At 46.2% G+C, this 286,959-nt stretch overlaps 5 protein-coding genes across 5 annotated transcripts; 3 read left to right on the top strand and 2 right to left on the bottom strand.

Moving 5' to 3' along the window:
* The first annotated feature begins 58,559 nt into the window (after positions 1-58,559).
* FA2H (fatty acid 2-hydroxylase) lies at positions 58,560-111,610 on the top strand. The gene is given in 9 exon segments (XM_066637929.1): positions 58,560-58,824; positions 66,483-66,513; positions 70,941-70,973; positions 90,980-91,022; positions 100,889-101,031; positions 103,751-103,857; positions 106,068-106,237; positions 110,691-110,943; positions 111,531-111,610. Coding segments are annotated over 9 exon segments (1,125 nt in total).
* Positions 111,611-122,410: 10,800 nt separating this feature from the next.
* On the bottom strand, positions 122,411-139,869 carry RFWD3 (ring finger and WD repeat domain 3). Its single transcript, XM_066637215.1, has 12 exons — positions 139,544-139,869; positions 138,149-138,369; positions 133,418-133,509; positions 133,127-133,324; positions 132,246-132,337; positions 131,200-131,314; positions 128,545-128,773; positions 128,255-128,405; positions 127,679-127,855; positions 126,290-126,504; positions 124,390-124,607; positions 122,411-123,703 (listed from the first exon to the last, which is right to left on the bottom strand). The coding sequence occupies exons 1-12, from the start codon at positions 139,768-139,770 to the stop codon at positions 123,560-123,562; spliced, it is 2,079 nt and encodes a 692-aa protein (XP_066493312.1). The 5' UTR covers positions 139,771-139,869; the 3' UTR covers positions 122,411-123,559.
* Positions 139,870-140,520: 651 nt separating this feature from the next.
* On the bottom strand, positions 140,521-164,560 carry MLKL (mixed lineage kinase domain like pseudokinase). The gene is made up of 11 exons (XM_066637354.1): positions 164,529-164,560; positions 162,047-162,496; positions 156,086-156,139; positions 155,203-155,377; positions 152,340-152,437; positions 150,715-150,850; positions 147,839-147,923; positions 146,374-146,525; positions 144,979-145,028; positions 144,044-144,184; positions 140,521-143,406 (listed from the first exon to the last, which is right to left on the bottom strand). The coding sequence occupies exons 2-11, from the start codon at positions 162,492-162,494 to the stop codon at positions 143,354-143,356; spliced, it is 1,392 nt and encodes a 463-aa protein (XP_066493451.1). The 5' UTR covers positions 162,495-162,496; positions 164,529-164,560; the 3' UTR covers positions 140,521-143,353.
* Positions 164,561-173,256: 8,696 nt separating this feature from the next.
* Positions 173,257-245,033, top strand: GLG1 (golgi glycoprotein 1). The gene is made up of 26 exons (XM_066636933.1): positions 173,257-173,733; positions 203,474-203,506; positions 206,988-207,074; positions 211,232-211,447; positions 212,250-212,450; positions 213,224-213,295; positions 214,966-215,149; positions 217,434-217,648; positions 222,437-222,558; positions 222,919-223,020; positions 223,764-223,917; positions 226,163-226,300; positions 228,471-228,557; positions 228,818-228,880; positions 229,679-229,792; positions 230,163-230,251; positions 230,385-230,502; positions 232,184-232,276; positions 234,242-234,379; positions 234,958-235,081; positions 235,858-236,000; positions 236,922-237,023; positions 238,330-238,437; positions 239,294-239,414; positions 240,522-240,628; positions 240,801-245,033. The coding sequence occupies exons 1-26, from the start codon at positions 173,311-173,313 to the stop codon at positions 240,966-240,968; spliced, it is 3,522 nt and encodes a 1,173-aa protein (XP_066493030.1). The 5' UTR covers positions 173,257-173,310; the 3' UTR covers positions 240,969-245,033.
* Positions 245,034-245,674: 641 nt separating this feature from the next.
* On the top strand, positions 245,675-285,313 carry PDPR (pyruvate dehydrogenase phosphatase regulatory subunit). The gene is made up of 19 exons (XM_066636965.1): positions 245,675-245,735; positions 247,082-247,156; positions 248,382-248,667; positions 252,211-252,344; positions 252,874-252,955; positions 253,057-253,220; positions 255,107-255,228; positions 255,981-256,098; positions 256,844-256,993; positions 258,470-258,662; positions 260,933-261,057; positions 261,995-262,150; positions 262,240-262,373; positions 264,618-264,766; positions 266,679-266,791; positions 270,091-270,185; positions 276,403-276,492; positions 280,062-280,244; positions 281,973-285,313. The coding sequence occupies exons 3-19, from the start codon at positions 248,444-248,446 to the stop codon at positions 282,375-282,377; spliced, it is 2,637 nt and encodes an 878-aa protein (XP_066493062.1). The 5' UTR covers positions 245,675-245,735; positions 247,082-247,156; positions 248,382-248,443; the 3' UTR covers positions 282,378-285,313.
* Positions 285,314-286,959: the final 1,646 nt, after the last annotated feature.

Here is a 286,959-nt window from a genome sequence, read left to right as displayed (position 1 = left end):
TGAGAAAGCAGGCTGAAAGTGGACATCAAAGACTCTGAAGCACAATAGTGGAGGCGAGCCAGGCAGCAAAAGAAAATATCAGCTCTCCATAAAGCGACCTATCACAGGCTTCAGGACAAGTAGATAACATAGTTCTAGAGTGGTTGTGCGCTAGAGCAGGCCTTGATTCAGAGGACACACGAGACAGACAAGAGCAAGAATACAGGCACCATCTGGGTACAGTGTGCACAGGTAAGTGGTTCTAGTAGAGGACAGTTTTTGCTGCTTGCATCTGAAAACATGGAAGCATTGTCTGTTCATTTTTATGGAATAAGGGAAGGGGGGGTGCAGTCTGGCAGGGTGGGAGGCAAGCAAATAGAGCTGATCCACACCTTAAATTGGGCAGTAGAAGGAATTGCATCTTCCATCAAAAGATTTCTTGATTGAGATTAGAGCCCCTGCAATTCTGGTGCCCCAGACAGCTGCATTGTGGGTCGGACCGGATCTGCAGCGTTTGCTCCTGCCCCAAAATCTTTACAGGGAGGCTGGTGTTCCTTGCCACTCACCTTTGCGGCTTGGGCAGCTGGTTCCTTTTGGCATCCCGCAGGTTCAGCTGCCTCAAGACACGAATCAGCTGAGTGATCTGCCGCAGAGTCATCTCTGGAGCCTGGCAGGCCAGCCGCTGACGCTGACTGATCAGGCAGGGGGGGTTGGCAAAGAGCGAGAAGTAACTGTTCCTGCCCAGAAGCTGCACTGCCTGTTTGTTTCCATAGCAGGAGGCATACTGCACAGAATGGGAGAGAATGGGGTCAGTTGACTACTAACGGTCTCCAGAATTGCCTCTGGGGAAGGTTTACTCCAGGTTGCCCCATCCATTAAGCCAACTGATGCTTTTTCTCAGGTAGCAAATGGGCAGGGGGTGCCTGTCACCCACCCCTGTTGCTTAAATATTCTTAATAATAATACTGGAGTCTGGGAAGCAGGTGGGATTCTCTCAATGAGCATCAAAACCAGCTCTTGCTTCATTTACAGTGCTAGTCTATGCCCAAGTGGTGGCAGCATCCCTGCTCTGAGCAATCATCTTCATCTTCCAAATCCATTCAGCAACAGGATGGGGGGGGGTCGACAAGACCCCAAACAACTCCACAGAGGTGCAGATCCCTCCCCAGGAACATTGCCAGCAGCTGAGGAAGCACCAACCCTCCCCACCAATTGCAGGGCAGTGGCTGCTCTGACCTCAGCTCCTTTTTGGTCAGATGCGCAAGGACCTGCCACCCACCCAGACCCAACACTGGTGGCCAGAGAAGTGTTGTCAGGATGAAGCCAGCAGATGCAGGGCCAATGCAGGGCAGGCCCTGGGATCCCGCTTCCAATTAGTGATCAAGCCTCCTTCTGGGGGCAGGGCTCCTGAGAGAGTATGCAGCAGCAGGAGCCCTGGGGAACCACTCTGATGACAGCACCACACCTTCCTTACATAAGGTTGTCACATTGCCTTTACTGCAGGAGGTAAAAACCAAGAGCATCCCAACACCAGGGTTAAATTCCCATATGCTGTTCACAGTCTCTGGAGGATAGCAAATGTCACGCCTATTTTTAAAAAGGGAAAGAGGGGGGACCCGGGAAACTATAGGCCGGTCAGCCTAACATCCATACCGGGTAAGATGGTGGAATGCCTCATCAAAGATAGGATCTCAAAACACATAGACGAACAGGCCTTGCTGAGGGAGAGTCAGCATGGCTTCTGTAAGGGTAAGTCTTGCCTCACGAACCTTATAGAATTCTTTGAAAAGGTCAACAGGCATGTGGATGCGGGAGAACCCGTGGACATTATATATCTGGACTTTCAGAAGGCATTTGACACGGTCCCTCACCAAAGGCTACTGAAAAAACTCCACAGTCAGGGAATTAGAGGACAGGTCCTCTCGTGGATTGAGAACTGGTTGGAGGCCAGGAAGCAGAGAGTGGGTGTCAATGGGCAATTTTCACAATGGAGAGAGGTGAAAAGCGGTGTGCCCCAAGGATCTGTCCTGGGACCGGTGCTTTTCAACCTCTTCATAAATGACCTGGAGACAGGGTTGAGCAGTGAAGTGGCTAAGTTTGCAGACGACACCAAACTTTTCCGAGTGGTAAAGACCAGAAGTGATTGTGAGGAGCTCCAGAAGGATCTCTCCAGACTGGCAGAATGGGCAGCAAAATGGCAGATGCGCTTCAATGTCAGTAAGTGTAAAGTCATGCACATTGGGGCAAAAAATCAAAACTTTAGATATAGGCTGATGGGTTCTGAGCTGTCTGTGACAGATCAGGAGAGAGATCTTGGGGTGGTGGTGGACAGGTCGATGAAAGTGTCGACCCAATGTGTGGCAGCAGTGAAGAAGGCCAATTCTATGCTTGGGATCATTAGGAAGGGTATTGAGAACAAAACGGCTAATATTATAATGCCGTTGTACAAATCGATGGTAAGGCCACACCTGGAGTATTGTGTCCAGTTCTGGTCGCCGCATCTCAAAAAAGACATAGTGGAAATGGAAAAGGTGCAAAAGAGAGCGACTAAGATGATTACGGGGCTGGGGCACCTTCCTTATGAGGAAAGGCTACGGCGTTTGGGCCTCTTCAGCCTAGAAAAGAGACGCTTGAGGGGGGACATGATTGAGACATACAAAATTATGCAGGGGATGGACAGAGTGGATAGGGAGATGCTCTTTACACTCTCACATAATACCAGAACCAGGGGACATCCACTAAAATTGAGTGTTGGGCGGGTTAGGACAGACAAAAGAAAATATTTCTTTACTCAGCGCGTGGTCAGTCTGTGGAACTCCTTGCCACAGGATGTGGTGCTGGCGTCTAGCCTAGACGCCTTTAAAAGGGGATTGGACGAGTTTCTGGAGGAAAAATCCATTATGGGGTACAAGCCATGATGTGTATGCGCAACCTCCTGATTTTAGGAATGGGTTAAGTCAGAATGCCAGATGTAGGGGAGAGCACCAGGACGAGGTCTCTTGTTATCTGGTGTGCTCCCTGGGGCATTTGGTGGGCCGCTGTGAGATACAGGAAGCTGGACTAGATGGGCCTATGGCCTGATCCAGTGGGGCTGTTCTTATGTTCTTACAGTCACTGTTTGAATGCTGCAGAAAAAGGGGAGGAAAATCACCCAGGCACGAGCAGTTCACATCCACCCAGGGAACCTGATTTGCTTGAAACACAAACGGCAGAGGCAAAACCAAGGTGGATGCAGGTCTTGAACCCACACTGGTCAGTTCACAGGGCTGCGCTCTAAGCATTCGGTCACAGCAGGAGACGTGCACAGAGCTCCTCAAGGGGCTTGTCACATCCTGCTGCACCGAAAATGGGCACACCTGGCTGGGAGGCTGTAGCACATGGACAATTCCAAGGGAGCAGCGCATGCAGCCGTCACTGGGCTTGCATGTCAGTAAGACCCCACTGCAGCAGCCTACCTGTCTAGCCACATGTTCTTTGTACCATTGCTGGCAACTGCTCCACAGTAACCCCAGCACAGGTGAAACTAAGCTGCCTTCCCTCTCTTCTCCAATTGTCTGCCTCGTACATCGCAGCAGAAGTGAAAAAAAAGATTGTGACCAATGAGGGACTTCACCCTCCCATTTCAAGCCCAAAAAATCAGAGAGATGCAGACCCTAAGCTCTAGTAGCAGAGAAGCTCTTCCTCCTTCCCCTGCAGTCCCACCCTGAGGCCAGCTGAATTTCAAAGCAACTAGGATGTGAGGAGGGATTCCTGTCTGCTAACAAAGTGACAACAAGTGTGGCCAAGTCAAAGTTTTAATGAACAATATCAGGGATAAAGCAGCATCTGAAAAAGATACACAGAAGTGGGGTTGCCAACCATCTCATGCCAGCAGAGCTGTTGTGCCATTGCAATTTATCCAGCAGCCAAGTAGCTGGTGTTGTTGCTAAGATCTGGCTGCACCAGGTGTATCACTGCCTGTCACAGAATTTGCAAAGCAACAGGGACCTGTCTGGAACAAGCAGGTAGGCAGCCCTGCAGAAGATTAGCTGGAGTCACACTGGTTGCTGTGGCTAGGCATGCTCTGGGCTGCCCTTGTAGTCTGCACAATGAGCATGACGAAGGTCCTCTGTGCAAGCAGCCTGCTGCCTTCAGAACATACATGAAAAGGGAAGCCAGTGACAAGGAAGAATCTCCTTACTGTAAGAGCTCTCTGTCTCAGGAACAGCCTGCCTCGTGCAGTTGTAGGTCCTCTCTCACTGGAGGTTCCTAAGCATAGGCTGGATGGCCATTTGTTAGGGATGCTGTAACTGATGCCTGCACTGAACAGGGGGTTGGACTAGATGACCTCTAAAGACCCTTCCAACTCCATAATTTTATGATCAGTGATGGCTATATGTTGGCTATAAGTGCAGAGGCTGTATGACTCTGATTAAATATTCCCGGGAGCAAAGATGAGAGAGGGCTGGGTCTGCTTATGGATTTCCCAGAAGCAGCCTGCAAGATCACTGTTGGAAACAAATGTTGGGTTAGTTGGCCCCTTGGCCTGATCCAGCAAGGCTTTTCTTCTGTTGTGAGTATGATGCGGCTGCAGAAATGTGGCTGTATTTCTGGACCGCATTCGCAGAGGTGCTGAGTTCAGATCACAAGCAGTGTCGGTTCTACACTAGTCAGACTTCACTTGGAATCCTGCATCCAACTTTAGGACACCACGTTTTAAGAAGGTCATTGATAGGCTGGTGTGGAGAGCTGGTTGGTAGGGGCACCCATCTCTGTCCACCTGCTTGCCTCCATTACCACTCCCTGGATTTGGAAAAGTAAGAGAGGGATAGGGAAGATGAGGTCATGAGGAAGAGAGGAGAGTCCTGAGCTAGGACTTTGGAGAGTGGAAGGAGCAGAGACAGGCGCATTATTGGGTAAGGGGGGAGCCTTTGACATGCTACCTCAGGCATCAGGTTGTCTTGGGCCAGCCGCGAACCTGGGGATTATGAGCATAACTGAAAAGCACCACAGGAGCTCACCAATTGCCTGTCCTCTAATATTCCCTTAAGGCAGTTTTTCTCAGACTGTGGGTCGGGGCCCACCAGGTGGGTCGTGAGCCAATTTCAGGTGGGTCCCCGTCATTTCAATATGCATTTTATTTTTAATACATTAGACTTGATGCTACCATGGCATGTGACTGCATTTGGGGAAATGTGACAGATCTGTACGTTTAACAAGCTACTATGTATATGCTTTTAACAATGATAGCCAATGGGGCTTACTCCTGGGTAAGTGTGGATAGGATTGCAGCCTTTGGAATGTTTGGGGAATTTAAAAAAAAACAAAAACAGGCCAGCAACTGCTGGGGAGGTTTAGGAGGGTTCTTCTTGATTTTAAATAGATTTTTAAACTTATTGGAAACTTTTACTTTACTTAGGGCGCAATCCTAACCCCCTGTGTATGTGCAACCTCCTGATTTTAGAAATGGGCTATGTCGGAATGCCAGATGCAAGGGAGGGCACTAGGATGCAGGTCTCTTGTTATCTGGTGTGCTCCCTGGGGCATTTGGTGGGCCGCTGTGAAATACAGGAAGCTGGACTAGATGGGCCATGGCCTGATCCAGTGGGGCTGTTCTTATGTTCTTATGTCAGTGCTTTCCAGCACTGGCATAGCGGTGCCAATGGGACATGTGCTGCATCCTGCAGTTGGGTGTCGCTAATGCTTGTTCCCTTACCTCAGAGCTGCACTGCCCTTATGTCAGATGCTGGAGAGCACTGACATAAGGGGTTAGGATTGTGCCCTTACTTATTTGATTTGATTTTGTTGTATGGGGAGGGAGTGCATTAAAAAATTTTCCTGCTTGATGATGTCACTTCCGGCCATGATATCAGTTCCAGGTTAATAACATCAATTCCAGTGGATCCCAACAGATTTTTATTCTACAACCTGGGTCCCAGTACTAAAATGTTTGAGAACCACTGCTCTTAGGGGTGTCTAAGCTCTAACACTGCATGGACCCTTCAGATGCTGCGCCCAGCAGCATTTTCAGACACAAGGCAATGACATCAGACATCATTGCAGGACTTCTAGGAATGCCGAGCTCCGAGCCGTGCGGAGCTCTGTTTTCCACGCCTTCGAGCTGTGTGGCTGTGCAACATGGTTGTGCAATTTAAAGAGAAGAGTCTCTTCTTTTGTAATCCAAGGAAGTGGGATTAGAAAACAATGAACAATGGGAGAATGCTGTCACAAGTGCAGCACCTCCAGAAAATTTCAATTGGACTCTCTTAGAATGTTGCTCTGAAATCACCAGACGCTAAGGAGATTTGTTCCCAACGAATTTCAGTTTCAGAGAGACACCTTGCTGGCAGCCGTAACAGGGAGAACTGGCAGGGAGGTCTGTAACAGGCAGCTGGGAACAGGAAGATCTCAATTAACTGAGTTAGCTAGAGGGATTGCAGATGACTCTCAGGCTTTGTACAACACTCTGTATGATTGAGAAAGCAGTAAACTGAAGAGCTCCTGGTGACTGAAGGAAGCTGATGGATTGAGGGATCTAAGGCAGTGTTTCTCAAAATGTGCTCCTAGGAGCCCTGGGGCTCCTGAGACCCCAGCAGGGGCTCCACAAGCACACCATAAGTGTTCACCATCTGCCCTTTGTCCAACTTGCACCAGGGCTCTGTGGCTCCCTGAGACTCCTTCAAGGAGTATATTTGGTTCCAGAGACTGAAAAGGTTGAGAAATACTGCTGTGGGACAGGATTACTAAGATGTCTGCACATCAATTTATCCTTGACGAATGCATGTTGAAAGCAAACTTGAGGAGGTACCCCCCCCAGGTGGTAGGCAAACTGGCTTGGCCAGTTTTGAAACCATTCAGTGGATCAGTCTCGGGTCTTGAGGAAATAAGTGACAGTTCCGGTCTCCATCTTGTCTTGTAGCTAAGAGGGAGAAAAGGAGATGGCCCCCTCAGACAGACAGACAGACAGACAGACAGAGTTGTTTAAAAGGTGCTATGAGCAGACAAATGGGAGACATTGGTTGTTGGCTGTTGCAGCCAGTGGTGCTCTGACCTTGAACTTGTGGGAGAGAGGCCCACATTCCCAAACCCCCATCCACAACAGCCTTTCCGCATCCTGGATGAAGTGTATCTGAAGGCACCACACACCTTCCAAAGGAGTTGCGCCGTCAGCCCCTAGAGCAGGGGTGTCAAACATAAGGCCTGGGGGCCGGATGTGGCCCACGGAAGCTTTCGATCCAGCCCTCAGGCTCTCATCTGTTGAGCAGTGCTGTGGTGTTACGGTTGAAAGGGCAGCCTGTGTGAAAATTGGGCTCTCTCATATCTTGAAATATGATCAAGATTTGTGTATTTTCTCTTCTGTTGTTTGCAGCTAATGAGTTCCTAAGTAAGAAAAAAGTGCTTATTTTTCATTATGACCTATTTAATGACATCAATTCTTTCCTAATGACATCACTTCTGGTCCTCAGCAGGCATCATGAATGCTATTTGGCCCTTGGTATGAAACAAGTTTGAAACCCCTGCCCTAGAGGATGCCAGAATCCTCTCCTCTCAGAGGGGCAGCATGAGGTGCCCGCATGGCTAATCAGCCAAGTTAGAGAGGCTATAAAGGGCAAGGAAGCTTCCTTCTGTAAATGGAAGTCTTGCCCTGATGAGGAGAATAAAAAGGAACATAAACTGTGGCAAAAGAAATGTAAGAATGTGATACAGGAGGCCAAGAGAGACTATGAGGAACGCATGGCCAGCAGCATTAAGGGGAATAATAAAAGCTTCTTCAAATATGTTAGAAGCAGGAAACCTGCCAGAGAAGTGGTTGGCCCTCTGGATGGTGAGGGAGGGAAGGGGGAGATAAAAGGAGACTTAGAGATGGCAGAGAAATTGAATGAGTTCTTTGCATCTGTCTTCATGGCAGAAGACGTCTACTGCAGGCCCCTCCTGACTAAGGAATTGAGGGCAGGAGCCTAACCAGGTCTACTCAGAAGTAAGTCCTATTTTGTTCAATGGGGATTACTCTCAGGAAACTGTGGTTAGGATTGCAGCCTATGTCAGACAGAGATTAAAAGAGAAGATGTTTCAGCCCTAATTGACAAATTAAAGATCAATAAATCACCAGGCCAGATTGCATCCACCCAAGAGTTATTAAGGAACTGAAGAATGAAGTTGCTGATCTCTTGACTGAAGTATGCAACTTGTCCCTTAAAATGGCCACAGTGCCAGAAAACTGGAGAATAGCAAATGTCGCACCAATCTTTGAAAAGGGAAGGAGAGGGAACCCAGGAAACTATAGGCCGGTCAGCCTAACATCTTTACCGGGTAAGATGGTGGAATGCCTCATCAGAGATAGAATCTCAAAACACATAGACGAACAAGCCTTGCTGAGAGAGAATCAGCATGGCTTCTGTAAGGGTAAGTCTTGCCTCACAAACCTTTTAGAATTCTTTGAGAAGGTCAACAGGCATGTGGATGCGGGATAACCCGTGGACATTATGTATCTGGACTTTCAGAAGGCGTTCGACACAGTCCCTCACCAAAGGCTACTGAGAAAACTCCACAGTCAGGGAATTAGAGGGCAGGTCCTCTCCTGGATTGGGAACTGGTTGAAGACCAGGAAACAGAGAGTGGGTGTCAATGGACAATTTTCACAATGGAGAGAGGTGAAAAGCGGTGTGCCCCAAGGATCTGTCCTGGGACCGGTGCTTCTGTTAAGGATGAGAGGGAATTTTACTTTCCTCACTAAGACAGAGTAGCAGCGAGCAGCTTATCTTAAGGCAGAGGCAATCTGGCAAAGGAATAAATGCAGATAGTCTGAGTTTCAACACTAAATCTGTATTTAACTATGTACAGGATCAAGCAGCTATGAAGAGAATTCAACAGCACCTCAGACACAAAACTCAGCTCTGACAGAACAGATCCAAACAGAGAGCAACTGTTTTTTTTTTGGCCCCGACTACTAAACACCTATCAAAAGACCGATTACCTCACCCCCTAATAACTGTCAATTTTCATGGGATCGCATGCCATTCAGCCTACAAATTTCAGGGTCCTGTGTCTAAATATTTATTTATTTATTTATTTATTTATACCGCTGTTCCTCCAAAGAGCTCAGGGCAGTGTACACAGTTGCTCCCTTCCTTTTGTCCTCACAACAACCCTGTGAGGTAAATGAGGCTGAGAGAAAGTGATTGGCCCAAGGTCACCCAGGAAGTTTCATGGTGGGGGGGGGGGGTGTTCAAACCTGGATCTTCCAGGTCTAAGTCCACCTCCCAAATCACTACACCACCCTGGCTCTCGACTTTAATACTTTAATGTGATCAGTTTGTCTTTGATTGCCTCTCTTACATTGCAGTAGCAAAAGTCTACATGCTTATTTTGGGTTTTAATTCTCTCTCCTGTGGCCATAGTTATGCATGTTTGATTATCCTCCCACACCAACACTGGTTTTTCACTGTCAGTGCCTAAGGGCACAATCCTAACTAGGTCTATTCAGAAGTAAGTCCTATTTTGTTCAATGGAACTTACTCTCAGGAAAGCGTGGCTAGGGCAATGCCCTTTCCAGCACTGGCATAAGGGCAATGCAGCTCTAAGGTAAGAGAACAAACAGTCCCTTACTTTGAGGAAGCCTCCATGAGTGACACCCAACTGCAGGATGCAGCATATGTCCCATTGGCACTGCTATGCCAGTGCTGGAAAGCACTGACATAAAGGGTTAGGATTGCACTCATAGTCTCTTAATAATTGTTTATACCATATCATTTCTGTACATAGTAGTGACAGTGCGCCATATTCTGCTTCTGCAGATGACATAGGGATAGTGGGCTGTTTTACTGTCCTCCACCCAATTATTGCATCTGCAAACTTTATTAACATACCTGATGTAGAGGCAGTCAGTGTCGGTGGCCCCTTTGGTTGAATTGTTATGCATTTGTCAATCGTTCCTTTCAAGTACCTGAATATTCTTTTCACTGCTAACTAATGTCTCAGTGTGGGGTTTGACAGGTCTGGTCAAAAAATCAACAGCATTTCCAATATCCGGTCTGGACATAACCGAAAGATAAAGAAGACTGCCTGTCGGTGATTGAAACATGGCTTTGTCACATTCCTGACTTTCTTCACTGCCTCCTTTCAGAAAAGCTGTAGTCACAGGTGTTTTTACTGCCTTACATTGTTCTGTGCCAAAGTTAAATAGCAATTCCTCTATTTTTCTTTTCTGGCTGAGAACATAGCCATCCTGATTTGGCAGCTTCCGTACATCTAGTGCTAGATAGCTTGGGATCTCTCCTAGATCCTTTAATTTAAAATTTTGGCTCAGTTGTTGTACAATTTGCTCAATTTGTTACTCACCTTTTGCTATCAGTAAAATATCATCCACAAAACAGGTAAGTATCATCCACAGATCCCTTTACATATGAGGGTCGCCCAGAAAGTAATGCACCCCTTTTTTTCTCAGCCTACAGTAATGGTACGAATGCGAAACTTTAAATATACATTATTTGAATTTTCAGGAGTGCGCACACAAATTTTTGGTTTCTTCAGACAGATAGCATAGCTGCAGCAGTGTTTCGAAATGGCGTCTGTAAGTGATGTACGTTACAAGCAGCGTGTCGTCATTGAATTTCTCACTGCGGAAAAAGAAACTGTTGGGAACATTCACAAATGTTTGTGTACAGTTTATGGAGAATCTGCAGTCGACAGAAGTACGGTTAGTCGCTGGGCACAGAGGGTGAGGCCATTAGAAGGCGGTTCGGCAGAGCTCCAAGATTTGCAGCGTTCGGGGCGGCCATCCACAGCTGTCACACCTGACAAGACGCAGCTTGCTGATGTGCTCATTTGCAAGGACCGACGCATAACGACTAGGCAGTTGGTGCTGAAGCTGTCAATCAGCAAAGGAAGTGTGGATGCAATCATCCGTGCTCTTGATTACTCAAAAGTGTGTGCACGATGGGTTCCGCGCTGTCTTACAGTGGACCACAAATCTCTCAGAAAAAACATTTCTTCTGAGTTGCTGAAACATTTTGAAGATGAGGGGGAGGCATTCTTGTCCAGGATTGTGACAGGTGATGAAACCTGGGTTCACCATTTTGAGCCCGAAACAAAACGACAGTCGATGGAATGGCGTCATCCTCAATCTCCACAGAAGAAAAAATTCAAAGCAACTGCTTCTGCCGGTAAGGTCATGATCACTGTGTTTTGGGACTGTGAGGGCGTCATACTCATTGATGTGATGCCAAGAGGCAGCACCATTAATTCTGAAGCTTATGTGAAGACATTAACCAAACTCAAGAAGCGCTTCCAGCGACTTCGGCGCCATAACAACCCAGGTGAATGTTTGATTCAACATAACGCTCGGCCTCACACAAGTTTGAGGACTTCGGAACACATCACTAAACAGGGTTGGACTGTGTTACCCCATCCACCCTACAGCCCTGACCTAGCTCCCTCAGACTTCCATTTGTTTGGGCCATTAAAGGATGCCATTTGCGGAAGACATTTTGAGGATGACGGTGATTCGCACAGTGCAGAAATGGCTTCGTGACCAGAACAAGGAGTGGTACCGACAGGGCATACATGCCCTTGTGTCTCGCTGGAGGAAGGCCATTGAACTGGACGGAGATTACGTGGAAAAATAGGGAGTGTAGAAGAAACATCATTCTTTCTTGTGTGTAAGTTTCATTGTGTTCAATAAATAATTGTTGAAGAAAAAAAATGTGGTGCATTACTTTCTGGGCGACCCTGGTACATACATGGGTCTGCCTTGGTTGCCACAAATTTCAATTTTCTTAGGGTTGTATCCAGGCACTGGTTCCAATCATGAGCAGCCTGTCTGAGCCCATAAATAGATTTGTTCAGCCGTAAGGCAGTGCCTGGTGTTTGTCCTTCAAAACCAGGACAGATGCTGCTGTAGAAGTGAGTTTAAGAATTCAGTGGCAATGTCTAACATGACACTTGTGTTCTTCGGCCCAGGCTAAACTCAGCCTGATGCACTCAGCTTTAACTGTGGGAGCAAAGGTCTCATCATAGTCAGCATTCTTCCTCTGTGTATACACCTGGGCACCCAATTTGGCTTTATACTAGACTGTTTGATTGGCTGTTGGTTTCAATTTAAAGACCCAGCGTGACTCAATAAGTTTTTGTCCTGCTGGCAACTGACACTTGGTGAACACACCTTTCTCAGACATGGCTTGCATTTCACATTCTATGGCCTGTTTTTCAGCAGGAGGTAAACCCAGTACTTCCTCATAACTCTGAGGTTCTGCCAGAATATTACATATGGTCACCTGACCCGGGGAGTAACACTGAGGAGGTATCTCCTTGGTGGAAGGAGAGTTCTTGCTCTTCTGAGTATACCTCAGATTCATTTTCCTCAGGGGTTAATTCCTTTTCCCCTTCACTCTCAGCCTGCACCTCCTTTTCAATAGTGGTTGTTGTGGAGATAATCTCTGATTGCTCACTGGCACAGAGGAGGACAAATACAGAGGAGGTGGCTGCTTGTTAACCCTTTCCCATCCATGATTTTCATAAAATTGTGCAGATCTGGAAAAAATGATTCATTTTTTCTGCATGTCCAAAAATCTATAGGACTTGGCACCTGGCTCATATCCCACAAAAATCAGCTTACTTGCTTTGGGTTGTCCCTTCTTCCTAAATCTATCTGGGACATGAATACAGGCTGATGTCCCAAAAATTTTTATGTGCTCTAAATGAGGTATCTTCTTATACAGGATCTCATAAGGAGTTTTTCCTGTATCTGAAGTCCAAAACCTATTAACCATATACAAATTGTCAGACATTGGGAGGAGGACGAGCCAACAGTGGATGAACAGACTCCAGGGGCTCCTGAGAGACAGTCTGTTTTCCCCGCAAAAAACTGCAGGTTTGAAGAGGATCTGAAGATCTTTATCAGGAGAGATAAGATCTTTCCACGGTGCAGGTACCTGAGATTTTGAAAGCCCGACCTGCGGGGGGGGGGGGGGAGGCTTTCTTCTTGGAAACCTAATCACAGACAGTATTGGGAAGGTGCAGTGTCTGCAATCAAGCTGCTGGCTCCGGGCTAAGATATCATATGGAAGAAAAAGCATGAAGCATAAAGTTTAAGTTGGAAATTTAAGATAAGTATGTGTTAATATTGTCCCCGGCTTTGATTGACTGATTTGGCTAAAAGCCCTGGATACACTGAAGGCATTAATGAGAAATTTTTTAAGGATGTTGAAAGTGCTCTTTATCTTTGTAGTGGAATAAATCGGTCATGGCTTATAATTATAAATATAATTTGGTGTGTGGACTAAAATCCAGAATTACTTGTGGACATAATTTTTATTAGACTTGAAAGAGTTTTGTCTCCTTGAGACTGTTTCTTTTGTTTTGTTTTTCTCCATTAATCACACTGTTATCTGTAAGAAAAATTGCAAAAATGCCTGATTGAAAAAACATGTGGTTGGAAGGAAGGAGAATAATAAGCTGTGGACATCTTATCGATCAGAGAGAAATTGTAAGATGGAGCCTGTTCCATATTTTGACTCAGATGATCCTCAAAAATTTTGAAAAATTGCTCACAATGAGAAGACAGTAGTTGAGTTGGTCCTTGCAGATTCAAGCCAGTTTAAAGACTCTCTCTCAACGTATAAATGTGTGCAAGGAGCAATTGGAAGATGTGAAAAAAACAGAAGATAAACAGAAGGAGAAAGCAGAAAAGATGATGGTGAGGGATGAAATCATCATCAGAAGAGTGGATACAGAAATTAGCAAAGTGGAAAATCATCAGGATCTAGAGGGGATGCTGATGGAGATTGAAATAGAGAAGATGGACAGAGTAACATGGGTGCACAAAATACAGAATTTGTTGGAACAAGAAGAAAACATATCCCAGTTAATTGGAAGAATGATCATACGTTATACAAGAAAGTGTGGGCTTATTGGATTCTGCTATGGAGATAAATTATTAAAGATATTACAGGAGGAAAAAATGGAAAGAAAGAAAGAAAAAGAAACCTGAGGGTTAACCTGAGGGTTAAAGAAAATTGGAGGATTTTATTTAGTTAATAACTGGTTTAAATTTACTTCGTATTGGCAACCTTCAGTCTCGAAAGACTATGGTATCGCGCTCTGAAAGGTGGTTCTGGCACAGCGTCTAGTGTGGCTGAAAAGGCCAATTCGGGAGTGACAATCCCTTCCACACCAGGAGCAAGTGCAGTCTGTCCCTAGTCTGTCTCCCTGGCTATGGGCCTTCCTTCTTTGCCTCTTAGCCTCAGATTGTTGGCAAAGTGTCTCTTCAAACTGGGAAAGGCCATGCTGCACAGCCTGCCTCCAAGCGGGCCGCTCAGAGGCCAGGGTTTCCCACTTGTTGAGGTCCATCCCTAAGGCCTTCAGATCCCTCTTGCAGATGTCCTTGTATCGCAGCTGTGGTCTACCTGTAGGGCGCTTTCCTTGCACGAGTTCTCCATAGAGGAGATCCTTTGGGATCCGGCCATCATCCATTCTCACGACATGACCGAGCCAACGCAGGTGTCTCTGTTTCAGCAGTGAATACATGCTAGGGATTCCAGCACATTCCAGGACTGTGTTGTTTGGAACTTTGTCCTGCCAGGTGATGCCGAGGATGCGTCGGAGGCAGCGCATGTGGAAAGCGCTCAGTTTCCTCTCCTGTTGTGAGTGAAGAGTCCATGACTCGCTGCAGTACAGAAGTGTACTCAGGATGCAAGCTCTGTAGACCTGGATCTTGGTATGTTCTGTCAGCTTTTTGTTGGACCAGACTCTCTTTGTGAGTCTGGAAAATGTGGTAGCTGCTTTACCGATGCGCTTGTTTAGCTCGGTATCGAGAGAAAGAGTGTCGGAGATTGTTGAGCCAAGGTACACAAAGTCATGGACAACCTCCAGTTCATGCGCAGAGATTGTAATGCAGGGAGGTGAGTGCAGTGTAAGTGAGTAAGTGAGTAAGTATAAATTTACTTAATAAATAAATAAATACGAAATTGATATATATGAATTAGAATGAATTAGAAAAAATAGTGGGAAACATTAGCATGTGGATGAATTGTTTTGTAGGTGGCTATTATGTTAAAGAAAAAAAATGTAATCAGATTGGAGAATTAGATTGGAGAATGGTAAAGAACATATTATAAGAGATTGTTGGTTTTATTAAAATTTGGAAATTAGATTATTATTTGATATTAATTAGTAATTGAACTAGTTGAGATGATAAAAAGTGAATATTTAGAAAAGATATGATTGGGAATTAGGAAAAATCTATTATATTTGATTATAGATTATATAAAAATCTATTATGCTTTCTAGTGCTTTCTAGTGCTGGAAAGCACTGACATAAGGGATTAGGACTGCACCCTAAGGCTACACTCTTATGCAAATTTACTTGAGAGGAAGTCCTGATGAATTTATTGTGGCTTACATTTGTCTAAACATGCGTAGGCTAACTCCTTAAAATATTCGTGTTTGGGATTTTTTAAAATTTAGTTTTTCAATTTTTATACATTAAAAAAAAACTATTCCAACCTCGGGCTACAGTGAACTGGATCTTTAAATGATGTACTGTCTGTATACTGTTTGTATACAGTATACTAATATACTTGATGTTTTGGGGTGGTGTCGGTGTCTGATTAAGTGGTTGGTGGCCCATGAAATAAAGTGGTTAGCGGTTAAGGTCACATTAAATTTGGAGAGAAACTTGTGCGTGTGAATAAGTTCAGGTCGAGGTCGGCATTTTATGCTACACCATTGCAGACCAGACTAGGGATCCAGGATCAGTCCCAGAGTTTTGCTCATTAGCAGCTCCAGGAAGATGCTTGCAAGGTGGAGAGTGATGCTCTGGGGAGGGGTGTTGATAGCTTTCTTTCCTTGCCCTTTCACCACTGTAACTTTGAAGCTGCTACTATTAGTTTAGCAGGGAAGACCCAGGTGGATGCTGATGCACTATTATTACCTGAGGAGAAACAGCTGCCCATCAAACAATGACAGTAGGGTTTCTTGCCTGGTTTTCTTGCCCCTTTGCAAGTTTGAAGGTGGACCACAAACCGCTGCAATGCAATACACCATTCATTCCTGTATCAGATCTGTTTTTGCCTTGGAACCAGAAGTACAATCAAGGAAAATCAGAGCTCTAGGTCCCCTCCTATAGCTGGAGTGATAATATCAGCAGATTAAATCAGGAGCTGCTTTGAAACACTTAACCAGGAAATCAGACTCATCAGGAGGTAGGTTGAGAAATTTGCTCAGGGGCATTTGTTAATATCTAGTTAACATCCTCTTACACAAGTGCTGCCTGAGAGACAATAAATTGCTCATATTACATTAAGATAGCAATCTTATGCAAATGAAAAAGGTTAATTCTATGCCTGGGATCATCAGAAAATAAATTGAGAATTAAACATAATATTATAAAGCCACTGTACAAATCAATGGTATGGCCACACCTGGAGTATTGCTTCCAGTTCTGGTCACCACATCTCAAAAAGGACATAGTGGAAATGGAAAAGGTGCAAAAGAGAGCAACTAAGATAATTACTGGGCTGGGGCACCTTCCTTCTGAGGAAAGGCTACAGTATTTGTGCCTCTTCAGCATAGAAAAGAAGGCAGGGGAGACATTACAAAATTATGCAGGGGATGGATAGAGAGATGCTCTTTTCCCTCTTACACAACATTAGAAGCAGGAGATATTGGCTAAAATTGAGTGTTGGGAGAGTTAGGACTGACCAAAGAAAATATTTCTTTACTCAGTGGGTAATTAGCCTGTGGAACTTGTCCCAGGATGTGGTGAGGGTATCTGGCCTAGATGCTTATAAATGGGGATTGGACAAATCTCTAGAGGTCCATCACACATTACAAGCCATGCTATGTATGTGCAACCTCCTGATTTTAGAAGTGGGTCACCTCAGAACACCAGATGCAAGGGATGGCACCAGGATGCAGGACTCTTGCTGTCTTATGTGCTCCCTGAGGCATTTGCTGGGCCACTGTGAGATACAGGAAGCTGGACTAGATAGGCCTATGTCTTGATCCAGTGGGCCTGTTCTTATGTTCTTATGTAAATATTTCTAGAAAAAAGCCCTGTGAAACACAGTGGGACTTACTTTTGGGTAAAGAGGCAAAAGGTAGCGCTGTAATATATCTTTTATATTTATCTGGATCATTTTCACTTCCATTTTTCAATTTTTATACATACATGTTAGCTAGACCCTTAAATGATGTATAGTAAGTTTCAAAGTAGGAATCAGTGGCAGGAGTAAAAACACTCTACAGAAGAAATTGAAAGCTGATGTTTTTGTTGTATAGTTTTAGTGGACCGTGGCTATGGGGAGCAGCATGTCCATGACATCACTACTAGGAACCCACCTGAAGCTGTTTCTCAAATCCTCCAGTGTTTGCCTAATGAAAGTTGGGGCTCTGGTTTTTACCATCGGGAAGAGATTCCCTTACTTTTTCAACATGTGGGCAAACAACCTCCACTGGATCTCAATAATCCTTCTGCATGTCAGGGCTGTGAAGATCTCAAGATCAACTGGTAATTTTTTGTACCTCCTGTAAAACTGGTCATTGCATTTAGACATTGCAAATCTATGTCTACGACCTAGCATCAAAGGAGGATATATGTTTCAGTTGTCAGTATATGCAAATGGATTTCTCCAGTCTAGGATTCTGACAAGGAGAGGTGCCTTTCAAAGATATTCAGCTGTAGAATTTGGTACACTTTTCATTGGATGGAGAAATGCAGTTAGAAGTAGAGCAAATAAATGGAGTCACACGGTGACGGTTTCTTACCGGGACAAAAGTAGCCATTCTTTCAGTGCAGCAGAACAGATTCCAAGAGGGTTCCGTGTTGTCCTGCAGCCAAATGTTGAGAGACCTGGCTCTTGCCTCTGAGGCTGCTGGCTTTATAGGACCCCACCAGGGCCAGGAAGATGCCTCCTGCCGCACTGTGTGTGCTTGTTTTCCCCCCTCCCCTGCCATAGTGACCTCATCCCTGGTCAAGTTTCTCCAAGCAGGGCTTGTGGCCACCTCTGCGGGCTCATGTTACCCAGAGGGTGGGGGGTAGCAATAGGGAGCCATCAATTAATTAGTGGCACCCTTTGTGTTATTAGGAAGAGGAGGAGGTACATTTGGGCCTCCAAGGACAGGTGGGAACCAAAGTAGGGCTTCTGAAAATAAGGGACGTGATGCAGGGGGAGGAGAAGCTGTAGCACTTATATGGCTGAGCAAACACCTCTTGGGCTAAGGGAGTAATGACACTTAGCTGGGTTGATCCACAGCAGCCACAACCACCAGAATGGCACAATCCTCTTCTTAGGATCAAACAATATTTGTGTTTTCCTGATCTCTGTCTTGGGGGAACTTGAGAGTTTCAAGGATGTGCTGAGTTAATGTTAATTGAACTTGATATTCCAGGCATGGAGAATTCAGTCAATTTTTGCTTCCTTTTTCTCAGCAGCCCTGTGTATTTGACGAGGGTGGGGGGGTAACCATCTCATGCCTCTCAGTGGCCTATTTAAGTCTGCAAGAAATCTCGTAAAACTCTAGGTTTGTATCAGTTGCATACCAGTGGGGCCCCTATGATATGCCCCCCCTTTCCCCTCTGGCCTTTTGCTGGCCATCTGCCTGATGAAGTGTAGGACTCCAAAACTTGCTGCTCGATATCTTTTTTCTCTGTGGCTGATCATAGCAATGGTATCACTTGCCTTTTCTTCCTCTGGACCCATATGGCCATGTACAATTTTGTCAGTACAGTGTTTCTTCTGTGAGGGCTTTCAGAGCTCACAAGGAGAAAATCCTTGTAAACAAGGGGTGTTTGTTTGCATGCTGGCTAAGCCACTCCCAGTATAACAGCCGCCCTACATGTGGTGCAATGGTTAGAGCCTTTGGTCTGGGTCTGGTAACTATGGGTCAAATCCCTGCAGGGTTATACCGTAATGCTGCTCTGAGTTCCTGGGACAAAAGGTGGAATACCAACAGTAAGCCAGTAAATAAATCCCTCATTTCAGTGGGAACAGCAGTGCAAGGGATTGTAAGGACCTGGTTGAGCAGAACGAAAGTGGTAAAGCTTTCCTGGAGTGTACCATTCTGGCTGTAGGGCAGGGGTGTCAAATATAAGGCCAGCGGACTGGATGCAGCCCCTGCAAGCTCTTTATCCAGCCCTCAGACTCTCCCATCACCACCATCAACTGCTCTCAGCTGCTGAGCTGTCACTGCTGAAAGGGTTGCCTGCATAATAATTGGGATCTCCCATATCTTGAAAATATGATCAAGATCGGAGTATTTTCTCTTCTGCTATTTGCAGGTAATGAGTCCCTAGGTGAGAACAAAGTGCTTATTTCTAATCATGACCTGATTAATGACATCACTTCTGACACTAGACACTTGATCTCAATGCCTTTAAAAGGGGATTGGACAGATTTCTGGAGGGAAAGTCCAGCACAGGTTACAAGCCATGATGGGTATGTTGTATGGAACTACATTCCATAGCCTAACTATTTTTAAACTTTTCAAATGTTTTGGTCTATGGAGCCCTTTGCACTCCTAAAACGAGTCTTGGGGAGTCCCGCCAGCATATGCGTGGAATCTTGGGGAGCCCCAGAGCATTGGCACCTGTGTGGAGTAGAACCAGTAGTGCAGTTATTTTAATTTACAAGTGAATATATTTCTACATACCTAAAGAGTCCATAACTGCAGGCACTTATCAACTTACATAAGGGTTCTGTTCTGAACATCCTTATGCAGGGATATGCACTCAACTCAGGTCACTCGACTCAAATCGCACTAAGCGACTGTATGACAACTCAAGTTGACTCGAGTAGTGGACATCACTGACCCCGTCTCAACTTACAACTCAGGGCCAGTGACTTGAAAAAGGAGACAGAATTCAAAATGACTCAAGTCCTTTAGTGTGTGTGTTCTTGCTTACTCACACACCCCACCACCGCTTTCCTTTTTTCTGTGCATTTTTGCTCAAGGACTTGCAACTCCTGGCTCAAAATGACTCAGGCCACAGTCCTAACGAACTTTCCAGCACTGACATAAAGGCAATGCAACTCCGAGGTAAGGGAACAAACATTGCCTTACCTTGAGGAGGTCTCTATGACCGCCCCCCAACTGCAGGGATGCAGCACATGCCCCACTGGCACTGCCCCACTATGCCAGTGCTGGAAAGTTGGTTAGGATTGCATCCTCAGGCTCACAATTCAAAGGACTCAAAAAATTTTTCAAGTTGTGATGACTTGCAAGTCGAGTCGCAGGGTCGGTGTCTCATGTCTCAACTCACGGCTTGAGCTTAGCGACATGGGCACATCCCTGCCCTTGTGTAAGTTGAGTTTTATATAAGTTGGAACCAGACTGGGCGAGAGGAGCCACCAGTGCTCACTGCTCTGGCAAGCTCACCACTTCTTCTGCATGGGCTCTTTAAATGAAAAAGAAAATGTGGAGTGCTCTGGGAATGATCCCCATTTTTACAGAGCATATTGAATGGTAAGCCTTACAGAGAGACAAGTGTTGATCCTAGGTGACTCCTATCATACAGCCCAGAGTTTGTGTAAATTCAAAAGTATGTCGAGGCTTCTGTAAGTCAGGGAGTGCCTATATGTAGAAACCACAACCTCATTTGTGGGTGCAGGGCCTAGGAGAGGGGGGTAAAGGGGGTACTTTGTACCTGGGCCCAGGGTCTAAAGGGGACCCAGGAGCCAAAGGAGGGGCCCAGAAAATTTCCTGGGATCTTATGTTTTCCTATCTACTCAGACTTGTTGCCTGCATGGGATGCTGGGGACACTACTGATGCCACATGGATTGGTAGACTTGGGCTCCAAAGACTTTTCCAGGTGTCTCTACCCTCCCCTGCCCCTGTTTTGCCCCTCCCTGCCCCCATTCTGCTTGCCCATCACCACCCTCCCGGACTCTGTTTCACACCCCCTCTTTGCAAAGGGGCCCAAAAGAAACTGCGTACCCCCTGATAAAATTCTTCTCAGAGGCCCTATGTGGGTGGCCCTAGTGAGTTTCTCAACTAATCAGCACGAACCACCGCAGTTGGATATTGGAGGGAATGAGAGTGGAAAGCATACTTCTCCACTGAAGTCTGAAGATGCAGGATGCTCTGTGAAGATAACCATCCAGTTCCGTCCACCAGCCACATCATCCTTTCCCTCCAGCAGCAATTTTCAACTAGTCTGCCATGGCACATTGGTGTGCTGCAAAAGGTCCAAAGATGTGCTATGGGAGTTTGGAGCACAGTGGTTGAAAATTGCTGAAAAGCTATTCCAGGTTCTGTGGCTCTGTTTTAGGGCAACTGTGCATAGTAACAAACTGTCTGTCCCTCTTCCTCCTCCGGCTCTGCCCTGGACAGTTGCCCTAGAAACAGAGCTGCAGAACCCAAAAGAGTCTCCCGGAAGTGGCATCACAAGAGGTAAAGATCATAGAGAAGACCATAGACAGGAAAAACGTTGAAAATTGTTGCTCTACAGCTTGGTTGAGAAAAGTCCTGGAAACCTACTACAGCGCGATCCTATCTTGCGCTGGAACAGGCAGGCCAACAGGCCTGCGCTGTATCCAGTGCAAGTTTGGGGCTGGCTGAGGCTCAGCCCAAGGCAAGGGGAAACTTTTCCCCTTTCCTGGGGAGAGCCACAGCAGCCTCAGTGGGTCTTCTTGGATCTGCGCCACCTGATGAAGTGGTGCAAATTCGACAGAACAGAGCAACCAGGAGCCACTCCATGCCGCCTGGGAACAGGGGCTGGAAAAGGACCTCCTGCACCCCCGACCCACCCACAGGTCCACCCACAGGCTTGCCCACGGGCCTGCCCACCACCTGCCCTGAAACGTCCCTCCTCCCCACCCTCCACCCGCCCCCCAGACCCCCACACTGGCCAAGTGCGGCCACTGAGGACTTACCTTGTCCTGCTGCTCTGGAGACTGGATTTGGCCTCCATGGGCTGGTGTGCCTCTGTACACCGGCACGACTTACTTCTACAGAGGTGGAAATGTGCTTTACGGCACGTTTGCGACCCTCCCAGGCCAGCACAAGTCTCTTATGCTGGGATTTGGTCAGATTTGCGCCACTTTATCAGGTGGCACAGATCCAAGTAGACCCATTGGGGCTGCCAAGGCTCTCCCCAGGGTAAGGGGAAAAGTTAGGTTTGGGCGCAGTTATTGTGCAATCCTAAGGGCACAGTCCTAACCAGGTCAACTCAGAAATAAGTCCTATTTTGTTAAATGGGACTTATTCTCAGGAAAGTGTGGTTAGGATTGCAACCTTATTCACACAACAGCACTATGCGAAGAGACCATGTTTGGATTGGTTCTCCGAGGCAAGATGTCTTTGCACAGTGCCCTGCAATAAATACATCTGTGGACAGCAAGTGTCGATGGAGGGACTTGTGACCAAGGAAGAAGAGCTCCAGGATGCGACTGGCTCCATTGTGCCCTTAATTGCGGGCTCATTCATTGCGTCAACAAATGTTGCGGTGGCAGATGTGCTCCGTCAGCAGGGTATCATACAGAAATGGGCTGTCCATTTGGCAAGAGGAGAGCATCAGGTTCTCAAGATACAGGGAAAGAGGCTCGTTTCTATACAGGGAAGAGATGGTGGCTGAAACAAGGGTGAACAGGCACACCCCGCTCATGCTTTCATTTTTCAAAATGTTGTAATATAATCAGGGAAAAAACCCAAGAGAAGCACATGGCAAAGCAAGACATTCTGCAATCTCAAATTTAAAAAATAGAGTAAAGACAGACTGTGATTGAATCCCTCCTGTAGATTTTAATTGTTTTACAAAAAAAAAATATTACGAACATGGATGGGCTAAAAATTAATAAGGGGTTCTGCCTGCATGAGTTTCACAGGAACCATGTACAGTCTTCTGGCTCCTTCAAGATCAGCAGATCAACAGTGGTAGGTACCAGGAATGGGCACTGGACTCAAAATGACTCAAGTAGTGAAAAATGCGGCTTTTGTCGACTTGAATTGACTTGAGTTGTTGACATCACTGACTTTGACTTGACTTGCAACTTGGGGTGAGTGACTCAACATGGAAGGGTTTAAAAAGCTGCACCTGCCAAAATTCCCTCTTCTATATAATGGTTAAAGGTACAGGCACTCTGTCCGCCATTGCATCTGGCTCCCTGGACCTGGGGCAGTGTCTACCTCCACGAGTCATCTGCTAGATGGTGCAAGATAAGTGGCACCTTTAAGGCCTTGCACCTGTGGATTGCAGTCACCTCTTGGGGCCCACCTTTGATCTGTCAGAAAAGTCCATTGGTCAGATCCACTGTCAGGTGGTGTTCTTTTAAAAAGGGAATCACCAAAATGCTCTTCTCTTCCCTCTTTAAAACCTTGGTATCCATCAAGCCTTTTTGTTTAGTGAGCTGGAAGGGAGCATCCTCCCATAACAGCTTCTCTTGAACCTCCCCTTCATATTCCCACTAAGTGTTTGCTAGTACTAGTAGGTGTTTCCCACTAGCCCTTCAGCATGGCTACTTCCCCCTTATTCCCACTAAGTATGTGCTAGTGCGTATTCCCAAGTTAAGCCATTTCTGCCCAAAGTTGCATATATGCAACAGGGACCAAATGTGTACACCTGTGGGCCAGGTAAAAATGGGTTTTAACCTCTTTCAGTCCAAAATATTTAAAGAGGCCCTGATATCTTTTGGCTATAGTTCCCAGGTATCAAATGGTAGCATTTAGCAATCCTCTTCCAATTAGGCTGGAGTCTGGCTACAAGAAGGGAGGGACCAGGTGAACATACTCATTCTTGCTGTCTCCCATTCCCGAGTCCTAACAGGAGCTACAGTGGTCCGGAACTGGTGGAATTGAGGGGGTCAGGCTGCAAAGCTTGGCCTCCTGACCATTTCCCAGGGCAATTCAAAGAGAGTGGATGCTGTCCTGGGCGAGCACCTGTCTCCAGAGAAAACTCAGGGCAATGCTCTGCGTTCACCATGGCTGGGCTGTGTAGCTGCCTGTCACATTCTCTATTCTGCTCAGAGCTCTAAGTCATGTATCACATGTAGCTGTCTTCTTTCTGATGTACATTGAAGTGCCATGGCTGCCTGGTATCACCAGAGAACAATAGCCTTGGCCAAAACCTTCCTGGATCCCTGGTGGGTTTAGATCACACCTGGTCATTGGTTCAGATCACCACCTAATGGGAGTGGGAAATTGGGATGCATTTCAAACCAGGCTGTCATAGTTTGGGGGCCTGGAGAATGGTCCAGTTGGGTAGGGAGGGCAAGATGTAAATTCGGCTTTGCAAGATGACAGCCCAGCCAAGATGTATGCTGTGACGCGATCTAATTACGAAAGAATCACCTCCTAGGTATATAATTTGCTCTGGTGCCAGGAGGGTGCTGAATTGTAAGGGAGGGAAGGCCTAGTTGGGTTCTGCCTTTATGTTATTTTGGAACCTTGCATCTTCATTTCAGGTATAGAATTTGATGGTCTGTTTTCTCTTTCATCCATTTTTAATCCCTAATTTAATCCCATATCCCTATCCTATAATCCCTATCCCTATCCCGTAATCTCATATCCCTAATCCTAATTCCATATTTAATCCCTAATAAATCTTTTCCTTTGCCTGGATTAAACTCATCTGCCTAGCGCTTTAACCCACAGAGTAATTGGCCTCCGGTCTCTCAGACTCGCGTGCTCCCCAGGGAATGCTTGAGTGTGTGTGGGATTGCATGGGGACATGTGGATATGAGAGAGGGAGAAGCAAAGCAAAGAGGTAAATCAAGACGCTCCCCAGTCTTCCCCCTCCTCAGGAAACTAAGTATGAGGGCTCTTGGATGGCAGGCAGACCCCCAGGTGGGTGAAGGGGTGGAAACATGACCCTTATTGTGCATTTTGGGTGGCAGTGACCTATTACATTTGACATGGTTTTGTCATGCTCTCAGGGTGGGGAGAAGAACCACTTTCCCAGATATTCCCAGTGCTACCCTGGAGATCACCACAGGGATCTATATTGGGGGTGGGGGTGGGGTGTGGTTCCAGAAATTGTGCTGAAGACCAGACTGTGCTTGGGAGGGTATGACTGAGGAGCAGGGACTGAAATCTGGCACATTTTCCACCTCTCCTTTTCCCATTTTAATTCCCTTTTTTCTTTTGGGCCTGTAATAAATTGGTTCTATTTTGACTCTTTGCCTGCTTAGGTAAGTTCATTGGCGCATTTACTGCATTGCCACATCAGATTGCTTGCCAGCGCTACTGTAATTTGCTTTTAAATACAAACCCTTGAGATTCTGTGCTCTCTTAAAAGAGTGGTTTTTTTTTTGTTTTTTTTTGGAGATGGCCCTGCTCTGTTCTCCTTAGTTTGGGATGGTGACTGTGGATCACCAGTGCAGTTCTTCCTCCCCCCCCCTTCAGCTGCTGACCTAGTAAAGGAAGGAAGCAGGGAGCAGGAGGGAGTCGCATGAGCACTAACCACTAGGCTCTGCTCCCATCAGTTAGCCTTCAGCTTCCTACCCTGACAGACTGCTTTGGCTTCTAGCCGCTGTCTCTTCAGGTATGTAATCCTCCTCCACAACTCTTCCATGCATGCCCAGCAGCACTCTTTCCTTTCTGCTTCTGATTCAGGAGATAGTAACACTAACCTTATCTGCTCTTAGGTTGCCGGGTTTTAACCTGAGCCTTTCGAAGTCTACCCCATTTCTTCCCTGTGCACAACTTAGCTAATTCTATCTCAGGAAGGAATACTCCTAGTATTTTCCCCAATATTATTATGCCATTGAACAAATTGATGGAGTTTTGTGTCCAGTTCTGATCACCTCATCTCAGGACATAATGTGGAACTGGAAAAGGGGCAGAAGAGACAGACCAAAATGAGTGGGAGCGTTTGGGGTTCTTCAGTCAAGAAAGAAGGTGCTTTCTTGCTTTCAGTCAAGAAAGAAGGTACGTAATGGGCAGCCCAATCTTAACCTGTGCTGGTGCAGCAGTGGCCTGTGCTATATCCAGTACAAACCATATCCACAGCAGGCTAAAGGTCTCCTTGGAGTAAGGGAAGTCCTGCACTGTCCTGCTGGTACTGCTCACACAAAAATAATTGCAAATGTATTTTCCAGTGGATTTGTGACAGGTAAGGCTACCACAGCAGCTGCTGCGCCAGAACTAGCAATAGTTAGAAATGCGCTCTCAGACACATAAAATTATGCATGAGATGGGTAGAATGGCTAAAGGGAAGTTCTATTCCCACTTATGCAACACTAGAACCAGGGGCATCCACTATAATTGACTGGTGGTAAGAACAGACCGAAGGACATCTTTTTTTGCTCAGCATGTGATTAACTTGTGGAAACTTGCCACAGAATATGGTGATGGCACTCGGCCTAGATTTCTTGAAAAGGGAAAGGGGAATTTATTTCCTTCCAGTGGCATCGCTAGGAGGGTGCGGGGGGTGCGGGCTGCACTGGGTGACGCACAAGGGGGGTGAAGAACACTGGGGTGATGAAGCACTAAAATCGCGGTTTTAGGAGCACCCCTGTCATGCCATATACCATTGGATGCGGAATCTCCAGCGGAACGCAAGGCAAAAAACCAGAGTGAAATAGCTCCTTTCCTTCAAAGTTATGGCCCAAAAAAGGAAAGAAAAAAATGCATGGAGCCCTATGGAAAGTGAAATCGAGCTGTATCTCGCGTTTACTCATGAGTAGGCAGACGTGCCTTGGCTTGTGATCAGGCCAGGCAAAGAGGAATGTGAGGATGCTGATCCGATGGAGCTGGAGTGCAACAAATGCTCCAGAAGGCAGCCTCTTCCCCCCCCCCACTAAAACGGACAAAAAAAGAGGCTTGAACTCATAAGGGGCATGTTTTCTATTTTGCACTTGTAAAGCCAGGTGGATCTTTATCTTGATATGCATGAAATTGAAGAACTTTAAACTGGGCACTGGGGAGGGCTGGAAATCTCACTGATTCTTTTGGGGGGGTGTTATTGCAGGCAGACTACAGAGAAAATTCACTTGGTGGAACAGGGCTGGCTCCCCCTTATTTAGTTATTCCTTTTATTTTAATTTAGTTATTTATAATTATTTATTTTAATTTGCTTGATGATGTCACTTCTGGCCATGACATCACTTCCAATGGGTCCTGGACAGATTGTCATTCTAAAAAGTGGGTCCCAGTGCTAAAGGTTTGAGAACTACTGCAATAAGGTGTTAGTAAGTTGACACGAGGTGTGTGTGTTTGTGTGTGACTCTTCAAAATCACTAAAAATCAAAGTTTGGAGGAATAATGCCATCATGTTATATATCAATCAATGCATAACTTCATGCAGAATGCAATGAAACAAACCACAATGAAATATCTGTGTTCTATCAAAAGATACAGCCCCAAAACCAGTGGGGGCAGGGCGATGGTACATCACCACGCCCACCACCTGGGGTGTTGCCTCACCCACTGCATGGGGTGACGCGCAGGCCTCCCACACTGGGTGACACGAATCCTAGTGACACCACTGTTTCCTCCATAAATGTGTCTGCTCCCCTTTTCAAGACATCTAGGCCATCCAGGATTTCATTATGACTCTATGCAGCCTCCATGTTTTAGAGTTGTTTATCTCTGAATGCCCGATGCAAGGGAGTGGCAATAGTATACAACTATTGTCTTGTCTTGTTTTAAGCTGTAGAACTTGCAACATGATGTGATGATGGCCTAACCCAGATGTCTTGAAACAGGGCATGGACAAATTTCTGGAGGAAAAGTCCATCGAAGATTATAAGTTGAGATGCCTCTCTGCAGCTTCTGGGTTTTAGAGTTGTCTGTCGCTGCATACCAGATGCAAGGGAGTCTTGTCTTGTCTTGAGTGCTCCCAGAGGCATCTGGTGGGCCGTTGTGAGATACAGCAAGCTGGACTAAACGGGCCCTTGATCTGATCCAGCAGAGCTCTTCTTATGTTCTTGCATTCTTATGTTCCTTACTCCCCCTATTTAGCAACTCATGCTAAAGACATGAACTCATGCTCATAAACTCATATACATGCAAACCAAACTGTCTGTGCTATACAAGGCTCATTGTTGCTATCATACAATCAGGCCCCATCTTGGGAAGTGGCTGAGCACAATTTCTGTGAGACTGCTACACATTTGTTAAATAGGACTCTCCCTCCTCCACTCCCAGCTGTGATCTTTTCTGTGTTTTGGGGGGGAAAAATGGAGCACCAATTAATGCTCTTTAGCTTTTTTTTTTTTTAGTCCTCTTTGCTTAAGTTTCTAGAGTGCCAGATTTGGACACATTTAGAGTTGGACACAACAGCATGGCACACAATGTACAGTTATCCACAAATGTGTGACTAAAACCCCTTTCAACACTGTTCCAGGATCTAGTGTTAGTTTTAGTTGCATTCTGGCATCTAACATATTGACCCACATACATCCTGGGGCCATACATCTTGTCTTGGGCACTGGTTCTCCCCCATTGTGTCATCCCTTGATGATGGGTGGTGCTTGTCCCTCCCTCCTGCTCCCACACAGTGTTAGCTCATCCTCCATGTTTATTGGGATTGTCAGCAGATACTCTGAGGAAGTTCATTCTTGAAAAGGTGTATCTCATGTGTAGGCTCATTTGCATCTCTCAAATGACAAGTCCTAGATTTTCCCATACATGTTCCTCTCTCTTGAGCTTGAGAGGTTATTGTTCTGTCCCACCAACAGCTTTTGTTGATCTCTACCAAATCCCTGGAACCTGAAAACAAGAGACTAGAAACAGAAAATAGGTTCAGACATGGGCCACACTTTATTAACTACTGCCAGTGCCAGACTCTGCTCAAGCTCCAGTGCCACTGACAGAGCCAGGGGATGGAGCCACGTTGGGCCCACTCCCAGGAGTAAGAAACTGCATGATGTCCCAGAGCACTCTGGGGTGGAAAGTGGCAACCAGTAGCAGCCCAGCAGACGAATGTTGCTTTCAATGCAACTTCAGTCACTCTCAAAAGTGGTGGCTTTTCAAGTTAAAAGCTATTTTTTGGTCTGTTTCCCAGCAATCACATCAAATGACTGCTGGAGAGGTGGCAGGTAGGCCCTCCTGCCCACCGCCCCAAAGTGATTCTTGGCATGGCTGGTCTGAGTCATGGTGCCAAATGCTGGGGTGGTGGTGGGGAGGTTTTTCTGCCCGCTGTCTCTACAGCACTCATTTCAGGCACAGCCATTGGGAATGATGCCAGCTGTGCCAAGAAACACTGGGGAACCTGTGGGCAGGAGGACCTAGCAGTCATTCCTGCGAGGCCAGCCTCGCTCCTAGTGGCTGTGCCACATGAATGACTGCTCCTCTGCAGCAGTCCAGAAATCATCACATGACCACAGTTCCTTCTGGGTTGGAGGGGGTGGCAGAGCAACCTGTGTGTCTCAGCTATGCCACTTGCCTCCAGTCCTTTATGGCTAGAGCACCAAGACCAAAATATAATTCCAGGAATGCCTTTGCAGTCCCAAGACTGACACTTACAGCTTCAAACCTGAAAAATCCCAAGGTTAAACTTCCAAAAATTTCAGGCGTGTCCAAACACTTTCAAGAACAACTGGGAAGTTCTGGTTTCCACAAGGACGGGGGAAAGTTTTGTAAAGCGTACCCACTTGAAACCCAGATCACCCAATACAGAACAAGCACACACTTTTCCAATGCCACCTGTCTTAAATGCAAGACTTCACCAGGCAGGATCATACCAGAAAATACACAAGAAGGGAAAGGAAGACATACTTTCAACCAGCAGAAATGCAACATCCGCTGAGGTTACACCACATGAATGCTTTTCTCCAACTTGCATATCAACATGCATAGCTGTACTCAACATGCGTGTACAAATAATCATGTGCACACCTGTGTTTTCTACCAAGCTGTTATCAGGGGTGCTTTGAGACACATATGACCTGCAACCACAGGGGAAGTGCCCCCAATTACACTAGATTGTTGAAATGAATTTTGCAATGATGGTTTCAGCAACCACCACCACCAACAACAACAACAGTATTTATATACCACTTTTCAACAAAAAGTTCACAAAGTGGTTTACAGAGAAAATCAAATATCTAATGGCTCCCTGTCCCCTAAGGGCTCACAATCTAAAAAGATGCAACACCAGCAGACAGCCACTAGAACAGACAGTGCTGGGGTGAGGTGGGCCAGTTACTCTCCCCCTGCTAAATAAAAAAGGAGCACCCACTTGAAAAAGTGCCTCTTACCCAGTTAGCAGGGGCCACCAGGTGGCCATGTTCTGTTTTTGCCTATGCCAACCAATTTTGATGCTGTTGGTGGTGATGGTCCGCTGCTCTCTTTTCCTCCCCACGTCCTCTGCCACTCCATTCCCTTCTTCCTTTTCAAATCTAGGAAGCAGGAGGGGAAAGCACAGTGGAGACAGGAGGGCAGATCAAGGCATTGCTTGCTACAAATCTGCCCTGCCTCACATCTCAGTGGGCCTCGTGGGCTTGTTGGCCCAGCTCCTAACTTCTTTACCCTGTAGCAGTACAGAGGTTCCCCTTTATAAGTCAGGGTGAGGGACCAGAACGCAATGTTACAGTGAAACAACTTACAAAGGGGAATTTTCCTTCATAAGCAAAAATGTCAAAAGGAGTTAATGTGGATTGTGTATCATCTCGTTATTGCCATCATCATACTGGTATTTATATACCACCCATTTGGTCATCAGACTTCTTATGAAACTTTAATGAAAGGCAATTTACATAGGCAGGCTTTCTAAACCCTGTAGGGTTTTTTACAGTAGAATAGTTACATAAGAACATAAGAACAGCCGCACTGGATCAGGCTATAGGCCCATCTAATCCAGTTTCCTGTATCTCACAGCGGCCCACCAGATGCCCCAGGGAGCACACTAGACAGCAAGAGACCTGCATCCTGGTGCCCTCCCTTGCACCTGGCATTCTGACATAGCCCATTTCAGGAGGTTTGGACATAGCCCATTTCAGGAGGTTTGGACATAACCCATTTCAGGAGCCCAATCAGGAGGTTGCACATACACATCATGGCTTGTAACCCATGATGGATTTTTCCTCCAGAAATTTATCCAATCCCCTTTTAAAGGCATCTAGGCTGGATGCCATCACCACATCCTGTGGCAAGGAGTTCCACAGACCAACCACATGCTGAGTAAAGAAATATTTTCTTTTGTCTGTCCTAATTCTCCCAACACTCAGTTTTAGTGGATGTCCCCTGGTTCTGGTGTTGTGTGAGAATCTAAAGAGCATCTCTTTATCCACTCTGTCCATCCCCTGCTTAATTTTGTATGTCTCAATCATGTCCCTGTCCCCCCCAAGCGCCTCTTTTCTAGGCTGAAGAGGCCCAAATGTTGTAGCCTTTCCTCAAAAGGAAGGTGCCCTGGCCCAGTAATCATTTTAGGGCACAATCCTAATCCTTTACATCAGTACTTTCCAGAACTGGCATAGCGGTGCCAATGGGACATGTGCTACATCTTGCAGTTGGGTGTCACTCATGGAGTCCTCCTCAAAGTAAGGGAATGTTTGTTCCCTTACCTCAGAGCTGCAGTGCCCTTATGTTGGTGCTGGAAAGCGCTGACATAAGGGGTGAGGATTGCGTCCTTAGTTGCTCTCTTTTGCACCTTTTCCATTTCCACTATGTCCTTTTTGAGATGTGGTGACCAGAACTGGATACTCCAGGTGTGGCCTTACCATCAATTTATACAGCAGCATTATAATATTACGTTTTATTCTCAATACATTTTCTGATGATCCCAAGCATAGAATTGGCATTTTCATTTACATAAGATTGATGTCTTAGGGCTCAATCCTAACCAACTTTCCAGCACTAGCATAGCTGCGCTTGTGGGGCATGTGCTGCATCTGGGAGTTGGGGGGCAATCATGGAGGCCTCCTCAAGGTAAAGCAATGTTTGTTTCCTTACCTTGGAGCTTCATTGTCCTTTTGTCAGAGCTGCAAAATGGGTTAGGATCGCGACCTTAATGTAATATGAGCAATTTATTGTCTCTCAGGCAGCACTTGTGAAAGAGGATGTCCTAGATATTAACAAATGCCCCGAGCAAATTAATCAACCTACCTCCTGATGAATCTGATTTCCTGGTTAAGTGTTTCAAAGCAGCTCCTGATTTAATCTGCTGATATTATCACTCCAGAGGGGACCTAGAGCTCTGATTTTCCTTGATCGTACTTCTGGTTCCTAGGCAAAAGCAGATCTGTTGCAGAAATAAATGGTGTAGCCTGCGTTGCAGTAGTTCGTGGTCCACCCCCAAACTTGCAAAGGCACCTGAAAACCAGGAAAGAAACCCTACTGTCACTGTTTGATGGGCAGCTGTTTCTCCTCAGGTAATAATAGTACATCCGCATCCACCTGAGTCAAAATAAAAAATTTTGGGACATCAGCCTGTATTCAGGCTGAACAAATCTATTTATGGGCTCAGACAGGCTGCTCATGATTGGAACCAGTGCCTGGATACAACCCTAAGAAAATTGAAATTTGTGGCAACCAAGGCAGACCCATGTATGTATGTAAAGGGATCTGGGGATGACCAGATGATACTTACCTGTTTTGTGGACAATATTTTACTGATAGCAAAAGGCGAGAAACAAATTGAGCAAATTGTACAACAACTGAGCCAAAATTTAAATTAAAGGATCTAGGAGAGATCCAAAGCTATCTAGGAATAGACATACAGAAGCTGCCAAATCAGGATGGCTATGTTCTCAGCCAGAAAAGAAAAATAGAGGAATTGCTATTTAACTTTGGCACAGAACAATGTAAGGCAGTAAAAACACCTGTGACTACAGCTTTTCTGAAAGGAGGCAGTGAAGAAAGTCAGGAATGTGACAAAGCCATGTTTCAATCAGCTATAGGCAGTCTTCTTTATCTTTCAGTTATGTCTAGACCGGATATTGGAAATGCTGTTAGTTTTTTGACCAGACCTGTCAAACCCCACACTGAGACATTAGTTAGCAGTGAAAAGAATATTCAGGTACTTGAAAGGAACAACTGACAAATGCATAACAATTCAACCAAAGGGGCCACCGACACTGACTGCCTCTACATCAGGTATGTTAATAAAGTTTGCAGATGCAATAATTGGGTGGAGGACAGTAAAACAGCCCACTATCGCTACGTCATCTGCAGAAGCAGAATATGGCGCACTGTCACTACTATGTACAGAAATGATATGGTATACACAATTATTAAGAGACTATGAGTGCAATCCTAACCCTTTATGTCAGTGCTTTCCAGCACTGGCATAGCAGTGCCAATGGGACATGTGCTGCATCCTGCAGTTGGGTGTCATGGAGGCCTCCTCAAAGTAAGGGAATGTCAGAGCTGAGTTTTATGTCTGAGGTGCTGTTGAATTCTCTTCATATCTGCTTGATCCTGTACTTAGTTAAATACAGATTAAGTGTTGAAACTCAGACTGTTAAGTGAAAATCCCCTTTTTCCTTTTAAGTTGTGATTTTTATATCTGGTTATGTTATTATGGATTAAGATATCATACAGGCCAAGCAAACAATCCCCATTTCCAAAAACCTGGTAAAGTCACAAGTTTACACAGCCTCTACCTCTCCATGCACACAGCATGGGAGGAAGACTCCTGGCAACAAAGCCTAAATCATTGTTTCTATGCAAAGTGTCTCCTAATCCAGTCACTGTTATGCAAACCCATTAAACCTCAACACACAGGACAATCAAGTCAAGTCAAGCTCATGGTAACCACATCCCCATCCCCCAGTCAAGGAATCTGGAAGAGTAAATTGTTTTCTCAATCACTGTAAATCCTTGCTTATTGTTGTCTATTGTGTAAGTTCTCCTAGCTAGCAAGCCATTAAGCTACATCCTGACTCCAAAGTCCAGTGGCAACAGGAAGCAAGCTACCCCCCCTCCCCCAGGAGGTCAGCCTTGGCTGATAAGCTGACTTCCTGTTCATCATGTCTTTCTTGCATGCTCCATGTGTTCCACTGTGTGTAGTGAGCATGCGCATCCAGGAGGCCACATCCGGGTCATTTCAGGTCAGCAAAAATCCTTAAAAGAGAAGGGCCGCCATGTGCACTCTCTCTCTCTGGCTGCCCTCCAAGGCACAGGTCCTCCATAGGACTCTTCCCCCCTCCTATCCAACTGCTCCTCAGGACAGGTAACTATATCTTGCATCTGGAACCTTTTCCCTGCTCCCCCCCCTTTTTCTCCCCTTCTCTACCCATCTTAGCAACTGTGTTAGGCAGACCAGGGACCCCTAAAATCCTTCCCTACAACCTATCCTTTTCTAATTTCTTCGGATGCACCAAATACACGGCACATGCAACCACCATAAAGCTAGGTACACAGGATCCAAGTACTAGGAACCAAGAAACATATACTTACCATTTTCCATGTGCATTATGTTTACCTGTGTGTTTTTTGTAATAAAAATATAATTGTTGATTGAAAGTTATCTTTCTCCCAGTCTCCTCTTTAAGCTACAAGGGATTATCTCTGCATTACACTATTTTGTTATCTAGCCTGCGATCCTGAAGTTTCCAAAAGGGTAATATAATAATTCCCCTTAAAACATAACAGCCCTTTTTGGTTACAAGACTATCTGCATTTATTCCTTCGCCAGATTGCCTCTGCCTTAAGATAAGCTGTCCGCTGCTACTCTGTTTTAGTGAGGAGAGTAAATTCCCTCTCATCCTTAACAGAAGCACCGGTCCCAGGACAGATCCTTGGGACACACCGCTTTTCACCTCCCTCCATTGTGAAAATTGTCCATTGACACCCACTCTCTGTTTCCTGGTCTTCAACCAGTTCCCAATCCAGGAGAGGACCTGCCCTCTAATTCCCTGACTGTGGAGTTTTCTCAGTAGCCTTTGGTGAGGGACTGTGTCGAACGCCTTCTGAAAGTCCAGATACATAATGTCCACGGGTTATCCCGCATCCACATGCCTGTTGACCTTCTCAAAGAATTCTAAAAGGTTTGAGAGGCAAGACTTACCCTTACAGAAGCCATGCTGCTTCTCTCTCAGCAAGGCTTGTTCATCTAAGTGTTTTGAGATTCTATCTCTGATGAGGCATTCCACCATCTTACCTGGAATAGATGTTAGGCTGACTGGTCTATAGTTTCCTGGGTTCCCTCTCCTTCCCTTTTCAAGATTGGTGTGACATTTGCTATTCTCCAATTTTCTGGCACTGTGGCCATTTTAAGGGACAAGTTGCATACTTCAGTCAAGAGATCAGCAACTTCATTCTTCAGTTCCTTAATAACTCTTGGGTGGATGCAATCTGGCCTGGTGATTTATTGATCTTTAATTTGTCAATTAGGGCTGAAACATCTTCTCTTTTAACCTCTATCTGACATAGGCTGCAATCCTAACCACAGTTTCCTGAGAGTAATCCCCATTGAACAAAATAGGACTTACTTCTGAGTAGACCTGGTTAGGCTCCTGCCCTCAATTCCTTAGTCAGGAGGGGCCTGCAGTAGACGTCTTCTGCCATGAAGACAGATGCAAAGAACTCATTCAATTTCTCTGCCATCTCTAAGTCTCCTTTTATCTCCCCCTTCCCTCCCTCCCCATCCAGAGGGCCAACCACTTCTCTGGCAGGTTTCCTGCTTCTAACATATTTGAAGAAGCTTTTATTATTCCCCTTAATGCTGCTGGCCATGCGTTCCTCATAGTCTCTCTTGGCCTCCTGTATCACATTCTTACATTTCTTTTGCCACAGTTTATGTTCCTTTTTATTCTCCTCATCAGGGCAAGACTTCCATTTACGGAAGGAAGCTTCCTTGCCCTTTATAGCCTCTCTAACTTGGCTGATAGCCATGCGGGCACCTCATGCTGCCCCTCTGAGAGGAGAGGATTCTGGCATCCTCTAGGGCAGGGGTGTCAAACTTGTTTCATACCAAGGGCCAAATAGCATCCATGATGCCTGCTGAGAACCGGAAGTGATGTCATTAGGCAGGAATTGATGTCATTAAACAGGTCATAATGAAAAATAAGCACTTTTTTCTTACTTAGGAACTCATTAGCTGCAAACAACAGAAGAGAAAATACACAAATCTTGATCATATTTCAAGATATGAGAGAGCCCAATTTTCACACAGGCTGCCCTTTCAACCGTAACACCACAGCACTGCTCAACAGATGAGAGCCTGAGGGCTGGATCGAAAGCTTCCGTGGGCCACATCCGGCCCCCAGGCCTTATGTTTGACACCCCTGCTCTAGGGGCTGACGGCGCAACTCCTTTGGAAGGTGTGTGGTGCCTTCAGATACACTTCATCCAGGATGCTGAAAGGTTGTTGTGGATGGGGGTTTGGGAATGTGGGCCTCCCTCCCACAAGTTCAAGGTCAGAGTACCACTGGCTGCAACAGCCAACAACCAATGTCCCCCATTTGTCTGCTCATAGCACCTTTTAAACAACTCTGTCTATCTGTCTGTCTGTCTGTCTGAGGGGGCCATCTCCTTTTCTCCCTCTTAGCTACAAGACAAGGTGGAGACCGGAACTGTCGCTTATTTCCTCAAGACCCGAGACTGATCCACTGAATGGTTTCAAACTGGCCAAGCCAGTTTGCCTACCACCTGGGGGGGTACCTCCTCAAGTTTGCTTTCAACATGCATTCGTCAAGGATAAATTGATGTGCAGACATCTTAGTAATCCTGTCCCACAGCAGTATTTCTCAACCTTTTCAGTCTCTGGAACCAAATATACTCCTTGAAGGAGTCTCAGGGAGCCACAGAGCCCTGGTGCAAGTTGGACAAAGGGCAGATGGTGAACACTTATGGTGTGCTTGTGGAGCCCCTGCTGGGGTCTCAGGAGCCCCAGGGCTCCTAGGAGCACATTTTGAGAAACACTGCCTTAGATCCCTCAATCCATCAGCTTCCTTCAGTCACCAGGAGCTCTTCAGTTTACTGCTTTCTCAATCATACAGAGTGTTGTACAAAGCCTGAGAGTCATCTGCAATCCCTCTAGCTAACTCAGGTAATTGAGATCTCCCTGTTCCCAGCTGCCTGTTACAGACCTCCCTGCCAGTTCTCCCTGTTACGGCTGCCAGCAAGGTGTCTCTCTGAAACTGAAATTCGTTGGGAACAAATCTCCTTAGCGTCTGGTGATTTCAGAGCGACATTCTAAGAGAGTCCAATTGAAATTTTCTGGAGGTGCTGCACTTGTGACAGCATTCTCCCATTGTTCATTGTTTTCTAATCCCACTTCCTTGGATTACAAAAGAAGAGACTCTTGTCTTTAAATTGCACAACCATGTTGCACAGCCACACAGCTCGAAGGCGTGGAAAACAGAGCTCCGCACGGCTTGGTCCTGCAATGATGTCTGATGTCATTGCCTTGTGTCTGAAAATGCTGCTGGGCGCAGCATCTGAAGGGTCCATGCAGTGTTAGAGCTTAGACACCCCTAAGAGCAGTGGTTCTCAAACATTTTAGTACTGGGACCCAGGTTGTAGAATAAAAATCTGTTGGGATCCACTGGAATTGATGTTATTAACCTGGAACTGATATCATGGCCGGAAGTGACATCATCAAGCAGGAAAAAATTTTAATGCACCCCCCCCCATACAACAAAATCAAATCAAATAAGTAAGGGCACAATCCTAACCCCTTATGTCAGTGCTCTCCAGCATCTGACATAAGGGCACTGCAGCTCTGAGGTAAAGGAACAAGCATTCCCTTACTTTGAGGAGGCGTCCGTGAGCGACACCCAACTGCAGGATGCAGCACATGTCCCATTGGCACCGCTATGCCAGTGCTGGAAAGCACTGACATAAGAACATAAGAACAGCCCCACTGGATCAGGCCATGGCCCATCTAATCCAGCTTCCTGTATCTCACAGCGGCCCACCAAATGCCCCAGGGAGCACACCAGATAACAAGAGACCTGCAAGGCCTCCTGGGAATTGTAGTTTAAGAACATAAGAACAGCCCCACTGGATCAGGCCATGGCCCATCTAATCCAGCTTCCTGTATCTCACAGCAGCCCACCAAATGCCCCAGGGAGCTCACCAGATAACAAGAGACCTGCATCCTGGTGCCCTCCCTTGCATCTGACATAGCCCATTTCTAAAATCAGGAGGTTGCACATACACAGGGGGTTAGGATTGTGCCCTAAGTAAAGTAAAAGTTTCCAATAAGTTTAAAAATCTATTTAAAATCAAGAAGAACCCTCCTAAACCTCCCCAGCAGTTGCTGGCCTGTTTTTTGTTTTTTTTAAATTCCCCAAACATTCCAAAGGCTGCAATCCTATCCACACTTACCCAGGAGTAAGCCCCATTGGCTATCATTGTTAAAAGCATATACATAGTAGCTTGTTAAACGTACAGATCTGTCACATTTCCCCAAATGCAGTCACATACCATGGTAGCATCAAGTCTAATGTATTAAAAATAAAATGCATATTGAAATGATGGGGACCCACCTGAAATTGGCTCACGACCCACCTGGTGGGCCCCGACCCACAGTCTGAGAAAAACTGCCTTAAGGGAATATTAGAGGAGAGGCAATTGGTGAGCTCCAGTGGTACTTTTCAGTTATGCTCATAATCCCCAGGTTCGCGGCTGGCCCAAGACAACCTGATGCCTGAGGTAGCATGTCAAAGGCTCCCCCCTTACCCAATAATGCGCCTGTCTCTGCTCCTCCCACTCTCCAAAGTCCTAGCTCAGGACTCTCCTCTCTTCCTCATGACCTCATCTTCCCTATCCCTCTCTTACTTTTCCAAATCCAGGGAGTGGTAGTGGAGGCAAGCAGGTGGACAGAGATGGGTGCCCCTACCAATCAGCTCTCCTCTGAATCCACACCAGCCTATCAATGACCTTCTTAAAACGTGGTGTCCCAAAGTTGGATGCAGGATTCCAAGTGAAGTCTGACTAGTGTAAAACCAACACTGTTTTGATCTGAACTCAGCACCTCTGTGAATGCAGTCCAGACATACAGCCACATTTCTGCAGCCGCATCACACCCATCAGAAGCTGCCTCTTTTGAGTCAGACCATTGGTCCATTTAGGTCAGTACTGTCAGTGCAAAATGACAGTGGCTCTCTGGGGTTTCAGGCAGGTTTTTTTTTTTAATCTCTCACAAGAAGTGAAGGGACACAATCCTAAAGGGACACAATCCTTTCCAGTACTGATATAATGGCAATGCAGCTCTGGGGTAAGGGAACAAACATTCCCTTACTCTGAGGAGGCCTCTGTGAGTGACACCCAACTGCAGGATGCAGCACATGTCCCATTGGCACTGCTATGCCAGTGCTGGAAAACACTGACATAAGGGGTTAGGATTGTGCCATCGGTTAACTAAGAAACACTACACAGGCATAGTGGCATAGCTAGAGGGGGTGCAAAGCACTAAGTTTTGCAGGTGCCTGAACGTGCCTTGCAAGCGGCCCCTCCCCTCTTGAGCATTTGCCTCTGTTTTGCTCCCAGTGCCCAGAATCGCTCCTCGGGGTGGGGGGGAGGGCCGCTTGCATGGCACATTCAGGCGCCTGCAAAATTGACTGACTTTCTTTTCATTTCTTTTGAGTGCCCTTTTTTTCCAGAAATCTCACTGTGCAGCCTGCTCTGGTTTCCCTTAACCATTCCCAGCTTTCCTTCTCATGGAAACCGTTTGTGATTGTACCTGCAGTATCTCACATCTCCCCCCCCCCCTCAAAAAAAAAAAAATCACCTTGGTGGACTGTATTCTCCTTTAAGAATTCTAGGCATGGAATGTGTTTATCTGTTCTCTGAATCCATTAAAATCAGAGTATGCAGCTGGCTCTCCTTAGCCTTTCTTTCCCTTAGTGTCAAGAAACCCAAGTCACCATGGTCACTTTCACTCAAGGGCCCTGTCACTTCCCCTTCCTCTACTATCCAGGATAGTAGATCCCCTTGTAGATCCCCTTGTTCATCATCATCATTGTCATCGTCATTATTGTCATTACCATCCTTGTCAGCATCTTGTGCATGTGCATCAGTTCCTTCTTAAATCGCTTTGAGAGAGATTTAAGGCGCAATCCTATCCTGCGCTGGAACAGGCAAGCCAAGAGGCTTGCGCTGTATGCAGCACAGGATAGTGGCCAGAAGTGGCTTAGCCAGAGGCAAAGAGAAACTTTTCCCCTTACCCCTGGGTAAGGGCTGTTGGCCCCATGGGTCTCCTCAGACTTGTGCCACCTCTGGAGGTGGCGCAAGTCCGAGGAGAGCAGAGTGACTTGAAGCCGCTCCATTCTCCCTGGGAACTGGGTTTGGGATCCAGCATAACTGCTGGTTCCTAGCTCCACCTCCCACTCCCCACCCGCCCATCCACCCCTGGGGTTGTCCACCGCCTGCCCTCTCCCCACCCAGGAATGCCTTAGGCCAAATCCTATCCAACTTCCCAGTGCTGGTGTAACTGTGACAATGGGGCATGCGCTGCATCCTGTGGTAGGGGGGCAATCACATAGGCCTCCTCCAGGTAAGGGAATGTTTGTTCCCTTTCTTTGGGGCTGCATTGCTGCAGCACTGACACTGGAAAGTTGGATAAGATTGGGCCCTTAGTCAGCAGAGAGTTAATAAAACTCTGGTCAGCAGAGAGTTAGGGTGCAATCCTAACCAACTTCTCAGCACTGACATAAAGGAAATGCAACTCTGAGGTAAGGGAACAAACATTCCCTTACTTTGAGCTCTGGCATTTTCCATAATAATAATAATAACTAGGTATTTATATACCACCTTTCTGGTTATCGGATTACTCTTCTGACTTTATTCAAGGCGGTTTACATAGGCAGGCATTTCTAAATCCCTCAAGGGGATTTTTACAATCATAGAGGTTCTCTCTTTCAAGAACCAACAACATTTCAGATGGATCTTCCTGGTTTGGTCTCACTTCTGGCCTCCAGTTCTCCCACGCAGGCTGACAAGCAGCTCCATCTCTCACATGGAGGGCAGCTAAGACGCTTCTTGCTCACATCAAGAGCAGGAGGAATCACTCAGCTGGGCTTGTCAGCTGCTTCAAGGTCTCGCCATTCTCAGCCGTTCAGGGAGCTGCCGGTGTCCTCGAACTGGCAACCTTTTGATGTTATCTTTGGGCTAACAGAGGCTCTACCCTCTAGACCAGACCTCCTGCCCTTTTCCATACACTACTTTCCATACACTTTCCAGCACTGGCATAGCTGTGCTAGTGGGACATGTGCTGCATCCTGCGGTTGGGTGTCACTCACGGAGGCCTCTGTAAGGTAATGTTTGTTCCCTTTCTTCGAAGTTGCATTACCCTTATGTTGGTGCTGGAAAGTGGGTTAGGATTGAACTCACATTCTCTTAATTACAATACCACACTGATGAGAGTATCTTTTCACATGGAGATGAGACTCTAACACCCCCGCAGTTCATTTTCCTCTTTCATAACAAACCCTCAAATCTCAACTGTTATTGCTTCATTTCTGACAACAACCGTGCTCATATCTTCAAAGTCAGTTACTCTTTTTCAATCCTGTTTCCAAATACTTTGATGCAAACAGCTGCCTGCTCTCTTGCAAAGGCATCAGGTTGTATTGAACAGTAGCTTGCCTGTTGTATTGAATCCTGTGCTGCAGTCCTTATCTTGGTTCTTGTCTGTAATGGCTTCTTAATACATCCCTACAGAATTCTCATTACCCCTATTTAGCATTTAGCAAAGCACAGGCTACTGGAGGCAGGCTGCCTGCATTCTCTAAGCTTAGCCAAGCACATGGCATCCCATACAACGCACATCACAGTAAGCATATCCTTCCTCGTGCGCACCTACACGTGAACAACCATTCATCTACACTGCCACTGGTCTAATAGCCCAATCCTATCTTGGGTTGGCCTGGAGAAAGCATGCTGTTACTGGTGCTCTGCCACATGCTATGGGCTGGCCTGGGACCAGGCAGTGTTGGACAGCCACTGTCTGGTCCCCAGTGGGCCTACTCGGATCTGTGGTAGCTCTTTGGCTGGAGTAAATTCAAGTGGGTCCAAAGGGGTGTGTCAAGCTCAGTCCAGGAGTATAGGACGTTGGCACTTCTGCTGCCGTCACTATCCATCCCCAGCCTGCCTTAAACACACCTCTGGCCTGGCCCAATCTGATTCCCACCCCAGTCCTCCCCAGGAGCACCCCCTCCATTGATCTACCTGCCCCAGCAGAGGCTAAGCACTCTGCTGGCATGTGACCATGGGGCCGCCAGCCATTTGAGCTGGTGGCCTTGGCCCTCGCGCCATTGCAGCAGTTTTTGGATTATCTGGATCCTTTTCAATCTGGTTTCAGGCCGGGCTTTGGGACGGAAACTGCCTTGGTCGCCTTGGTGGATGACCTACGCCGGGGACTGGACAGGGGGAGTGCGTCCCTGTTGGTCCTGCTGGACCTCTCAGCGGCTTTCGATACCATCGACCGTGGTATCCTTCTGGACCGATTGGCCGAGCTGGGAGTTGGAGGCACTGTTTTGCGGTGGTTCCGCTCCTACTTGGAAGGTCGGTCCCAGATGGTGGTGCTGGGGGATGCCTGTTCGACACCCTGGCCCTTGAAGTGCGGGGTGCCGCAGGGTTCAATTCTGTCCCCCATGCTATTTAATATCTACATGAAACCGCTGGGAGAGGTCATCCGGGGGTTTGGAGTGGGGTGTCATCAATACGCTGATGACACCCAGCTTTATCTCTCCTTTCCTCCAGACTCCAGGGTGGCGGTTGAGGGCCTGGAGCGCTGTCTGGAAGCAGTGAGGATCTGGATGGGAGCTAACAAGCTGAAATTAAATCCGGACAAGACAGAGGCTCTCCTGGTTCGGAAATCCTTGATGCAGGTGCTGGACTATCGGCTTGCTCTGAAAGGGGTTGCACTCCCTCTGAAGGAGCAGGCCCGCAGCTTGGGGGTCCACCTGGACTCGCAGCTGCTCCTGGATTCCCAGGTGGCGGCTGTGGCTAGGGGGGCCTTCGCTCAGCTTCGGCTGGTGCGCCAGCTGCGTCCGTACTTGGATCGTGCAGACCTGGCCACGGTGATCCATGCTACGGTGACATCGAGGTTAGATTATTGTAACGCGCTTTATGTGGGGCTGCCCCTGAAGACGGTTCGGAAACTGCAATTAGTGCAGAATGCAGCAGCCCGTGTGGTCACTGGAGCTAGGCGGTTTGACTCTGTCAGTCCGCTTCTCCGGGGGCTACATTGGCTGCCCATTCGTTTCCGGGCCCAATTCAAGGTGCTGGTTTTGACCTTTAAAGCCCTATACTGCTCTGGGCCAGGCTATCTTAGAGATCGCCTACTCCCGTACAATCTGGCTCGTCTTCTCAGGTCATCAGAGAAGGCCTTTTTACAAGTGCCGCTGCCTAAGGAGGTACGTGGGGCGGCGGCAAGAAATAGGGCCTTCTCAGTAGTGGCACCAACGTTGTGGAACTCCCTTCCCCTTGACTTGAGAATGGCTCCCTCTCTGGAGACTTTTCGGCGAGGCCTGAAGACCTTGTTGTTTAATCAAGCCTTCTGACTTCATGGCCTTTTATATATCTTTTAGTTGCTTTTTACAGGCTTGATTCCTCTAAGTACTGCTGTTTTATGCTCTTTTATCTGACGGCTGTTTTTATGGGTTCTGCTAATGTGTTTTTTAATGTGTTTTTATGCGACCTTCCTTCACTTATTTTAAATGGTGTTGGAGGGAAACCTGAAGTTTGAATTCTAACCAACTCTACACATACATAAAGGTAATACATTTTTCGCTTCTGCTCATGATATTTCTCCTGATCACTAACTTCATGTTAGTACTGTAATACACTTTACTTTGGGCTGCCCTTGAAGACTGTCTGGAAACTTCAACTGGTGCAGAATGCAGCAGCCAAGGTGCTTTTGGGCACCCGCTGGCTTGCACATATTACATCAGTGCTCTATGAATTGCATGAACTTCCAGTGTGCTTCCAAGCAGCATTCAAGATGCTGATTACACAGGCCAACACACATTTTGCTTCTTAAACGTTATACCAATTCCTGGGTATATTTGGGGTGCCGATTCCAAAAATGGCTTTTGTTTTGCCCTGTCACGTCTAGTTTTGGAGACAAGGCATAGCCTCTTTAGCGAATGGTTCAAGCAGCTTCCTCATGAGGAAGCCTACACCATGGCTTCCTCATGAGGAAGCTGCTTGAACCATTCACTAATGAGGCTATACTATATCTCCAAAACTAGACGTGATAGGGCAAAACGGATGCCATTTTTGGAATCGGCACCCCAAATTCATATCAAACCACCATAAAGTTTGGGAGAAACTTTTCTGACCCTCAATTTTGTAGGCCTGTGTTGTCACCTATAAAGCCCTACCTGGTTTGGGTCCTAAATACTTGAAGGATCAATACCTTGCACCCCCTACTGTGATGGTCATCAGAGGCCCCACTTCACATTCCCTCTTTAACTGAGGGGTGGAATAGGGCCTGCTTGGTGGCAGCCAGAAGGTCCAGGATGCCTGGCTGCCCTGGCGCTATCTTTTTTCAAAAGGGTGGTAAAAAAATTTCTCTTTTCCCAGGGCTTTTATTGATTTGCTTTCACTGATTGAAAACTGGTTTCCCACTTGTTGAGGTCCACTCCTAAGGCCTTCAGATCCCTCTTGCAGATGTCCTTGTATCGCAGCTGTGGTCTACCTGTAGGGCGCTTTCCTTGCACGAGTTCTCCATAGAGGAGATCCTTTGGGATTCAGCCATCATCCATTCTCACGACACGACCGAGCCAACGCAGGCATCTCTGTTTCAGCAGTGGTCCAATAAGAAGCTGACGGAACATACCAAGATCCAGGTCTACAGAGCTTGCGTCCTGTGTACACTTCTGTACTGCAGCGAGTCATGGACTCTTCGCTCACAACAGGAGAGGAAACTGAACGCTTTCCACATGCGCTGCCTCCGACGCATTCTCAGCATCACCTGGCAGGACAAAGTTCCAAACAACACAGTCCTGGAACATGCTGGAATCCCTAGCATGTGTGCCAGAGGCAGGCACATGTCTTTCCCAGATGAAGACAGCCGGGCAATTTAAACATCTTCTGAACAGAGCCAGAGGGAGCTGGTGGCTGAGAAGGAAGTAAGTCTAAGGGCGCAATCCTAACCCCTTATGTCAGTGCTTTCCAGCACTGACATAAGGGCAATGTAGCTCTGAGGTAAGGAAACAAACATTCCCTTACTTTGAGGAGGCCTCCGTGAGTGACACCCAACTGCAGGGTGTAGCACGCGTTCCCTTGGCACCGCCATGCCAGTGCTGGAAAGCACTGACATAACAGGTTAGGATTGCACCCTTAGAAGACAACTTCAGGGCAGGAACTAAACTAATTCTTATCCAGTGATGAACTACAGATCATTGAGTAATTAAGCATTTTTAACGAGTGAGTGAGTGAGTGAGTGAGTGAGCGAGCGAGCGAGCGAGCGAGCGGGCGGGCGGGCGGGCGGGCGGGCGGGCGAGGGCCAGTGGCTGACCATCAATCCTTCTCTCTTCAGGCAGCTTCAGCTCAAGACCCCTCCCTTCCCCCTGAGTATACTTGAGCAGACTAGAGTAAATTAGGGTCTCTTGGGTATGGGTATGAAGGAAAGATACTTTGCATTGGTGAAGGGAGGGGTTGGAGTGAAGTCTTTCTAAGCACCTTGAAAGAGACTGATTTAAGGACTGTCAACTTTTGTCTTACATCACAAAGGTCAGCAAGGCTGTTTTTAAATCACCGGAGCAAAGGGACTTTATTTTTTAAATTGATTTGCTTTAGTGTGTTTTTTGCCATCCACCTGAGTCCTGGGAACTCTCGAATAACGAGACTCAAGCTGTATATTACATATAATTTTACATACACACTTCGAAAATGTGACTGTCTGTGTAATGTTTCTCAACCAAATCAGACTATGCTAAGAACATACCAACTTGCTACAGTGTAACTACAGTGAAAATTAATTGTTGAATCAGAGTTCAGGCAAGTCACCTGTCTCAACTGTGTTTTTCTGATTAGCTTATCTTCTTTAGAATGTCTCACTGGCTTTCAACATACATATAGATGCATATAGGGCAAGAAAAATGCTTAAAATTGTACTTAACTAGTAACAAACACTTGATTTAATCTATGTTTAAATTATTCCTCTCATTTGTGCATTGTGCTGAAATTAAGGAAACCCGTTTCAGCATTTGCATTGTGACCTGGCAATGCAAAAAATTTCCTGCCATTTTAAGTAGTTCTAAACGGCTTTCATAATCTTTACTACTCTCAAAATACTTATCATTACATGTCTAGAGGCAGGAGAGAGTGGTGATAATGAAATAAAAACATATAACACTGCTTTCTACTTTAAAAAAAACTGCAAAAATGAAATATAATAAAACCATGTAATTTTCCAACATTCTTCACCTGCTGATGCTGTACAAGGACAGACATGTTAAGAGCAGGAATAAAGAAAGGCATGATTCAAAAGAGGAAAGATAAGGAAGGGTTAGAAAATATGGTGGAAATTAAGGGCGCAATACTAACTGGCAGTTATGCCGGCATAGGTGGCCCTGGAGGGTCGCAAACGTGCCATTAAGCATGTTTGCGCCTCCGTGAGCGGGAGATGCGCTGACACGCAGATGGAGGCAGAAGCCTCCGCCATGGCTACCGTGCCACCGCGTGTGTCGATGCAAGCGCACAAGCGGCAAAGGTAGGCATGGGGGTGTGTGGGGAGGGGCTGGGAGGGGCGTTACTGGGCGGGGGGAGAGCGGGTGCATGGGGAGCTGGGGCGGGGCTGGGACCCGGCGGTTATGCCAGATCCCAACCCCTGTCCCCGGGGTGAGCGGAGTGGCTTCAAGCCGCTACGCTCTCCTTCGACTTGTGCTGTCTCCAGAGGAGGTGCAGGTCCGAGGAGACCCATAGGGGTGCGCAGCCCTTACCCACAGGTAAGGGGAAGAGCTTCCCCTTGCCTGTGGCTGAGCCGCTGCTCGCGGCAAACCTGCGTTGGATGCAGCACAAGCCTCCTGGCTTGCCTGCTCCAGTGTGGGTTTGGATTGCGCCCTAAGTTAAGAGAGCATGACATAAACAGAATGGAGAAGGCTGGGGGAAGGGGCAGAAGAACAAAAGGCAGAGAAAGAAGACAGGGGTGGCCAGGCTAAGGGCTATTAGGAAACTCTTCTTCAGTCATTAAGTCATGTCCAACTCTTTGCGACCCCATGGACCGCAGCACGCCAGGCCTCCCTGTCTACCACTAACTTCTGGAGTGTGTCCAAATTCATGTTCATTGCTTCCATGACACTATCTAGCCATCTCATCCTCAGCCATCCCTTCTCCTTTTCCCAACATCAGGGTCTTTTCTAAAGAGCCCTCCCTTCTCATGAGATGGCCAAAGTATTTAAGCTTTAGGAGAAAACAAAGAGGTAGATTCAGCCAGAGGAGGTTGCAACCAGGTGTGGGAAGTGAGGAGGGAACAGAAGGGAGAAACTGCTGAAGCCTGAATAACATGGTTCCTGATGGAGAGATGGAGGACCTTGTCAGACTGCAAAGAGTGAGAGGGACATCCAAACACAGCAACTGCTGCCTAGTGTGCCCCCTGCCTGCCCGCTGAGACCGCCCTCAGCTGCAGATTGAAGCCTCCCACTGCAAGGAAGAGCACACATGCTTGCTTGCAGGTTGGGAGCAGAGTGGAGAAGGGAAGCTGCCGCCGCCTGCTATGCAAGTGGTTTGGCTACTTTTGGAACTGAGGGGCTCTGTGTGATGGAGATGAAAGATTCTCAGCCAGGAAGCTAGAAAGAAATAGCATCACCCAGTCCCTCGAAGGCTTTTGATTTTGCCCAGTTCCCTAGTCCCTCTGAGATGATAAGACACACTTTCTTCCAGGGACTGCCTCACACTCAGTCCCTGGAAGGCCCATCATGATTTTGAAGAATCAGTCCTCATTTGCCCTGTGGGGTGTGTGTGGGATTAAGGGAAGTTGCACAACAGCCTCTGTGCCATAACAAACTGAACCCTGAGGACAGTGACATAATAAATGTTGAGGTGCAGGAGCTTGTCACATCATCCCCAACAGCATGCCTCACTATGGCTGAACCCCACCCTCAAATCAATTCCACCCCCAGATCAATGACCCCTGATAACTGAGTAAGAGGTACTTTTTTAAGTGAGTGTTCCTCTTTTATTTAGCAGGGGGAGAGTAACTGGCCCAGCAGTGTCTTTTCTAGTGGCTGTCTGCTGGTGTTCTTTGGCATCTTTTTAGATTGTTAGTCCTTTTGGGACAGGGAGCCAATACTTGTCTGATTTTCTCTGTAAGCCACTTTGTAAACTTTTTGTTGAGAAGCAGGATATAAATACTGTTAATTAAAATAATAATGTCCTCATCAGAGTATTTTTTTTCTCTGCTTTTTATTCCTACTTTGAAACTTATTGGATCTAGTTCATTTCATCCCCTGCTCTTGGAGTGGACTGCAATATCTGAAAACAAATGTTTTAAAAAAGATCAAAAATGGGATTCAAAAATATCTCAGATAAATCAGGTATTTCAAAGTGCAAGCCTGTGCATATTTACTCAGAAGTATGTCTCATGATTAACAGGAATCACTCTTAGGTAAATTTCCCTAGCCTTGTAACCTTAAAGTAACACATTCTATTTACTATCTCTCATGTAACTCTTGGCAAAGGCAATAGCTTAAACCACCATTTCTCAAACTGTGGGTCAGGACCCGATTTCTGGTGGGTCCCGCAGAGCCTCATGGGTGATGAAAAGGTCAGATAAATAAATGCCTCAAGTCCAGAGGCTATTCAAAAATCAGATAGCTATAAATTGTCCTACAAAGAGCAAACATTTTTATAGACTTTGGCCACAATCCTAACCAGGTTTACTCAGAAGTAAGTCCTATTTTGTTTAATGGGGCTTACTCTCAGGAAAGTGTGGTTAGGATTGCAGCCTTTATATCTCTATAATAGAATGGAAAGCAATCAAAAAGTGTGCTTAAAAAGTGCGTGCGAGTTAATGGGCCAGAAGGACTTAAGCACATTTTAATATACAGTTGTATACAAGACTAGAGTAAATTACCCTTGCACAGGGTCTCTTGGGTATGGGTCCCAATTGGGAGCAATTGGTCCAACTGACTTAAAGCTGACCCTGCCACTGGCCCTCAAATTATTTACTTGGAGAAGTAGTTAAAAAAATTTGGGGTCAGCTTCAAGACGATTGAAGTAGCTAACCCTTCTCTAGCTTTAGCTTCCTAGAAGGGGCAGCCAGGAAAAAAATGGGATCTTTTAGGTTGGGCACAAGGACGAGTATTAATGAGAATTAATTCAAGAAACAGGCAAGGGAGCACCTTCAAAAGAGATTTATTGAAGAAGTATGTGATTGCAAAGATACAGGTCTCATTTAAAAAATCTCTAAACATAACAGGTGTGTTTGTGTGATATGTTCCCAGGTGTGGTGTGACTGTGTGTGCGCTTGTATTTGGTCCACCAATATGAAAGGAAAAGGGAAAGCTCTGCTTTTGAAACCCCACCTGGAGGTGGGAGAAAGTTGGGTGGTGAGGCAGAGGAATGGGAAGTTGGGAAAAGGGAGAGAGAGTGTCAAAGTGCGATCATAGCTCTGACTCTGGAGAGCCATGCTGGAGGGTGTGATGCAGTGTGGAAACTCAGTACAAACGAAGGGGTTGTTGTACCAGGTAGAGTGACAGCTTGCTGGCCAAAATCCTCCAGTATTTAATAAGTTCCTGGAGTCCTTGCTACATGGCCACTCTGGGGTAAGCAGATTAATCTTGTTAACTGGGTGGGAAAGGGGCTCTGGGGTGTTCAGTATTAGTGTGTAAATGTGTAACTTGCTGTGTTAATGGACTCAGAACAGGCACCTACTGATGTGTCAGTTCCAGGCACACAGTCAGGAGTATCAAGATGCAAATAAACAGGAAAAGTTGCCTAAGGGGTTGGATTAACAGTAACAGTCAAAATGCAGAAGCAAACCGAGCACAATTAGCATGTAATGCAGTTGTATGACAGGGGGTGGGTGGGGTGGTGGTGGAGGTTTACAGACACATTGGAGTGGAGTTGTGTCATTGAAACAGTTACAAAACAGGTGCAAAGAGGAGGCTATATATTGAAACTGACAGTCCAAACCAAAAGGCACACAGCCTTTTGCACCACTGGAAGTGAGTTCCACTGTCTAATAAATGTAATAATAGCTAATTATTACTGTATGGTGTATGTTGGCAGTGCTCCCAGTCTGTTATCGGAACTGACTACACCCAGCAGGGCAGGTCAAGCAGCGGTGGGGCAGGGAGGGGTAAAATGGGGCAGGGAGCGGGAAAGAACAGTGGGGTTTGGAGGCTGCGGAAAGGGGTGGATTCAGCAGCGACGGATGCTGCATCCAGCGGTTCCAAAATAGGGAATGTATAGATAATGAAGATGGGGAAGAATTGACATAAAAACGGAATGGTGTGGGCAGTTGAGAGAAAAGCGGCGCAAGCAATGTTCCCTGTAAGAGGTCAGTGCCACTGTGTGGATCCCTTACCGCACAGCATGGCAACCAAGTTGTGGCACAGCATGGCATCCAAGTTGTGATGCCTTCTCTGGACAATGAATGACAACATGCGTCATAGCCGAACTTCCAGGTTATTGAGTTCTGAGCTATGCGGGGCTTGGCTGAGCTATGCAGGCCTTGCAGCTGCACAGCTTAGCAGGAACAGCGGGTGCAAGGATGAAATACTCCCCAAAAGAACAGGGATTTTTTTTCCTTTTGTCCTTTTCTCCCATTGATTTGTAATAGTTCCCTAGTCCCTCTGAGATGATAAGACACACTTTCTTAAGACACACTTTTAACCTCTAAACAAGTATCTTATGAATTGATTTTAATCACAGATTTTTCCTTTTCCCATCGGAACAAGTTTTGTTCTCATCCAGTTTGCGGACTGGGGATTATTGTTATGGATTCATCACCTCTTTTGTAGCTCCACCTTCACCAATCAGTCCTGAGTGAGTCAAACAAATGCGGGAAGCTATGAACTTGTTTTGTTCATCCCCTTAATTTATGGGATGGATGATTGGGTTAAATTAGGGAACTTCTAATGTGGCACTGTGGGCCAAATCTCATTGTGTTCACTGGGGCTCATTTTCTGGAATGCATCTGGGATTGCAGCTTGAAATTAATCTAGCAGGCCTTTAGCGTTAAATACATGGCAGGAGGGGTTTAGACTTCAGCAAAACAGTATTATTTTGTTGACTTACACTTTATTCATTTGATGATTTTGTGTTGTTTACTTTGTCCATTTCTCTTGTATGTACTACTTTTATATGCTCCATAATCACATGTGACCTGTAATGTCTTCCATAAATCAATAAATCATTTGATGTGTTTCAATTACAGTTATGGACTGTGGACTTCCCTACTGGTTCAGCTTTAGCTATTGAGGTGTAAACAGAACCTGACTTTCAAGTTGCATTAACAGAGGTACAGAGCCTAGATCACAAGAAGTCTTCATTCCACTCCATTCTGTACTAGTCAGATGCTACTTGGAAAACGAAACTGCATCCCATTTTGGATGCCAAGCTTTAAGGATGTTGAAAAGCTGGAACAGGGTCAGCAGAGGGCAACTAAGGGCACAATCTTAACTATGAGTTAGGCTTGCAAATGTGGATTGCAAACGTGCCGTAAAGCATGTTTGCGCCTTCTCAAGAGCAAACTGCGCGACCGCACAGAGGTGCACTGGAGACTGCATCCAGCCTCCATGGTGGTTTGCAGGATAAGCCTTGCATCGGCCAAGCTCAGCCGATGCGAGGGTCTGCAGTGGGCAGGGAGGAGGCAGAAGGAAGGTGTTCTAGGGCAGGGGGAGGGTGGGCAGAGGGCAGTCCCTGGGGCGGGCAGGCGGGCAGGGAGTGGGAGGTGGGGCTGGGATCAAGCTGTTATGCCGGATTCCAACCCTCATTCCTGAGCAGTGCAGAGCGGTTTCAAGCTGCTCTGCTCTCCTTGAATGTGCCATCTCCTGAGGTGACACAAGTTCAAAGAGACCCATAGGGACTGCAGTGGCTTACCCTGGGGAAAGGGGATTAGTTTCCTCTTACCTTCAACTGGACCACTTTGGTGCTTATCTCATGCTGGATACAGCACAAGCTTCCTGGCTTGCCTGTTCCAACGTAAGATAGGATTGCGCTGTAAAATGATGAGGTACTATGAGAAAAGATGAAGAGCTTGGTATGCTTAACCTGGAAAAGAGACAACTAAGGGGAGATAATAGCCATCCTCAAGTGTCTGCCATGCAGAAGTGGAGGACCTACTCCCTGTAGTTCCTGAGGGCAGGATGAGGACAAACTGGTTGAAATTATAGGGACATAGATATAGGCTAGAACAGGGGTATCCAAAGTTTTTGGCAGGAGGGCCACATCATCTCTCTGACACTGTGTCGGGGGCTGGAGGAAAAAAAGAATTAATTTACATTTAAAATTTGAATAAATTTACATAGGTTTACATAAATGAATATATTAAAGATGAAGTTATATGAATGAATGAAGGTCTTGCAAAGCTCAAGGCCTATAAAAGGCCTTGCACAAAGCAAGGCTGGCCTTTCCTTTGCTGCTGCTCCTGCATCACAGACATGAAACAGCAAGCAGTGGAGGGAGCCCTCATCCCACAGCTCACACGAGAGGTCAAACAGTCGCCCTCACGCTGAGAGCAGTTGCATAAGGCCAGTGTGGGCTCCAGCAAATCTCCAGAGGGCCAGAGGCTCATTGGAGACTGGGGGCTCCCTGAGGGCCGCTTTGGGAGTCCTCGAGGGCCGCAAGTGGCCCCAGGGCCAGGGTTTGGGCATCCCTGAGCTAGACATGAGGCAGTATTTCCTAACTGTAAATGCCTGGCTCTGCAACAGCCTATATTTGTGGGCTCTCCCTCATTGGAGGTTTACAAGCAAAGGCTGGATGACCACCTGTTGGGGGTGCTGTAGCAGTTGCCTGTACTAAGTGCAGGAGCGGGTGGGTGGACTAAATGAACTCCAAGACGCCTTCCAACCTTATCACAAATCATTCTGGTCCAGGGCCACCCAGTGAGCTTCATGGAGGAGCAGAGATTTGAACCAAGGTTTCCCTGGTCTTAGGTCAACATGAACATGACCATCACTACAACATACTCAAACTCACACTTCTACACAGATTAAGACTGTCCCTCTTTATCCATACCAATATAAGATCTGGGAACAGCGTGGGGGATAGGAGGACTGATTTCCATGGGGAGGCAAAGGTCTACCTCCCTAAGGGGTGGAGCTGCCTTTGGCTTTGGTCACAGAAAAGAGGACGAACTTGCTTGCATGCCCAGGAAGGAGTTCCTGGAGGTCAGATCAAATTTTGGATGTTTCCCTCAATAGGACAGAGGTCCAAAAGTGCTCCCTTTCTTGGGTGTAGTCCTGTGGCCTGTAGAGGAAGTGCTCTTTAGTACCCTTGGAGTGTGGTTCTGGAAAAGGCACCCTCTTTCTTATGACTTCCTGATGAGTAGCTCATCCCCATGGATTCAAGTCATGTGCCCAACACGTTTCCTTTTACAGCACATCTATTTTTGTGCCGTGTGCCTACAAATTACTGTGAATATGGGTCTGAACAAACTGGAGGTGAAAGAACTCCTGGGAAACTGGAAAAACCAGTGAAACATAAGAGAGATGCTCATAGTTTGCAATGAAAACTCATCAGGTGATGTGAGAACTTCTGAAACATCTTCATCGTCAACTTTAATACTCTGTTGATGCTGTATAATGTTATTAATTGTTGTTTGATCTATTTTATCATGCCACACTACTTTTTCCTAATGGTATTAAGCATTTAGTGCGATTTTGCGGTGAACTTTGTAACAAGTTGGGTGAAACAGCTAGAGTTTGGGTGAAACGGCTCTGGAACAATTTAGAACAGTGGTTCCCACGTTTTTTAACACCGGGACTCATTTTTTAAAATGATACCCACCTTGCTTTATGAGACTTGAAAAAGAAAGTTTAACTTTACCAGTTGCTCAAGCCTCTGTTTTTATCCTTTTTCTTTTTGATGGGGAGAACACCTCCTAGTGCATTCATGGGTTCAGGATAATTCTGGCAGCTTTGTGTTCCCCTTCACCTGGCATTTGATAAGAGCAGAGGCTTGGTTGCCTACTCACAAGTAAACACATATGCATGGTTCACTTTCCATCCGGCTCAATACATTTTCCTTGACAGCTTAGAGGGGGGCTTTCTTTTCTGGAGCTTTGAGGGGGGGTTGCATTCATCAGATTGGGACCATTTGGGTAGCATTGCATGCCTCTCAGCCTGCCCTTTGAAATGGATTGAGACACGGTCACCTAAATGTCACCTGCAGGGTGTGGTCTTCTGTCTAATATGCTTGATCCTTGCCCAGCTTGGCTTACTCTGTTTGTCCAGGAGAAACTGGGGAGTGGGCAGGGAGGGGATTAATTCATCTTCAAGAAGGGAGATGATGCCAGCAACACTGAAGCTCACTGTGATTCACCTGATCCTGAAGAAACCCTCCCAGGACCCTACTGCACTGCACAATTACTGGCCACTCTCAAAGCTCTCCAGGTACCCCTTTTGGGGGAAAAGGTGGGGTACATGTCTTTTTTTTATTTAAATAAAGGAATACTGCTTTGAGCATGGCTGAATTAGAAAACATCAGCGTTCACAGGTTTTGTGGCTACTTGAGAGTTAAAAACCATGGCTGCGTCTTTTGGCATCTACTCAAAATGGTTTTTGCTTTTGCCCTAGGAGGCTGGTCCTTCTTTCCTTCTTTTCCTGTTAGGGGGGAATCTGCTCAGTTGAAGAGGCCCCACTCATAGGTGAAGAGGCAGAACCTTCACCTATGAACAGAGCAAGACTGGCAGTCTTTCCCCTCCCTTCTCACCTTTATGGGTTCTGGTCCTTGCCTGGGGACAAATCTATAAGAGAACCTGCATAAAAATAGCTCGGATGTTTTAGCTCATACCAGCGCATCTGAAGCTAAAGTGGCTTGGAATACTCTGCATATCTGGCTCCTTCTAGGTAGGTAGCCAGCAGCTCACCTACCCGGACTCATCCCTCATCAGTACCTTATCCATTCCTAAAAATGGCCCTTACAGCAAAAATTTATATATATATATAAGACATTAAAAACAATAAAACACAATAAAAAACCTAGATCCTGAATTAAAATACATTTTAAAAGCGCCATGTCCCCTGGTGTCAGCATAAAAGACCTTCCTAAATAAAAAGGTCTTAAGCCCCTGCCGAAAGGACTCTAAAGAGGGAGCTGTTCTCAATTCCAGGGGGAGGAAGTTCCACAGACAGGGAGCCACCACCGAGAAGGCCCTCTTTCTAGCTGCCATCCTGAGAGGACGGGTCGGATTGTATGGAAGGAGGCGATCCCTCAAATACCCTGGACCCGAGGGGCTAGGATCCCAGGCCAAGAGCCTTTTGGCTTGTGCCAAAGGCTAAACATCTGCATGGGACAGCAGGGCAGCCACCAATTAGCCTCTGCTCCCAATCTCAGATCTCAGCCTAGGTGTTCCTCTTTCCCTTCCCACTTGCCTTCTCTGCTCCTCCTCCTCCTCTTCTCATTCCCTGGCTTGGAAAAGCAGGAAAGGGATGAGTTTTGGAAAAGGAAATGTGGAGGAATGGAGAGTGAAGAGCTTGAGTGACAGAAACTCTTCTCCTCCACACTTCCTTTCCCACTCCATCTCTCCCTTTTTCACACCAGAAGTGGGAGGAGCAGAGACTGGCACATCACTGGATAAGGGAAGCACCATGTTCCATGCCGCCTCAGGCACCGGGAGGCTTTGGGCCACCCTGGTTGTGCCTGTGTAAGCAAAGTGATTGTAAATGGGTATCACAGCCATAATGCCATGTGTTGCCCTTTCCAATGTTGATGGCATTGTTTGCTTACATCGTATTTCTTACTGAGGATCCCATGAGCTGGATCAGCACAGGCTATCTAAGCTCAGGGAGCTGCCATCCTGAGTCAGACACTTGGTCCGTTCTGGTCAGTGCTGTCCGACATTAATGGGCAATGACTCTTGAAGGGTGCAATCCTAACCCCTTATGTCAGTGCTTTCCAGCACTGGCATAGCGGTGCCAATGGAAAATGTGCTGCCTCCTGCAGTTGGGTGGCACTCACAGAGGCCTCCCCAAAGTAAGGGAATGTTTGTTCCCTTACCTCAGAGCTGCACTGCCCTTATGTCATTGCTGGAACATAAGGGGTTAGGGATTGCGCCCTAAGTGTTTCAAACAGAACATTCTAGGCTCCAGCCAGACTTGGAGATTGTGTCAGGGATGGTCCTTGAGATCTTTTGTATGCTAAACAAGAGCTTGGCCACCAAGCTACAGCCCTTATGGCAGCCATTTTCAACCACTGTGCCGTGGCACACTGGTGTGCTGTGAATGGTCCACAGGTGTGCCACAGGAATTTGGGGGAAGGTCATTTATTAATAGGGCAAATGGGAGATGTGAGCCCCCACGGGCAGCATGGTGTGCATTGGCAATTGTAAAAAACCTGATGGTGTGCCTTGACCATTTTAGTGCCTTGTCACTGTTCTGTGTGATGAAAAAGGTTGAAAATCACTGCCTTATGGTATCCCAGTTAAATATTTGTTTTGTTCCATTTAATATTATGGGTTCCGTTTTATCCACCCCTACCTCCAAGGAGGCAGGGAGTTCCACATAATGGGTGCCACCATGGAAAAGGCTCCCCTTCTCATCTCTTGTCAGGTGCCCATGAGCCTATGCCAAGAGACACAGGAGAGAGGATGAGCCCTCCCCTTGAGCCAGAAACCCTGCCCTGCAACCCTGGAGGGAGCCTGGGTTTTGTCCTTGCTTTTTTCTCTCCTTTGTTTGTAAGTAAATGTGTAGAAACAAAATCCAGGACACCAAATCCACTAAAAGAAAAAAAGCAAAAGGAAAAAAGGGGGATACATAATATAGATGGAATATGTAAGAATTAAGTGAGTGTTTCTCAAACCGTGGGTTGGGACCCATTAGATGGATTGCGAGCCAATTTCAGGTGGGTCACATAGTACCTAACTCAATTGTCATTGAAAACACAGAGTTGAAAATACAGGGTACAAAGATACGGGGAACGGGGGGCTCCCACAGAGAGAGAGGCATGCTGCTTTGGCCTTGTTTGGCCAAATTCCCATTCTGAACTTGGCCTAGAGAACTTACACCCACTTTCAGCTAATGAGTCATCCTGTGTCCTCCCCCCCCCCCCTGCTCAAGCACAGCTAGCTCTAGAGTTGTATAAACCTACTGCTGAACCCCAGCACCAACTGGAAGATAACTAATGGGTAGCTTGCCTGTGCGGCTGCAAGGTCCAGTTCTCAAAGCAGCAGTGCCCCCTAAGCTCTCCACCACTCAGCAGTCTCAATTCAGCTAGTTTGCCAGGCAGTCAGTCCATTAGCCAGCTCATTAGTCTGTTAGTTAGTTAGCAGGTCTATTAAACAGTTAGCCAGTCCATAATCTGTCAGCCAGTTGATGAGTCCGTTGATTAGTCAGCAAACCAGCAAGAGCCCAATCCTGAGCTCGGAGCGCAGCTTACCACTGGCACACACTGTTGCAAACGTACCATAAGGCACATTTGTGGGTGCTAGCACCGGGCAGGTGCCCCAGCTCCCCCACTCGGTGGTCACGCAGACTGTGGAGCAGTGGAGAGGTAGGTGGAGGCATAGGGAGAGGTGGGCAGGTGGAGAGTGGGGACAGGGCAAGGAGGAGGCATTATGGGGAGGCAGGAAGAGGTCAGGGACACACTCACTGCTAATTAGAGCCCTGGGGTTAACCCTCGGTTTCCTGGCTGATCTTGAGCAAGGGGCCAGGGCTAGCACCACACTTTCTCCTCAAGAATCAACCTCAAGAATCAACCGCGATTCCAGTACAGCCCTGGAAAGGTGGGAGGATAGGATGCTGAAGGGCTGTGTGACTGGGGAAGGATCCAAGTCTGCACTGCGACTTCCAGGCTGGAACATTTGAATTCCAAGTTATGCAAAATAACAGCAGGAGCACACTGTGTAATGGAACCTTTGGCTGATCGAGGCTTAGGTTTAAAGCCTAAATTGATGGTGTTGCTTCTGGGCATGACATCACTTCCAGGTTAACGACATCATTTCCGGTGGGTCCTGACAGACTTTCATTCTAAAAAGTGGGTCCCAATGCTAAAAGGTCTGAAAACACTGAATTAACAGCCCAATCCTATGCTGTCTGACTCATGGGGCTGCTGTCATGCTGAAAATGGCTGCAGCAGCATCCTTATTGGGCCGCGATGGTGGCACCTGGGAGAAGGGTTGTCCCCTCCCCCCAGGTAAGGCAACTAGCCCTGCAATGGGGCTACCTGATTCTATGGCAACCATTGGGCTGCCATAGAATCAAGAGCATCTGTGTGAGGCTGTGGACCCAACACAGAGGCAGAGCTCCACTGGTTCTGCCTGCCTCCCATTGGCACTCGCTAGGCCAGCACTGGGGCCTGTAGCTGACCCCATTGACTCTACTGGGGCAGACTTGTGAGCAGACATGCATCGGACTGGGCTGGAGGGCCCATCCTATCCAACTCGCCAGTGCCAGTGCAGCTGCGATGCAGCATTCCCTTCGCTGGGGCTTTGGAGCCCAGTGCTGGCCTGAGCTGGGTACTCCACCACCCCCACCCCAGGCCCGCCGGGCATCACCAGAGGGAGGCGACTGGCCGGCCGGCCGGCCGGCAGGCCTGGCGAGCGGCGCTCGGGGCGGGGCGGGGCGGGGCGTGTCCCGGGGCGTCATGCGCGCGTGGGAGGATGGAGCTGGGCAGGTGTGCGGGTAGCGGCCGCAGCAACCACACTCTCCGCGCAGCAGCGATGTCTCCCCCGGACGGGCTCCGGCGCTACAGCCGCGCCGAGGTGCAGCAGGGCTGCGCGCAGGGCGCCTGCCTGGTGCTGTGCGGGCGCCGCCTCTACGACCTGTCCGCTTTCGTGCACCTGCACCCGGGCGGGCAGCAGCAGCTGCTGGAGCGCGCCGGCACCGACGTGAGCGCCGCCCTGGACGGCCCGCCGCACCGACACTCCGGCAACGCGCGCCGCTGGCTGGAGCAGTACTACCTGGGCGACCTGGACGCCGAGCCCCGCGGCGGCGCTGCGCAGGTGAGCGGGTGGCGGCGGCGGCAGGTGCGCCGGCCCCGCAGCCCCCCCGTCGAGGGCAGGCGGCAGTCCCACCGCTGTCTCCCCACTTGCAGCTCTGCGCTAGGCAGCTTTCCCGCTTGAACTGCTGCCTGCCACACCAGCGGGGGGGGGCCGCGGCTGAGAGTGTGCGTGTGAACGCGGAGGGGCGAGATTGGGCTCCCTGTCTTATGCATGACTACTCAGAAGTAAGTTCCATTGTAATGAATGGGGTTGGCTCCCAGGTAAGTATGGATAGGATTGCAGCCTGGCAGCCCAGTCCTGGGCATGTCTACTACTATAAGTCCCGTTATAGTCAATGGGGTTTTCTCCCAGGAAAGGATGGATACGTTTGCAGCCTGGCAGCCCAATCCTAGGCATGTCTGCTCAGAAGTCAGTCCCATTGTAATGAATGGGGTTTGCTCCCAGATAAGTATGGATAGGATTGTAGCCTGGATCAGCTGCTGGCACTTCACTGGCTTGGGGGGAAACCTTCAGAGACCCCAGTGGGGTGTCCAGGTGAGGCTGTCAGCTGGGACAAGGAAGGGAGCCATTCTGCCAGGGCAGGACCTGCTCTTCCTCTTTTAATGGTGCGCTGTGCAAAAGGGGAGCAGCCCAGGCAAAGGCTGGCATCTCTTGCACATCATGGAGCCCCTGCTGCCTCTGCCCCTATTCACCCAGGGGGTCTGGCTGGTGGAAACATCAACTGGCCATGCTGAGTTAGAGCACCTTGAAACAGGAGCCCCACCTGAGCAGGTATGTGGAAGAAGAAGAGCTGGTTTCTGCAGTGATGGAGGAGTGTGAAGTAGACTCTCTCCCCCAGAAGAGAGGCTGCCAATCAGTATGGCATGGTCAGTGCTGCTGTACCAGTGCTGCTGATCTCTGGTTAGTTGGAGAAGGGGGTGTGTCGTGTACCTGCATGTAAAGTCGACATAGGGAACTCACTGCCACAAGATGTAGTGATGACCCAGAGGATTAGAACGTGTGTGTGTGGTATAGGGTGGATTTATTGCAAACAAACATGTTTTGTAATTTCTTGAGGGGAGGGAGAGGAAGTTGGAGGCCTGCATGACAGTGCAGGAGTCTGAACCAGAGAAATGGCTGGAGGGGAAAGGTTAAGGGGCCTCTCCCCTTCTCAACTCCTGTTGGTTGGAGTTCCAAAGCTGCTCTTCCTATGTGTATTTAAAAAAAAAAAAAAAGCCTTGGAGCTTTTTATTGTGTGCATTTCACAGTTGCTATCACACAGGTGAATGCAGGGTGGGGTGGTGCAGCCTGGAATTCAGGTGGCAGAGCAAATATAGTGTGCCCAGCACCTTGTAGCTCTGCCGTCACCGTGTCGCTAATGATTCTCCATCCCATTGTGACCTTTGCTTGCCCTGCCCTCTCCTGCAGTGCTACCTTTAGACACACATCTTCAAACCTTTGTGCCATCAAATCTATCAGCTTTGCCATAGGGCAACACAGGGCAACACTTCTCTCCCATTGCGTGTTATGCAGGAGGAAGCATTCAGTGGTTTAGGGGAGGGGGAAAAGATCTAAAGAGGCAGGACATTCATGTTGGGGAGGGCATAGCCTTGCCATTACTCACTACTTCTTAAAAAGAGGTACAGGCGCATGCCTTTTTACTCTGGGGGCTATGTTTGTGGAAAACATCGCCTAAAAAAAAGCGCATAATTTAAAATCAAAAGGAACACAAAGCCACCTGAATATGCAGGAGTGCTGGAAATGTATTGAATTATTTCAAATTTAAAGTGCATAATTTGATTGGAGGGTAATTAAATTAAAGTGCGTAAATTGGGTTTTGGTATTAATTGTGAACACAGGTTATTCTAAAAATGTGCACCTCGACCCATATAAATGAGAGGTGCCTGTATACGAATGCTTATGAACGGTATGGGTTGAGTGGGAGGGTCACCCTTTCCAGATGATTACCAAAAAATGTAGGGGAAGATTGCAACATGGCCTGAAAGTGGGGTGTGTAGGAAGTTTCATTGAAAACTGACAACACACCTGGAAAGAAGCCCTTCTGCTTATTTGAGTGGGGATTGTGGCATGGGCTGAGGGAATCTAACTTTTACTCCTGTGTCATGGCCTCACTCCATATTGTCTCTGAAGCTTCTGTTGGTTGCAGAGGGCCTGAGCATCATCCCTGAACATTTTCCTTTCTGTGGATAATAGCTTTGATATGGGGCAGGATTTGAGTCTGACATGTGGCACAATGTATGTGCAATGGGTTAAACTGCTCCTCCGCCCAGTGCTACAGCCCTGATCCAAATTGCACAAACCTGGATGCACCTGCTTTCTCAGAATGGAAATCCCACTTCATATTTTTGTTGGTGGTTCCATTTTTTATAGACCACTTTCCCAAGAAATCAAAACCATTGATTAACGAGAATCACACACACACACACACACACCCCATCTCTTGTGCTCACCATCCTGAATTTCTGTCATGGGGTTCAGAAAGCGGACCCTCCAATGCAGATCTCAGGCCCTGGGCAGGTTGAGAGACTGTGGCCCTTCAGGTGACATGGTCCCATATCCAGTTTGGCTCTGACTCAAATACGTGTTGCAAGGTATGAAAGGGAGGTTTTATTTTGCACAACAGAGAAAGTTCTGTGCACAGTAACTTATGTTCAGCACGATACATGCTGGTAAGGATGCTGGCAGGACTGTACTGGCAGGACACTGAAGTTTCTGGACTGAAAGTCCAAGTGGAGTTTGTACCCAAAGATTCTGGGCCAATTCACACATGATCTGAACATGCACTACCTGATGAAAGATAGGAACACCTTGTCTAATTACATTATTTTGAGACTGTTAGTGAAATAATTTCATAAGTATCATTGCCAGTCATTAAAAGCATGCTGACTTAATGGTATGACATGTATGCGTCTTGAGCCAGGATGATGGTGGTTCAGGAGTTGGACTTAGACCTCAAAGATCCGGGTTCAAATCCCCACTCAGACATGAAGCATCCCGGGTGACCTTGTGCAAGTTAATCTCTCTCAGCCTCACCTACCTCACAGGGTTGTTGTGAGGACAAAAGGAGTGACCACGTTCACTACCCTGAGTCCCTTGGAGGAAGGATGGTATGAAAATGTGAAAAATAGTTTGCAACATTTGATAGGCAAGTTTGTACATGGGTTTTTTCAGGGCTGATGGGAGAAGTGCAAATAAAATCTAACTTGTTGGAAAAATGATTATCTGAACCAGTTTGCAACTTGGCACAGAACCGCAATCTGTGCTTTTGTGACTGCTTCCCTGGGAGCAGAACTGTAGTCTAGTTCCGATACAAGAAAGCATTCCACAGACTGTTCTGTGAATGGGCATGAAATGACCCTGAAATCTGGCATGCAGTAGTGCTAAAACAATTCTATATTATGAGTAAAGTAGAGGACAGGATGCTATGTTTAAATTTTGTTGGCTGGAGTGAGAATGAGGGGCTGAAGTGCTGTATTACATGAACCCTTGCAGGGTGGCACAAGACCTCATGCCAGCTGAGTCGACATACCAGTTGCTCCCCCCCCCCACCTTGTGATGCACTTGCCTCTGCTTCTTTTGTTCTCTAGGTTGAAAAGGGGGAGAGAGAGAGCGGAAGAGGAAGTATGAAGGGGAAGAGGGGCAGGACCTACGAGAGGGGGGATAAAGGGGGTAATTTGTACCCTGGTCCAGGATTGGAAACGGGGCCCAGGAGCCCAAGGAGGCGGCCCAGAAATACCCTGGGATCTTACATTTTGCAATCTGACCCAGACTCACTGCCCATGAGGGATGCTGGGGGCCTTACCATGGGTACATGGCAGCGACTACTGCCACAAGCCATGCACACTGAGCCCAGGTGTGTACTTTCATTAACAGTGTCACAACTGGGAGGAAACTGACCTACCACAGTAGCTCTTTGGATTATGGATCCACTAACCCTGAAGGAGTGTGGAGGAGCTCAGGGACACAGCTGTGGGACTGCAGCTGCTGCAGAAATCAGTTTGGGTGTACACAGGACACCTTCCATTCTAGTGTGAGCCTAAATACAACGAGATTAATCTCCTGCAATGATTTTCTATATTTGAAAGATTTTAGATTTCCATATCTAGCTGCCAGTGCCAGGCAGGCAGGTAGATGTGAGCTCTGCATTGGGAAGACTGGTAGACCTGGGCTCCAAAGACTATTTTGGCTGTTGCCGCTTTCCCCCTGCTAGTTTTGCCCCCATTCTGCCCACCCCTCTTCCCTTCCTCTTTGGGAAGGGGCTCAAAAGATATTTGGTACCCCCTGATAAGATTCTTCTCGAGGGCCCTGAAGAGGGTGACCAGAGCATCTCACTATACTTCTGTTCCATTCCCCTCCTCCTTTACCAATCTAGGAAGGAAGAACAGTGGAAGCAAGTGGGTGGATAGAGGTGGGCTATGCAACAATGTTCCCTTCCCTCTAATCCCCCCCCCCATGCAGAACAGTTAACCTGTGCAGAACATAAGGATAGGAGAACTGATAAGTGTGTGGCAACTTCTTTCATCTGTGTGTGGCTCCTATTTACAGGTGTGCACGCACACAGCGTAGAAGGAGCAGTGCACTCCATGCCAGTCTATTGCCTGAGGTGACTGTCTTGGTAGGTGTCATGGATGTGCCAGCCCTGATTCTTTGGTGTCCTTCCAGTCTTCCTAGCAGAGTATTGTTTTCCGTCTCTGAGAGGATAAATTACTTGCTTGTTAGGTTTAGCTGTAGAGGGCCTCTGTGCATGTGAGAAGGACTTTTCTGTGGTTGCCTGTTGGATGTGGATCTCCCGGCTCCAGGAAGTTTGTTCAGCTCCTGGTCTACCAGTGTTTTGGCATATATGGAAGACTTGATTATTTTGGTAGGCATTCAATTAATAGTGCTCTCATTTCCAAAAAATATTGCTGACTGTCTGGTTGTTGTGGTTTTGCCATAGTTAGAATTATATCTTATTTCTTTGGTTGCATGTTGCAGTGTTTATGTTCTGAGCATTCTTTTCGGATGAAATAATGGGATAAGAGTTTTTTTCAATACACAAATATGCAGAAGGTGGGTGGTAAGACCAGCAAGTCTTTTACTCCAGTCCAAAACAAGTAGATCATGGTTTGCAATGGGTGAACTCTGCTTGGCAGTGTTTGGAATTGGCTTGTCTCTGTGGCTGACTGCAATGGCAGAATCCCTGGAAGCTTGGAAAACACTGTTCTCCGCAAAGTCTATATTATGGTTCGCACACCCTGGAGAACTACATTTTCCAGAGCTCCTTGTGCCTCCATCGCATTTTTGTCTTAGGTTGGTATGCTTAGGTCTTGAGATTTTTGGGAGTCTTGACCAACAGGCTTCCAGTGGGCTGACCTGCCCCCATCTCTGTTAGCATTGATTTCTTAGCTCCATTGATGAGAACATCTAGATGCGTGGTATGGTATTTGGGGTTGTCATTGAGGACATCTTTGCGTATGTAGCACAACATAATCTGCATGAATATTGCATTTATTTATTCCTTGTTTCCAATTCACTCAATTTTTAGCCACTTTTCCAAGTGATGGAAACAGGTTATAAAAACTGGTTGAGGATAAAAATCAAAACAAATAATCTATGTAAACAAAGTAACATTTAAGTCGATCAACCATGACAGAGTATGGAAGGCCATGCCAGTTAAAATACATTTAGCTCCTTCCTAAAAACCATGAGTGTGAGTGAGAGCTGAATGGGTCTCTCTGGAAAGGCAGAGGGGCCACCTCTAATCAGTGGGGCCACTGTAATCAGTGGGGCCACCACTAGAAAGGTCCCACCTCTTGTGCCTGCCAGCTGGATCTCTGTCTCATACAGTTCAGAGAACAGGATCTGCAACTTGGATTTTAGGGGCCGATAGGCTGATATGAAAGCAGTTAGTCCTTCAGGTAGAAGGTGCAGTGGAAAGATTTGTTCTGCTTTTTGAACTCCTTGGAAGTGCTGGGCCACTTCTTCCACTTTCACTGGCCCTTTCTTTTAATAGTATTGCATTCAGTGTGATGGGGGGCAGATATACATTATATGAACAGTCTTCTGAAGTTTAGACTGGGACTGCAGTGTCAAGGCAGAGGGTATCGACCCCTTTGCTTCTGTTTTCCTGCTGCAGCCCTCCTCTCAGAAGGCATGCTTTAACTCTTAAAACAAGTGATACAATACAATACAGGTATTTATACCGCCTTTCTATGTCCTCCAATTTCTCCTTGGACTTTATTCAAGGCGGTTTACATGGGCAGGCAATTTAAATCCCCGTAGGGATTTTTACAATTTGAAAGGTTCTATCTTTCAAGAAACCTTTTGTTTCTTGTCTTGATCTGTTTCTGTCTTGATCTGGCCGCACATTCTGGCCTCCATCCTCCCATGCTGAGAGCAGATGGAATAGCTAGGCTCAGCTTGTCAGCTGCTTCAAGGTCGCAAGGTGCCGGTGGCTTCGAACTGGCGACCTTTGAATGTTATCTTCAGGCAAATGGAGGCTCTACCCTCTAGACCAGACCTCCTGCCCAAATGGTCCAAACTGATCCAAATGGTATCCCCATCTGACTGCTAACCTTGATTAAACTGAACGCTGGAACCGGGCTACACTACAGCAGATGGTTTTTCACACTGTGTGTCCCAGCTCTTAGAATGAGTTTGAGCAGTGTTGGAATTATGACCAAAGGTCTTCCTGAAGGCGTGTGCTCGTGTCGCTCGTGATGGAATGCTGGGCTTTCCCCATTGTATTTGGTCTCTGGAGCCCATTTGCTTGGTGACGATATGAGCGGCACCTACCCGGGCGAGGGTGTGCTTCTACTGAGGTAGGATTCGTACTGAGATAGTCATGCAAACTGTTTGATCACCTTGCGGTCTGCTTGTGGGAGCCTTGCAGGCAAAGCACCAGAATGAGACAGCCTCTTGTTTGTAAGGAAGCACGGTGCCCCTTTCACACAAACTGAGTTGTGAAGCCCTAGAATGGCAGAGAATACCCCAGAAATCAGGGCTGGTCCAAAAGCTTCTGGAGGCCGCCTCCCTTGCTCAGCAGTATGCCAGCTGTCATTGCCCCCACTGTTCCTTCACTTACACTCATCAGATAGAAGAGCTGGAAGGGATCTTGGAGGTTATCTAGTCCAAACCCTGCTCAGTGCAGGCAGCTGGAGCTGCACCTCCAGCTCTCCCATCTCTGTGCTGGCTGCTTTCTTCCTCCTTGCTTCCTCATCACAGAATCCCACTCTTTCTTTTTGAATCCAGATAGTAGGAGAAGCTGATGAAGGGTGGTGCTCACTGTCCCCTCACTTAGCCTCGTGGGCAGACTGGCCCTCCCAGGAATGCAGGACAACCCCAAACCACATTCCTCCTTGCGCTAATATCCTTAGGGAGTGCCAGACCGCTCAGCCAGTTTGCTGAGCTGTGTGCTGTAGAATACCTACCTGAGGTCAGGGATAGAACACTGGGCTTGGAAAAAGAAGGCCTGGATTCAAATCTCTTCTCAGCCTTGGAGCAGGTGACCTTGGGACAATTACTGTCTCAGGCTACCTCGCTGCAGGGCTGGCCCACCCATGAGGCCAACTGGAACAGCTGCCTCAGGCAGCAGCAGGTGGACACACATCTCTGCCTACCTACTTGTCTCCACTGTTCCTCCTCCTCTTTCCTTTGGCCTAGAAAAGAGAGGAAATGAGGAGGAAAGGGCTGAGCTAGAGCATTGAGGAGTGGATCCTTGGGTGAGGGAGGCAGCATTTGGCACCCTGCCTCAGGTGTCGGGAGGTCTTGGGTTGTGATCAAGAGAGCACAGAATGGCTGGGGCTGCCTGCTGATCCTTGTCAGTCTGAGGGAAGGGCCCCTCAATGTCCTTTGTACAGGCTCCACTTGTGTGTGTATGTGGGGGGGGGGGAAGGTGGCAGAGTCATTACATTGCAACTCCTTTGCCCTCCTGTCCCGTTTGTCGGCTCCTGGCTCCCAATGACCCCTGCTCTTTCTCTGCTTCTCCATCCATGCCCCTTGGGTTCCCTTATCACCAAGCTGGCAGAACGAGTCCAGCCAGTTTGGGGAATGAGCCAAGCCAGACAAACGGGTTGTTGTGCTTTCTCCCTTGAAATGCCACTGGGGAGGGGGATGTGTGTGAGTGCAAAGCAAAACAGGAGAGCCTGCACGGGGGCAGAACAAACACAGCCTGGCACCACAGGAACTGCTTGTCTGAGCCGCTTGCTTGCCAAGCCCCTTATGTTTGCTCCGTCGTCAACATCTCCGCATTTTGCCCTTGTCAAATCCTGACCCGACAATATTTCCTGGTGACTTGGGTGCAAAGACACGCTGGGGCACAGTGCAGCCCGTGTGGGAAGAGGGGTCAGCATCCCTGCTGGGCTTCTTGCTTATTCCGCCCTGCTTCTTTCCTGCAGCAGAATTATAACTGTCCAGTTGCTCTTTGGGGAATAGCTGCCTTGCATGCAGGTGGCCGTGTCCAGGTTCATTCATAAGAACATTAGAAGAGCCCCGCTGGATCAGGCCAAATGTCCCTGTAGTTCAGCTACCTGAATCTCATAGCAGCCCACCAGATGCCTCAGGGAGCACACAAGACAACAAGAGACCTGCATCCTGTGGCCACTTCCTTGCACCTGGCGTTCTGAGTTAGCCTACTTCTAAAATCAGGAGGTTGCACGTATCCATCATGGCTTGTGACCTGTCATGGACTTTTCCTCCTGAAAGCCGTCCAAACCCCTTTTAAAGGTGTCTAGGCCAGGTGCCATCACCACATCCTGTGGCAAGGAGTTCCCACAGTCCCCAGTAGAGCTGGGGAAGAAATCTTCTGGGAACCCTGCAGAGCCCCTGAAGAAGCTCACCACACCAGTTTGCTTTGTGTTTCAAAGGTTTCATGTTTAAGCAAGTTTCAAACACGAGAGTGAGACATTGCCTCTTTTGCTTCCAGCATCTGCTAAGGAGACAGCGAGAGCTGCTGGACATGGGACTCTCATTATCCACTGTCTTGGCTGGTGGTGTCAGTTTATCCATATGATTAAATGGGTTGTACTCGCCCTGTTTTCAAATTCCACACAAGGTGAAGTCCCAAATTTCTAAACCATAGTGAATAGGGTTGTCCCATTTTCCTCTGTCTTTCCCCCTCCCTTTCATTTGTCAACCAAAGATCAGAGCTGCCAACAGAATACTGTTATCGGTGGAAATGTCCTGCGCATTTAAGATGCAATCCTATACATACTCACCCAGGAGCAAGTACCATTGAATTTGGTGGGGCTTACTTCTGTACAGGCATACATATTGTTGCACGGTCAATTGGTAGCATGGGCAGTTTTCTCAATGGAGAGAAGTGAGAAGCAGTGTGCCTCAGAAAAACCAGAAAGTGATGTTTTAGGCCTTTAGAAGGCATTCTTAGGGGAGGCGCCTGGCCTTCTCAGCCCTCAGGACACCCTCCAGACTCAACTGGAGCACAGCTCTGGTCACATTTGGTTGAGCAGGCCAGAGGCTTGTTGCGGGCTGCATCTGGCCCTTGGGCCAGGGTTTGGAGACTCCAGCTCTAGAGCATTAAAAAGGGACCTTCATACTCCCCCAGTTATTTTTTCACAGGGCAGCACTTGGCTGATGCCATTTAATTCTGCCCTCAGTCAGCTAGCCAGTACAGGTGGTGCCTGCTCGCAAAGGCTACCATCTCCAATAATTCAAAAATGTTTTGGAGAATAATTTCAGGCCATTTGTCATCACCGAGTTTGGAGCCTATGATTTCCATTCCAACTTGGGTAGCACATTTTAAGACCCTGTTTTTTTGATGATTGTATTTGGGAGCCCAACCTTGACTATACTGTTTTAGCTGAAGCACCCCTGTGTCCACCAGTTTCAGTTGATGTAGTGGTGGCACTCACTGGTCAGATTAAGACCGGTAAAGCTGATGGCCCAGATGAAATTCCCTCTGGTATAATCAAGTCTGTGCTCCTATGGTGGGCTCCCATCCTCGATGACCTATTTACCTGAGTAGATAGAACTGGGATTTTGCCCAGATCCTGGTTAAAATCAACATTAATACCTATCTTCAAAAAAGAGAGGGATTTGACCTCAGATTACAGGCTTATTAACCTTCTTTCTGTCCCTGTAAACCAGTGGTTCTCAAACTCTCTGGGAGAGTTTGAGCTGCAATAAGGCTCTGTGGGGGTGGTGAGGAGGCAGCATCGCGATCCCCAAGATCTCATCGCTTACCAGTCCCTGCTGCAACCTCCTGGGGGTTGCGGGGAAAGGGGAGCCCTTGTGGGGGGGGGGTGCGGGGAGCCCTTGTGGGGGGGTGCGGGAGCCCTTTGCGACTGTCTGCAGGGCTTCCCAGCCTCCAGAAAGTGAAAGTGGAAAGATTGTGCTCCGCCTCCACAAAACCAGAAGTTGTATTCAATTGATCCGCTTTCACTTTTAGAAGGCTGGGGAGCCCTGCGGAGGGTTGTGCAGTCCCTGTGCCACTAGGAGGCTGCAGCAGGGACTGGTAAGTGCACATCCCTGCCCCCCCCTGCCCTTGCCCCTTAAGGGGAAAGAGGCCAGGGCTCTCAGGCTGGGGTGTTGGGAAGCCTAGTTTGAGAAGCCCTGCTAAAAGCTGTATGCACTCTATCTTTTAAACAGATTAACATTTTGGATAGAGAAGTGCAACATTCTGGGAGCTGAGCAAGAGAGTTTTAGAGCTGGCAAATCTGCCTTGGACCACTGTCTAGTTCTAACGGATCTTGCTGAGAAGATATATGTTTATATTGCCTTTTCCCTGGATGCTTGTGTGTTTGTCTTTTTGTTTGTTTGGTTTGTTTGTTAATGCCTGATAAAGGTTTTTGTATTGGGGGGGGGAAATGGGGGGCTGCCTTGTCTTCTTTTGCAACTATGACTTCTGGTCAGCCTGTCCCAAAGGCATATGTTGGGCCATTGTGAGATATAGGAAACTGGATCAGATGGACCCCTGGCCTGATCACCAGAACCCTTTCTATGTTCTTATGGTTTTTTCCCTGGAATAGCACCTTATGTGGATTGGGGTGAAGTTATGAATTTTGAGGATTTTCAACAGGCAGATGTAATAAGTCCATGCCAAATGAACAAACAAAAGGATTTTGTTCCCCAAGCTCATCTGCAAACAGGGCTGGCCTGTTTGTGAGGCCAACAGATTAGCACCTGCCTCCATGTTCCCACCCACTTCTCTTCCCACTTCCTGGATTCTGAAAGGAAGGAAGGAATGGAGTAGGAGAAGAAATGTAGAAGAGAGTAGAGTGGTGGGTTGGAGTGTCCAGTGTGCTTAAGAGGCTAGCGTGGTGTGTGGCAGCATCAGATGCTCAGGCCCTTCATTCTCCTCTGTTCCACATTTCCTCTTCTGTTGCCTTCTTCCTTTCCAGAATCCAGGGAATGGGAGGAGAAGCAGTGGAGGTAGTGATTAGCACACAGAGGATGTCTGGACATCTTCAGCCAGTCTTTTCCATCACTCACTGGAGCTCTGTTTTATAAATGTGCTTCAGAATTCCAGGGGGGGGGGGCAGGACGCCTCGATGTGTATAATTTGAAAAATGTTTTTCCCCCCTTTCCCTTATGAGCCAAAAGGGTGGACAAAATTTTGTTGTCACACCCTTGATAACACACTGAAGTGCGTGGGCAACCACATGGCCTTGAGATCTGGATCCAGTCTGGAATGCCAGCTGATCCTCGCAGGTGCAAGACTTTCCAGAGAGAATTGGAAATCTTGCCTACTCCCAGGTTAGGCTGGCTCCATTGTCTGTGCTGTTTCCGGTGAGTGTAGACTCAGAGGACTGAAACCGGACTGAGGATGGTGGAGGTTGCAAAGTGTGGCTCATCGGTGCGCCCTTCCTAGTACATGACTCTTCTGACCATGCCTGCTCGACAGCATTCTGACCATACATTTCTTTTTGAGATAGGAGGCAGCAGCCTCATCAATCCATCAGGCGGTCAACTATCTTTAAATAGCCGTTGCAGCTCCGCGCACGAAATGAATTGTTGTTCAGACTTGCCGTATTTGCTTGTCATCTTCTGTGACTTTCTTCATTAATAAGTGGGTTGCTGCAGACTTCTTGCAGTTATCTTCCTAGGATCTAAAAGTGGAACCTTCCTCCACACCTTGTACTGTTTTGTAACTTCATTAACAAGAGTGTTTACTTGCTACACAGAAAGAAAGGATGTGTACGTGTGGTTGGGTAGAGCCATTGTTCTTGGCTTTCCAGAAAGACAGTTCTTGGTTGAACGGCTCATATCCCAACGTCTTGGAATGGGTTGCAGTGCTTAAAACAAATGAACATTAAAACGTTGAACATTCAGATTAAGAAATATCACAGATAAATAGCATTGGTATATGAAAGCAAAAGCCTAGGCATGTTTATTTAGAAGCAAGTCCTCCTGCATTCAGTAGGACTTGCTCCCAGATCAACTTGCATATGATTTTAGCCTAGATCAGGGGTGTCAAACTCGTTTCATACAGAGGGCCGAATAGCATTCATGATGCCTTCTGAGGGCCAGAAGTGATGTCATTAGGCAAAAAGTAATGTCATTAAACTGGTCATAACCAAAAATATGCACCACTTTTTCTCACTTAGGAACACATTAGTTGCAAATGACAGAAGAGAAAATACACAAATCTTGATAATCTTTCAAGATATGAGAGAGCCCCATTTTCATGTGGGCTCCGCTTTTAGCAGTAACACCTCAGCACTGCTCAGCAACTGAGAGCCTAAGGGCCAGATAAAAAGCTTTCACAGGCTGCATCCGGCCCCCCGGGCCTTATATTTGACACGCCTGGCCTACACGTTAACATATGTCCCTAGACCAATTTTTCAATTGGCCCCTTGCTGAGCCGGATGTCAGGGCACCTGGGAATGTTTAAACGGTGGCTGGAAGAAAAAGAATGGTTGGCTGCTGTGCTGCTCTCCCGCACCCCCCCCCCACTGCCCAGTAAGTCACAGGGGCATTTGCTAGGTGATGAGGTAGGAGCAGCAGCAGCAGCAGCAATGAATGGGGTTCTCTTTGTGTCACCTTTGCAGCGTCATGAAGGAGACCTATCCTCCGCCTTCAGCCCAGTAGATGTGAGGGGTAGGTGTCACTGGCGCAAGCATGTTTTTGTGAAGAATGGGACCCCATTGAGCTCTGAGAGAATACACTTTTTTCTTAGGTCCAACTTAAACAACTGTATGCTCTCCTCCCACAGCTGGCCCATATTTTCTTGGCGCCTGAGAGGGCATGCCAAATGTGCCCCCTGTAATGGATGGTGCACCAGCCACTGTTGCTGCTCTTCCTCACCTTATTCCTTTGATTCAAACTAGTAAAGAGGAACAGAGAGGAAGAGGAAGTTGGAGGAGAGAAGATTGTTCTGAGCTAGAAAGTCACAGGCACCCTACCTCATCATTCTTCTCTCCTACACACTTTGTGTTCTGCTCCAGTGTCCTCTTCCATATCAGACCTAGAAAGCAGGAGAAGTGGCAGAGGCAGGCAGGTGGAAGTAGGCACCAGTTGCTCTTTGCCAATCTGTTGCCTGAGCAATCATCTTATTTGGCTCCTTGAAAGTGCCAGTTCTGATCCCTCTGGATATAAAACTCAGAAGCATGCCTGCTAACCTTTGTACGTGAACAAGGCAGCACATGTGTGAATAAACAGTCACGGCTGTCGCAGATGTTTCCAAGATTGACCCATAGATAATACACGCAAAAGCACTGTGAAGGTGAAAAAGAAGGGTAGAGAGAGAGGCTGCGTATGGCTGTAGAGTGCTTAAAGCAGAAAGGGATGTTGGGATTTGAGGAGAGATCTGAACAGGCTGCCTGAGAGCCAATATGTTGCTCATGTTGTAGTGAAGCCACAGTCCTATGCAAAGTCCTTCTGGACACAGTGGGACTTAATTCTGAATAAGCATGCATGGGCTAGCACTCTAATATACCTTTTATATTATTAGGGATTTTTAAAATCCTATTTTTCCATTTTTATACATTAATTTAAAAATGGCTCCAAGACTTTGGGATGAAATGAGCTAGAAGATCTTGCTTCTTTAAGTCAAACTACATTGGGGCTGACGGAGGAAGTTGCCTCAGTCTATCCACCTTCAGTATTCCTCTTCCTCCTGGTCTCCTGATGTGATAAGGAAGAAGAAGCATGGAAGAGAGGAGAGTCTTGGACTCTCTGGATGGTCATTCTGCTCTCCTCTCCTCCTCTCCTCTCTACTTCCTCTTGGAATCTGGGAAGCAGGAGGAGAAAGAGCAGTGATGGCAGCTGGTGCACTGCTGTATAAGGGGCAGGACCAGTGCTATCATTGGGCTAACTAGGCAGCTGCCTAGGACACAGACCTCAGAGGGGTCCAGTACTGCCTTTAGAGGGGCACAGTTTTATATGAGTAGTTTTTTTATCCTGTATTAAAAATGCAAATGATAATTTATATATATTTTTAATTTTAAGATAAATGCCACAACAGTGCTGTGAAATATAATTAATTATAAAGGCTTATGAAAATTTTTTTATTTCCATTAGCCTTGCCCTTGGCGCAAATTAGCCTGGCACTGGTCCTGAGAAGGGGGCAGCATTTGATAGGCTGCCACACACACTGTGAGGTCTTGGGCAGACTCTCCACTATATTAAATGAGTCATTTGGTTCTTTATGTGTGTGAAAATCCAACTAAGACTAACATGGGGGGGGGGGTGTTAAGGTTTTATTTTACACACAAATTATCTAATGCATGTGCACAGGCTGAGGAAGTCCTCACTTAACATTGTGGAGCTTGCAACTTTAACCGAAACGAAGTATAACACAACCAGTTTTACCAGGGGCTGCAAGGTAGGTTTGCTGGAGTGTGACCGCTACTCTCTGCTGGCCCTCAGGCAGCCTACTGGCCAAGCCAGCCTCATCATCAACCCCGGTCTGGTCTTAAATAGCCCTCTCCCTGGTCCTTCCTGTTCTGCCCCACCCCATGCCACCCATCCCCTGTGCCCCATAAAGGCCCTTGCCAGCTGCGGGCAACCCCGTCTCATCAGTTGCGCATGGCTTTTTGCAGCTCCCTCCTTTCCTCCCATCTCTAGGCATGTCCCTGGTGGTCTGGGGGAGGGGGTGCTTGCCTGGTTGAGTTCTTGGCTCTGCACTCTAGGTGTGGATGTTGGCCACAAGTGTCCTGCAGGGACCATCCACTGGCAGGCAGCACTGGCAATGCTCCAGTAAGTCTGCACCTGCACAGTAAAAAAAGTTTCCACATCGTTTATTGCCCCATCTAGGAATTTCATAAATGTTGCAACAAAAATATGTTGCACAAAAGGCTGTTCTGAGGACTCCCCCTGTGTCTCTGTATGTATAGCCATAATAGTGGGTCCCATGCACTGGTTGAGTCACCCCAGGTCTTACACCGTTCTCGGAATAGCCCCACCCTTAAAACTTTTCTTAGTTATCCTCCCACAGTTTTCACTGGTGCAAATGGATGCTTCCCTCCTGGAATGATTGGCAGTTGCTAGGGATGCAATTTTTGTTGAGTCTGTGGCATGGAAGGAAAGGGGTTAAATATGCCATTTTTGTTCACCCTCAGTCCAGTCCTGATCTCCCCTGTCCTTCCATTAGTGACTTGTAGCTAGGCTGAAAATAAAGAGACAGGCAGAGCCAAACATTTAATGTGGCCCTTTGTCTCTCTCCAAGACTATGTGCTCCATTTCCCTTCCCAATAACTGGGCCAAATTCTGGCTTGGTCCCTGTTTCTGCTGCATGTAGCAGACCAGAGCTGGCCCATCCATGAGGGTGACAGGAAGTCATCTCAAGCCATGGGTTGGCTTGGGGCCTGCCTTCCCTCCTTGGATTTTAGAAGAAAGGGGGTGTAGCAAAAGAGGAAGTGTGAAGGAGAGGAGAGTGGCAGGATACACATCCTCTTTTGCTCTGTTCCCCTCTTCCTTCTCAAATCCAAGTGAGAGGAAGAGTGGCAGACTGGTACACCTCTGGGGAACTGAGGCAGCATTTGGCACAGCAAGGTGTCGTGCAAATGAGGGTGGCATGTGGTAGTCTGCCCCAGCTACTGGGAGGTCTTCAGCCCTGCAGCTGACTCTATCACAGCCCAAAGCAGAGGGCTGAGTCAACCCACCCTGTGCCCTTGGCTCTTGCTTAATGCCATGGCACCCGAGCAGAAAGCCTATTTATCTGGGAAGGTGAAATCTCTTGAGCTGATGCCTCTGAAGTGAATTTTCAAGCTCAGTGGTTTCTAAGCAATTGCAGAAATTAAGGGAGCACCTTAATGCCCTAAGGCAGTGCTTCTCAAACTGTGGGTTGGGACCCACTAGTTGGGTCATGAACCACTTTCAGGTGGGTCTCCATTCATTTCAATATTTTATTTTTAAACCATTTCTGCCCAACATTGCAACAGGGATAAAATATATACACCTGTGGGCTGAGCAGAAATGGGTTAATAGACTAGATGCTATGATGGTATGTGACTACATTTGGGGAAATGTTACAGATCTGTACTTTTAACAGGCTACTATGTATCTGCTTTTAACAATGACAGTAAATGGAACTAACTTCTGGGTAAGTGTGGATAGGACTGGGTAGGACTGCAGTCTAGGATTGTTAATAATTTTCCTTTTTGATGATGTCACTTCTCATTCTCATTTTAAAAAGTGGGTCCTGGTGCTAAAAGTTTGAGAACCACTGCCTTAAGGCATTAAAAATGTCTCTTCCAGTTTTCCTGTGAAACTGGAAGTAGCAGTCTGAGCTCAGCAGAGGCTGGGAATGGATGTCCTGCACACACTGCGGGGCCATGTACCCAATCAGTGGCTAAGTGAATCCGTGGATATGCCCCCCCCAGCATGAAAACAATGAAATCCTGGTTTAGGCCAGATGCAGTCAATGTGAGACCAGCACTCTGCTTTTTGAAATTATCTGTGTGTATGTGTGTTTTCCCTTCGTAAGGATTGTAGTGCTTGCATTTTGATAGCAAAATAATGAAACCCAACCTGGAGACATGGTAACTTGCCATGTTGGCTTATTACCATGCCAAGTAGACTTTGGGGTTGAAATGTCTAATCCAGGGTTTCTCAAACTTCAAGGGAGCTTTACTCCCTCAGTAAGTTCTTGTGGAGGAGGGGCTAGGGCAGCGACGTGATCCCTAGGATCATGCCGCTAAGGGGGGTGCTTGTGACTTACTTGGCATGGTGTAGGGCTGTATCAGGCTGCAGGAGGTGTGGGGAGCCCTGTGCGGGCCTCTGCCGTGCTCCCCGAGGCTTGGAACCTGCAATAGAAGCAGGTGCAAAGCACTTCCATTTTTGCAGGAGGTGCTTTGAGCCCACTTCTATTGCAGGTTCCAAACCTCAGGGAGGGCTGCACAGGACTCCCCACAACTCCTGCAGCCTGATGCAGCCCTACACCGTGCCAAGTAAGTCACAAGCACTCCCACTTGCCCCCCTTAGTGGCGTGATCCTGGGGATTGCGTCGCTGCCTCCCTCCCTTTCCCCCTCCCCTTAAAGGGATGGGGGAAGTGTTACACGAATTGGTGGGTTGCGACCCACCAGTTTGAGGACTACTGGTCTAATCTATGTTCTGTGTGTGCATGCATATGATACACCCAGCCCTGGAAGCTGTTGTGTACATCAGGCTATAATTTTACACTTCAAGTTTGAATGTCAGCTCAGCCTTCCTCCAGGGCTAGAAAAGGAGGCCAGAAAAGATGAGGTGTGAATGAGTGAAACTTTGTGCTTGCTTTTAAGGTACAAACTGCTTGAGACCTTTGGCATTCATTTCCAAGGGAACTAGGAAAGTTGTAGTGGCAAAAGAAATGTAAGAAGGTGATATGGGAGGCCAAGCGAGACTATGTGGAACGCATGACCAGCAACATTAAGGGGAATAATAAAAGCTTCTTCAAATATGTTAGAAGCAGGAAACCCGCCAGAGAAGCGGTTGGCCCTCTGGATGGTGAGGGAGGGAAAGGGGAGATAAAAGGAGACTTAGAGATGGCAGAGAAATTAAATGAGTTCTTTGCATCTGTCTTCACGGCAGAAGACCTCGGGCAGATACCGCTGCCCGAACGGCCCCTCCTGACCGAGGAGTTAAGTCAGATAGAGGTTAAAAGAGAAGATGTTTCAGACCTCATTGATAAATTAAAGATCAATAAGTCACCGGGCCCTGATGGCATACACTCAAGGGTTATTAAGGAATTGAAGAATGAAGTTGCAGATCTCTTGACTAAGGTATGCAACTTGTCCCTCAAAACGGCCACAGTGCCAGAAGATTGGAGGATAGCAAATGTCACGCCTATTTTTAAAAAGGGAAAGAGGGGGGACCCGGGAAACTATAGGCCGGTCAGCCTAACATCCATACCGGGTAAGATGGTGGAATGCCTCATCAAAGATAGGATCTCAAAACACATAGACAAACAGGCCTTGCTGAGGGAGAGTCAGCATGGCTTCTGTAAGGGTAAGTCTTGCCTCACAAACCTTATAGAATTCTTTGAAAAGGTCAACAGGCATGTGGATGCGGGAGAACCCGTGGACATTATATATCTGGACTTTCAGAAGGCGTTTGACACAGTCCCTCACCAAAGGCTACTGAAAAAACTCCACAGTCAGGGAATTAGAGGACAGGTCCTCTCGTGGATTGAGAACTGGTTGGAGGCCAGGAAGCAGAGAGTGGGTGTCAATGGGCAATTTTCACAATGGAGAGAGGTGAAAAGCGGTGTGCCCCAAGGATCTGTCCTGGGACCGGTGCTTTTCAACCTCTTCATAAATGACCTGGAGACAGGGTTGAGCAGTGAAGTGGCTAAGTTTGCAGACGACACCAAACTTTTCCGAGTGGTAAAGACCAGAAGTGATTGTGAGGAGCTCCAGAAGGATCTCTCCAGACTGGCAGAATGGGCAGCAAAATGGCAGATGCGCTTCAATGTCAGTAAGTGTAAAGTCATGCACATTGGGGCAAAAAATCAAAACTTTAGATATAGGCTGATGGGTTCTGAGCTGTCTGTGACAGATCAGGAGAGAGATCTTGGGGTGGTGGTGGACAGGTCGATGAAAGTGTCGACCCAATGTGCGGCGGCAGTGAAGAAGGCCAATTCTATGCTTGGGATCATTAGGAAGGGTATTGAGAACAAAACGGTTAGTATTATAATGCCGTTGTACAAATCGATGGTAAGGCCACACCTGGAGTATTGTGTCCAGTTCTGGTCGCCGCATCTCAAAAAAGACATAGTGGAAATGGAAAAGGTGCAAAAGAGAGCGACTAAGATGATTACGGGGCTGGGGCACCTTCCTTATGAGGAAAGGCTACGGCGTTTGGGCCTCTTCAGCCTAGAAAAGAGACGCTTGAGGGGGGACATGATTGAGACATACAAAATTATGCAGGGGATGGACAGAGTGGATAGGGAGATGCTCTTTACACTCTCACATAATACCAGAACCAGGGGACATCCACTAAAATTGAGTGTTGGGCGGGTTAGGACGGACAAAAGAAAATATTTCTTTACTCAGCGCGTGGTCGGTCTGTGGAACTCCTTGCCACAGGATGTGGTGCTGGCGTCTAGCCTAGACGCCTTTAAAAGGGGATTGGACGAGTTTCTGGAGGAAAAATCCATTATGGGGTACAAGCCATGATGTGTATGCGCAACCTCCTGATTTTAGGAATGGGTTAAGTCAGAATGCCAGATGTAGGGGAGAGCACCAGGATGAGGTCTCTTGTTATCTGGTGTGCTCCCTGGGGCATTTGGTGGGCCGCTGTGAGATACAGGAAGCTGGACTAGATGGGCCTATGGCCTGATCCAGTGGGGCTGTTCTTATGTTCTTATGTTCTTATGACCCGGGAAACTATAGGCCGGTCAGCCTAACATCCATACCGGGTAAGATGGTGGAATGCCTCATCAAAGATAGGATCTCAAAACACATAGACGAACAGGCCTTGCTGAGGGAGAGTCAGCATGGCTTCTGTAAGGGTATGTCTTGCCTCACAAACCTTATAGAATTCTTTGTGAATTAGTGAAGTGGCTAAGTTTGCAGACGACACAAAACTTTTCCGAGTGGTGAAGACTAGAAGTGATTGTGAGGAGCTCCAGAAGGATCTCTCCAGACTGGCAGAATGGGCAGCAAAATGGCAGATGCCCTTCAATGTCAGTAAGTGTAAAGTCATGCACATTGGGGCAAAAAATCAAAACTTTAGATATAGGCTGCTGGGTTCTGAGCTGTCTGTGACAGATCAGGAGAGAGATCTTGGGGTGGTGGTGGACAGGTCGATGAAAGTGTCGACCCAATGTGCGGCGGCAGTGAAGAAGGCCAATTCTATGCTTGGGATCATTAGGAAGGGTATTGAGAACAAAACGGCTAGTATTATAATGCCGTTGTACAAATCGATGGTAAGGCCACACCTGGAGTATTGTGTCCAGTTCTGGTCGCCGCATCTCATAAAAGACATAGTGGAAATGGAAAAGGTGCAAAAGAGAGCGACTAAGATGATTACGGGGCTGGGGCACCTTCCTTATGAGGAAAGGCTACGGCGTTTGGGCCTCTTCAGCCTAGAAAAGAGACACCTGAGGGGGGACATGATTGAGACATACAAAATTATGCAGGGGATCGACAGAGTGGATAGGGAGATGCTCTTTACACTCTCACATAATACCAGAACCAGGGGACATCCACTAAAATTGAGTGTTGGACGGGTTTGGACAGACAAAAGAAAATATTTCTTTACTCAGCGTGTGGTCGGTCTGTGGAACTCCTTGCCACAGGATGTGGTGCTGGCGTCTAGCCCAGACGCCTTTAAAAGGGGATTGGACAAGTTTCTGGAGGAAAAATCCATTATGGGGTACAAGCCATGATGTGTATGCGCAACCTTCTGAATTTAGAAATGGGTTATATCAGAATGCCAGATGCAGGGGAGGGCACCAGGATGAGGTCTCTTGTTATCTGGTGTGCTTCCTGGGGCATTTGGTGGGCCGCTGTGGGATACAGGAAGCTGGACTAGATGGGCCTATGGCCTGATCCAGTGGGGCTGTTCTTATGTTCTTATGTAGTATACATTACTGTGTGACATCTGGCGAGGCCTCTTAAATATGTGCTTTACACTACGTAGTGATCATATGTATATTTACTCTGAAGTAAGACTGAGCTAGAAGCTTTCTCTTGAGAAAGTTTGACTTCCAATGGCAATCACCATTTAAATTTTCCTTAAGTGGCTTGGAGCAGTGCTATATGATGAGGTTGTCATATGTGAGGTTGTGACTTCTTTTCCCTTCTCAAAACCCTTGGCATTATCCCCTTGTCCCTTTACCAATGGCATACCTGGGGGGGGTCAGTGAGTGCAAGTGCTCCCAGGTGGTATGGCTGGGGTCACCCCTCCAACTGTGCTGCCCTGAGAGCTGCCTGTGTGCACTGCTTCTTTGTCTGAAGTCATTCAGAGGCAAACAGCTTTCCCAACCTTCAGAATGCCTTCTGAGGACCTTAAACATCACTTCTGGTTTTCTCTGAAAACTGAAAGTAACATTTTAAGGCCCTCTCGAGGCATTAAAAAACCTTCTGAGGACCAGAGAGGCAGTGTGAGCCCCTCTGGCCCTCTGGAGGTCCTTGAGGTGTACTCAAGGTGTTTCCCTGGTGAGCAGCACCTGGGCAGTCCAATTCCAAGGAGATCACCTAAGAAGTTGCTGAGCATTTCTAAAGGTGGCAGTACAACATGCCCGCAAGTCATGCCCTGGAGAGATGCCACTAGTCAGGGTAGACAGTACTGAACTAGGTGGGCCAATAACTTGGTATTGATAATTTGTATTATATACCCATACCAACTGTGTATCTTTTTGTAGCTGCTGTTTTCATTCAGTCTGTTCAGACTTGAGCTGTGCAGCCTTGAATTAAGCCTTGTCATGTATATATCAGTGCCACCTTGAACTTGGAAGGCACTTTCAGAGCACAATACCATAATCTTTTGAGACTTAAGGTCGCCAACTTGTTGAACTTGGAAGGCACTTGCACAACTGTTCTGTGCCAGATGCATGCACAGACCTGTGCGCTGCTAGCTTAGTCTATGGCACTATGACTGAAATAGAGTTGTCATCTCTGCCAAAAGCTATTCTCATAGACATTTCCCCCACCTGGCATGATGTAATGTCATTGGGTTAAGGAGGCCCTGATAAAGTGTCCAGGATTGCTTTCAGCAATCAGCTGGAGATTGATTTGATTCCTGGAGATTCCAGGCCAATCATGGAAAGCTGGTAGTCCCAGGTTCAACATCAATGCAGGCTGATTGTCAAACATGACTGTCCTTGGACTGTTCCTAAATAACAGGACTTTCATTAATTTGTGCCTTTGTAGAGAGATTTTGGAAATTTAGGGGGCGTTATGCAGAAATTGAACAATGTGAACACTTGTCCCAGCCCCTTCTCCGTGTTTTAGAAACCCTGCCATGTTTGTACACAGCCACATCTAAGTCCCCTGTTTGCTCTAAAGGAGGCCCAAAGTGCTTTATGTCATGTTGGTGACCCTCCTAGGCTGCCACAAGGGACTTGCACCAGCCTAAGTCCTACTTAGGTTTGTGCTGCATGGCTGTTAAATCAGTGGGAGTGTGCAAAATGGCAAAGGGGGGCAGCTGTAAAATACTGTAAAAGAGTCTCTGTTAGACATGATTGCTGAAAAGGCCATTTGGGTGCCCAAACGGATTGACAGAATAGTTTATAAAATGAGGGCATGTGGGAGAGGCGGACATGTTTCTGGATGGAATGTGGGAGAGGCGGAGGCAAGCTGAATTTTTCTTTTGTGTTGCTTTACTGAACAATAAAATTCCTCTTGACCACCCTGGAGAAGGAGGAGAAACTTGACTTGGGGGTAAAAGAGGAAAAGGGAACTTCTGTGCATAACTTTGCAGGATGAAAAGTCCAGCTCTGGTGATCTAGTAAACAAGCAACTCAGGGAAGAAGGAGGCAGGATGGAGGAAAGGCTATTGATTGCAGGCAGGGCCTAAATTATGAGTGATCCCTAATGAGCAGGAGGGGCAGGTTCCTGATTGCACATTTCCAGGTGGGGCTGGGAAAGACTTCTGCCTGAGGAGGAGGAAACAGAAGCAATAGTATGGGAACCGGAAAGCAATTGGGGTCAGTAAGTGCCTTTCCATCACTAGTGTGGAGCGGGATATCTATTGTGTTTCTTAAGACCTGCTTCTTAGATCCTGCTCTCCTAACTAGATTCTTGGGCTCTAAGATACTTGGCAACATGCTGGGGCACCCCTGGCCGCTCCTTGGCATCCTCTTTAATCATGCCATACTTAATTCAGGTGACTAAACAGCCACCGGGTAGATGGGACTCGTCCGCCTGGGAAGGCAGCTCATCTGCGAGAAGTAAAACTCTGATCCCAAACCTCCACTGCCTTGTGGCTACATCCAGTTATGGAAAAGGCTTCAGGAGTCAACTTCGAGGCAAAATCCGGAGTCCCTGGGGCAGTTCATGGCTGAACACAGTCACGTTCTGGCAACTCCTGCGACGCCGCTGGAACCAACCGTATTGGCCTCTGCCTTTCCATTGGACCATTTCAGCGACGTGGAGAGGGGGGATTTGCTGCATGGGTAACAGCCTATCCTCCATACCTACTTTACCCAGGCTTCGCGCACTGGAGAGGACACTCTGTTCCAGAACCACCATTCAGAGCGTGACACCATAGTCTTCCGAGACTGAAGAATGCCAACAACTTAATTCAGGTGCCCAGATTAAGGCCAGTTATGCCATATTTAAGTCAGGTGCCCAAATCAAATACTTCAGGTGCCCCTGAAAAGGACACTCCTTGAAGAGACGGCATTGTTTGTTGATGTTCTGGGTTTCTGTACCACCCGCTATGCACACCAACACCAGTATGGGCTGTGGCCTTTAGCCACTACTACTAGTGCTTTTTGTTGTCCTGATTGAGAGCTTCAAGGTTTTTTCAAATGTCAAGGAAACAATAAGACAGATCCAAGGTTTACTTCAAGGAGGTGTTTTAGGTAACTTACAACATGTGCATGCACCCAATGAACTGGAATAGACATACAGTTTACCACAAGCAAATGCTGGGTCCCAAGCAATTAAACAAACTTGCAGCACAATCCTATATTGCACTGGAACAGGCAGGCATGGAGGCCTGCACTGTATCCAGCGCAAGATAGGGACCTGAAGTGGCTCAACCAGAGGCAAGGGGAAACTCTTCCCCTTATCCCTGGGTAAACCACCACAGCCACAAAAGGTTTCCTCAGACTTACACCACCTGAGGGGAGAGGAGTGGCTTGCAGCCGCTCCATGCTGCTCTGGGAATGGGGTTGGGATCTGGCATAACAGCTCCGGGACCACCCTCTGCTCTCCTCCCTCCACCCTGGAATACCTCCCTCCCGCCTCCTCCCTACCCTTCCCAGACCCTTGCATTGGCCAAGCTCAGCGGACGCAACCCAACCCCCCCCCCGAGTCGGCGCAGAGGCTGGATTCAGCCTCCGCAGGCCAGCGTGTGTTCCTTCACCGGCCCAGCCGACTCTCTAGGAGGCACAAACATGCCTTATGGCATATTCACAAACCTCCTGGGCCAGTGCAAGGAACTTGTGCCAGCTCAAGACTTGTGCTCTTACATATGCATGTAATTTAAAGGTGTTTACTACCAAGCTGTAGCTGGAATACATTATGATGGAGCAATATCAATTAATTAGCATGACAGCATGCATACTGGTGGGAGTCACAATGACAAAGTGTTCTCACCATACAGACCTGGGCACTGCTGGACTATCTTTCAGGAAAGAATAAGGTTGATTTTAGCAGGGGTTATCTTTATAATGGCATACACTGGAATGTGGGCTCATTAGCAGTCAAAGAAAACGGCATTCATGGCTTTTGATCCATTTTACTTGTAGGTTTTGCTTAAAGATGCATAGGCCAGGGAAACAAATTTGGGGAAACCTTTGGCCATATGTGCTTGTAGTCAAATGTGTGGTAGATCCCCCCTGCAACAGAGTGGGTGCTAGCTCAATCCTTCCACATGTGGCTCTACTCTGCCATTTCCTTATAGGAATGGCACTAGTTCAGTGTAAGGACCAGGTTCAAGTCCTGGTAGAAAAAAAAAGGAACACTCCCCTCATCAGAAACCCTGGAGAGCTGCTTCTAGTCAATGTAGATTATAATGAGAATACTGACTGAGGATCTGTCCTTCCTGTGCGAGACCAAAGTATATAGGTTCCAATTCCTGTGGGTGAGACTGAAAATTGAACATGCTCAGTCCTGCTGCAGCCTCTGCAGAACATTAGGCATGCCACCAATACCAGTGGTGCAAGATGGAGTTTGTGCCCAGGCAAACAAGGTTCTTCTGGTTTCTCACTCCTGAACAAAAATTTTCTGCTAAGTGCCCGTGCCAAACAAACAAATGTGTGGGTTTCTGGAAAAGCAGTCGAATAAAATCTTGGATCCAGATGGAAGCAGAACTTTGTGGATCAAAGATGGGTGTGTCTGAGAACTGGTAGGAATGAACCCTTAACAATAGACTACTTCAAGCAAGTTGGATCCAGAGCTGGGTAGTTGAGGAATCTGAGTAATGCACCAAAGACCACTGAGGAGAAGAGAATCTCATTAACTGTGTCTGCAGAGGCGGCTGGGCTGGGGGCTTGCTACTGGCATCCTTGCTGCCACTGTTTCATTCCCGGCATTGTCTGTGTATCAGTGCTGCAGCTTCTATGGGCTCCTGCAGACACAGGCTTAAGGACATAGCAACTGTCTTCTACTCAGACTATTCATTTACCTAGCCATCTTCAAGGGTTCAGGCAGGTGCAGTCTGGAGGTGCAGGGTATTGAACCTAAGTCCTCCTGGATGCAAAGCAGTTATTCTACTGCTGAGCCACAGTCCGCCGTCCTGCATGCATCCTTATGTATACCACACGCCCCTGAGATGCTCCTTCCTCTCATGGGACAGCAGGGACAGCTAAGTGTAGCTACACAACTACCAAGATTAAAATTCAGTTTGCGCCCCCACCCTGCATTTCAGAAATTCTGGCATCTCCATCCGATTAGTTCCCCAAACCTGAATGGGGGTGGAGAACAACACTGCTGTTTTTTAATATCAATGTTCAAGCGCAGGATCCAAGTGCAAAGGGTCTCTGAGCATGTGTCTTTCAAAAAGAAGCCAGCTTTTTAAAGTAATGCTGCATTGGAAGGGGAAGGGCTTTTCGTTGTGCAGTGGTCCTGCAATTTAGAGACCACTGTACTAAAACACTGGATGGGTAAGTGCACCCCCCCCCCACTATTATTTTATGGCTTCAGGAACTTTATCAGCACTTGAATTGTAGACTACAACTACATACAGATATATTTTTTGAACATTTGGAAGCCTTTCTTAGAGTTCTATGCATAGATTGCTTATTTTACAACTTCTATGTATTATATATAACTTCTACGTATAACTTGTATGTATAACGTCTGTGTATTTACATTATGTACATTTTCCCTTTTAAAAAAATTCACTAAAAAGGATAAGGGAAATTTTTAAAAAGATAGAGAAAACTTACAATGGTTTATATACCTGTTGAGCCTCACGGGATCTGCAAATTGTTCAGTTGTTATCTTGCCTGTACTTATGCTGGCTAATATTTCATAAGGGTGTTGTACCTACATTATTACCAATGCCAGTGGTTGATTTCTTTCCCCAGGGGCACTGTATTTCAATTTCTAATTTTCCAATTGTTCTTTTCCAATCATTTCTCCTAACGTGGAAAGGTCACATCAATAAGCATGACTTGTTTCTTCTCAACCACAGTTACGTCAGACCAGGGACAGACTGCACTTGCTCCCAGTGTGGAAGGGACTGTCACTCCCGAATCGGCCTTTTCAGCCACACTAGACGCTGTTCCAGAACCACCATTCAGAGTGTGATACCATAGTCTTTTGAGAGTGAAGGTTGCCAACTACTACTGTGTTGTGCCCCAATTTTTTTTATCTGTTTGAATATTGAAGTCCCACAAGATTTTGCCTTGCTCATTTTCTACCTCCTCCTCATTACTAAATAAAGTCTCCAAGGAAGACTGTTTCCAAACAACCTGGGCATCCGTGAGTGTAGGACACATTCTCTCCTAGTTTTATTCTTGCTGACCAGCATTCAAAGAGATCTGCAAAGGATACTTATTGAGAGCAGGCTAGTCAAGCAGGGCCGAGACTTGTAACAAGAAACTGGAGTTGAAGGATTGATCCCCAGAAAGTGTGGGTTTACGCTGAGCCACCTGTCTTCTCATTTTCCAGAGCTGCCTCAAGACAGCCCCCACCAGCCCCCCAGTTGCAACACAGGCCAGCAAGATGGATCCCAGATGTAAAGCAGTTGACGAAGACAAGGTAAGAGGCAGGGTTGAACAAACCAAGTGTGGGACTGGAGACCCACCACTGATCACTCCTCTCTTCTGAGACCCTATCCACCCACCTCTTTCCCTGTTGCTGCCCACTCCCTGCCCCCATAACATCCTCCCAGCACTGTTCACTGTAACCAGATATTCTTATTAGAGAGAACAGAACGAGTTATTGTGAAGTATCTGAAAGTGAAAGCTAACTGGCACTAGTGAAAGCTGTTTTAGCACAATTGCTAAGAATCTGAGCAGGACTGGGACACAATCTTCTGGTACCTGAAGGGGTACACCAGATGCCTCCTCCTTTACCTGGTAGTGCTCTAGTCCAGTGGTCTTCAACATTTTTCATTCTTGTAAGTTGCCACGAACCCACAATTTGCGGGTGACCCGTTGGGGTCATGAGCCCAAGGCTGAAGAACGCTGCCTTCTTTTTTAAAAAACATGTTGTTAATGAATAAACTTAACACAGGTTTTTGTCAGGGGCTGGCACTGCGCCATTCTGTTTGCTGTGTTTGCTCGTCAGTATGGCAGGGACAGATTCTCATGGCATGGGTAAGGCTGGACCTTGCAAGCTTTGTGGATAGTTGCATCCCTCCCACCCATGGGAGAATGCACAGTAGGAAGGCTATCGCTGTAAGAATGTGCCCTTTTCCTAAGAGCAGAGTTTCTGAGTGGAGACTTTGTGCATTTGTTAGGAAAAAAGCCTTCATATTCTTGCCAACTGTCTCCCTCCCCCCCCCCCCATTTAGAGGTAGGAAGTGGGATAAGTGGAAAAGCACAGAAAACACAGGGAGTGTGATCCTTTCTTCCTTCAGCAATGCTCATCCCCTTCTATATTTGGGGGGGAAGGGCAGGCCAGTTGTGGCATATCAGGGCCATGCCATTTACGACCAGCTGGGGGCATCACACCTTCACCTGCACCAACAACCACGTTATGACCCACTGAAGGTGACCCACTGGAGGATTGTGACTCACAGTTTGGGAAACGCTGATCTAGTCACTTCCCTGTCCCACTCCCTGCATGGAGGAATCCTGGCTTTGGCATAAGTCAAGTGCCTTTCCCTTCTCCTCTCCACTGAGAATCTTTAGCCCATTGCTACCTGCCTCAAATGAGGGCAAACGGCTTCTGAATCAGAAGAAGCCATAAGCAAGAGGAAGATTAAGAAAGATGAAGCCATATCAGACACTAGGAGGGACATTTTGATGCATGAAACCCCAAATGGCTTTTGATCCTCCCCTACACTTTTTGCACAAGCTGGTTATTAGTGTTCAGTGCACAAGAGAAAATTGGAGAAAGGCAGCAGTAAGGGTCTCGGACCCAGACATGGAGGCTGCTGAGAAGGGGGATTCATGGTAAGTAAAAATCTCCCTGTTTTCTCTCACACATATCCTCAGAAGGTTTATCTGATTGGCAGAAGGTTAGCACATCTTCGCACTGCATATAATTAGCCTATCTTGCCCCAGGATGTAGTGATGGCTGCTGGCTTGGATGGCTTTCAAAGGGATTTGAACAGAGGCGTTAATGAGAATGGTCTATCAGTGGCTGCTCCTCATGGTGGCCTGACACCTCTGAATCCCAGCTGCAGGGGATCCGTGGTGAAAAAGAGGTATGTCTTTCCTGCTTGTGGGCCACAGGCCGCTAGAGGCAGCTGTAGGAAACAGGATGCAGACCTAGGTGGACACCCTGTGGCCTGATCCAGCAGGGCTGCTCTGTGGTCCCAAGGGTGTTTTCCTCCCATGGAGACTGAGTTGCAGCTGCAGCAGAATTACTTTTATGCTTGGCTCCTTGTGTGATGCACCCGTTGGCTGCCAGCTCTGGTGCCACGTTTGACTGGTTGTTCAGCTAGCCGCAAGGCAGCGCTGAGGTCAGTTTCATGATGTTCATTTGAATTCATCTGTCTGCAGTAAGCATGCAGAGGCTTTTGTGATGAAGACATTGAATTACTATAACTGTCACGGAGGTGGGTTCCCCCCCCCCCTCCCATTACAGCTTCATAGAGGAATGAATAGAAATTGGGGTGCTGGGCTGAAGTGGGACTGTCTTTTCTGAGAGATCCAGGTACATTAAAATCGGAAAGTCCATCCTGTAAGATCTAGTTTGAAATGAAGTATGAAACTGTTTGGCGTTTGTAGAAGGGTCAGGGGTCTGTTGAGCCAAACTAGACACCAGAGTGGAAAGTTACTGCCCTGGGAACCAAAAGGGAAGAACTTAGCAGGTGGCCATTATCTGATGAGCATGGGGTCTGCAGGACAATGACCAGTTGCTGTCAATTTGGAGTTATGCCAGAGGTCTGATTGGGAGATGGCTATGCAACGGAAGGGGCAGATCATGACGCAACAGAAATTAGGATTATTTGATTGGACTGGATCAGAAGGGGTTTTAGCAAAATAAGCAGGGTAAGTGAGCCAGCAGAGGCACATTTAGTGCCTGGAGCATGGTGGGTTGACAGAACATTGACCCTGCACTGTGGGACTTCAAGAATGTAGTCTTTAGTAAGTAGCTAGTTAGTTTATTGTTTTCTGTCACTTTTAAAATGTATGTATCTCACTCACCGCTTTGGAACCCTCCTTTGAGAGTCCCCTCTGTGGGGTGGAGGGTTTTCCTCTTACTGACATGCCACAAGATGTAGTGATGGCAACTGGCCCAGATGCCTTTCAAAGGGGTTTGGACAAATTTCTAGAGGAAATCCTCACTTCGTCCTTCATCTCCCTCGGTGTCAAAATTTAGATGGTAAGGTTATTGAGGCAGAGTTTACTTTCTTTGCCACTCTGTGGAACCCTGTGTATATTGGCAACAGGACTGTGGGTGGCTACACAGATGCAGAAGGCCAGTACGTCTCTGAAATCTTGATTGTGAGGACTCTGGTGCAGAAGATGTAGCAACATTTTGGATGAGGCATAGATGCACAAATGTATAAACATTGGATGTAGAAACATTTTGGATGTGGTCTGATTTCTCTCTGCTCCTGCCCAGCCCAAACTTCCAGTAAGGTTGAGGATGTGTGCTTCCCACCCATGTCACACCCTATTGCAGACGGGACTACAGCCTTCTGCCAACATTTTTCCTCCACTGAGCTGCCAGAAACCTGGGAGTTCTTTGGCTTGATGTTGTACTTAAGTAAGGTACAGCAAGGTATATAAGTAAGGTACAGCAGTAAGTAAGGCTTGATATTGATGTTAAGGTACATCAGTAAGCAAGTAAGCTTACTGTAATCAGTAATCAGTAATCAGTAAGCAAGCAGTAAGTAAGGCTTGATGTTGTACTTAAGTAAGGTACAGCAAGGTACTTAAGTAAGGTACAGCAAGGTACCATTGTGAATTCAGTAATAAGGATGATGAGTTTGCAAAGTATTTTGGCTTGATGTTGTACTTATGTAAGGTACAGCAAGGTAACAGCAAGGTACTTAAGTGCTATTGCCCCCATTTTGCAGTTGGAAAAGACTGAGGCTGGGAAAGTGACTGGCTTGCCTACGACCACCACCTAGTGGACATGATTCAAACTGGGAAATTCTGATTCACAGCTCAGTCTGGGAATGGACAAAAAAGATTAGCAAATGCAATGTTCCCAGAAAGCTTTCTTAGTGGGAACCTTTCCCAGGAGGATGAGAGGATTAGCTCCTACCATTGGAGCTTTGTAGGCTGAGGTTGGGGTGTAAGGTGGTCCCCCTCTTATTTGAGAGAGGAACAAAGAAAACTAGCAGAATGGACTAGCAACTTCTGAGGCAGGTTTGATTTGATTTGAGCCAGAGATCCTTGAGGTGGAAGCTAAGGCAGCCCAAGCAAAGAGCTGGAGCATCGTAGGTTGCAAGGGACCTCTTGAGAACGGATGCAATCTGTTGGTTGCTTGTTGCACATCCAGTCCACAACCTGTCTATTGCAGAATCAAATATTACAAAATAAGCCCATAGTGTTCTCTCCTATAAAGAAAGGCAGAATCCAGTTAGTGCTGCCCTTGGAACTTCCTGCCACTCGGGTAAGTGAGGCAAGAGCATGGCAAGAGGTACTTCTTTCATAAAGTATACTGCATTTTACAGTGCACAAGACCTTGGATAGTCATGCACCCTGACAGTCCAAACCTATGCTTGTCTACTCAGGAGTTCTATTGAGTTCAGTGGGGCTTTCTCCCAGGAGAGTGCTCATAGGATTGCAGCCTGAGAGAGAGCATGTTGAAATGTTACCAAAAGGGCTGTTTTGTTTAGGGGAATTATTACACTGCCCTTATTGGAACATTAGGATTGTAGACTGGATAACAAGATGGTGTAATGCAGAGAAATTCCCTTTTGCTTACAGAGAGAATGATAACTTTCAATAAAAGATTATAGTTTTATTACAAAAGCACAAAGGGAAACATAATGCACATGGAGAAATGATAAGTGTATGTTTCTTGGTCCTAATACTTGAATCCAATGTACCTAGCTTTCATGGTGGTTGCGTGTGAAGAGTATTTGGTGCATCTGAGGAAAACAGATAAGGAAGGGGGGTTGTAGGGAAGGATTTTAGGGTCCCTGCTCTGCCAACCCCAGCTGCTAACTAAAGATGGGGAGAGAAGGGAAGAAAAAAAGGGGGGAGGAAGGGAGAGAGTTCAAGAACGCAAGATAGTTACCTGTCCTGTAGAGCAGTTGGAGGGGGGGGGGAGTCCTGTGAAGAGGACCCTCTGACACAACACAGATGTGTTGGTCCTTGCAGAGAGAGAACATGTGAGAGGAAGCCCTCACTTAAGAGGGGATGGGAGACAGTGCTGAACTGGATGGTAGCTTGATAACTACCACACAGCAGGGTGCTTGGAGTATGAAAAACATTGGAAGAGGATCAGGATGTCAGTTATCAGCAAAATTCAATGGGGTCTATGGCTGGCTTCCTAGATGGGGGAACTTAAACAATACAATGAATCAGCAGCACAAGAAGGCAGTTCAAGTTTGCATACAGTACTTAAACAGTGATTGGGTTAAAACAATACAATGAATACAGTAATGCGGGAGATACTTAAACAGTGATTTAAGACACCAGACTTTCTCCCATAATGTGTGACTGTGTGTGTGTGTGGGGGGGTGTGATTGTGTAACCATGAGCTTATGGCTTGACCAGAGTGCTGGAAATGTGGCCTGTGTGCTGGGAGAAGTTTAGCCTGCATGATATTTTAATCCATAGTAACATAACCAGATATAGAGAGATCACAACTAAAAGGCAAAAGGGGATTTTCACGTAACGGAAAGCTCCTCCAGGTGATTTTGGATCTAGTGTCTACCTACCCTTGTTCAGCCCTGGCAATTTCCCTCTGTGGTCCCAATCCCTGCCCTCTAGTTCTGATATGCGAGGCAGAGTGCTTCGATCATGTGATGCTGGTCTCTGCTCCTCCAACTTAACTCTCCAAACTTCTTCATGCATTTTGTATAACTCCCGGTTATGTTGGTGCCCAAAAGTCCCTTGATTCATGGGAGCCAAGGGAACCAAGGAAACAGCATGGGATCCACACCTGCCAATGTGCCCATGTTGCCCATTTATTTTGCCTATCAACTGCTTGTGTTTGACAGTCAGCTCCTGTAACTGCCCTTGTTCATCTCTTTTGGATCCCCACTTCGTCCTTCATCTCCCTCGGTGTCAAAATTTAGATGGTAAGGTTATTGAGGCAGAGTTTTCTTTCTTTGCCACTCTGTAGAACCCTGTGTATATTGGCAACAGGACTGTGGGTGGCTACACAGATGCAGAAGTACGTCTCTGAAATCTTGATTGTGAGGACTCTGGTGCAGAAGATGTATCAACATTTTGGATGAGGAATAGATGCACAAATGTATAAACATTGGATGTAGAAACATTTTGGATGAGGTTTGATTTCCCTCTGCTCCTGCCCAGCCCGAACTTCCAGTAAGGTTGAGGGTGTGTGCTTCCCACCCATGTCACATCCTGTTGCAGACGGGACTACAGCCTTCTGCCAACATTTTTCCTCCACTGAGCTGCCAGAAACCTGGGAGTTCTCGTTTTTATCTTGCCGCATTCTAGGTTCAGTGTTTTGCTTTGCTGGCTTTGTGCCTTTGCAACTCATAATAAGTGAATCTCAAGGGGAAGCAGAGAGCCTTTCCCTAACCACCACTTTGCTTAGTGGAAATCATTACCAGCCATGTTGATCCATTAGCAAGAATTGAAAAACTGGCACCTGCCTGTCTGGAATAAAAAAATAAAAATGGCACATTGAAAAGAGCAAATTTCTGAATGCTAGAACTCTTAAGCAGGCTGGATACTGAGGGGAAAAAATGAGGTGAGAAGAGGAGGCCAAACACAGTTTAAAAGCCCCAGAAACTGCATTTTCGCAGCAGTCTTAAAATGGAGTACAGTCTTTCAGACTTACTGCACAACCCTATGCATGCCTATTCAGAAATAACTCCCACTGTGTTTAGTGGGGCTTATTCCTAAGAAAGTGTGTATAGGATTGCAACCTGAATGATAAACACATATGATAAAACATCCCTTCTTCACATTTACACTTCCAACAATTTTTTGATATGTTCTGATTCATTTTTACCAATTTTACTGGTGTCATGTACCATCTATAAAACATTCAATATAAGTTTTCTTTTGTTGCTCTAGTAAATTTTATATTATATTTCCAAATCTGTTCCCATTGTTCTAATGTAATATTATGGCCTTTATTTTGCGCCCATTTTATCATACATTCTTTTATTGTTTCTTCATGCATCTCAAAATCCAATAGGAACATATACATTCTTTTGATATATTTTTCTTTTGTTTCTAAGAGTGTTCTATCAAATGGCATCTGTTCTGAATAGAATCCTTCTTGTTTATCTTTCCCAAATTTTGAATCAAGTTGCAAGCAAGTCCACCAATCCATCTCCACACCTTGTCTTAACAGTTCTTCTTTTGTCTTTAATTGCCCATCTTCAATAAACTTTCATATCTAAGCATTTTTGCTGTTTCTAGTAAATTTGGCCAGTTACACGCTTCTAGCAGCGTCACCTAGATTTTGGTATACATCTGTATTTGTATTTTAGCCCAGATCCATAATAAAGTTTTCCTTAATATATGATTATTGAATTGCTTATATTCGTTTGTTTTTCCATACCAAACAAATGCATGCCATCCCCATTCAAGATCATGACCCTCCAGTTTAAGTATTCTTTGATCTCCTAATAAAATCCACTCTTTAATCCATAGTAGCGCTGTGGCCTTATAATATAAAAACCAATCAGGAAGCCCCGTGCCTCCTCTTAGTTTCACATCTTGCAAGGCCTTCATTTTAATTCTTGGTTTCTTTCCCTGCCAGATGAATTTCAAGATAATTTGTTTAGTTTCTTTAAATATATCTTGCTTCAAAATTACAGGGATTGTTTGGAAAAGAAAGTTTATTTTAGGCAAAACATTCATTTTCACTGCAGCAACTCTTCCCATCAGTGAAAGTTGCAATTCTTTCCATTTAGTTAAATCTCTTTTTATTTCTTCAATCAATTTCAAATAATTATCTTTCACTAATGTGCTCGTTTTCTTCGTTAACTGAATCCCTAAATATTTAATTTTTCTTCTTCTTTGAAATTTGTTAATTCCACCAATTCCTGTATTTTCTTTATTTGCATATTCTTTGTTAAGATTTTTGTTTTCTTGACATTTATTTTCAGTCCTATCACTTCAGTATATTCTCACAACACATCTAACAAATTTTTGGCAGATTCTAATGGTTCTTCTATAATCGCCATAAGGTCATCTGCAAATGCCTGGATTTTAAATTCTTCACCTCTTATTTTTAATCCTTTAATCTCTTCTGTCTTTCTCACTTGATTCAAAAGTATTTCCATAATCACTATAAATAATAATGGAGAAAGTGGACATCCCTGTCTCATTCCTTTTTCAATTTTTATCTCCTCTGAAAGCTCTCCATTTATTCTAATTCTAGCAGTTTGATTCTTATATATAGCTTTAATCATAGCAATAAACGGAGTTCCTACATCCATAATTTCAAATTGTAAAAACATCAAATTCCAGTTCACATTATCAAATGCTTTTTGAAAATCTATAAAAAGCATCCTCATTTGCTTATCAGGGTACATTTCATAATATTCTAAAAAGTTCAATATCTTATATTATTTCTAATTTGTCTTAATAATAATATAATATACAGTATTTATATACCGCCTTTCTTGGTCTTTATTCAAGACTTTATTCAAGGCGGTTTACACAGGCAGGCTTATTAAATCCACGCAGGGATTTTTACAAATTGAAAGAAGGTTCTCTCTTTCAAGAACCACCACATTCAAGATGTTACACTCCGATCTGGTTTAACATTCTGGCCTCCATCCTCCCACGCTCCGAGCAGATGGAACAGCTCAGCTGCAGCTTGCCAGCTGCTTCAAGGTCGCACGGTGCCGGTGGCCTCGAACTGGCGACCTTGTGGATGTTAATCTTCAGGCAAATGGAGGCTCTACCCTCTAGACCAGACCTCTGTCTTCTTGGTAAGAACCCTGCTTGGTCTTGATGAATAATGTTTATCAAAACTCTTTTTAATCTTGAAGCTAATATTTTTGCAAAAATTTTATAATCCACATTAAGTAGTGAAATTGGTCTATAATTTTAAATCTCTTCTTGGTCAAGCTCTTCTTTATGTATAACTGTAATAATTGCTTCCTTCCAAGTATCAGGAATTTTATCCTTTTGCTGTATTTCTTCTATCAATTTTTTAAATGGTAACAAACTCTTCTTCAAAACATTTATAAAATTCAGCTGGTAATCCATCGCTACCCGGCGATTTCTGATTTTTTTGTTTAGCGATTGCTTCTGAAATCTCACTAACTGATATCGGTTGATTTAAACTTTCTTTTTGTTGCTGCGACATCTTTAATTCATTATTTTTTTTTGTAAATAATTCCTTTGAATAATGCTTGAGATCCCTTCTTCCATATATAATTCATAAAAGTTTTTAGCAGTATCAATCATATCTTTTACATTCATAGTCTTTTTTCCATCTTCGTTCTTTAATGTGTCTATATAGGATTTCATTTTCTCTTTAATTTATAAGCCAACCATTTTCCAGTTTTATTGGCATTTTCAAAAAAGTTTTGTCTAGCAAAAGTAAGTTTCTTTGCCAGTTCTTCTGTCAATAAAATGTTCAATTTATGTTGTACCTCTCTCATTCTCTGTTTTATCTCCGGTGCTGTAGGGTTTTGCTTTGCCAATAATTCTTGTCATTTCAATTCTTTCTCTAATTCCACGTATCTTTTCTCTTTTTCTATTCTTTTTCTTGCACCTTCTCTTATTGCCAATCCTCTAAAAACAGCTTTACTAGCATCCCAGACCGTGGTCATTGGTATATCAGGTGTAATATTAGCTCTAAAATAATGTTCTATTTCTTCTTTGAAACTCTTTTTAAATTTTTCATTTTTTAAACTATTAATATTCAATCTCCATTGAGATGGCTTTTGAAGAGTTTCAGATTTGCTCATTACTGGATTGTCATCTGATAGTATCTTTCGTAATATTTCCACTTCCACCTGATTTTTAGTCCATGCCCATGTTATCCAAAGATGATCAATCCTTGACCACGTCTGGTGTCTATTTGAATAAAAAGTATAGTCTTTAGTTTCTGGATATCTTGTTCTCCATACATCTATCAGATACATCTCTTCCACTAATTGCAAAAATGCTTTAGGAATTTGTGGTCTCCTTTTTTTCTTCTCTTTTATTTGTGTCAATGTAGAATCCATTTGTCTATCAAAAACTGAATTAAAGTCTCCAACAATACAGCACTGTTCATATTCTCTAATTCTTGTGTCTTTGTATAACTTTACAAAAAATTCTTGCTGATTTTCATTTGGTGCATAAATATTCACAATTCACAGGGGGGTGGGGCCACGGGGAGGGGGTGGGGCCAGGGTCAACGGAATGGCTGTGCTTTTCTAAGCTCTTGAAAGCTCTTGGGAAAGCATGCTATTTCCTCCCAAAAAACCATGGGTCTGAGGAGATCTGAGGATCTGTGATCAGGAGATATTCAGTCCTACAGATGATGTAGTTTTGGAGAGGAAGGGCCCAACCAGGGCCTGTTTTTTCTCCAAGGAAACCCATCCATCAATGTTGGTGTTGGTGAGGATTCATGTTGAAACTAAGCTGAAGGCCCCGCAAGCAGGAGCGGGGAGGAGGAGCATCAGTGACTGGCACAGTGCAGAGAAGAAGGGTGGCATTTAGCACGCTGCCTCAGGTGCCAGGGGGACTTGGGTCAATTCTGAAGTTCAGACTACATTACATGAACCCGAACCTCCCAAGGTAGCACCCTAACCTCCTAACTATCACTGGTATTCCACAGAGACAAATGCCCTATCCCTGTCCCTTGTCATATCTGGTTCACTCCAACCCTCTGCACCATAAAACATGAGGGAGGAAACCACCAGTCTGATGTCCATGAATTGTAGCTGTAAACCATTTGCCTCCTATGTTTCTTGGCTTTGGACTTTGATGTGTGTTTTGTCAAATGCGAGGGAGGGAGAGAAGGTTCTTTCCTGGCTGGGGTTATGACTCACCTTTGCTGAGTTGACTCATAATCCCTATCTTACCAGTAAGCTTTGGATGTGATGCTTGCAGATGTTCCTAGAAGATACAGCCTTCGGGGTTGGCCCAGCTCTGGGAAAGTGCTTTTCTACTTCAGCTCCTACCTGGAAATGTTCTCCAGCTCTAAGCATCTCATAACCACCTCAATTTCTTGACTTTTTTTTTTTTTTTGCACCAGGGTTTTTTTGCACCAGGGTTTCTTGCTTGAAACTTGGCTCTGTGTCTTGGGAAGACTCCTGGCACAGTAATCCGACCCTTCCTTCTGTGGAAGTGGGTGAGGTTGTTGCATTATCCAGTTTGCCTAGGACTGTGTACATGTCCCTGCACTCTTCCCAGTTGGGGAGCTTGGCATTGTAGGGTGAGCGGAAAGACATTGTGCCTTCTCCCCTTCTGCCTACTCCTAGTAATTAGGCACATAAGAACATAAGAACAGCCCCACTGGATCAGGCCATAGGCCCATCTAATCCAGCTTCCTGTATCTCACAGCGGCCCACCAAATGCCCCAGGGAGCAAACCAGATAACAAGAGACCTCATCCTGGTGCCCTCCCTTGCATCTGGCATTCTGACTTAACCCATTTCTAAAATCAGGAGGTTGCGCATACACATCATGGCTTGTACCCCATAATGGATTTTTCCTCCAGAAACTCGTCCAATCCCCTTTTAAAGGCGTCTAGGCTAGACGCCAGCACCACATCCTGTGGCAAGGAGTTCCACAGACCAACCACACACTGAGTAAAGAAATATTTTCTTTTGTCTGTTCTAACTCTCCCAACACTCAATTTTAGTGGATGCCCCCTGGTTCTGGTGTTATGTGAGAGTGTAAAGAGCATCTCTCTATCCACTCTGTCCATCCCCTGCATGATGTTGTGTGTCTCAGTCATGTCCCCCCTCAGGCATCTCTTTTCTAGGCTGGAGAGGCCCAAACGCCATAGCCTTTTCTCATAAGGAAAGTGCCCCAGCCCAGTAATCATCTTAGTCACTCTCTTTTGCATCTTTTCCATTTTCACTATGTCCTTTTTGAGATGTGGCGACCAGAACTGGATGCAATACTCCAGGTGCGGCCTTACCATCAATTTGTACAATGGCATTACAATATTAGCTGTTTTGTTCTCAATACCTTTTCTAATGATCCCAAGCATAGAACTGGCCTTGTTCACTGCCGCTGAACATTGGGTCGACACTTTCATCGACCTGTCCACCACCACCCCAAAATCTCTCTCCTGATCTGTCACAGACAGCTCAGAACCCAGCAGCCTATATGTGAAGTTTTGATTTTTTGCCCCAATGTGCATGACTTTACACTTACTGACATTGAAGCGCATCTGCCATTTTGCTGCCCATTCTGCCAGTCTGGAGAGATCCTGCTGGAGCTCCTCACAATCACTTCTGGTCTTCACCACTCGGAAAAGTTTGGTGTTGTCTGCAAACTTAGCCACCTCTCAGCTCACCCCTGTCTCCAGGTCATTTATGAAGAGGTTGAAAAGCACCAGTCCTAGGACAGATCCTTAGGGCACACTGCTTTTCACCTCTCTCCAGGGGCCGGGGCTCGATTTGGGAGAGATTGGTGATGGGGAAGAACAGCTCCCTGGTGGAACGGTAAGCACCAATCTTGCCAGGGACTCCTTTCCCCTTTGTGCAGCAGTCTCCAGTTTGGAGACCCCTGCCCTAAAGCTTACAGATGCTGGGCACTTTTCTGTCTTTTTAGATAACAGCCAACACAACAGGTGGGTGATAGCCCAGTAGCTCGCATAGCCTGAACTGACAGCCATATCTTCTCGGTCCCTTTCTCTGGCACAGAGGAATGTGCCAGAAGTCAATAATAGCAATATTTTAATGTCAGAATATTTTAAATCAGCAGAAACTTGGGCGAGCAGTAAGACCAAAATAGAAAGAAAAAGTTGCTTCATTTCAGCTTTGCTAATCAGTAACTGGAATATACATAATCAATCAATCAATCATTGATCTGAACCTTTATTGGCATAATTAAACATCACAAAAGCAATGTAACAATACAATCCCTTCTAACCTACACATACAGTCCCATTGTGTCTCGTGCTGTACCTCTTTCTTTAAGAAGATTGCAACATTCTCTGTTGTTCCTGCAGATTATATACCAGATGTTATCAAAATCCTCCCAACCTCTGCTATTTATAAAATTGACGCTAAATATTCCGTTTGGAGATCTTTATAAAATGGGCAATACAGAAGCATATGCTAGAACCTACAGTACAGAATGACAAGTAACCCGTTCTGGAATCTGGTTTGTTCGCAATGCCTGTTGCTTGTCTCTTGGGATGTTTGCTTACTGAAGTAGATAAAATGCCAAAGGCAAAGTGTGTTATGATGAGGTGATTATGACGTGGCTAATTAGAATGGTATAATAAAAGACTGTGTCTTCATGGCTGAAGGGGTGCAGGATTTGGGTTTATTTTTGGTTACCCGTAAGTTTATTTTCCCCTCTGTACCTGTTTGCATAAATGCAATAAGATGAAACAAATGTATGAATCTCTCTGTCTAGGTGCATATCTGAATAGAAATTGGAACTGATTTCACTATTTAACGCAATTCTCATACTTTTAGCACCAGGACCCACTTTTTAGAATGATAATCTGTCTGGGACCTATCATTGGTCCTTCTGTCATAGCCAGAAGTGACATCATAGAGCAAACTAAAATGAATAATTATAAATATTTAATTATTTATGAGGAGAGGAGCCTCTGCTTCTCCTATTCCTGGAATTGGAAGAAGAAGTGTGAAGAAGCAGAGAGTGGTGCGTTTGAGGGCATTGCGATGCTCTATCCCACCAATCTCTTCTCTTTCACACTTCCTCTTCTGCTCCATCTCCCCTTTTCCAATCAAGGGAGTGGGAGTAGGAGCAGCAGAAGGGAAGGTGAGTGGGCAGACTGAGGTGGACACCCCTTCCTACCTGAGGCAAATTGGCCTCATGAATGGGCTGGCCCTGTATTAACGCATCAAAATCCAGTTAGGGGCTTCTACTCACTCTAAAGTAGCAGCCACATCCAGCCAAACTGGAATTGGGACAAGCTTTTACCTCCACACTCTTATCTTTCCAAACCTGTTAATAGGGCCTTTTGAGGTGCCCTTGTAGTGAATTGAGAGTACCAGCCATCCTCTTCTTCCTCTTTGTCCCAGATGGAGCAATTTGACCTTTTCCCAGTCTCCAAATGCCAGCATTCCCACTGAATGAAAGCTTTGTGCTTGATTAGTCTTCAAGAAACAATGGGAGTTGTTTGTCCTTTTTCTTGGGAAGAATAGATTTTCAAAAGAAAACTTATGTGTTGTTATATTTTGCATGTTTTTCTTTTGCTGTCCAGTTGTTAACATGTTGACGTCTTGCTTTGCATGATGAAATAATCTTAACCTGGTTGCATCTTAACTATATATTTTTTCCTTCTTAAAAAGTAAGGCTCTGCTGCTTCCGAGGAAAAGGGCATGTTTTGTTTGATGTTCCTAATGAAGGGATGTGTTTGTATGTCCTGCTCTCATAATTTTAGCTCTCTCAACTGCCCTTTTTAAAATGGGTGTCGTGCTATACTCCTTTGACGATGTTTCATTCTTTACCACTGAATAGGGATAGAATCTGAACATGTGATCTGTTTTGCTGCTACCTCTTGGGAAGGTCTTTGGTTAATGGCTAGGACCTAGGATTGCCATTTCTGACCAAAGCTATTCCAGGAGATTAATTTTCCAGCATGATTGTAGGGCTGGCTCATCCACGAGGCTAAATGAGACAGTTGCCTCAGGTGGCAGGTTGGTGGTGGGGCAGTGACTGTCTTCATTTGTCCACTCACTTCCACTTCTTTTCCTCCTCCTTGCATTTCCTGGATTGGCTTGGAGAGGAGAATGATGGGCCAGTCAGTTCTTGCCATCAGTCCCCTCTCCTCCACAGTTCCTTCCTGCTCTCCCCTCTTTTTTCAGTTCAGGCAGCAGGGAGAGCAGAGGCTGATGCATCAAGTTGGGGGGGGGGGCAGTATTTTGACATGTTGTCTCAGGAGCCAGGGGGTCTTGGTCCAGCCCTCATGATTGCACTGTTGGAAATTCCTGGAGGTCCTGTTGAAATCTGCAGAATGACTTTCAGGAGTGACTTGGAGATGGAGATGCTGCCAGATCCGCTACCTGCAAGATCAGCCACCCTACTCTGACCATTTGGCTAGGCAGTTTCCAAGGCTGCCAGATCTTTCTGTACCATCTGGCTCTGACTACAGTCTTTTCTTTTTTTCTCTCTCTCTCTTCCCCAGGACCTTGTCAATTGGCATAAACCATTGCTCTGGCAGGTGGGCCACTTGGGGGAGAAGTATGATGAATGGGTGCATCAACCGGTGGATCGACCCATTCGCTTGTTCCATTCAGACATCATCGAGTCCCTTTCCAAAACAGCATGGTGAGACTCTGAAGCGTGGCTTCCAGTAAGGATCCATCATGCTCTTGGTGTGTGAAGGAGAGTATGTTGGGTCCACAGTTATGATCCTCCTCTTGGTTGACACACAGAAAATCTTTGAGAGGCTGTGTGTGGAAGCTGCAGAATTGTTGATTTGCAAGAAAGGAGAAGGGGCTTCTAGTCCAACTCTTTGGTTTGTTTATTTCTTTGTACTTTATATACCACCTTTAAAATATAATATCATAGCATATGTTTTAGACATGGGAGGAGGGCTGGCCCATCCATGAGGCTGACTAAGGCAGTTGCCTCAGGAAGCAGAGCGGCAGAGCTGAGAAAAGGCTCCTCTGCCATTCTTCCTCCTTGAAAAGAGAAATAGACCATGATAGTTCTTAATTCAATTTTTTTATCCAACTGTTTTAAATCTATTGCAAGACACAGAAGAGCATGGGATAAAATGAGCTAGATCCTTGAGGCAGCAAGCCTATGCACATTTCCCTGGGAGTAAGCTGCACTGAATACAGCAGGACTAACATAGGAGCAAACATGCATCGGCATGCAGTATAAATGAAGTACCCTAAGTTCCTAAAGAGGAATGAGTGGCAGAACAAGAAAACGCTCTAATGAAGACATTGAAAGTTGGCTTTTTGTTGTCTAGTCATAGTGGGGCATATTTATTTTAGGGGTCATGATGACTTCTTGCACTTACACCAGTGGTAACCAGTGCATGTATAACTGAGGGCCCAGTCCCATCCAAATTTCCAGCACTGATGCAGCTGCAATGCAGTTCTGTGGTAAGAAAACAAATGTTCCCTTCCCTTTTGGCTGCACCGCAAGATGCAGCAGCACGCACCCTGTTGGCACACACCCAGTTGCATCCGCACTGGAATTGGGCCCTTGGCTTGATCCAACCCATGTTACAGAAGCACCGTCTGTTCATCAGATATACCTGCCTTTATCAGGTGATGCAATGCTCAGCGCACTAATTTGCAGAAAAATGAGTCCAGCCCTTCAATCAATTGTGTCTAAACAACTTCAAGGGAAAGTCAGGAGGGGGAAAGTGGTGAGCATTCACTACTCTGGATGGGACAGGGGGGCGGAGTTCATTCCTGACCTCAAAACAGAGACCTGTGGTCCCATGGGAACCTTCCCTCCTCCCCATCTTGTTGCACCCACGCCAAAAGACAAAGACCAAAGACAAAGAGACAAGACACCCCTTTGGGCTTTTCTTATACTTCTCATGCTACAGGATGATGTGACTCTATACTTTTTTGAACTGACCAATCAGAACTCTTGGGGACAGAATCTTCTGGATGCTAGTTCTCTTATTTCTCCCCCTCCCCACTGGGGATTCATGGGCGCCACTTGGTCTGCTGAGGTGCTACAGTATCATTGAGTTGTAAATTCCTTGCAGCTAGGATGCAAGCCACTTCTATGTTACTGGGTTACTTTGGTTCAGACTTTGCAATGCTACTAGGCCTGAACTGCACATATTCATGACAGGCCTGTGAAATATCCTGTGGCTCAGGATAGCCACCCAATGGGATTTGCTGCCAATCGATGTGGAGAGAGCTCCTTACTCAGGTGGCTAAGAAGTGATTCAACAAATGACAGGTCTGCCAAGAGGGAGAGCACTAAAGCACCCTGCCTTCCCTATTGCTGCCTCCACTGTGCCTTCTTGCATTCCATGGGTTCAAAAAGGAAAAGAGGGATAGAGAGGAAAAGGAAGTGTGGAAGGTGAGAAGCTAGAGCAGGAGTGTCAAACTCGTTTCATGGAATGGGCCGAATAGCATTCATGATGTCTACTGAGGGCCAAAAGTGATGTCTTAAATCAGGAAGTGATGTTATGAAGCAAGTCATGACCAGAAATAAGCACTTTTTTTGTCACTTAGGAACTCATTAGCTGCAAATGGCAGGATAGAAAATACACAGATCTTGATCAAAATTTTCAAGGTATGGGAGAGCCCAATTTTTGTCCTTTCTGCAATGACACCTTAGCACAGCTCAGCAGATGAGTGCAACTGACAGTGGTGCTAAGAGAGCCTGAGGGCTGAATAAAGAGCTCCCGGGGCCACCTCTGGCCTGCGGGCCTTATGTTGACACCCCTGAGCTGGAGCATCTCTTCTTCCACTCCTTTCCTGTCTTCCTTTACAAATTCAGGGAGTGGGAGGAAGGAGGAGCAAGATCAGTGGAGATGGGTGGTTGGAGGCATGTGGCCAGTCAGACACCTGAGGTGTCCACCTCAGTTGGCCTCATGGATGGGGAACCGTGCGACCTTGAAGCAGCTGACAAGCTGAGCCGAGCTATTCCATCTGCTCTGAGCGTGGGAGGATGGAGGCCAGAATCTGCAACCAGATCAAGAAAGAAACATCTGAATGTTGTGGTTTCTTGAAGATAGAAACCTTCTTTCAAATTGTAAAAATCCCTACGGGGATTTAAATTGCCTGCCTATGTAAACCGCCTTGACTAAAGTCTAAGAAGAAATCTGATGACCAAGAAAGGCGGTATAGAAATACCTGTTTTAGTACTATTAGTATTAGACTATTGTAATTGTGAGACTGGCAACACAGAAGTCCCTGCCCACTGGCAGCACAGAAGATCCTGCTCTAATCTTAGAGGATTAGATTTTTGGATGCTCTCAAGACTTCAGCTTGCTCTTTCTTGCCTGGCAGAGAGGAGTTGACTTAATGAAATGAACCCTGTTTTTCCACTTTCTTTTCTCCAGGTACATGGTCATTGCAGTCTGGGTTCCAGTGGTACTGTATTGCACCTGGCACTGCTACGCGACTCTTGCTCAGGGGAATACCCGTCTCTTTTCTACATTCACAACAGGTGAACATGCTTAAGTCTTCCGGTACCTTCTTTAGTGCAGGGGGCTGGGATTTGGTTTCCAGGCAGACATGCTGCATTAGCTACTCACTGTGTATGGTTCAACAAGACTTGTCAGCTCCTGGAGAGTTTGTTTTCCCCCACTGTGGTGCCATGGAGGCCTTGCTAAAACCTTCAGGATTGCTTTCCGTTTTGCTGGAAGAGGGAGGTGTATTCCGGGAGACTCCAGGCCAATGCCGGAGGGTTAAAAATCCTTTCTCAGCTGGTGCAGGAGGAGGCCAGGTGAGGAGTAATTCTGCATAGACGGCAAGTTCTGAAGCCTGGTCGGTTCACACCCCATAAAGATGTCTTTCTGGGTAATTTGGAGCAGGCAAAGAGAAGCATCCTTCTGCCCCTGTTGCTTCCCTACACTACTACATTTGAGAGATGTCAGGAAGTGCCCTCCTGTAGAACTAACACTGCAATCCTAACCACACTTTTCTGAGAGTAAGCCCCATTGAACAAAATAGGACTTACTTTTGAGTAGACCTGGTTAAGATTGTGCCCTAAGTCAGCCAGCAGACTGGGAAGAGCATTTTAACTGGGGATGCTTAGGCCTCTCTTCAGGGCCAGAACTGAGCCCTGAAGTAGAGGAGCGTGCCTCTGACCATGAACAGAGGGCCTTTCCTTCAATGGTGACCCTAAGCAACACCACACAATATCTGTGTTTTAAGAAGCAGTGCCTGCAAGCAGGCTTCAGCAAGGGGAACTGGGAGCCCTTCAGCCAGAACCATAGAAAGGACCTATTGTCTGAACAGCCACCCACCCCCACTGCAGTCTGCCCTGTACAGAGAAGGGCTTGTGTGGAGCCAGCAGCCTGCGACTCCCTCCGCCGGCCGGCCAGCACCTGCGATCGGAGGCCTTGTCTGTCCCTTGTTTTCTGGCCAACTCATTTTCCTTTTGCTGTAAGTGCCGTTTGGTACCAGGCTTGGCTCTTCCCTCCCCACCTCCACCCCATGCAGCTGGCCCAGCATGAAAGCAAAACCACTGCCCGGATCCTTTGGGAGCTTCAGGGCGTCTCCCGGGGGACATGTCTTCCATGGTCATGTTTTCCTCAAAAGGAAGGAGACCCACTTCCTGCCGCTGTCCTCAGGGGGTCACGCCAAGGCTGTAACCCCCAGATTGCTCTTGGGGGACCCAGCTGCTGAAGACAAGGAGTACACAAACTGTCTGTCTGCTTGGCCATGCAGTCTTTCTTCAGTGGCACTGATTTCATAGTATCACAGTGGAGCAAGTGGGAGAGAATCAGGGGCAGGGGAGGAGAAGGGAGCAAGAGGAGCTCAATCATCAAAATAACCTTCTCCTGAATGAACCTGCCTAGACACTGGGCTTATCTGCAGAAGCGCTGCTCCACGGTCCATCACCTGCGGAGGTTCAGTGGGAGGGGGTGTGGGACAGGGCATTTGGGGGGCAGCCTTTTGATCTGGGAAAGCCCTTCACTGGGAAGCGCAACTGGCTCCTATACTGCATGCCTCTAAGCAGTTAGCAGAATCATCCTCATCCTCTTTGGCCTTCCCTTGAGTGTATCTGTGTCTTCCAATTGTTTTCCTTTGCACTTTCCTAGCTAGCTGTGTTCAACATTTGGTTGGTACCTGGTTGTTAAAGTACAGTGGGCCTGCTGTATCTGTGGATTCAGGATGCACGGATTTCATTATCCATGGGTCCCTGAACCCATGGATGCAACCCATGTGGGTTGGACCCATATGGACCCTCCTGAGGCAATAGGAGCTGTGCTCTGGTCACTTTTGAAGGGTGTTCTGAAGGCTGGGCCTCCCCGGCCCTCAGAACGCCAAGGTCTTTGGGAAACCTCAGGTCACTTCCAGTTTTTCTGAAAAATCGGGAGTGACCTTCTAAGGCATGGATGTTTCCATGCTGGAGCATTGGCTACAGGGGAAGGTTCCTGATGTGGTTGCAGGTGCTCCATCTGCCCAGTGCAGGACCCCTCCAGGTACAGAGTCCATTTTGGCCAAATTAGTCAATATGCCCTAAGGCCAGCCCTGTTCTGCCACCCTTCTGTCCCACTTGAAATAAATAGATGTGGACAGCTGCAGCTGGAAATTTGGTGCTGGGCTAGACAACCGTCTCAGCCTGGGACAGGAATGTCTTCATGGGACGGTGGCTTCAGGATGTATTGCTTGCTGATGGTTCCATTTCCCACTCCCTCTGTTGTGCAGCTTATTCCATCCACATTCACAAAAACTATTGCCCGATGATCTTTGTGATGGGAATGGGCGTCTGGACCCTAGTGGAGTACGTCATCCACCGCTTTATCTTCCACATGAAGCCTGCCAACAACTATTACCTTATCACTCTGCATTTCTTGTTGCATGGCCAACACCACAAGGTAAGTGGGGCTGTGACAACTGGCAGCAGCCAGCTGGCAGAGATCCCTTGCAGCCTGTTAACAGCAGGTTGAAGAAAGAGGCAATGGCATAGATTGCTACAGCCCTTCCGAGGGATCAGACCTCACCAGATGAGGAAGAGCACCAAGTGCCAGACTCGGGATCAATGAATGGTGTGCAAATGAATGTTGCCTTTTGCTTCACTGGATAGGTTTTGATAACAGCAAAAGAAGGAAGGGATGTGGACTGTGTCGTACTGGCAGAGCAAGCACTGGAGGTGCCTCATGTGTGCTTCCACCCTGGCTTGCGCACTGCTGTGGTTTAAAGTGTCATGGTGGCTGTCTGCTTCTATGACAATTGTGCAATGTCACAGTGGTCAGCTTTGAAGCAAAGGACCTTTTCATCACACACACCCCCAAGTAAGGCTATAGGATTAAAAAAAAATAACTATAAATGTCCTCCTTAGTGTGTTTTCATATCCTGCCACTTATTCCAACTTTGAAATGTATTATTTTTTATTTAAAGATATAGCTCACTATTTCTCTGTGCTCCTAGGAGCCCTGGTGCTCCTTGAGACCCCTTCAGGAGTTCCACGAGCACACCAAAGTGGCTGCCCACTCTGCTTGTTCATGCCTCCCACCTCCCCTGTTCGTAGCTCTCCTTTGTCGTTCTCCTCCTATTCCGGCTCTTCACTGGTATTTGGTGTTGGGGTCGGCACTGCACCAATCCACAGATGCACCGGTGCTCTGGGGCTCCCTGAGACTCTGCACCTGCCCCAGTGGGGCTCCCTGAGGCTCCCTGAGGAGTGTAAAGGGCTCCAGAGACCGATATGTTTGAGAACCACTGAATTGTAACTCATTTCATCTTAGGCTTTTGAGGTGAGTTACAGTTGTTTTAAAATAAAAGCTGAAAAAGAAAGGAAGGAAAGGAGGAAGGAAGGAAATTTTGAAGCATTTATAAGGGCCAAAGTACATTTATAGGAACACGTGTTTGGCCCTGTCTTTTGCTTAAAACAGTATTACTGTATTTGCAGAAGGAATCTAAGCTTCTGTTGGTAGCCAACTAAACCCAGTTTGTGCAGCCTAATGAGAGCTTGCTTGATTCCTTCCCGAGGACTAGAAAATTACCTCTCTTTTTTCTCTTTTCTTTCTTTTTCCCCCCAATTAAAACAGCCCAATCGTATCTGTATGGTACACTGTTCAGACCCCGAGGTCTGTGGTGTTCCATGCTGTCTGCCATCCACTGATTTGCGGAGTGCTGCTCAGTGGCAGGTCTGGAAAGGGGGGTCAAAAACCTCAAGCTCCATACCTTTGCGGTGTTGCAGGCCACTCAGAAAGCCTTCTGAGGCTTCTGATGCAATCTTAAGAAGTACTTCCGGTTTCCCAGAAGTACTATTTGAGACCACGTGGGAAGCCTCCGAAGACTTTCTGAGTCACCCGCAATGCCGCACGAGGCTCCATTGTGCTGGGTAAGTATGGAGGTGGGGTGGGGGGGCATCTTGCCCCTTCACCCTGGGGTGCGTTGAGGGGTAGGTCCTTTACTGGTGCTGCTGCTGATGCAGGTCCAGAAGGCCTCACCCCCAGCAGCAGCAAAGGGCAGACCAGCCACCAGTGTGGCTTTGCTGGTGGTGGGGGCAGGCTGGGGTGGGAACTGGGCTAGGACGGGGCAGATCAAGGCAGGACCAGGCAGATCTCGGCAGCACTGGTAGCCACCCAATCATACACCCCCATCCCCAGCCCGACATGCCCCTGTAACTCTTCAGGTTTATGCCAGTAAAACAGCATGGATCAGAGGAACTTCATAGGGGCTCAGACAACGGCTGGATACTTAAGTGAAATTTTTCTTTGCTCACCTTTCCTGGCTGGCCTGGTCACCAGCCAACACACAGAATATAGGAGATGCTGTGTCAGCCTTTGTGCTAAGAGAGGATAGGATTGGGCCATTAGATTCTTAGGAAGCTGAATTTGACAGCCAGTATCTCATTTTTCCTTCCTTTTTCCCCAGAATCATAGCATAGGTGCCACTGCACTTTGTGATTCTTTGGCTATTGGCATCCTGGCCATACAGAACAAATAACTTCTGATTCTCTTTCTGGCACGGGTGTTGCTCTAGGAATGCGTAGCCATTAACATTTGACTGTGCATAGTGTGGGTGGATACAATGTCGTCTCACAGGAAATATCATAGATACTCCCCTACAGGGTGAGAAATTTTTGCCAATAAATCAAGCTTAGGCGATCACCTCGCCTTTTCTCTAAGGTCCCTATACAGGCTGGAATATATGGGAGAAGGCAGACCAGGTTCCTCAGATAACCTGGTTCCAAATAGTGAAGGGCTAAAAAGGTCCATTCCAGTACTTTGAATTGGGCCTGGAAATGAATGGGCAGCCGTAGCAGGATTGCACTACCTAGCTTCAGGCACCTGTTTTGCTGCATTCTGCACTAATTACAGCTTTGGAGCATCCTTCATGGGCAGCTCTTCTATGTAGAGCACATTACAGTAATCCGGTTGTGAAATCACTGAAGTATAGACCACCTTGCTCAGGTCCAATTGAGTCAAGTATGGCCACAATTGGTGCACCAGCCAAAGCTGTGCAAATGCACTCCTGACCGCAGCTACCACCTGACTCTTCAGGCAGAGCTGTGAGTCCAGGAGCACTCCCAAGCTGCACACTCATTCCTGCAGGAGGAGTGCAACCCCATTCAGAAGGGCGGATGACTCAATATCTGCATTGAGGATTTCCTGACCAGGAGAACCTCTGCCTTTTCTGGATTTAATCTCAGCCAAACCATGACCACCTCCAGACAGCACTCCAGGACTTCCCCAGCCTCCCTGGAATGAGATGGCAGAGAGAAATAGAGTTCAGTGTTGTCAGCATACTGGTGACACCCCATTCCAACCCCAGGGATGATCTCTCCAGCAGTTTCATGTTGATGTTAACAAGAATAAAGCACTGTGGCAACCCGCACTGTAAAGGCCAGGGTGCCAAACAGGTGTCTTCCTCCCCACCCCTGCATCACCACCTAGGACCTATCAGTCAAGGAGTGCATCCACTGCAAAGCAGTGCCATCCAGCCTCAACTCAACCAACCGACAGAAAGACGCCATGGTCAATGATGTTGAAAGCCACTGAGAGGTCCAGCAGGGAAGCTGTCCCACTATTTAGTCCTCAGTGTAGACAATCCAACAGGGTGACCAAGGCTTTCTTTGTCCAAAAGCCTGGGCTGAAGCTGGACTGAAATAACAGTCCAGATAATCTGTTCTATCTAGGATCCTCTGGAGCTGAGATGCCAAGCTCAATCACCTTATTCAAGATAATTGTCTAAGGCCGCAATCCTAACCAATTCTCCAGCACTGACATAAGGGCAGTGCAACTCTGAGGTAAGAGAATAAACATTGCCCTACCTTGAGAAGGCCTCTGTGACTGCCCCCCAACTGCATGATGCAGCACATGCCCCACTGGCACAGCTATGCCAGTGCTGGAAAGTTGGTTAGGATTGCATCCTAAGTTGGTGAAATCTGACATGGGCTTTTTTTTTCCCGGAGGGGACACATAATTCCACTCAGCAGGATGCTTACCTGATATTCACCTTAAAGGTGAATTCGGCCAGACCAGCCTGTGCAGATCATATAAACCAAGTTGGGGAAATGGTCAAGCAGGCATGAAGATGCTCTCAAGTTCCAGAGAACCGTATCCATGTTCTCAGGCCATTTAAGCTGAGAAAAAAAATCAGTCAATAATGATGAACTGACTGATGCTATAGGGACAATTTCTGGAACTGATAATCCAGAATCCAAATTGTGGCTAATGTAAGCAATTATACCTACAAAGTGCCTTGCAAATTTGTCACAGCAGTCAGTTGTAATTTCCAACTTGCTCCCTAAAGGGTCTGGTAGCTGCTGGTGGTGTCAGCACTTGCTAGTATCTTATTGGGCTAAAATCCATGGGCTGAGAGCCAAAAGCCCTTAGGTTCACATCAGAAGTTCATGTCTCTGGCAAAGGCTATATACCTGTGTAGGAAGGCAGAAACCAGTTGGACTTGGGCTCCTCCAGCTCTAGTCCTAGGTGGATTCAATCAGCAAGCTGCCATTCCTGCCCTGCCCTTCCAGCAAGCCAAAGACTATATAATACATGAAGTTAGTTCTAAGAGTTCCACCATGCAGGAATGTTGTCACTCCATTGGACTTCCCTAGGCGTATGTGGTCAAAAGCAGCCTGCATTTGCATAAGCTGCAAATGAAGAGAGGGAAAGAGCAGAAGAGGAAGTGGAGAGGAGAGGAGCTAGAGTGTCAAAGTTGATCTTCCTTCCTTATTCAAACCAGGGGGTGGAAAGAACAGAGGCTGGCACATCACAGAGTATGGGAGGACAGCATTTGGCAAGCTGTCTCAGGGGCCCAGAGATCCTGGATCAGCCCTGAGCAGGGGTGGTGCTTAAACTGTTCTTGTTTCCCTTCCAGTCCCCCTTTGATGGAGCCCGCCTGGTTTTCCCACCTGTACCAGCATCAGTGATAGTCGCAGTTTTCTATGTTTTTCTCACACTTGTATTTCCTGAAGCACTGGGGATGGGCCTCCTCTCTGGAGGGCTCTTTGGTTACATTGTCTACGACATGATACATTACTATCTGCATTATGGGTCACCAAAGAAAGGCACCTACCTGTGTGGGATGAAGGCCTATCACATCAAACACCACTTTGAACACCAGCAAGCAGGTAATGGGCTCCAATTACCCTCTAAATAATTGCTGCGCTGCTTGGCTTTTCCTCTTGGTCCGCACAAATCTTTGGGATTTCTTGAGTCGATGCTGTCATGTGTCCAGGATTCCATTCAGGCACTGAATTTTGGGGTAGATGCTCTGAGCTGTTCCAGCAAGTTCAGTCCTTGGGTAAACGTAACTTTGCACAGCTGATAAGGTGAGTTGGGCCAGCCTGAACAGTGACCATGCTGTGATCTGTTTCGACATGCAGGCCAGGGGAAGAGTGTCAAGCAAATCTGACATAAAAAACCTTTGAGTTCCAAAGGGCAGACTTCCCCCTGATGAGGAGGCTAGTTGAAAGGTAAAGAATGTTCAGTCTCTCCAGAGTGCATGGAAGCTGTTTAAAACAATAGTAACAGAGGCCCAGTGAAAGGGGATAGTTGGACTCTATATCTGTCTTTCATTGGTGGCACAATCGCTTGTTGTCAGTTCTCAATTTCATTGCTGTCGGTTAATACAGTGTCGGTTTTCAGTCACTGGCACCTTGACTGAAGACAAGATCCTTGACAAATGTTGCTTTATTCCTTCTCTCTCTCATTTCAGGCTTTGGAATCACCACCAAATTCTGGGATTATCCATTTCAGACACTAATCCCAGAGGATCACTTTGAGAAGGAAAACTAACATTTGCTGTTCCCCTCCGTGGCCTTCCATCATTCCTGTGTTGTCATCCATGGGACTAACCCCACAGAACTGAAGGAGTGAGGACTTGAAGACACTTGACCTGGAAAATGGCCTGTCATTGTGCTTTGCTGCTTTCTGTGGCCTCAGCTTAGTCCATGCACAATTTCTAGGAAGGGGGGCAGTTGCCCCTGAGAGCTCTACAGAGGCTGATGGAGACAACAGAATAGACTGTGCCACTGCCTGTCGAAGCCAAGAAGAGACTTGAAGGGACCTAACTTGACTCTGTTGAGCTGAAGGCTATATTTGAAATACCCCATGTGTATAAGAACTCCTTGTTTGCTTACATGTGACAGTGTGCCTTGGGAAAACTCATAACCTGTGAGGGGTAACCTGCACTGGAATACGGAGGTGTCCACTTTTGTTGCTGATGAGCACAGGACTAGCTTTATGACCTGCTTGTTGTCCTCTCCAGGTGCATCATGGGGGGAGGGAGAACGTACCTTCTCCACAAGGGAAAGCCAACTCACGATATGGAAGTACAGACTCTGCATTGCTGGTGTGCTCCTGCTCTTGTTGGCATGGAGCTCTGTGGAATCTGGCTCCACCAAACTGGAGCCCGGACGGATTCCAGATCAAGTCCTGTTCCAAAATGGAATCCTGCTGGATGCTCTTCCTTCACTTGTGCAGATTTTCACAACTCTGGAGTTGGGTTTGGGGGCCCAGTGGAGTGGATACAGCCAGTCCTGTTCAGAATGGCTTAGAGCTCTTTTGGGGACTGGCTGTGGTGAGCACTTGCAGTGAATGAAGGCAGAGAAACATTGTGGCAAGGTCCAGACAGATGCCACAAGGTGTGTCCCCTCCTGGCCTTGTGATACGTCACAGGCCAGTGCAGGGGAACCAATTATAGGGGGGCAGATTATACAAAAGCGTCTACTGTGGCCAAGTATAAACATCCCCAATATATCCACAATCATACTGCCTAGAAATCCTTAGAAAGAAAACAAAGCACTTTACATCCCGGAAAGAGGTAAAACTTGCACACAAATATTGGCAGTCACGTGCCCAATTGCACCATGAGTGCTGGAATCAGCTCCCCTCTTGTGTGTAGTGCTCACAGCCCGTCAATTCTTCAACGCACTCTCAGGCGACTAACAAGCTGCTATGTGCGTTTTGCCCCCTCCTCTGCCAATGGGATGCCAGGCTCAGCCTCTTTTGCCACGTGCCTTGGTCAGGAAGCTGCAGAAATGGCCAGAAGTCTGTGACTGGCACAGAATATTGATGAGTACAGTCCACGAGGTGGTTAACTGCAGGCAGAAATTCAAAATACAGCACTGACACACAGTGGACAAAATATTTTAGAATAGTCACTTTGGCCATGTTAATTAATTTGCTGTTTTATTAGAATTGGGGGTGAGGGTTGAATGCAGTTTTGTCCACAGGCAGAGCTGAAATCAGACTCCCTTAGTCTGCCTCTTGGCTGTGATTTGGAGAGGGGATCTTCAGAATGTTCCCTGCTCAGAAACTGTTTTACACCCAGAGCTCTTTGCCCCAGGAAGAGCTGGTGGTTGCCATACCACCAGCTCTGCAGCCAGCCACTTCCCAGGCCCGCCCCCTCTGAATCCTGTGGGTTGTGTTTTCATGCATGAGGGTTGCTGGGTTTCCACGCATGAGCTTGGAGCAGGCAGAGCTACCCTAGTGTCTTGGGTTGTGCTCAGATGATGCATCCTCTGTATATGTTATTTTGTCAGTGACTCTGGGAGCCAGAGGATTTTGGCCTCATAGGCTTGGGCTGGAGGTTAATTGCAAGAGGGCAGAGTTCTGGCAGATGCCCTCCAGGACTGGGATGCCCTCTGGTATCTCCCTTCCTGTTTTCTACTCCTGGAAGAGAGATGTCTTCCCCCCAGAAAGAACTTCACCAATGAGAGAAGGTTGCTTGTGATCTCTGGCTACCCTAGAAGAGGCAACATGTGCTGCTGTCTTTGAGAGATCGTCCTCCTCCTCTTTGCCTTTTTCATTCTCTCTTTTTTGCCAAAGCAAAACCAATTGTGCCTCTTGTACTGTGCCACAGACATGAAGTGGATCTCTGCCATGGCAGCCACTTCCTTCTCTCCCCCCCCCCCTTTTCTTCCTCTGGGGATTCAGGCAAATGGGGTCTTATGTGCAGATTTATGTAGGAGCAACTGTATGTCTTTTTTCTTTTGGTACTGTTCACAAACACTGAGAGAGAAGCATCTTCTTTGTCCCACAAGCAGACTCTCATGGGGTCCCCAGACAGAAGTATTGCTCTCCTGTGGAGTGCACAGAGGTGCTTAGAGTTTGCTGCTTCCCCTTCCTGACCTCCTGCATGGACTAGCTGTTCAGAGGTGGAGGTACAAACATCTTTTGTAATGACTCCACTGCCAGGGGCCAGGATGGTTGTACCTTGTTCACTAAGGTAGGGGGTACCTTGTTCACTAAGGTAGGAGCACCCAGTGTTGCTCATCTGTAGCGTGCCCGTGATTCCACCATTGCAGTTCTTAGTGCAAAAAATCTGACTTTTGGGGGGAAGAGTGGTAGAGCAGCACAATGACTTGTACCTGTGAGCTCAGTTTTTGGGGGGGGGGGGGTTCAATGATGCCCAGCTGTCACATTTCTTGGTTTTTGTGCCTGAGTGTATCTTGTCTGTTTCCTTCTGCTAAATTGGGGTCTCTGTTAAGGTACTATTTCTTTTCTTTCTTCCCTGAAGCCTCATTTCTTTTGCAAACCAGACATTACGTTGTATCACTTCTTTTTATTAAAGTTACATGCGCAGCATCAGAACAAAACAAACAGGAGGGATAAAAGGAGGAAGGTCTGTTAACCGGGTCCCAAAGAGATTCTGCTGTGCACTGCCTATGAATGGGGAGAAGGTATAATATGCCGCAAGACCCCCCAATACATTCTGTCCACTGGTGTGTGGTCAGGTCATGGGTTCCCAAACTTTTTTGACTGGCAGCTCCCTTGACCTACTGGGGCATTGGCCGTGGCTCCCCATTAGGGCTTCTATGCATAGGACTTCCTATACATGGTATAGGGTGGTGGGTTTTTCGCAAGGATTCCGCAGCTCCCTTGGTTAGTTTCCATGGCTCCCTGGGGAGCCTCGGCTCACAGTTTGGGAACCACTGGCTCAAGTGAAAGTGAGTCATCGTCTGACACTTCGTGCAACTCCTGGTTGCCCCACACTGTCCTGTCCTTCAACACCCAGAGCAGACGATGCTGTGGCCTCTAGCATACCAGTCCTCAGGTGGGGCCAACTCCAAATGCCTTACACTCTAAACCTACCTCCTTCCCCTTCATTTTCTCTCTGTTAGAGCCTAATATTGTGAAGTTATTTAGGAAATAGGTATAGCCACTGAGGGACAGGTCAGCACCCATTTGCAAAATGAATGAGCCTGTTTCTCTCTCTCTCTGTTTTGTGGTCCCTATGCATAGGGAGGCCCCTGGAGCTTTCTCAGGTTTCCACTGACCTTGTTCCTGCTCTTCTACTACCAGCCCTCTTGCCTAAAAGGTTTTTGTTTTATCTCCACCTAAACTATTTCCAGCTTTTAAGAGCTGAGGAAAGTAATCACCAAAGCATCATTGATGGTGGTGGATTTTTTTCCCCTTGAGCTCATGATTCTACTACCCTTTCCCTTCCTTCTAATGTTTACTGTGGAAATACTTAAAGGTTTGGAAAAGTAAAGGTTATAAAGTTATAATTAAATGGTAGATGTGCCATACTTATGTATAGCTTGCATATATTTTGGAAAATAAACCTTTTGATGTGTGTGAGTTGTCGTGACCCTGTTGCTGATGGGAAGAGGACTTTGTGGATCGGTTGCTGTTTTCAAAGGCAGCCTTATGGCACCAGTCCTGCTTGAGGTTGGACCTCAGCTGTATATCCCAAGTATTCAGCTGTATACTTTGACAGCCAAACCAGCTTTTTGCTCGAAGTAAGGCATCCTGTATGTAACTGGTTGGCATCGGCAGCTTTCCAGCCTATGTTGAACCATGAGATGGTGTGTTAACTGACACAAGAAGCCTAGGATACCAGAAATAAGAATTGCAGGTAACCAGGTTGATCCATATATACAAGAAACCTAATCTTGGTCTTTGGGCCTTGCCATCGACCCACAAACACCCCTCTATACTTCTTTGTCTTGGGGTAAACTTATGACACAGTGCCTTTTGCAATGTCCACTAGGAGGCAGGTTTGTGTGCTCTTTGCAAACCCCATTGCAGTTGCGGAAGACCATTGACAGGCGACCAAGAAATCTGCCATCCAATGACTATCACTGTTGCCTGTTCCTTTGCCAAAACCCACGGAAGAGCCAGAGGAGTCTGCCCCCTAGTGGCTATGACAGGAAGTGGAAAACGCAAAATCCAGATCTATCCAGCACTTCAGGTTTAAAATTAATCTGAATCTGCATCAGGACAGCAGAAGAGAGTGTGCAAAGGTCAGGATGTTCTCAGAGGCCCCCTTCATCTGCATTCACAGTGCCACGGCCCTTTTGGCAGAGGAAAGGGATGCTTTGCAACCATCTCCCAAGGGCAGGTTCCCCCCCCCCCAATTATAAACCAGCAGAAGTCCCAAGCGTTGTCTCAAACAGGTACAATGGGTTTTTCTGATATAGACACTTCCCAAATGTGCTTTTCAGACATGCGCATGTGAGAGATCTATTTTGTGCGTGGGGATCTGTGCGATGGCCAGTAGCACAACTCCGTGCTCAGCAAGGAGGATGACCAGTGAAAGTGCAACAAACAAGGTTTATCATGGGGATAATTTTGCAGTAAGAGGGAAAATGGGATCAAAACTAACAGCAGTTCAATGTCTCTTAGCCCCTGACACAGCTGGCCTCTAAACCTAACCAGCTGCTATGTACAGAAGAAAAGCAAGAGGAAGTCCTTGGAAGGGAAAAGGGACATGTAATGGTTCAAGCATGGGGAGGGGGAAGGAAAGGGGGAGATGAGAAGGGTTGCCCACAATGAACTGGAACTGAAGAACAGAGCTTTGCAGGAAGAGAGAGGGAGGGGCAAAAGTGAGGTGCTGGAGGAGCAGAAGCCAGGTGAGAAGGGCTTTGGATGTTTTGGGCTAACCCACAGACTACAGCCAAGATATGGTTCCCTGGAGCCTGTACTGAGGCTACAGGCCAAGAGCGAGCCCATCAGGGGGCTGTGAAGTCACTTCATTTCCTTGGCATAAGGTAGCAGTTTCCAAACTTACTATGGTCACAGCACCCTTTTTCACAGTGGCTTCTTTTCACATAATCCAAAGTGGTGGTGCCTGAGGACTGGGAAGAAGAGGCTGCCAGGCACACTGCCTGTTTTGCCAAATCCCAATCCACTGGACCTTGTAAACCAGTCCAGTCAATCAGAGTTGCCAATAAGCCCAGTTACAGTCCACAGTCAGGTTCCAGGTAGGTCAGTCCAATCCATCAGGGTCTCCAAATCAAAGTCCAAAGCCAAAGTCCAGTCACAATCCACAGTCTGATTCCCAATTCCATAAACCAAGTCAGTCAGTCTCCTCTCCAACCTGCACTCCTTCAAAAGCCACCAAAACCTTTCTGCCTCAGGTGATCCCTATATACCTGAGGGATCTCCATATGCTCTAGTGGCTGCAGCTGTGCAGCACACCTCCAGCTACCACCTGGGCTTTAATCCTGCATTTACTCAGAGCAAGGGGCACTGTGGACACCACACCCTATCTCCTCGGTAATATCTTCTGCAATTCCAATACACTGCCACAGTGCAGTTTGTGAACCACTGCCATAAGGGATCTGGTCTCTCCCAAGGAACAATGCCCTAAGCCTTCAAAAGGAAGGAGCCTTCAAGAGATGTGTGGCCATTTCCCCTTTTTCATTGGAGTTCTTGATAGGTTAGTTAAAGGGGTGGGTGGGTTGTTTCCCCTCCCCAATAAGGTTTAAAAGTAGATCCTAAGGAAAATCCCCTAAACACAAGCATGCTGCACTCACAGAACAAGAGAAGATACACTAAGTGAGTCATCAGTTTGACTGCCCCCAAGACAAGGAAGGAGAGGGTGTTCATGGGTCAATGACAAGGTTGCACCCAAAGACTATGTTTATCATGTTTCGTGTGTTGAAGCAGCCATGGGTAATAATAGTAGCAACTGCAACTACTTTACTCACTCCCTGCCTGCTTTGGGATTCCATGGGAGATGGCAGAGTAACTGGGAAAGCCATACCTGTGTGCAGTTCTTCATGTACTTGTTTCCCACTCCTTTGTGCTGACCAAGTGAGCATCCTTGGCAGGCCAGTAGCCAAGATTCTAGAGGTGGGGGAGTGACTATTTTTTCAAGGGGGACAATGATGTCAGGTATCTATACTGGTGGGCAAAATGAAACGATAAGCCTGGAGAAACATCAAATACCTGAAACTGCCCCAAATTTCATGAAGAGAAAATAATTTGGGGTTGTTTTTTTTTGAAAGATGCATTCATTATCTGTAAAGTAATGTAACAATAATTTGCATAGAATAAATGCATCTCTGCATGCAATGTAAAATGTATTGCCTACATAGAAATAACATGCAACATATTCTTTCATTTACACACCAGTGCAATACACAGGCCTGCAAACCTGCAAAAGTAAAACATCACTGTGATGCAGGTAGTATTTACTTGAAAGTGCCTATTTAACACCCATATAGCGCCTATCTAGCACTTATCTAGCATCTATATAATGCCTATCTAGTGCCTATTTAACACCTATCTAGCACCTATTTAGCACCTATATAACCTAACACCTATATAACATATCTATCTAACCCCTACATAACGCCTACATAGCGCCTATATAACACCTATATAATGCCTAGCTCACACCTATATAGCGTCTATTTAACACCTATAGAGCACCTATCTAGCGCCTATATAATGCCTATTTAACACCTATATAGGGCCTATATAGCACCTGTCTAGCTTCTATCAATCACCTATATAACACCCATATAGTGCCTATCTAGCCCCTATCTAGCACCTACATAACACCTATTTAACATATATAGCACCTATCTAACACCTTTATAACGCCTAACACTATATAGCGTCTAACACCTATATAACATTTGTCGATGACACATTGCTGATGCATTGATATAAATTAAAATAAAATTTATTTACATAAAAGCAAGAGGAAAGATAAGCTAGTCAAATACAGTAATGCCATTGGAACACTGTTTTTTTTTTACAATATTAATGACTTTTTAAAAGCAAAGTACAGAAGATTTGCATTTATTGAATCTACCTGGTTGAGTTGAATTCTCCCAGCTTTCTGAGAGTTGAATCTCCTTAGAACCAGGGCTGGATCCAGTTTCTGTATTTGGGAGGGGGCCATGAGCACTACCTTCAGAGCCCAGGTAGACCTTGGCTCTCGACTTGTTCCACTAAGTTCCACTAAGACAGGGATGTCCAAACTTTTTGGTAGGAGGGTCACATCATTTCTCTGACAGTGTGTTGAGGGCCGGGGAAAAAATTTACATTTCAAATTTGAATAAATTTACAAAAATGAATACATTAGAGATGGAACTTATATGAATGAATGGTCTTGCAATAGTTCAAGGCCTATAAAAGGCCTTGCACAAAGCAAGGTCGGCCTTTCCATCGCTGCCGCTGCTGCATCACAGACATGAAATGGGGCATGAGGGAGCCCTCATCCCACAGCGAGAGGTTGAACAGTTGCTCTCACACTGAGAGCAGTTGTGTCGCGCCAGAACAGGTTCCAGCAAGCCTCCAGAGGGCCAGAGGCTCATTGGAAACTGGGGGCTCCCTGTGGGCCAGATTGGGAGTCCCTGGGGGCCACAAGTGGCCCCCGGGTTGGGGTTTGGGCACCCCTGCACTAAGACAACAATCTCTGAACCATGGGACCACTGTATAAGGGGAAAGCCTTCCCTGTTGTGTAGAGTATAGCATTCCTCACAGCACAGTCATATCTTCTTTTCCGCTCTTGCCAAGAAGTTGCTCCAACCAGCCATTTCCACCTGGAAATCTTGGCACAGGGCCTGCTGGGGCAACAGAACATGGAAGCAGTTGGCTGGAGCAACTTCCTGACAATATCATAAAGGAAGATATGATAGCGCTGTGCAGGGTGGTAAGCTCCAGACTCAATGGGAAAGGCGTTTTGTAGGCGCCAGATCCAGCCAACAGACTGGAGTTTAGCGCCTGCTGCTCTAAGAGCTACATCTAGGTTCTCACTGTTTGCCTCTTTAACAAAGCAGAAGGGGGGGAGGAATAACTTTTGCAAAGCATTTGCTAACAAAGAAAGGTGAGCCACAACCATGACAGGGAATTTAAGAACAGCAGATAAATGCAACCTCAGACACCTGTATACGAGGTACTTTTAAAAATACCTTGAATTTGAAAAATAGTCTCTTTAAGGGCGTGCATCTGCCTGCGGCCTCTAAATAACTCTTAGAGCAAAAAAAGTCACTTCCATTTTTTTTTTTTTTTTTGTAAAACCAGACGTGATGTTTTAATGCCTTATAAGGCATTAGGAGGCCTGGGGAAGCATGTAGCCTCTGTGGGGCTCAGAACATCCTCCAGAGGCAATGGGAGTTTAGCTCACCTCTGGGGGGGGCATTCTCTAGTATCCATGGTTTCACTTAACCAGAGGGGTTCAGAACAGAACCCTCGTGGATACCGGGGCACACCTGTATTGTCAAACAATTTCAATGTGAACCCATTATGCATTGGGGGGGGGGGTAATCAGCTCCAAGACTGTGGAGGCTGACATTTATGCCACAGGAGTAAACTATTTCCTTCTCTAAAACAGATGATTTTAAAAGGTGCTTACTGCACTCTTTAGAAGCCATGGTTAGCAGTTTACACAATGGCACACAGGTGGGGCCAGTTCTGTTCAGTTGTGCTAAATTCCATAGTTAAGCAAATACGCTGCAGCCTGACACTTGGGGCTGGAAGGAAACTAAGGCAACTGTTATCAATCCCCTCCCCTCCGTCGCCTCCCCCTTCCCTACTCCATACTCAGCCCTTGCCAGCTGTCCCGCTTCTTTCACAGGTGGGATGCTGAGCTTTAAGGAGTCCAGTCCTATGCACTTCTACTCAGAGGTAAGCCCCATTCTAGTCAATGAGTCTTACTACCAGGAAAGTGTGGATCAGATTGTAGCCTAAATCTCATGCTTTGGCTTGCTGGAAAGACTTGCTTGCTGGGCTGTTTTGTTTCCGTAGGCTGGAGCATGGAGAGCCTGCAGCATCTCAGTCTGAAGGGGGGGCTGGGGAAATACTCCCTGGATTTTTTTAAAGCAATCCCCTCTGTTGCTACTGCATCTGCCCGTGTGTATGTGTGTGTGTGTGTGTGAGAGAGAGAGAGAGAGAGCTCCACCTTGCTGCACATGCACTGGCTACAGAGGTTTTCAGCACCCCCCTTACCCTTCTCAGCCTCTCTGCTGCCTCAGGGGCTCCAGGAATGTTACTGTTCCTTGGCAAGGGGAACCTCTTCCATGGCTATTTCCCTGCCTGGGTGATGTGGAGCCTTTTTGCAGTGTTTTGGGCTGCCTGGAACAGGGCAAAGGAGGCAAAGGTGTGTGCTTTCAGTTTCAGTTCCCCCACCCCATTCACTTGAGACAAATCCGCAGATAAAAAAATCCGTGGATAAATAGATCACCTGTATTCAACATGCACCTGTATTCTTTTAACAATCATAGTAAATGGGACTTACTCCTGGGTGTGGTAGGACTGAAGCCTAGGACTGTTAAAAATTTTCCTGCTTGATAATGCCACTTCTGGTCATGACATCACTTTCAGTGGGTCATGACAGATTCTCATTCTAAAAAGTGGTTCCCGGTGTGAAATGTGTGAGAATCACTGGTATTGGGTCTTAAAATTTTTCCTGCTTGATTATGTTACTTCTGGCCATGACACCGCTTCCAGGTTAATGATATCACTCCCAAGGGGTCCCAAATGATTGTCATTCTAAAAAGTGGGTCCTGGTTCTAAAAGGTTTGAAAACCACAGTCTTAAAAGGAAGTTCCATTGTGTTTAGTGGGCCAAATCCTATCCAACTTCCCAGTGGTGATGTAGGTGCAGTCCAGTCCCCTGGTAAGGGAACATTTGTCACAGTGCTGGCACACTGCCATCAGGATGTCACTCTATAGCTCAGCAGTCTCTAAACTGCAGCCCATGCTGCGCTATAATAAAAATCTCAGGCACAGAGTGACAGTGGCAAAGTCTTACCATTCAATTCCTCAGCCACTTTTTTTTTGCACCTGATCTCTGCAGCAACTTGCACCAGACAGCCACAGAAAAGGACATTCAAATCAGACAATGTCAGAGTTGACCTATCATGCCTCAGCAAACCAAGCCTTGCTGACTCTGCCCTATTAGCTCTCCTAGTCTAAGCATGATTGTCCCTTTGTTTTTAATATCCTTCCCAATTTTGATTTCATGAGTCCCAACTGCAGTCATTTGCTTTCCTTCCCCCACTTTTGGGTACTCACATATACCTAGTTTTGGGCCTGAAGGTAGCAATTCTAAGATTGAAGTGGAGGGTTTTTCCACTAAGAACCCAATCCTATCCAACTTTTCAATGCTGGTACAGCTGTGCCAGTGGGGACTGTGTTGCATATTGGGGGGGGGGGGGAAGAGTCACAGAGGTCTCCTCAAGATAAGGGAACATTTGTTCCCTGACCTCAGGGCTGCATTATGGCTTCATTGGAACTGGAAAGTTGGATAGGATTGGGCCCTTAGATGACACCACAGATGTTGACACATGACCATTTCTGTTTAACTACATTCTTTATTTTTCTGTTGTATAAAAAAATATTGCAACAAATAGAACAAAAGGACGACTTGTTGAAGATGTGTACACGGTTGCACAAATGCACATAGACCTGAGTGTCATACTTTAGGAATACTGTTCTGTGGCTTATCTGCAGGAACCTATTAGTTATTCAGACAACACAGAGATGCCATTTCCACTAGCTCTGGGAAAAACCATGAAAGGTTTTCAGAGCAGCTGTCTTGCAGCTTGCATAACACATGATGAGTAGCCTTCGGCAAGACATAAAAACCAATTTTAATTTGATTAAAATCAATTATATAATCCCATTTTAATCCATGGCAGAAGAGGAGTCTTTAGTCGCTCTTCAGCCCAGCAGCTTTTCCTGCATTAGACTGGGTAGCCAGCCTCCCTGCTTCAGTGAAATCTCAACATGCATTTCTGTTCCAACTCCCAGTCATCTGCCAGGTACAGCATTCCCTCTAGTCTTCACCAGGAGCTTGCAAGATGAGAAAGGTTCTGGACTTCAAGGATGAAGAGTGATACCTCAAGTTCTTCATAAAGCCACATTTTCCATTCCACTCAATACCAAAGTCTACTGGAAGTTGGCTACTACTGTTTTGCAAACCACACCATGATCAAAAGGAGACACATAACTGGAAGAACCAACTGCTAACAAGTTTCCATGGGGGGGGGGGGAGAGTAAAGGGCTAAAATTGCAATGCCAATTGCCCTCTACTTCACTCCTGATGCAGCAGTGAAGGGGGAAAAGGGCTACACAGCAGTGGCTTGAATAACATAGCCCGGGCTGCTTTAAGCCTAGAACATGTGGGAAGCAGAGCATCTTCAGCTGGTGCCAATAGTAGATTCTTCTAAAACACTGGCAGCCAACCATCTTTCCAGACATCAAGGCCTCATAATCTACCCAGGGCTGCAGTGAGGGTAACAAAGTCACAAGAACGAGCCACACTTAGTTCTGGACCCGGGAAAAGCAATTGTCTGTAAGTCCAGAAAATGAACTGGGGAGAAAGAACATGGATGAGAGAAGAATGAGAAAGATTCTTCAGAGATGCGAGCCTCTGCTTGAGTAGCAGCATTGTCAGGGTCCCATGGCCACCTTCAAGGCAAACAGTGGCTAGAAGCAGCAAAGCTTGTGTGGAAGTGACAATGCTATGAGAGCAGCCCACCTAGGAATCCTGTCACAGTCATTGCCACTTGTAGATCTTCACCATCTTCTCTGTCAATATAGCTAGGAAGCTGCTGCGGTTCACCTCGTAAGGACAGATATCCAACACTGGAAGGTCAGCAGGGAGTTTCTGTAGCAAGGAGCCACTTCCTGCATCCCAGAGCTGTAAGATAAACAGAAAAAAGGTCACAACTTTCCAGACACCTTGCTATGTAGCACATAGTTCTGTGGCTCCAGCTTCTCCAGGGAAAGGTATGGAACAGAGTTTCCAACACAAACAGGATCCACTTGTGGCTGTGCAGAGCATGACTTTCAACCAGATGATAAGCAACAACTCTACAAGGACTACATCTAGCCACTACAGCAAAGCAGCCTTCCTGCCATCTCAGGACAAGCAGCCTAACATCATTGGTCAATTCCTGGATGAATTCAGAATATGCAAGTAGTAGTGGAGTGACACCAGGAACCTGCCTGGCTGATGCTCAGCATGTTCACAGAGATGGAGAAGTCTCAGCACCAGAGAACAGGAATTCCCTCATCTAGCATCCTGTCTCTGGAAAGACAGAATAGGGAAAACAGGACAGCTTCTGTCTTCATGCTATGGAATTAGTACAAGTAGTCCTGAAAATTCCCTAGAAACACAGGTGTGTGCTGTCTTCTTCCCCAGATATAACATTTTCCCCAGAACTAGGGCTTAAGCCCTCCCTCCATGGGCACCCCACTTCAAACTTCTGACCATCATACTGCCTTGGAGTCAGAGGAAAACCAACTGCTAAATATTCGGCCTTTAATTCTGTCTAACAAAGAAAAACAGAGCTTCCCACTTCTACACCAGGTGCAAAGCGGTACCATGGCAGAGTTGGACGCTTCATCCCCAGCACAAACGAGAATGCTGCCATCATCTTCAGGACTCTGGAAAATGGCATTTTTGGTCAGGAGTTTGCAGGCTGGGCCTGCAGTAAGAGTCTGAACTGGGCGACATGAACAGACGACATCATCAGTTGCTTCTGTCAATTGTGTAGAGGTCAGCTCCATTACCACACATCGCAAACAGTTGTGGTGTCTATCTGTGGGATCAAGAGGAAGGTAAGGAAAGCTTCCTAGAAAACAGCTGACACAAAGGCACAATGGAAAACAGCAACCAGCATCACTGTATTTAGGTTCAAATACTGGCCCTATCTTGTGCCATTCGTTTGCTCTCACAGTGGTGGTCCCATTGCCACTCACATGCACACACACACTTCACATGCTGCTCTAGGGTGGTTCTCACACAGTACTGCAGTACTCTCACGCCACTCCATGTTGGAAGGGGTTTCATTTCAGGGAAGGATAGGCTCCCAAGATAGGTGATACCTAGCACCTCTCTACTGAATGCCTAATGACTGGATTAAGCAATCCAGATGGAGATTGCTGTACCCTCACTGCCCATCATCTTCATATGGTTTGGGGAAAAAGGAGTTCAGAAAAAGCTGCTGCTTTGTTTCTCTGTTGTTGTTTTGTGTGTAGGACAGTTGTAGGAACAGACCGGAGATACTCTGTTCCTCTTTGAATATTAGCATTGGGTTTAGGACCCCAGCTACAGACCCTCACCCTCAAGAGCACTGGACTTGATGACACAGGTGAAAACAAGGACCTGTTCTTCAGCTGAATGTAGAGAGATGACTGGCACTGGCTTGGCAGGGAGAGGTACCTGTATAATGTGCAGCGTACAATGTGCATGAAACGATCAGGGCAACAAAGGGGCTGGAGAGGAAGAAAAAGTGATGGACAGACCGACTCTCAGAAGCACACCCCCACCCCTCTGTACAAAAAGTTGAAACTTTTTGTTTTATGGAATCATGGCAGTCAGGCCCACATCAGCAGCAGAAAACAGTATGGAGAAAGATCTTATGAGGCGGTAGGGAAGATCAGTAGTCTATAGGGAGGCTTGTCAGCAGCCTGCTGACAAAGATCTACCTACTCTCCCATGCCAAAATATTTCCAGTTGACTGTCCTTGCCTATAGCATTAGCTATAGCTATAGCTACCTATAGCTATAGCATTAGGCCAGACACTTAACACAGAGCTAGCAGTCATGGAAATATACTAAGAATGTGGGTGCAATCCTAATCAACTTTCCAGCACCAAGGTAAGGGCAATGCAACTCCAAGGTAAGGGAACAAACATTGCCTTACTTTGAGGAGGCCTCCATGACTGCCCTGCAACTGCAGGATGCTGAACATGCCGCACTGGCACAGCCATGCCAGTGCTGAAAAATTTAGGTTGGGTTAGTACTGTGCCCTGAGTTACACTAGACTAACTGAAACAGGCTGTTGGCAGCTTTTCAGGATCCCTCCCTCTCCCCCCACCTTCTTGGGTCAATGCCTACCCAAACAATTTGTCAGAAGTATACCATTAGCAATTTGGTTTCACAAGAACTCCTGCCACTGTGCCTTTTAGGAGGCTTCCCATGCCCTCTGTTTGTCCTTGCATAAGAACCACCTGGGGTCCTCAAGATCAAGCCACTTGGAACAGCCAAGAACTTGTGATTCTCCATGCTGCTATCCCAAGTTGCCTCCTTTCCTCAGCAAGATGATCCAAAACTGAACCGATCTCTCAGAGAAACAAATAGTGTGGCTCTGATCCCCTCACTTGAGGTCTCTGCTGTGACAAGTAAAAAAGGAGGCCCATTTCTAAGCTGCCTGTAGTCTAACATGCTCAGGCATCCCAACAAGGGCAAACTGCATTCATATCTACCCATGACAACTTACTGGGCCTAAATGTTGCGAGGCAGTGCCGTGTGCTGGCCTCTGTCTGAAGGTCGACACAACCACCAGGCTCTAGGAGAAGGTGATGAGGTCGATAGGAATTGCTGGCCTTCTGTTCCCAGAAGCAAGCTCCTTCCAGTGTCCCAGATACCAGCCCACCATAGGGCAGAGAGGCAGAGGCCATTCGAGGCAGATACGACAAGGAGACCACAGGGCATCTGGGGAGAGAGGATTGACATCAACCCCATTGAACTGCTTCCTGCATTTGGCCAATGCTGCTTCTTAGCAGGCACAAGTGGAAAGGGATTTCAATTATGGCCTTCAGAAGTGAGTACATGCAGCAGTTTTTAGCACATTTAAGGCTCAAATGCTACACACTTACTTGGAAGTAAATGCAACTGAATGCTGTGGTGCTGATCTCTAAGATAACATGATGGGTGATACGCAGCTCAATTCCATTCATCACTCACAGCTCCAGGAAAGACCAAAATTATCATCAGCTACATGGCATCACCACAAACTTGACTGATTCTCTCCCTGGCTTCTTCCCCACGCTGTGTTCTTACCAATTCCTTATCTAAAGAAACCCTGACTGAAAAATATGGAAGGTTGAAAAGCTATGGTGCAACGCATCAGGAATTGAGTCCTAGATGGGTCCCTCAAGGCCTGGTTCCTATTCTTAAGACAGCCTGCTAAAAGAGGGTCCTTCCCCACCCTCAATAACTCAAATCTTTTGTCTTGAGTGTAACAGGCAAACAATCAGAATCCAAGTGGTTATTCTGCATCCAAACCCAACTGTTCTACACCGAGAACATTATGCTCTTAACACAGGCCTACAAAATTGAGGGTCAGAAAAGTTTTTCCCAAACTTTGTGGTGGTTTGATATGAATTTGGGGTGCCAATTCCAAAAATGGCATCCGTTTTGCCCTATCATGTCTAGTTTTTGAGATATAGTATAGCCTCATTAGTGAATGGTTCAAGCAGCTTCCTCATGAGGAAGCTGCTTGAACCATTCACTAAAGAGGCTATGCCGTGTCTCCAAAACTAGACGTGATAGGGCAAAATGGATTCCATTTTTGGAATCGGCACCCCAAATATACCCAGGAAATAGTGTAACATTTAAGGAAGAAAAATGTGTGTTGGCCTGTGTAATCTCAGATGTTGAAAAACTTGGCAGATTATATGCAACTTTAGACTATTACACTCTTTGATTGCCATTTAGTTGTTTTAAAATCCTCTGTTCCCAATTTGCTTGCTGAACAAGGAGGATAACCTAGGCTGCAATCCTATATATGGTTTCCTGAGTGAAAGCCCTTTGAATGCAATAGGACTGACTTCTGTGTAGATATGCATAGGATTGCACCACTACTGTTCCTAGAATAAAGCAATACCTGGACTTCTGTGGTGCCAATTCCTGGACGTGAGAGCTGGTGTCCCGCAGGTCGTAGATCAAGATGGAGCCATTGACCAATCCAGCATAGACATAGTTGGTGTCATCAAGGCACCAGCAACAGCTCCAGATGGGGCGACCTGCATTGTATGTCTGCACAACGGTGTTGGTCGTCAAGCTGCAGGAAGAGCAAGATAGCCTTCTAAGGGTTGGAAGGCACCAATACCCTCAACTTAGAACAGCCAATAGCAGCAGCACCAGTTGTGGCAACAGGAAACTTACTGAACTGCCCCCAGGAGCTCCCTTTCCTGCTGCCACTAGTTGGAGGAATACAGCCTGGACCAACATGAAACCAGCACCAAAATCATCACTACCACCCAGTATTCTGAATCTTTCATTGTGACAGGAAAAGAAACCACTTATCAATCCAATTTTGTTATTGTGAACCGTTTTGAGAATTCATTATGAATGATGGAATGGTGGACCACCCTGTGCCAAACCTTGCATCAGCTCTCAGGTCATGTGGAAAAGGAGGCAGGGTGGCTGGGAGGACCCTCCCCCCATCAGCAGTGCTCACCTTGTAAGTTTAAGGGTGTGGTCCAGAGCACCAGATAGGAGCAAGCCATCAGCACGGTTGCTGAAGGACAGGCCCCGGATCTGCTTGCTGTGGATGGGGACGTACTGGCTGCTCTTCAGGTTGACAGCGCTCATCATCTTAATTCCACAGCCTAAGAGACAAAAGCATAGCTGGTCAGCAGAAACTGCTCTGAGATGGAGTACTGCTTCATTGATTGAGGCGGCCAAACAAAACAATACTCTTTATTTCCTTCTACAGAATTCAGGACCTTGTTTTAATTGCCAACTCACCAGGAATGAGGGTGCTCTGCGGAGAGGGTTGCGATACCACAAGACAGCTCAGTGGGTCACAGTAGGCCATTACCCTGCAGTTGCCCACCTGAGACACCAGCAAGGCTCTCTCAAAATGGTACTTGTGCTGGCCCTGGCTGGAGGAAAGGCAGCCAGGGAGGCAAGAGCGGGAGTTGCTGGGTTGCTGAGAGGAACTTGTGCTGTGCCGGGCCATCAGTGCCTTCAGTTCCTGCAGAACAGAAGCTAGAGGTGAGGGGGAAAGAGAAGGCAAGCAAGTGTGTGGCATTCCAAGTGCAGGATTCCTCCACACACAGGAGGCCTTTAAGAGGTGGGACCAAAGAACTTGGGCCACAGAGAAAGCAAGTCAGAGAAAGAAAGTCAGAATGCAAGAGTACTTAATGATTCCATCCTATACCCCAGCTACATGCAATTTTGCCTCATTTCTGCAAGCTAATAGGTACCTTATTTTTCAACCTGCCCAGCTGCCTTCACTCCCTGCAAGCAGTTTCTTGTCTGGCATAGGGTGAGAAGGGACCACCAACTGCCTTGCACATGTCACAGCAGGCTCTTTGCTGACAAATTGCTCAGTTCTGCCTCAAATTCCAGTTTCAGAGAGCATCCTGTTACTGTGCCTATGGTGCTTGCTTGTTACATTCAATGCCTAGTATTCAGCCAGATGTGGGCGGGTTGCCTGGAAGTTCGCAACCAACTACTAGATAGCTTGACTCTTGCCCAAAGTGACTTCTTAAGAAGGTGGAGGGGGAATTCTAACTACCTAGGATGCTTAGTGTGTGCATACTTCTTTCATGGAGGATAAAATGCACTAGCCTTGAAGCAGATTGTGGAAAAACTCCTGTTTAAGTATCCAATAGACCGTTCTTGGCAAAGAGACATGAGTGAATGCTAGCAAATCAACTTCAGGTTTTCCTGAATGAAACCAGGCCTGGATTTCAACCTGGCTTTGGAACAGAAGAAATTTTTTTCACTCTGGTGAAAGATCTATTCCAGGAAATAGAGAAGGGGAGTGTGGCTGTTGGTTCTTCTGGACTTCAGTGTCATTTGATACACTGGATCATGATAGCCTTCTGAATCCCCTTGCTGAGTTCAGGAGGGGGCACTACTTTGCAATCCCTCTACTCCTTTCTGGAGGGCAGGTCTCAGATGGTGGTGGGAGAGACTAATGATGGATTAGCAGGAGGTCTGTTCTAGAGGATAGAGCCTCCGTTAGCCCGAAGATAAACATCAGAAGGTCGCCAGTTCAAGGACACCGGCAGCTCCCTGAACGGCTGAGAACGGCGAGACCTTGAAGCAGCTGACAAGCCAAGCTGAGTGATTTCACGTGCTCTTGGTGTGAGCAAGAAGCGTCTTAGCTGCCCTCCATGCGATAGATGGAGCTGCTTGTCAGTCTGTGTGGGAGAACTGGAGGCCAGAAGTGAAACCAAACCAGGAAGATCCATTCTGAAATGTTGTTGGTTCTTGAAAGAAAGAACCTCTATAATTGTAAAAATTCCCTTGAGGGATTTAGATATGCCTGCCTATGTAAACCACCTTGAATAAAGTCAGAGGAGTAAACAGATGACCAGAAAGGCGGTATATAAATACCAAGTTGTTGTTGTTATTATATAGGTTCATAAACCACAATTAAATCCAGATAAGATGGAATTGTTGCTGGTCAGTAAGAGAGCAAACTTTGACCTGAGAGTTCAGCCTGTTCTAGATGGCATAGAACAGGGGTGTCCAAAGTTTTTGGCAGGAGGGCCACATCATCTCTCTGACACTGTGCCGGGAAAAATGGAATTTACATTTAAAATTTGAATAAACTTACATAATTTTACATAAATTGGTATATTAAAGATGAACATATATAAATGAAGGTCTTGCAATAGCTCAAGGCCTATAAAAGGCCTTGCACAAAGCAAGGCTAGCCTTTCCTTTGCTGCCGCTACTGCATCACAGATGTGAAACAGCCAGCAGCAGAGGGAGCCCTCATCCCACAGCTCACGCAAGAGGTCAAACAGTCGCCCTCACGCTGTGAGCAGTTGCGTCGGGCCAGTGTGCACGCCAACAAATCTCCGGAGGGTGAGAGGCTCATTGGAGACTGGGGGCTCCCTGAGGGCCGCACTGAGAGGCCTGGAGGGCCGCAAGCGGCCCCAGGGCTGTGGTTTGGGCACCTCTGGCATAGAACATCACAAAATATCAGGTTTACAGCTTGGAGTTGTGCTTTGATCCAACCTTCTCTTGGATGGTCAGCTTGCACCCATGGCCAGGACTTCTGTGTATGGTTTTGTGCTGCACTGAAGGCAGGAGAAATTTTTTTAAACAATAAGTGAGCATATACACCAGAAAAGGCTGCAGCAGAGTCCATCTTAAGAAAGAATTAGCAAACACAGACATACACACCATATAAATTCACCAGGTTCAAATCTGAATAGTAAAATTTTGTGGTGCACAAAATCTTTGACATACAAACTCAAACTGTGTTGAGATCAGACAGCAAAACAAGAGAGGCCTATCTATTCTCCTACCCTCAGTTGACACTAAACCGGGGTGGGGGAGGTTCCCTCACTGCACATTAGTATCATTTGACATAACACACAGCAAGAAGACTGACAGCAATGCAGGACCTCCTCCTCAGCCAGTTGCAGCTAAACCCACCTGGACTTGCTGCCGAAGTTTGCTGCACTCATCCGTCAAGACCTGCAACTGGAGGCGGCTCTGTGCAGATTCCAGCTCTGCTTTCCTTCGTAACAGTTGCTCCTTTTCTAAAGAGCTGCAGAAGAAAAGTAGAGCATGTGATATCCTGACCAGTTCAGATTAATGCTCCTACCTTGAGAAAGTTCACCAGCAAACCCCCTCATCATTTCCTTCCCAATGGCAGAAGAGTTAGAAAATGGCTTTTTTGTTCTGCTTTTCCAGCAGAAGATTTTAAAAGAGCTATCTGGGGCAGAACTGAAGTTGTGGTTGTTTGACCTTTGTGTCAGAGCAGTAGACCTTTCCCTCCAGCATCACTTCAAAAAGAGTGTGTCAGTCTGGCAGAACAGACCCCGTTTGTCCCCTTCCCCCGAGTAAAGAAAGCAACCCCACAATGGGGCTACTCTCTTTAGCAGCAACCAAAGGTAAAGTAAACCAACTAAAGTAAAGGTGCTCGTGTAGGGCGAGCAGCCCTGCCCGAGTGCCTTGGATCCTGCAGAGCTCGGCTCCGCGGCTCTGCCTCTCCGCCTCCCCCTTCCCTCCTCCCCCACCTCCCATTCCACAGCCCAGCGGTCCAGGAGACCGCCGAGCCGTGGAACCCGGGTGCCCGTTGCGTACCAGTCCACCTCCGGCCGGCGTTGGGCTAGCTCTGGTGGTAAGCCCCACAAATGTGCCTTATAACACATTTGTGACTGTGGTCCACAGCGTGGAGCCATGCTGCGGACCACAGGATCTGGCTTTAAGGGTCCAGTTCTATCCATCTTACCAGAGTTGATGCAGCTGTGCTAACAGGGCATGCGCTGCATCCTGCAGTGGGGGGGGGGGGAGAGTCGTTGCGACCTCTTCAATGCAGGAGAATGTTTGTTCCCTTAAGTGGAGGCTGCATTGCAGTACATCAGCACTGGAAAGTTGGATATAATTGGGCCCTAAGACCTCAGTAAAAACTGGCCGTCAAATGTTTGTCAGACATGCTTTCCCCAATCAATTAGTAAAAAGAGGAGAATAGTTACCTTTTCATGTGCTCCTGTTCACTGGTGTCCAATGCTTTCAGAGTACGAGCATAAAGGACCACTATATCTGATCGCTTGGCTTTTTTATTGCACTAAAGGAGAAAGAAGACAGAAAATCTGACCCAAGTACTTGATTACGGCGGTCTCCCCATCCTTCGACACATAGTTAAGGCCATCCACTATTCAGTCTCCCGTGACTGCCAGTGAATCCTGCTGGTTCAGTTACTAGTGTTCCATGGTTCTGAAAACAGCCACTGCAGAAGCTAAGAGTTGGACACAGTACCAGCAGTCATAGCTCTAGCTTAAGTAGATTAGCTTTTCCCCCAAAAAAACCTTAGTTTAGTATGAAAATTAACATTTATTGAGCTGATTGGTCCCAAACAAAAGCCATGAACCAAAGCTTCACAGCCAAGACTTCGGAATGCTAAAGCAGAGCAAGGGAGAACAGAAGTACTGAGAGAGGAAAAAAAAATCACTCAAATTCGACTAAGGGCAGGAAAATTGGCAATAGAGATTAGAAACAGAAAGGAAGATAGACATTCAGGCATCAGGAGGGAAAAGTCTTCCAGCACTGGGAAGAAGTTCATCAGTGAAATAAGCTACAAGTAAGGAAACAGTGTTTTCTTCCTTGGGTGCTCTAACGCTGCCACAGAACATTTACCTTATCAAGTGGCAGCACAAAATCTCAGCTACTATCACATGTGAAATGGAATCCAGTACAAAACAAGCATGATAACTTGAGACAAGTTAGGACTGCAGAATTGTCAGGCAAAAAGCATTTTAAATCCTATACAACCCCCTGCATAAACTTAATCTCTCTTCATTATATAGCCAGTTTCTTAGTGAGATGGTCCTTGAGAAGGTACACAACACGCTTTTACCTGTGGACACTTGCCTGCCTGCCCCTTCAGCCACCTCTCAATGCAGCTGTAGCCAAAGAGATGCCCACACCGCAGTGCGGAGAGGCGGTGCTCCCCAGCATTCGTCCACTCTTCAAAGCAGATGGCACAGGTATCGCCACTCTCCTCCTCCTCTGGAGAAATAGGTGTAGTGGGGTTTCTTCCCTTCAATGGAGTGCTCTAAAAAGGAAGGACATGGGAAAAAGATCAGGCAAAAGTAACCCTTATCATCATTAACCGACAGCCACACCACAGCCCTTCAACCTCTTCTACCTTCTTCTCTGGGGCAGCAGCACCTCCAGGGTCAGAGCACTCTGGCTCAGTATGAGTGTCTCCAGAAGGCTCCATCTGAGGAGAATCAGAACCTGTACAGGAAAAACAAAGGAAATATTCACATGGGTAGCAGGGCAAGGGTCAGGCAGCAAGTAGTGCCAAGTAGGTATAAACTCACCAACACCGTTTTTTAAAAACTGCTTTTCTTGAAAGTCACAATAAGATTCCTTTACATAGCAAGCTCAAAAGAAGCACAAAAGGAAAATTGCAGAGATTTATCTCCTCTTTATCAAGGAAGGGGGAAACCCAAGATATACAAAGTCAGTTGGTTGGCCTTATTAAAGGGTTCTTCTGCCAAGACTATTCACTTTCTCAATCCTCAGACTACAAAATGCCCCTCCACAAATCCTAAAATGGTTTTCCTATCTCTTTCTGCATCCCATCCGAACTAGGCACATTTTTACTAGGCACAGACTTGCGCCCCCAAGTCTGCCCTCATCTGTCACGATGTCCCTACCCACTACTCTACCATTCTCCATCACTCAAGTGTATCCTGCTCTTAACTTTTCTCCTCATGCCTATAATTCCATTCCCTTATTTATGAAGTAATTTTTATTCCATGACTTTCACTTCCCATGAGGAAGGCACTCAAGAAAGCTTACCAAAAACCCCAATTTAAAACTGCCAAAAGCATAAGCGTGGAAAATAATCCTAATAATAAAAATATACACAATAACCAAAATAGCAGAATAAAAAAGGAAACAGAAAATGCAAATCCACATGAGAAGTAATAAACCTCCACTTCAAATATCTGCAAAACACGCTTTTCCCATGACACATTAATACACATGCTTAACTGTAAGCCTAAGAACATGTCACTGCATTTGCCCATGTTCACAAGTGAGGCAAGGGATGCCCAATTCTTGTTGCCTATTTTAAACTGTAAGTTTTTTTTTTGGGGGGGGGGGGGGAAGGACAGGGTCCCGACTTGTTTACAAAATTGTGTAAAGCTCTGTATACATGATATACAAAATAATAAATGTGCTCCACCATTGAGGTCATGCCACTTTCTGCAGTCCAGGAGGGCCGTGCCTTTAACACATGCTAGTTTGGGGTGTATTCAAGATGCAGCCTAGCCAAAATACTTCTCTTTACTAGGAGTACCTCCAGAATATGTTTACAAGTGCAGCACAGATTTAATCTATTCTTTCCTCAATAGCAAGGACAGTTTCGATGCAGAGACAGATGTACAATCATTAAAAATGGCTTCTATAGGTTTATCAGCAAGACATAATTAAGAAATTTGATTAACTGGCTTGTTTCCTCTGGTCCTAAAATCTTCAGAAGAACATGTAGCAGCAAAATATCACATTGATCAGGAGATGCGAGTGGCTACAAGCCACATAATCCTAACAGCAAAATCCTATGTACCGTATTTTTCGCTCCATAAGACGCACTTTCCCCCCCAAAAAAGTGGGGGGAGGGGAAGTGTGTGCGTCTTATGGAGCGAATACTGCAAAGCTGCAGGCATTCTCAGGGCAGCAGAGCCTCCTTGGCAGGTGCTTCTGCCCCTGACCAGGGTCCTGCCTGTGCTCAATGGTAATGCAAATGCAAATGCAATGGTAATGCAAATGCAAATTGAAATGCAAATGTTCAGCCCTTAGTGACAATGCACTTGCAGAAAAATACTACAGTACCTCATTCTATCAGTGCAAGGATGATAAAGCAGAAAAGGCTAGCATATAAAATTCCTTTTAAACTAGAGGTAGTAAAATATGCTAAGGAGCATGGAAACAGAGCAGCAGAGAGACATATTCTATTACACTATTTGGTTCAGAATATTTTTTTTCCTGTTTTCCTCCTCTAAAAACTAAGTGCGTCTTATGGTCAGGTGCGTCTTATAGAGCGAAAAATACGGTATATATTCAGAAGCAAGCCCCATTCAGTTCAATGGAACTTACTCCCAGGGAAGTGTACATAGGATTGCAGCCAATCCTATACTCCCTTAGCACCAGGTGCTGAGCTCCAGCACCGGCATTAGTGTCATAAACGTGCCATAAAGCACATTTATGGTACTCCAGGAGTAGGGAGCACCAGCACTGGATCAGGCACTACATGGCCACTGGAGGAAGATAAGAACACCGGGTGGTGGTGTGGGATTTGGTGGCGAGGCAGAGGAGTTCTGGGGGAAGAACTAATCCAGGAGGGGGACAGACTGGCAGAGGCCTCCTCTGCTGGATCTGATCCTCCATGTTGAGCTGAAAAGCTCAACACAGAGGTTCTCAAGTCTGCGCAGGCAAAACAGCCAGCGTACACTTGAGAAGCCCCATTGCAGGATCTGCGCCCTTACTCAGGGGAAGGGAATGAATGTCCTCTACCCTTGAGGAAACCTCCAGCAGCTTCCCAGCACCCACAGGATACTGCAGTCACCATTTTGACACTGCTGCTCCTCCTGGCACCATGGCAGTTAGGATTGGGCTGCCTGATCACTAAAAAAACCCTACAGCAAAAAGTGGCAACAAGGCTGCTGCTTGCCTTAATATTAACCAATATTCAAGGAGAACTGGATCTGACTGCAGAGTAGTTACTCAGGTTTTTAAAGCTCAGCCTTATCTATCCCACCTTCAGCTAGGTCCAATTAAATGTAAATTACCCATTTTTTTTCAATGCTCCTGACTCGTACTTCATTATCATTGCTTGTTGGTTTCTAGAAAGCCATTCACAGAGCATTCACTCAAGTACCTGGCAAAGCACACAAAGGCTCTGGCCCTCTCTCCAAATCTGAGGGTGTGATGTGGTTTCCTGTTCTTAGAACAAACAGCTTCCCCCCACCCACTGAACCTGCTTCTCAAATTCTACACCCTTCTTTCTTCAATGAACTCTATCTTCAGTTCCTTGTTCACAAGTCTGGTTTTCATCCATTTGATTTGGCAGCAACCGACTTCATCAAGGTTCCAATGATGCAATAGTAAATAAACCCAGAAGCCTCTTCTAAGTCCACAATCTCTTCAACTTTCCCCCCATCTTCTATATACTGTTGATCACACAGTTTTCTGTGGATCTCCAAGATATGACCCCTTCTGGTAGCTCTTTTCTGCTCCTTCAGTCACTCCCCCCCCCATTAGCAAGTCCTCCTCATATTGCTTTCCCATGAGATTCCATAAAAGTGCCTCTAGCACCTTTTCACCCTGTGCCCCTGAAAAGTGATTGCAACTGTTCTCACAGCCTCAACTGTCACTGTTGTGCTTATTATTCTCAAGTTGTCTTCTCCAATCCAACACTGCTCCTTCTAGGCAACACCAAACTTCTGACCCACTTATACCTTCAAGAATATTTACTTGCAGCCAAATATGCAAGTCTCTGCTCTGCCATGAAGGAAATTAGCTTGCCTTTTCAGGCAACTAGTGCGATATAGCCATTAGGGTGCTGGACTCTGGTTCGTGGGCCCCCAAATTGAAATCCCCATTCAGCCATCACTGGGAGGTCTTGAGACAGTCACAATTTCTCAGCCTAAAGCTACAACACAGGGTTACTGCAACAATAAAAGCAAGAGGAGCCATATACACTACTCTGAGCTCCTTGGAGGAAGGGTGGTATATAAATATGGCAAATGAATATAACATGAAGTCTCAGTTGCCCCTACCCCAGTAATGCAAGCTAGTCTAAGCTCACAGGAAGAAAAGTGGAATATTGACATAGCACTGTCCATGTGATCCGTAGAAAGGAAAACAGGTCCCTATCCCATGTGCTCTATGGGCACTCAGCCCCCAACCCACAAGGGGCAAGATCAACATCACACAGAGTGAGGTGTGATATCCATCTCAGTCATAGAGTCATGTTGGACCGTAATATACCATGGGAAGGATGGTGCATGGGAAGGATGTTTCTACGTACAAAACAAGAACGCTTTATGTCAAGTACAGTACAGCCTGAACCCTGGTCTTTGTTAGCCCTACTAGGGGCTCAGTCCTGGTTCAGTTACAGAAGCTTCACTGTGCTAGCGGGTCAGGGATACCTGAAGGTAAGGTTCAATCCAGCAAGGAACCATGTCAAGACTGACTATTGAGACATGGCTGGAAGCCTGAACCCATGAGTGTCTGCTCCAGAATCAGCTCTGCAGCTAGGAGTTGTTCTGGCCCCCTTTCCCAGGCACCAGGGTCTTCTTCCTAGTCCCTTCCTTGGCCTATGGATCCTCTTTTAGGCCTCACCTTGTCTGCCTCTTTCTTCCCCCATTTTTTCACTCTCAGCAACTCCACCTTCTTTCTCTTATATTCCCCCGCTCCTAGCAACCCTTTCTTTACCTCATTCCAGCTTGCTTACCCCATCTCTCTCCTGTTTCCCCGCTTTTCCATCTCCCATTGCCTCTCCGTCTCTCTTTGCTTCTGCCTCCACATCCCCCCCACCCCACCCCACCCCCCACCTGTCTCAGCCACCTTTGAGGTTTTCAGCCTCTTGCAGCCCCACACTCTCCCAGTTGGCCTGGCCAACTCCTTCTAGCCCCCATCAATTGCACATCTCCCAGTGATGACATTATCACTGACTGCATTGGAGCCAAGCAGGTAGCCAGAACAGAACTATGTGAGTCCTCTGACACCATGGGGTGGGATGCCACAGGCTCACAATTTAAACAAGCTGGGACAGGAAGGAGCATAATTATCCCCTTATGAGACAGGCAGAGCAAAATGAGCTACTTATCTCAGCATCCCTTGAACAATTAGAACCAATACATACCTCTCAAGTCTGGCCTGGCCACTTCCTCCAGGTCCCCTGCTGGTGGTTGCTCTTCTTCCTCTTCCTCCTCCTCCTCAGTGGCACTGTTGCTATCACTGTCAGAATCACTTAGTACCACAGTTCCATCTGAGCTGTGCCCACTGTGTCCTGCTTGGAGGCGAGATGCTGGTGCTGGTTGGGTCCGACTGACCTGAAAGTAACTCTCCAATGGTGCAGTGGACCTGAACACCAATAATATGCATTTCCATTAACATATGTTCAATGGGTAGGCAAACATTGCGCATCTGGTTTCAAGACAAAAACTTTTTAATATAATTAATTAAATTTTTCTAAATTATAAATTTAATTAAATTATATAATTTAATTAAATTTATAATTTAAAAATAAATAATTACAATTTAATAATCTTGTATTGGCAATTGTATTGGCAACCTTCAGTCTCGAAAGACTATGGTATCGCGCTCTGAAAGGTGGTTCTGGCACAGCGTCTAGTGTGGCTGAAAAGGCCAATTCGGGAGTGACAATCCCTTCCACACCGGGAGCAAGTGCAGTCTGTCCCTGGTCTGTCTCCCTGGCTATGGGCCTTCCTTCTTTGCCTCTTTGCCTCAGACTGTTGGCAAAGTGTCTCTTCAAACTGGGAAAGGCCATGCTGCACAGCCTGCCTCCAAGCGGGCCGCTCAGAGGCCAGGGTTTCCCACTTGTTGAGGTCCATCCCTAAGGCCTTCAGATCCCTCTTGCAGATGTCGTTGTATCGCAGCTGTGGTCTACCTGTAGGGCGCTTTCCTTGCACGAGTTCTCCATAGAGGAGATCCTTTGGGATCCGGCCATCATCCCAAATGAATAATCATTATATAAGAAATTATTATAATTAATAATTTATCAGTATACTTAAAACATTTATAGTAAATAAATACATATTATAATATGTAATATAATACAATATTTATAATTTATAAATTAAGTATAAATTAATTTGTAATTTAATATATAGAAATAATGTAACATAAACTATAACTCAAATTATAAATTATAATTATAAATAAATTAAACTTATTTATAATTTAGTTTTATTTTAACTTATTTTATAATTTATTTTATATTAACTTTATTAAAAAAATTAAGGATATAAATAAAATTTTATTTTAATTTTTATTAGTTTTATTTTATTTAAAAAAACTACCTTGGGAGCTGTTTTTGATGACGTGCACTATGACGCAATGCACTCAGCCATGAACTCACGCCTGCCCTGACACGTGTCCTCATGAGGTGTCACCTCTCAGGCCCCGCCCCCTAGGGAGAGCGCGCGCTACTCCCATTCAAAGGCCGAGCAGTCCGTTGCGCATGCGCAGAGCTAGCTCCTGGGGGGAAGGGCCGTTGCGACTCGCCTCGCCTTACCTGACGCGGGCCGCCGGTTGGGAAGGCCGCGCGCCCTCCTGGAGCTGCTGGCGCCGCTGCCGACGGGGCGGATTCCTCCTGGGCCGCGGCGGCCTCCGCGGCTCCCCACCTATAGCGTCCCAGGAGGAGCGGGGCACTGGAGCTCCGGACGGGCCTGAGGCATCCTCGGGCCTGAGGGCGACGGAGGCGGCGGGCTGTAAATCCACCTCCATGGCCTCTTGGGCCATTTCTGTGCGCCAGGAGGGGAAGGAGGGACCCAGGAGTCCGGCCTCTCAAGCTCCCCGCCGCCTCAAGGGCGCCTCCACCCCCACGGCCCGATTGGCCGCCCGCTCGTTTGGAATCGACGCTGGCGATCCACGGCTCCTATTGGCCAGATCGCTTCTCTTCCCGCCTTCCCATTGGTCGCTCCATCTCCCAGTTTTCCTGTTGCGATGGGAAGCCTGTGAGGCTGGAGGGCGGGAGAAGTGGGCAAAGGTCGGAGTTCCAACGCGCATGCGCGGAGTGACCCCTAGCCACACGCCCCTCCTGCAGCTAGACCGGGTCAGGGCGTAGAATGATAGTTCCCATTGCGTGAAGACGGGATTGTCTGCTTGTTTCCCCCCCCCCCCTTCAGGCTGAAAGAAGCTGTTTCTATGATTTACTGACCTGCTTTTTCTTATGGACGTTTCTAACTCACCAGAAGCTCTTGTGCAGCTTCAGTAGTCTGACAGCTGCTGGAAAATCTTCATTGGAAAATCCCTCCCCCCCAAAAAAAAATTAATCCACCAAGGGATTACTTGATTAAAACACCAAGGGATGTTACTCCAGTGGTTCTCAAGCTTTTTACTACTGGGACCCACTTTTTAGAATGATAATTTGTTGGGACCCACCAAAAGTGCTGTCATTAATCCAGAAGTGATGTCATGGCCAGACATTAGCATCATCAAGCAGGAAAATTAACACCCCCATATGAAAAATCCAATCAATTAAGTAGAAAGTTTACAATAAATTTAAAATTTTATTTAAAATAAAGAAGAACCCTCCTAACACTCCGAAACAGTTGCTGATCTGTTTTTTAAAAATTCCCCACACATCCCAAAGGCTGCAATCCTAGCCACACTTGCCCTGGAGGAAGCCATATCAACTATCTTCGTTATCTAAAGCATATACTTAATAGCCTGTTAAAAGTACAGATCTGTCACATTTCCCCAAAAGCGGTCACATATCATGGTAGCATCAAGACTAATATATTAAAAACAAAATACACATTGAAATGAATGGGAACCTACCTGAAATCGGCTCGCAACCCATCTAGTGGGTCCTGACCCACAGGTTGAGAAACATTGTGTTATTCTGTTGCAGTCTAGGAAGACAAATGCGAAGTGGGGAGCTGCTTGTTTCCCTCAGCACAGCTATACTGGCTAGTAGGCAGCATAGTCCCACTGCCTAGTTCTACTGTTTTACCTTTGCTGCTCTTCACCTGCCTTGGGCTGCAATCCTATCCATACTTACCTGGGAATAAGGTCCATTAACTATATGGGATTTACTTCTGAGTAGACATGCATAGGATTGGTCTCTTATTCAGGTGGAACTTTGGATCACTATGACCATACTGGTCTTGGAGCTGAGTGCTGATGCCAAGTTGTTGGGAACCCTTCACTGCACCACCTGCCTGATCACTGATGGCACATTGGACATTGTCCCTGGTATTAAGACTTTCAGGGGTTGGCTTGATGAGGTGGGCCTTTTGATAGGAATGGGGCCTTGACCAGTTTCCAATCTCTGTGGCACCACTCCTGATGTGACACCTTGACTAACCACCAGTGTTGGGGTCAAGGGACTAATAGCTGCCTTAAATGGTAGTCTTGTGGAACTTTAGGCTCCCAGTGAGTTAGTAGAATCTTCAATGTGCAAGGCAAGAGTAACAAAACAGGAACTGATAGTTTTTGAAAGCCTTAGTGTTTGAAATGATAATGCCTTCTGCTATTCTCCCCCCCCCCAATTACAAAAATACCTACCTTCTGAGCTGCAGGTAGGCAGCATCCCATATTCCAATTAATATCGGAGCATTTTGGTCAGTCAGGTGTGTGCTGACAAAATAACTCCTGTGTGGGTTGCTGTGCCAAATCAGAATCTCCAAATACTGCACAGAACCTAACGTGCCAAGCTTTGAAGGGCTGCTTTCTATTGAATTGTTGACTTTGCTGCTTTCCCTCCAGTTCATGTTTTTCTTTCTCCTTCACCTCAGAAGTTCCCACATACACGTTTATATGCAACCACCAGCGTCAAGCGGGCAGATATACATGTCAGGAACTAGAATATTTTATTGCATTACAGGTGAAATGTATATAGTGTGTATGTATATAGTGATATTATTCACTTATAATCAATGTGAAGCCTTTATAGGCAGCTTTCTCTCTTCTTTAAAATGGGTTTCTCTTATTTCTGCAACCAGTCCAAGATTCTTTATCAATGGCTCTGTTATTTTAGCTTTTTTTTCCTCTTAAGATGGAAGCTACCCCTGACCTTCCTGAGGGAGCCATTCACTAATCATGCCCTCCACAGCTCCTTGGTAACAAAGGAAGGCTATGTAAACTGATTATGTCCGTTGCCTGTACTTAGGTTTGGCTACAATGGAGCCAAAGTATGAAAAGGTGGGTTTTGAAGCCAGTAATAGAACTGGCACAACAGAAGCATCCTGGATGCAATCCCAGGCACAGCAAGGGAGAACAGAGAGTTCAAGTAAAGAAAAAAATATAACAGTTACAATAATTAGTCATTAGGGCTACCTAGTTTCCCCATAAAAAGCAAATGAACAAAAGAAAGCAATTTCATGGGCATTTGTCCATAGAAATGTATCTTGCTTTGGTCCTTGATTGCAATGACCTAACTACAGTGTTCATTAAAAAAAAAGATTCCAAACATGGTTCTGGTAACACTCATCATTGCACCTTGAGTGCCAGAGTAATGAACACCCCAGTAACCAAAGCACTTGGGGGGGGGGGGAAGCTGTTCAATTTGCCCACCATACACAAATCACCTAGAAAAGGTGTTTGGCCTTGGCCAATATCAGCAATTGACTGAGTTGAATTCTAAACAGTCCCAGGACAGCTTGTTTCATAGGAATAGTGCATAACTAGCTGGGTGCTTTTTCTCCTCCTTCAATTTGTGCTGCCCTCTGTCCCTGGCAAATGAGTTTTCTAAATCATGGTGGGCAGACTTCATGTCTGTGGGATCTGCTTTTTCACTAGACTCCCCAAGATCTAGCAACTGGAGTCTGATGCAAGTAGGACAGTAGTTCAGCGAGACAGGTATACACTGAAGGACTAGGGTGACTCTGCATATATGCTCAGCCCATGAATTTGTTTTCAGTACCAGACTAAGTTCACATTCCTTGCAACAAAATCCCATCTAGGTCTCCCCTCCCCCACCATTTTCAGGAGCTTGATTTGCAAGGGTTTTTGCTATTAAACTGAAAGTGATAACTGCAAACAACCCAGAGAGTTACTGCTGGATCCCAACATCCCTTCTGCTTGCCCCCGTTTTAAATTCATTCATTGAGATTCACAAATCACAATTTTGCATGCCAAACAAGAGTGCAGTTCAGGGGACTAAGCTGACACTCTAGAGAACCCCATTTGCTCTGGGCACAGGGCTTGCAGGCTGCATAAGAAAAAAAGGAGCCCACCCGCCTGCAGAATGGTCAGAGGAATAAGTTGTTCAGGGGAATCAAAGTGGACCAACAGACAACGGGAATATGCAGTCTTCTGAGTTTGACTGAGAAAAAGGTGCTGTCACCCTCCAGGACTGGCCAGGTACTTTCGCATGTGGTCAACCAGCCAAAGTTGTCATGGAAGTGATGGCCAAAAGAGCATCCACAATATCTGCAAAACGAACACACAAATTAGCTTTCAGAACATTCCAAATAGAAAGACACTTAATGCTTGTAAGGTGGGGGCTGGGGGGGAAGAGAGCAACACTCAGCCCCAGGGCCTCCCAGCCCAAGCTCTATTTGGGCTTGTCCTGCCCTATCCCACCAGGGAAGTTCGAGCCTCAGAGGGAAGATTATCCACACCAAAAGACTGGTCAGTTCTCAGGCAGGGCTATCCATCTGTCAGCAGATAGTACCTGTCCCTGCTAGGAACTAGCCATCTACTCAGCCTGGGCTTTATATATTCCTGGATGGCCTAATTAGGCCCCAAAAGATGCCCCACCTCCTTTTATGGTGAGCAGCCCTCCTATCTTGTGACTGCCTGGTTGCCTGCAAGCTATCCTTCTCAGTGCCTACTGGACACTCTGCCAGCCCTAACTTGCTCAATGAGCTGGAGTGCTGCCAGGCAGCCCAGGGAAGGCACTGGATCCTGGAAAGTCCAAGGCCAGACAATGCTTTCCTCTGTTTTGAAATGCAACGTCCAAGCAAGCAGACTTGGATCCGATGTCAGGGTAAGAGAAATACAGTGGCTTGGATTCAACTACTGTTGCCATGACGAAACACCAGATGAAACTCCAGACATGTAGCACCTTTAGCAGTGGGGCGCATGGAAGGGTCGTGATCCCGACATTGGATGATGATATCCTGAAGGTCAGGAGGGCAGTCTTCTCCCAGGGGTTCCTGGTAGTGCTGCTTGCAAACTTTCTCATAGATCTCCTCTGAAGTGCATCCTAAGGCAGCAAGCACAGGGACAAGCATGTGAGGCAGGGTGGTTTTCCATTGTGTACCCCTCTCTGTCTTGCAGGCCATTTGATTTAGCCCTGCTTCTTACTCTTAGGGCCTAGGTAGGCATGAGATACAAATGCACATGACAAACACTGACAACCCCTTTCTTACAGAAATGTTGCTTCAGTGGGGGTAATTTTCATTCTAGAAGCAGCGACACCATGGGTGTACTTAACTGATGCCTTGCCTGCCACCTTTCTCTTGTAACTCCCTGTATCCTAAGCTCTGCACATGTGTTTCCCATACCCACAACTATAGGAGGCAAAGCAGCTGTACTTGGGGTACAAGAAACTGTAGAAAATGCTTAAGTATTTCCCTACCCTACCTCTAAAATACCTTTCCCTTGGTCTTCCCAATATAAAAGGGAAATGCTGGCAGTATATGTGTAGAGGCCGGGAACCTGACCCCTTCAAGGTAATACCAGGCAGACCCAGTGCCTCCCCCACTACATAAAAGAAGATGACCACCTTGGAAACCTTTAGAAAGTGTCAGCATTTTGCAACAAGCCTGCTTCTGCTGAAGGGGTGCATGAGAGTTTGAGACAGGATTGAGCACTCCAGGGCACCCCAATGTGTTCCACTTATTTTGTGCATCTTACAGTAACTTCAGGGAAGGTGGGCCTCAATTTCCCCTCAGCCTCCAAGAGTACAAGAGGATTTTTTAAACCCAGTTGCTCTCCTGGATCTGCAGACTGTGCTGCTGATCCTCCACCAAAGAGAACAAACAAAATGTATCTCACCTGCAAATGGCATCTTGCCAGTTGCAATCTCCCACAGCACAATCCCGAAGCTGAAATGAAGCAGAGTGGCCTGTGGTTAAATGACAGGATATATGCTTGTCTCCCAAAAGACCAGAAGTTGTGGCTAGAGAGCTTCTTGCCTGTCATCAGCCACTCCTGCTGGCTGAAATGTTGCTGCATCATAGAACTGGAACACCCCAAAGTTCACCTGGTCATGCTAAAGCTGGGCTCAATGCATCATTGACAGTTTGCTCTTCATATCCACTTCAAGATGGGCCACAGTATCATGATGAATGCAGTTATGGAACCCTGAAAGCCTTTTCCAGCACCCTTTATCATTTTTTAAAAATCTTTTTTTTGTTGTGTGTTGGGGGAGGGGGGAATAACACTATCCAGCTGCACCAATCCTATCCTGCTGCTAAATCTCTGGAATGCAAGTTCCAGCAATGCTGCATGCTTTACAGCCTTCACAATACACATGCCATATAGCTGGGCCGTCACCACAAACAGTGAGTGGTGGTAGCCAGGAAGCAGTGGCCACAGCGGGAACCTTGGTGCCAGTAAATTGGTGCAGGGAGTGGGCGGAATGGGGTGGGGACTAGGGCAGGGATGGAGTGTCAACAGTGGAAAGGGGGTCGTTATTGGCAGCAGCAGCTCTGCCAATATCCTGCCCCCCTTCCTAACCTTGATCTGCCAACCCGGGTCCACTTGGACTTGTGCTGGCAAAATCGTTGGTGCAGATCCAAGTAGACCCATTGGGGCAGCAGAGGCTTGCCCTGGGGCAAGGGAACAAATATCCCCTTACCTCAAGGAGGTGTCCAGGACTTGAAACTCTCCCATGGGGTGTAGCTTCCATCCTGTTTGCATGCCTGCATTGGTGTTGGGGAGGTAACATTGGATTTGGCTCTAAGGCTGCAGACCTAGGAGGTTTACTTATACAGGAGTAAGTTCCGTTAAATTCAGTTGGGCTTACTTCTATATAGACATGCCTAGGCCTGCCCTATAAGATGGCTGCCATCTAGCATCATTTCAAATGAAATTCCATTTCATCTTCCTTTCTGCATATGGCATGGCCTTTTTTTGGAGAAAAGAGACATTGTCCACCACTACCAACAGTATCACCAAAACCTCATCTGAGCAGGACTCACCCTAGTGGTTGTGGTCGGGCTCATGTGAAGAGTGCCTTTAAGAAAACATAGAGTTCCTGCCCCTTCACTGTGGCAGAAGTAGTTACTCTGCTGTAGTCATGCTGTACAGTCCAGAGCTGCCTTGCTATTGCTGTCCTGCCTTGGGTGGACTTTCTCATAGTCGGTTGAATACCCAACAATAGTGCATCATGCGGCCACTCCATTGAGAGGAGGACTCTCCAGCAGCAGCCTAAAGAGGGAAATGCACCTGTATATTTCACTTGGCAGATTGTACTGGTGGTTCACAGATGCCAGGCTCTCAGGACTGATGTAGGCAGAAGCGGGGACCTCTTTGTGGGCTGTCTCCTTGTGTTTTCGTCTGATGGAAGACTCCGTCTGACTCAGTTCAAATCCTGACAGCTGTTTGTTTGCAAGGAAGAGCAAGAGGAGTGCTGAGAACCCAACATGACCCATGATTTGGCAACCCATGGCAACACCCCTTTGAGAAAAGGCAGTGAAGAACCCACAGATGGACCATGAAGAACCTTCTGTTCCACCCAGCCAAGCAAGGGCCATCATATCCATGGGAAGCCTAGAAGAAGACCTGTTCTCCCCCTGATATATTTTCAGTACCCCATTGCTGCAGTTTAATGCAACAGCAGGGGTGACTCTTGGGGGGGGACCCATGACCACCAGACAAGGGCCCGGCCGCCCTTCAGGCAGTTAGGGTCCATAGCTGCCATTGCTCTCCACCACCACCTCGTGAGCTAGGGTCCATGAGAATGCTTTCTGAAGAATTGTGGGGGAGCAGTGGCAGTTACAGACTGTTGTCTTTCCCCCCAGAGCCATTTTACAGTTCCTAGATGTCCATCCCCCAACCCTGCAGAAGCTGGAACATCTGGAAATTCTTAAATAGCACCAGGGAGAGAAAGAGGAAGGCCCACTGCTGCCCCTCTGGACCCTCAGCTGGCCTACTGAGAGGAGCAGTGGGAGTGGCAGACCACCGGCTTCATCCCCCAACACCATTTACAGTGCTACTGGTGCTGCTTCCCACCCCCATCTAATGAACCAGCCAGGGGCCCAGAACCCAGTGGAGAGGCTTCCCAGGAGGCAATGGGAAGCAGGTGACAGCAGAGGGCACGGGTCCACCTTCGCATTGTCACCCTAATTATTACAGTGGGGTGAAGGAGGATTGCTGCTCATCCACTGCCAGACTCCATAGGGGAGGCAGGATAGGGTAGCTCACATGTACAAGTCCTTTCCTGAGCATGAGGAGAGTGGGCCGTTGAGATGCCCTCACAAGGCTTTTGCTCCACAGCCTCCCAAAAGCTGGAGCTGTCACTGTGCAACTCCACTGGGCACTGAGCACAGGAAACAGCTTTTGCAATAAGTCCCAAGATGAACCTGGGAGAGAGGAGCTACATGTAGACAGGGCCATGCCCAGGACCCCTAGAGTAACATGCACACAAGAAGGAGTTGCTCTAGTGCTAAGAGCCCCTTTCTAGGAAACACAAGAGTCTCCCAGGCATACCGATACTACATGCCCCTTTCAGTTTTACACCATTCTCCCATTCCCCATCCCAAGAATTCTGATGATGATGCTGAGAATCCTGTCTAGTCCCCCTTGCAGAACTATAGTTCCCAGAGTTCCCTGAAAGCAGACATGACCTTTTAACCAGTCTAAATCTTTGGGAGAGACACCCAAATGTTTGCCAGCAAGGACACATACATACCTTCACATAGTAGCCTTCGGCCACAAAGAACTTGGTACTGTTGATGCAGACAAGCAGCTGAGCCTTGTTCTCCGTCTGGTGCAACCTGTGGCAATGAGAACCAAGACCTGTATTACACTTCTGTATGTACACAAGGAAACACAGCTTCAGCAGGTAGTCAGCTGGAAAAATGCACACCCCAGCATTTAGGGACATGTACAGCCTTTTCACCCAGGTCAGTTTTGGGGGAGGGGGGATCAGGTTTCCTAGTTCTGGGCCAAAACAGGATTGGCACAAAGCCGATCCCTTTTTCACATAATTAATCACAAAATTCACTTCCCCTCCTTGTAAAGTGAGGCTGTGTGCACAGCACTGATTTGCTGGCTACAGTGTCAATCACCAGACCAATTTCCTCTGCTCTTGGAACAGTTTTTAAAGTGTTTGAAAACAAATAAACCAAATTAAAAATATTGAAATACTAAATAAATGTTTGATTGGTTAAATATGCCAGACACTTAAAGGGGGGGGCGACAGCCCCAAAAGGACAGCCTGCTGAAGTAAGGGGAGAGAGGGTTGAATAGGATGAAGCAGTTGGGATTCAATTCATAGACTGTACATTATAGCTGGCACCATCGAGAGGGCAGGAGTTTCCTCCTTGTGAAAAAGCTCACCCCACTGCCAGACCTCTGCATGATGGGGTCTGAATGGAAAGGTACTGCACAACCTCAGAGTGCTTCCTTGGAATGTTCTCAATCAAGCTAAATAAAAAATAGTTCCCCATGGGGTCAGTTTTCTGCTGTTAGCAAAACTAGGGTACAGAAGACAGCTTTGGAGCTTGACAGTGCTAATAGGGTCCCTTCCAAGCCAGTGGCTGACATGATTCTAAGCACAGAATTTGAAAGTCAACTTCATTGCAATCTCTGTTGATGATGGTGTTGTACATGATCAGTGCACAAGGTGCTTCACACAGAATGAGAGGCCATGTCCAAGCCCCAAGGGGCTTACAATCTAGAGGAGGGGTGCCCAAACCCCAGCCCAGGAGCCACTTGAGGCCTCTCAATGAGGTCCTCAGGGGGCCCCCAGTCTCCAATGAGCCTCTGGCCCTCCGGAGATATGTTGAAGCCCGCAATGGCCCAACGCAACTTCTCGCAGCGTGAGGGCGACTGTTTGACCTCTCGTGTGAGCTGTGGGATGAGAGCTCCCTCCACTGCTTGCTCTTTCACATCTGTGATGCAGCAGCGGCAGCAAAGGAAAGGCCAGCCTTGCTTTGTGTAAGGCCTTTTATAGGCATTGAGCTATTGCAAGACCTTCATTCATTCATATAAGTTTCATCTTTAATATATTCATTTATGTAAACTTATGTAAATTTATTCAAATTTAAATGTAAATTAATTCTTCCCCCCCCGGCCCCCCAGCACAGTGTCAGAGAGCTGATGTGGCCCTCCTGCCAAAAACTTTGAACACCCCTGATCTAGAGAAACACATGGGAAGTAATGGAGGAAGGAGAGGGAAATAGAGGTAGGGAAGAATATGCTGTTATGCTGTTTCAGTAACTTGCATTTAAGGTTATCTTAATAGGGGTTCTCTATTGAAGGGGAACCCTTCAAATAAAATATGTTCCGGATGGGAGCATTCATGTGAAATGTAGTTTATTTCTCTTTCAGAATGCTGGAAAGCAGGTACAGTGCCACCTGCTGGACAATGGGCTGCAGCACAGATGACTCAGGAGTTCCCTGTCTGACCTTGACTCTTGTCCTCTTTGACCTATGTGTCTCTTCCTGGCTCCCTCCATCCCTCTCTCTCTCCTGATCTCCCAAGCGTGCAAGACCTTGCTCCATGAGCTCTGGATAGCTACATGGAGTTTACCATGCCATGAGGTCTCAGGTACCCATGCAAAGGGAATAGCTCTAAGGATTCCCCGTTTCGTCTAGGACCTGTGCTGTCACAGAGATGTACATGCTGATGAGTTGTAAGAGAACTATATTTCTTTGAAACCTTTTTACTGCCTCTGCTCCTGCTTTACTGTTATGAGCAAATTAACTGCAGTTGGTGGGGAACAAATGAAGAAACAGTCTTCCGCCATATGATTTCGTTCAGTAGACCCCTTTTTCCAATACAGAAATCTGACTCTGGGACAAAGTTTGGCACCCACTCAAGAAAGGCATTTTGCCACTTCTGTGCCCGCTTCCCTTATATAAGTGCTATAAGTGCTATATAAGTGCTATAAGCAGTGCTAATACTGCTGTCTGTGTGTCTTTTCAGGAACAAAGTGTGTGGGGAGGGGCCAAGTTCATTTTGAAGCCCCCAAACCTGCACCCACTCATCTTCACCAGCGGCCAGTCTCCACCTCACGTTTCCCAGATCCCTCCACTAAACCACAGGAGCTGCTCAAGCCCAACAGCAGCAGGAAAACATACATTTGCTCAGAGCAGAGGTGGGATATACAACATTTGCAGGATCTGGTTCTTTAAGAACCAACTAAAGCCTATCCCTAAATGGCTGTGAGGGGTGGTGAGGAGGAGAAGCCCTTTACAATCACTCTCTGCACTCTACAAGCCATACATGGAGGAGACATAGCCTTATAAGAGCAAATCTATACCTGAAATACTACAGAGGAGGGATTCTAACATCACACCCTAAAAATGCACCAGGGGAAGTGCACAAAAACCTGGTCCCAATCAACCAATGGTAACAGAACCATTTCAAAGATAAGGAACACTGAGCCTGACCCCCAAGCAATGCCAATCACAACTTATAACCAGCAGTTTCCTCTCCACTTCCTGAAGCAGGAGGGGGAAAGTGTCAATTTAAATTCTTTGAACCACCCATTGGCTCTATCAGAAAGAGGGTGATTGCATAGGCAGAAACAGGTATAGCATCTTTCGCCCTTGGTGTACCTGTACAGGCCAGTCGCTGCATGAAGTGCCATTTGCAGGCGAATCTTCCAGGATAAACCAGGCTCCTCCTTCAGCACATCCCTCAGGGTGCCCTTCTCACAGTATTCCATGACAATGGAGTATACGGGACTTGGTCCTGATGCAAAGAAGATGCTCAATGAATACAGCTCCTTGTCCTTTCCTTTCACCAGCTTTGTCTTTGAGCCTTGCTGACAGCTGTCCCATTAATGAAGTGTTGGAAGTCCACTGACTTGGGGGAAGTTACGCAAAGGCAGTGGATTGGTAGAAGGTGCCCTGCACACCTCTGCCAGTTGCCTTCACCTTATGCTCCATCTTACAAGGTGATGTGCCAATGTGGTGTGACCTACCACTGCTTTTGTTCCTTTTCCTTTCCTCTCACTCCCTGGCCTTCCAAAAGGCAGGGGACAGACTCAGGAGTTGGTCAGTTTGGGCATTGGCCTGACCCATGCTCTGCTAAGGGTCCACTTGGTTGACCCCCAAGGACCCCTTAATGGTGGGTAGTAGTGAAGAGTGTGTCGCAGAAAGAAGTGGCAGGACTCTCACACAAGCTCTTCCTCCTTCCCCTGCTCTCCAGTCAATCAGGTTGTTCCCAAGGATTCTTTGCAAGTGCCATCATTTGCTTGTCTGGCTAGCTGGAAACTAAGCATGTACAGTGGGGGGATGTGGCCAGTTATGGAGGGGGATGCCGAACCAAATGCATGCACAGAGGACACTCCCTAAATGCTTGCCTGAGGACCTGGTTCTACAAGGCTCTGTCCCTGAATAGAACAGAAGGAAACGTAGAGAAGAGGAGAGTGGTGGGCTCTTCAGGTTCTCTAGCCCACCACTCTCCACTTGCTCGCATTCAATTTCCCATCCTCAGTCTTTTGAGAAGCTGGGCTGTGGGACAAAAAGTAAAGAACAAAGGTCCCAGTGGGAAAGAGAAAGGGACACACAGAGAATAGCAGTGGACATATGCAGGTGGTGTTGGGGGAGAGTGCCATGGTCTGTGTTTCTGGAGATGAGGGAGGAAAGAGTTGCAAGTAGCACTCTCTGTTAGGGAGTGCTTCTTCCTGCATCCCTCAGCCATGGTGGGGAACCTTGAACAGATCTTGGCAATGCAGCTAAATCCAGAAGTGGATCCTTTCCATACCCATGAGATGGATGGAAAATCAGACTTCCTCTTTACGTCTGACTGATAGTTGCAAAGAAAGGGTTTGGCCTCATCAGGGGGCTTTGGGGCAGGACAGAAGCCACAGAGGCAAAGAAAGAGCAGGTCAGGTGAGAATCCTGGTCTGTATGGAAGCTTCTAGGTCAGGCTTGCTCTTGTCCAGGGATTTCCTGGCAGAAATCCCTACAGAGGTTCTTTTGGCTAGTGCTGGGAGGGTGCACGTAAGTCAAATTTCGCACCCCAGGATCTTGTTGCTTGCAAATTCATCTACTCATGCAAGAACAGCCCTTTTCTCCAGAGAGAGAGAGAGAGAGAGAGAGAGAGAGAGAGAGAGAGAGAGAGAGAGAGAGTGTGTCCAGGTTCTCTATAGACAAGACCAAGAACCTTGGGACTAGGAGGAAGGAAACCCACAAACACTCCTCTCTGAAACACCCGTACAAAGCACGAATCTTACCACTCTCATCTATGCAGATGCCATACAAACGAAGGATGCGGGGAGACTCAAACTTCTTCATGGCTTTGATCTCCTTCCAGAAGAGGTCCCTCACCTTTCTGTGGGACACAGCTTAAAAGTAAGTCTCTGGCATAAGACTCAAACCCCTCTGCTAGATCCTTCCACCAATTTAGGGTAGCAGGGAACAGGGGCAGTTGGCCTTCCAAGGTGGGACTGAGGTCAAGATTTGCAGGGACAGTGGCTGGATGCTTGGGCTGTGCATGTCTGTACGCATGAACTGAGGAGGATATTTGCTCCTGTACATTGCAGTTACTCTTGGCCTGTACATTGGTGGATCCACCTGAACAGCCTACCAGACTTACAGCCCAAACCCACCCCCTGCCATGTTATAGCATGCAGTTACTCTAATGGGGTGTGCAGTGGTGTGGGTGGGGTTTGGGTGTGGTGGGGTGTGCAGGGGTGCAGGGTGACATGCCCGAGGGGGTGATCTGCTAAAATCGCAGCATTAGGAGCTACCCCATCATGCCATACACCATTGGATGCGGGATTCCCAGAGGAGTGCAATGCAAAAAACCAGAGCAAAATAGCTCCTTTCATTCAGAAGTTATGGCCAAAAAACTGGGGGGGGGGAAATGCATGGAGCCCTATGGAAAGTGAAAGTGAGCCACATCTCGCGTTTACTTGCGAGTAGGTGTACTTGCCAAAGTCCATTGGAAAGGGCAGGCTGAGAGGACTCCAAGAACGTCAGAATGGTCCTGATCCAATGAATGCAGTCCCCAAAAACACCAGAGAAGGAGGTCCCCCCTCCCAGCTACGAGTCTATTGAACCCTATGGAAAGCAAAGCAGCCTCACAGTCGCGTTTACTCACGAGTAGGCAGATATGCCTTGGCTGGTGGTCAGGCCAGGCAAAGGGGAATGTGAGGACAACAGAATGGTCCCGATCCGATGGAGCTGGAGTGCAACAAATGCTCCAGAAGGCAGCCCCCCCCCTTTTGTCCACTAAAAAGGACAAAAAAGAGGCTTGAACTGGTAAGGGGAATGTTTTCTATTTTGCAGTTGCAAAGCCAGGTGATTCTTTATCTTGATATGCCTGAAATAGAAGAACTTTAAACTGAGCACTGGGGAGGGCTGGAAATCTTACTGATTCTTTTTGGGGGGTTGTTATTGCAGGCAGACTACAAAGTAAGCTCCATGGACCTCTATGGGACTTACTTCTGAGTAGACATGCATAGGCTTGAGCTCACAGGCTGCAATCCTACCCACACTTTCCTGAGAACAAGCCCCATTGACCACTATGGGACTTACTTCAGAGTAGACATGCATAGGCTTGAGCTCACAGGCTGCAATTCTACCCACACTTTCCTGAGAGTAAGCCCCATTGACCACAATAGGACTTACTTCAGAGTAGATTCACGTGGTGGGACTAGCTCCCCCTTTTTAGTTATTTCTTTTATTTTAATTTAATTATTTATAATTATTTATTTTAATTTGCTTGACGATGTCACTTCTGGCCATGACATCACTTCCAATGGGTCCTGGACAGATTGTCATTCTAAAAAGTGGGTCCCAGTGCTAAAAGTTTGAGAACTGCTGCAGCAAGGTGTTAGTAAGTTGAAATGGGTGTGTGAGACTCTACAAGTTTTCAAAATCACTAACATCAGAATTTGGAGAAATAAGACCATCATGTTATATATCAATCAATGCGTAATTTCATGCAGAATGCCATGAAACAAACCACATTGGAATATTTGTGTTCTAACAAAAGGTACAGTGGGGCCAAAAAACCAGTGGGGACGGGGCGATGGTACATCACCACGCCCACCACCTGGGGCGTTGCCCTGCCCACTGTATGGGGTGATGCGCAGGCCTCCGCACAAATCCTAGTGATGCCACTGGGGGTGTGTGCTGCATGCTGTGGTGGGGAGGGGCAATTGGACAACCTGCAAGGAGATACATGAAAATAATTTTCACTTGCTTACTGGTGGTAGGTTGCCTGATTGTCTATGGGTCTCCTCAGACCTATGCTAGGCATTTTGTTGGCATATGTCTGAGGAGAGCCAGGGGCATGTTGGATTGAAAAATGGGGGACATGATCTGGTGAAAGTTTCTACAGCTAGTTCCACCCCCTCCCATCCTTGAAACACCCCTGGTTCCTCCCTCTTTTCAACCCATTACTCCCCCTGCCTTCTCCCTCTCTGCCCCACCCACAAACTACCACCCCACACTGGCCTACCTGTCCTTGAGGTATCTACTGCTATAGTTGCTGTGTGGCAGCAGCCTCAAATGACCCAATTTGTTATCAGTTAGATATCTTTTGAGTGTATCTGTGCAATATGAATCTCTTTCAGCTGCAATTAATTACTATACAGTGCCTGATTTTATTATAAAGGGCACAAAGGGAAGCCTATCAGTTTATCTAAACATCTCTGCAATACTTCCTTAGGTTATTGTTCATCTCTCACTTTTGTGTTGTTCAATGCGTGTCAGTAATTATTATGTGTGTTATTCAATGTGTCAGTAAGAACAATGATTTGGAGACAATCAACAACAAAGGAGGTGGGAGAGTCAACCTCCTGCCCACAGCAAAGCAAGCTGGCTAGAATTAGCAGCCTTTCCTTATTTCAGTGTTACTTGGAGGCTCTGCTCTGAGTCCACCTGGGGGAAGGAGAGTCTCCAGACTCAACATTTGGAAGTGCAGAGGAAATTGGAAAGGAGACCTCTTTCCCCATCACCAGATACTTATGAAAGAGGGGGAAGAAGAAGGGCCCCAGAAGTAGTGATGACTTTATCCAGGGTGAGTGTGTGTGACTAACCAGTCCTTCTATGTCTTTCATGGGACCTTGCCGAAGCCATGCCACTCACCCTGAGTTAGTGGTTGGAGAGTTTTTGAAGACCTTGATGGCTACAGGGAACTTGTGGTACTCTCCTTTGTGAAGAACAAATTTCTCTGACTCCATCAGGCAGGTTGTCATGGTGAGCAGGCTCTTGTCTATCTCAGTGATTTCCTTGTCAAGTATTTTTCTCTCGACCTTCTCCTCTAGTTTGAAAATGAAGGAAAAGGAAGTGAGTCAGAAAGAAGTAGGGCCATGGAATCACAGCTAAAGAGGAGGAGAAAGAGAACTCCCAGTCACTAGCTGCCACTATGCATGCAATGTCTACTGTGGCAATGTTAGCAAAGCAGGTCTGGGCCCACCTCTGGACAACATAGGAGGTCTGAGGGCACCTGATTCCCTAGATAAAAAATAACTGCTCCAACTGCCAGTTGCCCGGAGAAGCAACTGAAGTCATCATCAGCTAGAGAACTAGGGGGTTCTAGAATTATTTTCTATTATTACTATAAACTGTCTTGAATATCATTTTGACTGAAACACAGAGCATACATTATAAATAAACATATTGTGAGCCGCCTCACACAACTCCTTTGTGGGAAGGGGAAAGCCAGGATACAAATGTTTTAAATAGCAAATGTACAGTACAGTAAGAGTCGTGTGCCTGTGCCCCCTGAAAAAGCAGGGACTGCAGCCAGCTTGAAAGGCAGGAAGATTACCTACTGCCACAGTAAATACAATCAGGTCTTCAGCTGTATCAGGGCTCAGCTTACTCCAAAAGTCTGTGTTCAGTATTAGAGCAGAGCCCTGGAGTATGTGAAGCAGTATGAAATCTACAACAGACACCTCAGCTTTTCCTTCCCTACTGAGTTAAACACGTTTAAGATGGAAGAAATAGAGCAAGAAAGAACACTTACTTTTTTCTCTCCCTTCAAGGATTTTTTCAGAGTTGCTATCAATTTCTTTGGCTTCTGTGGGTGAGAAAGAAGGAGAAAAGACAGTTGTGTTTGTAAGCTCTCTACTCAGGCAAAGCCAAAGCTAACAAGTTGGTTCAAGAAAAGTTGCAGGCATCGGAGTCAGCAAAATTACACTGCACCTGTGCCTGCCACACCCTAGTTAACTGAGCAGACTCTGATTGGGTGCTCAGACTACTTAAACCTCGGTCTGCAGCTTCACCAGTGCAGTAGGTGTAAACTGTGAAACTGCCGCCTGAGAGTTTGACAATTGGATAACTATGTGTATGCTGTAAATGACCTTGGACTGACTGACTGACTGACTGTGTTTTGTGGATACTGACTTGGATAAGGTAATGCTGGACTGTTATACTCAATGTGTATGACCTGGACTGTTTTTTGACTACTCTGTGTGTGCAACTCCTTGCTCAGATATACAACAGCAAATTCAAAGACTCTGCTGTGTCTGCTGGTTTTTGTGCACCCTGCTCTACACTGGGACACACCCAAGATTCCTTCAACCTTAACAGTGTTGGAATCTGTTGTACACTGAGTGCCCAAGAGACTGTTCACAAGATCCTGACTGGTGGCTGATTGGAGGCCATCAGGTGAATTTGATCACCTCCAGGTTGAAACAACCACCTATAGACAAAGGGAAAAGTGTTTGGGGGCTTTGAGTTTAGAAAAGGGATGGCAACGGTTGTTGGCAACCTTCAGTCTTGAAAGACTATGGTATCACGCTCTGAATGGTGATTCTGGCACAGTGTCTAATGTGGCTGAAAAGGCTGATTCGGGAGTGACAATCCCTTCCACAATGGGAGCAAGTGTAGTGTGTCCATGGTCTGTCTCCCTGGTTATGGGCCTTCCTTCTTTGCCTCTTTGCCTCAGTCTGTTGGCAAAGTGTTTCTTCAAACTGGGAAAGGCCATGCTGCACAGCCTGCCTCCAAGCAGAATGCTCAGTGGTCAAGTTTTCCCATCTGTTGAGGTTCATTCCTAAGGCTTTCAGATCCCTCTTGCAGATATCCTTGTAGTGCAGCTGTGGTCTATTATTAATTATTAATAATTAACAGTATTTATATACCGCTTTTCAACTAAAAGTTCACAAAGCGGTTTACAGAGAAAAATCAAATAACTAAATGGCTCCCTGTCCCAAAAGGGCTCACAATCTAAAAAGATGCAAATGAATACCAGCAGACAGCCACTAGAACAGACAGTGCTGGGGTGAGGTGGGCCAGTTACTCTCCCCCTGCTAAAAAAAGGAGCACCCACTTGAAAAAGTGCCTCTTACCCAATTAGCAGGTCTACCCGTAGGGCGCTTTCCCTGCACAAGTTCTCTGTAGAGGAGACCCTTTGGGATCTGACCATCACCCATTCTCACAACATGACCAAGCCAACAAAGGTGTCTCAGTTTCAGCAGTGTATACATGTTGGGGATTCCAGCTCGTTCCAGGACTGTGTTGTTTGGAACTTTGTCCTACCAGGTGATACTGAGGATGTGTCAGAGGCAGCATATGTGGAAAGCGTTCAGCTTCTTCTCCTGTTGTGTGTGAAGAGTCCATGACTCGCTGCAGTACAGAAGTGTACTCAAGACACAAGCTCTGTGGACCTGGATCTTGGTATGTTCTGTCAGCTTCTTGTTGGACCAGACTCTCTTTGCGAGTCTGGAAAATGTGGTAGCTGCTTTGCCAATGCAAAGAAAGAGTGTCGGAGATTGTTGAGCCGAGGTACACAAAGTCATGGACAACCTCCAGTTCATGTGCAGAGATTGTAATGCAGGGAGGTGAGTCCACATCCTGAACCATGACCTGTGTTTTCTTCAGGCTGATTGTCAGTCCAAAGTCTTGACAGGTGTTGCTAAAACAGTTCATGAGCTGCTGGAGATCTTTGGCAGAATGGGTGGTGACAGCTGCATCGTCAGCAAAGAGGAAGTCATGAAGACATTTCAGCTGGACTTTGGACTTTGCTCTCAGTCTGGAGAGGTTGAAGAGCTTTCTGTCTGATCTGGTCCAGAGACAGATGCCTTCTGTTGCAGTTCCAAAGGCCTGCTTCAGCAGGACAGTGAAGAAAATCCCAAACAAGGTCGGCGCGAGAACACAGCTCTGCTTCACTCCGCTTCGGATGTCAAAAGGGTCTGATGTGGAGCCATCAAAGACTACAGTGCCCTTCATGTCCTTGTGGAAAGACCTGATGATGCTGAGGGGCCTGGGTGGACATCCGATCTTGGGGAGAATCTTGGCCGTCCCTGCTAACCAGGTCGAAAGCCTTCGTGAGATCTATGAAGGCTATAAAGAGTGGCTGTTGTTGTTCCCTGCATTTCTCCTGCAGCTGTCTAAGGGAGAATACCATATCAGTGGTGGACCTGTTGGCTCGGAATCCACACTGCGATTCTAGATAAGATGCTCCCTGTAAGTACCTGGAGCCTCTTCAGTGCAGCTCAGGCAAACAGCTTTCCTGCAATGCTAAGGAGAGAGATGCCATGGTAGTTATTGCAGTCACCTCTGTCGCAGTGTGATGATGTTTGCATCCCTCATGTCCTGTGGTACTCCACCTTCTCTCCAGCAGAGGCAGAGGATTTCATGCAGCTCAGTGACGATGATCTCTTTACAGCACTTTAGGACTTCAGCAGGGAGTCTTTCCCAGGGATGCTGTCTTTCTCTGCCTTGCCAGAGGCAAGGGAGTCCAGGGCGACGTGAAGTTCTGCTAGGGTTGGTTCACTGTCAAGCTTCTCCAACACAGGCAGGCACTCAATGTTGTTCAGTGCTTCCTTGGTTACTGCATTTTCTCAGGGATACAGCTCAGAGTAGTGCTGCACCCAGCGTTCCATCTGCTGCACCCGGTCCTGGATGACCTCACCTGTGGCAGACTTCAGAGGGGCAGTTTTCTTCTGTGTTGGACCTAGGGCCAGCTTGATACCTTCATATGTCCCCTTGATGTTGCCCATGTCAGCTGCTATCTGTATCTGGGAACAGAGTTGGAGCCAGTAGTCGTTAGCACATCTCCTGGCAGTCTGCTGGACTTTGCTGCAAACAGCTTGGAGGACCTGCAGGTTGCGCTCATTGGGACAGGCTTTGTATGCTGCTAGAGCTCTCTTCTTTTCCTCAATGACTGGTGTTAACTCCTCAGAGTGGGCTTCAAACCAATCTGCTGTCTTGTTGGTCTTCTTGCCGAATATGGACAAGGCGGTGTTGTAAATGGCATTCTTGAAATGTTCCCATCTGTTGGATGCATCTGCCAGGCCTGGAAGAGATTCCTCAAGCGCTCGTGCAAATTGTTCCACTTTTCCCTGATCCCAGGTCTTGCTGGTGTCAATGCGAGGTCTTCCTTCCTTTTTCATGTGATACAGTCACTTAGTTTGCAGTTTCACTCTGCTGCACACCAGGGAGTGGTCAGTGTCGCAGGCAGCACCCTGATAACTGCGTGTGATCTTGATGCTGGGAAGGCTGGAGCATCTGGTGAGAATCAGGTCAAGCTGGTGCCAGTACTTTGATCTTGGGTGTCTCCAAGAGACTCTATGTTGGGGCTTCGTGTTGAAGAATGTGTTGCTGATGCAGAGAACGTGATGACAGCAAAGCTCTAGCAGGCATTGGCCATTTTCGTTCATCTTCCCAATGCCGAACTGACCTAAGCAAGTGGGCCACGAACTGTGATCAGCACCAACTCTAGCATTGAAATCGCCAAGGATGAACAATGGCTCTTTTTGGGGGATTTTCTTGATAGTGGTTTTCTCGCGCACTGGATGGCAAGGGTGGGGCTATTATAAAGGTCATTCTTCCTACTGAGTCACTGGAGAGAGGAAAATGTTTCAACCACTTTCATGACACCAAAAGTGACCGGAACTGGATCAGGCAAGAAGGAGTATGCTTCACACACCACATAATTAGCTCTTGGAACTCATTGCTACTAGGCGAGTTAAGATCATATCTTGAATCTCCATTTTTAGGTGCAGTGTACCTCTGAATATCAGGAGTCGGGGAACAGGAGAAAACTGTTGCCTCTTGAAGCCTCTAAGTTACCCAGAGGCATGTAGCTGGCCACTGATAATGGACCTTATTCCCTGACATTGTTGACATGAATAAGGAATTCTGGGGTACTACAGCAAGGCCCCCTCACTCTATGAGTCTTGAGTCTCATATATTGTTGCATGGTGAACTCCATGTACCCCTGCATACCATGTACACAATAACAGAGGAACTGCAAGTCCTAGACCTGAACTCTTTAGCACTTCAGGGTTAGCAACATTGATCGTAATTGATTATCTGAGTCAGGGGCAGCAGCAAAAAGCAAGGAAGGTTCAGAAGGTTCTCAGAGGCCCTCTTCATCTCTGTTCATAATACTTCTGCCCTTTTGGCATTGGCAAGGGATGCTTTGAAATCATGCCTGGCAGGCAGAGGTTTGCTTAAATTATAAACCAACAGCAGCCCAAGAGCTGTTAAAAACACAGATGTGACAAATTTTCCAATGTTTATGCTCACTGGAAGGAAAGACAGCCAGCCATAGGATCTTTGCTGCAAATACCCATCACACACTCATGTTTAAAACATGCATTTCAGAGCACTAATTTTGCATTTTAAAAAATTCAATCTCTTTGGGGCAGGTCTTTTGCTTCACTTTCAGCCCAACCAGTTTCCCTGTCTCATAGCATACAGCCATGCCAAAACAGGCTGTGCTGCATGTTATCATGGGGGAGTCTTGTGGGGGCAAGGGAAAATATTTTCCTTTACCCTTCCAGAAGACCCTCAATCATGAATGGATCTCCTAAGGACCTGTGCTAACTCTTTACCTGGCACAAGTCTGAAGAGACACAGGGCTGTGTCAGCTGGATCCGGAGGGAATAGAATGGCACAACTCACTTATGCTGGTGCCACACCCTCCCACTTCTGACATGTCCCTGGGTCACCAATGTTCCGTCCACCCCGCCAACTTACTAGTGTCAGCAAGGCTCATCTTTGCTTGCACCAGGCACAAGGTCCTCCCTACCATCTGAGGGGTGGCCCGGAAGTGCGTGGCCCTGCACACTGCTGGGCTAGCGTTTGCAACACAGTAGGCACTGCCAGAATGCTAGTTCTGGTGGTGGTAGTACCCAAGAGGAAAGGACCATTAGCCTATACAGCTTTGTGCACATGAAAGGTGCCATACAATATTCTTTTGGGTGTGTGGAAGTCATGATGTGGAGAAAGGGAAAGTTAAGGATAGAAAATGGAACTCTGTAGCTTTATAGCATGCAATAGGTACATATATTCCTACATATGTAGTATATGTAGGTCAGAATACGCAAGATCACATGTATCATGATTTGCACATGAGCAGATTGTAGAGGCGGCTACAGTTATCAGCAAGCAGGAAAACTGCAAACTGGCCACAGTTTAAAAAAAACAACCAAAAAGGTCAGATGTATGACAGACACTTGTGTGTCTTTAACTAAGGGCACAATCCTAACCAGGTCTACTCAGAAGTAAGTCCTATTTTGTTCAATGGGGCTTACTCTCAGGAAAGTGTGGTTAGGATTGCAGCCTAAAGTTGTAAGACAAGTATGACTGTTCACTGTGCTGATATCTTGTAGCATAGCTGAATCTATGAAAGATTGCTATTGCTTTATTAAGGCAGACAGAATGAGGGTTGGTCCCTGCTTTGTCTCCTACAACTGCAGTCTGCAAAAAACTTTCAGCAAAGTCTCTGTCAGTTGAAAAATTTACTATCAGTAGCCTTGAGTTACAGGGGCTGATCTGTGCTCCCTCTCATCTTCCCTTCAGTTTCCCAACATGCATTGTTGTCTTACCTCCCAGCCATGGGCCCTCTCCTAAGCCTCACCTGCAGGGGGACTTGCTGCCACCATCCTTCTTCAGTGCACCCTGGCCGATTTCCTACCTCCACCCTCTATTCTCAACCCAATGATGGAAAAGAGAGTTGTAGAAAACACAGAAGTACTTTTGAGCCTCTCCTCCCAGGCGATCCTGTCTGCTTCGAGATCTTGGTTGACGTGGCACAGAATCTCACTTGAACATCGTGCCTGGATGGTTTGCTCCACCTGCATCTGCAGGAAAATCCCTTGAACAGCATCGCTAAGGTGCTCGTGCGTAGTTGCCAGTTCCTCTTGCATATTGCCTGCTTTCAGAAACTTTTTCACATAAGGACACTGGCTGTACTTCACAAGCCCTGCCTCTGCCTTTTCCAGAATCTGCAGCACTCTCTGCAGCAGGACTTTCAACCTGGGGGACAGCGGCTTTGTGGACTCCTTCTGGAGTGTCTCAATGGGCAGAAGCAGGATCTGGATGCGGGAGATAAGGCGTTGGCGCTGCATTTCACAACACTTTATCTGATTGCATTTATTATAGATGGCTTGTGCGATGTTCAGAACAGTTTCCACAATCTCCATAACTGCAAAGGAGGGAAAGACGCAATGAGTGAAGGAGAATGTGGCTGAAAGGGGTAATTCAGGCTGCTGCAACATCTGTTGGGCAACAGGCAGCTTGCAGTCTCCCAAATCTCCCAGCCTGCCCACCAGGAATGCGTATGTTACAATGTCAACCAGCTTCATAACTGTTGAAGCACCATGGCGCCCAACCACAGAAGCCTAGAAGCTGTTGTTCCATAAAGGGTAAATAAGAATTCTCCACACCATCAGGAAACTACAGTTCCCACAATTTGGGGCAGAGTAGTTATGACCCACTTTTATTTGGGCTGCCAGAACATGTGATATAAATGGAACATGGCTGTCACAAACAGCACCATAGAGTGCAGACTGGTCACCACTGCAAGTGGTGAGTAGCTGCACCCACATGATGAGGCCTCCATGGGAGTCCTGGTACCAGTAAATCAGCACAGGGAGTGGGCAGGGGTTGGAGGAACAGGGAGGTGAGGGACAAGGGCAATAGCAGCAGCACTGCTGATATCCTACCCCTGCTCCAAATAATTCCCTTCTCCATGTATTTCAATATTGAGCCCTGGTAATATATACAGGTTCTGGGGTTGAAGCCCATCCTGGCAGATGCCCACTGAAAGCCTTTTCCAAGGGTACCTTTCCAAAAGCAGAATCAGAAGCAGCAGCAGCTACCTCAAATCCACCTTCCATGCCCCACCTGCCAGCACTATCATAGAGACAGGAGGTGCTGGCAAATGCCGAAGAAACATTTGGGAGAATGTTCTCCCATCAGAACTACAGTGGGAGTAGAACTAAAGTCCATCTCTCTTCCCATAGTAGGTTCAGTCCAGATTTGTGCTCCCCACCCATGCTATTTACAAGCAAAAAGAAGCAAACCTGCAAGGGTCAATGACACAAACTGGTTTGAACCCAAGAGGCAGGCCCAGAAAGCTCAGGAAGAAAGAAGTCATGTGAGTGAAATGAGGCACAGTTTCAGTTTTGCAGGAGAGGCCTGTCCTCTGGACAATTTGTAATCAAAGTGTCCATGCAGAGTTGCTGCAAGTCCTTTGGCCGCCTGAGCTATGTCTGTACCTCTTGTCCCAATTATTTCCCTTATCTGAAACCCCTGGACATGCTTTGTATCCCCATGCTATGATCCAAGACCCTCCTAGTGCCTTGCCAGCAGTAGTTGCAGTGCTCCTTGCTTTGGTTACTGCCACCTAAGCTCATACTCACTCCTAACCTGTCCTGTATTGTGGTCAGTGTAACATACAGCAGGCAGTAAAGAGTCTGTAGCCAAGTGCCTGAGTCCAGTTCCAGGACTAAGCAAAGGGGTGTTACAAGCACACAACTGCTTTAATTTGCACCTGTGAAATGTTGCAGGGGGCTGTTCTGTCCTCTCCTGAGAATGCTCTTTGCATTTCCAAGTTTCAGCTGAGCATTAAAGCAGTGACTAAGCTCCACAGGAAGCTCTTCTTGCACAGGCTTGCCCTGAGCGCATAAGTCATCAAGCTCCCCCACCTCAAAAGTTATATCAACTATTTTTTAAAACATTCACTGTGCCAGTCTGACAAAATCCCAGACAAACGGGTGGGGGGGGGGAGGGTGGCAGGCAGGCAGGCACACTACAGAAACATAGAGGGGCTGACTGTCTTTGATTGTATGGTTGCTCCCCTCTCTGACCAGTGAGGGGTGCTTGCTGCAACTGAGTTTGTAAAAAGTGGGGATGGGGGCAATTCACAGGAAGGATGCAAGAAGGGGTAGTGGAAACCCTTTCCTCCACTGTTACTCTTTGCTCACAAGCCCCTTCTCCCAGTTCTAGACTAAAAGCCAGAGAGAAGCAGATGGGTAGGGAAGTTATATAAATCAAGAGCAGCAGCGGAACTGTTCAGTATCTCCCTCCTATCCACTACTTCTCTGCTTTAAATCTCCCCGTCCATTTATATCTATTTTGTACAACCTGCATTTTAACACCCAAGTCATCACAGCAGCCCTCAGTGTAGTGAGCACAAGCACTTCTAGGATCTTCCAGACTTAACCTTGGCCTACCTCTGCCAGCTCTTGCTTTCTCTCTCCTTTGCTGTCTGGTCAAGAGTTTGCTGGAAATGCCTCAGGAAATTCCCTAAACTTCCCTTTTTCTCAGCACTAGCTCCTCCTCCTTCCTCAGCCTTCTTGGAGACCACTGGGCTCTTGAAATGTCCTTTACTCTGAAGTTGTGAAGCTATGTGCTTCTCAGCAGTTAGGTGAAAGTGAAATTAAATTGTCCAAAGTTAAATGGCTCAGATGTCAGCTCCTCCTCCTTCCCCTTCCCTCTTCTTGTCTTGGAGAGACCGTGATTTTTGAAATGTTCTTCTGTCAGGGCCTATCTTTGTTTTCAAGTTGTGATGCTATGTGCTTTTCTGCAGCTAGGCAGAAGGGAAATGAAAAAGGCTGGATCTTGCAGATATCTCACTGGGCAACACATTGGAGCAACTTATGGGGGTTTCTATAAAGAGAAGAGAAGAAGATAAGAGAGAAGATAAGAAGCTGAAAATCATACCTTTGTTAATAAGTATTTAACCTGTGCAACAGAACTATGGTATAATAAGATAGTATGTTCTTCCCTCTTTATGCATACCTAATTCGTTCTTGAAAACGGCTCTTATAGAGAAAATTCAGATGAGTACAATTAGTAAATGAATTTCAATGGGAAAAATTTTATCTTATTACAAAGCTACTCCAAGTTCACCCCCAAATCACCTTAAATGCCTAGTATCATAAGGAAAAAGTTGTGTGGTAAAATAGAAGAAACAAACGATGACTAACAACAATAAAGTCAGTGATGATAATGTTTCAGAAGTTCGAGCATCACATAATGCAGTAGTGTAGCCGGGGGGGTGCAGTACAGTAAGTACAGTTTGTGCCGAAACACACCTTGTAAGCTGCCCTTCCCATCAGAGCCATTTGGAGCAGAGATGGCAACACCTGTGCATTCTGGCAGAGTATGTTCTTAGTGGCTTCCCAACAACTATGGAACTCCCTCCTCCTTAGAGGCAAGGTCTGAGCTGGCATTATTTCCAGCCAAGATGTGACACTTTTTTCTGGGCAGGTATTTCACGAGCCAGGATTAAGCAAACGTATTTTCATTTTCTTTTCAGTTGTTATCTTCACTGAGCCCTTGAGAAGGGATCAAATTGAACTAAATCAACAAAACACAACACTTGGCTGCCATTTTATGTTACAGCAAAGGTTTAAAATTCATGTTTTGATGCTCTTGGTAAAAGTAATATTTGTTGTCATTCTTATTTCATATTCTAGCTATCAACGTGAAGTTCCTTGAATTTCTATTATCTTGGGTTCTCACCTTGTCAGCTTGGTTTATCCTTTGTTGTCTCCAGCCTTTGCTTGCTTGCTTGCTTGCTTTCTTTTACAGCAACTTCATGCACCTGATGGAATAGGCTGTCACCCATGAAAGCCTATGCTACAAGCAATTGGCCTTAAATGTGCCATGACGTCTTGAGGTTTTCCTTCATAGTTTGTCTCAGCCAATCACTGCTTGCTGCATGTCCCTCAGGAAAAACAATAGGCAAATGTTCATGTGCATGAATTAATTCAGTCACACGTCTTGGCATTAAAAATGGGCACTGTGAGGAAATGAGACTTGCCTGTGGCACTGGCACTGGCCCTGAGTGAATCCCTATAATGGCAGCAAATTCTGTACCCTGATTCCCACAGTGATAAGAGGAATACTAACCCAGTAAGGACCAGGATGGGACTTGCTTCTGAGTAAACATGCATAGGATTGTGCACGCATCTGAGACTTTCCACTTGCATTTAGGGACTCTAGGGCATCATGTTGGAGAGGGGCAAGTCAAGATGTGTGTGTTTTGTGAGCATGTCTTTTACGCAGGGCTGCTGAGAGCTCGCATTGGGCATGGGACAAGATGCCTGATTGGCCCCCCTTCCTAAATTTTCCTATATACCACATGTTACCACATTTTTTATTAAACCAGGTTTTAATTAAAATTTTAACTTAACATGAGCAAGATTGAGGGCTCAGTCCTATCCATCTTTTCAGCACTGATGCAGCTGTAATGCAGCCTGAGATAAGGGAACAAACATTCCCTTACCTTGATGAGGCCTCCATGACTGCCCCCCCCCCCCACTGCTGGATGCAACACCTGCCCCATTATCATAGCTGCATCAGCACTGGAAGGGCCTTGAAACGAAATGCGATTATCAGAATGGGATAATTTGATTACTTTGAGTAGTGCTACTGCGTTTCTTTTCTTCTACCTCAGCAAAGTCATTTTTCTTCTTTTGCTTTTCTTCTCATTTGCTTCTTCTTCTGATAACGCACGGGCATCCAAGGACCGGTTTTCACTACCTCTCTCATTACTAGGTGATGATTTTGAAACAAAGCCAAGATGAAATAAACTTGCCTAAGCTTTTTTAATTTTTCATATTTTTTGCTTTTCTCTTCTGTGCTCCAGACTTGTATTTGTATTCCATGCTGTTAATGTCACCTTCAAACCATGCCAAAACACATGTAGACTTGATCCAAGGCCATGTGTTCTAGACACACACTAAGGGCCCAATCCTATCCAACTTTCCAGCACCAGTGCTGCTGCAATGGAGCCCGGAGATAAGGGAATAAATGTTCCCATTCCTTGAGGAGGCCTCTGTGACTGCCTCCCCACCACAGGATGCAGCGTATACCCTATTGGCATGGCTACACCGGCACTGGAAAATTGGATAGGATTGGGCCCTAAGCTGGAAGAAGGGGTGGAGCTGGCTATTGTTAGAGGACTGAGGAGAGTTGTTCTGGTATGTTTCAGTTTCCCAGGTTTGAATTGTATTACTACTTGTTGGTGCTTATGGAGAAGACTTCAGCTGCATTTCCACAGCTTTAATCCACTTCTATTCCCCCAATGCCTTCTGGAAACTGTAGTTGCTTGCTTTGGTAAACCTTTATTGGCATATAAAAATCCATCGATAATAATAAATATAACAAGGCAAAGAGATACAATTTTATCAGTTATTAGCTTCTGGCCTTTGCCATAGAAACTGCCGCCAAAATTCTGCCACCAAAATGGTGATGGAAAGGGAATAATCACTAAGAAGGATTGGGAAAGGATCAACAAGGGAAACAGGAAGAGAAGAAAGAAAAGGGCCAAGTAGGTGGGACCTGAGATTATGATGGGCAGTACACTGAAGAAGAATATGATCCAAAGTATCTGGTTCAACTGAACAAAACAGACATGATCTATTTGAACGAGGGATTTTAGAAAATCTCCCTTGGTGTACTGCAGGTGGAAATATGTTCAATCTTGCTAACATGAAAGCCCTTCTTTTGCTGGGATTAGTGAATTGGACAAAATAATTCGCAGGGCGGCCAAGGGAGGGGGACAAGCCAAAGAAAAGGGATGAACAGGTCGGATTTAAATTAGACAGTAATGTTATGTATTCTTGCTCCCAGAGTTTGAGTTTAATGAGATGATGCGCTTTTTGAAGGTCCATATCAGCTAAAAGTTCAGGAGAAAGATCTAAGGAAGATAATTTGGCAAGGATAAGTTTAGACCAATTGGATGAAAAAGGATCTTTCAATAAATCTAAGAGAATGGAATTCGGGTGAATATTAAGATGGAGTCTAAGCCAAAACTTAAAAGTGGAAGTCCAAGCTACAGTAGTGGGAAGATTAATGCCCAGTTCCAAAATCATAGTGGACAACCTAATTAAGTTTGGCACTCCAAGAATTCTTCTCAGAAATTTAGCTGCTGCCTTATCTATCTCCTGATTAGCTGCTTCAATCCAGACAGCTACTCCATATAATAATTTAGGATAAACTTGTATTTGGAGAGCATGAATGGCAGCATGAATATACTGGTTACCTTTATGAAAATAAAACCGAGCAATCACATTCTGAGATAACAGGGCTGAGGAGATGGCAGATCTACGGTGGTATAACCAAGAATGCCTATAATGAAAGTTCATTATAGATCTACGGTGGTATAACCAAGAATGTCTATAATGAAAGTTCATTATAATGAACTATAATGAAAGTTCATCTCCTGATTAGCTTCTTCAATCCAGACAGCTACTCCATATAATAATTTAGGATAAACTTGTATTTGGAGAGCATGAATGGCAGCAGGAATATACTGGTTACCGTTATGAAAATAAAACCGAGCAATCGCATTCTGAGATAACAGGGCTGAGGAGATGGAAGATCTACGGTGGTATAACCAAGAATGTCTATAATGAAAGTTCATTATAGATCTACGGTGGTATAACCAAGAACGTCTATAATGAAAGTTCATTATAGGCATTCTTGGAAACTGTAGTTTGTAGCCCTAACAGCTCTCAGATTGCTTAACAAACTACAGCCCCCCCCCCCCATGCATCGGGGGAATAGAAGTGCATTGGAAGTGAATTAAAGCTATAGTGGAAATGCAACTCAAATTTATTTTGTAATAAATTTGTTTTGTACTGCATAGTTTGTCATGGCCCAGGCCCCAGGGATTTTGCCCCCCCTCCTGCTTTTACTGTGTCAGATGGGTAAAGTATCATCAAAGCCAGTCCAGAGAGTCTTGTAGTATCTTAGAACTGACACATTTATCTCAGCATAAACTAGAGTTGCCATTTCCAGAGGGGAACCAAGTTATCTGTAGTAGAGAAAACAATGAAGAGCCCTGTGGTATCTCCATGTCTAATAAATTTATGTCAGCACCTGCTTTCCTGGGCTGCATCCCCATTTCATCCATGAAGCAATATGCACACAGACAGATAGAGGTGCAGAAATGAGAACAGGTGGGTGAATTAGCAAGAGGGTATGAAACAACAACAAGCTTGCTTTTGTGAAGAAGCTCAAAATTCTACAAGATCAGCACCATGACAATACATAAGTGATGATGACAATCTCACAGCCATGCTAAGCTTGCAGGGAGGAAGCTCTATTGAACACAGTGAGAGTCGACACACTGGAACAGCACTGTATGTCAATCAACTCTGTCGTGAGATTAGAAGCCCCTGTTGCTGTTCAGGCCCTCATGATGCAGCTGCAACTGTCCCATATAATTAGGGTTACCAGATACAAAGGGGAACAGACAGAGTGCCTCTACCTTTAAGAGTTGTATAGAAAAGGGAATGTCCGCAGGTGTAGCTTCTTAAACCCTTCCATGTTGAACTGTACCTGCCAACATTCCCACTTCTATACAATGGTTAAACACAGAGGCAGTCTGTTCCCCCCTTTGTATCTGGTCATTTACATCTAGAATGTTGTTAAGAATATTTATACATAGGGTTACCAGATACAAAGGGGAAAAGAGTATATAAAAGAAGGAATTAAGAACATAAGAAAAGCCCTGCTGGATCAGGCCAAAGGCCTATCTAGTCCAGCTTCCTGTATCTCTCACAGTGGCCCACCAGTTGCCTCAGGGAGCACACAAGACAACCAGAGACCTGCAACCTTTTGCCACTCCCTTGCACCTGACATTCTAAGGTAGCCTATTCTAAAATCAGGAGGTTAAAATCAGCACATACCAATCATGGCTGGTAACCTGTGATGGTATTTTCCTCCAGAAATCTGTGCAATCCATTTTTTGAGGCATCTAGGCCGGATACAATCACCATATCGTGTGGCAATGAGTTCCATAGACTAATTGCATGCCAGGTAAAGAAAGAAATGTTTTCTTCTATCTATTCTGACTCTCCCAACACTCAATTTGCATGGCTGTCCCCTGGTTCTGGTGTGGTGTAAGAGGGAAAAGAACATCCCCCATCTACTCTGTCACCATATACTGTGGCAAGGAGCTCCACGGAAACTCAATTTCAGTGGCTGGTTCTGGTGCTGTGTGAGGGAAATGAACACCCTCTATCCACACTACTTGTCACCATATCCTGTGGCAAGGAGTTCCACAGACACTCCATTTGAGTGGCTGTTCTGTGGTCCTGGTGTTGTGTGACAGGGAAAAGAACACCCCCCTCCACACTATCTGTCACCATTGAAGTGGCTATCCCATGGTCCTGGTATTGTGAGACAGGGAGAAGAACACCCCCCCACCCACACTATCTGTCACATTATCCTCTGGCAAGGAGTTCCACAGACACTCCCTTTGAGTGGCTGTCCCCTGGTTCTGGTATTGTATGAGAGGGAAAAGAGCATCCCCTTATCCTCTCTATCTGCAGGGCCATAGCTAGGGGTGGGCCGGGGGGGCTTTGCCCCCCAGAATTTTCCCCAAACCCGTCCTCTTTATCTAATCTGGCGTCAGTTGGGGGTGATTTGAAGCCCTTTTGGCAACATTTTTTTGTGCACAGGAGGAAGGCGGCTCAGTGCTTCTGGCAGTAATTGGAGAGGAAAGAGAGAGTGCATGTGTGTAGAGTGAGTAGAACAGGGTACGAGGGGGGTTCCTTGGAAGTTATGATCTCTGGTCACCCTGCCCCCATCCAGAGCGGGGCTGGTCAAGAGCAGCTACAAGAAGGTTGGGAGAGATTTCTACTTGTACTGGCTGGGGGAAGGGAGGGTGCTATTTCTTCTACTGTGGAACATGCTAATTGCGATAATGGTACTGCTGTGGGGGGGGGGGTAGGGAGAAATGTTTCTGTTTGGAGAAATCATGGGGGCAAGTTCTTGCCTTTCAGATATACTTTTAAAATTAATGGCTGCTGCTTGGGGGCTGGGGAGACCTTTTTTCTGGTGGGAGAAAACCTGGAGCTAAACATTTGAGCTAAAGAGAACCAAGAACTTAAGTGTGGGAAAGGTTCTAAGCAGAGGCGGATCCAGGGCAGGCTATGGTTGCATACCCCCCCAACAGTCCTGCCAGCAAGGAAGGGCACCCGCCAGGATGGAGAGCAAAATCAGGTGTCAGGGGAACACCCACTGGGTGAGTGTCGAAGAGATTGGCTGGAATGGGAGCCCAGGTCTACCCATCCAGCAAACAGCCACAGTGGCTTTAAGCTCAATCAGGAGCCTGTTTACCTGCAGGTCTACACAGCAGGTAAACCTGGGCTCCAAGTCCATGCGGGAGCACCCAGCAAGTGGCCACAGAGGCGATCAGCTCAAGCGGAAGCCCAGGTCTACCTAGCTGGTCTACCTTCCTGGTTGACCTGGGCTCTGAAGGTAGTGCTCATGGCCCCCTCCCAAATACAGACACTGGATCCAACCCTGGTTCTAAGGAGATTCAACTCAGAAAGCTTGGAGAATTCAGCTCAACCAGGTAGATTCAATAAATGCAAATCTTCTGTACTTTGCTTTTTAAAAGTAATGAATATTGTAAAAAAACTAGTGTTCCAATGACGTTACTGTATTTGACTAGCTTATCTTTCCTCTTGCTTTTATGTAAAGTAAATAAGTTTTATTTTAATATGTATCAATGCATCAGCAATGTGTCATGGACAAATGTTATATAGTTGCTAGATAGGCACTAGATAGGCATTATATAGGTGCTAGATAGGTGTTAGATAGGCGCTAGAGAGGCACTACATAGGTGTTAAATAGACGCTATATAGGCGTTAGATAGGCGCTGTATAGGTGTTAGATAGGTGTCATAGGTGTTAGACAGGTGCTATATAGGTGTTGCATAGGTGCTAGATAGGCATTATATAAGTGCTATATAGGTGTTAGGTGCTAGATAGGCATCATATAGGTGTTAGGTGCTAGGTAGGCATCACATAGGTGCTATATAGGCGCTAGATAGGCATTACATAGGTGCTATATAGGCACTAGGTGTTGCATAGGCGCTAGCCAGGGATAGACTGCACTTGCTCCCAGTGTGGAAGGGATTGTCACTTCCGAATTGGCCTTTTCAGCCACACTAGACGCTGTTCCAGAACCACCTTTCACAGCGCGATACCATAGTCTTTCGAGACTGAAGGTTGCCAACTAGACAGATAGGCATTGTATAGGTGCTATATAGTTGTTCAATAGGTGCTAGATGGGCGTTATATAGGTGTTAAATAGGTGTAAAATAGGAACTTTCAATACAAGTACTGGTAAATACGACCTGCATCACAGTGATAAGTTTTACTTTTGCAGGGTTGCAAGTCTGTGTATTGCACTGGTGTGTAAATGAAAGGATATGTTGTATGTCATTTCTATGTAGGCAATACATTTTACATTGCATGCAGAGATGCATTTATTCTATGCAAATTATTGTTACATTGCTTTACAGCTAATGAATGAATCTTTAAAAAAAAAACCAAATTATTTTCTCTTCATGAAATTTGGGGAAGTTTCGGGTATTTGATGTTTCTCCAGACTTATCCTTTCATTTTGCCCACCAGTATGGATACCTGACATCATTGCCCCCCTTGAAAAAATAGTCCCCCCCACCTCTAGAATCCTGGCTACGGGCCTGTCTGCCTGTATATCCTGTATATCCTGTGGCAAGGAGTTCCACAGACTCCACCTGAGTGTTGTGTGAGGGAAAAGCGCATCCCTGCATACTGCTGCGTGTCTCAGTTGCGGCAGGTGCAGCTCTTGAGGCCCTCCCTGTACAGCTGCACCTGCCACGCTTCCCCCTCCTGTGCAGCGATTAGAGGAACAGGCAGTCTTGTCTCCTCCCCCCCCCCTTTGTATCTGGTCACTGTGATGCCCGCTGAGAGGCAGACAGCCGTTGCTAGGCGACGGAGAGGTACCAGCCGTTAGGAGGCGCGCCAACCGCCTACCGCTGCCTTCGCGAGCAGGTGGTGACGTCACCTGCCTGCTTTGCATGCCGCGCCTGCGCACGCGCCGAGAGAAGGGGGCGTGGCTGCGGGAGAGGGCGCGTGTGCCGGCCGTTGTGGGCGGGGCCTAGGGCGACGAGGCCTGGCCGGGCCGAACTGAGGAGAGGAGAGGAGAGGAGTCGTATCCAAGATGGCGCCGTGCGGACGTGTCCGGGCCCGGAGCCGCCGCGGGCCGGGCCTTCTTCCTCCGCTCTTTCTCCTGCAGCTGCTGGGGGCTCTCGGGTCGGCCCGAGCGGAGCAAGGAGGGGCTGCCGCGGCCGGCGTCGTGTTTCCAGTGGCGGCGGCGGCGGGGCAGGCGCAGCAGCAGCAGCAGCAGCAGCCGCCGCCGGGCCCGCAGCAACCTCCTCAACCCGGGTTACTCGGGGTGGCCCCGGCGGGAGGCGCCGGCGTCGCGCGGGGCTCCCGCGGGGGCGGCCCCTCGGCGGGCGGCGGCGGCGGCACCTGGAAGCTGGCCGACGAGCCCTCCTGCCGCGAAGACGTCACCCGCGTCTGCCCCAAGCACAGCTGGGCCAACAACCTGGCCGTCCTCGAGTGTCTGCAGGACGTGCGCGAGGTGAGGCGGGAGGGGGCCCGGCCCCCGCGCGCCTTGTCTGGGGGTCGTTCCGGGGGGGGGGCGGCGGCGGCAGCAGCACCACCACCACCACCACCCAAAGGCGGCCTGGGGGGTGGACTCTCGTTGGGACTCAGACTGCAAGCCCCATTCAATACAGTGCGACTGAGGCTATCGTCCTGTCCACACTTTCCTGGGAGTAAGCCCCATAGACTACAGTGGGGCTTACTTCTGAGTAGACACGCCTAGGACTGGGCTCTAAGGCTACAGTTCTGTCCACACTTTCCTGGGAGTGAGTCCCATAGACTACAGTGGGGCTTACTTCTGAGTAGACATGCCTAGGGCTGGGCTCTAAGGCTACAGGCCTGTCCACACTTTCCTGGGAGTAAGCCTCATAGACTATACTATTATCTGAGTAGGCATGCATAGGATTGAACTGCGAGGCTGCAGTCCTATCCACAGTTTCCTCGGAGTAAGCCCATAACTGTAATGGAACTTGCATCTGAGTTGACACACACAGGATTAGACTGCACTCCTGTGTATAGTTTCCTGGGAGTAAGCTCCACAGACTGTAATGGGACTTGCATCTGAGTAGACATGCATAGGATTAGGCTGCAGTCCTGTCCACAATTTCCTGGTAGTAAACTCCATGGACTATAATGGGACTTGTGTGTCTGTATACGTAGGATTAGGCTGGAAGTCTGCAATCTTGTCCACACTTTCATGGGAGTAAGCTCCATTGACTATAACAGGACTTGCACCTGGGTAGTCATGATTGGGCTGTGAGGATGCAATCCTAGCCACAGTTTCCTGGAAGTAAACCCATAGATTGTAATGGGACTCACTTCTGAGTAGACATGCATAGGCTTGGGCTCTGGCTTTCCACTAGACATGCATGGACTTGCTCTGCCAGAACATAAAGGAAGCTACCTTCTGCAGACTGTCTTGGTCCTGAGTTGTCTGATTGGCAGCAGCAGTGGCTCTCCAGTGTTTGAGGCAAAAGAAAGAAGTCTTTCCTAAACCTACCTGGATTGAATCAGGGACCTCCTTATGCAGAGCAAGCATAATAGGTCAGCTTATAGGTCCATCCCCTCAAATAAAGGGGGGAATGAATACACAGTATGAAGCTGCCAGTTGCTCTTTAAAGTAGTGTCATCTTGCATTTGGCAGAGGGTGAGCAACTATTCTTTTCCCTAGCGTGATGGCTTTTCCAGTGTCTGTTGTTGGCATTTCTTGCTTCTTTTTTAGATTGTGAGCATAGGAAACTGTTTATTAATCATGTAGACTGCTTTGTGAACAATTTGTTGTTGAAAGAAAAGTTAAATATAAATATTCTAAGCGACTGCCCAAAGTGTCCCCTGATCCAGGAGGACTACATACAGTGCCTGGGTGGAACGGTAAGGTCTGCTCACCAGGTGGACAGGTTTGTCCAAACCCTGGATCCAGCCCCCAGGCTAGAGTTCAAACAGCCCTAGTTTAAAGCAAGACCTGTTATGTGCTTCTGACTAACTTGGTGTTATTGCCAAATGTACACTTTGAATTTCTTGCAGGAGGACTTTGAAATGTCTTAGTTGCTAAACAGTGAAGGTTGGAAAAGATGTTCTGTTTGAAGGGTGTGGGCCTAACAAATGTATGGTATTGTTCCCATTTTGATATCTTTTCTGATAAAAGATAACACTGGGTCAGTTGTGAAGTGTCTTCTCTGAAGTAGGTCTCCCTTTGTTAGTTGCAGCTCAACAAAAGTAGAGAGCTTATAATTCAGGCTTGGCAATAGACTACTGTGCTGATCAATATGTCCTTGTAAATTAAGAGAGGTGAAATTAAGAAAAAAAGAACTCTGTGCCGCAAATTATTAATATAAACTTGTGTGTGCAGTTGGGCTAGACATGTATGTAGAAAAAACCATTGATGTTTTTCCATAGTGGTGAACAGAGTTGGTGGCCATGTATGGATCTTTGTGAACGCTATTATAAGTTACAGTAATTGGTTGCTGCCAGAACCTGTATCCAGCTTCATGATTGGTGAAAACTAGCTTGATAGAAATGTAGGAATTTATTTTTATATTTCTATACTGCTTTAAAATAAACAGTTCTTAAAATGGTTTACATAACAATGACCTGGTTCTCTGTCTCAATGGGACCCTGACCTATGGGGATATCTCTGCAGCTGCTATGATTTTGCTAGGACAACACATGCCCTAAATGTTCTCCAGGTGGTTCCTTGTCTCCTTATCTCATTGCTTGAAGGGCTGTTTCAGCTACTGGCTCTAGTAAGTATGTATTGAATAAAGTCAAAATATTTATTTTCAGCATGAACAAAGGTCATGAAAAACATGGAGCAAATGATCTGCTGAAGTATAGCTTTAAATTTCACTTAACTGTGTAGTTGGCTGCATTTAATGCATGTGGTGTACTGTTAGTTGCACGGGCCAGCATGGGATCTCTTCCCAGCACAGAGATATATTTTTGTATTCTCCTGCTTTCTAAATTCCTTTACTTAACTTGGGTTCTTGAGATAACAGGTATCCTAAAAAGGTCAGGCATAAACTCCCTCCCAATATCTTGTGAGGGGATGGAGAAGAAAAACATTTTTGACTGAACTTGTACTGTAAGATTTATGGTAGTTTTAGTTTAAGTGTGATACAGTTGTACTTGCACCAGAATATGGGAAACAGGTTTCCAACTCTTTTGGTAGCATTCTTATGTGCTAAATTTGACCTTGTCAGTTTAACTTATCCATCCTGTTTGTATCTGAAAGTGCCTAAACTTGAAATTGTTTCTTAAGATTTGGTAACTCTGGAAGCTGGCAGATTTGTTCTAGTTGAAAGCTTTTGTGTTTTTTCTCTGCCCTTGCTGGACACCACCTTACCCTCAGCTGTGCTGTAGGTTTTTACCTGCTGTTCTCATCCCAAGTGGTTTCAGAAGGTGCTCTATAGATATTATTCTGTCCCCTGAAAAAGAGCTGTAGGAGAGAAAATAACAGGGCAGTGCTCTGGTGGGCAGTTGTTCTACAATGCTGTTTTCAGGTGGTTTTAGCTGCTAGCCTAGAGGCAGTAAGATTGAGATAAGGGCTGGAAAAATGTGAGGACAAGTATTGTGTTTATCTCAAGGCTTGATAAGGAAAAGGAAAACACATTGGAAGCATGAAGATAACTTATGAAGTATTGCTTCATAATCTGTAAAGTACATTTAAAAGTAAATATGTTAACACCTTGGTTGTCACTTCAGTCTTTTCAATCACTTGTTAATAAGTAGAGGTGTTGTTTCTGGTTAGTATGATAGGTTTACAGTCTAAGTTTTCACAGTAGACTGACTTCTGAGTAAAATAAAAACAGTTTTCAAACACCTCTACCAATAAGTACTTAACAAGAGGGGTCTGCAATAAAATTTGCATCTTTTCTATAGTCTAATGACGGAAACAGGACAGTCCCCTCCTCCTGCCTTTCTATTTATTCTGCTGTTGGTTGTTTCCTGCTACTACCTCAGCAATCCATGATGCATGGAGGCTACTGAGCATGTTCACCAGGCTGTTTTAGGTTTTTTTCTCTTTTAATTTACAAACTAGTAAATCTCTTGAGTCTATAGGATCCACTATCTTGTTTGTAGGTTGCCACATTTTTACTTATAAATTGATAAGCCATTCAGTTTGCGGTTAGCTTTTATGAATATGCTGTATGTAAGAAATAACATTATTGGACAATGAGCTGTATAAACCAGTGATTAAACCCTGTTAGCTTAGAGTTCCCAGAGAATGCTGCCATCTTAATTAGGTGGAGCATGCAATGCCAGGGTGCATACTTGTGTCTGACATCTCTTATATATGGTATGCTATTAAAAAGTCTGCTAAGGCTTAGTGGCTAAATAGCTAAACTTACTGCTTACTGATATTGTGACTTGTTAATTATATTATAGCAGTGGTTCTCACACATTTAGCACGGGGACCCACTTGTTAGAATGAGAAACTGTCAGGACCCACCAGAAGTGATGTCACAACTGGAAGTGACATCATCAAGTAGGAAAAATTTTAACAATCCTCGGCTGCAATCTTACCCATGCTTACGTAGGAGTAAGTTCCATTTACTGTCATTGTTAAAAGAATGTACATAGTAGTTTGTTAAAAGTTCAGATCTGTAACATTTCCTGAAATGCAGTCACATACCATGGTAGCATCAAGTTTAATATATTAAAAATAAAATATTGAAATGAACGAGGACCCACCTGAATTTGGCTCACGACCCATGGTTTGAGAAACACTGTATTTTAGGGATGTTCACGCTGTCTCTCAGCATCAGTTCCTCAAATATGATAGAGGATTACAGGTGTGCCCCCCATATCTGCAGGGGTTCTGCCCACAGATATGGAAACCACGGATATGCGAACTCCATTTAAATAGTGCCCCCATGCGCCCTATGACCTGCCCATTACAGTGCCTTTGTTTTTCTGTTCTAGTGCTTGCAGCGCAGGTGCTTCTTAACATTCTTGCTTAACCGAAGAACTGAACATGTAGGCAATCACCCTGCATGCTACAGAGAAGAGTCTTAACTGAATGTTAACAGGGAGCAGGACAGTTCCTGCTTCTTGTTTACATTCTGTTAGTCTCTGTCTAGCGTGCAGGCTGGTTGTCTGCGTGATTCCCCCCCCCGACCCGTGGGTACCTATGGATACTGGATTTGCAGATATGGGCGGATACCTGTATTAGTTACTTGTCTTACTGGGTTATTGTAAAGGTATACTGTAGTGGTGTACCAGGGAGTGCCAATGGGGGCAAATACCCCAGGTGCCAGGCTTGGAGGGGGAGCAGCACCATGACTCTGAAACTATGCCAACAGTGATTGTGCTCCTCCAGCCATTGTCAGTGCTGTTCCCAACTGCATTTGAGGGTCACCCTCCTCTTCTTTCCTTTAAAGAAAGTGGAGGAGAAGAGGGTGGCCCTCAGAATGGCCAGGTAGCTGGCTGTGCTCACTGCCTCCGATTTTGGAGGAAGTGCACATCACTTCTAGCTCCATTGGAGTCTTTTGCACTGCTTAGAAGTGATGTGAAAGGCTCTATAGGAGCCTTTCTCAGAGGGAGAAGGCAGCACGGAAGTCATTGTGGTGATTATGTCATCACCACATTATTTCTGTGTTGGGGCGACAAATGGAGGAAGCAGTCCCTAGCGGGAAAAGTGCCAGAACCACCACTGGTATACTGAAAAAGGTACTATAATGATGTTCAGAATTGTACAAATATTTGACCTGAGAATTTTCCATAGGCACATGAAGTTTCTTCATAATGTTTATAGGCTTCATAAATGAAATATACTGGGTCCCTGAGTTACGGACGGCTGCATTTATGTTTTTGTGCAGACACAGTCCATCCATTGTGGTGTTTTTGCACAGGCGTGATAGTGTTGGACTGGCTAGAGCTGCCTGTTTTGACCTATGTGCACTCCAACTTCTGGACAAGCCTTTTGAATGGAACTAGTATGCATCTGGGGGACTTAGTGTAGTGCGTTTTACGTTTAATTTATTTTTATCTGTCAGCAGCCTAAAGCACATGTGCAGCCAGAGCACACATTAAGCACTTGCCTGGCAAACATTGGTGACCTGGAACTGATGTCCTAGAGAGTAACTTTTTCTTTTTTGACTGTGCCTTTGTGGGAAGTAGTGGGTTTAGCAGTGCTTGAAGTACTGATAACTATCCTAGCAGCTGGTTCCTGCTGGTTACCATTTTTTCTTTTAGAATGCACTGGGAAATAACTTTTAAGTCATTTTCTAGTGTGTTATAAAGAAAAAAGGCAATTGGTATGAGCTGGCCACTGGTAAAGTTACAAGCACTTTATGCGCTGCTGAACTTACCATTGTGCACAGTGGTGTGAAAAACTCAAAGAAGAGGGGGAAGCTTTGCTGGGACCTTTATCTTTTTCACTTGTTGGCTGTTTTAGTAGTGCTGAATAAACACTGATGAAGAAATAAAGTGGCAACTAAGAGGGGCAGTTAAAACATTTGCAGATGCATAATTGCATTGCCTTAGTAACAGGGCAGCATGCAGCCCAATCCTGTGTATGTTTACTTGGAAGTAAATCTCACCAAATTCAGTGGGCCGGTCTTTCTGCAATCTGTGCATAGCAGCGGTTCCCAAACTCTCTAAACTTTTAAGAACGTTTTGCAGTCTGCAGCAGTGGAGGGGCTTTCAGAGGGGGTCGTGGGCTCCCTGGTCTCTACAACGCCCAGGTAAGCAGTAGAAAACACTTTTGTCCCTGCCAGTGGCAGTTGTCGCAATCACTTCACTACAATCACTGTCAATTTGCCCCTTAAGGGGCAGCAACAGAGGTTAACTGTCTGGGACATCACAGTGTCCCAGTTTGGGAACCTCTGGTGCATAGGATTGTAACCTTGGAAAGTAGCACTATGCCACTCCATATTTTATCTGCTTTAGAATGAAGAAAAGGCTAATACTCTCTTTACAGTGCTATTGCTTGTTAAGTTGTAGATCTCATTTAATGTTCTTGTAGTAATTGTATATATTTCATTTCCCCCTTACATTTCCAGTTTTGTTTACACTAGGAAAAGGTGTCTGTTGTTTAAAACTTATGATGAACAGACACAGATATGTTATCCTCTTTGTTGCTTCAGCTAGGATGGCCACTTAGGTTTTTAGACCAAAGATGGTTTTGCAATGAATTTCTCTAGCATTAACTGGAAATCTCTGTTGCTTGCAGAATATTTAAGAGCCACATTTCAATTTGCACTGAGTGATTCTGGACTACAGTAGTCGTGGTGTACAATAACCTTTTGGATGATGGAGATTTCTGAAAGTAACTGCTGCATGTTCACCAAGAGAAGTTTCAACCAGCTCACTTGCTTGTATTCTCAGTGAACCGGTCTTCCCTTTTGCTCTTCCTTTTCAAATTCCAAAGCCGCTCTTAAGCATTCTGAAATCTGGTTGAATTGAGTATTACCCTAAAGGTTCAATGTTTTAGCCACTAATGGCACTCTTATCCATCTTTAGTGTAAACGAGCTGTCAGATAGGATTGTAGGAAGCTGCCTTGGTCCAGAATGGACCAATGGTCCATCTAGGTCAGTGTTGTTAGCCCTGATTGGCAACTGCTCTCCAGGATTTCAGATATGGATTTTTCTTAGACTGTGAATGTAGAACCTTTTGCTTGCAAACCATGTGCTCCACCACAAAGCTATGTCTGGTCCCTCAGCCAATAACCATTGCATGTACAGTAATAATGGCAAGAAGGGAAGAGGCTTGTTTTGGCAACATCTAATATTTTCATTGATCCACTAGTCTGATGGTAATTTTTTTCCTAGGATGTACGTGATCCTAATTTGTTTGGGGTTTGAAGACCCTGATTTGCCACATGCTGTACTCTTCTCTTGGGTGCTATCAAGTACCTTCTGATAGAAAAGTCACTTTTTTGTTCTAAATGAGTAGTATGACCTTTCAGAAAAGCCCTGGATTTACCAGTCCACCAAAGCCTTGCCGCTACCATGTACCTGTGTGTGACAGGGCAACTTGAATAGTGGGCCTGCCATGCTCTTTTGTCCAGTGCTGTTCTATCCAGAAGGAGTTGTTACTTTTATGGATTGAGCATCTAAGTGCAAGGCTGAAATACTGAAAACTACATTTTTTGTTAAGTGAACACTAAACTGATGCAAGATGAAAGTAAAATGTATAAAATTACATCCTCGCATCCACGACTCCAGGAAAAACTGAATCTCTTTGAGGCGGTTCATGCTTGCGTGAACCTAGGTTGGTATGGTTTGTCATTTGTTCAATTTGCAACAAGCAAGTTTATGAGAATTCTTAAGTGTTCATCTGGTTGTCTTTTAATGACCTTGCTGAATCCAAAGAGTTGATGTGTGAAAAGTGCAGGGGTAGGTGCAGCGCCCAACAGATTACAGACACATCTCCCAGTTGCGGGTGGAGCAAGTTGCTCAACACTATTGCTGTTTTCACGAGTCTTGAGGAGAGCATGCATTCGCTTTAGGTTGTTAGAGATTCATCTACTGCATGACTGATCTTTTCTGTTGCTAAAATATTCTACTGTGGTATTTAGGTTTAAAAGTGGGAAGAGTTGTATCCTAATAGGAAAGCAATAGTGTTGCAATGAGACATGGTAAAAGAAGCATGTAAGCCTACATATTGGAAATGGTACAGTGGCTCAGCTGGAATTGTTATAAAAATCAGCACTTCAGTCTGAAGTACTTAAGTTTATGCATTAGACACCCTGTTATGTGTGTGCCACAATTTGTAACAAATTCTGTCAGCCTATAGCTGGTAACCTTCAGCTAGCACAATTAGGCCAAGTTCATGATACAGAAATGCCATCATATGTTGGGCCAGTGTGGATAAACACACCATGGTATTTGTGCAGTGATGAGGAATACAGAGTCAAAATGTCAGCATAACTCTGTTTGCAGCTTACTTTGCTCTTTTGTAAATCATGAATCACCCTTCACTGTGATGTTGCCACTAAAATTTATGCTCCTGAAAGTTGTAGCTGCTGGACTTGAAGTTGAGCTTAGTTTTGCATGATCTGCTTTTTCAAACTGGAATTTCTGAGATCCACAGGATCCACAAGTGTATCTGCACTTGTAAATCAAAACATACTCTTTGTAAATTTTGTAAACATTGTAAATTTTGTAATAAGATTGAAGATTGTAGCTGACCTTTCTCAACCTGACCAAGATACACTTTGTGCTCAATCTTTTGCAGAGAATTCCAGCATCCATCAGTTGTTTCATCACTGGACTGCAGTCTTTCCGACCACCTGTAAAACGTTGCAAATGTCTGCTTTGAATGGGCTTTCTCCAGTGGCCATGATAGTTGACTTTAGTAGATTGTGTGTTTGTGGGTCTTTGACTCAATTAGAATGTAATGCCAAACCATGGTATGGCATTGAGAAATAGTGGTAGTGAATCTCAGGCTTGTGCTCCTGGTCTATACATGGGGGTTGGGGAGGTTGGAAGCTTTTGGTTTTGAATAATGTTGTATTTGAACTTGGGAAATTGTGGTTTATTCTAACTAACTAGTAATCCAAGATTTGACACTGCAGGCTCCTGTGTACATGGAGGAAGAGGGTACAGGTGTGTGTGAACCTGAGGCTTGCCACAGCTCCTCCGCAAAATGCTAAATCCTATTATATTCTCTGCTGTTTGGCATTTTGACTCCTCCTTATGATTATGGTTGTTAGGAAAGCATTTGTGAAGCACTTTCTATTGTGCAAAGCTCTTCATGTGTTTTAGTCTTGATCTTGCTCATTTTAAAAGTTGTTATGTTGTTGTTCCTGAGACTGAGAAGGAGTGGCATGCTAAACCACTTGTTAAGTTATTGCAGGGACGAGATTTGTACTGTGGTATTCTTCCACACCATCTCTTATACACTGTGTTGTCCACCCAGCTTTCTGTTGTAGGTATGTGGGAACTTCTTTGGTTTGAAAATGTTGAAAAATTAATTTGATTGGCTTGTGCAGTGAAGTGGTAATTTGCTGTCTCATTTGAAGAATTTGTGTTTCTTGGAAGAGTAATGCCTTCATGAAGCTGCTGTCTGCATAGACTGACTTGTTATTAGGTTTTGTGCTCTCATACTGGGAAAAATGCCTCGCCCCTCCCAGTGAAAGGATTCCACTTCATCTGGTGACAGCCTTTCAAGAAAAATGGCAAACTCTCCTTTGGAAGTGCTGTTCTAGTGCAATTGGTTTGCAAAATTTGCATGAGCCTAGAGAGGAGTGTCAAGCATAAGGCCTGGGAGCCAGATGCGGCCCCCAGAAGCTCTTTATTTGGCTCTCAGGCTCTCCATTACTACCACCATCAGCTGCTGAGCTGTGTGAGGTGTCACTGCTGAAAAGGCACCCTGCATGATAATTGGGCTTGCCCATATCTTGAAAATATAATCAAGATTTGCATGTTTTCTGTTCTGTCATTGACAGTAATGAGTTCTTAAGTTTTAAAAGTGCTTATTTCTGGTCATGACCTGCTTAATGACATCACTTACTGCTTTATGACATCACTTTTGGCCTTCAGCATGAATGCTATTCAACCCAGTATGAAATGAGATTGACACCCCAATCTAGAGCAAAGGGGTTTTTTCATAGGGGAGTGTGATAGGCCTGCATTGTGGAAATACTTCTCTTGTATTTCTGAGCATTTGTATGCATCCTGAAGTTTTTTCTTGCATCTAGAGCCATTTCTGATGTAACATTTTATCCTTGCTGAAAGTTATCTTGTGAGTACATGCTACTGGAAAACTAGGATGTCTAGATAGCCCTTTCAGATTCAACCTAATGAGTAGAAACTGATTCCTGGATGGATATATTTACTACATTTGTATGCTACCTGCTAACTGGGTAAAGAGGCACCTTTTAAAGTGGTGCTTGTCTCATGTTTAATGGAGAGAGCAACTGTCACAGTTCACTCCAGAATTACTCTTTTCTAGTGGTTGGTTGCTGGTGTTTCCTCACCCTTTTAGACTGTAAGCCCTTTTGGAATGGGGGATTGATTAGAGACCTACAAAATTGAGGGTCAGAAAAGTTTTTCCCAAACTTTATGGTGGTTTGATATGAATTTCGGGTGCCAATTCCAAAAATGCCATGGTGTAGGCTTCCTCATGAGGAAGCTGCTTGAACCGTTCACTGAAGAGCTTATGCTGTGTCTCCAAAACTAGACGTGATAGGGCAAAACGGATGCCATTTTTGGAATTGGTACCCCAAATATACCCAGGAATTGGTGTAATGTTTAAGGAAGCAAAATGTGTGTTGGCCTGGGTTATTTATTTTGCTGTGTAAACTGCTTTAAAACCATTTTTTGTTGAAAACTGTTATACAAACATTCCCCTTGATACTTTCCTGCTTGAAGCTATGGCTTAAAATGTAGATATGGCTTAAAATAGTAACTTACAATTGGTGACATGGTATGAAAGGAAATGGATTGGGAGAGAAGAAGAAAATAAGGGTGCTTCATTAGCAAACTTTCATACTGCTACATCAGAGCCAAGTTGAACAGTCACTGCAGAAGATGTGACTCTTGCACTGATGAGAAGGCAAAATAAGGGTTGGTTCAGCAAAGCCAGGGAAGAGGCCATGCCATTCTTCTGATGTATCCACATGGAATGGCCACTGATTGAGAGCCATGTGACATAGTGACTAAGAAACTGAGCTGTGTATTGGGACTTCCTTGCCTTGAATTTTGCCTTTGCCATGAACTTGCTAGATGGCCTTAGGTAAACCATTCTCTCCCAACCTCAGCGTCCTTTCCCTGGTGCAAGATGAGGACAGTGCATATTGTTTTACAGATTGTTGTAATGACTACAGCAAGATAATAAAATGAAGGACTTTGTACATATAGAAAGTGCTGTACAAATGTTACATATTTTCTTCATATATAAATTAGTATGTTCTAATCCAGTCACTCCAATCACTGAGTGATTCCACCTGCTCTTGGTGTGAGCAAGAAGCATCTTGGCTGCCCTCCATGTGAGAGATGGAGCTGCTTGTCAGCCTGCATGGGAGAACTAGAGAACAGAAGTGAGACCAAACCAGGAAGATCCATTCTGAAATGTTGTTGGTTCTTGAAAGAGAGAACCTCTATGATTGTAAAAATCCCCTTGAGGGATTTAGAAACGCCTGCCTATGTAAACCGCCTTGAATAAAGTCAGAGGAGTAATCCGATGACCAGAAAGGTGGTATATAAATACCTTGTTGTTGTTGATGTTATGTTGGAGTCTAGCCCAGCTCTGGAATGTGAAAAGCCTAAATGGCATTTGGTCTCCTCTAGGCCTATGCATCCAGATGGATTAGGTGCAAAAGAGATCCATGGATAATTGTTCTTATGAGACTTTGCCTATGTATGCATTCAACAGGAGGTGTTCAAAAGTCTTTGCACGAGTGCCTAATATTAGAATTGGTATCTTATTTTGCTGTTTAAAAAGGATGGCAGTGTAAAATGGCTTCTGTGCTGTTACTTGGGGTTTCTTGCATATTTTGCAGGATATGCATAATTTACTGCTTACATGAAATTCAAGTGAGCAGATGGTGCCTGGAGATATTGAGCCATGTCACTGTAATAGTTTTCATTAAGGGGTTCGTATAGCTGTTTAACTCATTAGTTAAGGCTCATTAATGGGTAGTCACACCAGTAAAAATGCGGTAAACAGGTACCTTGCTTATTTCTAGCAGAGCCTGAAAAAGATGCACACAATCACTTTTGGAGCCAGGCTTAGAAGCATGAACTTATATCAAAATGAATAGATGTATTTAAGGTGCATCTGACACAGTGGTTCAGGTCTCTGGATGGCCTTCATCCCCACACTCCTTTAGTGCAGCTTGGTTGGTTAAGAATCAGATAATCTCCACCTCTACATTTTGTAGCCAAGGTGTAAATTGCTGCGGTGATGAGTCATGCTTGTGTTCAAACTGCTGCTGCCTGAATGCTGTTTCAATTCTGTGCTTTTTCACCAAGGTACCTGTACAAACTATTTGTACAGTATATTCTAATCCTAAATGCATCTCCTAGCAAAAAACAACTAATTTATTATCTGAATGTCCTTGCTGCTTTAATCATATGAGTGCAACACTGTGTTGTGGATCTGCAGGGTCTTCATTTTGAGGAATGTGCTGTCACAGCTCTGCCTTGACAAGGGAGTAAGAGCTAAGCGTGTAGGACATGGCCAAGGAGTCAGATGTTGAGCAGATATTCATTCATACAAATCCTGGGTAAAACTAGAAATGTTAAAATTTCTAACAATTTTGACAAATGGAAATTTATCTAGGTATTTGTGTGTAACCTTTCTGCCTCCGAAGAGGCCCTTAAGGACTCAGATATGATTTCCAACAAAGTTCCTTTTTCATCTTCCTCCACTTCACCACAAAAACCGTTGGTTGTTCTCATGGAAGGGAGGAGGTGAAGAGCACAAGGGGTGGTGATAGAGATCCCTTCCCTACTGGCCGACTGTTCTGTCTTCCTGAGCCCTAAGAGTTGGTGGAAATGTTGGAAAAGATTGAAATTTATATGTTCTTTTATGTCTAAATTTTTTAAGAACATAAAATGCATTAAATATAACAGTGCATAAGAGTCTACCGTTTTGCTTATTATGTTGATGAATGTAAAAGTACAGAGAACTCCCCACTATATTTACTTTATGATGGGCTCACAACTGCAACCAACAGAACTTCATCACTTGTAGGTAAGCCAATTGGTGATGTGATGCATTGCATTGTGGAAATCGATAACCATTGCCCCTAAAGAATGCAGTAGGCTCCTTTTAAATAACCTTTTATAGAGGGAAATAACTTTCTGTGGCATAAATATCAACTTGTGAGCTCTTGGAATGTATAGCCAAAAAAAGGTGTTGGTTCATATTACAGTATTCTCACAATGCAGTGCTGACTCTGAAACAGATTATCACAGTGGTTCTTACACATTTAGCCTTACAAATACAGCTCTTACCACAACTAAAGTTCTTCTACTACCTCTGTTTGTGGTCATCACCAACCTTTTTTCTTTCCCCTAGTCACCCAGCATATGCAGGGGGGTTTGGGATAGGAGCAGGGTCTCTCCTCATTTGTGCTGGGATTTTAAAATTTTAAGAAATAGCAGGAGCTTCTGTCATTGCTGAGAAGGGTCTCCTACATTTTTTACCTTCTCAGAAATGACACTGGTAGTGGAGCCTCTTGGGAAGGGATCTGTTTGTGGTTCTGGATGTTCTGCTTATGAGAGAACTTGGAACATTTGCTCCCTCGCAAGAGCATTTGTGAATATCTGGTTGAATACCTTTGGTCAATCTCAATATTGAGTTAAATGTTATAGAAACATTAACAATAGTATACAATAAAATATTTTAAATATAGTTACTGCGCCTACAGTTAACCTGATGAGATGCATATCATGTGATTCTAACAATTATAGAGCCTTGAAAAACAGTACTGTTAAACTTTTTTCTCTGATCAGAAATGTTTCTAAAAGTTATTTTGACATTTAATTTTTATATCATTGACTGTAGAGAGTTGAAGCTTTGCAAGGGCTTTGCAAAGAAGCTCCTTTATTATTTCACATGTTGGCTTGCCTCTTGATTTGGGTTGTATGTGTTTTCAATCTTATACCAGTTTCTTTCATGTACTTCAGATAGAAGAATCGGAAGCAAGTAAGAGGATTTGAGAATTATGTGCCTACTGTGTGCAGAAATGGTAATTGCTTAATACTATAGGTGGTATCTTGCAGTTCTTAGAAACATTTTGAGGAAGGAAAGAGCAGTTAAAATAGTATTTTAGAGACTTAACTGAAACAGAATTTCACTCATTGTAAAATAAAAGATTTCATAAGAGCTTAGTATTTCTCAATGTCAATTTTTTCACTAGTAAAATCTTTCCCCCTTTTTACTTAGTAGCTGAATGGGGAGAGGAACCGGCAGTTCTGTCTACTGCCACCATACCAAGCTAAAGAAACTAGACTGGAGGGGCGCCTTGGGTTACCACCCCTTGGAACATCACAGAGCCTCAGAGTTCTTATTAAAAAATCTAATCACTGTTGTGCCTGTGAGTTATTGCACATGACAACCCACAGAATTACATGTGAACAGGGTGTAGACAGACATGGTGTCAGTAGATTACTAGTTTATTAAAAGCCTCAAAGAAACAGCTATTCAGTGAAATAGAGATAGCAAGCAAGCTGATGGAAAATGCCTAAACTTGACTGAAAGGACAAAAAGAGAAAATCTTGACCAGATTGGATATAGTAACTGGAAACACCTAGCCTAGGGAATGGGGATGCTACTCAAGAGCAAAACACACAAATTGGTGTTGCTAAACCAGTGAAGTTTGGAGGCTGGCTTGCAGTGAGAAGAGCAAACACATTAGCTCCCTAAATTTGTCTGTCTAGAAATACAGTTGCTATTGCTAGCTGCTTATATTGTCCTGGGAATCCTGGTCCCTGCAGTTACTAGAGAGTAAGTGGATGAGCCTTCTATAAGCCAGCACTTGATCTCACAATAGACCTAGCAGAAAATGCATGCAAGTATTCCTGTGGTTGAACTGAAAATAACTTAGGAGTGATTGATGTCATAGTTACTTGATTGGAATTCACCTGAACATTCCATTCCACCCCATAACTTAGGCAAGTTTGGCTGCCCAATAGGTAGGCACATGCTAATCTCAATTGGAGACTTGGCTACTTCTCCAACTGTGAAGGAGGACTCCAGTCCACCTCTAGCATGTGGCTGTCTAGGAATGGCATTTTCAGAAAAGACAAATGGCTATCACAGGACTCTGTCCCAGAAGCTTTTAGGCTGCTGGATCAGCACAAAAAATTTTGTGGGGTTCGATGTGAATAAAAATCGGGATAAAAACAGGTTCTTCATCACAGGGAACAAGACTGAACAGGGCCAGATGATGAGAAAATTACCTTTCCTCTCCTTGTTCTTTCAGTACAATAGGTTGTCTGAGATGTGGGTGGTGTGGGGAGGGCGGTGAATTGCTTGATTAACATAAAAATAGTTGCTCTGATCTGGATTTCAGATGCTGTACTGTGCTATGCTAATATCCCATGTGGAACATCTCTTAGCATATGCATGAGAGCATTAGTGATGTCTGTGTTTTGGTCCTTTTTGTTGGGCCATAGTTTCATGAATACAGAGACCAGATGCATAAAATTGCAGATGGAATCAACTCTGTAAAAACTATTTCTGGAAGCTGTCGGGATGAAATTATCTACTGCTTTGCAGGGAAGAGCATGACATGAGCTATGTTTTAAGTGTGGAATTAAATGTTCTGTGTGGTTATGTTTTTCGGGGTGGGGGGGCTAAGCTTTCTTTTTACCAAAGTAAATGAGCATTCAGTTTATAAGCCAATGTAATTGTCTCATTGATTTTTGTGTGTGTCACCCTTTAAGATGGCAGGGTGATGTTGTAGACTGGGTTCCACACCTGTGACTGTAATGAGAATAAATAGAAACAGGGTGTAAATGCAACTTTTTGCATTAAGTCATCATTTGCATGGTTATAATTTTATTGTCTGCTGTTCTTTGTCTCAGTTAACCATATCGACACAGCTGAACCTGTCATTAAAAAATGAATATTCAATAGGAAATTGGAGTGTGGAGGCACCAGGGTACCGTTTCCCATTTTTCTCCCTTTCTAAGCCTGCTCTGGCCCTGTTTCTGCAGCTGTGCAACCAACCCTGTGTTCTGTGGGCTGTCAAGGGAGTCAGATGGCAGATTTTCAGCAGTGCCAGTGTAAGCCCCTTCATTTGTGGACTGTGGAGACAACTCCTGGGAACCATTTGTGGCACACCACTGTGCCATGACACACTAGTTGAAAATAGCTGGTGTAGAATGTATTTGGTTATTCATGGATTCAGAGGTACAAAGGTCAATGTCTGTTAAACCAAGCTGGTTAGAGTTTCTTTTCTTGCAGAACTTACTCTAGAATGATTTCAATTCCTTATCGTCAGACTTTTCTTTCTGTGTTGTGGCTTTTAATTGCATGTGTTTAGAAGTGTTTGAAAAATGGTCTTTATTTTATTCAGAAGTAAGCCCATTGTGTTCAGTAAGACTTAGAATTACAGCCTCTTACTAGAAATAAACACCTCTTCTAACCAAAAAAACTTTCAAGAGCCTCTGTGCTATACAAGAAGTGCATGCATCATGATGTTGCAGTTTAAATTATCACTTGATGATGTCATCAAGTCTCTGGATAATTCAGTTCATATTACTAGAGGCTTATTTTTTCTGTGGGAGCCATGAGGGAGTGAAAGGTAACTGAAATGGCATCTCAGTGTCATGTCTGTTGGAGACTTTGGCTGTACCATCCCTTGCCCTTATTTCTCTGAGCGTCTGAAAAAGGAGCATCTTTATTTCAGGGGCACTGAAATTTGTTTGACCTGTAGTTGTCATCTTGCTGCATCTTTTGTCACAAGCATATCACAAATCTATATCTCCATGCTTACATACCATAAGGGTGGAGATACTTCAGCAAGCAAATGTATCTTTGTTGGGATGTACAAGGAAATCGTTTGTGGCTCTTTCTCATTAAGAATTTAAGGTAACTTTTGTGCCATCCACTGCTGCTACAACTGTACATCCCAGTGTCTGCATCAGTATTACCTGGGGTACAGGCTCTTTTCCTCGATTAAAATGCAGAGCACACTTCACTCTAATGAGCTCCCCTCAGAGGGACAGGCAGAACTGCAGACTAGCCCACAATATTTACCTGGCATCTTTCACCCTCATTCCCTTTGCCCAGTTGGTCAGAGCTCGGGAATAAGACTGCATACAGCTTCCACAGCAAAGTGTAAAGTCATGCACATAGGGGCAAAAAATGGAAACTTCACAAATAGGCTAATGGGTTCTGAGCTTTCTGTGACAGATCAGGAAAGAGATCTTGGGGTGGTGGTGGACAAGTTGATGAAAGTGTCGACCCAATGTGTGGCGGCAGTAAAGAAGGCCAATTCTATGCTTGGGATCATTAGAAAAGGTATTGAGAACAAAACAGCTAATATTATAATGCCGTTGTACAAATCTATGGTAAGGCTACACCTGGAGTATTGTGTCCAGTTCTGGTCGCCACCTCTCATAAAGGATATAGTGGAAATGGAAAAGGTGCAAAAGAGAGCAACTAAGATGATTGCTGGGCTGGGGCACCTTCCTTATGAGGAAAGGCTACGGCGTTTGGGCCTCTTCAGCCTAGAAAAGAGATGCCTGAGGGGGGACATGACTGAGACATACAAAACTATGCATGGGAAGGATAAAGTGGACAGAGAGATGCTCTTTACACTCTCACATAACACCAGAATCAGGGGACATCCACTCAAATTGAGTGTTGGGAGAGTTAGGACAGACAAAAGAAAATATTTCTATACTCAGTGTGTGGTTGGTTTGTGGAACTCCTTGTCGCAGGATGTGGTGACGGCATCTGGCCTGGACGCCTTTAGAAGGGGTTTGGACGAGTTTCTGGAGGAAAAATCCATTATGGGTTACAAGCCATGATGTGTATGTGCAACCTCCTGATTTTAGAAATGGACTGTGTCAGAATGCTAGATGCAAGAGAGGGCACCAGGATGAGGTCTCTTGTTATCTGGTGTGCTCCCTGGGGCATTTGGTGGGCCGCTGTGAGATACAGGAAGCTGGACTAGATGGGCCTATGGCCTGATCCAGTGGGGCTGTTATGTTCTAATGATGATCCTTTAGGCTATCAGCTGTAGTTTATCCTTACTCGTCCTCATGGGATTATTCACCGTATATTTGGGAATAGGAAATTGAGACTGAATGCTCTAAGCCAGGGGTGTCAAACCCATTTCATACGGAGGGCCACATAGCATTATGATGCCTGCTGAGGGCCGGAAGTGAAGTCATTAGGCAAGAAGTGATGTCATTAAACAGGTCATAACCAAAAATAAACACTTTTTCTCACTTAGGAACTCATTAGCTGCAAATAACAAAAGAGAAAATATATGAATCTTGATCATATTTCAAGTTATGGGAGAGCCCAATTTTCATGTGGGCTGCTGCCCTTTCAGCAGTAACACTTCAGTACTACTCAGCAGCTGAAAGCCTGAGGGCTGTATAAAAAGCTTCTGTGGGCCGCTTCCGGCCCCTGGGCCTTATGTTTGACACCCCTGCTCTAAGTTCTCAAGGGCATGGAGTGGTGGGCATATGGTAGCCACTAATATACCTACAGTATATTAGTATGTGTTGGTCTGCAGTTAAAGCCCTGCTCCCTTTTTCACAAAGACATTTAAGAACTTGGACTGCTTGTTCCTTAATTTGGAACTCTGGACTCTAGTTCCCATAGTTTGCTGATAAAGCACACATTTAATGAGGAAGGTCCTTGGTTCAGTGCATGATACCTGCTGGGAGAGATGAGTCTGAACCCTCAAGAAGTGCTGTGCTAGTTGTTGTAAATGGTACTAGCCTAGATGAACCAGGGTCTGGCTTGGTGTAATGCAACTTCATATGTTTAGAACCAATTTGAGTCCATAGGGGAAGTAGCAATGGAGTAATTTATCCTAAACTGACACTTCACTGTAACAGTTGCCCTCAAGCAATTCTTAGTAGGACCCTTGAATGGCAAAAGAATTAGCAGCTTTTGGAAGTTACTGACTTTGAACTTCATCATGAATGACTCCCATGCATTTAGTGTTTGTCATTTAAAGTTCTTTTTGCCTGTCAAATAATTGTCTGCCTGTCAAATAAAAGCTCTGATGTCTTATGATGATGCTTCCTCAAGAAAATGCCCAGTTTCCATTGCAAATATACAGAATCTTAATGACATAACAATTTGATGCCATTGTATTCTCATCTGCAAAAAACATTAAAATGGCATGCCAGAGAGTGCCAGTGGTTGCTTTGAAAGCTTGTTTTGGACATAGGTCCTGGTGGGTTCTAGTGTAGTTCTTAGCAGTAGTGTTGGTATATTTATATGCTGGTGGTTTAATGAATGCTTGCATGATTGCAGAGAGAAAGCTGCAGGTGCTTATGTGAAGATGGTTGGAAATCTTAAGGATAGCTTACATAGGCATTTGCATTCCAGCTTTTGCAGCTCTTTAGGTGGATCACATTTTGTTTAAAATGTGATTCCTTCTCCTGTTCCCTGTGAAGGATGTTCATGGTTCTTTATGAGTGAGAAGGGACACAGGTCAACTTTTGGAAGTACCCATGGGCAGTACTGGCGGCATCAGTGGTGGTCCTTGCCACACTAGCTTGCATGCCTTTTCTCTTCCTCCTCTCCACAGAAGCAGTTGGTGGCTGACTGAGAAAGGAAGAGGGACAGAGTTGATCTTTTAAAAAGCATAGTATGCTATGATGATGCTAGTGCTGATTTTTCTTTCCCTTTTTAATGACATGTCAGGCTTAATTATATGTTGCAGTTGTATAAATGGTTGCATGGTATGGCTGTGTGTACAGTACTTTTAAACGAAACAAAACACCTATGCACTTTAAACAAATACAAAGTCTGATATTGGGGAAGTCATGTGGTACAAAAGGATATCTACCAAACCCCTGGTAACTGAGCAAAGGCACCTTTTAAAGTGGTGTACTCTTACATTTAGCAAGGGGAGAGCAACTGTCTCTTTTCACCCCCACATGGCCTCTTTGCCAGCAGCTGTTGCAGGTGTTTCTTGTGCATCTTTTTGGGACTGAGAGACCTTCGGGGACAGGGAACCACTTACTGATTTATTTTGCTTTGCAAATCGCGCTATGAACCATTTGTTGAGAAGTGGTATATAAATATTCTTAATAATAATGTTTGGAAATTGCATCTGCTCAAAGGATTCAAGTGAAATGCATCATGGAAGCAACTGTTGTAAAATCTGTTAGTAGTCAGCAGATTTGAAAAGGAGATCCATCAAATCAAGTATTGAGACAGCAGGAGTAGAACAAAGGGGTTTGGGCAAAACTCACCATGCAAGTTGAAACTGTGTCAATGACACAGGGACTGCATGAACATTCTTAGTTGTTTGTTCTAGGAACATTCATACATTCAACAGTATTATCTAGACAAGCATGTTAGCAGTCTGGTTCAAAGCAGCTCCTTCTTTAACAGAAGGGCTATTTGCAATAGAACACAAAGAGCAAGTTTTGTACTATTAAAACAAAGCAGGTATCATTCCTTATGAATTTCTCTGTATCTTTGTGGATACATGAGAGTATTATAAAACAATTGCTGCCTTTTTATAATCTTGGTGTCCAAGCTGGCTTATACTTCTCAGGAGCAATAGCTGATACTTGCTGTACAGAATCCTTCATGAGGTAAAGGTACATACTCCTGTTTGGTTGATAGCAAGTTGTTAGAAATTGTGATCTAGAAGTGCATTAAATGGCAGAGTTCAAGTGTTTAGTGGACATCCTAGTGTTCAGGATTTCATAGACTCAGTGGGTTATTCTCATTTGTGGTGATAAACGCATTTTTGGTTCCCATCTCCAAGCCTGTAATAGTCACAGTGGAATGTATTCAAAAACAGAAATGAAAATATGAAATTGGATGCCAAGAAAAATAGAATTCTGTAATCTGTGTACATCATCCAGTGTGCATAATGTCTTTTCATAATTTTGCTAGAGGGAGGAGGGCTATGCTGCCAACTGCTCAAAATCTTGTTGAGCTTTCTGAGATTTCAGTAGGCAGGACCCACATACTTCTCATCACATTTTTGCATCCATAAGAGCTGGACATTTGTGTGTGTTCAAAACAAAAACTGGTTGAAATTATTGGGAATCTGAAATGTATCCCCAAAAATGCATTTTTGCTCATTCTGCATGAAACAGCTCTGTATGGAATATTTAAGGAATATTATTCTGCTCTTCCACCCCAATCAAGGCCACCAGAGTGACTCACAAAAATGATTTTTCTGATTTCTATCCAGGTCTATCGCATAGGCCTTTCTAAGCCTATGTATAGACTTGTTTCCAAGGGATTTGCCCTCTTGAAGGGGGAGAAATGGTTTGGAGCAGTGGTTTTCACACATTTAGCACAAGGACCCACTTTTTAGAATAAGAATCTGTCAGGACCCACTGCAAGTGATGTTATGAGCAGGAGTGACATTATCAAACAGGAAAATTTTTAACAATCCTAGGCTTCAATCCAACCCACACTTACCAGGAGTAAGCCCTATTTACTATCATGGTTAGAAGAATATACGTATTCGTTGTTAAAAGTACAGGTCTGTAACATTTCCCCAAATGCAGTCACATATCATGGTAGCATCAAGTCTAATATATTAAAATCAAAATATTGAAATGAATGGGGACTCACCTGAAATTGGCTCATGACCCACCTAGTGGATCCTGACCCACAGGTTGAGAGAGTCTGGTTTGGAGAATTTAGAGGCCAAATGAACTCTAAAATGACATTTATAGAGTTTATAAATTAAAACATATTAAAGGAAAAAGGAGCTCAGTTCCAGGTGTAGTGAAGTCTCTGAGGCTTTGTTGAGTCGCACCTCCTGGAATGCTGCTCCCTTCCTGTGCAGCACCCCTTGAAATGGTGACTTGGATAGGGAGCTGGTTCTAGATCTGTCTTCAGTGCGTTGGAGTCTCTGAAGCTTTACCCAGAAGGTGGAGGCAAATATTGAGTCCCAGCTCCTGGAATGCGCTTCCTTCCCTGCAGCTGCATGCATGGTCTGCTATACTGTACTTGGTTCTTCAAGAGAAAATACTCAATTTCATTTTACACCTGGCAGTTTATTAAAAAAGCACTTCCTAAAACCTTAAATGAGAGTCTGGTCCAACAAGAAGCTGATGGAACATACCAAGATCCCGGTCTACAGAGCTTGCGTCCTGAGTACACTTCTATACTGCAGCGAGTCATGGACTCTTTGCTCACAACAGGAGAGGAAACTGAACGCTTTCCACATGCGCTGCCTCCGACGCATCCTCGGTATCACCTGGCAGGACAAAGTTCCAAACAACACAGTCCTGGAACGTGCTGGAATCCCTAGCATGTATGCACTGCTGAAACAGACGTCTGCGTTGGCTCGGTCATGTTGTGAGAATGGATGATGGCCAGATCCCAAAGGATCTCCTCCATGGAGAACTCGTGCAAGGAAAGCGCCCTACAGGTAGACCACAGCTGCGATACATCTGCAAGAGGGATCTGAAGGCCTTAGGAGTGGACCTCAACAAGTGGGAAATCCTGGCCTCTGAGCGGCCCGCTTGGAGGCAGGCTGTGCAACATGGCTTTTCCCAGTTTGAAGAGACACTTGGCCAACAGATTGAGGCAAAGAGGCAAAGAAGGAAGGCCCATAGCCAGGGAGACAGACCAGGGACAGACTGCACTTGCTCCCGTTGTGGAAGGGATTGTCACTCCCGAATTGGCCTTTTCAGCCACACTAGACGCTGTTCCAGAACCACCTTTCAGAGTGCGATACCATAGTCTTTCGAGACTGAAGGTTGCCAACAAGGAATGTTCAATTTAAAATAAACCAATTTAAATCTGGTGTATGAGAATTAGTGTGGTGTAGTGGCTAAGAACTGGAGCTGCAACAAGCCACTTCCTCAACTTCTGCTTCCCAGCTGCAATATGGCAATAATAACATAAGGTTGTTATAGACATTAATATAATAGATGTGAAGAGCTCTGCACCCTGTAATTGCCATAGAAATGCTAGATATTATTCAGCCTACCCTTTTAAAAATAGTTCTTCAGAACACTGTATGAATACTAGTAAGTCTGAAACCAGGGGTGCCACAAATTTGTTTGGAGTTGACCCCAAACTTTAGGAGCCAGTCCTTCCCTGCCTCTTGCCCCCTGGGATGTGTGATCAACCCCTCCCCACACAACTAAAGAGAAATAGGACCAACAAGTGAAAGTGTTTGAGTTTGGAAAATGAAGAAAATTGTAGAGACCTAGGTAGACATTATGCAATATGGATGAGAAAATGGCAGAAGGAGGTTAGTGGATAGGTAGGATGATAGCAGTAAGATGTTAAAAAATTAAGAAGGGTGAGGTGGAAATCTACTATAGGGATGAAGAAGGGGTTTGAAGGAAAAAAAGAGAACAGGGAAGAAAAGTTAGGTAGAAGAGGTGAGCAGATTTGGAATTGAAGGCACCAAAGCACTGTATATATCACTCCAGTCACCCACCCATCCCTTTTCTCAGGGGATAACCACGGAATGTGGAAATAGAGCACCCTGTTTCTCTGGCACTTATGCTTGCTGCTTAGTTCTTCTGGTAAACTAAAACGTGATTGAACAGTTGTTATAGTGAGCAAAATGCCTTGACTGGAGAGGAGGGAGAAGAGACTGACTGCAATCATGTGCGCTTACCTGGACTAAGCAATACTGAACTTAGAGACTTCTGAGTAGACCTGCACAGGCATGCTGTAGCCTGTAGATAAGAGGTGCCAGAAGGGGAAAAGAGAACCTGAGGGAGCTGCTACTGGAGTTGAACAGCAGTGGTCCCTGGCAAATGGTCCCCATGGACCCCTAAGTGGCCACAATGTTGTGCTGCTCTGCCACAATGTTGTGCTGCTCTCTCTAGGTCTGCAGAACTTCTCTGAAGCACTTTTGCAATAATCAGGAGATTGATATGATACAAAAACAGCAAGAAACCTTGTAGCAGCTTGGAGACTGAGCAGTTTATTTCAGTACAGTCCACAAAAGCTGATACTGACATCAATTGGTTAGAATTTAAAGTGTTACAAGACTGTTTGCTACATCAGTGTTGTAACCATTCCTTTCTCCTGCTCCCAGAAGAAAAGGTTGACATGGAAGTTAGCAAATATCCATGCCTATGCTGTGCTTTTGAAGTGGGGTGATGAGGAAGAAGAGAGTCAGATCTCTGGAGAAAGGAAGAAATTTGACAAACTCTTGAGTTTGTAAAGGAGCCAGAAGAGAGGGGACTGGCATCATGGGAGGAGGCTGGGAAAGAGAGATGGAGGGAGCCCACAAGTCTATAAGTAGATGGATGTGGTTAGGAGAGGGGAGGGTTGAGGAAATTACTTACTTTAAGGACACATGGTAATGGAGTTGAAATAAGCATTCTGAGAAATGCAAGAGGTGTGAGCCTCCTTAAATTAAACCTTCAGTCTTCTCCCGAAGATTAAAAAGATTGCAGGAGCCCTGAGGTGGGGGTGGGGTGGGGAGGGAGACAGAGCTATGGAACAAGAGCAGTAGCATATTGGCAGGCTGCAGAAGCAACAGCCACCATCTTCACAGACTCACCCTCATCACGCTGGTGCTGTCCTGGCCTCTACGTGATACATATGTAGTGTGGTACCAAAGGCTGCTGCCCAAACCTGCCACAGACCTTCTGAAGTCATGCTGGGTAAATACGAGGTGCCACAAGGAAGTTTCCAATCACCATGGTGATCTGGTGTCCAGGGTTGCTTGGGCCCTGGACTGGAAGTATCGCACATTAAATTTGTAAGAGTAAAGAAATGACTTTTTAGTCTTGAATTTTCAAGTTCGTAACTATTTTCACTGATAGTTACGAAAGGAATTTATTTGTGCCATCTTAGTCTAACTTGTTCACTAAATTTGGTTTTTAAAAGTAATAAAAGACCAGTCAGTGTTAGTTAAATTTATATAAAGAAAGTGAAACTAGGCATGGTTCCTATGAGTGTGTTGTATAACTCAACATGTTGTTTCTGAGTTCTTGAGAGCCTTTTCTGCTTGAGAAAAAGCAGATGAACAATAAAAATGTTATTGGGAATATTGGGTAACTCTCCCAGGTTTTTGGAACTCTTCCAATCAGTCTTGCAGACAAAGGGGGGAAAGGGAGATCTCAATTACTCTTAACACTTTTAATCTTGAAGTCATTTTTCTCCTTCCATTTAAAAAAGGAACTCTGAAGGCTCGAAACTTGTTGGGGATTGCTTCTTAGTCTCTGCCAAATACCCCACATACTGTCAGGATACTTGGAGTTTTTTTGCCCCTTCCATGCAGAGTTGGTTCTCAGTTTAAATATTACTGAGATCAGCCCCATCTGAAATCCTTTTATTACTAATTAAAATTGAATAAAGACTGTTCATACTGTATTAAATTTGGAACCAGGTTTTCCAGCTACTGTAGATCGAAGTGATTCCTTGCATGGTTGAATACTGGGCAGTAGGCATGAAGAATTCCTTGTGAATTTTAAGTAGGTAATGGATGTGCATGACTTGGGTTTTCATTGTGCTTCCAGAGTGCTGATTTGCCCTAGAAGATGACTGGTCATCCCATAATAAAGATTGGGCTGACACTAAAAATAATCAAAAATACATTTTCAGTCTTTACTTTTGTACTTGTACTCAGATATTAAGTGCATAAGGGCAGTGGTTCAAACTTTCTTTGGTCACAGCACCCTTCTTTCACGGCACCACAGCCAGTACTCCTTGAGATATCATGCAATGGCATGAGAATAGCGTGAGATCTTGTAAGAATAGCATGCTGATATTTCTGCCAAGATGGCAATTACCGGGAGCATCTCATGGCTCCCCTGTAAGTTTACCATGGTCCCCTATGGTACCCTAGTACACAGTTTGGGAACTACTGCATGAGAACATTGTAGCAGGTCCGTTCACTCTTTTTGAAGTAAGTATAAGCTAGTGAAGGCTTAGTCCTTAAAGACTAGTTCATTTACTTGGACCGGAGTTGAAAAACTCTCAGTGTCTGGTTATCGTGGTCCCTAACTGGTAGGTGCTGATGATCATAAGCTTCCCCCCCCCCTGCATCTTGCACCTAGAGCATGGAACGAATATTCCCAATGTCAAGGGGGCCATTGGTGTTACAGAGGACTTAGTCATAATTTCTCCTTCCAGGAGTAGTGTCACTGTGTGAGTACAGGTGTCAGGTGTGCGCCACTTAAGGGGGGGGGAATGCATTCTCCAATCCCAATTATGCGATTAGGTCATTAAGTTAACATTCAGCCCAATCTATTGCCTTTGTGTAAACCGGCACTTCTCTGCAGGCTATGGGAGACCTGACTACCTCATTAAGAGCCTCTTTGTTCTTTGAGTCCATTGTAAAGTGAGTGGTTGTTAACCCATTTCTGCTCAACCCACAGGTATACACACTTGATCCCTGTTGCATGTATGTTGGGCAGAAATGCTTTAAGTGGTGCATGCCTGTACAGCAGTGGAGCCCAAAGGTGCTGGGAGAGGTTGCCATGCCCCTTGAGGGAATAAATATCTACTGATGCCGTCAGTCCAGGTCAGGGCATGAAATATCCTGAATAAAACTAAATGTGGGCAAAAGGTTTGTAAGCAAGGTAGTAGCTTCATGCCCTCACTCAGTGCCTTAGTCCTTAAAGACCAGATGACGGTGGTCTACAAAAACACCCTATTAGAGCAATAAAATGTGTCCAAAAGTGAAGTGTCCAGAAGGGGTGAAGGGGAGCTTAGATAAGGGAGGAGTGGAAAATTACTGTGCTTTTGTCCGTTGAATTTTATTGCTTTGGGTATAAAAAACTGACTGTATCCAGCTGAAGTTTGCACATGCTCTGAGGCACTTGGCCTCCTTGCTGTCTTGTATTGGTACCAGCAATAAACAAGTTGTTTTCTGCTACACATTCCCCGCCTTGGTCAGTTGGAGGGATCGGGCATGCTGGGCAATGAACCTCATGCTGCCTTTGGGGATTCAAGGGCAACACAGCCTTTACAGCTGTTTCTGTGGGTTGGAGGACTATGTTGGAGGGATTCTCCTTGCTAAGCAAGATGTTTCTGGGGGAGGGGGAGAATCATGTGCCCATGCCAGCCAGGCATGGTTGTCATACAAGTGCGACATGGCCTTTTTGGTAATTGCCCTTTGGCTGTGGAACTGGGAGATGGATATGGTCTCCACTTTCCTGACATCTCTGAGCTTACTGAAGAATGCCTTGTTCATGCAGGCCTTTGGAGAGAGAGAGAGATGCTGTGCTATGCAACTTCTAGGTGAATTTTGACTTTGCTGCTGGATTAGGTAGTGATTCCACTTCTCCTTTTGACCAGATATTGTTTTATGTGCTTTTATTGAATATTTTTTCTTTTGCTTGTGAACCCTGCTTTGGGATCATAGGCTTTTAAAATAAAATAAAAAACCCTAAGTAATTTCAGGGTTTGGTATAAGAGCAGTAAAGTTTGCCTGCATGAATTATTTATTTTAAATGATGAATTTTGAAAAAAAAGCTGCTGTTAAAAAAAGTTCAGTATAAGTAGACGAAGAGACGCCTAGATAAAACCTCTTGTTCTTTTGCTGTCTTGCTGAAGCACGTTGGTATGACTGTCACAGATTAGGAATAGAACCAGGTAGGAATGTTGGCTCAATTCATTTCTGCCCACTTCCTTGGGGGAAAAAATGCTGTGTTTCAATAAGCCTGTGGCAAGTTGTTTTTGGTGAAGTGGCCTCTCTAGCTTGTTAAAAATGCTACAAATACTTCTGTGGGATGTGAAGTTCACTGAAAGGCTATATAAAGCTTGTGCATGCATGTGGGCACTTCATCATCCAAGTTGACTTTAGAAAACTAAAATGAAATACTGTAGTCTTGGTGACCTTTTTTCTTTTCTCCAGAGTTCTAATCAATAAAACAGAACAATTTGGAGTTGTTCTTTTAGCTGTAGCTTATTGTTACAGATCATGGATTAGAGCATATTTCCTAATTGGGGTTGCAGTGGAGAGGAGATGGACAGGCTGGCCCTTGTGTTGCACACTGAGGTGTGAAGCCTAGAAAGTTGCCCTGTACTTCCTTAATGCTATATATTTCTTAATGCTATATATTTAAAAGATTTCTACTCCGCCTTTCCTCTGCTGAAAGCAGGTGCCTAAGGCGGCTTACAATTTATAGATTTTAAAAAAATACAATATATAGTAGAGAAAAAAATAGAAAATATGCTACCTCAAAAGAAAAAAGGAAATACAATGGTGGGAGCCAAGTGGAGAAGGGCAAAAATAACTCAAGGAACTGCTATAGAGGTGCAAGAGGCAGACAACCCAAAAGCAAAATATTTTAAGTCCTTGCTGAAATGCCATGAGGGAGGGGGTAGATCTTAATTCCCCCACTAGGGAGTTCCATAACTGTGGCGCCACTACTGAGAAGGCCAAGAGACCCTTTGCTAAAGGCAGAGGCACACAAGTCACCGCTGTAGAAATTAATGGCTGCTTTGCATGAAGTGGTGGTGAGTGAGGGGGATGGAGGTGAAAGAATGGCAACCTTTGCTATAAAGGGAAGTGCTGGGAATGTGCAGATCCGCTTAAGTTAGGGTGAAATGGGGCGGGATACCACCTGGAGCCTGCACTGCTCTGATTTCAATGTTTGCATCTTGTGTAATTAGACAGTTTTGTGGAATAGCAACCAGCAATTAGCTGCCCAACCAGCAGTCATGTTGAACTAACAGGGGAAGTCAGGAGCCTGGAGAGACTGAGCAGTTTGACTGATCTCTTGATTGTGGGTTTGGTGGCAGGTACTAGTGTGTTAATGATGCTTTGCTGTGTCTACACCTGATGATAAGAGAGATCACAGAGTGAGGGTAGCATGAGGAATGGACAGGAAGGTATAAATGTGAGCAAATACATAGTTGTAGTTGGCAGTGAGATTTACAGGGTTAAGCTAAAGGCCAAATGAAAGAAGATGGCTTGCATCCAAAGATGTGATTGGGCGAGCACGTATCCCATGTGATATGCATGGGACTGTCAATGAAAAGGAAAAAGCTAAAGTTCACAGGGTGCATCCAAAGACATTTGGATTGAACCAAGGGCTGTGGCGTTTGTGAGTAGATAATGAAAGAGGGATGGCATTACATGCAGGTTTGAGAACACAGTTGCATTCCCAGGGGCAGGAAGGTACTAAAGGATTCTATTAAATGCTGCTCGCGCAGCTGTCTGAGAATTCTGGCTATGGGCTTTGATTTAGTTTTGTGGGTTATCAAACAAATATACAAATAATGTGTATTTGTTTGATAGCACTGCTTTTTGCTGTTGAATTGTAATTAATTTCTGACTGTGACACATAGATGAGAAGAAAAAAATGTAACCTGTCTTGCAGTCTAGAGAGGCCAAAAGACACTGAGTCTTGATGAGTGGCTTTTGTTCTTTGGGACTTTTGTGTTCCTTGCAGACCTCCAGCTTGCATGCACTATATTTGTGAAATGATGTTTTTGGAAACCCGAAAAAGGGGAAATTAAAGAACAAACATCAAACATGGTGGCTGCCTTTAAATTAAAAGGATAAACTTCGCTTTAATATGTGGCCTTTGTAGGCTGAATGCAAAGTTAGTACAATAACACTCATTGTTTGGAAACAATAGAATGTCACTGGAAGTGTGAAGGAAACAGTTTAACCTGACCTACTCTGAATTAATGTCACTTTCTTTTTTTCTAGCCTGACAATGAAATTTCATCAGATTGCAACCATGTAAGTATGATATCTTTGTGGGGGGGAATTCTTAGAGGGCACCTGTCTCTATTTGCCGTAAATGTGCTGCTTTTTGTACCAACTTCCCCCATGAAAGAAAGGGGGAAGAAAGGGGGAAGAAATCTCAGCCTGTCTATGGCCACCTATGTATATAACCAGAAGTTTGATTTCTGTTGAAACATCTGTCAACCTGAAGTTTCCCTTGTCCATTTTCATTGGATTTCTTTACTACTTCAAGGAGAGTGGCACAGCTTTATTTACAGTGGAGGACTAAACAACGTGCCATGCAGTTTTCTGTTTGGGGGGGGGGTTGAACAACAGTGGTCCCTGGCAAATGGTCCCCTAAGTGGCAAACAGCACATTCCTACTCTGCCACAATGTTGTGCTGCTCTCTCTAGGTCTGCAGAACTTCTCTGAAGCACTTTTGCAATCAGGAGATTGGTACGAAACAAAAACAGCAAGAAACCTTGTAGCACCTTGGAGACTGAACAGTATATTTCAGTACAGTCCACAAAAGCTGTTACTGACATCAGTTGGTTAGAATTTAAAGTGCTACAGGACTGTTTGCTACATCACAGTGTTGTAACCATTCCTCTCTCCCGCTCCCAGAAGAAGAGGTTGACATGGAAGTTAGCAAATATCAATGCTTATTCTGTGCTTTTGAAGTGGGGTGGTGAGGAAGAACAACAAAGACTGGAAAAAGTCTTAGAGATGACCCCAAATGCTTTTGTACAAGGTTACAATAAGAACGGAATCATACATTGAATTGTGTGTTTTCCCTGCTTGTGCCTTTAAAGGGAACATTTCATTTTACTAAGGCTGCCCAGCTGGCATACAAGCTATAGGCCGATCCTTTTATGTTGGTTATTTGTTGCTTACCACCTAAAGCAGGTACTCAGTGATTTAAAATATCAGATATGAACAGGACCAGCTGAAGAATTCTTGATACTTGAGTCAGCATACCAGTTGCAGCCCCCCTTACCTGATGTGCCAGCCTGTGCTCCTCCTATTCTCCAATGTTTTCCATTCTCAGCCCTCCCCTCCCCTCCCCATTTCCCTGCCTCTCTGTCCCACTCTTTTCCAGTTCAGGGAGTGGGAGGAGCAGTGAAGAAAAATAGTCTGACAGAGATGGGCATTCCCATCTGCTGCCTGCAGTGAACTGGCTTATGGATGACTGGTCCTGAAGAACAATGAAAACTAATAGTAGCCAGTGGCAAGAGATATGTGCCTGTCTTTATTAGAGGCAGTGCGATTGCATGCTATTTACATTACATTACACTTACATTACATACTAGATCTAGTTATTGTGGGTAGGGAAAGGAAACCATTTCAAGCAGCAACACCCAGCACATGAGAGATACCCTTGATAGATTCTCCCTTATGACCCCAACGACCTGTGAGATGTTTGAGAAGGCAAGCCTACTCAGTGAGGGCACCATGCCTGTTAAAAATCTTCCAACGGGGATGTTCACACAAAATGCACATTCCCTGTTTTTATAGAAAATGATTGGCTATTTAAAACTGCCCTAAAGTTTTTATATTCTGAGATTTTGAGAATGAATGCTTAGTCTGAAAAAGAGCTGCTGCTTCCTCTGGAACAGGGGTGTCCAAAGTTTTTGGCAGGAGGGCCACATCATCTCTCTGTCACTGTGTCGGGGGTTGGGGGAAAAAAGAATTAATTTACATTTAAAATTTGAATACATTTACATAAGTAAACATAAATGATTATATTAAAGATGAACTTATATGAATGAATAAAGTTCTGGCAATAACTCAAGGCCTATAAAAGGCCTTGCACAAAGCAAGGCTGGCCTTTCCTTTGCTACTGCATCACAGACGTGAAACAGCAAGCCATGGAGAAAGCCCTCATCCCACAGCTCACGCGAGAGGTCAGACAGTTGCCCTCACGCTGACAGCAGTTGCATCAGGCCAGTGCGGGCTCCAACAAATCTCCGGAGGGCCAGAGGCTCATTGGAGACTGGGGGCTCCCTGAGGGCTGCATTGAGAGACCTCGAGGGCTGCTTGTGGCCCCAGGGCTGGAGTTTGGGCACCCCTGCTCTGGAAGAATACTGGAGTTCTCCTGTTAATTTTATTTTTAAAACTAGGTTTTATTCAAACCTTTATTTTTCAATAATATTTGATATGAACTATGAGCAATGCCACCAGGGGCATCGCTTCGCCATCTTTACATGTCAGTTGTACAAAATGCTCTAAGTTGCTTGATTGTCTCTAAAAGATTGAAGTTTGTAGACTAGAGCAGCTATTCCCAAACACCTCAGTGGGACTTGGGACCGCTGTGAGTTATTGCAGGGGCAGTGCGGGAGCAGGGGGTGGTCCCAATGGTGCCACAGCAGTTGTGGTGCCATGGGGACCCAGGGTCGGTTTACCATACCTGGGGTTGTACTGGTGGGTCTAGGTGAGGTCTAGGGTCTCCATTTGCTATTAGAGCTTAGTGCAGCTGAATGGAGGGTTGCAGAGGGGGATGCGAACCTCTTGGATCCTTCTGGAGGCTTCAGGATGCCCCCAGGTATGATAAACTGCCCCAGGGTCCCTGTGGTGCCATGATTGCTGCAGCACCATTGGGGACCCACATCTGGGCCCCTCCTCTTAAGGGGAAATGACCCATTTCCGGTTCGCCTGGTAAGTCACAACCCACCAGTTTGGGAACCACTGAACTAGAGCCTTGTTATGGTGACTTATTCACATGAACAATTTGTATGGGAACAATGTATTCCTACTTACTAAAACACCTCAGTTGAAAATGTAGTGCCTTGTGACTGTTCACTGATAGAACTTAAATGCAGAGACAAAAGTGCAGTGCTGTTGTTTGAACCTAGAAAGGTTGAAAGTAGCTCCTTAGAGAAGTTCAGTGGAATGCTCCCTGCCTGCTGCCACAATGGCAATGCAGCTGCATCTCCATGCTGTACTGGAGCTAAACACTGGTTTGCCAGGGTCATCCTGTGCTTTGAGTAGGGTGATGCAATGGCTGCTTGTTCACAGGCCCCCACATGTGCAGGCTGTTCTTGGCAGAAACGGATCTGGCTGCAGGAGGCATGAGAAAGAGTGGACTCCTGGGTTGTCCTATGCATCATGCTTGCAGTTATGCTGTGTTTTGGAAGTGCACTGCAACTGTGGGAATGACTTCCACCCACTGCCCATCTCCATAGTTAGAAAAAGTCTGGGGTCTCATTTTGCTTCCCAGAAGGTGGTGGCACACTTGTCATGGCAAAGATAATCATGGACCCCAGAATATATTTAGACTGAATCTTTGGAAAACCACTGTGCAAGACGTGAGTGGACTGGCACATCTAAAGCATAGATTGGTAGCTGTGCAAGGCGGTTTCAGCACCACAATAAAGTGTTGGGTGGGGCTGTGTTTCTTCATGGTTGGAACCAAAAATCCTGATTGATACTTTGGTGCACTGAAAGCTTCTGTATATAAAACAGGAGTATAATCTTGCCTATCTTGCTTCCTCCATAGCTGTTGTGGAATTACAAACTGAACCTGACTAAAGATCCAAAGTTTGAATCCGTGGCCAAGGAAGTCTGCAAGTCAACCTTATCAGAGGTAAGGCTGACTGAGACGTGGTGGGGGTGTGACCTTTATTTGACTTCTACCAAAGCAAGCGCTGCATTGTGTTTAGGTGGAGGCAGTGTGTACTTTCAAAAGAACCTGATGAAGACTTCCTGAATGTTGCATAAGAGGTTTGAGATGCAGGATGTTTCTTTTGTCCTCTTTGAACTCTGTTCGCTTTCACTGGTCAATTGGAATGAGTGGAACTTGTTAATAGGCTACTAATCAAATCCTCTGCAGTCATCTTGTTGTTTTCTGTTTTCCCCCAAAAATGAACTTTTAATTTTCCCAGGGGAAAAATTAAAAATTTGGGGAAACACTGAGAACAGTTCTGGAGAAATATATATATATATTTTTTTAAATGAATGAAGCAGTTTTTGGGGAAAAGTTTCACTTGCTCAAAATGTCAGGAACCTGTGTGGCATAAAAATTTATATGGAAAAGAGTTTACAGAAGTAGAGAATGAAAGTTGCTGGGCATATTGTAGACAACATACAGCTTTCTTTTGACTGTGTCCCAGTAAACCTATTCACGCTGTCTTTCAAATGATAGTGACATAGACACTCTAGTCTACTGCAAACTTGGAAACAAACATCTTATTGTGTTTATGTATGTGTGAATATAATGTATGTGTGAATATAAATATGGCGGTGTATTTTTTCCCAGGGGAATCCTCCATGGGCCAACCCAGGGGACCAGTGAGCCTGGTTTCCCAGTGCCATCTCTCCACCCATTCCTCAACCCCACCTACCTAGGCTAATTCCTTTGGTACTTACCACAAAGACCAGGAAGAGTACTCCGCCCATCATTAAGGGCTGGAGGATTTCAACTGAGTTACCTGTGGAAGACAACAGTCATGGAGAAGGGACTAAACAGAAGGGTGGGCTTTGCACAACATACCTGCTTATAAATGTTAAGGGAGCTCGAGAAATAAAAGGATGTAAGTGATCCAGGGTGGACCATGTCTTTGTAAGGTCCCTAGATGATCCCAACCCCATGGATGAGGGCATTCAAGGTGAAGGAGATATCACACTCCCCCAGAAAGCCGGTACAACAGTTTTGTCACACATGGAAGCACTTCCATGCTTCAAGTCCTTTGGGGGAAATACTTGTGTAGTGTGAATACTGTCAAAGGAAGCATACTTTTCCAAGTGCTACCTTGAACGACAAAGCACATTCTTGTTTGTACTAAGTGTCCTGCATAATTTAAAAAACCTTTGCAAGTGAAAGTCAGATGGATAGTTATGGAGGCAGCACATCACATGTGTCTTTGATCCACAAGCCCTGTGTTCTTTGGTAGGATCTGCATCACAGTATTTTTTTAATTAGTGTAATCTGATAATGATATACTGATACCTCTGCCAGGTGTATCAAAAAATGACTCCCAAGAATAACCACATTTGTTGATGACTCCTTACAATCTAGAAAAAATTGACCAAGTTCTTGTAAGACATGCCTCTGGAACACCATTATCCGTCACTAAAAACGCATATTAGCAAGAGACATTTAAATTACAACCATAATATAATATCATTTGCCCTGCAAATGTTCTCTGAGCAAACTTCTTCTCAAGTCTGAATATTAACTTGTAATGCCACCTGTGCACAAATATACATGTAAAAGTTCGTGACACCTCAGCCAGTTTTTTTGCAAAACTTTTAAAACAGGAGAGAACCACATTGTGGACTATATTTGGTAATATAATATGTCAAATCCTAGAAAAGATTGGGGCTAGTAAAGTATTTGCTTGCTGAACAATAATGCCAGTAATATGAAAGCAGCAGCTACTTAATTAATAATTACCTATATTACTGATGCAGGGTGTACTTCCTGTAACCTAAGCCCATTTCTTAGTGTCTTCATGAGGTTGAACACACTGGAACACGCTACAGGAGAGCAAGATAAGTTATAAATGTGTAAAGGTTATTCATACTGTAGCAATGATTGTTAAGAGGCAAGAAGAAAAGAATGGGAAGAATAAAACTGACATTCAAATTTTGTAGTAAAACAAGGTATGCTGTGGTGGTAATCTCATTAGAAGGCTTACTGAAAAATGAAGAAGCTCTCAAGAAACAGTTTTAACTGAAGACCTCAAAAATAGGCAGTGTTAGGAACACTGTTCTTGATGAAGATATCTTCTGGGTTCAGCTACAGAGCTCCTTGAGGATTCTACAGTCAATTTCTTCATCTGAATCAGTGTCTTATTTTCAAACATTTGTGATTTCTTTTCCCATATAAAATCATTTATGTTTGGCAGAATAATTGTATTGCTACTTACAAGTGAGGAAGAAGGAAAAGTGATAGATCATTCAAGAGCTGGAAAAATTTTGTTGCCAGTCCCGTCACACAGATTCAGATCTCTTAGATCTGCAGTGCGAGGGATGTATTGTTGGGGATAACATCGTTGCTGCATTTGGTTGGATCAGCAAACATGCAATACATTGAGGACTTGATGTTGGAGAGGTCTTTTCCACTGTTGCAGTATCTTTAGGAATTGATCCAGGAGTGAAATCTGGAACTCTGCTGTGTATTCTTCTAGCAACATGGTGACAAGGCCTCTGATACTACACGTTGTCTGACTCGCCTTGCTTCATTCCAGCTTCATATTCATCATATTCATATTCCTGCATCATATTCTACCGCTTGTGAAAGAAACTGGTCCATATTTGAACATACTTGCACTAAACCAAGAAATAAGGGGAAATGTGAAAGAGTGAAACTGCTTATCTTGATCTGCACCAGCACTGGAAAATAGGATAGGATTGGGCCCCAAATCCTCAAGATTGTGACTGTGAGATTATTTTTATCCAGATACACTTTTTTGTTTGTTTTACAATTTCTGGTTTCTTTTTTCATTTTTTCATGGGGTAGAAACCAATGCCAACATTTGCTGCTCTCTTGTAGTTATATTTGCAGCTGAAACAATGAGACTCGATTGTGTATCATCTTACACCAGACAGCACCTAGGTAGCTGCATTTTGCAGCAGTTGGGAGTTTACTTGCCCCTGAAGGGCCTTTGGAAAGTGTTCTAGTATATAGACCAAAGGTGAAGTGACTCAGGCATGGATTGCCATTGCTGGGTCCCCTTGACACAAACAGTTGTACAGATATGTGTTGCTAAGTGACATGCCGACTAACAGATATACAATGGTGGTTGTGTTAGTTGGTAGTTAAGTGATGCATACCTGTATTTAGAAAGATAGATAGTTGTACTGAGAACGTACCAAGTGCTGGGATGCCTTGTTAGAAGGCCTTGGAGGCCTCCTCCATATTACGCTGGGTCTCTGCAGGCTTCGGAATGGCCTGCGGAAGGCACTTCCAGTTTCCGGAAAGCCACTTCTGATTTGCATCCATAAACCAAAAGTGTCTTTCAGAGGCTTCTGTGGGCCATTGTGAGGCCTGTGGAGTCCTGTCATGGCACATAGGCCTCCAGAGACTTCTAATGAGGTTGTCTGGCACCTGGTAAGAAATTTTCATTTTGCTACCAAATTGCTTAATTGACGGGGTTTGTGGAACGTAACCCCATCATAAAGTGATGCATACCTGTAGATAGCACTATAGTTGAAGCTGAGCAAAAGCACATTAGGCCACAATCACCACTTAGATGGCCAGGGTGTTCATAAACTGCAGCCCTGCTCCTTCAAGTGGAGCGAAGCCCTATCCTGAACAGTCTGCTTCAGTATTTCTATATCAGAGGACTTCCTGACCAGGAGAACCTCTGTCTTGTCCAGATATCTCTTCAGTTGGTTCAACCACATGCAGTCCTTCACTGACTCCAAAATGGCTCTATTTATTTATTGGTCAGGGAGTTGGTATGCTGATTTTCCACCTCCTAAAATGCCCTAAAAAATGGTCAATTCAGAAAACAGTCAGCTTTAAAAAGCACAGCAGATTATGAGGGTGATGGTTGCTTCTGCATGGTTGGCTTTCACAGTGTTTGACCATGGCTGCCTGTCGGTGTTTTACTAGTTAATGGATCAACATGCTAACAGCCATAGTTCTTTCATGCATCTTCTCCAGCTCTTCTTTAAGCTGCTGTCAAGGCTTTTATGTAGCTTTACGGAATTGAATGCCAGGAGGTGTGAAAGGAAGTTTTCTACTAATGCCAGGTAACACAGAGGCCTGATTTCAACCTGGGTGTATTTTAACAGATCAGAGAGTGTGCAGACGAACCTGTTGGGAATGGATATGTGTTGTCCTGCTTGGTGGATCACAGAGGGAACATCACAGAATACCAGTGTCACCAATACATCACCAAAATGACAGCCATAATTTTCAGCGACTATCGCCTGATTTGTGGTTTTATGGAAGACTGCAGGGGCGACATTAATACCCTGAAGTGTGGAAGCATTCGGCTTGGAGAAAAGGTAACGTGTTGCAGATTGACTTCTGGTCTGTTGAAGAAATTGGACTTGAGTCTGTTTGTGAAGAGGCCGGTAAGAGGATTGCAGCCGTGTTGTGTGGCATTTAAAATGAATAGCGTCTCTCCCTGGTACTTCCCATCAGTGCTTGGTGGTAGAATGTTTCAGGATAAGTTCACCGCAATGGAATTTCTAGCTAGAACCATTTTAATCTCGAATTGGTGTAGGGTGCTCTCAGATTTAGGCTTTGTATCCACATAGTGTTTCCTAGTGGAGGTTGTAATTGTTTTTGCTATGATAAACCAAATTGTGGTTCCTGTTGAGATGACGCTAATCTTTCCCTGGATTCTGTTTCTTGACCCTTCCATAGCCAAATGTCGGGTTCCCCATCTAGCTGCCCTGTTTCCATAACCCAATTCCCTGTTGTTCTGGAGAGAGCCTGCTACATTGATTCCCACACTGTGCCTCCTTGCATTTGCCATAAAGTGGGCAGTTTGTGAGGCTGGTGTGCTAAAGTTTCAGAAGTTTTTCTGCCAAGCCCATAGATTGCTAGAGAGAGCACTGTCCTTTCAGTCACTATCCAGCAGCCTCCCAACCATTGCCCTGCATGTTTCAGGGTTTAAAGGAGATGTCGAGCCCCTTAGAGGGCAAGGTTTTATTGGGATGCCTTGGTGGTTCCTTCTGCAGCATGTAGGAGGTTGGGGGTTCAGCAGTGCGTCTCTCTCTATATATTCCAGTTGAGTGACTGTCATATGCGGTGGAATGAAAGTATTTTCTGCTGGTGGACAACCTCTTTCTCTGTGTCTAGGATGCCCATTCTCAAGGGGAGGTGGTGGCCTGCCTGGAGAAAGGTCTCGTAAAGGAGGCAGAAGGTGAACCCCGCATGAGGATCTCAGATGAATGCAAGAAGGCAATTCTGCGCGTTGCTGAACTCTCCTCAGATGACTTTCACTTGGATCGGCACCTTTATTTTGCCTGCCGGGATGATCGGGAACGCTTCTGTGAAAATGTGTGTTACTCATCCTATTTGAATAGAAGAGGCTTACATCTCTGCACGCCCTTGCTAACAAGTGGTGCTGCTATAGTTATAGAATACATTAGCACATTAATAGACTAAAGTTTAGTCTATTTTTAGTTTAGTCTTGTCTAGTTTAGTCTATTTAAAGTTTAGTCTAAAGTTTAGTCTGTTAATGTGTCAATGTATTAGATGTGGTTCTCAAACTGTGGGTCTGTGGCCCACCCACTAGGTCACAATTTTTGGTGGTTTGTGAAACTGGCAGGGTACCTTAGGCTATGTGCATCAAGGGTTAAACGACCTGCTGCTGGGAGGGGGAGCATTGCTGCCCAATCACAATTATAACCAGAGGCTTGAGTGGCTGGTAAAGGGAACCTTTTTCAGGTGGGTACCGATACTAAAATGTTTGAGAACCACTGAACTAAAGCATAGATTTCTCATGTGTGCAGTGCTTAGAATTGAGTCTCTAACACTATGTAGTTCAGCAATCTGTTAAACCTGGTTCAGAAATAAGCATCTTTGACCATCTAAGCCACTGTTCCTTCCACACATTGAGAGTGCAGACCAAAAACCAGCCTACCTCATTCATGAAGATTGCAACGACAGAAGACGGTTGATGGTGGAATTGCGAATCACAGTATTTGGCATGTGGTAAAAATCCACCAGTGAGGTGTAGTACATAGTTTTAAAAAGTAGATCAAGAAGACATTGGTCTCCAAGAGTTCAATGAATTATGTGACCCCCTACAGCTGTGCTTCTTTTCACAGACTCAGGCTGGTGAAGGCAGGGTGTACAAGTGCCTCTTTAATCACAAGTTTGAAGACTCTATGAGTGACAAGGTAGGCATGCTCTCATCTAGCTAGACATTGGATATGTCCTGCATGACAGTTTTGGTCCCTTGATTACACTTCTGTTGTCCCACTGTCAGAATGCTGAAAGTGAGAGAAGTTAGTGAATGAATAAGAAGGTTAGAGGGACAAAGAAGGTTAGAGGGTCAGAGAAGTTAGTGAATGAATAAGAAGGTTAGAGGGACAAAGAAATTAGTGAATTAATAAGAAAGGAGCTTTACTGGGTTGGAGGAGGCCCATAGAGTAGAAAGGAATGGTCAGTTGTGGTGTCTGTGATTGGAATGATGATATTGGTTTAGGGCAGAGGTCTCCAGACTTTTTGGCCAGAGGGCCACATCAAATATCTTGCATGGTGCTGAGGGCCAGAAAAAAACATAAAACATAAAATTTAAATAAATACTTTAGAGATGAAACTTGGATGAATGAATAAATGGGCTCAAATTTCCTGGATTTCTCCAAGCACCAACACACAAAATAAATTTTATACTCGAATGGACACCCAAATGGAGGCTTCCCCAACCCTCAGAAAACCTTCTAAGGCCTTCAGAGGGCACAGAAAGTTATTTCCAGTTGGGAAAACCCAACTGTGTGTAACCTCCCCAGTCCTCAGAACACCCTCCAGATGTGACTGGGGCATAGGTCATGTTCGGTCAAGTGGGCCAGAGGCTCTTAGGGGACCAGAGGCTGGCCATGGGCTGGACAGAGGCATGCCATGGGTCACATCTGGCCCCCGGTCTGGGGTTTGGAGACCCCTGGTTTAGGATCTTCAAAGGAGAAAAGCAGTATATAAATGTGACCAACCTATTGGTTCTTGAGAAGGAAGAGGCAGAAACCAACAGGTGAGGGAGCCTGATGTTCTTGTTAAATGTCCACCAAAATTGAGGTGCAAGTTGGCTCTCCACTCTTGCATCCCAAACAGTTGATCTTTCTATAAAGCATGGATAGAAGTTCAGTCCTATCTGTTTCTACCAAGCTAAATTGTATATCTGTTTCGGTGGTCCATGAGCTTGGGAAAAGTTGCCTACCCTGCGGTATGGATTTGCCCTGTGTGGTAGCACCCAACCTCCAACAATAATGAATTTTATTATTGGACTGTTAATAGTTCCTTCAATCTGTGTGAGGGGCTGGTGGGTGGATGTGCATTGTGATCTTGTGTAGAGAGATGTCTTTGTTCTTCATGGTTCTTACTTTGTAGCTTGTAAGAAGTAGTGCTTAGAGCAAAGCAGAAAGCACAATACCAGCTGTGATTATTATTTCAGGTGCAATGTCCTGTCACTGCTCCTTGTCCTTTTGGACAGGTGGTATAGGAAGTTGGAAATGAACAAGTATGTAAGGGCTAGAAGATTTATGCCAGTTGACTCTCTGCGGTTCCTTCCTCTCTTCCTTGCCCCAGGTTGGCATGGCTTTTCCTACAATAGTGAAGCATTGCTCCCAAGAATTGTTAACATAAGTTGTGCAAGTCCATGTAGTGGAGTTGCACAAATGAAGTCATATGCTCCATTTCTAGCTGTAGTGTTTGTTCAAAAAGCAGCCACTGGGTTGAATTTCTGTTCCTACCCCTTTGTTCCTTGCAGCCCCAGTAGGTGTGACACTTGCATATTTTTGGTGTGCCCTGGTGGCAGGTGACCTTCTTAGTCTGATAGGTTACTTGTTCTTCTTAGTGTCGTGATGCATTGACAACTCGGCAAAAGCTGATTGCACAAGATTACAAGGTCAGTTATTCCCTGGCAAAGTCATGCAAAAGTGACCTGAAGAAGTACCGTTGCAATGTAGACAACCTTCCTCGCTCTCGGGAGACTAGACTCTCCTACCTGCTTATGTGTTTGGAGTCTGCTGTGCACAGAGGTAAGCTCTCCTACCCCAATCTGATATCGTATTGACCAAGTCTCTGTTTCCACTGATATTTGAGCATGGCTTAATGTTGGAAAACACATTTTGAAGGAAGTTGTTTCCCCAGCTATGTGTATTTCTGGGGTGGGGTCAGGGGGAGCAGACCATTTCTAGAGACCAGTAAAATCTCGGTGAATTTGAGACTCCAAGATTTATATGCACAGTTGTACCAAATATCTGCTGAAGACCTGATTGGTATTTCCTCCAAATCATCACCAAAAGGGGAAGAGCCTGATGCTGTTCAGGGGTTTGCTAGTGTAGAAGGACCAGCCTCTTCTTTTTTCATCCCCTCTCCTGTCTGCCCTGCTCTTCCTCAGCTGTCTGATCTTTGCTTCTGGGGAAGGCTAGTGCACCTGAAAGGGTAAGTGCTGAATATTGTGGGGGAACAGCCTGCCTTTTATTAGGAAGCTTTACTATGGGAGAAATTTCATCTAGTTGCCCCCAAGTTCTGTCTTGCTGTTTCTTAATGAGACATTGGCCTGGTTCTCATGAAGGTAGCAAAGCCCCTAGACAGTGCCACTTCAGACTGTGGAAGAGGGGGTTGCAAGATGGAATGCCTCCCCCAGAAACTTACTGCTACACATCAACTCTCATATGTGGATGGGGGACTAGGCTAGAGTCCATCCATCTGACATGTTGCTTTTTACAAGAGAGATGAATAATACTTGGCACTTGTATGCAAAGTTAATTCACTTGAATTAACTTAAATAATTACAGGCAGCCCTCCTTACCCACTGACTCAGGACCCACACATTTGATTCTCTTTGGGTTCCAAACCCACGGGGGGGGGCTAACCTGTACCCCCTGGAAGCGATGGGAGCACAGCATGGCCTTCTCTGTGGTGACTCCTAAGAGATGAAGCTTCCTGCCTTGGGCATATCCACTGGTCTGCTTGCCTTTTTATGTCTGTAAAGACCTGACTTTCTGAAAAGGCTTTGAATGAACTATGTGTCTCTCACTTGCTCCTGTGTTTAGCACCCCCTGTTGCACCTCCTTGAGGCACTATTAAAATGGTAGGTAACCAGTGATCCAAAGAAAGTACTTTACTAACTACTGGGTCTGTTGCTTAATTTCTCTGAATTCAACCATTTGCTCCCTTGGAGCATAAAGAGCAGAGACCCTAGAAGTTTATGGAGAAATTCTTTATATACTAGCTTAGTATATTAAGTGACTGGCTTCGTGGGTGGCCCACATTGTCAACTAGAAAATATTTGTGCTGAAAGGCATAAGTTTATGTGTTGTGCAAAGTGAAAGGGAAGTCAGATTCAGCTGCCTGAATAGGCATTGCAAGCAAAGAAAACGTGCAGGATGTACATTTAGTGGTGTTCTGTATCCGATCAGAAAAGAACAAGAAGTTATGTTTATTCTTGTAGTGTCATTGGTAGAAGTCTTGTCCAGCTCCTCTTTGCTCCTGCAGTTTCTCCCGTTTTCATTTTTTGTTGCTTGCTCATTTGAAACATGCTGCTTCTGCTTCAGTCATCAAACTTGATGTTCTTGGAAAATAAATTCTGTCTCTGTACAGAAAGCAGAGCTTTGATTATAAACCATTCTTGGGTATAACCTAGAATGTGGAGCCTTGCACTCAGTTTGATTTCTCAAGCTGTGTGAGGTAATTGGGCAATACTGTCATTAAGAGAGAGGCTTGTAAATGCACCAGCCATGTCTGTTAATGCTAAAGCAGAGAGTGATGCTGGCCATTGGGATTTTGACCATGTCCTTTTCTGTGTGTGCCAGTTGCCTTCCTTGGCTCACATTTTCTCCTTTCCCCTTGTTGTCCCCTCTCCCATTTTGAAGTAACTCTGAATTTCCTGGGATGGGAGAATCCACCTAGACAGTGCAGCGGAAGAAAGCTGCTGAAACTGTGGATACAGACAAATGTTTGTCCCTGCGGAGGCCAGGGATGTCTGACACTGGCCTCTGCTGAGCTCAGACTGAGCGGAGGCTGAAAAAACACAACTTCTGGTTTCACAGAGAAACCAGAAGTGATATTTTTTAATGCCTTCTAAGGCATTGGGAGGCTTGGGGAAGCTCTCCAGGATAAGTAAATTTGCAGATACGGGATCTATGGATATGGGGCCCCCCTGTACATATATATGCACTGAGTGTATGGGATGTGGTGTTAAGCCAGTCATTGCAAACCCGAGTAGAGGATCTCTCTGGTCCTTCTGATGGAGCACTATGCAGGCAGTATTATCTAGGACAATGCTTTATAACCTGTGTCTTCTGTAATTTTGCTCAGGTCGGCAGGTGAGCAGCGACTGCCAGGGGGAGATGTTGGATTACCGGCGCATGTTGATGGAGGACTTCTCACTGAGTCCTGAGATCATCCTTGGATGCCGCAGCGAGATTGAGCACCACTGCTCGGGGCTGCATCGGAAGGGCCGCACTCTGCATTGCCTGATGAAAGTTGTGCGAGGAGAGAAGGGGAATGTGGGAGCTGGCTGCCAGCAGTCGGTAAGGTGGTGGAAGAGACTGTTGCAAAATTAGGGAGGTTTGGGGTGCTCAGAGTTCTTGGCTCTTGAACCCTAAAGCCCTCAAGGCCCCCCTGTTCAGTAGTACTGCCACCACCCTGTATGTGCCAGTGCCTCACTCCAGGGACACTGAGGCATTCTAGGCTTAACTCTATCTCTTGCAGGCACTGAGCGCTTTCTACAGTTAAAGCTTCAGTCCTCAAGTTAGTAGACGTCAATGAGCACTTGGTAGCTTGCTGAATGGCTAGGCAGGATTCTGAATCTTTGTCCCCAACAGACAGTGAAACAACTTGGTAAAAGAGATTTTAGTTTAAGTACATAAGGTTACATAAGAACATAAGAACAGCCCCACTGGATCAGGCCATAGGCCCATCTAGTCCAGCTTTCTGTATCCCACCAAATGCCTTAGGGAGCACCCCAGATAACAAGAGACCTGCATCCTGGTGCCCTCCCTTGCATTGGCATTCTGGCATAGCCCATTTCTAAAATCAGGAGGTTGCACATACACATCATGGCTTGTAACCCATAATGGATTTTTCCTCCAGAAACTTGTCCAATCCCCTTTTAAAGGCATCCAGGCCAGATACCGTCACCACATCCTGCGGCAGGGAGTTCCACAGACCGACCACATGCTGAGTAAAGAAATATTTTCTTTTGTCTTTCCTAACTCTCCCAACACTCAATTTTAGTGGATGTCCCCTGGTTCTGGTTTACAGTAAGGCAGCAAATGCTAGAGGCATAAACATCTAGGAAACATATCAGCAATAAAATAATAGATTGTTGTCTCTCCTTTAAGCTTGCAGTGATACTTGCCACTGTTAGAAATGGGCTGGGCTAGAGATTCTTAAGGGGTGGGTTGTGACACATAAGTGGGTCGCAACCAGACCTCAGACAGGGGTGGTGGTGGTGGTGGTACTGCTGCTGTTTTGAGGGTCAGACATGTGCAGTCTGAACAGTAACGGGGCTGGGGGTCCTTAGAGGAGGTGTATAGTACTGAAGACTTTGGCCAAACCCCTTATTTTTTTCAGTGGTCCTCTCAGTCTCCCATCCACCTGCCTGCTGTACATTCTCTCTGCCCTTCCCCTCACTTGTTTGTCTGTTCACTTTTCAAAATTGCCCTGCCACTCTCTGCAAGATTAGCACATGGTCAGTGTGTCGATGCCATTTTCTGTTGTCTCTTTTGTAGTCCTGGCAGGAAAGAAGGGTAGAGGGCCACAGTTAGCAGTGCATGCTTGATTGGTAACCACTAGGTAGAAAAATAAGAAAAATTAGGCCATTTTGCTTGTCTGTCCCTCTTGCCTGCTGTGTTTTGAATGTTGGTCAGAGCTCTTCTCAAGTTGAAGATCACTAGACAGGTCTTGGTCTGAGTTGGTGGTGCTGATCTTTCCTTCTGAGGACTGAGCTCTCTTGCCTTATACAGAGAGAGCAGGTTAGGTGGTGTTGGACTTTAGATGTAGCTGGATCCGTGTCTGCATGTTGCTTGGAATGTGGCTCTTCTCTTCGTTCCTCATTACAACAAGCAGAGCTGAACTGGGCTCTTGCTTTCACCACTGCTGGTGTATGGAAGCTTTGCCCTTGAAGTCCTATAGGTATTTTAGTGATCCCTAGTGCAGCAATGAATGTAGAGGTAATTACTAGCATTTATTTCAAGTATTTTTGTACTGAATTCAGGCAAACCTTGCCATGCGTTTTACATGAATGCAGTATCTCTCTGAGGTACTTCTGTACACATATAGTTGTTCAGTTTTATAAACTGATATTCCAGTGTTCATAGAGAAGATGGTGCATGTCATGCCAGACTAGGCTGACCCCAGCCATGTAAGGTAGCCAAGAGGAATGCGACAGACAGAAGAACAATGTTACCTGTGCATGGCTTGCATGGCTGCCTCCTTAAGGCAGCTTGGGTAATGTGTGCTGAGACAAGCTACCAGAAGTAGCGGAGAAGCAGGGTAGGAAACCAAACTTCTAATTAAGCTAAGTGACCACTGAGGTCTTCTTCTCCCACTCTTGGATATTTCGTGGTATGCATAACTCTGGAATTTTGCATGTGATGGTCTGTAGTATTGAGAGGAACCTGGAAATTTCATAACTACACTTTGTCACTGATCTCCGTGCAGGTACTGAGGTGGGATGAAACAAGTTCTGTAGCACTTGAAGTCTGGCATGAGGATGTGTTCTGGTACAGGTTTACCAATGATGTAGCTGATGTGTACATAGTGGTTGTTTGATCCCTGTGATGTCTAAACGGTTCTGTCTTTTGCACATTATAAAAGAGTTGCCTTTTCTGATATGTATATGAATTTCTGTGGGTGGCGAAAGTTGCGCGAGAGGTAGTCTTCAAAGCGAGTGAGTGAAGACTTGTATCCCTCGTGGCTGTAGAAGGAAAGCTTGTCGAGACATAGCCAGTGTTGAGCTGAGATAACAAGGAGAAGAAATGGAGCTAAAGTGACGCTTCTGTGTGATCAGAACCTTGTCTGTCTGTTTCTCTCATACCTCAACCTTCTGACCTTCCCAGTGTTACTTGTGTCTTTTAGAAAGAATGTAATAGTTGTTTCGAACAGCTCTATGCTTGCCAAATGTGATTATTTTTACTATTTGTGCATTTTTCAAATGTGTATCTCATCTGTTTTCCTGGAGGATCCAGAGCGGCTAACAAGAATCTAAAAAATAAACCATAAACAAAAAAGGCAAAAAAAGCCTCAGCTTCCACAGATAAAAAATATATTAACTAGCAATGGTCTGTTTTTAGCTAGTGGCAGGGAACATAAAGAGGGCCTCATCCATAGCTCATAGGGGGAGGAAGTTGCACAGAGTGGGGGCCATGTCAGAGGATGCCCTCTTGGGGGTTACCACCAACTTCAGTTCAGCTGGCAAGAGGGCTGTCCTAAAAGATCTTACTGGACAGGCAGATTTGCACAACTATGTTTGCTTCTTTGGTACAGCCAGACCCTCCCTTATACCCATATTCCTCTCCCTCATTGTGCAGGGATAGGTGCCTGTGATGCCTGTTATCTTGGCTCTTGCGAGCAGAGTAGGTGCAGAAAACTTTGGCAACATTCCACATTGAGCAAGGGGAGTCCAAGATGGAGTTATGTTGATAATTTGTGAGACATTTGGTCTTCATTTTGGAATGCCAGTCCCAGCAGAACTTGCAGTGTGTTGCCTGGGACAAAATGGGGAGACCCACCAAACCACTTGCTTGTCATTCGAAGGGACTTGTTCAAAATGTTGAGTAGGGCTCCAAAGATCTTCCAGCTGGGAACAGTGAGAGCATGTTATTTGCTTTCTAGGCAAGAATAGATGGCTGGACTGTGGATGTTGCCTCTGGCAACATAGCATCCTTTTCTCATTTACAGTGGCCTTGAAGGATGAAAGTATGCAGTGGAGTTGGGGTTTTGTTGCCTCGGGACAGTCCTGCAGACTAGGCCCAACATGACTTCATAGGGTTTGATTGGGATGCTGATGGAGAGCAGAAGTACTGTTGGGCTCCGTGGCTGCATTTCCTTGGTTTTTTGGGAAATACAAAATGCCCCTTGGTCTCAAAGTTCTTTCCTGCAGCAAAGAAAGGGAAAGTGTGTGGTGAATTCCTTCCCCCAAATTGGCAAGAAATGAATTGGCTCAGTTGCATCCGCACTATGTATTTTGGTGAATGCATCTTCCAAACAAGACCAGCAATGCAACTAAAGATGGAAATCTGAAACTAGCATTCGCAGGCTGCAGGTTCCACTAGCAAACTCCCCTGTGCTCAAGATAATGTCCTTGCCATTGCAAACCAGCTTTGGACTATGTGTAGCTCTTAACCCCCTTTCCCAAGGGGGTGATAATATGATGTCCTGGCATTTTTAGTCTCTCCAGTCCTTAGGGGCAGGTGAGAGGGGACCATTTAGCACCCTCTCTTTTTTTCTGTCAATGTCTCCTGCAAAATTAGTTATCTAATTCTACCCCCACTCTTGGAGTTGCACTTCAGAAGTGTTTCCTGAAAAGTCATCTCCCTGCCACAGTGCTTACCTTCCAGCTCCCTCTCATTGTCCAGTTGTAATTTATCACCTTCTCTGTGCCACCCCTGATGAAAGTACTGTGAGTACCTACCTGCAGGTGGTCTCTGTTCACTGCAGGACTGTCTTGAGGGGTAGATGTCGCTTGCAAACCTCTGTCCTCCTTCAGGCTTGGCGGCTGGTGCTTGGTGCTAAGCACTCCTTACTGTGCTTGGGAGGTTTCTGTGACATGGGGTGCTTTGGCCTTCTAGAGAGCAGAACAGCACCTTCTGTATTCTTCATGGCGCCATGGGGTGCGGCCAGCTGTAATAACCGATCCAACATGTTCTCTTTGGATACTTGAGAGGCAAGTGGAAACCACTGACTTGCACCCTGTTAGGAACTACAGCCTGGTATATATATCACTGTGCTCAGTTAAGATGGCGGTTTCCAGACACAAATGAAATAACAGTCCAACAAATCCTCTGATTGTGCTAGAGTGCTGTGCAGGGAGAAAAAACTCTTCTACTTAGCAAAATGCCTGAAATGTGCCATTATCTAGGTTTGGGCTTGAAATCAATTGCTCTGAGGCTCCTTTTCCCATGGAAAGCAAAGGCAAACATTTTTTCTAGGGTGCGGCTAGTGTAGTTGGAAATGTGTGAAAAATGTTCTCCATCTATGGAAGCAATTTCTGAAATGGAGCAGAGGATAGAATACAATTCAGATCTGTCAGGGGACTCCTTGGACTGCTTTGCCCTTGTCATTAAACTGTCTCCCCACCTCCCTTTCTCTTCCAGCTTCAAACACTAATCCAGGAGGCTGACCCTGGTGCTGATTACCGCATTGATAGAGCTTTGAATGAAGCCTGTGAATCAGTGATACAAACGGCCTGCAAACACATCCGTGCCGGAGACCCCATGTAGGTGGTGAAGTCAGCGGCAAAGTGCTGCAGATGCTTTGTACACAAGGAGGTTTGATAAACCTGGAGGATGCATTCAGGGCATCTGATGAGAGTTGGGTAAAGAGGGCAATGACGTGGATGTACTGGCTGATTTTTCCATTGTGCAGCAGACTAGCTTTCTACCAGCTATGTCAGTTGAGAGGTGTGGGAGGATTTGAATTCTGTGCTCTTGACAACATGCAGTTCTTTGTTTCTGTTTTCATCTGTAGCATGTGCAGCTTCTGCCAGTGTGAGAGGCTCGTGGGTCCAGTGTGCAGGGTGAAGGCTTTGCATGTTTGAAATGCTATGTTTGGTCTCATGGTCCTTACTGTCCCTTAGGATACTCTCTTGCCTTATGGAGCACCTGTATACAGAGAAGATGGTGGAGGATTGTGAGCACAGGCTCCTGGAGCTGCAGTACTTCATCTCACGGGACTGGAAGTGAGTGCGGGGCATGGGGGCTCGGCAGCAGCACCTTCCTCTCAGATGTCTTCGGAATGGTTCTGCTTTGGCAGTCTTGTCAAATCCAAGTACATTCATCCATTTGCAGTCTGTAGCAGAGCAAACAAGTGAAGTGGTTACTCTTTGTTTCTGTGATAGCATTTTTTGTATTCATGATTTGTCGTAATGTACAACAGAAGAAACAGCCAGGAGTTGCTTCAGACTTAGCAGGGCTTCTTCTGTGGAAGTCAGGAAATGTGCATCAAAATGCACCCACTGAAATGCTGAAGAGTGACTGTTGCCCTTGCTTGTCCTGCATGGAGCAAGACCCCTTCCCATGAATTTGCTTGGATGTGTTGGCAACTGTCAATCTCTGTACTAGGCACAGCAGGGTGGGGGGAAAGTGTGAAGTCAGATGATGTAATTGGTAAAGATTTTTCAGACTTTGAAACAAAATATCCCAATTAGTAGTCCCAAAGTCTAATGTCCTTTTGAGTTAACTTGGTTGGGAGGTTGCCAGAATAGGATGATAAATCAGTGAAGTTTTCCCCACTATGATGTTTGCCCTGATATGCTGAAATGTTTCAGATGTGAAATATTAAGCCATTTCTGCCCAATGTTGCATATACGTAACAGGGATCAAATGTGTACACCTGTGGTCTGGACAGAAAAGGATTAACCTTGTTGGTGAGAGTTCACTCCAGAACCGGAGGCTGATTCCATTGGTTCCTCTGCTTTCACAGATTGGATCCTGTTCTCTACCGCAAGTGCCAGGGAGATGCATCCCGTCTTTGCCACACACACAGCTGGAATGAGACAAGTGACATTATTCCACCTGGGGCCATTTTCTCCTGCCTGTACAGACATGCTTACCGTACAGAGGAGCAGGGAAGAAGGGTATGCACCAGTCAGCTGCCTTTGTAGCCTTACTTGTCAAAGGATGGGTGCAGTTTAAGGCCCATGGTGGTTTGTTTATATATTTGAAGGGGAAACTTGACAACCCCATGAGGATGGAAAAACTGAGCAAGTGACTGTGGAGGAAAAACATGGAGACATTAACTACATGCTCCCCACTGAGCAGGTTGCCTGATCCTTGATGTCCTGCCAGTGTAGTTATGTAGGCACACCCACAAGTGCCTATAGAAGACTTCCACACTCTTCTATTCTGCCTTGGCTGACAATTGTTGCAAGGACTTGGAGGAGATCAATTGTTACTGTTGACTATATACAAGTCCTGCCAGGAACCAGCAGCTGTGCAGCTCACCCATTGCCATATTCGCTTCTGAAGCTTGGAAACACGAGACATTAAGAAGTGAGATGGCCAGTAATCCATGTTGGGAGGAGGAGGGAGCAGTGAGGCTGTTGGTTTTCTCCTGCTTTGCCACAGGAAAGATTCCTTTGCAGTCTGGCTTGATGGATTGATGCCTGCATGTTTGTATTAGAAGTCTCAGTCATTCTCCCTCTACCTCTTTTGGGTCTTTTGTTTCCTAGGAGCTGCTTCTAAGAACCTGAAGGTCCCTGCTGCATGGGACCCTTGTACTATGAGCACCCCAGATTGTGGCGGTATTTTGATCTTTCCAGCGTTCTTAGTCTATAGTCTTCCAGTGTCAGCTGGATTTACTGATTTTTGGATTGTGCATTTGCAAGGTGATTGGGAAGGTGGAGTGTGACCCATTCATAGTTTTTGAAGGGAGAACCTTGGGGGTCTGGATGGAATTTGGAAGAACAGTTCTGAAATGCAAGCAGTCTCTATGGTGCTGACCAGGGAGTCTGCATGCACATTTGTCTGTGGCAGTCCAGCATCCCTTCAATTTATGAAGATCCTGTAAGTTGTCTAGAAAATATGCTGGTGCACAAAGACCTCCTTCCCCTGCCCACCTCATTCACCTGTAGTGAATGCATAGAGTCCTGCTCTTGCTATTGATGGGTGAGCTTAGTGCTCTAAAGTAAGCAGCAGAAAAGGCTGAGGCGGAAGGAATCTAGTATGTTCAGGCTGAAGAGAAGACCATGATGGCCTGCTCAGGACGGTAGTGAATAGTGATTTGTGACGATCAGGTGGGATCTGCCACAGTGATCCTAATAGCACAACCAGCAGTTCACGTCAGTACAGCTCAGCTGAACTGGAGCATACCAGACTGCAAGTGTGGGAAGGGAACTCAGTCTTCTATTACGTTGCTACATATGCACAAGTAGCTTTCATGAAAGGGTGATCAGATAAGAGATTCCTACCAGTCACAATTTGATACATCAAAGCCTAGGAAAAGGAGCACAGTGTGATTTTTCCAGTTCTGTGTTTGGACTGATAGTTTTGAGGTGGGAGGATGCAGGCAAGCTCCTTCTTCCCCCCTTCCCCCCGCTAGTTGCACACTTTGTTGGAGGCAGAGCCCCTGCTCAACTAGGGGTAATCTGGGCTGAGCAGGTTTCACAGTTGTTTTGCCATTTTAAAAGTTGGCTCCTGAAAGCTGTTTGAGGATGCATGTGAATCTTCCTGAGGGGAAGAAAGGGCATCTGCTTGTTTCTGTACTCACCCAGTCTGGATTGACTGGAGGTCTGTTTTCCATCAAATTAGCTTCCATGCTTCAGTAATAAGCACAGTGCATACTGCAGAGCTGTCTCTTCCTGGCAGGGCTTGCATAGTGTCAACCTGTTTTCATCCCCTCTGAATCCTTGCTCTACTTTGGCAGAATTTTCTGACTTCTTACAACCAGATGATTTGATGATGTGCTACCAGTCTAGTATGAAGAAGATTGGCCCTTTCTTGAACGAACACACACACGCACGCACGCACGCACGCACGCACGCACGCATGCACGCACACACAACCTGATTCTCTTCTTTCTTACAGTGAAGGCCCTCTCACTTGTTAAATCTGGCATCTTATTTAGACGCTTTTTCTTGTTAAATATGTTTTAACTGGGCTTAGGGAATTGTGTCTCCCCAGTTGCAAGGAAGGTTTGAATTTTAGGGCGTAGGATTCTGGGCATGGAGAGATTGAGGCCAAGACTATCATAAGAGATTTGGGGTCCACATCTGGTTGGGGTGGGCACACTGTTTTTTCTGACCGGAAAGAGCAACCTCCTTCTCTGATCTAAGCAGTTGTGATTGTTCATCTGGATCAAATCTCTATCCTTGTGCTTGGCAGCTGTCCCGAGAATGCAGAGCAGAAGTACAGCGAATTCTGCACCAGCGTGCCTTGGATGTGAAACTGGATCCAGCCCTCCAGGACAAGTGCATGATAGATCTGGGGAAGTGGTGCAGTGAGAAAACAGAGACAGGACAGGTATCCTGCAGACCCATTTTCAGACTCCTTTGATGGGAAGAGTGGGGGAGGCCCCCAGTGACCTGGGAAAGGACATCTTCTTGTGTTGGATACTGATGAGCTTTGGGAGAGATGGCAGTGTTCCACACTGATGATGCTGTTCTCATGGAAATGATGATAGAAAGTTGATCATCTACCACCTTTTATATATAAGATGCATTTACTGCTCTGTTAGAAATGAGTGGAGATGTGCTGAAAGGGAATGTGTAAGTTTTTGTTGGGTGATATCATTGTGTTACCACTGGGATGCTTTAGAAAAATGGAATAGTTGGAGACTAGGAATGCCACAGGAATGTAGATATGACCTTCCAGGGGCTTCCTCTGTCAGCCTTGTGTGTGATGATGTCCTCCTCATCTGTGGTTGTCTGGTGCTTGTAGTTGTGAAGCTCTGACTGAGCTCTGTCACGCCTCGGGGACCAAGCAGTTGAGATCAGGAGAGGCTGCTGCGGGGGTGGTGGGAAAAGGGAATTGGAGAAGCTGGTCAAGGGTCAGGGTCCTCAAGGAAGCGGGACCAAGTTGGGTAGTGGTGGTGGTATAAGGAGGGAGAATGAATGGCTTGGTGGAGACTTGAAGATAAGGAAGGTGGGGAACAATACTGGAGAGTAGGGCTGGGATTGTGCGTTATTCGCAGGAAGGTTTGTAGATGAGGAAGGGGGCATAGGAGTCCTGGGACCAGAGTCTAATTGTGCCTGTTGTGGCTTCAGTCACTGCTGCCTCATAATGTGGCAACCATTGGAGGACAACAGCAGCCAAAAAACAGCATGCAGAGTTAGTGGTGGTGAATTTTTCTCACTGCTTTAATCCTTTGGCTGCTTTAATCCTTTGGCTGCTTCAACCTGCTAAGACTAAGGATTTCCCTTTGTCCAGATACATTTTTTCCATTGTCATCCTTCAGTTCTGAAAGTGGGATGTGTCCACTGAACTCACCGCTTTCTTTTTTGCAAGTATTCTTATTGCTTGTTTGCGCAGAGCTGAAACTTGGCACGCTGGTATCTCACTGTTCCTCTAAGGAGGTCAGGTTTGCATAGTTGGAACTGTCCCATGTTATCTTCCCTTCTGTCTCGAAAAGTGGTTTAGTTTGAATGACTGGGCCTTGACCCAGGTCACACTTTGAGCTTTGTGGGGATTGGAACTTGACTGCCCCAAACGAAGTCACTATGCCATACTGTGTGTAAACAAGGGATCAGCAAGTATCTCCTAATTCACTGTTGCAGGAATGAATTCAAGGAAAGAGAAGATTAAAGGAGATCAGCATTGGAAGCCTGGTTCTGATAGGCAGAGCGTTAAAGGGCCATTGTCCACACTTGATGAAGATTTGGGGTGCCCTGTGTATAGGTGAATTTTTTCCAGCCAGAGTTGCACTCTTTGGAATCTAAGTAAGAAGTTGGATGCATTGAATTTTAAACCCAGTGTAACCATCTCATGTGGAAGTGTGCCTCTGTTGTGTTGGAAGCAAAGCACTTTCCCCTGTGCCTTCTAAAGGGTGCTCCAGAACCTTTGGTAGGTTGTGAGATCCTATCTAGGGAAGGCCCTATTGTGGAGTGCCCTCTTGAAGGCATGGGAGACAGGAAAACTTCTCATTGTCAATGTCTGTTTACTGTGCCTTCTGGAGGACACTCCACCCACTGCTTATGTCTACTGGAGTCCAGTGATCTGTATGAAACTACCAGAAGTTCCGGAACACCCTCTGGAAGACAGATAGGAATTCACAGTAAAAAAATTTTCTTTACCCCCCTAAACTCACTGTTTCTGCTGTCCTTGGTTTCAGAATTCCTTCTGGCTTTCAGTGGTCTGCATAAGCCCAAGCTTATTCATTAGAGCTGGAAAGCCTCTAGATCAGCCTGTTCCTCTGTAGGAAGCAAAGCCCCGTGCTTCCAGTTTTCTAGGGTTGGATCAACTAAGTGTGGAGACTTATGAGCAGGGGCTCATGATGATGGATGGAAATGAGTTGGCTTCAAGCATCACTTCTTGAATCCATAGCAGCAGCATGGTGGAAGGTGGTCTTGGTTGTATTGGGAAAGTGAGGTATCCCCAAGCTTCTCAGGATTCTTTTGTGAACTTTTTCAAGGAATGCTCCCTTGTGTCAGATGAAGGTTTGTCTGTGTTAAGACTTTGCATGTCCCCTGTTTAGGAGCTGGAATGTCTCCAGGACCATCTGGATGACTTGGTGGCTGAATGCAGGGAGGTGGTTGGAAACCTGACAGAGCTGGAATCAGAGGTAGGAGGCTTTGGGTTTCAGTGAAGAGAGTGTTGAGCCTTGGGGCAGTTGGCCCTGCAGCATTTGAGTGAATGCCAGTGGGTGGCCCTTGTGTGGTTGATAACTCAGAAGGGGTGTCAATTTATGGCCTTCTGGTCACTAAAGGAATGTGGGAGAGGGTTGGATCTGAATTAGTGGTTGGAACAAAGCTCAAGGAGGTAGCGAACCATTTTGGGTGATGGAGCGTGGTTGCAAGTGTGAACTCTTTGTCTCCCTTGCAGGATATCCAGATTGAAGCCTTGCTGATGAGAGCATGCGAGCCGATCATCCAGACCTTCTGCCATGTGAGTGACTCCTGTATTGCAATATAAAAGTATAAGAGGACTTGTAGTCTTCCAATATGATCTTGGTTTTGGCTTGGTCTTGGCCCAGTATCTTGGTTAGATACCGGGTGAAGGAACAACAGTGTGTACAGGACTGTACATGTACTTGTTAATGAAGGAGGAAGGAGTGGAGCAGTGGGAGACCCGTAAGGTAAATGAGAAAACCGAGGGAACCTGGTGACACATAGCAGCTGCGTTAATCAGGTAAGTGGCATCTCCCATTTTCTGTGCCTGATGGATAACATGGCTTTGATTGTACATGACAATGTGTGGGCAACATCTGCAGAAATTCAGAAGACAAAACAGACAGAGCTCCATGCTGGTCCTCATCACAGACATCACCCATTACAAGTTGTGTGAGGTTTCACATGTTGCAGAGTTTGTAAAAGCTTTTAGGGAGGCTTTTGGATTGACTGGGCACAGAAGTGATTTGTGTGTTATGTGGCATACACAGCTCTGTGTGTCTCAGGAAATGACACTTTTAAAGGTTCTTACATCTTGGCTTTGCAAGAACGTTCAGAATGCTGCACTGCCTCTAGGCTTCATGATGGTACCAGGATAGAATCTTGGTGCATGCACCTGAGAGCTCTTGGGCTAAGTGAGCCTCCGTTGGTTTTAATTGTTGGGTTGCAGTTGAAGCTGGAGGCAGTGCTGTGTGTTGCCAGTCTTTGAATGATGGCTGAACTTGTTTCCTGAACTGTTACGGAAGATACCTGGTTGCTGATGTGGCAGTAAAATGTTGTTGCCTTCCCCACTCAGGAAGTAGCAGACAACCAGATTGATTCAGGGGACCTGATGGAGTGCCTCATTCAGAACAAACACCAGAAGGAGATGAATGAGAAGTGTGCAATTGGAGTCACGCATTTCCAGCTGGTGAGTGTGGTGGGTCCCCCAGCAACAGCTGGGTCACTGCTCCCTTGCTGGCCAGAGTCAGCTCAGCTGCTGAGGACTGAGGTCCTGGGGCTTCATTCCTCCTTCCTAATTCTGAGTTGGGACCACCCACCAGCCACTTCCTCTGACTTGATGCTCCTGATTTGCATGGCTCATGAGCCAGTGGCCTGTGTTCTATGTGGATGTTGTGTTCCCACTAACCTCACTGGAATGTTGCTGAGCAGGGGTCAGAAGATGGAGAGGGTTGTGTGTGGCACAGCTGCTACATGACTGACTGTGGGGATGCTCCGCAAGGGGCTGTTTCTGTCCAACCTGGAGGGGAACCTGCTGACTTTCCTTCTGCCCTTTGTAGGTTCAGATGAAGGATTTCCGATTCTCTTATAAATTCAAGATGGCCTGCAAGGAGGATGTGCTGAGGCTGTGTCCAAATATCAAGAAAAAGTATGTGGAAAATTTTACTTCCTGGTTAAAACCAAGAGATTGCTGTGTCGGGGTGTGCATAACTGGCAAGGGGATTGCTGTCAGGGTGGCCCTTGATCCAGGCTGGAGTGGTCACACTTCTTTCCCTCTGCAGGGTGGATGTGGTGATCTGTCTGAGCACCATGGTGCGCAATGACACACTGCAGGACGGAAAGGAGCACCGGGTTTCCGTGAAGTGTCGGAAGCAGCTGCGTGTGGAGGAGCTGGAAATGGTAAAGTACCTGGTTGTTGCTCTGAGAAGTCACAGGGGCTTCTCTCTGGGTCCTGGTTGCATTCCTGATGAAAAGATTTCATGCTATCTTATACCCATTTTGTGTTCTCAGTCTGGTCTGTGGCAGAGTTCTGCGGAAATATTGGCTGTTCTAAGGCCTTTGGCTCTAGAGGCAAATGGCTCTTATTGAGACAAGGTGATCGCCAATGCTCAACCAGTTCTCTGGACCCAACCATGGTCTCTTCCCTGTTTCTGTTTTTCCCCTGGGCCGCCAGGAGAGGAGAGTGTAGGAAAGGGAGATGGTCTTTGTTGCGTAACACAGAGAAGATTCTTGCTTTCTCCAAGCTGCCTCTTTGGGAGATTGCTGTTCAGTATTATGGAAGTTAAGAACATAAGAACAGCCCCACTGGATCAGGCCATAGGCCCATCTAGTCCAGCTTCCTGTATCTCACAGTGGCCCACCAAATGCCACAGGGAGCACGCAAGGCAAAAAGAGACCTACATCCTGTTGTCCTTCCTTGCATCTGGCTTTCTGACATAACTCATTTCTAAAATCAGGAGGTTGCACATACACATCATGGCTTGTAACCCGTGATGGACTTTTCTTCCAGACATTTGTCCAATCCCCTTTTAAAGGCATCTAGGCCAGACACCATCACCACATCCTGTGGCAAGGCATTCCACAGACCAACTACACGCTGAGTAAAGAAATATTTTCTTTTGTCTGTCCTAACTCTTCTAACACTCAATTTTAGTGGAGGTCCCCTGATTCTGGTGTTGCATGAGAGGGAAAAGAGCATCTCTGTATCCACTCTATCCTTCCCGTGCATAATTTTGTATGTCTCAATCATGTCCCCCTCAGGCACCTCTTTTTTAGACTGAAGAGCCCCAAATGCTGTAGCCTTTCCTTATAAGGAAGATGTGCCAGCCCAGTAATCATTTTAGTTGCTCTCTTTTGCACCTTTTCCATTTCCACTATGTCCTTTTTGAGATGTAGTGACCAGAACTGGACACAATACTCCAGGTGTGGCCTTACCATAGATTTGTACAACGGCATTATAATATTAGCTGTTTTGTTCTCAATACCTTTTCTAATGATCCCAAGCATAGAATTGGCCTTCTTCACTGCTGCTGCACATTGGGTCAACACTTTTATCGAGCTGTCGACCACCACCCCAAGATCTGATCTGTCACCAACAGTTCAGAACCCATTAGCCCAGTGTTTCTCAAACTTTGAGGGAGTTTCACTCCCTTGGTAAGTCCTTGCGAGGCAGGGACTAGGGCAGTGACGCGATCCCAGGGATTGTGTCACTAAGGGGGGCGAGGGGGGTGCTTTGCATTTACTTTCAGAAGGCAGGGCTGCAGCAGGCTACAGGAGGTATGAGGAGCCCTGGGCAACCCTGCACAGCGCTCCCCAAGGCTTGGAACGTTTGCTAAAAGCAGAGCAAAGCACCTCCTGCAAAACAGAAGTGGGGATCCTGGGGATCGCGTCGCTGCCCTCCCTCCTCTTTCTCCACCCCTTAAAGGCATGGGGGAAGCCTTACAAGAACTGGTGGATCGCGACCCACCAGTTTGAGAACCACTGCGTTAGCCTATAGAGTTGTATGCTTTGCATGCCCCAACTCAGCCCTTCCCTTCTGAGCCTGAATAGTGTTTGAACTTTGTGAGGGTTTGTCTTGCAGACTGAGGATATTCGCCTGGAACCAGAACTTTATGAGGCCTGCAAAGTGGACATCAAGAAGTCCTGCCAGAATGTTCCCTACGGCAATGCTCAGGTGATGGGCCTGTCTGGATCTCCTTGGGAGTGGGTTCTTGCTTGTTAAGAGGGCTCTGTCAGGAACATGTCCTGCATAACAGTGTATTTGGGGGCACCAGGAAGGGTGGAAAGTAGGTACAATCCTACCTATATGAGGAAGGGGAGCATATTATCCAGGAGAGACAGATGAGTCAGAAGCTCCATCTCCTGGGACCTTGTCTAACATTTGGGGTGTGTAAGTGTTCCTGACTAGCTTCCTTCTTGTCGTAAACTTAGGGGGCTTTGGGGTGCTCAGAGTTGTTTTAGATATTTGGGGTGCTCAGAGCCATTAGATATTTGATTTTCTCTGTAAACTGCTTTGTGAACTTTTTGTTGAAAAGCGGTATATAAATACTGTTGTTGTTGTTGTTGTTCTTTGTTCTTGAACCCTAAAGCCCTCAAGGCCCCTCTGCTCAGTACTACTGCCACCACCCTGTATGTGCCAGTGCGTCAGTCCAGGGACACTGAGACCCTCTAGGCTTAATTCTATCCCTTGCAGGCACTGAGCACTTTCACCAATTAAAGCTTCAGTCCTTAAGTTACTAGAGTTCAATGAGCACTTGGTAGCTTGCTGAATGGCTAGGCAGGATTCTGAACCTTTGTCCCCTACAGACAATGAAACAACTTGGTAAAAGATATTTTAGTTTATTAAGTACATAAGGTTACATAAAGTTACAGTAAGGCAGCAAATGCTAGAGGCATAAACATCTAGAAAACATATCAGCAATAAAATGATAAAGCTAGCTGGCTATCTCTATTAATCCCTATCTCTCACCTGGGTCAGTTACTCTTGTAGATCTTTTAGCTCCAGGCTACTTGTGAGGCCAGATGCCCATGGCGGACAATGGGCTCCAGCGTGCAGGATGTTGCACCCAAAAACTCTGCCCAAGAAGGAGCACGAACACCCCTTGGGGCACTCATTATTATACTTTGCTAGCCACTTCTACGTTACTGACTTAGTTTGGTTCAGGCTTCACATGCTAACCAAGGCCTAATGTGTACATATCCATGACACTTCCTCCCCGTGTTTTCTCTACAAGCATACATTCTGTTTCTCCATGGGCTCTCATCAGCCATATCGAGTCGACCATTCGAATAGGTCTCTCACACCTGTGCAAAGAAAATAGCAATAGAATTCCCTACCTATTCCAAAACCTAAGATGTACAACCAACAAAGATGTACGTGCTTGTGAGTTGTAAGTCAGGTATTCCTTGTTGAAACCTTTTTGCTGCCTCTGCTCCTGTTTAATTGTCATCGGCACACTAGTGGAGATCTGTGTGGAGTATCTGGAAAACAAATCTTGTGCTATATACTCTTGCTTGACTTACCTCTGTAGACCCCTTTTTCCCCGCACTGCATCTGGCTTTGCCTTCTGCTCAACTCCTGGTATTGACAATATTTCTGGAATTAGAGCTTTTGATTGTTTCAAAAGCCCCATGTTCTGGTTCATCTTTAAATAGGTTCATTTTTGTCCCTTCTCTCACAGTCCATTGCTGAAACTGTTCCTGTTTAAACGCAGTTCGGGCCTTTAGCAGTCATCCTAGCAAAGTTTCTTCTTGTTTCTAATCCTTTCTTAGTGCCATGCTTTTACTTGGCAGTGAATGGCACTTCTTACTGTTAAACCTCTCCTCCAGGCTGTGTACCCAGTTCTTCCAGTCAAACACGTTATTTTTCAAATCTCTCATCTCAATTCTTCGCTTCTCTCAGTTGAGCCTCCTTTAAATATTTGGCCGAAAACACAGTCCAGAGAACACCCCAGGTTAGCTCCTGTATTGGACAGATGCTACTTGATGCTTGGTTTAATGGCATGGTTTTTTTAACAGTAGGTCATTTGCCATCTCCTTGATGCTTCTTAGTAATGCTGAGGAGGATCCCTCTAGAGGGGGATCCCTCCAGTGACCAGGACCACCCCCAGGTGTTTCTAGCATTTTTATTTAATTGCAGATTATTGAGTGTCTGAAGGAAAACAAGAAAGACCTGAACTCCCGCTGTCATCAGAAGGTTTTCAAACTCCAGGAGACAGAAATGATGGATCCCGAACTGGACTACACACTCATGCGTGTCTGCAAGCAAATGATCAAAGTAAGCGTAGCTGGCTGCTGGTTTCCCCTCGGAATGAGACCTGCCCCCCTACTCCGTCATGTAGAGGGAGTTACTCATTAGGAACAGAAAACCATTGAGGATAAGGAATAGCCAGTACTTTGATGAATGCCTTCCTTTGCTTCTTCAGTCTCTGGGCAAGAGTTAGTTTGGGTGGTGGAAGGAGCTCTCTTCAGCTGCTCCTTTCCCTGGCCCATGGCAGAGATCAGGCTTCTTCCCATTGCTCTGATGTTGATTCTGGAAGGTGCAGCTTTCCAGGGACCTTAGCCTAATGGTATAGGCTGAAGGATGTTTCTACTTTCCGGTTCCCATTAATGGGTACAGGTGTTATCATGGTACTTGTTTATAGGAATTCATACCATGGGATTCATCTTCACTTTGCATGGGATTCATCCCATGCTGAATGAGTTCTGGGTGCACACATGTGATGGATAACTTGTCTGGCTTGCCCCTTGTCACTGTCTGCGTTCCAGGGCCAAGAGCCATGGCTGGAGGGTGGGTGGGGAGGAAATGATCTTGCTTTTCACCTGTTGAGTCATTGCTTCTGTTCCTCTTGCCAGAGATTCTGCCCAGAAGCAGATGCAAAGAACATGCTGCAGTGCCTCAAGCAGAACAAGAACAGTGAGGTCATGGATCCCAAATGCAAGCAGATGATCACCAAGCGGCAAATCACTCAGAACACAGGTGAGAGGAAACTGCTTGGGTTCCTGCAGGTCTCCGTGTGATGCATCACAAGGCTGCACTGGTGACTCCTGCCATTCAAACAAAGGGTAGCCTGGACAGTGGTGTACTGTGGTGCTGAGTGAATAAATAAAAATCTCCCCTCATGGGAGGGGCAGTCAGATGCCCCAGATTTGGATAGGTGCTTCTGCCTCTGGAACTGGGAAAACAGGGCTGCCAAAGGGCTACACTTCCTTTGTAGGTGGGAGCTATACACCTATCCTGTGTTTGTGCCTATTAAACTAAGAAAAGGTGAAGAAACAGAAGGAGACCCCAAGACAAAGTCTCAGACAGCAAGTGTGTGTCTTGCTGAGGAAGCCAGGCTATCCAGTGACCAAAAGTCAGGAAGCCTGGGCCTTGTCTCCCAGGGTGGGGAGTTGCACATCTGGGGGCAGCTGCCAGAGTGGAAAAGTCTTCTTGCCACAGAATCTTACATAGCCATACACCTAATGTTTGAGATGTCAGCAGCCTCTAAGCAAATCTTTACAACCATTAGGTGTGGAAATGGAAGCTGAATTCTATACCCGTGAGTGTTGCTCGTTCTGTACTCTTGCAGAACTGTGGTGTACCCACAGCCCCTTGTGCAGTTTTTCCAGCAAGGTCGAAGCTGCATCTTAACTTGGCTCAGTGAAAGGCATCCCCAACTGCAAATTCCTTAGTCAGGTTTGTGCAATTCTGCAGATGATGCTTCTTTCTAGGGTCTCACCTTGAATACGATGCTGCTCTTTCCTCCTTGCTAGACTATCGTCTGAACCCAGTGCTTAGGAAGGCCTGCAAAGCCGACATTCCAAAATTCTGTGAGAGCATTCTGCGCAAAGCCAAGGATGACTCAGAGTTGGAAGGTCAAGTCATATCTTGTCTGAAGCTGAAATATGCAGATCAGGTGACTAAGGAGTGCATGTGAGTCTGTGTCTTAGCTGGGGGAGAAAGGCCTGCAGAGATTAGAAGTTGCATTTACTGCCTAATTGTTTGAGACACACAGACATATTAAAGTGCTGAATGCTTGTCTTCTAGCATGAGGCATTTTCTGAGTTAAAGCTTTGACCCTTGCTACACACTGCTTTTGTAACAAAGTGGACCTGTGTAGGCCAGGCTATTGAGAATTCTGTAGGATCCCTCCAGAGACAGACAGAAAGCTGTTACCATAGAGCTTCTGGCTACCTCTCTCCTTCACAGCTGATTGCTGCTTCTCCTCCCCTTCCAGATATTTTGGGAAAACTAGGAGAGAGAAGATGTGCTTTGCGATTGCCCTCCATCTTCTTCTGCCTGTCTCGGGGCAGGGGGGAAGCAGCACATTGAAATTTCAGTCATCAGTATCCAACTTGCATGTGGCTAGTGTAAATGTAAGGAGTAGCCAAATCCCAGTGAATTGCTTTGGGCGTCCTGCATTAAAGGTTTAGCTGTAGGCTTTGTGTAAGCTGCCATTTCATGCAGCATGTTCTCCACAAGGTGTGAAGCAGCCTTTTGGCCCCCGAGGATTGACTTTTGTTCATGCTTGAAATGCAGTGAGGAAGTGTTTAACCCTGTGAGTAGGATGAATGCCTGGTTAGTAAGAGAGGAACTACCTTCCAAGCAGTCCTGCTTCTTTTCTATGGGCATCTCTAGCATGTAGAGTGTGTGTGTGTGGGGGGGGGGGCACAATGGCAGCTGAGCCTTCCGCTGAGCATTCACAAGCTTGGCAAATACAAAAGTACAAGAACCCAATTACTGTACTATGTAATAAAGTGGCAAAAGAGGCTTTGAGGATCATTGAGTTCTCTCTAGGTCAGGCTTGAGTGATCTCAGTCCCCCTTCCTCCAAACAGCGACTCTCTCCAGACTGCGAGGATCAGATTCGAGTGATCATTGAGGAGTCTGCCCTCGATTACCGGTTAGATCCACAGTTGCAGATGCACTGCTCCGAAGAGGTAAGGTCTTCCAAGCTCAGTCTTTTTCCATCCTGCTTATTGTGGTTAATTCTGGCCAGCTCAAGTAGCATGATTTGGACCATAGAGATGCTTGAGCCAGATATTCCAGTGATGTGAAGCACCACTCCCAGTGGTGTAACAAATATACTTGATTGCTGCCTTCCGCTATTTTGGTCAATGTGCAAAAAATAAATTTGTTCCAAAAGATATCCGAGAGGAGAGCAAAGTATTTTGAAAATCCAACTTAGTGTATCTTACGCAGAAGCAGCCAACCAGAGTTCTCCTTGGTTCATTCCATTCTACTCTTTTCTAGTGACAAGTGGTAGAGTGGGGCACGCTTCCCAACTTCCCTATTCTGGTGTATAAGGACCGGTTTGGAAATGAGTCTCTCATGTTATTGGGAAGGGACAGCAGATTTAAAAGTAGCTGTCCCATTAGCTGAGCTCAGGGAGAGCAGCTAAGAGGAGTTTTTTTCCCAGTCTGGCCTCTACCATGAATTCTGGCTGGGTGTCCTCAAGCAAGCCATTCCCTCTAAGCCTTGGTCTTCCCCGTCTGTGATCTGGAACTACTTCCCTTCCAGAGTGGTGGTTAGGACAGCATCAAAGCTAATATAAATGAAGCGTTCTGCATAAGCACAGTGTCAGTGTATATAGTCATTGTGCTCTAGAGCTAAAGTGGTGATCTACAGAGTAGTGCCAGTTTGTGAGCTATTGGCTCTTTGTCCACATTGAATTTATGGGAAAGAAACAATAATATGGCACAGATATGGTACCATTCACTGGCAAATTGGGGAAAAAATTGCTGATTCGCCACATCAGATTGTTCTACAGCAGTGCTTCTCCAACTAATACTGAAGCAAGAAAGCTGGTTTTAGCTTTCCAGTTGTGTTCCCTCTGCTGCTTTTCATAGACTGCTCCAGGCTTTGTCTGTCCCTTTGGGACCTGTAACGATGTGGTCCAAGGCTGCAGGGGATCCCTTCCCATTGCCACCCCAACTTGTGTTAGTCGGAAGACCTCAGTCCCAGCATCATTCCTTATGCAGCTCCCAGTTTTGATCTCCGGAAGCATCTATAGTAGAGGCCCCTTGGGTAGTGTGAGTGGGCCTTGTCATTGGCTTCATGAACAGTTGCTCCTTAATGTAGGATTAAATATTCCTGGCAGGGCTGTACTGCTACTCCTATCCCCATGGAAAGCAGAGTAAAGTTTTGTTCTATCTGTCCCTTAAATGAAGCATTTCCATTTGTGACATATTGCTAGCCTGTGTGCCATGCAGGACCCATCTCCTAATGTGCTTTCTGTGTCCAAAGATTTCCAGCTTGTGTGCAGAAGAAGCAGCAGCCCAGGAGCAGACAGGGCAAGTGGAAGAGTGTCTGAAGGTGAACCTGCTGAAAATTAAAGCAGACATGTGCAAAAAGGTAAAGAAACTAGGTACAGCTGTAGTACTTGTGAAAAGCAGGGAGGCCATTCTGGGCACAGGCTTTATTTTCCAGAAGTCATCTTGTGCTGAGTGCAGTCAGTGGGCATTGATCCATTTTGTGTTGCCAGTGGACTCCAGGCTTGCTCTTCCTGGGATTCCTGGTGGGTGTTGTGTTCTGTTTTCATTCCATGGTCCTCTTACACAGGTGTGTGCTTCCTTCTTCTGCAATGCCTCGTGTGTTTGCTGGGGGACTGACAGTCTGGTGCATCACTTCCTGTCAGAGCTGGACTTCATGTCTGTCGTAACATCTTCATAATCTTGAGGCCAGGCTTCTGTTAATGTGCCTCACTGGGGCTGACGTTAGTGACAGGACACTGACTGTACACAAGCTTCCTCGTGGATGGATTGCTTCACCCACTGCATCAGTGCTGCAGGGTCTGCAGACCTCTTGAGAGCCTACCTAGGTGCAATTGGTGAGCCCTGAAATGAGAGCTGCTGTGCTTTCTGATGGGGCTGGCTGAAGACACATGGCCAGTAGCTCCCTTCTGCTGAGTCAGATCACAATCCATCTTGTTTAGTATTGCCTGTGCTTCCTGGCAGTGACTCTCCAAGATTTTGATAAAATGGACTAGTTGAGAACTTTCTGGAGCTGCCAGGGGCCTCCTGCATACAGAACAGGTGCTCGAACTACAGTCCCTCCCTCAACAGATACCATTTTGACCCAGTTTCCTGTTTTGCATTTTGAGTACAGTATCACCATGTTGTGGCAATGCATACATCTTTGGTCTGGGTGACTAGATGTCAGATACTCAAATTGTGCTTTTCAGAGCATGTTCTGGTCTTCTGTCCTCCAGGAGGTGCTCAATATGCTGAAGGAGAGCAAGGCAGACATCTTTGTAGACCCCGTCCTTCACACGGCCTGTGCATTGGACATCAAGCATCACTGTGCTGCCATCCCGCCGGGACGAGGACGGCGTAAGTCTCTCAGCAGCTGCAAAGCTCAGGACACATCTGTGCTAGCCGTGCTGCTGTATTTGCCTCTCGGCAGTCTGCAGTTCTTGCTACTGATGTTGGCATCTTAAAAGCCTGAACAGAACAGGCTGCCAGGCATCCTGCTTCTGGCAGCTTCCTTCTTTTGCACACTTCCAGGGTGATGCACTTTGCTTCCTTGGTGGTGCTAAGTTGATGGCATCTTTTGGTTTTGCACCAACTCTGGTGGGAAACTTTTCTTCTGTGGTCTGGAATTGTTCAAGAGAGAAATGTGCCGATTCTGCTTCTCAGGTCATGTGTATCAGCGGGAGCAGGCTTCTGATGGAATTGTCCTGGCTTGCTTTTTGTCCCAATTTCTGGTAGAGTTCTGGATGCTTGGTCATTTGAGGAGAGAGGCCCAAGATTAAATGATTGGGCTAGGATAATGCAGGGATAGGCACATGCTAAGGATATGAAATGTGCAGTGGGAACTGGACTAACTAAAGATTTCCCATCCTGGTCCATTATCCCTTTCCAAGAATGACTCACATGTTTGCAAGCCTTTTTTGTGGCATGTCCCAAATTAAAAAGCTTTCTTTATCACAGGCTCTGTGCAGACCCATATTTATGGAATTGGAAGTAGAATTTGCAGCATTGTACATCTCTAGAAAACTCTTGCACAGGAGTCTGGCCCTGAACTTACCCTATTACAGGAGCAGCTAAAAGGCAGGGCTGGTGTTCATGTCCTGTTGATTGCTGAGGAAAATTGGGAGCAGTGTCTTTGGTGTATTGTTTAGTGGCATCACTTTAAATTGAGCCAAATGCACATTTAGTAGTAATGGCAGAGAATCTCTGTAGAATGACCTGGAACCTGGCAGCCTCCCCTGAGCTGGTGGCTGTTGTGTTGGACTGGGATGTGTGCTGCTTGAGGATGAAGATGGTCTGGCCTTCAAATGCTGTGTTTCGAAAAGGGCTGTCATGAGAGGCAAACCTCAAAAACTAAGCAGAGTCCCTTCCTAAATATTTCATGTTTGTACCCTGTGGATCTGGAGCACTTTCCCATGGCCCCACAAGGGAATGACATCTTTGTAATGCAGTCTCCTTTTCCTACAGAAATGTCCTGCTTGATGGAGGCCTTGGAGGACAAGCGCGTGCGGTTACAGCCAGAGTGTAAGAAACGCCTTAACGACCGGATTGAAATGTGGAGCTATGCTGCCAAGGTGAGCAAGGCATTATTTCCCCGTGTAGAGTGCCAAGAACGGCACATGTATATTTTCTTATTCAAAGTTGCTTTGGAAGCTTATTCAGCTGATAAATGTAGTTACTGAATAAACGGGTGTTGGAGATAATGTCTGTGGAATTTGTTTTACAATTGACTCCTCTTCCTGCCAGGTTGCCCCAGCTGAAGGCTTCTCTGATCTTGCCATGCAAGTGCTGACCTCTCCTTCTAAGAACTACATCCTGTCAGTGATCAGCATGGGCATTTGTGTCCTGTTCCTGATTGGCCTGATGTGTGGGCGCATCACAAAGCGAGTGACACGAGAGCTGAAGGACAGGTAGAGCCTGCCTTGATAGCAAAAGGGAGGAAGGAAGGCAGGCCTGCCCAGTGCCCGGTTTGTACAGCCCTCCTCTGTATAGTCTACCCACCCACCTCACTCCTCTTTGGAGACTACAAGCAACTTAGAACAGCAGCACGTGTCAGCTGAGTTTCCTATCTCGTCCATGGCATCTTCACCTTCGGAACGAGTTGGCACGTGCAACCTTGGCAGCCCAACCAGCAGCTTCGTTACCCCATCGTTAGCGACTGTTTGCCTGCCTGTAGACAAGTTTCTTTTTCTCTCTCTTTCTCTCTCTCATGTACTGTTGGAACTGCCTCCACTCTCCAAACCAGACTGAGACCTGCAGCTGAAGAGGTTTTTAAAGCAAATTTTTAAAGATCTGTTCCAGGTATAGTGTTGGGCATTGGATGGGGAAGCATTTGTGCTCCATGGCTGGGCAGGAGGACTGAGGGGAAGGGAGGTCACTCACTGGATGTGAGTGACAACTGGCCTTGTTTTGGACATCTGGTTCACCCTAGAACATCTTCAGCACATAATCAGCAAAATTTGCCTCCAGAAGTCTATCTCTACTGATTTTCTGCTTTTGTTGTTTTCTGTTGTAATTATTTTCCTTTTTATGCCCCCCCATATTTGCCAGAAGGCAATGCCTTTCATCTTTTCCTTGCTATTGGGATGAATAAACCATTGACTAAGTTAAGACACTCCAGTGGTCTTATAAGCTCCCTTTGTGAAACCGTACTGCATTCTGAGGGGAAGCCATTGGACAAGCCCTAGTGGAAGTACGTGGATGGGTAGGAAGTAAGTATCCTTGGAAAAAATAGGATTCTGATGTTCCTGGGATATTGGCCACAATTGAAATGGTTGGCACACTCAGGATGGTGGTGGAATTCTGCACTGATCTGCTGGAGTGCAGCTTTTGTGTTCCCTGGAATCCAGCTCAGGGGACCGCCTGCCTCCTTTGAGTAGTGGGCAGGGAGACATTCAACACTAAGAAAAAGGGGCAGTGGAGAGGTGAGGAAAGTGCACAGGTCTGAGGCAGGGGAATGGAATGTGCTTAATGTACTTGTTGTACCAGGAATGTACCTTTTGAGAGAAGGTGGCCTTTTGTCTGAAGCAATGCTTCCCTTGGATTTTTACCATCTTCTTTCTGTGACTGTGGGTGCCATTTCTCTAGTATTTTCCTTGGGAGGAATGCAGAGATGTAGTATGGCAGCATTTGCACAAACTTGCTGGAGTGTACACTAGGATACATATTGACCTGTTGGATGTGTATTCTGGAGTGTGATATCGCCTGCCTGGACTCTCTACCCCAGGCAAAGCTAGAGTGCCGCATATCCTCCTCCCTCTCTGCTTTTGCACAGCTAGGCAAGTGGCAACTTCCCAGTGTTCTGCATTAATGCCACAAAAGTGAGTGGCCCTGCCCAGTGGCTGTACAGTTGTCTTGACTGTCATGGTGATGTGGACAGATTGTCACATGTAACAATACTGTGAATACTTTCTGCTGCTCTTGAAGGACACAAAGTGTTAGCTTTAGGAAACAGATATATGTTCATTCTATTGGGAGCATGAGCAATACCAGATCTAGTCTATTCCCTGGGCACATGGCAAGCTGGAAAACCTTGCACAGGTTTTCCGATTACCACTGTCTGTTTTGGGCTTCCCAAGTCAGGGAGGGGAGTGATAGGGAAGCAGCTGCAGGAGACCTGTCTTCTAGGCTTTCTTGGAACACAAGCCACTGGGTTCTTTTTAAATGGTGGATGATATGAATCTCCTCCCTTCTGATGTCTCTAATCTGCTGGAAGGTGAGACTGAAGGGGAGGGGTATGTGCCATGGTCCCCCAATTAATGCATGTCCAATGTGCCCCTAAAAGGCACTTGAATGTGTGTATTCTACTGTGAGGCAGAGTTCTTTCTCCCAAGTCCTGGAATTGACTTTTGGGAATCTGATTCTGACACCTTTATGATTGTGTCTCCTACTGTCCAGGATTGGGAAGAGAAGGTCATACAGTTGCTCCCAGAGTAACTTTGGGAGCCCAGAGGGGAAAAGCTGAGTACAAATGATGAATTGCAGGGTGCTTGGAACTTTAAACCATGTGTCAGGGAGGCAAAGAGCAACCTTGGTCATGGCTCACTTAGAATACTGATGTTTGGAAGCAGCTCATACTAGATGAAGCACTATCATAGAGTATTGATGTTGGGAAGCAGGTGTTGGCCATTGTTTTTGACTCTGCCAGACACTTCAAATGGAGGTAATCATCATTCTGGCCAGTGCATATCCGAGAATATGGAGTACAAGGAACTGTTCTTTCTGTTTCTCATTGGTTAATCACAGTTACTTTCCCCTGATGCTGGGGAGAGTGCCCCATTAACAAAACAGCTCTGATGAGAATGTGCCAGTCAGAAGCAGCACTGGTAGCTACTTGTATGAGATCACACTTACAGACTTTGTGATAATGCTACTAAAGTGGGAGACCGGCAGGAGATGGGTGGGAGCTTCCAGGTGATGCTTGTATTGCAGTGAGTTTAGATGTGCACATCGATACAACTTGAGACTGTTACGTGACACTCCATTGGTTTGAGGGAACAGCTGCTTAAGGAAATGAGCAGCAACTTCTTAAGTTCACTCGCAGCAAGTCTCATGTGGTCTGTCCCAGTGGAGCAGTTGATGTGCAGTTTTGGACACCATGCTTATTGCCTGAGCACTGTCTGTTCAGGAGAGAGTGCTGGCCCTTCAGAGCATTCCTCCTTATGAAAGGGACCCTTGGGCAAAAGTGCCTTGCATAGTATTGTAGGTATTCCTTTTCCTGGTCAGGAGTGCACAATGTAGAGAAGCACTGCTGCTTGAGAGAAGACAGAAGGGGCTGCACTGCCACTCTGCCTTGCCTCATTTTACATGCTTTGAAGGTACTTGTGAATTAGGAGGGATGAGTGTTTCTGCCTGCTTTTCCCCATAAACATTAGTTTGAACTTCTAGTATGCACCTGCAGCACTTCGGCCTTTACTGTCTTGTTACACAAGCAGCTCAAGCTTCTGTATCCTGTGCTGTTGCTTTCTCCATCAGGAAAAGGGAATTTTGTATTTTATCTTAAGGGTGATCCCCTGGATGGGATCCTTTGGAGCTGGAGGTAGGTGAGTTGGGCACCAGCCTGTGCAAGAATGAGAGATGGAACACTTGTGAGTGGCCCTTGTACACTGTTGAGGGTACCTGAGCAGAGGCTGTGTGGGTGACATGTAATCATGTAATGTGAGGAGCATTTCCTTCCTTCCCTTCTCTTTTGACTCTTAAAAGCACTCTTCATTACTTGTCTAAAATATGCTCCATAATCTGTAAGGTGGAAAACTTTTTTTCACTGTGTGCCTGGTTTACATCCTTTTCCTTCATGCATACTAAGTATGCTTCTAGAGCACTAGTGGGGGAGAATAATATCCAGGAAGAGGCATTATCTAGTGTGGAAGGGCTGGTAGTTCTTTCTGCTCAGGGTTGCTCATTCAGTTAGTCCATTTGAACTAGCACCAACTACCTGCTTCTGTGGATAGAGTGTGTTGATCCTGGAGTGCTTGCTACTTCCAAAACTCTCTATGGAGATGCCTGATAAATGTGTATGGAATAAAAAGATCCAACTGACATTACCTCTGACTGTATGAAGAGGGAACCTGAACACTGATCTCAGTAATGCTTTGGATCTCACAATTGTTGGTAAGAGAAGAAAAGTTGACCTACACATGTTTGAGTTTGGGGGAATAAACATGCATGTAACTCAGGATAGTATCCAGGGCTTGTGTTGAAAGCCCCTTCTGCTCCTTATGGAACTGGCCACGTGGAGATACAGTGAACAGTAGATTACACAGCGAACATCAGCTGACCTTAATACTTTAAAAATGTAACATTAACAAGGGTTTTTTTTGTAAATTGTTTTCCTTTCTATGTATAAAATCTTGGCCGTTCTTTGTTTTTACATGTTCATGCTGTGTAATTTTGAATTGTTAACTGAGATTCTGAACATAATATGCATTTTTTTCTGTACAGATGAAATGGGAGAATTTAATAAAAAAAGTCTGCAGGTTTTTTGCTTGTGTCTTTATTCTGCTGTGAATGAAAAGGGCCCTTCTTTGCTTCTGTTCTACAGTGGGCTCTGTGGAATCTAGCTGGCTTAGGAGCTAAATTTGTAGTTTTGAGGCAGAGGAAGTCCTATGTTTGGGTTTGTTTCCTGCAAAGAATTAGGGACCTTGTGGGGAACTCAGAACGGATCAAGATCTGTAATCAGAATGACACAGGGTGGGCGGGATGGGATGGGGGGGCTGGAACCAGCAGCTGGCCAAGCACTGGAAAAAAAACAGTAGCCAGGTCCAAGCCATCACCCTCCCCCCTTTGGGAAGGGATCCAAGAGAACTTGCTGCCCCCTGCTAAACATCCTCTTGCAGGCCCTGACACCAGGAGCACCAAGGCTGCTACCTGCCTGCCTGCTACTGAGCCAGCAGCTCACGTGCCCCGACCCTGCCTGGCAGACTCTCCCTAAAGACAACCTGTCACCAAGCCGCGCCCAGCAGAAGGGCCAATGCGCCTGCGCACTCCCCCTCCCGTTCAGCGCGTTGTCAGGAAGTGCGCGTGCGCAGGCTCTGCCTTTCCCCGCCTCCCCCCTTTCCGCGGCCGCTGAATGGCTGCGGGAACACTTTGACGTACGGCGCCACAGCAGCGCCGCTGCCGTAAAGCGCGGGCGGGAAATCGAGGAAGGGGAAGAAGGTCGTGCGCGGTGCAGAGTCCGTACAGGTGAGCCAGGACTCGCTGGCGTTCAGGGACCGAGGGGGCGGGGTCAAGCATGCAAATAAGCCGCTGCTGGGGGCGGGGCCTGGCTGCCTGCTGAGTCTGTCCTCGCTCTGTCCGGCTCAGTGTGGGCAGCGCAGGGTGGCAGCAGCAGCTGCTGCTCCTCCCCTCCAGGACAGGGCCTTCCCCAGGCCTCTATGGGGCTGTGGCCAGGAGCCGGCCTGGAATCTCCTGCTTGCAAAGCTGGGGCTGCAGCCAGGAGCTGTGGGGGGCGTTGCCTGCCTGGGGGCTTCCAGTCTGGAAGAAGGTGCCTCGGGGGAATGGCTGAGACATGCAGGAGCGGGGGAGGGGCAGCCACTCAGATGGAGACAGTGGAACTCCTTGCCACAGGATATGGTGACAGAGTGGATAGGAGGGTGTTTTTTTCCCTCTCACACAGCACCTGAGCCAGGGGACAGCCACTCAGATGGAGTCTGTGGAACTCCTTGCCACAGGATATGGTGACAGAGTGGATAGGAGGGTGTTCTTTTCTCTCTCACACAGCACCTGAGCCAGGGGACAGCCACTTGAATGGAGTCTGTGGAACTCCTTGCCACAGGATATGGTGACAGATAGAGTGGATAGGAGGGTGTTCTTTTCCCTCTCACACAGCACCTGAGCCAGGGGACAGCCACTTGAATGGAGTCTGTGGAACTCCTTGCCACAGGATATGGTGACAGATAGAGTGGATAGGAGGGTGTTCTTTTCCCTCTCACACAGCACCTGAGCCAGGAGGATGTTCTTTTCCCTCTCACACTACTGGTTTCTACTAATACTAGAACCAGGGGACAGCCACTTGAATGGAGTCTGTGGAACTCCTTGCTACAGGATATGGTGATAGATTGAGTGGATGAGGGAATGTTCTTTTCCCTCTCACAGTACACCTTTTGGGGGGCAGTGTGTTCCTCATGCCCCAGCTACAGAACAATCTCCCTTTTGCCCCTTTGGCTCCCTTCCACCTCATTGTTAGTTTCTCTGCCATTTTGTCAACACCTTTTTGTTCATTTGCAAGCATTTCAGCTGTGTTGGAGCATCACCCCCCCCCCCAATTTGATTTGTTTCTTCTGTTGCTCTCAGTTGTTTTGGTTAATTTCAGTTTTCTTTGTAATTCAAGTCATTATATATTTGTTTAATTTATTTGCCTGCTTTTCAACTGGCTTTTAGATTATTTGTTAATTTTCTTGGTGTTAACTAAAAATCTTTTGTGGATAGACAGCGAGGGAGGAGTTATCTTTATTGCTTTGTCTTGGAAGGTTTATTTTATTTTCTGGACTTTTTAATGTCTCCATTTTTGTGCTCTGAATCCTTCCTAGCTGGTCAGGATCCACCATGTACTCTGACGCCTGGATAGTACTCCAGATGCAGTTGTGCCCATGTTGAATAAAGCGGTAGGTTTGCATCTTGATCTCAACTTCTCTGGGTAGTATACTCTCAGGTAAAATTGTGCTAAAACAGAGTATGAGGCGGAAAGAAGCTGATGAGGACTTGGTCTTGGTTATGCCATGGTTTGATACATGGTGTAGTATATCCCATATGATGAAAAGAGTATAAGTTTGAGTAAAAGGACACAGGTTGTCACTAGTGGTGTGTTTTTGCTCCTTTAAATGGTCTGCAGTGACCTGTCATGTTCCCACATGCACATTCCTCATTTCCCTAGTCCTGGCGCTACAATTCATCTCCAGCTGGTTCTTCCCCTTTTGAAAGAAAAGAAAAAAGGTGACATTTTTGTTATTCAAACCTTACAGAACAGTTTGTTCAATTTTTTTAATGTTCAGCTTCCAAATATTGCAGAGCTGAGATTCAAGAAAATATGCCCTTTCTCTCCCCCCCCCATCCACTTGGTGGTGAAAAAAAAGTTTTAAAACATTCATTGTTCTACTTGTTCACTGTTAAGCATCCAATAACAATGGTTTTGTTATAAAAAAGCACTATTTAATTTTTTATGCTACTTTTTGCCATATGCCTCCAAATCAGCTAAAAGCCTTTGAAAAATAATAAAAGAGCATGAACAAAAACTTCTGAATCTTAACCAGTGATGTAAAAAAAGCCACACTCAAGAACCAATAGTCAACAGTTCTAGTACTATGCTATGACAGAATCTGATATCTTCAAGGACTGTGATAACACTGCGGGCAGGCAGGTGGACAATGGCACTTCTTGTTTGCACACTTTGGTCTAAACCCATATTTGATATTTAACATCAGATAGTTCAGAATTTAAAAGCAACTGGAACTCCTTGTTCATCATTTTGTTAGAAGGGACATCATTACTGTGCCCTGCCCAGAATCACCAGCTCTGTATTCATCAGTGCTGTTCTGTGTGTCTAATCTACGTATTTCTCAATGGTGTTCAGTTTGGGAGAGTGTCTCTTTTGCTGTTGTAATGCCATAGATCTTGTCTTTTGCACCAAGACCCAGAAACACTGCTTTCTGATACAGCTGATATCTGTCAGGGCAACAGAAGTAGGATAGGGAAATATTGGTCAATGTAAACTAGCTCTGTATATATGTACTTTATAAGGCATGTGATAATGTTGGCAGATGTATTTGAAGGACCTCAGTAAATGTTCAGAGATTGATATTGCATGATGAAGAGACTGCTTGTGTATTACAGAAGTAGCGGCTGTAGTGAGTGATCTGTGGGGCTGTGGAGAGAACTGAAAAACTAGCGTCAAGATGTTCCTTCGCCTATTGTCAGACGTTCGGCAAAGAGCCGGCCCAGGATGGAGGAGCATATCTGGCTCCCGGCGCAACAATACAGGCGGAGCAGAACCTCACCGAATACCTCTGCCAGCGCATGCCCAGGTGGTCATCTGTGGAGGTGGCATCATGGGCACATCCGTGGCCTATCACCTCTCCAAACTGGGGTGGAAGGACATTGTCTTACTGGAACAGGGCAGGTAAAAATGGCACATTTCCTTTCCTAAAGCACAGTGGGGTTTGGGGTACTTCGATGCTTTGTTCATGCTGTGGACTGGTCAAAAAATCACTGGTTTGTAGAAGGTCTTTGAGGGTAGGTAAAATGTCCAGGTGCTGGCTGGCTTACTGTAGGACCCAAGCTGAGAACCAATCTACTGTTTGGAAAAGAATGTAAGGGCTGCCCTGCTGGGTTCAGTTCTTGATCCATCTAGTCCAGCTTCATGTTTTCCTCCTTCATCAACCCAATGTCTCAATGGGAAGCTTACAAGCAGGGCTTAAAATCAGTAGCCTGCTCCCACAGTGGCTTTCCAGCAGCTACTATTTGGAGGCCTCTGAACTTGGAGATTGCATGCAACCATCTTGACTTGTAGCCACTGATAGACTTCTCCTCTCTGTCTAGCTCCCTTTTAAAGCTCTCCAAACTAGCTGCCACCAGCACATCTTGTGGCAGTGAGTTCCATAGCAAGGTAACCCTAGGCATCTTGGCTTCTCCAACTCACAAAGATAATTTCAAGTCCAGGGTATGTGGGGGGAGGGCTGGCTTCCAGTTCCTCAGCTCCAGCATCTGGAAGAGAGGATAAGGACCTGCATAAGGACTTTATCCTGCTTTTGAAGGCCCTGAGAGTATTCCAGTTGGATGGCAACTTCACTGGAAAGGAGTGCTATTAATTTAAAAGATTTTTATGCCACTTTTCTATAGCTCAAAGTGTACAATGTTATAAAACATAATATAAACACTAAAGACAACTGCACTCTTCCCTTGTTATTGGTACCTAATTTGATATTGGAAACGGTCCTTATACAAAAATCCAGATAAAGAGTACAATTATTACATTAATCCTAACTCATTTCAAAGCCTTTCCAAGTTCACCCCAAATCAAAATCACCCTAAATGCTCAATAGTTTATTAAGGGAAAAGCTGAGTGGCACGATAAAATAAGAATGCTGTCTGCTAATGCACAATTACAATTTGGGGATTCTATATCTTAAAATACAGTGATTCTTAAGATACAGCGATTCTGTAACTATAGTTGGCTACAGAACACTTCTTTTAAATCCTTTAAGGAATGACATTTAACAACTGTAACTCTTTCTGTTTCTGTAACTTTAAACTCTCAATATTCATTTAATTCTATAGGAAAGAGGTGACTTGTAAGCAAAAGCATTTCCTGTTTCTTGTATCCATCTTTGACACTGGAGGACAGAAATCCCTTGAATTTTCCGAGTTAACCCCTAGGGCTGTCAAGAATGAAAGGCACTCTGTCGGAGCCAATTAGTCACTTTCCATTTCCAGTACTCTGGCTGCAGTACTATGTGTGCTTACCTATGCTCTGCATTGAACTCAGTGGGACTTGCATCTGAGTAGACAGGCATAGGATTGCACTGCTAGGGGTGTCATCCTGCGTCTGCATGTCGGTGTTTTCTGCCAGTGGAATTCCAAGGCAACTGCTTGCCCTTCATCTTGCTCTTGCTCATTCAATTGTGCTCAAGGGCAGAGCAACCTTTTTGCACTTGTGTCTCTCTGATTTGCCTCGCAGTGCCTGGAAAGGAGGGGAGGACGTTCCTCTCATCAACACAGGGCTAAAAATATTCCCAGTGGCAGGACTGCTTGGTGGCTGACAGATGCACTTTCCACTGGTGACGTGAGCCCAGGAACAGAATATCTGCAGACAGGAGGAGATAGAAGAGTCTGAAGTGGAGGCAGAGTTGGGTATCCCCTGGGTGCAGAGTCAGGATATCCCTTCTCTGGAAACTCCTGCGCAGGAATTGGACTTGGCACTCTCTCCATGCCAGAGAATGTGGTTGTGCCCCCCTCCTCTGCGTTGGATGACTCTTTGAAGGAACTCACAAGGGCATCACAGTTATTCCTCCTCCATAGAAATTGATGTTTGAGAAATCTGGCATGGGCCCTGTATGCTGCGACAAGCTCCCCAGGAGAAGGGGCAGAACTAACTGCCTTTAAACGCTTCAGCAGCTACATAAGCCCTCTGTCAACCTCGTACGTCTGCTGGAAGAACATTGGAGTGTGACTCTGGCTGGCCCAGTCTATTCTGTAGCTTCCCTTGGAGCCAGCCATGGTTGAGTTTTGGTACTTGCCAAAACTCTTGATTCTGAGAGGCCCTTATCATCTGGCTGGGCTCACACCATGTCTTTGATCTCTTTGTGCTGCCTGACCCCTTGTGAGGATGCCCAGAACAAGATGTTGGTTGTAGATACCAGAGGTAGGGGGAGCCTGCCCTCCCTTGGATCTGCAACTCCTCTTCCTGTTCCCTGAATTTGAAAAGGAAGAGGTGAATGGCCCAAAAGAGAAAATCTGGAGGAGTGGTGGGCCAGCTATGTAACCAATTTTCCAGTGCCAGTGTAGCCGTGCCAGTGGGGCGTGGTGTTGCATCCTGTGCTGGTGGAGCAGTCACAGAAGCCTCCTCAAGCTATGGAAACTTACCTTAAGGCTGCATTGCAGCTGCACCATTGCTGGAAAGTTGGATAGGATTGGGCCCTGAGCTACAAAGTGGGCCCTCCTCGGTTCAGATATTACCTCTGCCAGGTATTCTCTCTATGTGGCTGCTCCCTTTTGATCTTCCCTCCCTCCTTGCACCCTCTTGATCGATCCCTCTTCATAATGGGGATAATATTTCTTGCAGCATTGCTGTAAGGACAGCATCGAGATAATCCATGTGAAGTGCTTTGCGCACCCTGGAAATGTCTTACAGATACTAAGTATTTATTGTTAGAATGTCCCACTGCTTTCACCCAGCCCTCTCCACTCTCATGCTTCTTTTCCAATTTGTTCCCTCTCTTCAAACTTGGGGTGTGGCAGCAGCAGATGCAGTGCTGTATAAGGGGGGGGCAGTGCTTGCTCTGACATGATTCCATGAGAGAGGGGTAGCGTTTACTTCTAACACCTAGAGTTGCCTAGAGGTTGCACACAGTCACCATCACTTATAATCTCTGATGCATTTTTCCTCCATAGATCTGTCCAATCCCCTTTTCAAGGCATTTAGGCCAAGTGCCATTACCGCATCCTGTAGCAAGAAGTTCCACAGATTAAATTGATGCTGTGTAAAGAGAGATTTTCTTTTGTCTGTTCTGTCTTTCCTATCAGCCAATTTTAATGGATGTCCCTTGGTTCTGGTGTTGTGTGAGAGGGAAAGAACTTCCTTCTATCCCCTCTATCCTCCCCATGCATAATTTTATATGTTTTGGGCATCTTTTTCTACAACGAACAGCTCCAAACATTGTAGTTTATCTTCATCAGCCCACTAATCATTTGAGGCTATAGCACTGCCTTGTCTGCCATCAGTCTATAGAGCCCAGTGCTTTATAACCTTTTGACTGCCAGCTCCCCAGAGTCTTTCCCAGCCAGCCTTCCTGGGAAGCTATTTTAAACAGGAGGTGCTGGGACCTGAACCTGGGACCAGAGATGCGCAGAGCAGATGCTCTGCTGCTGAACCATGGCCCATTCTCTTTGTGTCGATTCTGTTGGGGTGGCTACAAGACTTTCTTTGAGCTTGCTTCTCTTGTAGGCTGGCAGCCGGCTCCACCAGGTTCTGCGCAGGTATCGTGAGCACCGTGCGGCACTTGTCCATCGAGCTGAAGATGGCCGACTACTCCAACAAGCTCTATCAGCAACTCGAGCAGGAGACGGGGATCAAAACAGGTAAGGAGAGGAAGGATTCAGTGCCTGCAGGGGTTTCTGGTATGGTGATCTTGAGTGTCCCCTTGTTTGCTGTGCCAAGAGGCAATTTGTAAGTAGTGGCTCTTTTATACATACCAGGGAAGAGCAACTGCCCTTATTAGCCTAGCCTCTTTTTCCAGGGGCTGCTGCTGGTGTCTCCTTTTTTTCAAAGATTGGGAGTCCCTTTGGGGCACAGAACCCACTTCTCCTTACTTTTGCTTTTGAGTACTTTTGCTGTATTCTAAGTAATAATGCCCAGTCTCTCAGTCTCAGTGCATTTGAATGCCTTGATTAGTTGCACCTCTTGTAAAGGCCACAGTGTTGGCTCTATGATTTGGAGGGCCCTTGGACAAGGCATCCTGTGTTTTGGCTGTGATGTAATGGCACTTAACCCAGGTGGCTCTCTCTCTGTGTTCAGAAATGCAAACTCCAAGCCAGTGGAGATGCAGTTTTTGGTGGGAGATGGGGACAACCCTGCTGAATCCTAACAGGATGTCGGTTTTTGCTTTAGGTTACCTGAGGACTGGTTCCATCTCGCTAGCTCAGACCCAGGACCGCTTGATCTCCCTGAAGCGCATAGCCTCACGGCTCAAGTACGTGTGTGTGTGTGTGTGTTGGGGGGTGGGAGTACAAAACGTGGACCAACCTTTCCAAAGCAGCCAGTGACTGTCCTGATGTGTGTGTTCTGTGACAGGGTCATGGGGATCCCATGTGAGCTCATCCCACCAAAGAAAGTGGCGCAGCTTCACCCGCTGATCAACATTCACGACCTGGTGGGGGCCATGTATGTTCCAGAGGATGCTGTTGTGTCATCTGCTGATGTGAGCCTCGCTTTGGCCAGTGCTGCATCTCAGAATGGTAGGGCCCTGCTGCAGTGCTCTGACACTTATTTTGTCAGCTGAGCAGCTTGGGAAAATGCAAGTTGGCAATGTAATGCTAAACAGAGGGGGGAAGCTAAGGCTGTTCTGTCCTGCTTGGGTTTTTAATTTGCAAAGTGCTTTACAACCTTAGTTGTATTTTCCCTCGTCACACTGTGAAGTACATCTCTATTCCCATTTTACAGATGTGGGAGTCAAGACTGAGGGCAGAACTTTACATTACAACGAACAAGAGGCTGCTACCCAAAATGTCAGCCCTGCATCAAGTCCTCCTGCTGGAATCATTGCCATTGTACCTGAATGGGTACAATGGGAGTGTTTTCCTGAATGGGTGCCCTGGTGAAGGAAAGGGAGTGGGATAGGCTGAAACTGAACTACAGAAAGGATAGTTTGATGCAGGGCTGCTGTTTTGGGCAGCTTTTAACATGTCAATCTGCCTTCAGGCTGCAGTTCTCTGTACACTTCTTAGAAGAAAGTCCCACTGAATTCAGCAGGATTTCTAAGTCTCTGGGTTTGCCAGAGATGATGATTTGCTTCAAACCAAACTTCAGAGTTCATATGGCAGAATTCTTTCAGATACAAGTTCAACTTTCTGTCTGCAAGATGCAGATGAGCTGACATTGTGGTTTTGCATGGCCTGCTTCCTTTTTAGCCTAATTTTCCATGGCTACATGTGTTAAATTCAAAAAGCAAGACTGTACACGTCTCTTAAACGTGGAAGGCATAATTGAACTGCTTTAGGTAATCCTTCTGCTGGCCACTAGCTTATCTGTCCTCAGTAATGTCTGTCCTATCTGGCTGTTCAGGGTCTTTCCCAGCCCTGCTGCCTATGACTTTTCAGCTAGGACAGTGCCTCCAAACATTTTGGCCAGAGGGCTGCTTCAGATATCTGGTGTGGTGTTGAGGGCCTGAAAAGTAAATATAAAATTTAAATAAATAAATTTGAGATGGAACTAAGATAAGTGAATAAATGGATGAATGGGCTCATTCATTCTACCTCTGTGGTCCTTAGAACACCCAACAGACACAATCAGAGCACAGTTCTGGTCATGTTCAGTTGAGTGGGCCAAAGGCTTTCAGAGGACAAGAGGTTGGCCACGGGCCTGATAGAGGCTTGCCTTGGGCCTCATCTGGCCCCCGGGCCGGGGTTTGGAGACCCCTGAGCTAGGAGATACCAAAGATTGAACCTTTCATCTGTGTATAAGGTTTGTGCTTTACCAGTGAGCAGTGACCCCCTCCCAAAAGAGACCGTGAAGTTGCCTTACACAAAGCTGGATTCCTGGTCCATCTGTTCAGCACTGCCTACATGGATTGACAGCAGCTTTCTGAGGCTTCAAATGAGATTTTCACAACCCTACCTGGAGATTCTGAGGATTGAACATGGGACCTGCCTGCCTGCCAATCAGAGCATGACCTGGGATCTTATTCCCAAATGCCTCTGATCCCTTCATTGCTGGGCTGTGTCTCAGAAGTCTTTACTCTTGCTTAAGAACATAAGAAGTGCCTTGCTGAATTGGATGACTGTTCTTGCAAGAGTCTCATCATGTCCTGCTGGAAATTTATTTTATTTATTTACAAATTTATATCTTGCTTTGTCTGCCAAGTGGGCATTCAAATTGGTCTGCAATCTACCTTTCTCCTGCTCCGGTTTTGACTGTGGTTGGCAGGGCTTGCAGATTGTCCATTGGCATCCTTGGTGCTCTCTATTGGTTTGTGTGCCTTGTAATGATTTCACTTTGGCTGGGGGGTGGGAGAAGAGAGACAGCAAATGCAATTGGTTGTATAGCAGCCTTTATTTGAAGAGGGTTACTTCAAGGGCTTAGCGGTCTGTAACTGCTGATTCCCTTTTCCACCTTCTCTGTCCAGGTGTCCAGGTCCATGAGCAAACAAGTGTCATCCATGTTGTGGGCCAAAAGGGCTGCGTGGCTGGAGTGGAGACCGACAGAGGGCTGATCGAATGCCAGTATTTCGTTAACTGTGCTGGGCAGGTCAGGTGCTGATTGTATTGTGTGTCTCCTGTTGCCAAGGGTGCGTTTGCTCAGTGATGCAGTGAATAATGTTGGTTTCTCCTTCAAATGGTTCTGGGGAATGCTTTGTTGATCAGAAAGGCTGTCTCTGATGCTCACAAAGTTGTGGATCTGTTCTGTTGCCAAAGAGAGTTCCTAAAGATAATGCTGACTTTGAAAGGTGGGAAATGTTACTTCGGCTCTTAAACTGCTGTCATAATCCAGAACTGTGGATGCTACCAACTGTACTGTCTTGGGGACAGTGCAAATTAAGCCATCTGTGTCACTAGTGTCCTCCAGTTAAATGTGTGGATGCCTTGGTAGGGAGTGTCTTTCTCCCCCACTTCCAGTTAGGTACTGCAGTCTGTGCTGTATCCTTGAATCTCAGTGCTTGAGAGTCAAAGCCAAACACATGACCCAGTGACAAAGATAAATTATGCAGATTGAACCAATCTCATTACTTCAGATAATTTTATTTTGACAAGGTCTTGAATTATCATAGCAGGTAGTTGACACTTTCCTGCCTGCAGCTGTCTCTCCCCCCCCTTGCCATTCTCCCCCCTAGCAGTAGGTCTGATGCATTGTCAGATTATTTCAAGCAATATGAGGGACCACTCACACAATTTGTTAAGGCAGCCTAAAAGGAGTCCAGGCATCTTGAGCTGTAGTAGGAGGCCATACTGGGGTGCTGGCTTCACTCTGCTTCGGTGGTAAGTTGCCTGCCTTGGTTTCAGTGGGCGTATGAGCTGGGCCTTTCCAACGAGGAGCCGGTGAGCATCCCACTTCATGCCTGTGAGCACTTCTATCTCCTGACACGCCCCTTGAAGACCCCGCTGGAGAATAGCATGCCAAGTGAGAATCCTTCCTCTCTCCTTTTGCTCTTACTCCTTGAATCTGGGTGGATTTGCTCCAGCTGTCCTCAAGTACTCAGAGCCATTGATGAGGAGGGGCTGTAGCCTAGTGATAGACTGCTTGTTTTGCATACAGAAGGTCCTTGGGTTCTACCCCTATGTCTCCAATTAACAGCCTGTTGTTGCAGGACTGGGAAAGGAGCCTCTGCCTGAGAGCTGGCAAGGCCTTTGCCATTCAGAGTAAACAGTGCTGGGCTAGCTTGGGGGAGGGGGAATCAGATGATTGTGGGAGGAGGGGGAGTTGTTCTTGAGCACTCCTTCCCCCACCAGCTCTTCCTTCCTCCACAGAACCTGTTTTTCCTGTTGCAGTCCTCAGCTTGCTTACTTGCAAGTCCCATTAAATTCAAGAGGCCTTCCCAGCTTATGCATGGCCGTGGGTTGCAGGAGAGTATTCTTTGTCTACAGTGGATTCTGGGTGATTGTGGGAGCAGCAGAGATGGTGGAAATATCAAGGTTGCTGGGATGCTAAATGTCTTGAATTGAAGCATCTATGTTGACAGTCCCTTTCCAACAGGCCCCCTTTCTGTGCCTTTACCCCCATGTGTGCAGGAGACAAGGTGCAAGATACAGACCATCTGCTTCTTCCTGGGTGGGCTCCCTTTGCTGAGCCTCTTTCCCTTCCTTTGAGCCTGCAGGGAGACAAGTGCACGAGTTCAAGGGACCGCTTCTCTCCTTTCCCCTATTAGCTATCGTGGACCCTGATGGGAGGATCTACATTCGTGACTGGCAGGGGGGTATCCTCTCTGGAGGTTTTGAGAAGAATCCCAAGCCTATCTTCACAGAAGGCCGGAATCAGCTGGAGATTCAGAACTTGCAGGAGGACTGGGACCACTTTGGTAGGCTGGAAAGGAAGCGGTGGGAGGCACTGGGCCACAAAGAGGGATGTCCCAAGTTCTCTTCTTACAAGAAACACCAGCGTGTTGGTTCAGGGGCCCATGCATGCAAGGGAGTGGAGTGGCTGCCAGTATTGCTCTGGGGGTGGGGGGATAGGTGACCTCTGTGCTGGTTCTTTCACTGCAAGGACGTCAGTTTGTTTATAAAGACTCACCCCTTTTCCCTGGCATGCACCACCCATATTGGGATAATTCCTCAGCACTGCATGTTGCTCTGATGTCATTTTGCCATGCAGAATGGATGATGCTCAGAACAGACATCGTGCACTGCTCCAAAAAAGCTGTTCAGTCCACAGAATGGGCTTGTTGTTGACCTGGCCCTTTGTTGGGGGTGGGTGGGTGTCGTAAACATAGGGGGTTTTTGGGGTGCTCAGGGTTCTTGGTTTTTTAACCCTAAAGCCCTCAAGGCCCCTATGCTCAGTAGTACTGCCACCACCCTGTATGTGCCAGTGCTTCAGTCCAGGGACACTGAGACCCTCTAGGCTTAATTCTATCCCTTGCAGGCACTGAGCGCTTTCTCCAATTAAAGCTTCAGTCCTCAAGTTACTAGACCTCAATGAGCACTTGGTAGCTTGCTGAACGGCTAGGCAGGATTCTGAACCTTTGTCCTCAACAGACAATGAAACGACTTGGCTAAAGATATTTTAGTTTATTAAGTACATTAGGTTAAACACTCTGCAATAAGGCAGCAAATGCTAGAGGCATAAACATCTAGAAAACATATCAACAATAAAATAACAAAGCTAGCTGGCTATCTCTATTAATCCCTATCTCTCACCTGGGTGAGTTACTTTTGTAGATCTCTTAGCTCTAGGGCTACCTATGAGGCCAGGTGCCCATGATGGGCAATGGAGCTCACACACATGCAGGATGTTGCACCCAAAAACTCTGTTCAAAAAGGAACCCACACACACCCCCTGGGTGCTCATTATTATACCTCTTATGCTAATAGTACTGAGGTGACTTCATACTTATTTAGACTGTCCAATGAGAATGCTTGAGGAACAGAACCTTCTCGAAGTTAGCCTGGTTGCTAACTCCTCCTAGTTCTTACCCCTCCCAACTGGAGAACCACAGCTGCACTCCATCACGCTTGATAAGGTCCCTCTCTGTCTGCTAAGGTGCTAAACATTCCAATGGGTTGTAATTCTTGCTATCTGTCCTTTCTGGGCCAGCAAAGGAGAGACAACAATCCTTTTGTTTATTTACTCACATTCTTGCAGCTAGGAACTGCTAGCAACTTCTCCGTTACACTGTCTTACTTTGGCTCTACTGCCAACCTAGGCCTAAAATGCACTTATTCATGACAGTGGGCAATAAGGTTTTTAGAGTCCTGGACTCTGCATGTTGCCCTTCCCCGCACATGGATAAAAAAACCCTCCTCTTAAAAGCTCTGTCTTGTCTGGGGTGGGGAAATAGAGCCACTTCTGAGTGCCCTTCTTCGGAGGATGCCAGGACTGGAGGCACTGGAGATCATGCAACTGGTGAATTGCCCAGAATCCTTTACTCCAGACATGCGATGCATCATGGGAGAATCGCCTGCTGTGCAGGGGTACTTTGTCCTGGCTGGAATGAACTCCGCTGGAACGTCTTTTGGCGGGGGAGCAGGCAAGTAAGTAGCTCGCACCTTGCAGTCTACATAGGGAAGGGCAGTAGGACATTTAATGTCTTCTGTAGCTATGGGAGGCACTGCCAATTTCACTTCCAGCATGTGCCTTCAAAGCCTGGCAGCCTCCAAGGCAGGGTGGGATGGGGAGAGGGCAGTTCCTAGCAGGGGAGAAGAATACTGAGGATCACTCTCCTTGCCTGCTGCTTACCTCCCCCTAGCAGGAGTTCCGGACCTGCCTTTCTATTGCAAACTTAGGTCTGGCACCTGAACATTAGGCAAACTTGGGTGGGGGGAGGCATTGGAGGATAAAACGACACCCAAGCTCTCAGCACTCTTGATCATGATATGTGTGAATGGGCAGTAGTTTATGAATCATTTTGGGGGCTGATGCCTTAAAAGTTGGCTCTGGCTCCTAATGATACAACACTGAAATACATTTAAAATAAATTTGCAGCTTGAAATACATTTGCAGACTGGAATAGCAAGCAGCGGAAGGCAAAGCTCTGTGTGTGCTGTGGTTCTGTGGAGCCAGAGAAGAAGTGCAGAATGTGACTGTTGGGAGGTTGGATTTGCCCATAATTGTAGCCTTGCTTTTTATAGCATGTTTCTTAGATCTTAAGGCTGTAAGGCTATGCTTGAAAGCGCAGTGGCCTGCTGAAATCTCAGAAGCCAGACTGTTGATGGAAGAAGATGTCTGCACTGGCTGAGCCAAGAGCCTGTTGTTCTGGTCTGCCAGTTTGGCACATTGGTGTGCTGCATAAGGTTCACAGATGTACCCTGGAGTTTGGAGAACAGTGTTGGAAGTAACTGAAAAACTGCAGAGCCAGGTTCTGCAGCTCTGTTTCTAGGACAACCGTTTGTAGTAACAAATTGTCCCTCTTCCACCTGCTCTGCTGGTGGAGGAGGAGGGACAGACAATTTGTTCAAACTGTTGCTCTAGAAACAGAGTTGCAGAACCCGGCCAAGTCTCTTAGAAGCTGGAAGTGACATCACAGGGGGTGAAGAGCATAGAGGTCAGTGTGCTGTTAGATCAGGGGGGCCCAAACCCTGGCCCCGGGGCCACTTGCGGCCCTCAGGGGGCTCCCAATCAAGCCCTCAAGGAGCCCCCAGTCTCCAGTGAGCCTCCGGCCCTCCAGAGACTTGCTGGAGCCCATGCCGGCCCAATACAACTGCTCTCAGCATGAGGATGACTATTCGACCTCTCACCTGAGCTGTGAGCCAAGGCCTCCCTCCACTACTTGCTGTTTCACATCTGTGATGCAGTAGTGGCAGAGAAAGGAAAGGCTGGCCTTGCTTTGTGCAAGGCCTTTTATAGGCCTTGAGGTACTGCAAGACCTTCATTCATTCATATAAGCGCCATCTCTAATAAATTCATTTGTGTATTCAAATTTTAAATGTAAATTAATTCTTTTTTTCCCCGGCCCCCGACACAGTAACAGAGAGATGATGTGGCCCTCTTGCCAAAATGTTTGGACACTCCTGTGTTAGATGAAAGTTTGCTGTTTTAATGAGTAACTGGCAAAGCTGGAGCAGAAGACCTTCATACTTGTTAGCTTTTTCTTTGCTATACACCCAGTTTCCAGAGTGGCTTTGCCCCAATGAAATGAATAATCTTTCTCTGAATGATGGGTGCTTTCTGGGAGCAGCTGAGTCACCTTCCCTTATCTACAGTTTTTTGTGCAAAAGGAACTTGTGTAAGAGCCAAATTTACATAAAAAAGGCACCATGGACAACTTTGTTGGTACAAAATGAATAGAAGAGCAGCCTTGCTGAATCGAAGCTGAGGTCCATGTAGTCCAGCATTCTGGTTCTCGCAAAGGTCAATCTGGTCTGGCCTCTAGGATGCCGATGAGCAAGCCTTAATGCCAGATGCAAGGGAACGGTAACAGAATACAGGTAACTTGAGTGCTGTCTGAGGCATCTGATGGGCTACTATGAGATACAGGAAGCTGGACTAGATGGGCCCTTGGTCTGATCCAGCAGGGCTCTTCGGCTATATCCCTCTCCTATGGTTGCACCTTAGCAAAACACCTATTCAGAGGCAAACCTGTGAATGTGGAGGCAGTCTATAACACTTCTATAACTTCATCTCCTGTGCTCTTCTCTATCTGAGAGGAATAAACAGTATTTCCTTGGCTGTTTGGAGCAGTCTGGCATGACTTTTGGGTCATGGAGTCACACATCTCCTGACATCAGGATGCAACGCTCCTACAGACTTAGACCCTTGTGCTCAAGTTAATCGTCTGACCCTGCTTGTCTCCCTTTCCGGGCAGGTACCTGGCTGAATGGATGGTGAACGGCTACCCCTCTGAAAACGTGTGGCCCCTGGACCTGAAACGCTTTGGTGTTCTGCAAAGCAGCCGCACCTTCCTTCGCCACCGTGTCATGGAAGTCATGCGTAAGTCACTTGCTGTTGTGTTGGGACCTTGATCTACTTTTTTGTTTCTACAAACTATCCATTCATTAAGTTCGTCTTTAGAGTTTCTTCTCTGGGTTCTTCTGCATTCAGAGAGTAGGCAGGTGGCGGCTGGCGATAGGATGCCACCACAGAAAAGGCCTTGAAGGTGGTTCAAGTTCCAAGGTTGGGTGAATCAGCCAACTTGGGTGAGGGGGTGCCCACCTTCTGCCTCTGATGGCTGCCACCTGCTTGCCCCAATTGTTTGGGGGGGGGGGGAAACCAGGAAGAGGAGAGTAGAAGAAGAGGTGTGTTGGAAGAACGTACAGTAGCTTAGAGCATCATCTTGGGATAGTGCACCACCACTCTTTTTACACTGTTTCTCTTCCTGCTCTTAAAAAATAGTTCTAGCATGATGGGAAGGTATTTGTATGTGTGTACTTGTTGAAGCAAGGGGAGACAACAGCACCTCATCTCAGGCCTGGGGGCAAGGGGCTGGTCCTGAAAGGCCCTTGTGTAGTTTTATGCATCAGGTTTAAATGGTTTTCTTTGTTTGGACTTTTAAGGAAAATTCTAGGTTTGGTTTTTTTTAAATGCGTGTGTATATGTATCTTTTGCTGACTTATTGATCGTGTACTTTTTGTAATAATGTATTTTGTCGGTGGCTGTCTATTCAGAGTCAAGTTTGTTGAACCACCTTGCAAGTATTTTTGAATTGATGGGTACGAGACAAATACTTTGAAAGAATAAAAGCAGTGTTTGAGTACATGATGTCTGCAGGGGCTACTGTTGGATAGCTTTCCCTTTTGAAGATTTTTTTTGTTGCAGGCTGGTATGTTTCAGGGCTGCACTAGGGGTAGGATATCCAGCTTCTGTTAGAAAGATGTTGGATTTGTGTCCCATCCAGTCCTTTAATTCTATGATCCTGTGACCCTTCTAGCCCTAATGTATGACCTGAAAGTTCCCCGCTGGGATTTCCAGACTGGCCGGCAGCTGCGGACATCTCCCCTCTATGACCGACTAGATGCCCAGGGAGCAAGGTGGATGGAGAAGCATGGCTTTGAGAGGGCCAAGTTCTTTGTGCCTCCTGGGAAAGGTAGGAGCATTTTGCATCCCTAGGCAACCCTGGGAAGAAACTGAATGTCCAGTGCTGACATGGTCTTTTCTGTGTTCCTTTCCCTTTAGATTTGTTGGCCCTGGACCAGAGCAAGACCTTCTACAAGCCAGACTGGTTTGACATTGTGGGGGCAGAGGTCAAGTGCTGCAAAGAGGCCGTCTGTGTCATTGACATGTCCTCGTTCACCAAGTTTGAAATTAGTGTAGGTGTAGTGCATGGGGTTGGGGTTTGTAAATTATCTGAGAATGAGAATAATAATAATAATATTAATTAATTAATAACAACAACTTTATTTTTACCCCGCCTTTCTCCCCGAAGGGACTCAAGGCGGCTTACAACAGATTAAAAACATAATTTAAAACAAATAAAAACATATTAACACATATCATAAAAAACAGCAGTCAGAATAAAAAATAGGTAAAAAGAGCATAGAGCAGCAGCAAGTCATAAAAGCATCAGGCCTGTAAAAAATATTAAAAGATGTTAAAAAGATGTTAAAAAGGCTGAGAACTCAGAGGGCTTGTTTAAACAGAAGGGTCTTCAGGCCTCGCCGAAAGGTCTCAAGAGAGGGAGCCATTCTTAAGTCAAGGGGAAGGGAGTTCCATAGCATTGGTGCCACTACTGAGAAGGCCCTATTTCTTGCCGCCGTCCCACGTACCTCCCTAGGCGGCGGCAGAGAAAGGCCTTCTCTGATGACCTAAGAGGACGAGCCGGATTGTACAGGAGTAGGCATTCTCTAAGATACCCTGGCCCAGAGCAGTATAGGGCTTTAAAGGTCAATACCAGCACCTTGAATTGGGCCTGGAAACGAATGGGCAGCCAATGCAGCCGCTGGAGAAGTGGACTGACAGAGTCGAACTGCCTAGCTCCAGTAACCACACGGGCCGCCGCATTCTGCACTAGTTGCAGTTTCCGAACGGTCTTCAAGGGCAGCCCCACATAGAGCGCGTTACAGTAATCTAATCTCAATGTCACCGAGGGATGGATCACCGTGGCCAGGTCTGCACGATCCAAGTACGGCTGCAGCTGGCGCACCAGCCGAAGCTGAGCGAAGGCCCCCCCAGCCACAGCCGCCACCTGGGAATCCAGAAGAGCTTTATCTCTCACAGAAGTTGTGAAATTGTTTCTTGATACACATGCATGTCCATTTTTCAAAAAAGAACAAAGGTTTTACAATGCAAAAGGATTGAGACAATGGTTTTCTGAGAGTCTAAAAGAGATTCAAAGGACTCCCAACAACCAGCTACTGGAAAGGACACTCTGTTGGGATAAAGAACACTTGCTCTCCCTCTGCTAAATGTAAGAGGAACCCCACTTTAAAAGGTATTCCCCCTTCTCTCTACACTCTTAAAATTTTGTAAGCAGATGAGGTGAACCAGCAGGCTTTTTGCATCCCCGGCTGCTCCTCCAAGAGGCACCTTGTAAAGAGGTGCTCCTCTGATCTTTAGCAGGGGGAGAGCAGCTGTACACCACCCTCACCCCAAGAGAGCATCTCTGTGTAATACAGCTCTAAGGTAAGGGAAAAAACGTTCCTTTACCTTGAGGAGGCCTCCATGGCTGCCCCCCTCCCACCTCAAGGGTGCAGTGCATACCCCCATTGGCATGGTGGCATCAGTTGGATATCAGGTTGGATAGGACTGGGCTATCAGACTGTGAGCAGATTTGGAACAAGGAACTGTTCATCTGTTTTATTATGTAAGCCTCTTCGTGCCTTTTTTCTTGTTGAAAAGCAGTGTAAAAATATTCTATATTTTATGTAGGGTGACCCAATTTCACTGAAAGAATGATAGAGGAGAAAAAAAAATTCTTTCAATACCAATGCATATTTTTATAATATTTGTGTCTTGGGATACAAGGCCATCTCCTGCCATATCTAAACCATCTCTTGCCACATCAGGAGCTGAAAAGTCTTTGCAGAGTGAGCCCTCCACCTCTGTGTCCTAGGAATCCTGGTCCCTGCACTTACTGGAGAGTTAAGTGGGTGCTCCTTCCTCAAATCCACATCAGATATCACTGGCAGAACACATGGAGTTTTGTTTGAGTTTAAGTAACCAAGGTTTGATGTTGTCATCAAGCTCTCTGACTGGGGGAGTGGAGCTTGCCTCTGACTAGGGGAGTGGAGATCAACTGGCCTCTCCATCCCACCCCTTTTACCTTGATAAAGGTTTGCTGTCTAGCTGGCCGTGCAGGCTTCTCACTAGGCAGACTAGGAATGCCAGGCAGGAGGGTAGATTCTGAATCCATATGTACAAGTAGGTGGTGAATAACGGAGATTTGAACAAAGAACAGGGATATGTTGCAGGAGGATTTTCCAGCAGCCCTAAGACAACTGAACCTGCGCAGGAGCTTCTGGGGAAATAAAAGTGTCCCAAAATAGGGAAGAAGAAGGGGGGAGATAGGGCAGTCATCGTGTGTCTGATCCTCTTTCCTCTCCCCAATGCTGCAGTCTACAGGGGACCAGGCTTTGGAGGTCCTGCAGTATCTCTTCTCCAATGACCTGGATGTGCCAGTTGGACACATCGTGCACACAGGGATGCTCAATCACAATGGAGGGTATGAGAACGACTGCAGTGTGGTCCGCTTGAACAAGCGCAGGTGAGATTACACAGCTGCTTCATGGCAGGGTTGCTAGCTTTTTTTTCTTGCTCATTCTACTCTACCTTCTTGTTCCAGGCCCCATCATGACCTCATGTGCCTGGAAGCAGAAAGGGACAGGAAAAACTCTGCTGGGATTTAATGGAGAAAAACAACCTTTTTCCATTCCACAGAAGTACTTTTGCCTGTTTGGGGTCTGCTACTAATCCATGTCAGGGCAGATCCAAGGAAGTACACAGCATAAAATTCACTTGTGAAACTTGCTGCTGTAAGAGGTGGTCACTAGTTTACATGGCTCTAGTTAAGATGGCTCTAGGAAGGAATTGGACAAACTGGGAGGAAGAGGAAGGGGAGGTTGATTTTATTTCTTCATTATAGTGAAAATTTTTTTATCCTACTTCTCTATTGGGGGTTCTCTTTGCCCACTGAAGCAGTGGGGTTGGAGGCTTGAGCACTGGCTAGCTTAGAACAGCTACTCTGTTTCTGTAATGCTTGGGTGGCTGATCTCAGTGTCTCATGGGATGCCAGCTTCTGATGGTGTATGTAAAAGCCTGTGATATACAGTGCTGATGAGGAAAGTATTGACCCAGCAATAGGATTTCTGAAGGTCGGTTAGGTTGTGGGGAGACTGGGCTAAGCAACAACCTTCTGGGAGAGGAGAACTTGGCTGAAGAATAGAACCCTCTTTTTTCCCAAATGCCTTGGGTCCTCCCAGAAGCTCTGATTCGCTCGGTGGGGAGAGAAGGAAAAGGAACGTGCTCACCCCAGGACCAAAGGAAGAGAGCTTCTCCCCTCCCACTCTTTGCCTGACCTCAGGACCCTCACCCTCTCTTGCACAGGCAACCTTCTCCTCTAAACTCTTAAGGTGGAATAAAACAAGACGGTATTTGTTGAAAGAGCAAATGGCAGGGATGGCTGTTAGCCGTGGTAGCTGCATGGAACCCCCATCTTTGGCGGCCACTTGCCTCTGAGTGCTGGGGGGCAAGCAGGAGGAAAGCTGTTGTGCTCTGGCCTGCTAGTGGGTTCCCCCAGACAGATGCCTGGCTGTGGCTGGGAATGAGATGCAAGACTTGGTGGCCCTTGGTCTGCCCTTCTGTCTCAGCTTACACATGCATGCTACCTGCATCAGGGTGGGCAGGGTTTCCTTTTACTCCAGGCAGGAGACTTGACTGTTTGATTTAAGGAAGCATTGCTCGTTTGTGATGGGCCTCCTGAACAGGCAACTTTAGCCCAGGGTGGGTAGGTGAGTGGTAGATATTTTTGGAGCCTGGTCTCTAGAGCTATCTCAGAGGATGAAATTCCCCTGCCCAGTATCGCCATGTTAAGCAGATGGCTTTGGTCCTGTTTATGTTGTTGACAATACTTACAGCATATACCACTTTTCAACTAGAGTTCGCAAGCAGTTAATATAGTAAAATAAATCAATATATGGTTTCCTGTCCCCAAAGGGCTCACAATCTTAAAAAAAAAAAATACAGAAGAGACAAAAAGATGCCATGCTGGGGTGAAAAGGGACAATTGCTCTCCCCGTGCTAAATATAAGAGAAGCACCACTTCAAAGACTGCCCAGCAAGGGTAATGCTTGAAATATTGAAGTAATGCTTCAAGTCGTGACTGTCTATCCCACCCCGTCCTCCACACTGTGCTTTCCAGAGCTCTTTTCCCTTGCTCTTCTGTAGTATATCTGCTACATACAAAGACTGAGTGCAGACTGGGCGTTCCTTTTGCAGCTCCAGAGCTTGGAGTCTGTTCCTACCCACTTTGAGGTGCATGGCATATTCCAGGAAGACATTTGACTGTGCTCCATTTTTGTTCTGGAGACTGCTGTGGCCGACTCCCCAGCATATCAGCAGACCGTCCTGTGGTCACCCCTTCCCCCCACTTAACAGTTTCAACGTCCCTTGTGTTCCAGCTTCTTCATGGTTTCTCCCACAGACCAGCAAATCCATTGCTGGGCCTGGCTGAAAAAGTATATGCCTGATGACAGCAACTTGCTCTTGGAAGACGTCACCTGGAAGTACACAGGTAAGGCAGGATGGAACAGTTTGGATGTGAAAACACTGGCCTGGCTGAAGTGACTCGGAGCCGAGCTTAGCAGGAAATTCAAGTCTCAGCTCATTCAGTGGTGATAAAGTGGCTTGGTGATAAAGTGGAGTCAAGAACTCGCTTTCCTTGCAGTAAAATTGCCTGGTGAGCAGTTTTTTCAGGCTGTGTTCTGAGGATCTTCAGGATGTCCCAAAAGCTCAGTGCCATTTTCTCAAAGGTAGCTTTGCCTATTGCTGTTGGTCTTCCCTGCAGTGGGCAACTAGGATGTGTTCTCTGACTGTAGGGCATCCTACAAACCTGGCCAGAACTCTGCATGAACCATTCATTTGCTCCCAAGAGCATGCCTTGGGATCAGGTGCAGCCTGAGCAGGACCTCCAGGCAGAGACTTGTGGGTTTCTCAGCAGACCCGTCCATGTTCGCAAGGTTCCCTGAAGACCAAATCTTCAAAAGCTGCCAGCCTAGAGAGTCTTTGCTGGATTGTTAAACTTGCTGTGGTCATTTGGAGTTCTTTGCTGTATAGGCTAGCTCTACAAGGAAGGTTCATGGTAACTGGGGCAGCTGTAGACCACAGGCTAGATCTGACCTGTACTTCCTCTTGTGTCCATTCTGTTCAGAGTCTATCTTGGTTGCAAAATTAGGTTTGCAATAGTGTCGTGGGTCAAACAACCCTCATTTTAACATACAAAGCATGCGCTCATTTTGAAATGTAAATTTTGCTTCTGAACTTTGAATCCTTGAGACATAATTTCATCTTTGTTTTTAATAGCAGGAATGGTGTTCTGCTCATCATGGTGCTGCTACCAAAAATAGCCCAGGGTTGAGTTTGCCCTCTCCCTGTAAAGTCCAGGCGCACTTATCTGTATTGTGGCATCAGCGCCCTGTGGTGGCCATGATATATGGAGTGGTAACCATAGGGAAATGGTTTATACACACACACACACACACACACACACACACATACATACAGTGGTGCCTCGCATAACGAATGCCTCGCGCACTGAAAAACTCGCAGAACGAAAGCGTTTTGCGATTTTTGGTGACTCGCACAACGAATTTTTATGAACCGTGCTTCGCAAGACGAATTTTTTTTTTTTGGTTTGTTTTAAGGGGGCGATCTTCATGCCAGTTTATGCTCACATTCACCCTAAGGAAGGGGGAGGATCGTCATGCCAGTTTATGCTCACGTTCACCCTAAGGAAGGATGATGAGTTCTTGGGGTTTCCTCGCGCAGCAGCGGGTCAGTCAGCATCCCTCCCTCCCTCCCACACACACACTTACGCTCTCTTCACCACCCCTCACTCACTCACTCACTCACTCACTCACAGGGCCAGGCTCCTGTGTGCCTGTCAGGGGTTGCACGTTCTTGCTCCCACCCGTTTTTGTGCCCCCCCGCAAGCCTGGAGCATCACAGCCTCTCTTTCCCCAAGCCTGGAGCATCACAGCCTCTCTCTTCCCCCCCCCCCGCAAGCCTGGAGCATCCCAGCCTCTCTCTTCTCTCCCCCCCCCCCCCGCAAGCCTGGAGCATCACAGCCTCTCTTTCCCTCCACCCCAAGCCTGGAGCATCACAACTTCTCTGCAACACAAACACTTTCCCCCCTCTCTCACACATACAGGCTGCCCCCTTCTCTTACACACACAGATGATCTGCCCCCCCCCCACACTCACACAGCAGGGGAGGGGTGCCTTCACTCACCTCATCCAGCACCTGAATGTAAGCCCCCCCCAGCAACCTGTCATCGCAGCCTCCCCCCCCCCGCAAGCCTGATCCCATTCACCCTAATAAGGGGAGATCTTCATGTCAGTTTATGATCCCATTCACCCTAATAAGGGGGGATCTTCATGTCAGTTTATGATCCCGTCCACCCTAGTAAGGGGAGGATCTTCATGTCAGTTTATGCTCACATTCACCCTAGGGAGCGGGGGATCTTCATGCCGGTTTATGCTCACATTCACCCTAGGGAGCGGGGGATCTTCATGCCTGTTTATGCTCACATTCACCCTAGGGAGCGGGGGATCTTCATGCCTGTTTATGCTCACATTCACCCTAGGGAGCGGGGGATCTTCATGCCTGTTTATGCTCACATTCACCCTAGGGAGCAGGGGATCTTCATGCCGGTTTATGATCACATTCACCCTAGGGAGCAGGGGATCTTCATGCCAGTTTATGATCACATTCACCCTAAGGAAGGGGGGGGGATCTTCATGCAGGTTTATGCTCACATTCACCCTAGGGAGCGGGGGATCTTCATGCCAGTTTATGCTCACATTCACCCTAAGGAAGGGGGAGGAAGACAGCAAAGAAAGTGATGTCAGTGATTGTGAGCAAATGAGCTTCATAAATTCTGACTCTAGCGATGATGAGTTCTTGGGGATTCCAGAAAACTAGAGTATTCAAACCTTTAAGTCTCTCCATTTGTTAATGACAGTGATAATGGTTCTTAATGCCACTTTTGACTGCTGTTCACTTTACATGGAGCGAAAAATACGGTATGTCTTTAAAGAGCACTTAGTAAACACTTTGTAAACCAAATTTGACTTTGTTCTGACTTTTTTTGCATTAATAGGAACGCATTAATTAAATTTCAATGCATTCCTATGGGAAAACGCGCTTCGCAAAACGAAAAACTCGCATAACGAAAGGACTCGCGGAACGAATTAATTTCGTTATGCGAGGCACCACTGTGTGTGTGTGTATGTGTGTGTGTATATGTGTATGTATGTATGTATGTATGTATGTATGTATGAATGTTACTTGTACCTGAATGTATTGTTGTTTTTAAGCCTTTTTCAATTGTTCACCAACTTGATTATTCATTAAAGAAGGTGGAATGAAAGTACCAGAAATAAATGAATGTGCCTAAATGTTTAGGAGAGTGGGCTGAGCCTGACACAGGGTTGCTGTTTCCAGAGGCAGTGCTGTGTTGAACACAATGTGCATGCTGAGCATAGGTGACTTTGGGGTCACCTGGCACCAGCCTGCTTGATGTGAATGGTTGAAGGACAACTTTTGGATGCTTCTGCAACCCCAGTCAAAAAAGCTTGCCCCATCTGCTCTAGATCTCTGCCCTGTTTTGTAACTTTCTCTTGTTCCAGCACATTCTCTTGTCCCAGCACATGGAATAATCTCTGCCTGTGAGTCTAAGTTGTTTACTACAGCTCTTGAGTCAAGGTGATGAGAGCATACAAGAAATCTGAAATGAGGAGCCAACTGTGAGACTTTTCCTTTTATCCTGCAGGTCTCTTAGTGATAGCAAACCTTGTGCTTTTCTCTACCCAGCTCTGAATCTGATTGGACCACGCTCTGTGGATGTCCTGTCAGAGCTGTCCTATGCACCGATGACCCCGGAGCACTTCCCCTCCCTCTTTTGCAAGGTATGTATCTTTTCAGTTCCTTTTAACAGTGAGCCAATGGAAATGGGAGAAGAAGCCCCTTTCAATTTGCTTTTCAGGCAGAAGAAACTGTTCAGGTGGCTTAGCTAAACTCAGAGACATGTAGAATGTGTACATACCTCCCCCTCCTCCCCCCAAATCTACAAGTCTTGAAAGGAAGAATGGCATTAACAGGATGCCCTCAGAGACAGTGGGTGCATTGCCTTGGAGTTGAATTCAGGAAGGGACCACAACTCAGTTGCAAAGCACAACTTTTGTATGCAATCGTACTGTAGGGAAGAAGAGACTGCCATGAAATTGGCTCAGGGGCCTTAGACAGGCCATTCCTCATAGCCTGAGTCCTTTTTTCTGCAATATAGGTATAATAATATTTTATGGACTTCTTCTTGTAAAGACCTTAAGTTAATGCATGTAAAGTGTATTCACACTCAGAAGTACTATATAAACTTTAAGCATTATTGTTATGATACAGAAAGTACCAGTTTCCATCCCTGGCAATATCTAGGGTAGGACTAAAAAATACCTGAAATCCTGACAAGTGGCTGTCAGTGTAGACAGTGCTGAGTGCAGGGATCAAAGGTCTGACTTGACAGAAAGCACGTTTGGTTTGTGGAGTGTAGCAGTTTCCAAACTCTGTCCTGGAGAACCCAGTGAATCCTCCATGAGAAATGGGTGATAGTGGACAAGTTTCCCTTATACATTTCCAGTGAATCTTTCCCTGCATAGGTGTCTGCAAAGGAGTGCTGGGTGCATTTTAAGTTCATGTAAAATGGTGGCAAGGCTGACCAGGCTTGAGCAGTGCTTTGCATGAACTGAGATTTTGTCCCTAGAACACAGCATATAATCTTCTGTTGAAGTATGAAGAGCTTCAGCAGTAAACCTGCTGTGCTTGGCAGACAAACCAGTGTGAAAGCGTTGCCTGAGGGTTGGAGGTTTTGCTGTGGTGTTAGGGGAAGCCTAGTATTGATTTGATGCCTTGGGGCTGTTTTGAAGCAATGGGTTAGCAAACACAGTATTGTGCCTCCTCTTCCTGCAGTGCTTCTGTTGCAAAAATTAGTGGCCTAGTATGGGTTCTGGGTGTTTCTCATTCAACTCATGCAGCTGTGGAAGGAAAGAATGTAGTTGACTTCAAGAAATTGGTAGATGCACTTCTGAATGATCTTGGCCTTTTAACTCACTTAACAATCTGAGGCCAAGTGACCTAAAGAACTGTCTTTTTCAACATCAGCCTGCTTGACCCCCAGATTTGCATCAGAGGCCCTGCTCTCTTGACCATCATGACATCCTGTTGGTGGGCCCAGGAGATGAGGCCTTTCTGGTGGGTACAGAACCTTATTCCCAGAGCAACATCCAGGTAGTTCCCAGGTCCAGGAACACTTGTGGGTTTTAGAAGGAGCTAAAAATGTTTTCATTCAATAAGACCTTTCTCCCCCTGCAACTGTTAGTTTTAAATGGCCCCCCCTACTGGTGGGGAGGAGCACACGGAGGTTCACTGTGATGAGTTCGCAAAACATTTTGCAGAGAAGGTCGATCAGATTTGGCATGACTTGGACGCCGCTGTGGGCATGTCTAGTGATGTCCCCGGGGCACCTGTCTATCCTGCTATTTGGGATACTTTTCAGCTTGTAGAGCCTGAGGATGTGGACAGGATTCTCTGGAGTGTGAGACCTGCTGCTTGCCCGCTCAACCCGTGCCCAGCATGGTTAATTAGGGCTGCCCGGGAAGGGCTGGCCGAGTGGACGGGGAGGGTGGTGAACTCATCTCTGAGGGAGCGGGTGCTCCCGCCTGCCTTGAAGCAGGCAATGGTTCGCCCCCTCCTGAAGAAGCCCTCCCTGGATCCCACTAATTTAAATAACTTTCGGGTGGTCTCGAATATCCCATTCCTGGGCAAGGTGATTGAGCGGGTGGTGGTGTCCCAGCTTCAGAGGGTACTGGAGGAAACGGATTATCTGGACCCATTCCAATCTGGCTTCAGGCCAGGGTTCGGGACGGAGACTACCTTGTTCGCCTTGGTGGATGACCTTTGCCAGGGGATGGACAGGGGGAGTGCAACCCTGTTAGTCCTGCTGGACCTGCTGGTGGCTTTCGACACCATCGACCATGGTGTCCTTCTGGGCCGGCTGGCCAGGTTGGGGCTTGGAGGCACTGTTTTGAAGTGGTTCCGCTCCTTCCTGGCTGACAGATCCCAGAAGGTGGTGCTGGGGGATGCCTATTTGGCACCCTGACCTCTTAGGTTTGGGGTGCCGCAGAGTTCCATCTTATCCCCCATGTTTTTTAACATCTACATGAAGCCGCTGGGAGAGGTCATCCGGGGTTTTGGAGTGGGTTGCCATCAGTATGCTGATGACACCCAGCTTTATCTCTCCTTTCCCCCTGATTCTGAGGAGGCGGTTGGGGTCCTAGATCGCTGTCTAGAGGCGGTTAGGGGCTGGATGTGGGCGAACAAGCTGAAATTAAATCTGGATAAGACAGAGGTGCTCTTGGTTCGGAAATCCACAGCTCGGGTGCTGGACTATCGTCCTGCTCTGAATGGGGTTGCACTCCCTCTGAAGGTGCAGGTCTGCAGCTTGGGGGTTCTCCTGGATCCACAGCTGCTCCTGGGGTCCCAGGTGGCGGCGGTGGCCAGGGGAGCCTTTGCTCAGCTTCAGCTGATTCGCCAGCTGCGACCGTACCTAAGCTGCACAGACCTGGCCACAGTAACCCATGCCCTAGTGACATCTAGATTAGATTATTGCAATGCGCTCTACATGGGGCTGCCTTTGAAGATGGTCCGGAAATTACAACTAGTACAGAACGCGGCTGCTCGTGTGGTTGCTGGGGCACGTCGGTTTGACTTTGTCGAGCTGTTGCTCCGGCGGCTACACTGGCTGCCGGTTCTGTTCCGGGCCCAATTCAAGGTGCTAGTTTTGACTTTTAAAGCCCTTTACGGGTTGGGGCCGGGGTATTTGAGGGACCGCCTCTTTCCCTACAATCCTGCCCGTGCTCTTAGATCATCTGGGGGGGCCCTTTTGACTGTGCCGCCACTAAGAGATTTGAGAGGGGCGGCGGCCAGGAAGAGGGCCTTCTCGGTGGTGGCCCCCGAACTGTGGAATACCCTCCCCTTGAGAACTGCTCCCCTTGAGAAACTGAGAACTGCTCCCTTGTTGCTAACGTTTCAGCGTGGACTGAAGACCTTTTTATTTCAAAAGCTTTTAATTGTTGACAGGCTGGCTGGGGTTCTTGCTTTTTATATGAAAATCCATGGGGTTTGTTTGTTTTTAGATTTTTTAATTATTGTAAATTGTTTTTAATGATTGTTTTTAATGTTGTATTTTTAAAGTCTGTGTAAGCCGCCTTGTGTGCCCGTTGGGCAAAAAGGTGGGGTATAAATTAATAAAATAATAATAATAATAATAATTTAATTAAATTAATGCTGCTATCTCAGTTTTTACGGATGACTTTAAAAATGTGTGTTTTTTGTAAACATGATCTCTTGGACAACTGGTCCAAAAACTGAGTGAGTAAATTATGCATGTTGTCTTAATGGCTTTGTCTATTGAAAGCCATTTGAGTCATTTGAATTTGTGTTGATCCTCCTCTCCATGAGATCTTGGAGTCTCTCCCCCTTTTTCTAAGGCATCAGAAATGTCCATAGTGAGAGAAGGTGATGGGAGAGGTATGAATTTGTGCTGCAAGAAAAATGCCCTTTCAAAACTTTGCAAGGATTTTTCTTGTCCTCTTGGTCTACCATATCAGATAACTGAGGCATCTTATTTTAAACGTCTTGAGCAAATGATCAGGTTGAAATACAGAAACTGCCTTGTGCGGAGTCTGTCTCTTATGCCAGTGGCTCTCCAAAGTCTCAGGCAGAGATCTGTTCAGGTCACACTCTCTGAGAGTTTAAAACTGGGGCATTCTGCATGCTTTTGCAAACCATGTGCTTTGCCATTGAATTTAGAGCCTCTATGTTAGAATAATTTAGCATTTATTTAGTGTGTTGGGGTGTTCAAAGTGCTTTACTTACTTCAGCCTGCAAGAGAGGTCATTGTTGTTACCTCTTGTTATTGATGGGAAGGCTGAGAGATACTGGCTGCTCAGAGGCCAACTGGTTAAAGTTGTGGACCAGGAACTTCCTGTTATATGAAGTTATTCATACACCACAGCAGCTCATTTCCTCTTTTGGAATGTGGTACTGTCTGCTAGCATGAGTGATAATGTACCTTCTATAAGGCTGGTTGGAAAACTACATTGAGACTTCAAATCCTTGGCATCTACAAGCCAGTTGGGTGTCTTCCTTCTGCCCACGCCTCCCTCCCTAATTATAGTAGGGTGGGTGGTGTCAGTCATAAACTGGCCAGTCACAAGGCTATTGCCAGAGTTGCTTGAGTGCCTTGTAGAAAGCAGAGTAATTGGGAATGCTGCCTCACGTCATTCCGGCATGCATATAAAACTTGGAGGCTTGTTTGTGTTTGTTTTTACGGTTGTGCCTTCCGCATTCCTCTTCTCTCTCCAATACACACGAGCCCTTCTGTCCACAGACAGAGAATCTTGTGTCCCTCCTCTTCTGCCTGTGAGTGTGGGCAAAGGAACCTTTCCAGAGGGCTACCTGTGGTGACCCCTTGCGGATGGCCCCACAGCCGCTTGTTTTCCATCTAGCAAGCCAAGAAGCCCTCGCAGGAAAACCTCTTTCTTACCTGGTTTGCAGTTGTCATCCATGTCCTGCTGTTTGTTGCCAGCCAAGGGCATCAGAACCTTGCATTTCCAGTTGGGAGACATGGTGGCTTCTGCCTTCAGTGTTTTGTGTCAGTGGCCTAAGTGAATAGAACATATGGGGAATTTGTTTCTGTGTATGAATTCCAGACAGGGTGCTGTGGTTCTCCATTGCAGTAAGAACAGCAAAGAATCTGGTAGCTCCTTATTATTCTTAAAATGTGATGTGGCAGATGTTTTTGTGGAACAGAACCCACTTACTCAGATGCACAAAAGCCCCAGTAAGCTGCCTTTCAGATGCCACAAGGCTCTTCATTGTTTCTGGTTAGGAGTCACTAGCCAGTGAGCTGCATTTTCAACTTAGGAGAGGGAGAGAAAGATCCAAGTGGGCAGCACTGAATAATGATAATGGAGTCAGCGGATGATCTGCCCGGTGGTTTTAAGTGTGTTCTCTGGACTCCTGAGCTTTCTTAGAAACTTCTCAGTGGTTCTTCCATGAAATCAGTAATGGCAGATGAGTTTTGGTGTTGGGCAGCTTGCCCACTACTGCTGACCTTCCCCTGCAGTGTGTTGCTATAGTGAATTGTGTGATATGTTCCAGGGCGGCGTAAGCAGGCTTGTGGTTTCTATTTTGCTTGTTGCTAGAAACCCAAGGTCCAACATCAGCAGCCAAGAGCAAAATAGTTGCTCAGAGAGGTGGGACCCATCACCACTGGGATGAGCAGCATATACATAAGGACTGGTCTATCTCTGAAATATTTAAATTAGGGCTTCTCAACACACAGTTTGACATCTGGCCACCATAATGGCACAGATACCTGACCAAAGGCAGCCAAAAAGTGCTCATTTACAGGTGAGATACTCTGAAGAGCCTAGCAACTAGCACCATGGCAGAGGATGGTTTTTCTTGCAGTCTTGCTTGCTGCTGTCTGCACTGTTGGCAGGTAGAGAGTCTTGCCGAACTGTGGCAAATCACCCAGGGGGCTTACCAGTACCAATCTCCCTTTTGCCCATCTCTGTTCCTATGGCACCATCTTGGTTCATGTGCACCAACAGTGAAGACCTACAGGGCTGGCCAGTGCCTTCTGTGAGCTGACCGAGTCCCTGAAATGTATACCAGAATTCTCTGCAATGGGCAAGGGGTTCCATGGTAGGCAAATTTCTACCATTTCATGGGGGGGGGGGGAATGTTTCATGAAGCTGGAAACTTTGGAAGGCAAGTTCTAATCAATATGAGAACAAGACATTTTGTGCCCACAGCAAGACATTTGTCCAGTCTTTTCCTGAATGCTGCTCATTCTGCTACAGAACTGCTGTTTAGAATTGGTTGAGTTCTTCTGAATGTGTCACCTCAGTTGACTTCCCTGTAGTTTTAGCCCACTGTATCTCATCTAAGCCTCTGTGGGCAAAGTGAGTGTTTGCTCTCCCTTCTTCCATTTTGGGTCATCCTCTGGATTTTCCAAGCCTTGCACCAACCTGAACCCTCTCTGTTTTGTCCCTTTTTCTGCAGGAAATGAGTGTGGGTTATGCCAATGGTATCCGTGTCATGAGTATGACACACACTGGAGAACCAGGATTCATGCTGTACATCCCAATTGAGGTGAGAGGCACTTGTAGCATTTGACTAGATCAGTGGTTCCCAACCTTTAGGAGCTCAGGGACCCCTAAGGCAAAATTTGGAGACGGTGGGGACCACATGCAACCCTCCCACCCTCACACACAAAAAATACAATTAAATTTGTAATACATAAGAAGATTATTTAATAACTAATATGATGGTTGTGCTTACATTTGCTTCACTAGCTGTGAAAGTCTTGGGTTTATATGGAATACATGGAACACAAAATAATTTCCCCCCAACTCAGAGGTTTTCACACCCACCCAATTCAATCCAGTCTCTTTTCCTCCACACCAGACCACATTACGCACAGCCCTTGCCTCTTTTAAGTGTGGAAAAACACCTCAGAAAGGGAGAGGGTAAGCACAAGGGGATTATAGACAAGTCATGCAAGGTAGTTAAATGAGCCAACGGAAAGCACACACATCCCTCCACAGTTCCTTTTGTTACACAGCCCTGGCCCTGCTCCCCCCACTTGTGAGTCCAGAGTCCTTAGGAAAGTGTTCAACACAATTTAGGCAGTTCGGTCCTGAAGGAGAAGCACCAACTCAGAGCGACATCTCAGAATGGCTGCTGCATGTCTCAGGAAGAAAAGTCCTTTTGGTGTGCACTGCAAGGTCTTTAGGGGGGAAAAAGCCTCTCTTCACTTCCTGTTCTAATTGCTGTCATGCTCTAGCTGTGGACTATTTTGGTTGCAGCTAAGAGAGTGTGAGCAAGCCTATAGGTAGGCTGCAACCACAAAACAACAGCTGCCTACTCTGCCATTAGTCTGTGGTACTCCCTGCCCCAAGATGTGATGATGGTGTCTAGACTAGATGCCTTTAAAAGGGGATTGGAGAAGTTTCTGGAGAAGTTCATCACAGCCACAGTGTGACTAACAGCCCCATTCTAGGCATGTCTACTCAGAAGTAAGTCCCATTATAGTCAATGGGGCTTACTCCAAGGTAAGCATGCTTAGGATTGCAATCTGAGGAGATAGGGGAACTGGCCAAGTGTGGGGTAGGGAAGAGTTCCCCATGAACAAAGCTGCTGCTGCTCTCTGAGGAGGAAAAGTCAGGGGTTACACCTGCTGTACTTGCTGCCTGTTCTGCAACTTCTGGAATTGCTTCTCCCCAGGTGGGCAGCTCGCAGTAAGACAGCAGAGATGCTGCCTGTTTCTCTCTCCAAAAGGGGTGCAAAATCCTGGTTGCCTGGATCCCTTGCTCCACCCCTGGGCATTAGAAGAGCACATCCAGGGGGCCCAATCCTGCCAACTGGGGAGGGGGTACCAGGGCTGGGGGTTGAGCATGCTGTTTCTCCCCTCTCCTGCTGCCACATTGCCTCCAACTCCCTTCCTCTGTGTTCCCTGGCCAGCTGGAGTCTGCACTCCCAGGGAAATCACATCCAGAGAAACCCACTCCCAGGGAAACCCCCCCAGCCAGCCAGCCAGCCAGCCAGCAATGCCTTTGGGAGCCTGCTCCTCCTCCTCCTCCTCCTTATTCCCATTCCTCCCCCTTCTCAGGCCCCCCTTCCTCCTCCCCCTCAGGTCTCCCTCCTTCTCCTCCTCTGCCCCCCCCCACCCACCCACCCGCCAAAGGAACTTCCCAGGCTGGCTGGAGTCCTGATCTGACTCCTGAGAAACCAGACTGCCAGGGCTCACCTGAAGGCACTGGGTCAAGGAATGGAGGCAGTGGGCGGCAGGGCACCTCTCCTCTGCATGCAGCTGAGCCACGAGGCTGCACAAATGCACGCACACCTTACAAGGCACCTGCGCTTCACTTTTTTGCTTTTCTGGGCACACACAGACAAGGGAGGGGAGGTGGAGGGGGGAGGCAGAAGACAGAGAGGCTGTGCTCTGATTGGCTCTGAGCTGCTCTGATTGGCTGCTGGCGGTACAGAGGCTTTTCTTCTTCCTGGAAAGGCATTTTTTTTTCTTTTTTCACCAGAGACGTCACGGACCACCTGGGGTGCGCTGCCGACCACCAGTGGTCCGCGGACCATGGGTTGGGAACCCTAGGACTAGATGATCTGGTTGGTGGGGGCCTTGTGGCAGCCATCGTTGACAAGAGAAAATCTTGCTTTTCGAGGACCACATCTAAGGAGTTTCTTTCTTAGGAGTACTGAATAGTGACAATATGCTTGCACAAACTTTTCAGGCTCATAAATTTGGCTGAGAGGAAGATCCATCTAGTTGACCTTCAGTGTTGCTTTTAAATGGGGGATTAGTTCCCCATTAGTTTGTGGGAGTGTGGATATATGTGATTCTGTCTTTGCTGCAATATTCATATCTACTGCATATAATTGAGGTGACGCACCCATGCCATCACCTGGCTTTGGGGACTTCTGATCTGAAGCCAGAAGTTTTGCTTCGCTGAAAGGCTGTTGGGATACTGGAATCTGCATTTATTGCCAGTACACAAAGTCTCTTGGCTGTCTGCTTTGAACATAATTTGATTTAAGTTGTGGGCACAATTTGTTAAAAGTGTTTATGCTGTTACTTCTAGGCACTGGCTAGTGGTGACTTTGCCTTGGCAAGAGGTAGTGAAATTGCTTCTCTAAAAAATTGGAATCTTTCGTGGAAAGCTGCTGCCCTTAGAAATTCTGCAAATTAGGGTGAATAAGGGTTCGGGGAAATTTGGTCCCCAACTTCTGAACAGTGTGGCTGTTGCAGTCAAACAAGGGATGTGTATGTTTCTTAAGAGTTCCAGTTTTCTAGAGCTTCTAGTTTTCTGAGATGTTTTCTCTGAGTGGAACAATATGCAGTTTTCATAGATAACCTCACAACTGCCTCTCGCACTCTGATTAAGGATGCAAGAGGATGCAAAAGCACAGGTAATTCATTTCATCCATTTTTCTCCAAAGAATCCATTTTGTTAAAGCTGACTAAAGTTTATCTAAACCACTGGGGAATTCTGTCCAGACGGCTGTCCTCACATCTGTCCTTTTTCATGAGAAGGGAACTCTGGGACTGTGCGCTGGGCACGGTTGGAACTCTATTATTCATCATCATATCATAATGATAATATTTGTATATTCTTTTTTTTAAAAAAAAAAAAAGAGCAGAAGAGACACCGAGCAACAGCCGCTGGAAATGCTGCCATTCTGGGGTGAAAAGGGACAGTTGCTCTCCTCCTGCTAAATATAAGAGGCCACCACTTTAAAATGTACCTCTTCGCCCAGTTAGCAGGGCTATGGTAGTGGGTCCTGCACCAATTGTTGAGGGGTCTGGGGCAGAGTCCTGTCCTGAACTGGTCTTCCAAGATGGCCTGCATGGACACCATTATTGTCAGTGGTACTGAGAGCTTGGGGGCGTCCTTTGGCGAGCGCCTGACCTGATCCATCTCAGATGTCACCTCTGCAATTCTTTCCAGCACAGTTTCCCTACACTTGCATTAGCAGCTGCTCTGAGTGGTCTTCTTTGTTTGGACAGGGTGAGGGGAGTTTTGCTGCATGCAGCATTGTGCAGTTGACTGGGGTGCTGCCAGCATTCACTTTCCAGAGTTGCAGAGTGCTATCATTCTGAGGACTGACTGTTAATTGCTTCTGTTTTGTGTCTCTCCCCCCCCCCCCAGTATGCTCTGCATGTGTACAATGAGGTCATGAGCGTGGGGCAGAAGTACGGGATCCGGAATTCGGGCTATTATGCCCTTCGCAGCTTGCGCATTGAGAAGTTTTTTGCCTTCTGGGGTCAAGATCTGGATGCTTTCACTACCCCCCTGGAATGTGGGCGTGAGTTCCGAGTCAAACTAGATAAGGTACATGACATTGCCAGATGTTGCGAAGATATATTTGGGCAGGATTTGTGGTGGTGGGAGCACAGAAGCAAATTTCTGCATGTTGAAGTGTGCCATCCTGGGCTCTGGAGCATCTGCCGCCTGGCTCCTGGCTTCTCTTTGCACCATGCAGGCTTCCCTGCTGAATGGACGTGTGTTAAACTTTGTGCTGGAGAACATTCCACCTCTGCCGCATTCTGTCAGTGGCCTTGGGCAAGTTGCCTGTTTTCCAGTCTCAGTTTGCCTTCTGTTAAATGGGAATGTTACTGCTTTAATTCATGAGCAGGATAAGAAATTGTACAGGGTGGCCACAGAGGCCCTATATATGAGATTGTGTGAATTTGGGGTTGAAGCCATTTAAGTCCGTATAGGGATATTGTGGTCACCAGGTATATTGGCCATTAGGAAATAGGGATTAAAAAAAAAAGTCACCTAACCAATTGATCTGAATTTTTTACTGCGGACAAGTAGAGAGATGAAATTTGTTCCCTGGACTTTTTCAGATTGTTAGGGGCACCCCATTTTATGCACTGGATCACTGTTTTAGGGCCACTGCACTATTATAATGATGTATATTCATTCTCTCTCCCTCCCTCCCCTGTAATAAAAAATGAATGTTTTGCATATTTTTAGGATAAGGGGCTAGACTTTCTAATTCACTTTGATCAAAACCCTTCAGCAACCTGTAATCAGCTGTGGCATCTAATGGTGCATAAATGAACCGTTAATGCAGAGAGTGCAGCCTACTGAGGCAGCCTATTCAGTCATATTTTTCACTTTACATCTTCTCCTTTTTTGTGGTGGTTTCTGTTGGTTATTCACATAAAATTCTGTACCGGAAACACAGGTGAACTTTCAGGCATTTCCTTGAATTGATGACTTCAGTCATTAGTTACTTGACGCCTCTGTTGTGAGCTCTTCAGGGCAGCCTGAAGCTACATTCCTTCCTACTGAAATAAGTCACACTGAATCTCTTTCAGGGCACCAAGGAAAAGAGATTGTTTTTGCTGAAGATTTTTTGCTTTCAGCTATTTACAGAGTACTCAGAGCTTATTAGCTACCCTTCCTGTGAGGTTCCCCAGGAGGCTTTAGCAAGACCTTGGGACAGCCAACTCCATGGGAAAGATAGATTATTTCTTTGCTCAAGAAGAAACTTTGTCTTCTTTGCTGCAAGACATACCTTCCAAGCTGTGAAATATAGGGTGTTTTGGGTTTTTTCTCCAGTTATCCCCAGGGTAGTCAAAGTTCAAGAGGGTACCCCCTCCCTTGAGGCCATGCCCTGCAAGATCTTGGCAACAGCTAGAGCTGTGTACTCAGAAACAAAATGGGATAAGTGGGGTTTTAAAAATTGCGATTTTCTTGGGTGACGTCCACTTCCAAGTATGATTTTGCTAAAAGATTTCTATATCAGCCCCTTGAACAGTGTCCCAAAAAGTATGAAATGGCTGGTGCACCAACGCACCATTGGACTATAAGGTATATGAGAAGCCCTGGAAATTTTTCTGAAGACTTATTTTTTTTCTTCTTCTGAGTCCTTTAACAAGAGCAGAGAGAACGTCTCAAGCAGTGTCCTTTTCTAAGCAAATAAACTCCCCATTAAATCCGATTCAGGGGCACATGCACCCTAGCCATTCTGCACCCCAGTGGCTGATTCATGTGCCAGCCTGTCCTTTCCCTCCCCCATCAATTTCTCTCTGAATCTCGCTGCAGGACACTGACTTCATTGGGCGAGAGGCACTGATGCGTCAGAAGCAGGAAGGCGTCTACAAGCGCTTCACCATGTTCATCCTCGAAGACCACGACACAGATCTGGACCTCTGGCCATGGTGGGGGGAGCCCATCTACCGCAACGGCCACTATGTTGGGATGACCACCAGCAGCGCCTACAGCTACACGCTGGAGCGGCACGTCTGCCTGGGTTTCGTTCACAACCTGGACCCGGAAACTGGCGAGGAGCAACTGGTGACCCCGGACTTTGTCAACCGGGGCGAGTACGAGATTGATATTGCGGGGCAGCGCTTCCAAGCGAAGGCCAAGCTGTACCCCTTCAGTTCCCTTTTCACATCACGCAGGCGCAAGGATGAAATGGAGTTCAGTGGCTATCAGGGGAAGTAGCACTGCACAGTCTGTCAGAGCAACTACAGCTCTGGACTCTTCAGACTCGGTATAGCCTCTTTGGTCTGTTACGTTGGGTACATTTTACAACCTTTTTCCTTCCTCCCCTTCTAGACATATCGGTCTCTCCACTGCTCCCATTGTGTTCCTATCTATACCGCAACCTCTGAGCTGCAGGCCAAAGGGCTCTGTGGGATGATCTAGCCTCTGCTTATGGGACAAGCGGATCCTTGTGTATCCAAAGATTCCCTGAGAGCATTTCAGGGCCCAGTGGTGCCTCTTGGACTTGGGAAGAGGAACTTGGACAATGGCCTCGCTCCTTCTTGATGGCACTGAACATCACCTGCAAATAGCATCCATGGAGGTGGCAGAGCCGTGAAAGATCCCATCCACACATGCACTGCTCCCTGCTTGTTGCAGTTTTCTTCCTCGTGCTCCGCCTGCCAGAGATTGCAAGGAAATGCCTTGTTCATTTCGGCAGCAGGAAGCTCTTGGTGCAGGATCAGCTTTTGAGGCTTTGAATCTCTCTTCCCCAGGCAAGGTGGAGCAAAGTGTCCTACAGAAAATTTGGGGTCACCGCCGCACAGCTGGGACACCTGGGAAGGTGTCTTGCCCCCATCGCTGGGTAGGGCTTTGCAGCCCCTCAGTGTCTTTTACACTACCAGGATAAAAGCTTTTGATTTTGCTCTGGTATCTCCCTCTGCTGTTTCCTGTCTCCCCACTACCACCACCACTTTTTGTTCAGTCCTGGATTGGATGGGCAGTATCTGAAATTCTGGGGACTCTCATCAGAGTGTTTAAAAGCTGACCAACCTTTTATCAGTGTATTGCTTTTTGCTTGGCAATTGGGACTAAGCACCTGTGTCTGCAGCCACTTCATTGTTCAGGCTGATCTACCACCTTTCCTTCCAGTCACGCAGCCCTTGTCACTGATGTTTGGATGGAGGGCCACTTTCAAGCAAGCAATTCTCTTACAAGGTGTTGCCATGTTGGAAAGGAGCATAGGCTCAGAGGTCATCCAGACGTCGCAGCTACGAACTTGCCCTTGATTGTGATGAAGCACTTGAGGAAGCTGGTAAAGGAAATCTGCCCTGCACGTTTTTGCTGCCCTCTTTGTGATACACTCATCGCCACTTAATATCATTCTTGTTCTGAAGAGTCCTGGGGATCCTGCTTTTCACCTTTTCATCTCCCCTTTTCTCCCCACCAGCTCTGTAGCTCCTCTCTTGGTTCTCTAGGGTAGCTTGATGTCCATATTTGATTGATTAGACAATATTGATTGTCTGTTGTCAATACTGATTAGACAAAACAGATTGATGGATTAGACAATATTTTTGCTGCAGCTGCTTTTTCTGACAGAGAGCCGGGGCTTCAGGCACTTTTTTGGCACTCCTCTGTTGACAGCCTGGAGGATCTGGCTGTAAATTGTCTTGTAATATAACTTTTGTGTGGGGAGGGGGGTAGCACAAAGTCTCAGGCCTTGGGCCCTCCAGAAACTGCCTGGACTTTAGCTTCACTGTATAGGGTGAATGGCTCACAATGGGCCTCAGTTGAAGCCTACGCAGCAGACCTCCCAAAGGAACATTGCAGTCTGCAGAACCCATGGGCATTTACCCTGGCAGTTCAATGAAGGCTGAAGACCAGGTCTGCATGTTCTCCATTTCTGGCTGTGAGGCTTCCCATGTATATCTTGTCAGAGACTGGCCAGCCAGGCAGTGCTTGTTGGATTAAGTGAATTTATTCAGCTGAAAAAAATTCAGCATAGTTTGGAAAAGGGATCACTATGGTTAGTGAATGTGCTTTTGCCTCAAATGAGCTTTGTGGTTTTAGACCAGTGGCTGCATGGAACAAGTGTACATGCGTCCCATAGGAAGGGAAGCCTCTAGCAAATCACTGTCCGCTCTCTTAGGCTGGGTATGATTTCCATCTGCATTACCCAAACATCTCTTGCTGCATTCAGAATCCAGCTGTCTCTGCACCAAAAACTGAAGCTTTGTCAGATGGGCCTTTGATAATTGGCTCCACGCAAGGCCCCTGTTTGTGATACCTGGGGCCACTTGAATGTCCGGCTATTGTTCTCTTCCAGAGCCGTTTCTGTAGTTTTGCAAACTTTTGGTCTCAGCTGTACACGCTTTGACGCTCCTGCCCTCCCTAGCAGCCTGTTTGGGGGATTCTGTCACTAGCAGCACATCTGTCCCTGCCCCCCAATTTCCCTCCCTTCTTCCCAGATGCAGTCCTTCATGATCCACTCCTTTTTGAATCTCGGATGCACTTTAGATACCTGCTTGTTCCTTTTGATACTGAATGCCACTGTCTGTGATTTCTTTTAGGATTCAATTCCACAGCTGGTGGAAGTGTTTTGTTTTTTTTAATTATCAAAATCATTATCATTAATCCAATTGCATTAAAAGCTCTTGCTAGGCATCTCTTCTGTGGAATTGGCCCTGGAGATGCCAGGCCAAGCAAACCTCTCCTTCCCTCCAGAGTGCCTTATGGTCATGAATGTTACCCAAAGGAGGAGGCCTAGCCCAGACTTGGCTCTGTCCCACCACCCATGTCTTTAACTCTGTGCTTATCCATCTTCAGAGGGCCGGATCTTGGGATGTTTAAACCCTGCCTGATCTCTTGAGATGAAGACTGTATTAGTAGCTGCTCCCATGGTTGTACTTTGCAGAGCGTGCTTCTGTTTGGGCTGCAGTCAGGGGATGTTGGCAGGCAGGCAGGCAGGCCCTTTTTCCGATGGATTCCAACCTGCTAGCCTCTGTCCAAAACGCACAAGGGGAGGGGGCACCAGCTTCCCATCCTGTCCAAGCTGTCCCCCAACCTGGGAAGCCATGTCCTCATCATGCAACCTTTCAGCAGATGTTTCTGGTCCTATGTTGGTTTTCAGAGCCACCTGGTTTGTACTGTATAACAATAAAGAGTTGTTTTAGCTACTTTGGCTGTGGAGTCCGTGGCCTTTTTCCCCAACCATGTCTGACTGAGTTCAGCTTCTTGCCCAGGCTGGCACCATCCCTAGTGTGAATGAGAGGACCCCATGGTCTCTCCTGCCTCCTACAAAGCAGCCCCATCTCAGTGGTTTTCATGGCAGGCGGATGTACCTGCCTGAAGATACAGTAGAGCTGCTGGAGCCATATTGAACTGTGATAGGTGATGGAGTTTAGGAGTCTGTATAGAGAGGAGGGGGTAGTTGCTGGTGGTGCAATTCTTACTTGCATTCAGAAGCAAGTCCTGTTGCTTTCAGTAGGGCATGCTCACTATTAAGTATGTTTTAGGATTGCTGCCTGAAACTGAGGGGGAAGTCAGAGTCCAAACCTTAATGTTGTCCTGAGCTTACTAGGCAAGTCGCTCTCAGCCTGTCTGCAGCCTGTCTGCAGTATGGGGATAACAATAGAGATCTCCCTTCCAGAAATGCTCGCAGAGGCTCCTGAAGGAATGACATGCTTTTGGTGCTTTTAAAGGAACGGTGGGTGGAAATGCTTAAAATTATGAGAGCCAGGGGGCTGCAGTGGTTAGAAAGTGGGGCTAGGGCTAAGGAGACCTGAGTTCAGATCTCTGTTCATATGCAACATTTCCTGGGTAACTACAGGCCAGTTTTAAAAATCTATCACACTGTTGGATTTTATTGTAGCACTAGTAGTACAAGTTTTCCTCCTGCCTTTCCACCCACCTAAAGCCTACCAAACTCTCACTTATGGCAGCCTGATGCCTCACCAACTGAATGCTTATTTAATGTGGCCCTGATCCTTTTTGAGTTTGCACACTCTTGTCGCCAGTTCTGCTCAAATGACAGGTCTGTGCTGCATCACCTAGGAGCTTTTTGGGAGTGTTGCTCAGAGATGGATGTTTGGAACACAGGGACATTAAAGACAGTAAAGGACTTGTGGAAAAAAAAAATGCTGCCATAGAGTTGCCAGCTCTCACTGAAGCTATACCCGGAGATTTTTTCCTTCCCATGTTGCATAATGTTGGTAGTACACGGAGGCCTTTAAAATATATATATATATATATAAAATTAATTAATAACTAGGTATTTATATACCACCTTTCTGGTCATCGGATTACTCCTCTGACTTTATTCAAGGCGGTTTACATAGGCAGGCGTTTCTAAATCCCTCAAGGGGATTTTTACTATCATAGAGGTTCTCTCTTTCAAGAACCAACAACATTTCAGATGGATCTTCCTGGTTTGGTCTCACTTCTGGCCTCCAGTTCTCCCACGCAGACTGACAAACAGCTCCATCTCTCACATGGAGGGCAGCCAAGACGCTTCTTGCTCACAGCAAGAGCAGGTGGAATCGCTCAGCTGGGCTTGACAGCTGCTTCAAGGTCTCGCCTTTCTCAGCTGTTCAGGAAGCAGCCGGTGTCCTCGAACTGGCGACCATCTGTTGTTATCTTCAGGCTAACGGAGGCTCTACCCTCTAGACCAGACTTCCTGCCCAGACCAGACCTCCAGCCCTCCTGCATTGCTTTCAGTCATCACCTGGAGATTGATACTGATTCCTGGAGACTCTTGGCTAGTCCTGGAGGATTGACATCCCTCTCCTGCAGCAGGACTCAGTGGGTCTTGCTTCAGGATAAA

This window comes from Tiliqua scincoides, chromosome 9 (assembly GCF_035046505.1).
Source record: "Tiliqua scincoides isolate rTilSci1 chromosome 9, rTilSci1.hap2, whole genome shotgun sequence".
Classification (NCBI taxonomy): domain Eukaryota; kingdom Metazoa; phylum Chordata; class Lepidosauria; order Squamata; family Scincidae; genus Tiliqua; species Tiliqua scincoides.
The sequence above is the reverse complement of the archived record's forward strand: the minus strand, read 5'-3'. Positions and strand labels throughout refer to the sequence as shown.

What these genes read in the sequence shown, in the direction of transcription:
- PDPR (XM_066636965.1), top strand. Translation starts at nt 248,444, where the DNA reads ATGTTCCTTCGCCTATTGTCAGACGTTCGGCAAAGAGCCGGCCCAGGA. An exon ending in GCTGGAGAATAGCATGCCAA is followed by an intron (nt 256,099 to 256,843) that starts GTGAGAATCCTT and finishes TTCCCCTATTAG; the next exon opens with CTATCGTGGACCCTGATGGG. An exon ending in TCCGAGTCAAACTAGATAAG is followed by an intron (nt 280,245 to 281,972) that starts GTACATGACATT and finishes ATCTCGCTGCAG; the next exon opens with GACACTGACTTCATTGGGCG.
- MLKL (XM_066637354.1), bottom strand. Translation starts at nt 162,494, where the DNA reads ATGGAGATTGTGGAAACTGTTCTGAACATCGCACAAGCCATCTATAAT. An exon ending in CCTTGAAGGGAGAGAAAAAA is followed by an intron (nt 155,378 to 156,085) that starts GTAAGTGTTCTT and finishes TTTTCAAACTAG; the next exon opens with AGGAGAAGGTCGAGAGAAAA. An exon ending in TCTCCAACCACTAACTCAGG is followed by an intron (nt 152,438 to 155,202) that starts GTGAGTGGCATG and finishes TGTGTCCCACAG; the next exon opens with AAAGGTGAGGGACCTCTTCT.
- GLG1 (XM_066636933.1), top strand. Translation starts at nt 173,311, where the DNA reads ATGGCGCCGTGCGGACGTGTCCGGGCCCGGAGCCGCCGCGGGCCGGGC. An exon ending in GAGCTGGCTGCCAGCAGTCG is followed by an intron (nt 217,649 to 222,436) that starts GTAAGGTGGTGG and finishes TTTCTCTTCCAG; the next exon opens with CTTCAAACACTAATCCAGGA. An exon ending in TGTGGAGCTATGCTGCCAAG is followed by an intron (nt 240,629 to 240,800) that starts GTGAGCAAGGCA and finishes TCTTCCTGCCAG; the next exon opens with GTTGCCCCAGCTGAAGGCTT.
- RFWD3 (XM_066637215.1), bottom strand. Translation starts at nt 139,770, where the DNA reads ATGGCCCAAGAGGCCATGGAGGTGGATTTACAGCCCGCCGCCTCCGTC. An exon ending in CAACCGGCGGCCCGCGTCAG is followed by an intron (nt 138,370 to 139,543) that starts GTAAGGCGAGGC and finishes ATTGGTGTTCAG; the next exon opens with GTCCACTGCACCATTGGAGA. An exon ending in GAACAGGAGCACATGAAAAG is followed by an intron (nt 131,315 to 132,245) that starts GTAACTATTCTC and finishes TTTCTTCTGCAG; the next exon opens with CTCTTTAGAAAAGGAGCAAC.